Genomic DNA, 243,793 nt, shown 5'->3' with positions numbered 1-243,793 from the left:
AATTTGACAGTGGTTGTTGCCTGTAAGTATATTTTGTGTAATAATTTTGTATACCTATAATCTAGCCTGCATTCTTTAAGCGCCTGTAATATTTTGCTAAGTTCAACTGTGTCAAAGGCTTTATGAAAATCGATAAAAACTAGAACTAGGGGTTTATTGTATTCCACTACTTTCTCTATCAGACCTTTCTCTATCTAGAGAAATGTACCGTATATTTTTGCCTTATTACCCTGGCCTACTAGTAGAACGCTTAGCGGAACTATGGTGGGACGTCGGCCACTCGGAAGACCAAGGAAGATGTGGATAGACGAGGTGAGAACCGATGCTAAAGAGATATTGAGGGTGGGCCACTGGAGAAGAGCAGTCAGGGACAGAAATACTTGGAGGCGGATGCTGGGGATAGTGCCATATGAGAGAGAGAGAGAGATTCTTCAGAAGGTGGGGTCAATTTCTTATTAAAAATCCACGAGGAAAATAAAATTCTTGTAGCTGGCTGTATACCATAAATCACAAAAAATACAAGATCCTTTGTAAAAGGTATATTTAAAAGACCCCAATATGGGTTACATCACAAAACAAAACGTTTTCGGATTAATAGGTAATCCATCATCAGTGTTAAGTCCTAAAATAGTAAGTATAACCTAATTTATAATAGATAATGTTATAAAAGTTGACTAAGGTTAAGAATTGACAGAGGCCATACTTACAATAGCATGCATGCGTGAGCCACCAAAAAGTTATGGGTAAGAACCCTTTAAAAGTTTCAAGATCTTAAATGATACTACATATTTTTAATTTTTTTTTATTATCTCCCTTTATTGACCATCAGATGTAAAACAAACATCTATAAGTTAATTTGTTGGTCTTACATTAAATTAATTATTGTAAATGTGGTGACGTGGAGAGGTAAACATCCAGCGATGTTTCCTCAGTTACCTCTTAGGTTGGATGGCCAGCTTCTTCTGAGTCTTCTATTGTGGGCAGGTTGCAGTAGTGGATGAAGTAATGGATTAGGATGGTCTTCTAGTTTGTTGTGGTGATTTCTGTTGTTTTCTCGGATGACTTCGGTTACATATGGAATTTTTAGATCAGTGTGTAGAGTTTGGTTTGATACATACCATGGTGCATTAACTATTGCTCGAAGTATCTTGAATTGCGCTCTCTGGATACTCACGGGATTTTCTAACACAGCCCCACAGTTCAATGCCATAAGTCCAGATTGGCTTTATAACTGCTTTATATATTAGCAATTTGTTTTCTATTGAAAGGTGGGATTTTCTTCCGATGAGCCAATAAAGTTCTTTAGTTTTTAGGTCAAGTTGGATTCTTTTCTTTGTTATATGGTGTTTCCAGTTGAGTTTACTGTTAAAGTGTAGCCCTAGATATTTGACTTGATTACTTTGTGGTATTTTTATTTGATTGATGGTTAGCGGTGGGCAGGTTCCAGTCCGGAGAGTGAATGTTATATGGGATGATTTTGTTTCGTTTACCTTAAACTTCCACTTTTTCAGCCATATTTCAAGTGAGTTTAGATGCTCTTGGAGATTTTGTGTTACTGCAATAGGATCGTCATGCTTGGCAAAAATAGCAGTGTCGTCTGCAAATGTCCCGATGGTTGTTTTATCATTTGTAGGCAAGTCATATGTATATAGTATGTACAATAATGGCCCTAATATGCTCCCTTGTGGTACGCCAGAGTGAATAGGCTTGTATTCCGAGACTTCTTCATTAAATTTTACTTTAAACTGCCGTTCGTGTAGGTAAGCTTTCAGTAGGTTGTAGTAACTTACTGGGAGAATTCTTTTTATTTTGCATAACAAGCCTGGATGCCAGACTTTGTCAAAAGCCTGACTGATGTCTATAAAGGCTGCTGTGCAGTACTGCTGGTTTTCAAGTGACTGGTTGATGGCGTTGACTATGCGATGGCATTGTTGTATTGTTGAATGGCTTTGTCGAAATCCGAACTGATGATCTGGGATCCAATTTTGTGGATTTATTTCTGCATTTATTCTGTTTAGAATAAGTCTTTCAAGCAACTTGGAGATTGTTGGTAATAAGCTGATAGGCCTATATGATGAGACATCTAGAGGGTTTTTGCCAGGCTTTGGTATCATAATTATTTGTCCAATTTTGAGTGCTTTGGGCCAGTAGTCACATCTGAGTATTGCATTGAATATGTGCAGTAGTTTAACTATGCCCTTTTTGTGTATTTCTTTTAACATTTTTGCGGTTATCAGATCTTCACCTGGTGCCTTTTTTGGGTTTAGGGTGACAATTACGTCTCTAATTTCTTTTGGAGTAAATGATTTTATTCAGTCCTGTATCTGTAGTGGTTCTTCTAATATTTGGTTCGCTTCTGGTACTTGGTCGTCATTTAGTGGAGTAAAAATGACAATCGATAAAAAGCCTTATTGGTTGATAGTGATGTAAGTATCTGATCACGATTCTGTAGGCTCATTCTTCTTTTAGTTGGTACGTGTGATGGTATATATATTTTTTTCCTTAAACTCCTTAACCAATTTTCGGTATATTTCTGGTGTTTCACAATTTATTTTGACAACGTTGTTTATTAAACTTTTTGTCTGGTATTCTTCTTTTTTCGCTATTTCCTCTAATTGCTTTGTCATCTCGTTGAAATCCTGTACCCCGTGTACAAATATTGGTGGAGGTTTTGGTATGTTGTTGGTTTCTGCGTTTCCAGTATTTTCTTCTGTTTCTTTTGACGGCGGTTGGAATCGGTTACCTGTTACCATAATTGTTATGTATTTTCTTCCTTTTATTGCTTCCCATGACTTGCCATGCGTTTTTACTGTTTGTCTGATTTTCTTCTTCATCTTCGCTAGTTGATGTCATATATAGTGAGTTTCTCTGTCTTCGATATTTGCACTATTTTTACTTGATGTCGGTTTGCTGCTGAACTGGTTGAGAGTAATATAGTTTGTATTTACTGTCGGTATAGGAGTTATATGATACTGTTGTTGCATAGTTGGCATATTCATGTTCATTGAATTTTCTGGTTGGTTCATCATTGTTGGCTGCCACTGTAGTTGGTTATTGGTTGCTTGTGTCATTTGTAGATTTATTGGATCACTCTGTATGTTTTGTTGTTGATAAACTGGTTGTCCATTTCTGAACCCAATAAAGATTCCCCGAAGGTAACATATTGTTTTGTTTTTCTCACTTATTGCTAATGGGTTTTTTTATTGTTGTTGATAAGATAATTAGAATTCTTAATCACCGGTTTTTCGGAGTGCTTTAACGATGTTTACACCTCGATAGCCCAGCGACGACTATATATTTTTAATAAAATAGAAGGATGTTGCAAATATTCCTGGATATAACCCAGGGCAACACAGGACTCTAACCCACGTGGATGTGATGTTTTTTTAATTTCTTATTAAGCAATTTATGAAAAAAAAAATGGAAAAATTTAATTTTTTTCTCCCGTTTGCCATTATAATAATTTCAGTACTGATTTCAGTACTAAAAATATTGGTTAGTTGCGCGAGTCGATTTAGTATGAAAAATGTCAGTTTGTGTTTGCAACTATCCGAATTATCAGCATGTAGGCATGCGCTCTACTAATTTTATATTGATAATATTGATGTTGAAGAAGTATTTTAAACCTTTCTAATCCTATTTTTGAGTAAACAAAATAAAGATGAGCTAAAGAGGCAAATAATGAATGCGAACAATAACAGGAAGCGAAAGCTGAAATTATGTGCAGCAGCTGTATATAATTACAATGATGCTAGCAATTAAAAAAAAACGATACACTTCTATTATGTATAAACAAAACAAAAGTAATATACAATATATCCTCACTTTTTAATATTGTGTCAATTTTAGTACAAGAAATTAGAACATGTTTTAATTTTTAGTACTAAATCGGCGCGCGCATCTAATTTGTAGATACAATATTTTTAGTACTAATTTCATTACTAAATTTAGCATAGTGGCAAGCGGACCTTGTTGTTATACAATACAGTGATGAGCGTGCTAATAACCGGGATTGGCAAAAGATGGGAAACACATTAAGTTGTGAGATAAAAAGAAATGAAACTAGTGAAGGTGGAAGATATTTAACTTTAAAAACCTATAAACTTACATTCTACTGACTTATTGTTTCCCGCCTTTAGACGTATCGGACGAGCATAGAAAAAAGTGTTGTGTGATTTGGTAGAATGCGATCTTACTCTTTAAAAAATATGTCACGTATTTCAGCGCCATCTCAGCACCTGGTTAAATGGAAGGGTACTACAAATCTTGCCTCCACATAAGTGGTTTGTAGCTTCGACATGATAGGTGTGAAATTTTAAACGTTCTTGTTGTTGATTGGATAGGAAGAGTGGCGTAATCTAGCCTCCATGCTAGGTACATCATAGCCTCCATACGGTACTTCCAATATTTAATATTTTATTCAAGTGGACAATAAAGGTACAACACAAACAACTTTTGTTTCTTAATTATTTATTTATACAATAATGTGACATTTTACATATAAATATGAGTATTTAATTTGGATTAAATATATGTTTACTCGTTGAATTTTTCCACCGTCTGCACACAACACCTGATGGGAGCCATTAGACCTAACAACAAAACGCGAAATAAAATGTGGATTTTAAAACTGTTGGATAAACAGTACCTACAATCAGAAAATCTCTACCTTACAATCAGAAAAACTTACCTTTAAAGAGGTACTCGATTACAAAATATCAAAAAACACGACTGAATATCAGCTTTTTATGGTGACACAAACACATCACATAACCGACCATATAAAATAACTGAACGACAACGAACGAACGAACACGAACACTGAACACAGATTCACAGATAGCGCAGGATTTGTCAAAAGTCATGTTCCACCAATCACAATGCCGACATCAGCGCCTCTGACAAAATGGAAGGAAAATAAATACGATTACATGTTTTTTATTAGAGTGCGCGGGGCATGCGGACGAGTTTGGCAACTGCCACTGTGACAGTGACAGTTTTAGTTGACAATACTCCTCTGATACGTCTAAAGATGGGAAACAATAGATAGAATGTAAGTTTCTAAGGTTTTTATCGCAAAATCTTCCACCTCCACTAGTTTCATTTCTTTTTATCTCACAACTTAATGTGTTTTCTATCTTTTGCGCTATTTTTCCGGTTATTAGCGCGCTCATCACTGTATCTCGGTAGCTATGCATTTAAAAAAAATGTGAAGGCAAAAATGTTTTGCAATTAAATTTCCTGCCAAGATAGAATTGATTACAAATTGAAAAATAATTACTATTTTGCAAAATTAGCAAAAACCATTAAAAAAGGGCAAAAATTATCTCTCGATACGGGCGTAAAAAGCAAAAAATTTTCGATCTTTTTCAGATTTTGTTAAATAAAAAATTAGCAAAAGTTTTGCGACTCTGCTTTTGAACTTTCTTGCCTGGACTATAATAAAATCATCCACGTCATTCCCACGTCCTTTTTGTTGACAGTTGTTTTGTTGACAGAAGTTCTTTGTTTTGACAGTGACAGTGACACATAGATTCAAATAAAATAACTACAGCAATCAACAACATTTTTTTTGTTTGTTTCCATAGTTACTTTACTCCTTTGTTGATTGTTATGATCGTTTTAAACCCTAGTTGGACTGTTGACAGTGTTTTTAATAAACTACAGATTTTTAAACCTAAATCAAAATTAAGCAACCTAAACCATGACCGAAACAACTACAAATACAGACTCGTTTGTGTCTTGCATCAAAGTAAAAGGAATCGAATTGTTGCCTCCAGTGGTAAGCATTGAATCTAATAATATGATGATTATTATACAATTATACGTTTTACGCTACAGAAATTAGAGAAACCAAGAAACCATTATTTGTATTGTTTCTATTTATTTATAACCTTGAATAGGCTTTCAAGCTTAATTAATAATTGATTTGTACCAAAAATTCTCAAGGATCATTATTTATAGCTTTATGGTGTATTCTTTGGTTTTAGTAAAACAATTTCGCAAAAAATCAATGTTATATTTCACATTTTTTCTATAGATTAATCCAGCACGTCGATTAGAACTGCAGACATATAAACAACAGGCCATAAAACTAGAAAAACGTCTCCGAAATTGTAAGGAATTGAAGAAAAATCTACAGGAGTTAATGTCCACCAAAAACCTCACCAGCTCCCCATATTTTGACGGAAACAGCCATATCGAAGCGTTAGGAATTTCCTCGGCCAGGAGCAGCGTCCAACCAAAGAAGAAACCAAATCTAAGTAGAGATATCATTGATGTTACCGAATATAGCAATGATGGCATTAAGTTAATCAATAGAGAGGAAGATATGGTGTGTGAATCTAGACAAGGCCAGACTGATTTCAATCAAGGACAGCTATTAAGCGTCGGTGATGCATATGAAAGTGATTCATCTTTAAATAAGTCAAGCGAAATACCTGTCTCCTCTGTGATGTCAAGTGCTAGAGAACCGCATTCACAGTGGGCTACTCCTGATTTTATTGGAAGTTGCGACAATCAAGTAAGCAGTGATATTTTTAATAATAGGTTTGTTCTAGCAAACAGTCAAACTAGTCAGAAACCGTCAGCAAACAGTTGGTCAGTGAGAGAACATAATACAGTCACCAGTGCTATCCCCTCTACTCGTGCTGGTCCACTATACGCTGATGGTTTCAAACCGTTTGAAACTGATGCTAGAACAAACCTAATAATAATAATATTTTCTGCAGCCGTTCCGAAAATAAAACTTTCTGTATGATTTATTATATCGAAAGTACCATTTTACAAAACTCGTACCAAAAGTAGTTACTTTCGGGACTAATTTTTTCACTTTCGGGACACTTTTTTTACTTTCGGGACGATTTTGTGTAGCTAGGTAACGGCTTTGACAATAAGGTCAACTTTGTATTTTATTATGACAAATGAAATTAATATCTCAAAAAATAGTGAAGTACTGATACGTCTAACACTAATTTCAATACTGCCACTTCTGTTACTATTCCTAACAATATCAATGTAAATAATTGTTATAATTGTGTTATTAATATTCATAAGTAGATTTTTTTAATGTTGAATTCACGAGAGTAACTTTGTTACTAAGTGTTTAATAAAAGTTCATAAGTAAAGTTTATCCATATATTCTTTTTAACATACAAAACGGCTGCAGAAAAATATTGTATGTAATACGATCCAAAAGTGATTTTATGAGATGTACAGGATTCCAGGACTCCCTACGGCTCACCCTGGAAACTTCCTACTCATCTCGTAAATATCACTTTCAGAACTTGTTACGTAAATTGCTATTAATGATATTAGCATGATATTAGCACTCGATCAAGCATGCTTGGATTGGTTTACTGTCTTCCTCCATCCTGTTTTTTCTTCGCTTTTAGGCCTTCTTTTGCTCTTTTTACCACCTTATCTAGTGCTTAACGAAATTTTTGGCCTTCTAACTTGGCTTATTTTTTGCCTCCTAAGCATCTAAGTCTTTATGCTCTTACTATTGTAATTATTTTAGGCTCCTTATATAATTCTTTGTTTGTTCTTTGTATCCACTGATTGTTTGTCATTTTCCGCCAAATATCATTTGAAGTATTTTCCTTTCCCATACTTGTAACATTAATCACCCAGTTTTTGTCACAGTCCAGGTTTTTGAGGCATACTTAACGATCAGTCTTATATCAGTCTTTTATACGTTCTTAATTTAGGTGCTTTGGATATATTTTTGCTTCTGAGTATTCTATCAAGTGCATACATGCAACGATTTCCTGAGATTAGTCATTTGTGTATTTCTTCCCGGATACTTGGTTTATTCGCAAATAAAGTCCCTGAATATTCAAATCTCTCTACCTGTTCAAATTTATACATTTTTCATTCATCAGTCGTTATCATCAAATATTGTCCTTGTTCAAATAATTGTACCATTGTCCGTTCATTCCATGTACTGTTTTGTTGTTCTGAAGCTATTTCCTTGTGGCATTTTTATAATCAACTATTTTCAATGAGAAATAAGCCACAATTTTACCAAAAAAATGATTTTATTAACGTTTCGACGCCCAAGTCGGATGTCGTTTATTTTGCATTTTGAGGTATTATTTTGTATTTTATATAAATTATATTTTAGGGTCATTTTTCACCGAGAAAATCTTCGAGCCCAAAACCGACAAGATCCACACCACCTAGAAACAAATCGAAAAGTGCTACAGCGAAACCATCCTCTTCCCCTAAACCAAGACTGATTAGAAGCAACTCTTATACTCTCGAATCACCGAGCCCGATACTTTTGGCCCATCTCCAGAAATGCTGCAAGACAAATCTAGAAGTGCCAGAAGCAAGTGGAAACCTTTCACGAGGTTGGACGTCTTTAGAGAATAACTTTTCTCTAAATAGTGAAGATAGTGAATTTAGCAGTTTAAACACTGTATACAATGCTAACTTGAGCAGTCAAACTGTTAGCGATAAAGTGCCTTTAGATGGAGTGGGTGACAAAGAGCTGAGGCTACAAAAGGATACTGGACAGAAGTCTCCTACTATTGAGGTAAGTCATTTTCAACGAAAATTTTGTTTTCGTTTTTAAATTCACACAGTCTGTTCGTGCATTGCTGCCCTTGCAATACTTGGAGCCGATCTACCGAAGGATTAACATGTAGTTTTGTCTCCTGAATCCAAATCTGAAAACTGCATTTCGATATCTCAAACGATCTTCAAGATAACTGACCTCAAAGTCAACTTGCATCTCAGGACAGCAATTTAGGATCTTTCAGCAATTTTAGATAGCGAGATAATTCTACTGGATAGGAGCCTTTTTATACGAAAATCATTCTGATGTATCATAATTATTACGGTTATTATTGCGACCGTAAATTGTTAATTAACAATTTAATTGTTGCTAAACTAATCGTTCAATTTCCACTGGCTTCCGGAAATATCAGAAAAGCTTTTATGTCACCAAGTTATTTAATTATAGATAAATAATTACTGGAATAAAATTTTACTTGAAAATAAAAGATTTTATTGGGAAAACACGGATTTTCTGAGGAAAATTTTCGTCGAAGCAAATCGGGAAAAAAATATCTCTATGTAGAATTTAATTACGGTGAATTTTTAGTTGGGTGTTTTGGTGTTACGTTAAAATTTTTTGAGTTATATAGCGATAATTGAAAAAAACACGATTTCGTAGCGCTGAATTGTTTATAAAAAATAGCACATTATCTACGGACTTTGCATACCTATATATATTATTAATATCTGTATCTCGGAGGTAAACTACGCTATGTCATTTCAAGCAACTGTGTAGTAGAGCACTTTGAATGTCATAAAAACCTGATATATCCTATAAATAAATCTGATATATCCCGAAAGACAATGTGACCATATTTTAATGATAATATATAACCAATTTGTATGATCCAACTAATAAAATAAGTGGATTAAAAAAACTTCACACCAAAACAACACTATGTCGACATAGGGAGTTTACCTCCGAGGTCTAGATATACAGGGTGAGGCAGATAAAAGTCCTATTAGACATATCTCGAGAACTAAAGGAAACAGAATCATGAAAATTGGAATGAAGGGGTTTTGAAGAGCGATCTCTTTATTTTCATTGACTTGCTACTTCCGGTTATACCGGAAGTGGCTTATAACTTCGTTTTTTTAAATGGAACGTCCTGTATATTTTTACATTTTTGGATTCTCCTGGATGTCTTCTTTCTTAAAATATGAGGTTTTGTAATGTTATACAGGGTAGTTTAAAAGATAAATTACGTTTTTTTTTCTTAATTTCCTAGCAATATTCACACCCTGTAGAATTGTAGTAGTTTGACATCAAAAACTCTATTTTTGTTCAAATGATTTTTAATATAGTCTACTATTGTTAAAAATTGTTAGTATTGCTAAATGTTGAATTATACTATACAGGGTTGGTGGAAACCCGGAAAGAGTATTTTCTGAGTTTTATTAAATGGAACACCCTATATTTTATTATTGTAATGAAATGATATTTTATGCTACTTTTTTATTTCTTAAGCATTCCCTATACCTAACTGCTTTAATTTGTGAGTTATTGGTGATTCAAGCCAAACATTAATTTCAACAAAAAATACGTGAAATTTTATTAGGTTGGCCGTGAAAATATTCAATCACAAATAATTTTTCGGAAATAAATACATATTAGTCTAGACTGATCTTTAAAATTGTCAATAATGGTTGAGCTATCAAAATACCAAAATACCAAAAAATGTAGTTAACATTCTTGGCGCGATTAACAATTAAGCACAAATTAAAGCATTTAGGTATAGGGAATGCTTAAGAAATAAAAAAGTAACATAAAATGTCTTTTCATTGCAATACTAAAATACAGGGTGTTTCATTTAAGAAAATTCAGAAAATCCTCATTCCGAGTTTCGAGCAACCCTGTATACTAAAATTTAACATTTAGCTATACTAATAATTTTTAATAATAGTAGACTATATTAAAAATCATTTTAACATAAATAGAGTTTTTGATATCCAACTACTACAATTCTACAGGGTGTGAAAATTACTACAAAATTAATAAAAAAACGTATCTTTTAAACTACCCTGTATAACATTACCAAACCGCATATTTTAAGAAAGAAGACATCGAGTAGAATCTAAAAATGTAAAAATATAGAGGGTGTCCCATTTAAAAAAACGAAGTTTTAAGCAACTTCCGGTATAACCGGAAGTGGCAAATTGATGAAAATATTTTTATTAAATAGATCACCCTTCAAAACCCCTTCATTCCAATTTTCATGATTCTGTTGCCTTTAGTTCTCTAAATATTTCTAATAGGCCAGTTATCTGCCTCACCCTATATACAATCATAAGATTTAATTCCAGCAATAAAATTTTTGGTATACTGAATTCGCTCAGCTGAGATTGACTTTGACACATTCGGAATAGGAAACATACAGCACAAAAATTCCTACCTAACACAATTAACTGCTCAAATCAACTTAATCTTTCACTAAAAAAAGAAGAATTATTGGAAATAGTGTTAGTGTATACTAAACCCATATAATTTTGCGGAATTTATTTCTACAAAATATTTTTATTTTGAACAATAAATAATTTTCTCATTTGTTATCAATACATTATGTTATTTATGTCTGTTTACTATTAATATTATTGGTTATGAGCAAATAAGTTGGGTCGTGTAGTAATTTCCAGTCACGTCTAGCAACCTAACTTCCCAAAAAAGAAATTACGAACGTCACTAGACAGTTGTGTTTCGGCTGAGCGAATTCAGCATAAATAACTTTTTCCTCCTTTTTTTTCTTATTTGCCCAGAGTATGAGTAAGTTAATTATTTTTCTCTTGTAGGTGGTCCAAACTGACATCTCTGTTCAGCATATAACTGTCAACGCCAATAGTGAGAATATAGAACCTGTCAAAGGCACCTTGGACTTAACCAATCCAGATTGTCAATTGATGCAAGTTCTGAAGAAGATACCAGAAGATTATTCAAAGCAGATCATAGAGCTACTGGAAAAACGTAGGCAAGAACATCAAGATAAAGTAGAAAATTTTGGAAAACAATTTAAAGAGGCTTCTTCGAAGGATGAAGATTTAGACGATACCGACTCCATTACTTCGGAGCTGTCAAGTTGGTCGAACTATTGCGCAGTCGCGGACAAACTAACGGAGATCGAGCTCCAAAAAATGTATCCAGCAGAAAATAGGGCCAGTTCAACGATTATCAGTAATAAAAAGTTTTTCGAAAACGAGACCTATTCTGGGGATAGTTCTGATAGCGGGGCTTACCAAGTTATCGAGAGTACCCATATGGAAAAAGAAATTGGAGTCTTGGATAACACCTTTGATGTTGATTCAAAAAGAATCGAACAGAAGAGACCAGAGAGTATGAAGAAAGTTTTTCTTCCTAATAAAAGCATTGAAACAGCTAACAAGGATGCAGCTAAAAGGGTATGTTAATGTCTGATAAGTAGTGACCTAATGTACAAGTAAAAGTTTCTCTTACATAGTAATCATAATACACTCTTAGTCAAAAAAATCCAAACAGTGAGTCGGCATTATTTGACACTAACTAAGATGAAGGCTCAATATTGTGACAGTATACTCGTAGACGCGCTAAATGGAAGTGATATAAAACAATTTTATTATATGTAAATAAATATTTATAAAAATAAACCAAAAGAGGTGAAAATTTTATAAAAAGCGTGTATTTTGGTTTTTTTTATTTAAATTTTAAGTTTAAATTTTAAATTATTGATATTTCTAGAATAAATAATCCTCCTAAAACTGTATATTCTCGCATTAGAATTCGAAATATTTTTACGTAAAATATATCTATCTACAAAACTCACAATTATTAATAATATTTTTCTTTCAAATAGTCCGACAACTTAGTTCTATTACACAGAAATATAATAAATTAATTATAAACAGACACTACTTCCCTATGGATCAACACTAACGAATTCCAATATCTTAGAAAATAATGCACTACTGCACTGAACACATCGATATACAGGGTGTCCCCGAACATAGTGCGTTCCTTAAAGGTATAGGTAGAAGGCACCATGTAGAGCAAAAAAGTCTTATAACATTTTTTTCTAAATAGACCAGGGCGCATCTGTAAAAATATTAGTACATCTGGACGTTGAGAGGTGACTCAAATTTTTTTGCAGAAATTGCTTGAAAATAAATCAAATAATAATATTTGAGTTATCCTCCCTCTCAAAAAGGTCCGGAACATTGTTTAAATAATCAAAATGTCAAAAAGTTAAGGAAAAATTCGATTTTTTTCTTGGTTTTTTGATTATAACTTTAAAAGTATTCATTTCCGAGAAAAGTTGTACTGACATAAAAGTTGCGTAATTAAATTTCCTACAATATAGAATTGGTTGAAAATTTAAAAAATAGTCACCCTTGTTGCAAAATAGCAATAATTGTGAAAAAAACATACAAAAACAAGTATTCGCATTTCACGTTTTTCAACCATTTATGCTACACTTAGGACCTTCATATTTCACCCTGAAAAACTTTATGATACAGTAAAACAATGCTGTAAATTTCATTAAGATCAATTCAATAGATTTTGCAAAATAAATTTTGAAATCCAGCTTTCGTAAAAAAAATTCATTTTTTCAAAATGTTACAGGACTGAAAATAAAGCAGATAGCAAGTTGAAAATTTTTTTGATTATAGAAGTGTTCTGTACCTTTCATTTGCAATTTTGCAAAATTAAAATCAATTAACATCACGGCGTCAGGAATTTTTTTAAATAAACATTAATTATTGGTGCTACGCGCAGGACAGCGGATAGTTTGCTCTGATTGGGCATTCCAATGACCTTTGGTAATGATTGATACATTTTAATTTTTATTACATTTCGATATAAATAAATTAATTTGTTTATTGCAAAATAAAAACACATACTCTATCCTTTGAAATAACACTTTTATTAGCAAAAACTTTCTTTGTTCATATATTTTAACTTAAATAATAAAAGTTTATTATTTTTAAACATATGCAATTGTTTAAACAATATTTCACAAACAATAATAAAATTAGTTTGATTTTTGTGGAATTAATATATTAAAATACAACAAAATATAGAGTAAGAAAATAATATATTAGATAAAGATTAGAAGACATTTTGGTGGAAATCAACTTGTGTGAATCGAACACCGCCGTCCTGCGCGTAGCACCAAAAATTATTGTTTATTTCAAAAATTTTCTGACGCCGTGGTAATTAATCTATTTTAATTTTGAAAATTGCAAATGAAAGGTGCAGTACACTTCTATAAGCAAAAAAAAATTCAATTTGCTATCTGCTTTATTTTAAGTCCTGTAACATTTTGAAAAAATGAATTTTTTTTGCGAAAGCTGGATTGCAAAATTTATTTTGCAAAATCTATTGAACCGATCTTAATCAAATTTACAGTATTGTTTTACTGTATCATATAGTTTTTCTGAGTGAAATATGAAGGTCCTAAGTGTATACTAAATGGTTGAAAAACGTAAAATGCAAATACTTGTTTTTGTATGGTTTTTTCGCAATTATTACTATTTTGCAACTAGGGTGACTATTTTTACTTTATCGTACTATATACGTAGTATAGTATAATAGATAAAGTTATAGGATCGTGCAAAAAATTTTTTTTCAGATTTCACTTTTTTTCGACGTTTTGAGTCCCCCTGAGTCTAAAAAGCAAATAAAAAAACATATCGGAAGTATGTACGTACGTATGTCGCCACCGCCCAGCAAAAACTACCGGACCGATTTTGATGAAATTCGGTATGAGTTAGTTTAAGAGAATTTTGTCGAGAAACTAAGCTTTTAAAAAAACCTCTCAAGGGGGGCCGAAATAGGGGGGTTATTTAGGGCCCATTTTTGCAAATTTTTACCGAAATGGATGAAATTCAACTCAAAGTAAGCTCATCAATAGGTAAATAAAAATACGGAATTTGACATTTACAAATTCAAAATGGCGGCCAACATGGCCGACCGCCCACCCGACACATTTCCCTACCTATCTAAAAAGTTGTTTAAGATAAGTTTAATTTGAAAACGTCGTTATATAGCCTAAAGATGGGACTATAAGAAGGATGTTATCGTTTTTCAGAAAAAGTTAGGGGTTGCCTATATTTAAGGGGTCAAAATTTGACATAAATTTGAACTCGATTTTCTCAAAAATGGCTCCAAGGAATTTTTTTATTTTTTGATATGTTTTTGATATCCTATCGGTAAATTGAATGACATTAGTCAGATTTCTTAACTCCCCATAGGAGGGGAGTTATGAATTTTTTATAAAAAAATATTCGAGTGCCCGTAACTTCCTTCATAATAGAAACTTAAATTTGAAATTTTGCAGACATATATGGTACTTTATTATCTATTATCACAATAAATTTTGTCAAAAATATGGCTTCCGGTTGAACCGGAAATAAATAAAAAATCTTAATTTTTTTAGATATGCTCTGTACATTTTTACATATTTTGAAAGAATGCAAAATTGCCTTTCCAGTGACATAAAATTCATTGCTATAGCTCAAAATCTCGAAAAGTTACGGTAAATAGAAATTTTGCTATAATCTTATGTGTGTCCTCTCTCACGCGATCATAGCAGAGCATTATTGTAGGGCAGTCAATGAGGGTATTTGGCTCCGAATTCCATCCTACTACATTGATGTACTTGATATTTTCACAGTAAGTAGGGAATATCTCAAGAAACAAAATCTACCCTATATACTATGGCGCTTTTACCTTGGGGCGGTTCCCACTTCTTCAAGGGGGTGGAAAATTTGTTGGTAAAAATAAGCACGGAAGTGGCTAAAAAACCTATGTCTAAGCAAAAACTGGTCTATACTTTTTTTTTGAGAACTCAATACTTTTTGAGTTATGCGTAGCTGAAAATTAGCTATTTTCATTGAAAAATGACACCTTTTCGGACGGATTTTTTGTGAATACCTTAAAAACTATGCATCGAACTAAAAACACTATATAAAACATTATTTAAATTATAAATAATAAAGATATTCGTTCCTTCGTAAATGTTCTATTTATAATACAAAAAGAGATATGGTAGGTGAAAATAGTTTGTTTTTTGGTGCATGCTCAAATTGGTGTATTCAACTTAAAATAACAGAGGAACGGTAGGTTTTAGGTGTATAATGCTACCAACACCTTTTGTAGTGTTTGAAAAGGCCTTTAAAACGAGCACCGTTAAATGTCGGTTACATACAAATTAAGCGAGATATGGTGCAAAAAATATATGACTAATGTACTTTAAGGAAAAATTAAAAGTATATACATTTAACTCCCCGTCCACCATAATTTAAATGCGATACCTTTTAATATAGTGTTATTTCTACTTTCAAAAAGTTGAACGGGTTTAAGATGAATGGTTTTTGTAAAAAATGTGATCAAATTCATTCTATAATCGGGAACCGCCCCCATGATAAAAGCGCCATAGTATATAGGATAGACTTTGAATTAGGAGATTGGGCTACTTCCAAAATTTCATTAAAATCCATGCAGTAGGATAGAATTCGGAGATAATATCTTGTTCTTAATCTCGCGCATTGACTGGCGTAATCGAAATAGAATGAAATGCAAATATTGTAAACTATTAATTTCTCAGAAAAATGAACTAATTTGAAATGAAAGTATGACTAATATTCTATTGAATTATGCAATAATTTATACATCTATAGTGTGTCCCCGAAATATGGCATCGAACATTTTCTCAAATTCAGGAATTAATGATGCGTAGAACCGTAAAATACTTTCAAGTACAGAAGGTGTTTCTAAAATATCAAAATAACGAGTAACTTTGTTATTTTTATAGAATGCCAGTATCTAGTACGATAACGATAATAGATCGGTACGATAAAGTTCACGGGCGGCCCTTCCGTCCAGCGTTTTTAAATTTCTAACCAATTCTATATTGTAGGAAATTTAATTACGCAACTTTTATGTCAGTACAACTTTTCTCGGAAATGCATACTTTTAAAGTTATAATCAAAAAACGAAGAAAAAAATCGAATTTTTCCTTCATTTTTTGACATTTTGATTATTTAAACAATGTTCCGGACCTTTTTGAGGGGGAGGATAACTCAAATATTATTTATTTGATTCATTTTCAAGCAATTTCTGCAAAAAAATATGTTGAGTCACCTCTCAACGTCCATCTCAAAACGGATGCGCCCTGGACTAAAACTCAACCGTTTGACCAAAAAACGAAAATACATTTTGGTATGCCAATTGAAATCTGAAAACTATGTATACAAAATCTAAAGATAGACACAGTCACAATTCAAAAATAGTTGCAGCATGACCCTTTAGTATTTACATTAAACCCTGTCTTCCTCCTCAACAAACAAACAAATTCTTGTTTTGTTTGATGTTCACACATAGGGTGGTATAACTATTTTGCAGGTGTCTTCTGTCTGATCTACATTGCTGGTGTCAATAACCTAAGTCACAAATAGTTCTTGTACAGTAATGTCAGATTAGTTAATTTTATGAAAATAAAAGTTCGCTTATATGGAGAACAATGTAATTTTTTTTGGAAACGGTTTTCTTTAGAAAAAAATGTTATAGGACTTTTTTGTTCTACATTGTGTATTATATCCATACCTTAAAGTTAAAGGAACGCACTATTTTCGGGGACACTCTGTATAGGTAACAGAACCGACGGAGATTACACTTAGAGAACCGACGGAGGTTTGTCAAAATTACAGTGACTATTTCTATATGTTGCCTAATCAGTTATCAGTTATAATATTTTCGATTTCTTGTTATAGATAATCAATTTTAGTAGTTCCAATGTGACACAAAATCTAGGCATGGGATAAAAAGGTTTATTTGAAGAAATGATCTAAGACGTTTTCCAGAAAGTATTTTAAGACAGCTGATTCTTTCATATATTGTTCCCTATGCTTCCTCGAACACCGTACCGGCCATCTGGCTGCTGATACAGGCTGTGTTCATTACTGCGCAGTACACCTGTACAGGTATAGTATTTTTACTACAAAAGCGATATTACGTAAGTCAAAATTTTTGACGTAAGAGAACTGTCTAAACATTGGAATGTGACTTTTCATTATTGTCATTTTTATTATAAACGTGGCAATAATGAAAAGTCACATTTCAATGTTTTGACAGTTCTCTTACGTCAAAAATTTTGACATAAAAAAAACAGAATGTGACTTTTCATTATTGTCATGTTTATTATAAACATGGCAATAATGAAAAGTCACATTCTAATGTTTTGACAGTTCTCTTACGTCAAAAATTTTGACATAAAAAAAACAGAATGTGACTTTTCATTATTGTCATGTTTATTATAAACATGGCAATAATGAAAAGTCACATTCTAATGTTTTGACAGTTCTCTTACGTCAAAAATTTTGACCTATGTAATATCGCTTTTGTAGTAAAAATACTATAAATATAAAATCAGGCTGATTGATTAGTGTGATAAAGCTTTGTTTTTTTAAATGGAACACACCATATTTTATTTTATATTCGAAATCTTCTTAACTTTCCCATCACAAAAATATAAATGTTTGTTATGTTATACAGGATATTTACAAAGGTATAACCAATGTTCGATGAAAATCGTAATAAGTTCAGCTCCCTGTATAAATAAAAATAAGCACAACAGCAATGGTTTATTGGTGCCATATTTTTTTGTTGATTGTCAAAATTTATGAAAATGGTGGATATTGCTAATTTTGTTTATATCGAATACAGGGTGAGTCAAACGCAACTATATTATTTTTTCAGTAATTTTAAATAGAACACCCTAATTAATAACTTGCTCTGAAAAATGAAAATATCTCGAAAACTAACAAATTTAGGCATAGGGAATATTATACAAAAATTAAAGTACTGTAATGATACTTTTCGATGGTGATATAAAATACATGGTGTTCCATTTAAAATTTCTGAGAAAAGTATGTACTTGCGTTTTGACTCACCCTGTATTCGATATTCGATATAAGGAAAATTAGCAATATCAACTATTCTTAAAAATTTTCACAATCAACAAAAAAATATGGCACCAATAAATCATTGCTGTTGTGTTTATTTTTATTTATACAGGCAGCTGAACTTGTTACGCTTTTCATAAAAAATTGATTATAACTTTGTAAAAGCCCTATATAACATAACAAACCTTTATATTTTTGCGATGGAGAAGTTAAGAGAATTTCGAATATAAAATAAAATATAGAGTGTTCCATTTAAAAAAACATAAGATTGGTCTGCCACTATGTTATCGAACACCCTGTAACATTCTCAATAATTTTGTAATGTAAAGCTGAAAGTTGACTACAATTTTTGTTATTAACTTTTATTACTATCTATTACTATAGCGGATCTACTGAGTTTTATCACACTCATCAATCACCCTGTAGATTGAATTTAAATTATTTTAGGACGAAAAATTTTTTTTGTCATTACTTTTTAAACCACAGAAATGTCTGGCAATTATAGTTCATATTTCTAATAATGTTTAAAAGTAATGACAAAAAATTTTTTCGTCTTACAGTAATTTTAAATTCGATATATTTACCTGTACAAGTGTGCTGCGCAGTAATGAACGCAACCTGTATCAGTAGCCAGATGGCCGGTACGGTGTTCGAGGGAATAATATACATATTAAAGAACCAGTTGTCTTAAAATACTTTTTTCCGACGTTGCTAGCTCTTGGTCCAAAAGTGTATTTTTTTGTTCTTCTTAATGGCGGTACAGACTCGTTTTTGTAATATTTTATTTAAGTATAGATTAATGTCCACCTCATACTAACATATTTCTCAAATTGGGCTCTGTACCGCCATTCTTGTGTGCCAAATATCTCAACAAAATATTCAAAATTAAAGCTGCAATTTTGGATCGCGTTTTCCGTTTTGGTGACTCGCTGATGTAGCCTCTTAAAACCACTATACACTGACAAAATTAAAAGACGTACAAAATGCAAATGTCCGGATTTTTTTGACCAGGGTACCGTTTTGGAAGAGATTTTAAAGACTATAGAATGTAATTTAATTTTTTATTGAAGAATGCATTATAATACAAGTTTTGTTGTAGCGATGGGCTGCGTGTATAATATGTGCCTACGTCAAGGGGTATTTGACTAGAAGACTACTTCACACCTCTCGGGTACAGTCTAAAATCGACACGATTAGAGACGCTGTCATTTGCGCTCTTCAGCTCCACGAAGTCGAACATTTTGACGAAGCAGACGCCGAATTACATAGACGACTGATTAATCAGGTAATCTCATTTGTCTTTTTGTTAAATCTACCTCGAATTTAACGATTTTTTACTAAAACATTTAAGTAAAATCCTTTATAAAAGGTATATAATTTATTAAAATTCCCTAAAAGGGCTACATCACATATGCAGAACGTTTTCGATCTGATTACAAATCATCATCAGTGCTGAACAGGATGCTCACATGCTAAGCCACCAAAATTGAAAATACAGGGTGTACCCGAAAATAGTGTGTTCCTTAAAGGTGTAGGTAGAAGGCACCATGTAGAACAAACAAGCCTAATAACATTTTTTTCTAAATTCATCCGTTTGACCAAAAAACGAAAATACATTTTGGTATGCAAACTGAAGTCTGACAACAGCGTGTAATTCAAAGACAGTCACAATATATAGTAGGTTTGTAGGTCAGTAGTTGTATCTGGTAGGGGTAAAATAATGTAAATATCAACCAAACCTTCTGCAGAGGTCTAGTGTTTACATTTTTTCACCCTGTCCGTGGTCGTCCCCTCACATCAAACAAACCAAGAATTTGGTAGATTATAACAATAGATTTCAGAAAAACATTAGGTGGGTACAAATAATTTTTCCTAGGTGCATTTACATTTTAGGAATTAAACCATAGTTACTTAAGTAAAAGTTATAATTTAGGTAAAATTTCGAGCCCTAATTATAAAACCTTAATTAATTCAGATAATAGCAAAAATGCCACATTATTAAAGCAAGAAATAATTATTTTGCAGGTAGGTACGTACCGATGTCAACAACCCCAAAAATCACACCTCAAATAGTAAATAAACAAGGGTTTCCATTAGGTTAATTTTCAACAGTCACAAGTTCTTATACGCCACGTTGCCATGTCATTTAAATTCATGAAAATAAAAATTCACTTATATGGAGAACAATGTAATTTTTTTGTTGGAAACGGTTAACTTGAGAACAAAAAAAATGGTATAGGACTTTTCTGTTCTAAATTGTTTATTATATCCATACCTCAAAGGAACGCACTATTTTCGGGGACACCCTGTATCCCTGTAAAGGCCCTTTAAAATTATACAGTCATGGAAACATTGACTAAAATTGTTTTAAATAACATAGATGTTGTAAATATTATATGCTTAGGCCCCGGGCACTATTTGTTCCCCACAACTAGTGGTTCAGCTACCTCATATCTTGGACGGTCGATGGCAACCCATCGACAGTTTAAGATATGAAGAATTTGAATCTGTTCATTAAAAGAATGAGTATGATCTAGAAGGTGAAGTTCGTATGTAGAATTTATTTTTCTATTGTTGAAAGCCCTTTTGTGTGCTGTTATCCCTTTGTCAAAGTTCTGGCAGTTTGACCGATGTAAGTTTTCGGACAGTCACCTTAAGTCAGTTGGTAAACACCACTCTGTAGTTGCATCAGTTATGATGGACTCTAGTCCATCAATTATTTATACATACATTGACCGGCATAAAAAACGGCCAACCCACAATATGGGTCATTTTTGATGTCTCGAATTTCCTAAACCTGTTGTCCGATTTAAGTGATTTTTTAATATGTTATAGCCTTATTCTTTAACAATATCGCTGTAATAATATTGTTGCCAGACAGGTAAATTATCATTGTATACCAGGTGTATCAATCACACTGTTTTTTCTCAAAGTTCACCACATCCTATGGAATATTCTAGCATTTATAAAATACTGAAATTAAAACCCAACTATAGCCTTCTGTTTTCTTAACATTCTTTTTTTGATTCATTCGCTTATGTTGGTTAACAAAAAAGTTAGGTACTTTAACAACTAGCCATGTTTTTCATCAATACAGGGTGTTTCTAAATAAGTGCGACAAACTTTAAGGGGTAATTCTGCATGAAAAATAATGTCCGTTTGCTTTATAAACATATGTCCGCAAATGCTTCGTTTCCGAAATACGGGATGTTGAATTTTTTCTTACAAACTGACGATTTATTTATTGCTCTAAAAACCGTTTGTATGAAAAACTGCAGAAAGTATGAAAACTAAGTTGACAAAAAATTGATTTTAAAATAAAACGGTTCCACAGGCTTTGCGCAAATCGCTTACCTGGAAATTGGCGTTCTTTAGGACTTGGTAAACTTGCAGACCCAAGGGTGACGATTAATGGACTCGTAATTGGACGACGCCGACGGTACCGTCAAAGATCACGAAAAGTTCGGAATTCGGGAGTACTTTCACCGTTGAAGGTTTTAAGCGAAGTCGTAGAGTCGTACCTTCTTGTCCTGAAGGTACTCAGCGGAGCATGTCCATTTGTATACGATACGCAAAGCGAATTTTGCACTTGTGGATTAGTAAAAAATGGATATTGAGCATTTATTTAAATTAAAAGACACACAAGATTATTCTGCATCACTTTTACAAGGGGCAGACAAAAGTAGCTAAATATAATTATTAAATTATCAAAACTTATTCTACCCGAAATTAATAAATATTAGAATGATAGTGAATATAAAATAAAGAAATAACGATTCCCGAACACCGGTTGAGATATGCAAATGAAATTTGGTAGGTTTTAAGAGGTTGTTATTGCGCATTTTTTGACATACAATTAAGAATTTTATATTCACAATTGGCGTGCATGCGGGTAATATTACCCGTCATATTACCCGTATGCGCGCCAATGGAGAATATAAAATTATAAATTGCATGTCAAAAAATGTGCAATAACTGTCTGTTAAAACTTACCAAATTTCATTTGCATATCTCAACCGGTTTTTAGAGCAATAAATAAATCGTCAGCTTGTAAGAAAAAATTCAACATCCCGTATCACGGAAACGAAGCATATGCGGACATATGTTTATAAGTCAACCCGTCATTATTTTTTCATGCAGAATTACCCCTTAACGTTTGTCGCGCTTATTTAGAAACATCCTGTATTGATGAAGAACATGGCTAGTTGTTAAAGTACCTAATTTTTTTATGGTCCAACATAAGCGAATGAATCAAAAAACAGATTATCAAGAAATCCTGAGGCTATAGTTGGGTTTTAATTTCAGTATTTTATAAACGCTAGAAAATTCCATAGGGTGATGCGAACTTTGAGAAAAAACACAGTTTGATTGGTACACCCGGTATACAATGACAATTTACCTGCCTAGCAATAGTATTATTACAGCGATATTTTTAAAGAGTAAGGCTATAGCATATTTAAAAAATCACTTAAATCGGACATCAGGTTTAGGAAATACAAGACATTAAAAATGACCTATTTTTTGGGGTGCCCGTTTTTTGTGCCGGTCAGTGTAGAATAAGTAACGTATAAATTGTTTTAATAGGAACCATGACATCATTTGCCTTTTATAACTTTTTGATTCGCATTTTGACAGAATTATCAAGTCTTTTCTTGATACTTGCTTGTCTTGAAATCATCTGAATTACAGCTCGAATAATTTTTTTAATGTTCAGCCAGTTACAATCAGTTTATAGTGTAATGTGTAGTGTGTGTGTTGAGTAAATGTCTTGTTACTTAGTAAAGTCGATTTCATTATCTTTACAAAGAGACGCTTATTGTATCTGAACGTCTAAGATCCCGCAGGTGAGTATTGATCCTTTATCCTTTCTTTATTTTATTTATTATATCCGTTTCATCTGATCCTATATTTCTAACTTCCGATACCGCTGGTCTAAAAAGATCAACAGAAGTGAAGTTAAACCAAGCTCTCAATTTTTTTTAACCAGTAGATTCGTCTTCTTCCACGACTCCTTCTACCCTGTATTCTTCCTTGCATTATTAATTGCAACAAGTTATATAGTTCGGCCCTCATGGCATGTCCCAGATATTGCAGTTTTCTAACTTTAATTGTATTGAAAACCTCTTTATCTTTTCCCATTCTTCTCAACACCTCGACATTCGTGATTCTATCCACCCTACTTATTCTTAATATCCTTCTGTATGCCCATAACTCGAAGGCTTCTAATATGTCCGAGACATCTTTCTTTAAGGTCCAAGCCTCCAACCCATAAAATAATACGGAGAACACGTAGCATCTCCGAAGTCTTATCTTTAAAGAAATTGTAATCCCAGCTATGGTCTACAGATGTTCAATCGGATTAAGGTCTGGTGAGTTTGATGGCCATTTAAGGCATGATATGTTTTTCAAACTACTTGTGAACTACTAAAAAATATAAAATTGTGATGTGAAACACATCCATGACGTGATCACATTAATTCGCGCAATACTGTATTTGTATGTGCTGTATACAGTGTGTTAGTAAATAAGTATGAAAAACTTTAAGGGGTAATTCTACATGAAAAAATAATGACAGTTTGCTTAATAACAGAAAATATTTCTAAAAAGATTTTAACTATGTGCAAGGCTACAACAAATGTTCAAAATTACCTCCTTTAAAGGTGACAGCGTAATCTTATATTCGCCATTGGCGCGCGTACGGGTAATGGCCCGAATTTTTTAAGGAAAAAAATAGTACACCACTGAGATATGTCAAATTAAAAATCATTTTTGAATTCCTCGTTCAATTTACGACAAAAATTGTTTTTGTCTTTTTTCATATGAGGCGCCGTTTTTATGTAAAAAAATAAAATATCTTAACGTTTACAAAGTATTTGAAATAAGTTTCTATGGATATGAAATCTACTTCGAATAATTTGTAAGCGTTAAGATGTTTTATTTTTTGTATAAAAACGGCGCCGCATATGAAAAAAAGACAAGAATTATTTTTTGTCGTAAATTGAACGAGTAATTCAAAAATGATTTTTAATTTGACATATCTCAGTGGCGTACTATTTTTTTCTTTAAAAAATTCGGGCTCGTACCCGTACGCGCGCCAATGGTGAATATAAGATTACGCTGTCACCTTTAAAGGAGGTAATTTTGAACATTTGTTGTAGCTAGTTAAAATCTTTTTAGTAATATTTTCTGTTATTGTTCTACTTTGGTATTATTATATTGGAGAGTTCTTGATAATGTATTAAGAAATGAAAAATAAAAAAAAAACAAGAAAGTTTCTTTTTCATAAATTAAACGTGGAATACAAAAATAATTTTTAATTTGAAATGTGTCAGTGGCGTACTATTTTTTTCTTTAAAAGAGCAATAAAAAAATTGGCAGTTTGAAATAAAAATTTCAACACCCTGTATCTCGGAAACAAAGCATTTGCGGACATACGTTTATCGAGCAAACTGTCATTATTTTTTCATGTTTTACCCCTTAAAGGTTTTCATACTTATTTATTAACACCCTGTATAGCGCAGTTTGACACTTGTCCTCGAAAAAAGAGGTAAATTAAGAATAGTACAGTTACAGCGTTTGTTATTATTCCACAGGTCTCGGCAGCTTGTTACGAAATCCACGATATATTCTTCAACTTGCCTATGTCCGAAAAGATGGCGATCATAGCAACCGACCGAAAACGATTATTGGAGAAAGCTAGAAGACCGTCTTCCGCACCTGAAATACCTCGATCCTTATCTAACTCCAGCAGGTCTTCGACCAAGAGCTTCCATTCACAGACTTTGATGAAGACTTGACGAACTGAATTAAAAATGTCCTTTGGTGCTGCTACTAGAGTCGGCTGTATCGGCTCGGTAGTTTTTGTTTTACGATGAACTGTTTTGATGCTGACCTTTATCAGAAGGCAAGAGTTTCAAAAACTTAACTGCAAGTCTTTTTTTTTCATTCCACGCCTGCAAATTCTAGAAAAAACGACGAATCAATGTTTTGTTGAGAAAATTACAGTTTTAAATTATTTTTTGGTGTCTTTTGTTCGTTTCTATTGATGCAAAACATATCCATATTTATCAGCCTTCAATAGAAATCAGTTCATAATATTTTATGTTTGTGGGCATAGGGTGGAGTTGTAGCTTTTGCACTTAACTTATACTAAATTTAAATTTTTTGAAGCATTCCTAACGAAGCATTTGACGAAATTGACGAGTATATACCAAATATATCATTTTTTTAGCGTACTGACTAAACGACTTAGCTCTCAAAGACAATCTATTTTGTTACTTCCATCGTTTTTTAGAGTAGACAATAAAAAGTATGTTTTATTATACGTGTTTTATTATAAATCCTTTGTACCTATCAAAAATGTAAGAAGACTATTTTAATGTGTCGAAATATTTGATTTGAGAAAAGAGGATATCAGAAAAATAACAAATACCTACATGAAAAATGATGAATAAATGAACCAGGAGAAATAACGCGACATTGGCAAACTTGCTATACACCAGTGTTCAACAAAAACGAAGAAGAAAGGCAAACAATCCACGAAATTGAAGATGATCGTATATTAGTAGAAATACCTACAAAGAAAGATAGAAAATAGAATAAAAGGACTTGTTAAAATACATATTTTAACCGGCGTCCAAAATAATAATTTCAGACGCTCCCTCGTAAAACTATCCCTAGTAAGCTACAGACCCTACCGGCGTGAATAAGGACTTCTTTTTGTGGGAAGCGTTCCTCCTTCCCGATAAGAGTGGCTTTCTGGACCACTTGCGTCTTAAAACTTCAAGAGGTAACAACTACAATTTCTTCTCAATACCGCATTTACCGCTATCAATATCGAATTTACCGCTAAAATTCTACTGGTTTTACTAAGCCAACTAAGCCTTCGAGTTAAACAGTGCGCGTGTGTGTTTTTAAATAGTTCCCGCACACCGCATATATTTTCCTTCAGGCAGCTTTACAAGCATATCTGGCCAGATAAGAAGACAAAGAACCAGATGAAAACACATACCAGGGTGAGTTTGTTTTTCCATCAGTATCTATCTTTCAACATGTACAAACTTTAATCGGGCTGAAAAAATCGCTTAATGTATAGTGCTCGCGTCTACTAATTTTATATTTTTTTGAACTAGTGTCTAGGAAATACTTTTCCGAGATTAATTTAATTACTCTCTCTAAATATTTGTGCAGTATTTTCTACAGGACTAAAAAACAGAAACCCAGGAATAGCACTACAATGGCATAGTATTGTAGCATGTGTGAAATCCCCCCTTTATAAGTCCCCTCAAAATTTCTCTAGCTACGCCTATGGTGACGAAGCAGCCTTGTTCAGATGCTCCCATTTAGAAATCTCTATCCGCTCTGGTCTCGCCACCTACCTACAGGATTACTAGTATAACTTTTACCGGAAATTTTCTGGAAAGAAAAAAGTGTTGCCTATACTCTGTGAGTTTCGCTGGTATGGCTGCTATCGCCATCTAACGGTTGACTAGTGTTCCTATTTCGGCCGGAATTTTAAAGAGGACAGTAGAAAAGCAAATAATAGTTGTTTCAAACTTATTATTTAATTCTTATCGTGTAATATTTACAACGTAAAGAAGTAATTGGAATATAATCGATAATTAATAGCAGTAAGTACAGAATTTATTATTCATAGATTTTGCTTATCGTTTTGACGTTTATGTTGACAACTAATATTAGAAAAAATTTATTCTACAAAAAGGTATAATAATTTAATATAATTATAGTATAATACTTCTTACATATTAACTTATGAACGACAGTTAACGGCATCCTAGGTTTGCTGTGATTGGTCGTTATCTTCACGCATTCAAATTTTGTTTCAGGATTGGATTGTAAAATTAAAACCGTCAAAATTCGAGAGTGTGCTAACTGATCCTTTAGCTCAAATGTTTCTACCGTTTTAAAATTAAAATTGTGTTTACTTACTTTTTTCTAATTGCATCAATCCATTTTTGTCGTTAAATCACCTTATGCTTAGCGACAGGAAAGTTGTAGAATACACAGTTACTATTGTAACCAGCATTTCGACACTCTTTAATACAACAACTTTCGTGAGACATTTGAAAGCTATAATATGCAACTCTTAATGCAGAACGTCAAAAAGCAAATTTCCAGTAAAGGTTTACAAACTTGTCACTAATGGCGCTCGCGATTTTTTCATTATCCCCTCTACCTACGAGCTCACAGCGTATATGACTTGTTTATTCCATAGAAATACTTCCATAAAATCCGCAGGGTGCAACTTCGTAGCTTTCTATTTGTATAGTCCCATTCTTCTAACAATGAATTTTTTTCCTTTTGTTTTATCAAAACTAAAATTTCTACGAACCCTTTCGTAACCGTTAGCGGATATAAGGATGTTCGCTTAGCGAGAGAAAGTTGTTAGATTCAGAAATGCTCTGTCTTCCAGATGTCATTACGGACCATATTTGCCTAATACCCCTTCTTTCGCGTTACATCCCTAAAACTTGAATCTAGCCCTCAGAGTCACTTACAAATTCATTTTCCTGTGTCCTTGTGTGCTGTTAAGACGTGTGCGAGACGAAAGGCGGAATTCAGCCGGTAAGTACCCATTATAAAACTTCTTGTTTCCTTCCTGATCTTAACTATTAGAGCATACTTAAAAGAGATTCTCTTCTGTCTTTGCAGAGCCTATCAATTTTGTTTGCTGGCTTTCTGTTCACCGATCTCGTTCTTTGACGTTGTTTGCCACTACTCCTATCTTTCGTCGTTTGCTGTTGCCTGCCATCCGGCCACTTACGAAAATTGCCTAGCCATAAACGCTAAAACCTACCTGGTTTGGCACGAGCCGAAAGTGTAAGTACTTATCTTATACAATACGCCAGCAGATTTATGATTTAACGACTATTCGGTCATTGTGGATTTACCTAAGACCCCTATTCAAAGTGGGTTATTAACTCGGAAGTTTAGTGCCTTTTGGTTAATTTATAATTTGTTTATTGTGGTTTTGACCAAACAGACAGAAAAATATCATTTGTACAGGAATAATTATATATATATATATATATATATATATATATATATATATATATATATATATATATATATATATATATATATATATATATATATATATATATATATATATATATATGAAAAAACAAAAGATGTAGATCTTTGAAACACTCAGTGATCAAAAGATCCACAGGTACTGGTTTGGACGACCACTCGTACGAAAACAAACAAATGAAATAGAGAATGCGGAAAAATCCCCTTACGAAGTAGTGGATGTGTGAATTGTTCGTAAGGGGATTTTTCCGCATTCTCTATTTCATTTGTTTATATATATATATATATATATATATATATATATATACGATATAACACCAATCCATTTGTTACAGATAGACTATTTTCTATAGATGTTATATATACATATAGTGATCACTATCAAATTTTTTTTACGTATTCTCAAGACTAAACAATCACCCGTTTCACCTATTTTCATTTGAATTAAACATCTCCATAAACATAACTATATATTTTTTTTGTTTCTCGCCTGTCTTGAGAATATCAATCTGAATATTATTACGTTGTGGAAAATTCCGACAGAACCTTTAATCATTTTTTTTACTTGTTTTATAAATATATAGTACTTTGAACATCACAATATAATTTTTAACTCAAATATTTCCTTATTTTTATTTCCTCATATCTATCTGATTATTTATTTTGTTGCATGTATATTTCTGTTTCTCTTTCAGGTATTATGTTGATTTTTATTTTTTTATATGTACGTGTGTATATGTGTTTTTGATATCTAGTGATTACCGCGCGACATAAATACCCGCTATTCTCTTAAGTCTATTTTGCAACCGCGTATTATTCATATCCTATCTCCTTCGCCTCATATTTGTTATCTTTTCTTGTCGTTTTAGTACCGTTTAACTGTCCCTATTCCTCATAATTCCTATCCAGCGATAGGTGGCGCCCAAAATTGTCTTATCTTACCTTATCTTCTCTTCTCCTCTTCTCTTTCTCTTTCGTACCTCTATCTCTTATATTTGAGCCCTTTAACCCCGACTAAGACACCTCTAACCGACTGAAGCCCGGAGCCTAGTGCCGTTCAATGTGTTCTCCACTCTGTTGTTAAAGAGGGTACAGTATGTGTATAGACCAGGGCCCATCTGTAAAAATATTAGTACATTTGGACGTTGAGAGGTGACTCAAATTTTTTTGCAGAAATTGCTTGAAAATAAATCAAATAATAATATTTGAGTTATCCTCCCTCTCAAAAAGGTCCGGAACATTGTTTAAATAATCAAAATGTCAAAAAATTAAGGAAAAATTCGATTTTTTTCTTGGTTTTTTGATTATAACTTTAAAAGTATTCATTTCCGAGAAAAGTTGTACTAACATAAAAGTTGCGTAATTAAATTATCTATAATATAGAATTGGTTAAAAATTTAAAAAATAGTCACCCTTGTTGCAAAATAGCAATAATTGTGAAAAAAACATACAAAAACAAGTATTCGTATTTTACGTTTTTCAACCATTTATGCTACACTTAGGACCTTCATATTTCATCCTGAAAAACTTTATGATACAGTAAAACAATACTGTAAATTTCATTAAGATCAGTTCAATAGATTTTGCAAAATAAATTTTGCAATCCGGCTTTCGTAAAAAAAATTAATTTTTTCAAAATGTTACAGGACTGAAAATAAAGCAGATAGCAAGTTGAAATTTTTTTTGCATATAGAAGTGTACTGTACCTTTCATTTGCAATTTAAAAAAATTAAAATCGATTAACACCACGGCGTCAGGAATTTTTTTAAATAAACATTAATTATTGGTGCTACGCGCAGGACAGCGGATAGTTTGCTCTGATTGGGCATTCCAATGACCTTTGACAATGATTGATACATTTTAATTTTTATTACATTTCGATATAAATAAATAAATTTGTTTATTGCAAAATAAAAACACCTACTCTATCCTTTGAAATAACACTTTTATTAGCAAAAACTTTCTTTGTTCATATATTTTAACTTAAATAATAAAAGTTTATTATTTTTAAACATATGCAATTGTTTAAACAATATTTCACAAACAATAATAAAATTAGTTTGATTTTTGTGGAATTAAAATATTAAAATACAACAAAATATAGAGTAAGAAAATAATATATTATATAAAGATTGGAAGAAATTTTGGTGGAAATTAACATGTGTGAATCGAACACCGCTGTCCTGCGCGTAGCACCAAAAATTATTTTTTATTTCAAAAATTTTCTGACGCCGTGATAATTAATCGATTTTAATTTTGAAAATTGCAAATGAAAGGTACAGTAAACTTCTATAAGCAAAAAAAAATTCAACTTGCTATCTGCTTTATTTTCAGTCCTGTAACATTTTGAAAAAATGAATTTTTTTTGCGAAAGCTGGATTGCAAAATTTATTTTGCAAAATTTGTTAAACCGATCTTAAAGAAATTTACAGTATTGTTTTACTGTATCATAAAGTTTTTCTGGGTGAAATATGAAGGTCCTAAGTGTAGCATAAATGGTTGAAAAACGTAAAATGCGAATACTTGTTTTTGTATGATTTTTTCGCAAATATTGCTATTTTGCAACTAGGGTGACTATTTTTTAAATTTTTAACCAATTCTATATTGTAGGAAATTTAATTACGCAACTTTTATGTTAGTACAACTTTTCTAGAAAATGAATACTTTTAAAGTTATAATCAAAAAACGAAGAAAAAAATCGAATTTTTCCTTCAATTTTTGACATTTTGATTATTTAAACAATGTTCCGGACCTTTTTGAGACGGAGGATAACTCAAATATTATTATTTGATTTATTTTCAAGCAATTTCTGCAAAAAAATTTGAGTCACCTCTCAACGTCCATCTCAAAACAGATGCGCCCTGGACTAGTATGGCAGTCTCTTCTTGTATTTCACACTTTCTGCACCATGGTGAATTCACCTTATCTAGTTTGTATATGTGGTTTTAAATGCAAATGTCCAGCCACCATTTCAGTGACCGTTTTGTTCCCTTGTTTATTGAGGTTCATGAAATTGTTCGAAAGTTTTTTATCAATATTTTTGATTATCTTTTAGTCTAGATTTGCCCTTGAGTGGCTCCTCTTTCTTTTGATGATTCCTTATTAGCCATATCTGAACCTCGTTTTTCGTAGCATCTTCAGTGATGCCACAGAAAGGTTCTGGGTCTTTAAAAGTTTCTCTCGAGCCTTGTTTTGCTAACATATCTGCTCGTTCATTCCCATGCACCCCTTCATGACCCGGCATCCATATTAAAGACACTTTATTGTCTTCTACCAGGTAGTCTAGTCGCAACATAGGGGGTCCCGTGGGCACTTTTAGGTCGCCGCGATTTGATGGTGGTATTATAGGTTTTTTGGGTCGCTTAATCCAATGGAAGTGGTCTGGATGCCCAAATTATGTGGTGCGTTTAATTGTTATTAACAAATTATGGTAAAATTAGGTGCTCTTCAGGAATTATTAGAAGCCCTGTAAATAAATTGATAGTGTTAAGGTCTTATCTGGTGTATTTTTGGTCGCTGAATCGAATGCGACTAGTCGCGATTACTCAAAATATGTTCTTATTTTGTTAATAACAAAATAATTGTTTATTCGCCGAAAAGCTCGAAATGCGCTATCTACAGCAAGTTTGTAGTCTTTTTCATAGTATTTTTATACGCTAAATTGATTGCCACTAGTCGTGATAGATTAAACCACGTTCCCACTTTGTTATTAATAAATTATTGCAAAAATAACGGTTTACAGTACGTTCACTCACAATTTTTGCTCTAGATTTTAAAAAACCACTTGGATTGACATGCAATTTGGCATACACGTAGCTAACATGTCAAACAAAACAAGTAATATTATGACGATGTCTGCTTTTACCCTGGGGGGTGAGTTTCACCCCTTTTCGGGGGTGAAAAAAGAAACCTTTAAAATAAGTCCGAAAGTGGATAAACTGATTAATTCTAAGCAACTTTTGTTCTGTACAGTTTTTTCACTAAGTCAATACTTTTCGAGTTATTTCTGTTTTTTGTTGTTAAAAAATCAACATATTCACTCGCAAATATCTCGAAAAGTATTGACTTGATGAAAAAACTGTATATATAACAAAAGTTGCTTAGAATTAATCAGTTTATTAAATTCCGGACTTATTTTAAAGGTTTCTTTTTCACCCCCGAAACAGAGTGAAACTCACTCCCAGGGTAAAAGCACACATCGGCACAATATCACTTGTTTTGTTTGACATGTTACCTAGGTGCATGCCAAATTTCATGTCATTCCAGGTGGTTTTTTAAAATTTAGAGCAAAAACCGTGAGTAAACGTACTATAAACCATTATTTTTGCAATAATTTATTAACAACAAAGTCGGAACGTGGTTTAAGCTATCACGAATAGTGACAATCGATTTAGCGTATAAAAATACTATGAAAAAGACTACAATCTTGCTCTAGATAACGCATTTCGAGCTTTTCGGCCAATAAACAATTATTTTGTTATTAACAAAATAACATATTTTGAGTAATCGCGACTAGTCGCATTCGATTCAGCGACCAAAAGTACACCAGAAAAGACCTTAGCACTATCAATTCATTTACAGGGCTTCTAATAATTCCTGAAAAACAAACAATTTTACCATAGTTTGTTAATAACAATTAAACGCACCATATTTGGACTTCCAGACCACTTCCATTGGATTCAGCGACCCAAAAAACCTATAATACCACCATCAAATCGCGGCGACCTAGAAGTGCCCGCGGGCCCCCTATGTTGCGACTAGACTAAGGTTGTTGATGAGATATTTGCAGCTCCTCACCAGTTTTGATTTCGTGAGTGGGTTCTTTACTGCCAGAATAGCCGGTTGGCTATCTGTGTAAATGTTGATTCTTTTAGCTTTAGGATCTCCATCTATGATTTCATCAATGCAGGCCACCAAAGCAAACACTTTAGCCTGGAACACAGTTGTATTTTGACCTAGGCTGTAAGACTCATTATATAGTTGCATGTTTGCCCAAAGACTCCTGATCCAGTACCATGGGTAGTTTTAGATCTATCAGTGAACCATATTAAGTCCACATTAATATTTTGAACTTTTTGTTCTCTAGAGCTAGATGGTATAATCGTGTTAATCTTGTCAGTGAAGATTAGTTCTGATGTCATCATATATCTGAGTCATCATAAAGATGGTTTCCTTAAGTATTGTTTGAAATTCCATAAATTGGTTTGGTCGTTTGAATAGTTCGAAATCATATCCCTTTTACCCATGTCGACACCCGTATTCCTTTCTATGACCGTATCGAAAACACCACATATCGCGGTGACGACGTTCGGGGTATTACCACTTGAAGCCAGAAATTCTTTCCCCCTGCGATAAGGAATGAGATGCATCGAGACCAGAAAAGTCTGTGCACACATCGACATCGCTCGTTCGTTCCCTAATGTTTCGAATGCGACAAGTTATCGGTAAGTGGTTTTAATTACCTATGTAATATCATTAGGACAATCTATATAGAATAATATGTTTTAAGTTAATTTTAAATAACCTTATAAGATATGTATTAGTGAAGTGACATTGAACTCAGGTGAACCCATAAGACGTGTTGTTTTGAGTTAAGAATAAAATATAAAATAGACGACGAAACACGAGAGAAGGAATTATAATATTGTACGTAGAATTGCGAAATGGTTTGGCTGATATAATGTTATTGTTTATAATACACTTCAAAGACTTGTAAATAAAGTATGTTGTAGCAGATGAAGCAGTAATTATTTAAATAAGGACTATAAGGGTTAATTGTATACCAACCCTTTCAACATTCCTTACATGGCGCTCCTGTAAATTAATTGGGAGAATCTTCTGAAAATGGGCGACAAAAATTGGAAACACCGACGGCGGAAAATGGACCAGACCAGGACCCAGGAACCGAACCCAGTGAAACAAAGACAAAAGTGTTAAAATGTAAGTAGTCTATCTTTATTGAAAATGCTTCCCTCGTTTTTTATATATACATATTATTATTGAACATTGAATATTTATCTTTGCTGATTTTTGAATAATTTATGAAGTATCGATTTTTTTTTAAGAATATCTATGAATTTTGAAACATAAGAGATTTTTGAATTGAATATTTTTATCAAAGTTTATTATATGCTATTATTGAATTTTGAATCTTTATTGAATTTATTTGAAAAATTTCTATCCGATTTCTATTTTTAGTACGGTTATTTTTGAATATTTTATGGAATATCGAATTTTTTTTCAAAAATTTCTATCGAATTTTGAGATTTGCACTGATTTTGAATATTTTTATCTAACTTTTGCATAGGCTGTTTTTGAATTGAATTTGTATCGAATATGTATACTATTATTGAATTTTTATTAGCCATTTTGTTTTTATTATTGACATTTATTGATTCTATAGATACATTTTCATCGATTTTGTGTTAAATTTTGTATGAGATGAACCTGAATTAATATTTTTTTGAGTGGTAAATGATATTTTTTTAATGAATAATGATTAGTGATGACATACGTTAATATAAGAGCTTAAGACAAACATTGCTATAAGCAAGAGATTTATTTTTAACGAACCGACCTGATGCGTCGAGATAAGGAATTTGGAGAAGAACTATATAGATAAGAAGAAGAACTAACAATAGTATAAGCTAAATATTATGAGACAACTTGAGACAATAAGAAACCCACTGCTCTTGTCAAATTGGGAAGGTACTAAGTGATTTATAGAAGCTTGAAAGCTTATTAGAGACCCACTCTGTGTTTTGAGAGTACCTATTTTATTCATGATTATTCGTGAATAAACAACGGCCTCAAAGCAAGGGATTGAGGTTGTGATATTTTTAGAAGAATTTGAACCGCATAAAATACCTATTTCGTGTTTTGAGTTAACTATACCACCTAAATGGTGCGTACAGATCAGGGCGAAAATTCGGGTTAATATTGGCGGAGAACTAAGACATCCGAGTGAAACCTCTTTTATTAAGGTAAAACGAAGGTATCGGAGCTAGTATATGAAGTGATGATTATGATGTTATATGAAATGATATATGAGATATATGATATATGATTGTTATATGAAATATGTATATGAAGATGAATTATGTACACTGTAGAAGTGCTATTATATGAAGAAAAATGAATTATATGAGTTGTAGTACCAGACAAGAAGAAGAAGAGGAAAATATGTGGGAAAAATGAAAGTAGAAACATAAAATTTTCAGAAATGTCAAAAGAAACAAGCAGAATTAAGAATAATATCAAATAAGTAGCTAATCATTAAATAATTATGTCTAAGAATTAAAGTTATAAATTTTGTTTTCTCTAAAGTAACGTAAATTATAAATAACTTATTTTTAAATGTAGATAATGAATTCAGGTTAAATTTTCGCGGAAAATGGAAGTGTTTGAATTAAGGATAGACAATATCTTACAATAAGTTTTAGTAGATAGTAAGCAAAGGGACACAGAAAGTGAAATTTTTAGACATTCAGAACCATAGATTAAATATTTATTATAGGTACAAGAGAGATATTGAAAGTTTTATAGAGACATTTTAGAAGTTTTTAGAGAGACTAAATCTTTATTATAGCTACAAAAGAGTTATTAGAAGTTTTTAGAGAAATATTAGAAATTTTTAGAGAGATTACATTTTTATTATAGGTACATTATTCTAAAGTTAGTAAGGTGTATATAAATAAATCAAAATAAGACTGAAATAATAAGATGGAATAGCAAAGTAACGTTAAATTATTTTTTATACCATAATATATATACTATTTAATAGAGTTTTAGGTAATATTAGCTTAGCTTAGGAATATTAGTTAGATACGAGATTTTTATAATTATTTAGGTAGATTAGATTATTCCCCTGCTCATATGAGATGCTTATAGGCACTAAAAGACTATGTTAACAATCCGGATAGGTTTAGTCACTGTTTTTATGTGGACACTGTTTTTTTTGTGAATGGAGAAAAGACTAAAAAGCAAGACGGAACAGAAAGTGAATTAGTGATAATAATAAACAATTTTTTTAGTATTAGGAAAAACCGGTTTAAAATAGGAAAAATAATATACATGTTTAGGGTATTAGGATAGTTAGGAAATTTAATTTTTGAAAATAGGTATTGAATAATAGGGTTGAAGTATTAGGTAACCATACACATTTTGTAAAAGGGAAAGAGGAATATATCTCATTTTAAAACAGGGAGATGTAATATCATTAGGACAATCTATAGAGAATAATATGTTTTAAGTTAATTTTAAATAACCTTATAAGATATGTATTAGTGAAGTGACATTGAACTCAGGTGAACCCATAAGACGTGTTGTTTTGAGTTAAGAATAAAATATAAAATAGACGACAAAACACGAGAGAAGGAATTATAATATTGTACGTAGAATTGCGAAATGGTTTGGCTGATATAATGTTATTGTTTATAATACACTTCAAAGACTTGTAAATAAAGTATGTTGTAGCAGATGAAGCAGTAATTATTTAAATAAGGACTATAAGGGTTAATTGTATACCAACCCTTTCAACATTCCTTACACCTATATTATTTATCCTTTATTTCCATTTTTTCGTTTTTGAATTATTTAGCAACAAACCAATTTGAATTTGTGTATTATTGTATTGCGCTTGTGGAGAAATTCCACTTTCTTTCAATAGAAGCTATCAGAAGGCATTAGCAGGTGTTGTAATTAGTGTTTATTGCTTGTTTTTGATTTTATTACTTGTTTCGTTCAATACCTGCTAGTAAACAAACACCAACAAGTATAATCCCAGCTGTATTTGTGTAGCTATTCAAGAGTCCCAGGATGGTCATAAACGCTATGGCCGAAATATATAATTCCAGCAGAGGGGGACGTAGTAACTGTTGGTCGTATCACTGATGTGTATAACCAAGAGATTACCTTTGATTTCAATCCTCAGGTTTTTCCTACAACTCGTCTGCGGTTCCAGAAGAGTCACTTAGCCCTATTGGCAAATCAGAGAGCTCTAAATAAGAGTAACAAAGGTTCCATCAGGAAGGCCTTGATGATGATGATCATAAATATGTAGTGTAGCGAGTTACAGTTAAATAAGACTCACGGTACGATTTATTTACAACTTTTCAGTTTGCATTTATTTTAGACACCAAATAAAAATATCATCATGCGCTGTTTAAATACATAATTACCTTATTCTGGAAAAGTCTGGACTCGCCATCTCTATTTTACTGCTCGTCCCTTCTAGTAGGTGCATATCGTGTTCCCTCCAGATTCTTCTCGACTATGTACAGATGGAACGGTTACTTGCGGTCGGTCGAAATTAACTCTTTAGTTACAGTAGTAAAACTTCAATATTTTCCTGATTTTTTATTAAAACAAAATACATAGTATTCATGTAAATTTCATTAAGTATAACAGTACAAATTTTAAAAAACTATTTCGAAAATCTCTGAATAATTTACTGGTTCGGAGATCCTAAACGACTCCTTCTAGAGATCAACACCGCAAGGCTTTAGCTTTTGCGGCAAATCTCACTAGATTCGTTACTTCGTCGCCGATTCAGTGTCTTTACGTTTTTCCAGCTGCCAGTGCTTGAACGATTGCGTAGATACAACTGTAACTTCCTACGACTAGACCAATTAAACCTACAACAAATATTTTTGAATTAAGTTACTGTATTAAAATTAACTTAAAGTGTAGCAGCAAAAGAAAGCAAATGTAGCATCAAGACATCAAGACACGAAAGCTACAATACCTGTGGCATGTTATGCGTAATGAGAGATACAACATACTTCAACTAATTATACAAGGGAAAATCCAGGGCAAGGGAAGTATAGGAAGGAGAAGAATCTCATGGTTGCGTAACTTGAGGGAATGGTACGGATGCATATCAACCGAACTATTCAGAGCAGCAGCATCTAAGATCAGAATAGCCGTGATGATTGCCAACCTTCGTCGCGGAGATGGCACGTAAAGAAGAAGCAAAACAAAACTGGGCAAAAGAACACACTAGTGATGTTGATTATAGTTACTTTCGAGTATTCGTTACAAATCGTTACTTTTGTATAAAGTAATCATTTACAGTATTCGTTACTTTGATTACTATGATTACTTTTCTTACTTTTGTCTTTGAGTAGGTACCGGTAATCATATCGAGAATCGTATATCTCAGAAGGTAGGTATTTTGTATAAAGTAATCATTTACAGTATTCGTTACTTTGATTACTATGATTAATTTTGTTATTTTTGTATTTGAGTACCGGTAATCATAATTATCGACAATCATATTTCTCAGTAGGTAGGTTTGTATAGGTATTCCGATATAACAACGACCTTCACCAATCTGTTTAAGGGATAAAAATGATTTGATTACTATGATTACTTTTGTTACTTTTGCATTTGAGTACCGGTAATCATATCGAGAATCGTATTTCTAAGTAGGTAGGTATTTTGTATAGGTATTCCGATATAATAACGACCTTCACGAAGTACGAAGTAATCAGAGTAATCAAAGTAGATACATTAGTCGTTACTCGCTCTGTTACGATTGGTACGAAGTAATCAGAGTAATCAAAGTAATCAAAGCAGATACACTAGTCGTTACTCGCTCTAAAACGATTGGTATGAAGTAACGAAGTAATCAGAGTAATCAAAGTAGATACAATAGTCGTTACTAGCTCTGATACGATTGGTACGAAGTAATGAAGTAATCAGAGTAATCAAAGTAACGATTTGCCTCTCTGTATAGTAATCGTTACTTTCGGTATTCGTAAGTAACGAGTACTTTGTAACGAATAGTTACTTTTTCAACATCTCTAGAACACACACCGTCCCACCAGGATTCCACTACCATGGACGAGTGTTAGGAGATGGAGGCGCCGTAACTGAATAAAATAGCGATCGAGGTGACAGAAAGTTAGTTCCAGCTGTAAAATTGATCTGGTAGGAACTCACTGGCCCGCAGCCGGTGACCAACTGGGCTCCAACGGATTGAGTTGGAGTAAAACCGGAGTTTTGTGGAGTATTGATCCAATAGACTTACTGGTTTAAGCTAGAGTGCTGATCTAAAGGAAACCAACCGGGCCGAGACAAATTGAGTTAAAGCCAGCAATTAAGCAAAAACGTATGACAAATTTCTGCATGAATATCGAACTTACCACAAAGAGCAACACAAACAATCGTTCAATAACACCCGTGGACAAAGATCTATGATAGATTATGTTATAACCAACAAATATAAATATAGGTAGGTACCTACATCGATAAAAAATAATCGACTTATAGATGCCTCAACTCAACAGATGGAGGGAGCGACCATGGCCTAATATTGTGTAAAATAGATAAGAATTATCATGAAATAGTTCACATCCAATAGAACTAAATATGGAATCCACGGAATATAGAAAAACAATATCAGAGAAGATTGCTGAGAAATAAATATTAGAAAACGATAACATCGAGGAAAGCTGGGAACAACTTAAAAGTAATATAATTAAGGCAGCAACAGAAGCATTTGGAGAGAGGAAATAGCTATCACTAATAATTTAAAAAAAGACATCCCCATGGTTTAGAGAAGAAGTGAAGGCGAAAATGTAAAGAAAAGAAGAAAGCCTTTTTACAATACAGAACACAATAAATACAACAGGAATACGACCACTATAAACGAATTAAAAATGAAACGATATAGTCCATTCTTTCACGGTTTTTGCTCTAAATTTTAAAGAACCGCTTGGATTGACATGAAATTTGGCATACGCATAGCTTACATGTCAAAGAAAAAAAGTGATATTGTGCCGACGTGTGCTTTTGTCCTGGGGGTGACTATTAAAAAATATATGTCCAAAACAACTCCGGAAATGAGTAAACTGACTAATTTTAAGTAACTTTTGTTCTATAGAGCTTTTTCGCCAAGTCAACACTTTTCGAGTTATTTGCGAGGGAATATGTTTATTTTTCAACAAAATAACCACATTTTTAGATGGTTTTTCGCAAATAACTCAAAAAGAAAGTATTGTGTCGAAAAAACCGTTCTTAGCAAAAATATAGCCTATAAAAAAGTAAAAAAAATGGTGTACGCGTTAGGTCTCTGGATCTCGTAGAACCAGAGTTATAGCCAATGAAATATAGATTCATATTCACCAAATTTCAAATAGAATATTTCGATGTGATATATCCAAAAAATTAAGCACTTTTTGGGGAAAACCCATTTTAACTTTTTTAAAGTGTTTAAAAAAAGCTTTATTTCTGTTTTTACGAAAAGTTTCTAGCATTAAATTTAAGCAAGTTACGCTCAAAATAAAGTTGGTCCCTTTTGTTTTTGCAAAAAAAAATCGGGAAGACCACCCCCTAATTAGCAACTTAAATGAAATTAATCGTTGCCGCTCCATAAATTATTTTACTTATATTGTGTTTATATGATCTGTAAGTTTCATCGATTCAAAGTGTTTATTTTTGAAAAAATTTGGTTTCAAAGTAAAATTTTTAAAAATTTAAATTTTGAAAAATATGCTTTTTTTCAAAATAACTTAAAAATTGTTAGAGATACCAAAAGTCTCGAAATACAAAAAAAGTCAGATTTGCTTTTCTGAATATCATGTGTTTTTTTGTTTTTCTGTTAGACAAAAATTGATCAAGATTTGGTGTTTCTAAATTTGCATACATTCGTGATCAGTGACTCGTTCAACCCCTTTTAACTACAGCCGTTTCAATAATAAGGACTTTGAACCGATGAAACTTACAGATCATATAAACAATATATACACGAGTCAAGAAACTTGTGAAGTCGTTACGATTAAGTTCATTTAAGATACTAATTAGGGGGTGATTTTCTCGATTTTTACCAAAACCAAAAGGGACTAACTTTATTTTGAGCGTAACTTGTTTAATTTTGATGCTAGAAATTTTTTTTATAAAACAAAAATGAAGCTTTTTTTAAACACTTTAAATAAGTTTAAATGAGTTTTCCCCGAAATGTGCTTCATTTTTGGTTATTTTACGTTAAAGTATTCCACTTGGAATTTGATGAATATGAACCTATATTTCATTAGCTATAACTCTGCTTCTACTAAATAAAAAAACGTGATATATTCACTATTTTTTTAAAATTTTTATAGGCTATATTTTTGCTAAGAATGCTTTTTCGACAAAATACTTACAATTTGAGTTATTTGCGAAAAACCGTTTAAAAGCGTGGTTATTAATAACCACTAATAACACCAATAAATAACACTAATAACCACTTAATAACAAATAACTCGAAAAGTATTGACTTAGTGAAAAAACTCTATAGAACAAAAGTTACTTTAAATTAGCCAGTTTACCCATTTCCTGACTTTGTTTGGACGAATATTTTTTAACCCCCAAGAGGGGGTGAAAACCACCCCCAGGGCAAAAGCACATATCGGCACAATATCACTTTTTTTCTTTGACTTGTTAGCTGTGTGTATGTCAAATTTCATGTCAATCCAAGCGGTTCTTTAAAATTTAAAGGTTTTGCAATATTTTACCGTTAATGAATGGGCTAATAATTTAGTCAGGAAAGTAAACGGGAACACTGGGAGAGCTCCTCAAAACATATGGGCTTTTACGGAACACAGAGAAATAGGGAGAATGATCAGAGGACAAAGAAAAAAGATGAACGAACTAATAAAAACGAAACACACTCAGAAGGAAACATGAATAGACTACTTTCGATCCCTATTTGCTTAAGATGACGATAATGAACCACCAACACCAGAAGAGACCACAAACGAAGAAATAAACATTGAGGAAAGAGTGGCAAAGAAGAATTAAAGAAATTAAAATATAGAACATTACCAGGAGAGGACAAAATATCGAGCGATGCAATATGGACTTGAAAGCTGGACATTGAAGCAAGAACACATAAATAAGCTACAGTCATTTGAAATGTGGTGTTACAGAACGATGCTTAGAATAGTATGGACACAGAAGAAAACGAACACGGAAGTATTGCGAGAAATGGATAAAGAATGCGAAATGATAAACACAATAAAAATAAGAAAGATACAATATCTGGGTCACGTAATGAGGGGACAGCGATATGAAATGCTAAGACTCATAATACAGTGAAAGATGCAAGGAGTGTAGGAAGAAGGAGAATGTCATGGTTGAAGAATTTAAGGGACTGGTTTAAATGCAGTTCTTAAGAACTCTTCAAAGCAGTGGAAGATAGAGTAAAGATAGTGATGATGATATCCAACCTCCGATTAGAAAACGACACTTAAAGAAGAAGATAAAGCATTAAAAACAAGGAAAAAAATATTCATTCTTCTTCTTCTTCTTCTTCTTCTTCTAGTAAAATCAAGTGGTATTGACCAACTACCAATATAACTAAAGATATAAATATCACTATATAAAACTTACCTATAAGAATGAGCACTATATCCTTCCAAAAGATGATGTTACCGCGACCCAGTCTATCTGGCCAATAAGCTGACATCTCTATAATGGCTGGGAAGGCTATTCCTAGAGCAGATAAGCAGAAAGCTCCTACCAACGAGATAAAAAGTCCAAGGAGTGGTACTGAGATTGCTAAAGCAACTGAAAATAAAAAAGTTGATTAATATATTTATATAAAACCTGCTACTTAGTCGTTTTGGCGACAGTTTGGTTTCGTTTCCATTCAGAGGTGTTCATGTAGGAGGTCTGTATATTTTGAGTACACGGTACCAACTTTCGTTAGAATTTTTTCTAGACGAGTACACGGAATGTGACTGCATATTGTAGAGTCCCTTTCATTTTCTTTATTCGTCGTCTCCTTGTTTTATAAATCGTAAGTGACAGAGATTAAGGATGTACCCAGAGGTTGGATCCACGAGATATTTCAGATTTTATTGTTTACATACCCGTGTTGAGCTGCCCCCCCCCCCACTTGCAAAAATCAAAAAACAAATAGCCCTGATTTATGAGCTATTTATGAGCTCTCATATTCCGCAAACTAAAAATTTTGAGCTCGTTCCACTGAGCAGGAATTTGATACTTTAGTGGGGGGGGGGTTGAGTCAGCCCCCCCCACTACTTAAAAATAGGAATATTGAATCGGTTTTTGCGGCAGAATTACGAGCTATTTATGAGCTCTTTAAATTATATAGTTTCGATTTTTGAGCTCCTCCCCTTCACCCCCAAACAACCCTTTAATTGATTTAACTTAAGAGAAAAATGCTGAGAAAACTTAAAATATATCGTATTGAGGATATAATTCCTATAGCGTATATACTCTAAGAATAAACTATTAAATCACGTGCATTTCGATTATTGAGCTACAACCCCTTCGCAAGAAAACCACCCTATCTTCCCGGCTTAAGAGAAAGTTGTACTTGAAATGCATTAAATTAATTATTTGGCTACTACATATCATTTAATAATTTATAGGCTTTCAAATTACGCGCATTTAAATCGGTAAATTGCAATTTATTTTATATAGTGCAGTCACTGAAAGTAAAAATCAACGATTACCTTCAATTTCGGTGAACCTTCATCGATTTTCACGACAATTGGTCAGTGGTTAGAGGATACCTCAAGAAACAAAGGTGACATGATACCACCTTGCGCCTTCACCCTGAGGGTGGATACCGCCCCTTCTCGGGGGTGAAAAATTATTTTATAAAAAATAACTGCACAAATCTATAAAACAACAAATTATAAGCAAAATGTATTATATAAAGTTATTAAAATAAGTCAATACTTTTTAAGTTATTAAAGATCAAAAATTTTAATTATTCGTAAAAAAAATGCATGTTTTGAAGCGGTTTTTCGTAAATCACTGAAAAATTGTAAGTTTTTACAAAAAAGTTAATAGTAGTTTTATTCGTATAGCTTATATTCTAAGAATAAACTCTTAAATCACGCGCCTTTCGATTATTGAGATACAACCCCTTCGCAAGAAAACCATCCCATATTCCCGGCTTAAGAGAGAGAGTTGTACTTAAAATAATTTAAATTAATTATTTGTCGACTAGATATCGTTTAATAATTTATGAGCTCGCAAAATATACGCATCTCAATTATTGAATTGCCATTTTCTTTCTATAGTGCAGTCACTGAAGGTAAAAATCAACTATGACCTTCGATTTCGGTAAATCTGCATTCATTTTCACGAAAATTGGTGAGCGGATTTTGATGCTATCAATTTTTTCTGGAGCTCATTTTGGATAGGTATTTCTAAGTACTTTGATAAGTATTTAGTACCTAAGTGTTATAAAATGCATCTCTTTCCCGTTATTTAAGCTTGAATCCTTAGATTTGAACAGTCGCAGAAAAAAATATACATTTAATTACCAATAACTTACTTTAAATTTAACATTAAAGGGTTTTCAAGTAAGCAATTTATTATATTTTTTATTGGCTTCAATTTTAGTGATAAACACTTTTTTGTAAAAACTTACAGCTTTTGAGTTATTTATGAAAAATCGCTTTAAAACATGCATTTTCTTTCACAAAAATTAAAATATTTGATCTTTAATAACTCAAAAAGTATTAATTTATTTTAATCACATTATATAACAAATTTTGCTTACAATTTGTCCCTCTCTCGATTTGTGGGGTTATTTTTAATAAAGTAATTTTCACCCCCGAGAAGGGGTGACATACACCCCAGGTTAAAACCGCAAGTTGTTATTGTTAATTCGTGAAAATGAATGGAGATTTACCGAAATCGAAGGTCATAGTTGATTTTCACCTTCAGTGACTGCACTATAGAAAGAAAATGGCAATTTAATAATTGAGATGCGTATATTTTTCAAGCTCATAAATTATTAAACGATATGTAGTCGCCAAATAATTAATTTAAATTATTTTAAGTACAACTCTCTTAAGCCGGGAATATGGGATGGTCTTCTTGCGAAGGGGTTGTAACTCTATAATCGAAAGGCGCGTGATTTAAGAGTTTATTATTAGAATATAAGCTTTACGAATTAAACTACTATTAACTTTTTTGTAAAAACTTACAATTTTTCAGTGATTTACGAAAAACCGCTTCAAAACATGCATTTTTTTCACGAATAATTAAAATTTTTGATCTTTAATAACTTAAAAAGTATTGACTTATTTTAATAACTTTATATAATACATTTTGCTTATAATTTGTTCGTTTATAGATTTGTGCAGTTATTTTTTATAAAATAATTTTTCACCCACGAGAAGGGGCGGTATCCACCCTCAGGGTGAAGGCGCAAGGTGGTATCATGTCACCTTTGTTTCTTGAGGTATCCTCTAACCACTGACCCATTGTCGTGAAAATCGATGAAGGTTCACCGAAATTGAAGGTAATCGTTGATTTTTACTTTCAGTGACTGCACTATATAAAATAAATTGCAATTTACTGATTTAAAGGCGCGTAATTTGAAAGCCTATAAATTATTAAATGATATGTAGTAGCCAAATAATTAATTTAATGCATTTCAAGTACAACTTTCTCTTAAGCCGGGAAGATAGGGTGGTTTTCTTGCGAAGGGGTTGTAGCTCAATAATCGAAATGCACGTGATTTAATAGTTTATTCTTAGAGTATATACGCTATAGGAATTATATCCTCAATACGATATATTTTAAGTTTTCTCAGCATTTTTCTCTTAAGTTAAATCAATTAAAGGGTTGTTTGGGGGTGAAGGGGATGAGCTCAAAAATCGAAACTTTATAATTTCAAGAGCTCATAAATAGCTCGTAATTCTGCCGCAAAAACCGATTCAATATTCCTATTTTTAAATAGTGGGGGGGGGGGGCTGACTCAGCCCCCCCCCACTAAAGTATCAAATTCCTGCTCAGTGGAACGAGCTCAAAATTTTTAGTTTGCGGAATATGAGAGCTCATAAATAGCTCATAAATCAGGGCTATTTGTTTTTTGATTTTTGCAAGTGGGGGGGGGGGGGGCAGCTCAACACAGGTGGCTACAACGTCCTATACGCGAATTATTTTTATAATTCAGCTTAAATAGACAGTTTGGTTTCGTTTTGATTCAGAGGTGTTCACTTGTGCAGATCTGTATTATTTTTTGATAACGATCGTTTCTGAGTCTCAGTTTTTGGTCTATGAATAAATGTTAAAAAATACTTACAAGTTAGAAAGACGATAGCAAATCTAAGTATATATTCGTAGATGAGCTTCTTTTTTTCCGAAGGAGCTGGTCCTAAATGAGGTAGAATATAAGTCGTGAATAAGATTTGAGCAGCTGGGAATCCCTGTAGGCCATAGGAAATGTAGATAGCGGTGGAATATAATATTCTTATGACTTGTGCTAAGCTAAAAAATAAAAATTATCGTTAGCGATTAAAATTTTTCAGCAACAAAAACAAAACCCAACAAACATCAAAGCGTCTAATAAAACCATAGACATAATAAGGATAGAAAAGGCATACTAAGCAAAATAGCTTTTACATAAGCTACAGTATCTCGGACATGTGATGCGGGGCGAGAAGTATGGCATCCTACGACTCATAATGCAGGGAAAGATAGATGGCAGAAGAAGCATCGGAAGAAGACGAATTTCATGGTTGAGGAACCTGAGAGAGTGGTTTGGATGCAGCTCAAAACAACTATTTAGAGCTACTGCCTCAAAAATTAAAATAGCTATGATGATTGCCAACCTCCGTAGCGGAGATGGCACCTGAAGAAGAAGAAGAAGCAAAATAGCGTAAAGCGCGGGCAGCCGATCGGTGGCCTATCTATCTCTTTTTACAAAGCGATCCCGCGCATGTGACGGACAAGGATGGCTAGACCACTCAAAGTAAATATTGTCCATTGTTATTAGCGTTACACCCCGATGCACAGAGTGGCCCATACCTTGCCTGGTCTATCCTTTATGATGTCTATGAATAAAAAGCGTCTAGCAACAGTCTGAGTTTTCTTTCGGAATGATCTTTTTTCTCTTCGTCTTAAGGTACCGTGCATTTCTGCGTATGTTAGATAGGAATGATAGATATTAAAAATTATTTATTTAAAGGGCAACAGAAGAATGGTACGATGAAAAATGTCAACTTAACAGAGAAAAAAAGACACAACAAGATAACCGGAAGAAGATATAAGAGAGTGAGAAATGAATAGAATAAAATACTCCGAAGGAAAAAAAGAAAAAACATAGCAAGGGAACATCGTGTATAAATTTCCCATAAATTTCTACAGTGAACAAATATTTTCAATATTTTAACATATTAGAACCTTGTACCTGTCCCTTCAAAACTAGTTTTTTACCCATATACCCGCCAACTATCTTTTCCCGCTAAACAACGAAACTAAAAGTTGTCCAACTACCATCTACACTATGAGTCTGTTTTCAACCATCGTCGAATGCACACCGCATTGAAGAAGCTCCAAATAATGTAGTTTTTGTCTATTTTTACCTCAAGTATAACAATATAGTTAATGTCTGTGGCCTTATCAACTAGGCAGTAAGTGATAGTGCCAAATAGTAAAACAATATCAGCTGTATCAACTGTAAGTACAAAGATAATCCTATGTACATCTTATTCATTTACTTCTCGTCAAGTTCGCGGTGTTGCCATTGAAACGGTTGAACCATGCGGGAAACGGTTTGCTGTTCTATCAAAAACTCTAGGCGAGATAAACTGTTTCACAAACTCATAATTTAAACTTATAATTTCAATCTGCTATCTCTCATTTACTCGTAACTTAAACATATAATATCAATCTGCTATCTATAATTTATTCTTCGATTACTTCAACTCTTTAATATACCCATTTTTTGTTACTTTATAAACATTGTGTTTTAATTACCTATCACCCTCTCCTTATCCCTAGCAAAGATTATTCCTTGCAGGTGCTGGATTTCCAGCTGGTCCTTCGACAAATAAAAAGAAGAAGAAGTTCCCAAAATCTGTGTGCGAGAATCGACCAGAGAACCAGCCGAGTTCGCTACGGCGATCTCCTTAATCGCACACATCGTGAACTAAAATTGAACAAAACGACAGAAACTAGGAAATTCTTTCAAAAATTTATCTCAAAAGTAGAGAGACTTTTGAACCACGTACAGGAATGAGTAGAGATAAAGAGGAAAACATGCTCACAAAACCGAGGGAAGGGATATAATAGAAGCCTACGCTAGATGGATCACGTGGAATGGAGGTAAGAAGATATAGCTTCCAAGAATATCATAAAGCAGGTACCAACGGGAAGAAGACCAAAAAGAAGACTCAGGCTTAGATATATTACGTCCGGTTTCATAATCAGTTAAAGTGGACTTTAAGTTTTAAGTTGGTACCCTTGTCAATGTAATTAATATGGGTAAATGTCAACGTTAAAGTGAACTTTAGTTAATGTTCACTTTAAGTTGATTATGAAACCGGGCGTTAGAGATATAAAGCTTAGATATAGAGAGCTTAGAGATTGAGTATGTTGTTGTCGCAGTCCACTGGATTATTTCATAACGCAGATGCTCACAAGACGCATCAGAGCCTACTTTCTAGATTAGGAAAGGCTGACAAGGATGAATGCCATATTGTGACGTCGGTTCCCCTAAAAAAACACCTTCTTCCTCTTTAGGTGTCGTATCCGTGTTCAGACGTTGGCTATCATGTTTACAAGTTCCTGAAACGTTTCTCTATCGGTTGCTACGCGAAATAATTCTTCTACTGTGGTTTCACACATTGTCTAATATTACACAACCATGAAAGTTTCTTTCGACCAATCCATCTCTTTCCCTCCACTTTTCTTTGTATTATAAGGCGGAGTAGATGCTATTTAGCTCATCTAATTACATGGCTGAAGTATGCTGTTTTTCTGCTCTTTATGCTGTTTATGAGTGGACGTTCTGAATTCATCATTTGAAGAACATCTTCATTGAAAGTGTACAAAACCATATCTTTAGGATTTGACGATAGCACCACAGTTCGAATGCTTCCAATTTGTTTAGCATTGTGGTTTTGAACGTCTATGTCTCACAACAATACATAATAGGATAGACCACACATAAAATTTCAGGATCTTCTTACGAATATTCATCGACAGGTTTCTGTTAGATAAAACTGGTTTCCAAGTCATAAAAACCTTACCTGATATTTGGATCCTGGCTATTATCTATTTGTCAGAGTCACAATTTACATTTAGCCAGCTGCCAAGGTAATTAAAATGAAAATAAAAATGTATACCATTTTTATTTAGTTGCAATGCGAAGGCAAAACAATCTTATTTTTCACTTAGAACAGGGAGCGCAGTCCAGCACTCTGAATCGACGATTTTCGACTCTTATTGGGGTCATCATCGGAGAGGCGTAGGCCTGCTGCTCCATACTCGAAGTGACCAACCATGGAAGCTTATCCCCACATTGCAACTGACGTGTATGGATTAGGTGACTAGCGTCATCTGGCAATTGAAAGGTAAAGTTTTCAATCTTAATAGCAACATTAATAATATTGAAAAATATTGAAAATATTACTAAAAGATTTTTAAATTGAAAACTTATTGGCATTTCCCTGGTAACACCTCCAAGGCTTCTAAAATTTGCAAGCCAGATGGATGCTGCATTGAACACAAAGGAAGGGAAATTTTAAAAAGTTGCAATTCACAACCCCCGTCTGAGCGTGGTAAAGTTCCAACGGAAAATGGACCTAGTTACTCTATAGGAGTAATACTAAAATGTAGTATTTAAAATGGTTTACCCGTTCTATCTCCTCTCCATTAAGAGAAAGCAGACCTTAATCTAAATTAATCTTTCCAACTGCCATTTGTTTGCCAACTTTGTTTTTGAAATATTGATTTTAAGGCATCTCCGATAACTTGCTTTGCTGACTAGATTTAGGGAGCGTTCAAGTATTACGTAACGCAATTTTTGACGATTTTTGATCCCCCCTCCCCCCATGTAACGCACCGCAACGTTTTTCTGTACCCCCCTCCCCCTACCTAAACGTTACGTAACACCCAAGTGGCCATTTGTCCCTAAATGGAAAACGAGGTTGCGAAAAGTACCGGAAACTCGGTAAAAGAACTTTGTTATTATTTTAATGGCATTTGAGGTAATAATAAAAACTTAGAATTATCATTCAGCCTTAAATGTCCACTGCTAAACATAGGCCTCCTCCCCTCGTTTCCAACCACGTCTATCCTGCGCCGCTCTCATCCAGTTTTTATTTAGCTTTCTTAAGTCGTCAGTTCATCTGGTAGGCGGTCGACCGACGTTTCTGTTGTCTTCGCTTGACCTCCATTCCAATAACCTTTTTGTCCATCGCCCATCTGTCATTCTGGCAATGTGTCCTGCCCATCTCCACTTCAACCTGGCTAGCCTTTCGATAACGTCAGTCACCTTTGTTCTTCTCCTGATTTGATTTGATTTTATTCCTAACATTGAGCGCTCCATTCTTCTCTGCGTTACTCTTAGTTTGGTAGCCGAGGCTTTAGTTAAGGTAAGTGTTTCTGATCCGTACGTCAAGACTAGGAGGACGCACTGATCAAATACCTTTCTCTTTAGGCATGTGGGCAACTCACTTTTAAAAGTTTCTCTCAGTTTTCCAAATGCTGCCCACCCAAGAACGATTCTTCTATTCAGTTCATGTGTCTGGTTATCCCTGCCAATCGTAATTTCATGTCCCATGACATGAAATATATTCAAAACTTACAATAATAATCTTTTATTATTAATTTTACATTTACATTTGCATTTTCCCTACTTGGCCCCATCCTTACATACATTTTTGGTTTCATTCTTTATTGTTCTTTTCATGCATTCTTCTATTTTATCTTTTTTAATAAAAGCTTAAAATAAAATAACATATTTATTATTTCAACATTTTATTTTGCTTAGTAACCTGTATCGTGAAAACGCATGCCGTTACAAAAATTATTTAGTAAGCAAACCCCAATTATTTTTTAATTTTCCACCTATCCTAGAGATCGTGTTACCTTTTTCTGAAACACCTTGTATATATATAAGAAGGCACTTATGGAATAAAATTATTTCTGTCCTTGTTTTAAATAATTTTAAAAAACGCTGGGACCCGTAGATTTTCATATATAAAAATGTGTGCTTTTTAAACATAAATTTAAATGTACAGGGTGATTCATGCAAGCCTAGCGTAGTCCATTATCTTTAATTTTAATTAAACACCCTGTATATTTTTGTTTTTAGAAGCTGCTTAACAACCTCATCTCAAAAATGTGTATTATGTAGGGTCTATTATGAATAATGCAAGGTGAAATTTTGAAATTATGTATAATTTTCGTCAAGATGTTAACCACATAATACTTTGAAATTAATAATTCAGGAATCACACTTTAAATAAGGGTATTATTTTTTAAAATATCTACCAATTTTCTAAACTAAGTATCAATATAGTGGATTTTGTATTTAATGCTTTTTATTTAAAGATATTTTTAAATAATTTGAAAATTTGCGTATTTAAAACATTAATGAATAATGAATACCTACCTACTGCTGAAAACGATACTGCATGTTATGGACTTCAGAAAACATACATGATTTATGAGCATGTAGTTCCCTCTGCAACCTCTTAATCCCATAATATGTATCTTTTCATCTTTTAAGAAAAGACAAAAATTACCCATTTCAATTTTACCAAAATATAAAGTACCTACCTATCTATTCATCCGATAAACCCACAAATAACTCCGAGCGAACAGTTCCGGATATTGGAAACATAATATGACACATGGTCTATTTAAAACAAAACAATTCTCAACGAAAGAATCCCTTGTTATCTTAGGTTAGGCACTTGACATCATTTTTACCCTGAAAATCCTATGTCGCTAACTTTACCATCAAAAATATAATTTGGGTGAAGTGAAACGAAAGAAGATTAATGCGCTGTTGGATGTTGGGCTTCGGGTTGTATAATATGAATGAGAAATTTATATTTAAGCAATGAATTTTTTTAGAGTTTTCGGTAGATTTTATACAGTTTTCAGTAGATAAGTAGATTGGAGTTCAAATCAGTAGGTTTTATACAGTTTTCAGTAGATCGGATTTCCAATCGGTAGGTTTTCTGAAAAATCAGTAGGTCTGCTGAAAAATCAGTAGACCTGGTAAATTTGCGTGAGGGTGCAACATAATACAATTCAGAGGTATATGTAAAACATAAAAGAAATTATGTAGTTTTTTTTATTTAAGTTAAAGAAGAATGTTACGTAACGCGCTGTTCGTACCCCCCTCCCCCATGTAACGCGCCGTAACGTTTTACAAAACCCCTCCTCCCCCCAAACTGCGTTACGTAATACTTGAACGCTCCCTTACTAATGTCTGGAGATCTTGTAAATTTTCGGCAAGAAAGGCTGTATCGTCAGCGTATCTGATGATATTATTGATTACTTCTTCGCCTAGTCTTACTCCCTCTTGTCTGTCATTCAAAGCCTCCCCAAAGATTTCTTCAGAGTACAGATTAAAAAGGTTGAGTGACAAAACACAACCTTGTCGTATTCCATGTTTGATGGGTAGTTCTTCAATACGACTATCCTTAATTTGGATAGAGTAATAAGGTATAAAAATCTTAATTTTTGAGAGAGAAAAAAAGGGAGGACAGTGAAAAGATACCTCCTTGCTGGCAGTCTGTAGATAAGTGAAGGGAGTGCTGTGGAAGTGTTCTGCTTTACAGAGGACATTGGACTGGACTGCTGGATGACAGAGAGGAACAAGACCTAAAAAACACCAACTGGAAGCGTAAAGTTCATTATATGTAGGTCCTTTTTTCCCTAAGTTAATGGCACTGGCAAAGCCAAAAGACCAAGACCCACAAAGGATTATCGCGTTACTGATGATAATGATAAACAGTCTGTATTTTTTAATCAAACATAAAGCAATTGTAGAAATAAATACATATAAATATACTTACACATCCTTTGAAGGAAAATTCAATGTAATGCTAGGTTTGATGCCATCTCCGTACCTCCAGTAACCCATCATAGCGAGAAATACGTAGACAAAGATGACCAAAATCATTCCAACGTTTAGAACACCGAAAGGCGTTAAGAAACTCTTAGGTGTTGCCATGTTGTTTTCCAGAGATATAACCTATAAATATCATATTACTTTAAATACAAATTTGCTGGGAAGTTAACAAAATATATAAGTTAGGAGAGAGAGACAGAGAGAGAGAGAGATGAGATAAAAAGAAGTAAAAGACAATCCTCAGTAGCATGTTGCCAAAGCGGTGAAGGAAAATCCAAAATGAAAGGAATGGAGGATCTTAGAGCATCCAACTTCTAGTCTCGATTTATCTCCTTGCGACTTTTACATTCCTTTTTCTTCTTGTAGTTCTCTCTCCTATCGGAGGTTGGCTATCATCACAGCTATCCGTACCTTATTGGCGGCAGCTCTGAACCGATCTACTGACCTGCAACTATACCACTCTCTTGAGTGTCTCAGCCAGGAAATTATTCTTCTACCTATGGATATTTTCCCCTTAATTCTGCCCTGCATTATGAGCCTTAATATCTCATAGTTCGTACCTCTAGTAATGTGGCCCAAATGATCCAGCTTTTTTGTTTTGATGTTCTTGATCACCTCGCAATCCTTTTGTAGCTTTCTTAACGCTTCTGCATTCGTAACTCGTTGGATCCATGGTATTTTTAAAATCCTTCTATAGCACCACATCTTAAATACTTCCAACTTCTTTATGTTCTTAGCACTTCTTAGCACATCTTAAGGCTCTTGTTCTCAGCTCCAGAGGTAGGTTTGGATTAACAACCATTTTTTTCATTTTTATAAATGCTTTTCTGGAAACCAACGAAATGAAGATCTTAAGAAGAATTGCTGGAAAAGGACTATAGGATAGGGTAAGAAGTGAGGAAATCAGACGCATATATGGGGTAGACAATATAAATACCTGGGTAAAGAACAGAAAAAGAGAGTGGAATGAGCACATAAGCAGGATGTCTGAATCAAGAATAGTAAGAATAGCCAGGGACAAGTCACCGTTAGGCAGGAGAAGTATAGGACGCCCAAGGAAAAGATGGTATGACAACTTAGGGGCAGAATGAAAGGCACCGTTGAAGAAAAACAGGCAGTACTTTCCTATATAAAAGAAGAAGAAGAAGATAAATGCTTTTCTTGCAATTTCGATGCGTGTCCTGATTTTTCTACCTTGATCGTTGTTTTCTGTTACTCAGGTTCCCAGATATTTGTAGTTATTCACTCTTTCTACTTGTTTTCCCTCGATATTTAGTCTTCCTAGTGTGTGTTGCTTAGAAATAATCATGAACTTTTATTTGTAGCATTATAAGTATATAAGTTGATTTTACTTACCACTCCGACAGCTTGCAGAGAGAACAAACATGTTCCAAAATACAACGGGTACTTATCCAACGGACCAAAAGCTGGAAGGCTTGAAAACGATGGCAAATTCTGGAAAACGTAGTACCCACAAACGCCAAACGTCAACAGAGTGATAAAATTCGCTAAGTACGAGAATGGAACTAATAGTTTTAAATTTCTGAGCATCATTATGAGCAGAAAAGGGATGAAGAACATCAGTATGTACAAGGTTTGGTTAATCTCAGGCTTGATGTATTCGTCACAGACGGCCTTGATATTGACGCCGACGAAGACCACGTAGACGCAACAGATGCCAATTTGATAGACGATAAGGAAGAAGTTGGTGATCCCCCTGAAAAAATTCAAATACTTATTAATTTAACAGTGTAGCGAACAAATAAAATTATTTAAAAATATTTTTACTCACAATCGGTTAGTAATTTATGGATTTCTAACCTTTGAAGGAATCAGGAAGCGACTTGTTACTTACTTTACTTTCCCAGCTAGCCGGGAAAGTACTTTCCCGGCTAGCATCTGTCACTTTTCTACCTGCAAATGTCAATGTCATTTTTGATTAAAAGATGGTTTAGAAAGAATAGAATCCACTCAACATTTATTTAATTAAGAAACAACAACAACAATAACAAAAAGAAAACTATTTGGAATTATAAATATTAATAGTAGTTACATTGGAATTATGATTACTATTAACGGTTAAAGTAAGACCGTGTTGCTCAAAATTATGAGTTTCAGAAATAGATGATGACGCATTTTTGTAAAATAAACACAATTTGATTATATGTACAATTAATGGCGTCGTGTATCGCCTAAATGTCAGATTCAACAAACTTGTTTTGTTACCTAGCAACGATCTCACAGGTTACTTAAAATAATTCATCTTATCACATAATGAAAATGGATACAGATATTTGAAACGAAATTATTATTGGTAGATTGTGAGTATTAGAAATCCATAAACTGCTAACCGATTGTGAGTAAAATAGTATACAAACCTCGCGGGAACTCATTCTAGCCTCGCGTCTGTAGTTTACAACTACCTTGCCGCTCGGCTGAAATAGAGTACTTTCCCGCTAAGTATGTAATATACTATTAATTTATTAAATGATAATAGTTTGACTCCACTTTTGACAATACCTTTGACCGGTGCCGCCCAAAATCCCGATAGCCAAAATCCCGACAGCCACAATCCCGACGGCCAAAACACCGACACGCCAGAATCCCGACACGCTAGAATCCCGACAGGCCAAAATCCCGACATGCAACAATCCTCGCATAAGTAAAAATTACGACTTTTGTCTAATTCTTTTAATACAAAATACTTTTGTTTAGTAACAAAAAATAAAAAAAAGATGGTCATAAACAAAAAACAAGAAATAAATGTAATTATATGTTAAAAAGAAACTTATCAAACCTGTCGGGATTCTGGCCTGTCGGGATTTTGGCCTGTCGGGATTCTGGCGTGTCGGGATTTTGGCCGTCGGGATTGTGGCTGTCGGGATTTTGGGATAGACCCACTTTTGACTAATACCCCCCACAGAAAAAAAAGCTAATGGTGTGAGGTGCGGTGACTGAGCTGGCCATTCTGTCGAACCTAGTCCGATCTATGTACCACGATATTCCTCGCCTAGCTAACGTCTTACTGCACCATAATAGTCTGCAGGATGACTTCCAATGTCGCGAAAGTATATAAATTATATAAACTATATAAATTACAACAGTTTTATTCTTCCATGTGCATAAAAGACATATTCAGTATCAAAGAGACACCTCGAAAAGCAGATATAACCTCCAGGCGTGTACGAAGCAAAAACTCTGTCTGAAAAATCAATCAAAAATACGTCGAAGCTTTATTCCACATTTATGTATATAGTTCTCTTCGATCTGATCTGTCAAAGTTTTCTCCTACTTGTAAACCAGCAAGTGTGTGTAAGAATTTGTCGCATAGTTTCTTGGTACCCTTGGACACCCCGGATTGCCACATATCCACATCACTACTCCCTATTTTACTTAACTGAACTCACTATCTTAATAGTTTGGACCTGGTCCGTATGAAATGGTTGATACAATGGACCCGCCGTAGGGGGCTAAGTGTCTGAAAGGCTCACAAGTGGGTAAGAGATGTTCAAAATGTCCATTTTCTTCTATTTATTTATAAAGCTCAACAGACTGTGATGACCTAGGGCTGAGAAGTTTATTTTTACATTAGAATTACTATTTCCATTTTGTTTTGATTATATAATTACATTTTTTAATTAAGTTTTATGTAATTAAAACAAGCGATTCCCTTCTATTGATTTCTGTCCAATTATTTTCCTTTCCAATTTCAGCTATAGGACAACTCCATACTCCATCTTCATAGAGATAAAAAAATTGATTTTGAAAACTTCGCTTAGCCATAGCCCCCTTCCGCTTCTATAACCCAAGAATTGTCCAAGAAGCAATAGAGATTAAAAAGCAGCCGAGTTGTCTCAATAAAAGAGATGATGACACCCGGTTGCCTTCGACATGGTGACCTCTCCTAAAGAAAACATCGTCCGCTCCATCTACCAATCCAAATCTCGGTGTTAGGTTTCTTCGCACCAACCCGCACCCAAACGTCACGTCAGTGAACCACGTCATCATCGACGGTATAAATAAACCGTCCGCCATCATCAGCAACAGTAGTGCAGTGAGTAGTGAGCAGTGTTGTGCAAAAATCTGGGGCCTCGGAAGACTGAAACCTTAGAAAGGTATGCAGAAGACATCAGTGAGGGTGTTGAAAGCTCGCTGTAAATAAAATCGATGAGTTTTAACCCGGAACCAAGGTGAGTTTATATTAGTCTTAGCTTTATATGTTTAAAAATGAATAAACATTTTCAATTTCGTTGCAAAACGAAACCGCAGTTGCATTATATTTCTAGTTCAATCAGAGAGTACAGCAAGAATCTCTACCGGTTTCGGGGCTTCTTAGCCCCTCATCAGGAGATCCATATGCTCTTCTCTCTGAATGAAGTAGAATAATACTTCTCATGCCCTCTCTTTATATGTTGGTTTATATAATTTTTAATAGATAGATTTATAGTATACTTACGGCGCATACGGAGCAAACCTTCTTAAAGGTTTCGGACCCACCTCACACGCCACTCTCATAGAATCTGGATAAGTTAAGAGTCCCACTCGTTTCCTTTTACATAATTCATATTGAGCTTGTACCTAAAGAATAAAAACAGATAATAATCTAATATATCTAATAGAAATTATAACAAAAATATGACCTAACACAACAAATGAATATTAAAAAAGGTGTGTGCCAAGGCACATTAAAGATATTGGAAGAACTTGTCACTATCACAGTCATAAAGAAAGAAAGAAATAATGGGTTTTTAGGCCCAATATTTTTTTTACGCCCCTTTACCTAAGCGTGGTTTACCTCCCTTTTTTTACTTGTCTTTTAAAGGTTTTTCTTTTAAATAATTTTTATGTTTATTATATTCGTTTGTTATTTCTCTTCATTTGTTTTTTTTTACAAAAAATTAATTTTTTTTCTACTTTGTTAATAGGGAACTTGCATAAAATTTTAAATTGGAAAAAAATGATATAAATCACAACAGAACATAATTTAAAACATGTATCAAAGATAAAAAAGTTTTGTTTGTTTTTCGTTTGGCCCCTAAAGACGATTAAAAATTCAAATTATTCCAGCCAGCCCAAAACGCATCGTGACGTCATTGGGTTATATGTTTACATTCTGAACCAACAAAGTAAACAAAATTGTATATAATTTTAAATTAGACATTATAGACGTCAGTAGAAAATACAGTTATGTGACGTTACAAGTGTTTTTGATCGTTTGAACTATTCATAGAAAATTTGTACTTTTACAAAAATTTTATTTTCAATAGTAAACCTTCTTAACTTTCCTTCAAAAACTGTATCAAACTCCAATCTCAACAAACTGGTATATATTATTACAACGACATGCGATAAATGCCATTAGAATATAAATATTTTTCCTTTATTCCCCGACGACGAGCTGGCCAAATACCCAAGTAGGTGGAGGTCAATAAACTAAAGAAGAAGAAGAAGAATATACCCATAAGAAATATAACCATAAACGGAACCATATAGTTAAACTATGTGACGTCAAGGGTCGTTTGAACTATTTTAAAATGCAGAACACTTTAAATTTGTACTTCTAAGTTATTATGAGTTTTTGAAGCGTGAAATTTTGGAATTCTCATTTTTATACAAAACTGAACATTATTATGTAATAAAAAAATGTGCAAGTTCCCTATTCCTTGATCAATAGAATATAAGTAGGAACGATAATCCGTACTCTAAAATACAATAATTAATTTGAACAATACTAAGATTTTCTGACTTCGATTATCTGGTAACGCTGCGCTCTTTTTACAGAAACATACCTACGAAATGAACTGAATTGATGGCCCGGCCTTGGTATATAGCTATATCGTTTTATACTCGTATATACACTGCGGTGCAAAAAAATCGATCCACTAAAAATTTGGTCACCTTTGAAGTTTCCAATTTCTTAAACCTGTTGTTGGATTTAACTGATTTTTTTACCACGTTATAGCCTTATTCATTGACAATATCGCTGTAATAATATTGTTGCTAGACAGTCAAACTTTCATTGTATACCGGGTGTACGAATCAAACTTTGCCTTTTTCTCAAAGTTCGCATCACCCTGTGGACTATTCTAGCATTTATAAAATACTGAAATTAAAACTTAGCTATAGCCCCAGGTTTTCTTAACATTTTGTCTTTCGATTCATTCGCTTATATTGGATAATGAAAAAGTTAGGTACTTTAACAACTGGCCATGTTCGTCATCAGTACAGGGTGTTTCTAAATAAATGTGACAAACTTTAGGAGGTAATTTTACATTAGAAAATAATGACAATTTACTTTATAATCATAACGTACGGGTAATATTACGGGTCATAATACCCGTTTGCGCGCCAATGGTGAATATAAAATTCTTAATTGTATGTCAAAAAATGTGCAATAACTACGTCTTAAAACCCACCACATTTGATTTGCATATCTCAACTGGTTTTAAAGCAATAAATAAATCGTCAGTTTGTAAAAAAATATTTAACATCTTTTATCTCGGAAACGAAGCGTTTGCGGACATATGATGCATAAAGCAAATTGTCATTATTTTCTCATGTAAAATTACCCCTTAACGTTTGTCGCACTTATTTAGAAACACCCTGTACTGATGACGAACATGGCCAGTTGTTAAAGTACCTAACTTTTTCATTATCCAATATAAGCGAATGAATCGAAAGACAAAATGTTAAGAAAACCTGAGGCTATAGTTGGGTTTTAATTTCAGTATTTTATGAATGCTAGAATAATCCACAGGGTGATGCGAACTTTGAGAAAAAAACACAGTTTGATTCGTACACTCAGTATACAATGACAGTTTGACTGTCTAGCAACAATATTACTACAGCGATATTGTCAATGAATAAGGCTATAACGTGGTAAAAAAATCACTTAAATCCAACAACAGGTTTAGGAAATTGGAAACTTCAAAGGTGACCAAATTTTTAGTGGATCGATTTTTTTGCATCGCAGTGTATGTTTCTCTCAATTCTTAGTATTTAAAGTGCATAACTACGTTAAACTTTTTCCGATACTGTATATTATATTGTAGATCTTTTTTCTATAATGTTTTATTTCATACAATATTTTCACATTTTTGGATTCTCTTCGATGTCTTCTTTCTTAAAATATGAGATTTTGTAATATTATACAGGGTATTTTAAAAGATAATTAAGTTTTTTTATTAATTTCGTAGCAAAATTAACACCCTGTAGAATTGTAGTAGTTTGACATCTAAAACTCTACTTACGTTCAAATAATTTTTAATATACTCTACTATTGTTAAGAATCATTAGTATAGCTAAATTTTTAATTTTAGTATACAGGGTTGGTCGAAACTCGGAATGAGTATTTTCTGAGTTTTCTTAAATGGAACACCCTATATTTTAGTATTGTAATGAAATGATATTTTATGGTACTTTTTTATTTCTTAAGCATTCCCTATACCTAACTGCTTTAATTTGTGCTTAATTGTTAATCGCACCAACAATCTTAACTACGTAGGTATTTTGATAGCTAAACCATTATTGGTAATTTTAAGGACCAGTCTGGATTAATATGTATTTATTTCTGAAAAATTATTTGGGATTGAGTATTTTCACGGCCAACCTAATAAAATTTTACGTATTTTCTGTTGCAATTAATGTTTATCTTGAATCACCAATAACTCACAAATTAAAGCAGTTAGGTATAGGGAATGCTTAAGAAATAAAAAAGTACCATAAAATATCAATTCATTACAATATAAAAATACAGGGTGTTCTATTTAAGAAAACTCAGAAAATACTCATTCCGAGTTTCGACCAACCCTGTATACTAAAATTAAAAATTTAGCTATACTAATGATTTTTAACAATAGTAGAGTATATTAAAAATCATTTGAACGTAAGTAGAGTTTTAGATGTCAAACTACTACAATTCTAGAGGGTGTGAATGTTGCTATGAAATTAATAAAAAAACGTAATTATCTTTTAAAATACCCTGTATAATATTACAAAACCTCATATTTTAAGAAAGAAGACATCGAAGAGAATCCAAAAATGTAAAAATATACAGGGTATCCCATTTAAAAAAACGAAGTTATAAGCAACTTCCGGTATAACCGGAAGTTGCAAAGAGATGAAAATATTTTCATTTATTAGATCATCCTTCAAACCCCTTCATTCCAATTTTCATGATTTTGTTGCCATTAGTTCTCGAGATATTTCTAATAGGCCAGTTATCTGCCTCACCCTATATATACTTACTAATACTCTCAAACAATATGTGCTGAGAAGTCCTATAACAATTGTAGAAACGATTCCGTTTATCATTCCGGCTAATTTGAACCCTTCTGGCATGGCTAAGATTCCGGTTCCTATGGCACCTTTCAGTAGATGGATAAGAGTTTCCATGTTCCTATAAAACACCAACAGAGAATGGATAAATATAGTGGAAAAATTAACAGAAGAAGTAAAGTTGAAACAAAAGAAATAACGAAGCGACGGCGACGGTTTAGATACCGTTAAAGATAAAGTCAAACAATTATTGTGTGTTGCTACGCTAGTGGTAGCAAAATAATTTCTACCTTTATAAAACCTACTGAGTAACGTACTTAAGAAATCCCGGGTAGAAAGCATTCAAAAGGTGGTTTTACCTAACATAGAAATGTTGAAGTTGTCCCCCTCCAAGCCCTGGTCGACATTGCAATTATAAGTTTAAGCTATTAGTATCGTTTTAAAATTCGTCTAATCAGGACGTCGCTTTTATTAGTTTTAGAGTTACAACCCTCGCGTGTTTGTGCAGTCAGTATCAATTAAGATTCCAGCGAGGTCTGGACGCCGCCTTTATTAGTTTAGAGTTAAAACTCTCGCGTATTTGTTTTAGTTAGTATCAAGTTAGAATTAGTCTAGTCAGGATGTCGCATTTATTAGTTTAGAGTAACTACTCTCGCATATTTGTGTTAAAGTAAGAAGTTAGAATCCAGCCAGTGTGGACAGTGCGTTTATTAGTTTTAGAGTTACAACTCTCGCTTTTTTATATAGTTATTGTGTGTCTCGCTTATAGTTTATAAGCTACACGTGACGCAAATACTCATTATTAATTAGGATGATTAGTACTAAAGAAAACATACTTAGTTCATATCCTAGCTAGTGATCTTTAAAAGGTAAAAGTACTATTGTGTTTGTTTTTCGCGGACTTGTGTGAACTGGATAGTAAATTCGGCGGTTCAAATATAAGAACTTTACGAAAGAACTTTGGCCAGATTTTATTTTCATAATAATAGTAATAATAAAAAGTTAGTCATATCACAAATGCTGTTATAGACCAGGGCGGATCTGTCTTGAGGTGGATGTGTGAGGTGGCATTCGGATTTTTGTAGATAAAGTTAGATGACAACTTCAATAATTATAACTGACTTATGCTCCCTCTAAAATATGCCCGGAACATTAATAAAAAAATTTAAATATTTAAAAATTTCGAAAAATATCGATTTTTTTCTATTTTCATTGCTTATAACTTTAAAACAATTTATTTTGGAACAAAGTCGTAGGGAAAGAAAATAAAGATAATTGAATTTTATATAATATACGACTGGTTTAAAATGGCTTAAATTATTACCCTTTCTCCAAAATAGCAATAAATAGAAAATAGGGGGACAAAAAAGACTGTTTTTATTCAATGTTTTTCAACCACTTTGGTTGCACTTAAGACCTTCATAATTCGCTTAAAAAATTCTTACAACATACTTAAACCGTCCATCAAATTTCATTAAAATCGACGTAATAGATTTTGCATAATAATTTTGCAATCTAAATTTTTTTAAAAATGTTCAAATTTTTTAAAAACTTTCTAAACAAAAAGTAGACCTTTTAGAAGTTTGCTAATTTTTTTACGTATAAAGAGGTTCTCTGCCTATCTAATACACTTTACATGATTAAAATCGGATTATTTAAGCGGCCTCAGCACTGTTTTAAAGTTATAAACAATGTTTTGGCTTATAAACAAATACAGTGAGACGTTTGAGTTGGAATAAATTCATTTTCTTAAGAATGGGCGACTCTGTCGATAAATCCCGAAACAGATCGATTTTTATTTTTAAATTATAATTTTTTGGCATAAATATCATACTAGTGACGTCATCCATCTGGGTGTAATGACGTAATCTAAATATTGGAATTAATTTAATTCAAAATTTTTTTTTTAATTCAAACTCTGTATAATTAATTATGTTAATGTTTATATTAGTGAATACAAAATCGAATAGCCTTTCGATTGAGCTATCACACGGTACCTATTCTCATTAAAAAAAATATCGATTAAGTCATCACGCCCAGATGGATGACGTCACTAGTATGATATATATACCAAAAAATTAGAATTTAAAAATAAAAATCGACCTGTTTCGGGATTTATCTCCAGAGACGCCTATTCTCGAGAAAATGAATTTATGCCAACTCTGCCAACTGTTTATAAGCCAAAAAATTGTTTATAACCTTAAAACAATGCTTAGGCCGCTTAAATAATCCGATTTTATTTCTGTAAAGTGTATTAGATAGGTAGAGAACCTGTTTATATGTAAAAAAATTAGCAAACTTCTAAATAGTATACTTTTGCTTCAGAAAATTTTTAAAAAATTTGAACTTTTTAAAAAAAATTTGATTACAAATTTATTATGCAAAATCTATTAGGTCGATTTTGAAATTTGGTGAACGATTTAAGAATATTGTAAGAATTTTCGAAGCGAATTACGAAAGTTCTAAGTGCAACCAAAGTGATTGAAAAACGTTGAATAAAAACAGGCTTATTTTGCCCCCTTATTTTGTATTTATTACTATTTTACAGAAACGGTAATAATTTAAGACATTTTTAATCAGTCGTTTATCATACAAAATTCAATTATCTTTATTTTCTTTCCCTACGACTAGTCCAAAATGAATCGTTTTAAAGTTATAAGCAAGGAAAATAAAAAAAAATCGATGTTTTTCGAAATGTTTAAATATTTTAATTTTTTTATTAATATTCCGGGCATATTTGAGAAGGAGCATACCTCAATTATTATTATTGAAGTTGTCACCTAACTTTATCTGCAAAAATCCGAATTCGACCTCGCACATCCAAAGATACAGGTTTTTTCACAGATCCGCCCTGGTCTATTAATCTTTTATTCCCACATTAGTAGGTGGTCCTTTGGTTTGGAATTTATTGCTTATTATTACGGTCTAAATGGTAATAAGATCGCCATCTTGATTTATTGTTCATTTTCCTCCAATTTTTCTCGGCTAGTTTCGATCCGGACTTCTTCTACCATATTGAAATACGATAGAAAGAAAAATGGAAAAAGCTCTAGTCTAAATGAGAATGATTCTACATATTATGTTGATGCAGCATACATACTATATGTTGTTAAATAAGAAAGATACTTACGTTGTTGGGTGGTCATTTTGTCTATACATATGAGGATCAAAGTCATCACCTCCATTCTCGGCTGATTGGTTGTTTTGTCGTCCCCTAAAAGAAGAAAACTTCGTAACATTGGTTGATCTCAATAGGAGGACTATACCTTCTAGGAGGATTTAGTCTAGTGCAATTTTTTTTAGTATGTGAGTGTGTGGCTATGTGTAATCTGTCTCAAAATAGTGTATCAAAACGGATGCATGTGCGATCAAACTCTTTCTGCAGAACCGAAGAAGAGCAGCTGAAAAGATGAAGAGAGAGAGAGAGAGAGAGAGAGAGAGAGAGAGAGAGAGAGAGAGAGAGATTTAACATTGTCATAGATTGTATAATAAGCAACTTAACCAGAAGATTTAATGCTGCAATTGAAATTCATTCGCTAATTAACATTTTATGGACATTCTGAGATGAAGATATCAAGAATATAAAGAAAAAAATTGATGTATTGCTCGAGTTTTATAAAGAAGACGATAGAGCGATATACAAGGAGAATATTTGTGAATCTCAACTTTCTCCAATAGATTTACTTAATAACATTGAACATCCCAAATTGGAGTCATTATTTCCTAACGTCGTTATAGCGTCAAGCATATTTTGCACATTACCGGTAGAAGTCGCAAAAAGGGAAAAGATAGTTTAGTTATCTTTCTCGTATAAAAAATGCTATGAGATCTAAAATAACACAGGATCAGTTAACTGACCTAGCAACTTTGTGCACTGAGAATGATTTAGTAAAATCATGCGATTTTTAGAAAATTATAGAAATCTTTGCCAATCAAAAAACTCGAAAAGCACTGTTATTGTAAAAATTGTCACTATTTTTAAAATATGATCAAAATTTAATAAAAGTTATATTTGAAATGTTTCTTATTATTTATTATATTGATAATTTTATTCCATAAAAATTAAACAATTTTTTTCGCTCTTCACTTTTTGCCGGTGGCCCGCTCTTCACTTCTTACCGTGGCCTGCTCATCCCTCTCGCTTCCCTGCTTGTAGATAACGACAAAAATAAGTTAAAATAAAGAAGGAGCTATAGGAAATATACGTGGGAAAGGAAAAGGAAAGGAACACTGACAGATAAAAATTTTCTTTTCTATGATCTCTGCCCTTTATTCATGTAAGAGTTCTTTCCTGAATATTTTTGGATTCAATTTTTTGAAGTTATACTTCTTTACCGGCGATATGAGGGTGAATTTTTATATGTTAAAACCTATGATCCCGGCGCATGCGCATTATAACTTTGTTCTGATTGGATGTTCAAATGACATGTCAAAAATTATTCAATATGGCGGCTGTGGCACAGCTGTAGTTAGATTATTTATGGTTGTTGCGTTTTAAAATTTGTGTGAAAAGAAACAACAAACAAAAGTTAGTTAATAGTTATACTGCCTTTTTAAATAGTTTTCATATACCTATATTTTTGGACTTTTGGACTATTTTGGACAAGGAAAACTCATTCTAATTTGGTAAGTAGTTTTTATTATAATCATATTTTAATTATACATTTGGATTAGGTTGAAATATGTACATTTATTTTCTCAAGAATGGGGATTTTAGAGAGAAATCCCAAATTAGGTCCGATTTTTATTTTTAAATTATGATTTTTTGGCGTAGATTTATTTATCTAGTAGGTATGTAATGCTTTGATTTACATACTTAATTTGATTACCAACAAAAGTTCTACCAATCTTCATCTAATATATTGTTTTCTTACTGTTTTGTTATATTTTAATATTTTCTTCCACAAAATTTAAACTACATAATTTAATTATTCTCAAAACAACTGTCAAACAGTAAAACGTTCAGTTACCCTATTTTTTCACATGAAAAATAATGTGGAATTGGACGAGTGAGTCTAGGCTTCGATTACGAATCAAAGCGCCCCGAAATTCACGGGTTCGATTCCCGATGCAAGTTTTTATTTTTTATTTTTTTATGCATTTTATGATTGTAAGTATATTTGTTTTATAATTTTTTTTTTCAGAAAATGCGTGTTTAAAATTTTTGCCAACAATTATTATCGTTCAGAAATCATTTTTTCTTTGTGCATTTTTCAATGTGTTTGTGTGCGTTTTATTCTTTTATTTTTTTAAATTTTTGGTATTGTCTTAAAAATCACATAATATGTAGTAGAAGTATAACTTCTTACGTGCGTACAAAGTACACACACATTCTTTTTTTTAACATCTGAGGATCTGAGGGAGTTGTTTTTAGAGTCTCATGTTTGATTCCTCAAGTAAAGTTATATTCAAATGCAATATAACAGCTGCAAATTTTTAAAAGCCCTTGTGACTCTTGGGAAAGTTAAATAGCAGCATTATGTGTTTGCGAACAAATAGAGACATGAAAATAAACTGAGTGAATGCATTCTGGAACACCTACTGAACATTGGTGAAATATTGCCAAGTGCCACAGTGAGCACTGACATCGAATCTACAAAATTATTTTTAGGCAGTTGCTAAACTAGACGAACTAATCAATTTAACTGAGTGGAAAGTCCTTTGATTCGTGTTTCATAATTTTTAAAGTTAGCGTGAATGAATTATATATAGGCCAGGGGGCCAATAATTTTTGAGGCCAAAAAAAAAGTAACATTGTAAAAGATAGTAAATATATTAGCGTTGATTGATGTAATATTTCAATCAACGATATTAGGTATAATGGTAGGGGAGCCCAAGCGGGGATTTTTGCAGTTACTCGGGCGCGCCAGAAAATCACCGGAAGAAACCTTGTACCCTGTAAATGTACCCCTGCCATATATTGGATTTTAATACAGGGGAGTTCGTTAAGGGGGGTTCGAAAAAAATCTATCCTTAGAAAAACTCGAAATCGTCAGATAAGGTAAGTTAAGTACATGCAAAATAATGTATATATAAAATCTGACGATTTGAACGGGGCGTAAGGAAATGAGTGAGTCACAGTTTCACAAAAAAAGCGAATATTTCGCGAAATGAACGTCAGATCGAAAAACTAAAAAATACGTGTTGAATATTTTTCAAAAATCTATCGAATGATACCAGACACGACTCTCCAAGGAGGTAGGGTGGGGGTGATTTTTAAATCTTAAATAGTAGCCCTAATTTTTTATTACAGATTTGGATACCTTACGTAAAAATAAGTAACTTTTATTGGAGACATTTTTCGAATTATGGATAGATAGCCCTACAATCTGAAAAAACGATTCTTGGAAATGGAAAATTGAATTAAAAAATGGAAAGTCCCCAGTAAAATAGAAAACTTAACTTAACTTTTTTGGTTTTAGGACCTAATCTTCACAACCTAATAGGTCTTCATAACGCTCTAGTAACTGCAAATTTAGCGTCCTTGCCTCCTAGTCCAGAGAAATAAGATTTTTCTCGTGACACATCCCCTCCAGGCCGAAACCAAATTTTTTAAGTAGTATGGACATCTTTATTAATAACCTTTATGTTTCCTGCAGCCGATTTTGATGATATACATAGTTATAAACAAATGAAGATCAAATATCGGTAAATTTTCGCTTTTTTCGTCTACAACCAAAAAGTTAAGCATTTTAAATAAATTTGAGAGTAAGAAACTCATAAATCGTCTAAAAAATTTCAATATGGCGTTCGCTGAATATGTCTATCCTTATTGGTTGCTTTGAAAATTGCAAAAGAAATCATAAATTTTGAGTTTTTATAAATATTCATAACTTATTTAAAAATGAACTTAGAACCTTCTTATTACACGAATTGCTGAGACTTCTGGTGCTTAAATTATATTTTAAATTTCAAAGCAATTGGTCAAATAGTTTAAAAGTTATTTAAGTTGTTTAAACCAAATTCATTGTTAGAAAATTATGAGGTTACAGTAAGACTTCTGACAGTTTATGGAAGAACATTTATACTATTGACTTAATTAAAGAAAAAAATGACAAAAAGTAATTTTAAACAGTGTAAAATTATTTTGCAAAAACACGTCGATTTTTTGCTTACTTATAAACAATTAGAAAAACTTTTTAACCGTTACCCGTAGAAAAATTATTTTTTCATATTTAGAAAGAAAAACAATTGTCCTAGGACAATTAGGGACGAAGTTAGCCCCCCTTTTTTTAATTCACATGTTTTTGCAAAATAATTTTGCAATATTTAGAATTATTTTTTGTCATTTTTTTTAATTAAATTAATAGTATAAATCTTTTTCTTTCTTAAACTATCCAAAGTATTAGTGTAACTTCATCATTTTCTGAATTATAGCGTTGCAAAAAAAATTAATTTGGGATAAACAAATTAAATACCTTTTAAACTATTTGACCAATTGCTTTGAAATTTAGGGTATGATTTAAGCACCAGAAGTCTCATCATTCCGTGTAATAAGAACGTTCTAAGTTAATTTTTACATAAGTTATGAATATTTATAAAAACTCAAAATTTATGAATTATTTTGCAATTTTCTAAGCAACCAATAAGGATAGACATATTCAGCGAACGTCATATTCAAGTTTTTTATACGATTTATGAGTTTTTCACTCTCAAATTTGTTTAAAATACTTAACTTTTTGGTTATAGACGAAAAAAGCAAAAATTTACCGTTTTTTGATCTTTATTTGTTTATAACTATGTATATCATCAAAACCGGCTGCAGGAAACATAATATAGGTTATTAATATAGATGTCCATATTACTCAAAAAATTTGGTTTTGGCCTGGAGGGGGTTGTGTCACCAACAGGATATTTTTTTCCTTATTTCTCTAAACTATCCCCTATTATTACAGTTATATCATGAGTATAACTAAATTTGTTTGTGCAAAATAAACGAAAGTATTATTTTTTAATAATTTACTAAAATATCACTTGATTTTAGTTTTTGAGGTTATTTTACATTGAACATACTATTTTTTAACGCACTTTGAATAGGGTTGGTTTACAGTGGTCGGGTTTTCGGCATTTAAACACCGTGCTTGCTTTGCATATTGGTGAGTATTCATATTTATTCCCACGGGTAGCTGGGGACCGTTGCTCTATTCCTGTAGAGTCTCGCGTGTAGGAACAAGAAGTATATTTAATGAAATTTCGACCAGTGTCCCAAGAGCATCGTTAGTGGCAGCGTCACTTGCGACCATTCAGTTTTTAGCACGACAGCTTCCACCCTAATTATAACTTACGGTTTTTTGCATCTGGTTTTCTCTATATTGGATGAAACCTGCGCAAGATAGACTGGGTTGGAAACACGAATAACAGCCCTATATTCAGCAGTCGATTTTTGAGGCTGGGTGATGATGAAACATACTATTTATGAAAGAAAAATAACGGCGTCAGATTTAATTTTTGAGAGTGAGTCAACCTTATCTAATATATTGGTAAACTACAGTATTATCCGTATTATTATAATAACCTTAGAAAATTAGTATTGGCTCTACCAAGACACTATAGTTAAGCATTTATATACAACTACGTCCACCACCAAATCAATCCCCAAACTATCTACTTACATTAATAACAAAAATCTACCTTAACCTGAACATATACAAAAAATATATAAAAGTTTACCCTTTATTAAGAAGACCTGAGCTTTCTTCAACATCTCTGGAAAAAAATTTTAAGGTTACGTTAACTGTACAATATTCTGGTAAATGTGAAGATAATATAGGAAAGAATAGCTTTTTGCACCTTTTAACTAAAATAAGATTCTATCATGTATACATGTACATTATTTATACAAAAAGAGGAAGACAAAGTACAAGAGTAAGTAGTAAAACTAGAAGAAATAAGTTGAAATATACAATATCAATAAAAAAAAGTAAACTTAGTTGTGGCTGCCCTGGATAGTTTGATTGATATACATCCGTACCATTCCCTCAAGTTATGCAGCCATTTCTCCTTCCTAGACTTCTCCTGACCTGGATCTTCCCTTGTGTAATCAATTGAAGTACATCATATCTCTCACCACGCATAAAATGCTCCAGGTATTGAAGCTTTCGTGTCTTGATGGTTTCCATTATTTCCATTCTTTTGGAATAAATCAATAAATCTAATGCTTCTAGCTTCTTGATAGTCGTCGCGTTAAGGGTCCACGCTTCCATTCCATGCTTCCACCCAGAGTAAAATTTCGACGTGTATAATCTCCACTCCTTCCTATTCTGCCACAGATCGTCCCTGTGCTTATCGCCTTGTGGATGCAGGACCAGTGGCGTGCTGGAACTTTTCAAGCGGCCCGGTGATTTTATAGAAAAGCGGCCTCCCATCCTCATTTTACCTTCTATTATCAGGATGTTTTATTCATTATTTATAAAATCGAAAAACAAAAATATAAATTATTTTTAAATCAAACATAAAACTTTGAATTCAATGATTTTTTTTTAATTTGGTATATTTTTTATTTAAGAATAAGCAATCTTACAAATTAATAATAAATTACATGTATGACAATAGTTTATGCAGTAAGGCAGAAACCATGATTTGCTGAATAAATAATATAATATGAATTTGATGTAAAATAAGATAAAAGTAAAATAAAATTTTGAGGATTTTTCAAGTATATACAAGTACAATGCAAATACTTTAATTTAACAATATTTAAAATGTTAATACAACGCAATAATCTAAACATTCTTTTGCAATTATTTCATAAAATAATTACTTAACTCTCGATCAATAATTTCCGTGTTAAAACAGATTTTTGAGCAAATTCGTCGATTATTTCATCATTTTTAAGCTCATAAAAAGTTTCTGTATCTATAGCCATTAGCATAAAATGTTTCCAAGTGATCTTGTGTTAAACTACTTCTTAACCGATTTTTTATGTATTTCAACGTTGAAAAGCTTCTTTCGCAAGATACTTGTGTCCGTGAAAGAGTTAGTAAATGCTTATATGCCATTTGAATTTGGATAAGCACACTGATATAAGTTGTACTTATGCAAAACAGCATAACAGTAAGCCATACAATCTTTACACACGGTGGTGAAGTTTTCACGATATCAACAATATTGTCATTTGTTATTTCGTATTCATTATCACTTAAATTAATAATATCATCCTTCATATTTTCTGTAGACTGAAAATATATTCATCATTAACTCGATCTTCTATAATTTCAGTATTTTCCAAAATCCTATTTTTTTTAATACAATCCATTTATCAGCAAAATCGACGAATTCTTCTCTAATTGCAGTCGCAGATATAGTAGGATAAAGATTTCTTAATTTTTCAGTACTTAAATGATTTAAATCCCGTTAAAGCCGCTAGAGGTAGACTGCTTATATCATCATCAAACGATTTGTCTTGATCAAATCGTTTTTCGATAGGTACTTCCAATAATTAGGTAAAACATGTGTAAGACGTTTGTTCATTTTTTATTCTGCAGAGTATATACATCGATATATCAGTATCAGACTGCACCAACTCAAAATTTTTCAATATTGAGATAAGTATGAGGAAATGGTTAAAATATGTTTATTTATCAGTTTTAAATTACACCATCTCAAAATTCCAACACCATCGTAAAAATTTTGACTTGTCAACATGCAGAATCGAATATTTTGTTTAGAACGTCGTAGTTTCATACCGCATCATTTTGAGTTAGTGCATAATGAAACTTTTTCGGTAGAACTATTGTCAGCTACTAACTCAAAATGGTATGTGAAAGCTGCTTGCACTGACCGTTGCTAAATTAAATCTTCGGAAAAGTTTAGTGATACAGAAAGAGAAGAACTGCTAAATAACTACTGGGGTCTTGGTGATGTAAATAGGCAGCAAGATTTTATAGTTAACAATGTAATTCCAGTTAAGCCAAAATATCAATATAGTCGGTTCGCTAAACTCAGACACAACTGGCTAGTGATTTAAGTAGGTATTTTTTTTGTTTTTGGCCAATTTTGCCAAAATTGACAAAATTACTAACTATTTAGTAATTATTATTAACTATTTAGTAATTATTTTTTTGCCAATATTACCAAATTGGCAAAATTACTTAAGAAAGTTACTAGCCAGTTGTGTCTGAGTTTAGCGAACCGACTATATAAGAAAGAAGGGAGTCTTAGAAGCGAAAATAGAGCTTATTACTTTGAGATAAGAAATGAAAAAATTAGAGTATGTAAAGTTTTCTTTATAACACTTTGAACATTTCGAATAGGATAATAATGAAAAAGCATGCACAGCAATTAAAAAAAAAACAGAGCTAGTGTTTGCACAGAATGACAATCGCGGAGAAAAAAAAAATGCTTGGCGACCAATGGTGCTAGATGATGAAAAAGGATTTGTGCGGTCCCACATCAAATCTTTTCCAGTAATTGACTCTCATTATTGCGGAGCAAGAAAAAACAAATCTGTAAACTTAGCCACCATGTACCTACAGACTGTACCAAGAAAAATGTAGAGGAGAATTGAAAATTCCCGTAAAACTCCATTATTACACCAATATTTTCAACAGGGAATTTAATATTGCCTTTTTTTCAGCCAAAAAGACCAGTGTTGTAAAAAGTATTACAACAACTTAAGTATGATGCACATATCAAAGAAAAAAATCGGATTCGGTTGGAAAAGGAGTTGGATATCAGGGATTCAAAGGAAGATGACAGTACTGTAGTTCGTTGCTTTTATCTCCAAGTTGTATTATCACTACCAAATGGAGATTGGTGTGATTTTCTTTTTACATGAGACGCCTATCATATTACAACTTCACTATATTTGATATTTCTCACAAACATGGCTATAATTTTTTGTGGCACGAACGTATCGCAAGCACAGGTTTTAATGAAATAAGTATGTGTTTTTGACAGTATCTAAAGAACCATAGACCTCAATATGAGCACATATTTTACTCCGAAAATTGCCTGGGCGAAAACAAAAACAAGTTCATTGCTTGCTTGTTTTTATATTGCTGTCAAAACTTAGCAATAAAAAGCATAGCCCACAAATGCTTAGTAGTTGGACATACTCAAAATGAGGGTGATGCGATGCACGCCCTCACAGAAAAAGAAAAAAAAAAGATACCTAAAAGGAAACCCGCTCTATATTTTCTCGCAAATGCTACCAATAATAATTAGCCTGGCTAAAAAAACTTCCGATAAAAATATCGGAAAAGAAATGAAAGGCAGAATTTACAAAACAGTCATCAGACCAATAATAATATACGCGGCAGAAACACGACCTGACACAGAGAGGACAAATAGATAGTTCGAAACAGCGGAGATGAAAACCCTTCGAAAAATCGATGGTAAGACTCTATAGGACAGAGCTGGAAGTACAGATATATGATGGAGATGCAAGGTGTATAACATTAATAACTGGGTAAGAAACGGAGGAATAGAATGGAATGACCACATAAGCCAAATGACAACAAATATAGTAGTAAGGACAGCGAGAGACGGTTCTCCAATAGAAAGACGATCAGTGGGAAGACCACGAAAATGATGGAACGACAAATTACTAGAGGCACATTGTAAAAATAGACAGAGTCATGTCTATACAAAAAGAAGAAGAAGAAAAGAAGAAAACTGGACGGCCTGGTACGCTACAGAAGAAATTGCCGAGGTGTATGAAATTTTTAATATAAATGAAGCCGGAGACAAAATAAAATGGAGCGAAATACAAATTCTAAGAATTGAGAAAGACCAGCCACACAAAATAAGATAGTTATAATAATAAGACAATTCAAAATTATTTTGATTTTATTATATTTTTTCATAACAAGGAAACAATAATGATTTTATAAGAAAAAAATATAAATAATTTTAATTGAGTTCCATACAAATACCCTATACAAAATGCACTAACTGTTAAAAAAAATCATGTGTCAACAGTTTCATAGTGCACCAACTCAAAAAAAAGTCTGAATTCTTTAAAAAAAAAATAAACAAAAATTATCATCTAAAAGAACCATAAAATAAACATCTAATTCCAAAATTTTGTTCTATTTGAAAAACAAATGGACCATTTACAACAGATTAAAAATATTTGCTTCCAGAGAAAATAAGTTAAAGTTGATTTGTGAAGAACTATGTTTTTTGAGTTGGTGCACTCTGATACTGTTGTGTCGACATGTTTGATGGAAATTGGAAAATTATAAAAAATATACTTGTATGCTTGTATGTATGAAAATAAATATTATCTGTAGCAAACTATTTATGTAGGTATATAGAGTCTTATTCATTTACTTAAATCCTATTTTACAATTAAAAAAAATTTAAATTTTTTGAAATGTTTTATTAATATTATTAACAAAATTAACATTCGATTAGAAATTAAAAAAATATTTTTTTGTAACATCTAAAATTTTTTGTGAAAAAAACCTATTTGACCGGCCTTAAGAGGCCGCGGCCTCTCGGTGATTGCACCGATTCATTTATATGGCCAGCACGCCACTGTGCAGGACGTCCAACAAGCTCTTGGTCTTCCTCGCTTTCTATGTACAGGAGGTTTTCACTCCAGACATTGTTTTGGGAGCACCCCGTCATTAATTTGATTTATGTGTCTGTATCAGATCAACTGTTTTCTTTCTATATCTTTCATAATTATTGTTCGTTCCATTCCTACGATTTCTAATGTTTTCATGTTTTATTCTATCTCTACTGGATATTCGTAGTAATCTCCTAATTGCATCCGTTTCCAATCTTCGACTTTTTTGTTGTTCTATGTTGGTCTTCAATGCAACATACAATCCACTCCTCTTGAGCCTTATGTCTGATTATTTTATAAAATACCCTAGCTATAGTTATGTGGAAACTATTTTAAGAAACATTTCTAATGTGCCGTCTACGTTAAACACCCTGTATATTATATGAGACCTGTATATACTTACTTGGGACCCATAGGCTCCAATTTCATTTGATCGTTGTCCATTTTGGATATGTTGAAGTTTTCTGAACACCAGTGTCAACAATAGAATAAAAGTGGGGGAACCATTAATTCTACTTTCCTATCGTAGGCTTCTCTGAAAAGGCAATAGACATCTATAAATATTTAAAAAAAACTCAAACAAAGTAACAAACACAACAGAACAACAACAGAAACTAGAAATGTATGGATCGATGTGAAGAAGGCGATAGAAACACAGGTCTGCAATCAAAAAGCTCAAATTTAAAGCTGTAATGTCAAATAATGCTTATGTAATTTAATGTATTCAAAACGCTCTCAATCTCAACACTCAAAATCCTCTCAATCAATCGGTTCTCTTTATCGACTTATCGGAAGACAGCTTAAAAGCTGTTTTACTCCATAATTGAAGACCTTGGGACCAGAAAGGGACATGCCACCAAACAATATTTTGGAGAAAACATAATTTTAAACTTATATTCAAATCCTGAAATCCAATTCTTACATTTCTCTCGGAAGTAAGGCCCATAATCGTTTGGAAATATGTTATTAAATAGACAAGAAAAGTAACACAAAATGTTTATTTAACGGTTTTTGTGTTTTTGAACATTTTTTGAAAAAATATGAGGCTTATCCCCTTTTGCATAAAAAATTATATTCTAACAAATAAACATAAAATACAACAATAAAATTCAGTTGTCAATATTTTCAATATCTGAAAAGTCGTCAAAATGTTCAATGTCTTCCAGTGGTTCAGTATTCTCAGTATCTGGTAGAATCTATTGACAAGCACCATTTTTTGCCTACACTGTTTTGTGCAACCGCAAGGTTCATCTAATTTTTGTGGTTCTATTTTCTTCCTTTTTGTATTTATATATTCGTAACTTAGATTTCTTTTAGTCTTACGCTTAATTTTTTTTATGTCGTTGGGTATCCTTGTTTCTCCATCTAGGGGGCGCCTTCTTTTCTGGAGTTGGCAAAAGATCTCCAGAAGTCTGTGGGGTATAAACCCATTCATTTTCCTACAATAAAGTAGATATTTTACTAAAAAGGGGTTAGACACAAAAAACATTTACAACAATATTAATATTTTTAGGGCCGAAACATATAACATATGGGGACAAACCACACATTTAATAAACTTACTGTTCGTTAGTTTACATTTTCCGAATCCCTGCTACTTCCCGATACTGTATAGTCTTTGTCATCTTGGCTTTCATTTAAAAACGGATCTTGGTCACTGTATTCAGAATCAAACACAGAAAAATCTATTTTTCGTTTACATACACGGGAATGTTCCGCCGCCATGTTGATTACTACTGTGGCTTGTCTCCTTCTGTTGCAATATAAAGTAATGGTGACACAACGGGACTTACTACAGCGGCGCCATCTATTAGAAAACAGCTGAAATTTTCTGTTTGGGACATTAATATGATCTTAAAGTGTGCGATTTCTACTTTCACTCATTTTCGACGAAATTGTGGCTTATCCCCTTTTGGTCCCAAGGTCTTCAATTGTGGTATCTATTAGGGAGAGTTCAAAGGGATCTTTTAAGGGAGGGAGGGTTATACCAATGTATACTTTTAACTTCGTTTGGAAACTAACAACAATATTTAATCTATAGATATTAACAATTTTGGATTCAACTAGATAAAAATGAACACCGTCTACAAATGGTTATAGTGGTTAGAGAATTGGAAAAACGTAAAATGTCATGAAGGGTTTTACCAAACATTAGAAGACTTCAATCAATAAAACCAGAATCAATCAGTTTAGTGTTTACCGCTGTAAACTCAATCAATTCGAGTTTACTGAATTGAAGAAACTATTTCTTTGTTTCTAAAATTTAATTCTTCAAGTTACTATTAAGTAACACAATTAATGAGTTATTTGCATCTATCTGCACTAGGAAGTAGGAAGAGGAAGAGGTGTTTTCTTCTGTAAATTTTCGCAAAAACATTGACTGAATACCATTTAGCAACCACCACTGCCAGTCAATATATTATTTATTCTATGTTTGTTTTTTTGTTAATACAATTTAATTGTTTTTTAATATGAATCATCCCCAATTGGTATTTATGCATATTTTATTATTAGTCCAGGAACCAAAGCTTTTCACCTCGCAATTTTTACAGAACGGATCAATTTGCTTGAAAATTTGAGAATAAGTAGTGGATAGTCCATGGATCAAAATCTATATGATGCCGAAAGGCGCTTTTACCATGGGGGTGGTTGCCATCCCATCTCGGGGGTGGAAATTTTTTATTAAATTTTGACCGCAAAAGTTAATAAAAACATTCATTCTAAGCAAAAAATGTTTTATACATTTTTTTGATAAAATTAATAGTTTTTGATTTATTCGCTATCGAAAGTGTTAGTTTTATATCTAAAAAAATCAATGTTTTTCGATGGTATACTCATTTACGATTCACTCAATTTTTGTCGTAGAACAAATTTTATCGAACCAAGTTCTTGGGAATTAAATTACCTACAATTTCGCATTTAAACATTTTTTCGTATCTCTGATGCTAATCTTTCTATTCTAAAGAAAATGGCATTTTTTACCAAATTGCAAACATTCATTATTCGCTTTAAACTTCATTTTTTTTAAAACTAATCATTCTAAGCCAGTCAAACTTATAGAATCTACTCATAATACATAAATAAAGAAGATTAAATAAGGCCAATGACTAAAAACACCGCTAACTTACATTATTATGCTTAAAATTGGATTTCTCCTTTTTTTTTCAAAAAAATATACTGATTTTTGAACCGTAACTTTTTTATTTTTTATCTTAGAAGGTTCGTTAAAAAATAATTTTATAGGTTTTTACAAGATCTATAAGTCTATTAATATTAAATTCTTTTAATATTCTTAGTCACAAAAAGAGGTGGCATTGAAAGGGTTGGTAAAGGTGATTTTTGCATAATATTACAAGATTTAATTGTCAATAGCTCATTCAATTTTTGCCGTAAAAATTTTTTTGCAAAATAGGTTCTTGGGAATTAAATAAGCTATAATTTCATATTAAAGAGTGTTTCGTATATCTGATGCTAATCTTTCTATTCTTAAGGAAAATTCTTTACCAAACTACAAAAACTCGTTATTCGCTTTTAACTCCATTTTTTTAAAAACTAATCATCCTAAGCCGATAAAACTTCTAGAACCTATTAATAATACATAAGTCAAGAAAACCAAATCAGGTAAATGACAAATTTTAATTAAAGTGGTGATTAGGGAGTTCTTTACAATCACTTTTTTGCTGAAAAAAATAGGTACTGACATTCTTTTCATTATAAGTCACTTAATTTTTTTAGCTAGAGATTTTTTTATTTCTGGAATATATATTTTTAAATACTTTAAATTAGTTTCAACAAGTTATCCTCGAAAAATGCATAGTTTTCCCGTCCTTTGACTTTGAAACTACAATATTTAGCATTTGACGAAGAAGAGCCAACATATAATAAAGTATAGCTCCATTAATATTGGTCTCAAAGAAAATAAAAAAAAACAGTGTTGTTTATTTTTTCAAAAGGTACATTTTTGTTAAGTAAAGTTGTTTTGAGAAAACGAAAACTTTTTGAGTTATTAGCAGAAAACTGAATTAAAACATTTTTTTTTTCGATATAAAACTAACACTTTCGATAGCGAATAAATCGAAAACTATTAATTTTATCAAAAAAATGTATAGAAAGTTTTTTGCTTATAATGAATGTTTTTACCAATTCTTGCGGTCAAAATATAATAAAAATTTCCACCCCCGAGATGGGGTGGTAACCACCCCCATGGTAAAAGCGCCTTTTGTCATGATATAGATTTTGATCCTTGGACTATCCACTACTTATTCTCAAATTTTCAAGCAAATCGATCCATTCTGTAAAAAATGCGAGGTTTTGTCCTATTTTAAGCTTCATTACTTGGACTATATAGTTTGTTTCTCTATTTCTAAAATTTGTACAAATTCAAACTCAAAAAAATGGTTATTTTCCGAAGAGTGCTTCCCAATGTTATAGTGTTTGGAGTTTTGGAGAAATTGGAAAAACAGGACTAAACAATAAGACTAAAATAAATGATTTGACATTGAAATATGACATTGAAAGTAGGGTGACCAAAGTCGACCTTAAGACAGCATTTGACAGGGTCAACTGAAAGGACGTTGTCCATTTGTTATACTCAAGAGAGGTACCTCTAGGAATAATTAAAACGATCGAAAACATCTACCAGAACAACACAATAAAAATAAAAGTAGAAGATGAACTAACTGAACCAATTGAAGCCGGCAGTTGGATAAGACAGGGGGATTCCTTGAATCCTTTATTGTTCAACCTGATCATAAGAACTAAAAAAGGATACCAAATGAGAGAAAAACAACTTAAAATAATCTGCTATGCAGACGATGCAATACAAATTTCTCAAAGTGAAGATGATTTACAACGTATGCTGCACCAATTTAACATAACCGACAGAAAATTTAACATGTTAATTTCCCCAAAAAAGACAAAATGCATGGTTATAACAGCAAAACCAATAAGATGTAAATTGGAGTTAGAGGGTCAGATAATAGAACAAGTGATGGAGTTTAAGTATCTAGGCATCACACTATCTAGCTACGGAACGCTCGAAACAGAAGTGGAAGATCAAGTGAATAGAGCAAATAGATCCGCAGGTTGCCTGAATGACACAATATGGAAAAATAAACATATCGGAAAATAAATGAAAGGCAGAATTTACAAAACAGTCATCAGACCAATAATGACATACGCGGTAGAAACACGACCCGACACAGAGAGGACAAAAGCATGAAAGCACTAAGCACTCCGAAAAATCGATGGTAAGACTCTATGGGACAGAGCTAGAAGTACAGATATACGACGGAGATGCAAGGTGGACAACATTAATAACTGGGTAAGAAACAGAAGAATAGAATGGTTATTTTCCGAAGAGTGCTTCCCAAAGTTATAGTGTTTGGAGTTTTGGTGAACTTGAGAAAACAGAACTGAACAATAAGACTAAAATAAATGCTTTGACATTGAAATATGACATTGAAAGTAGTGTGACCAAACTACACAATAATATTTTAAAATGGATCTCACAAGGCAACAATAAACTAATCGGATATTACCTAAGTTGATATGCTTGACCACGGAAAACATTTCATCTAAAGTAACTGATAAGTAAGTAATTAACGAAAGAGGCATATTTAATGGGTTGTTTGTCAATGAAATGTTCATCTTTCGGGTAAAACTGATATAACGACACTTTTAAGAGAAGACCATACCTACTACTCCAATTGTAAAAACTATCAAGTTCAGCTTGTAAAAACAATTCATCTCTAAAATTATCAAAAACCATCCAGAACTTAAAGTCATCAGCAGACATTAAATACTAACTACTACTTAAAAAAAAACAGCTCACATTAGTAACAATATGTATGTGGAAAAAATAGATGCTGTTTGTTCTCCTTGATGAACAGCTGAGGTGACCATTGTTGACTGAATCGAGTGAATTTTTGATCCATTCAACAAACTGAATATGAAATTCCACAAAAAGCGATTTTACAAGAAGAATTTGATGATTAACACGATCAAATGCTTTACTGAAATCGGTATACAGTGCGTCCATAAAGTAACGCATAAATTCATTATTTCGTAAACCGGTGACTTTAAGGAAAAATTCCAAAACAGGTCGATTTTTATTTTTAAATTGTCATATTTTGGCATATATATCATACTAGGGACGTCATCCATCTGGGCGTGATGACGTAATCAATGATTTTCTTAAATGAGAATAGGGGTCAAGGGGTCATGTAGTAGCTCATTTGAAAGGGTATTCAATTATCTATTTAATAATTTAAACATTAACAAAAATTATTATTCAGGGTATCCAAAAATTTTTTTTAAATTAAATTAATTGAGACAAAAGTAAGAATGTATGTAATTTATTTAATTCAAAATACGTTTTACTGTTATCAGAAAACAGGAAAGAAATGTTTATTTGACAAATAAATATTGTTTTTTGCTTCAACTCAATGTTAAAACAGCCACCCACCTGCTTCGTGGCAATTTGAACATTTCGTTTAAGCAAAAAATCAATGTTTATTTTTCAAATAAAACTGTTCTCTGTTTTCTGACAGCAGTAAAATGCATTTAGAATTAAATAAATGGCATAGATTCATCTTTTTGTGGTAATTAATTTAATTAAAAATGTTTTTTTTTGGACTTCCTGTATAAATAATCATGCTAATGTTTATATTAGTGAATAGAGAATTGAATACCCTTTCAAATAAGCTATCACATGATCCCTATTCTCATTTAAAAAAATCATCGATCACGTCATCACGTCCATAATGATGACGTCACTAGTATGATATATATGCCAAAAAATCGTAATTTAAAAATAAAAATTGACCTGTTTCGAGATTTTTCCTGGAAGTCGCCGGTTTACGAAATAATGAATTTATGCGTTACTTTACGAGGCGCACTGTATATAGCATCCACTTGTTTTCGACCCTCGATTATTCCATAAGCTCAGAATCATGACAAATTAAATTAGTAGCTGCATATTTATTTGCACAAAAACCATGTTGAGACTTCGAGATCAGCCTACTGCACAATCAAGATAACTGTTTAGCTATCAAACAATTTATGCATTGCAGACTGAATGCATATACTTTGATAACTTTCAATGTTTTCTTTATGATTACATTTGAATATCGGCACAGCAAAATGCTCAACTCTCCTTCCAACCATCAGGAAACAGAGGTGTGACCAGGATGATCCTAAGGGGGGTTACATCTACTTAAAGGTCTCTGGGGGGTATGGAATAATAATGGTGTTAAGCGTATAGAGCTCAAATAGGCTTACCATAATTTCTTAAGGCCAAATCCGGACAGGGGTAGTCCAAGGGGTTGTAGAAAATGTAAAATGTGAATTTGACTGTGTTATATAATTATGTGCGAAATGCATATGGCACAATTAAAAGTACAGCTGTTTCGCTACAATATGCAACTAACGTCGAAAATCTCTGTCAGTTTAAAATATATATACATACAGTGTATGTATAGTGTATATTCGTGTATATTCGTATTCGCATACAGTGTACAGTGTATATTCGTATTCGCATTCGCATTCGCGAATATTCGCATGTTTTTGCATATTCGCATTCGCATCCGCATTCGCGAAATTTGTGCGAATGTTTTGCGAATATGAAAACCAGAAAAAAAAATAATTTTAAGATAATATTAGGTTAATAAAATCAAAATTTATTCACTTCTCATCTTTTTTTATTAAGAAAAGGTAACAACCTCAAACATGCAGCTACTCTCAAATGGAAATATGCAGGACACAACAGCAGACAAAGAGGAACAGCAAAGACGGAAGATGGAAGGAAGCGATAACTCACTGGAGACCTTGGGACTACAAAAGAGGAAGGGGCAGACCACAGACGAGATGGTCGAATGACCTAAAGAGATACGCAGCGACCAGATCGACAGCATTAACACTGAACCGAGAAGAGTGGAAAAGTAAGGGGGAGGCCTACGTTCAACTTTGGACAAATGAAGGGCAATATATAGATAGAACTTAACCTTGAATAATCACATTATCAGCCTTCACTTTTTTTTATTATTTGGTATTATGTAATAAAGCTTAAGATTCAGATTGATTTACACTAAATATCAATTAACTTTTCATTAGAAATTTAGGAAACATTACAAAAATAGAAACAAATTAAAAAAAAACTGGACATTCGCATTCGCATCCGCATTCGCGAATGTAAGTAGCAGATATTCGCATTTGCATTCGTATTCGCGAATGTTAAAAAAATGACATTCGTTACATCACTAACATACACCCAGTGCTGTTTTTGTAACAATATAGGTTCCGATACGCAATGTTCCGGGGGGTCTTGAGAGTGTTGTTAAAGGGCCCCCAAAAAATTTTTTAAATTCAGCCTCAATAAGGGCGTTTTGAAGCTATTTGGGAGCAAGAAAAAAACTCAGGAATTTGTCTATAATTTTATTTTTTTTTTGGTTTTTGTCGCAAGACGTACCGGTACGGCGTACCGGCGCGTACCGTCACAAAAACAGCACTGCATACACCTATGTTTTACCATACTTTAGACCTGAAATGAAATTTCCCACCTTTGGACCAAGTGTTTTCCATTTTTTTTAGTAAAAAAAAAATCCGGACATTTCTCATATCCGGACGCTAATCCGGACATGTCTTTCAAATCCAGACTGTCCAGACGAAATCCGGACGTATGGTAACCCTAGCTCAAAGTACATCCAAAAGGGGGGGGGTTATAACCCCCAAAACCACCCCCTGGTTACGCCTATGTCAGGAAATAAAGGTAACTGTAATGAGCTATTAAATAAAGTAGGTATGTAAGTAGGCAAGAATGTAAACACACTTTTTTAAATGAAAATTGAAAATGCTATCTGGTCCAGGTCCAGAGGTAATCTTGAAGAGAACTTATATGCAATCAATAATATCAACGAGAGTGATTTCAGAGACATTATAATTTGTGCCAACATTGTTATTGATGAATATTGATGGATCTTGGGAATCGGAAGGTTCTTAACCCAGGGTTATTGTAGACAGTTTAAAAGAAGTCCTTGAACAAACTAGCAATTTCTTGCAACTTGCAACTATTACTAGAACGCTTATCCGTATCATAACATATTTCCAAAATGATATAGGAGACCAAAATGATGACCAAGAAGACCCTTTAAAATATGGTGTGAGATAGCTGAAATCAACGTCAAAAATTCTACAGTCTTAAGATCGAACACGAAGTGGCTTAAGGCTTAGTATAAGAAGAAAATAGAGGTAGAATTAGATAAAAAAGATCAAGGCAGGTTTTGTTTATATTTGATTCAGAGTTGGACCACCATCTCCATATAGCTATTTCAGCATCCTTATGCCTCATCAGTGAAGCTCAGAAGTCTCAACTCTGAAGGAAATACAAACAAATCTGCCAATTTAAGGCAAACCATCGCATTGCAATGAAACCACCTCTGAGACGCAATTTAGCGACATCTCTCGTATTACGAGGAAAACAACGAAAAGCCCCAGCCCAGATACAAAGTTTACTACCTTTTAAACAATTAGAATAATTGAAATAAAAATATAATAAACAATATTTTAAATCCAAGACTTTTCGTTAATAAACTGCTTTCTGGCTGCATCCCGTATCTCCGAATTTTACAATATATAATCACAAGAGACGACGAAAGTAGGAGAAAGAAAATAGAGGACGCTTAGGCCACGCATTTACCTTCCCTTCGTCAAGGAAAAGGACCGAAAGACAGTTTCTAAATACTCAAACTGAGTAAAAATGAAAAAGATAAAAAAGATCAAGGCAGGTTTTGTTTATATTTGATTCAGAGTTGGACCACCATCTCCATATAGCTATTTCAGCATCCTTATGCCTCATCAGTGAAGCTCAGAAGTCTCAACTGTGAAGGAAATACAAACAAATCTGCCAATTTAAGGCAAACCATCGCATTGCAATGAACCCACCTCTGAGACGCAATTTAGCGACATCTCTTGTATTACGAGGAAAACAACGAAAAGCCCCAGATACAAAGTTTACTACCTTTTAAACAATTAGAATAATTGAAATAAAAATATAATAAACAATATTTTAAATCCAAGACTTTTCGTTAATAAACTACTTTCTGGCTGCATCCCGTATCTCCGGATTTTACAATATATAATCACAAAAGACGACGAAAGTAGGAGAAAGCAAATAGAGGACGCTTAGACCACGCAGAGGTAGAATTGTTTTTACTAAAATAAAATATTTAAGACTTTCAATAAAAACCATTGTATTGTATATATTTAACGTACTTACTGCGATTATCTCTAAAAACCACGCGGTTTCCGCTCGTTACAAAATTTCAGAAACCACTGACTATACTAACACTAACTAAAGCGCGGTAGATACAAGATTGCAAGATCAAAATTCTTTGCGGATACACGTTCGCGACGGGACTCATTGGCTTACTACGACTTGGACGTGGGTCTGGCATTAAATCAGAATAAAAAGAGATTTCCCGCACACTATCATTAGAAAATTCCAAGATAAATCTGCACGAGTGTTCTATAATCTGCGACGTAGGTCATTAATGAGCCTAGAAGGCAACGGGAAAAGAAGTGGGCAACAATCTACATTTCCGATGCCCTATGTTCTGTATTTATAAGATATTTTACATATTTCTTTTTAATTTCTCTAGTTTAATATTTTTTGCCCAACAGTTGCCAAAAAATAGCATTTGAAAGTTACAGAAATATTTATACTTAATTTGGAAATGCACGATAACACCGCTTTGAAGGCAGAAATTTACGGTGGTCTTTATACAGGAGGAAAAAAACACCCAATATGTGATTTTAAATATTTTCATCATTTCGTTAAGACCACCCACTTTTATTTTGACTAACCGTTAGGTTTATCAGTACTTACTGTAATACCCGTAATACCTTTTTACCGCTTACGTGATAATAAATATAATGCATTGGTCGTTCTCAGGGCGGATCCAGAAAATCGATTAGGAGGGGGGCACATAGGGTACAAACTCAAGGAGTCTGGAATATACCCCGATAAAATCTATTATATCTAGTGTATTTTTGATCCGTCTGAGGGGGGGGGGCACGTGCACCCGTGCCCCACCCCTGGATCCGCTACTGGCTGGTTCTATCGAAAAATATGCCGTTAGATAACTAAATACATAACAGTTTCATCACGTCTTGTTTGAAAATATTCCCAATGAAGCTCGGACCACACACCGTATTAATTGTATCTTTCTATTTAAATATTCCCCTATAAAAGGAATATTTTTTGTTTCAATTTCCGCTGGCGAGATGTAAACAAGTTTTTTCGGAGACCCCTGTTAAAGGATAAGATATGTTTGATACCTTTCGTATGTTTTTATATTTTGTTTTCTTCGCATATTTTTATTTTGTTTTTTTTTTCTCATCTAATAAGGGTCTAAGGTAAAATCGGAGTAGATCCCATCTTTTATTAGTAAACATTATCCCTTTCCGTATTTCCTTCTCCTCGTTGCCGTTCTCAGTTATCTGTATGTCCACATAATATGTGAGCTGTTTTGCAACTTCAATATTTGCGTTGTCTATTGTCAAATTTTCTAAGTTACGTTGTTTCCTTGGTTGTATTAGGGCTTTAGTTTTATATACGTTAAAAAACTAGCCCTATTTCTTTCGCATTTCCTTCAAGATCCACATAAAGTTCTCTGAATGTCTCTTACGACGGTTCGATCCATCAAGTTTACGTCGTCTGCGTACATCACAATTTGTTTAGACTTATTAAACAATATATTTTTTGGGTTTACAGATATTGGTACGCTTTAATTACTATTTTTGCTAATTTTATTTTCTTAATTTTTAATAACTTTTCTCAAAACGAAATAATATGGGTCATATAAATTCACACGTAAAATACAAACCAGATGCTAAGAGGGACACGGTTTTACAAAACGGAGAACCATTGTGTTTGCCAGGTGAACTATTGTTTTCGTCGCAAAGAAACACCGACGACAGTGCTCACATATACCTAAAAACGCTTCGAAACCATTTCGAAAACCTCCGTCCTACGTAACCGTCGCATCATGGATCCAAAAGCACCTTCATTTTCAAAGACATGAAAACCACCTCTCACGTTTTCATCCGCCGTGATACAATCAAAAGCAGCTTAGAAAACCCATATCACGGTCCTTTTCCTGTAGTCAAACGAGGTGACAAGACTTTTGTCGTCCGTGTAAATGGAAAAGAAACAACAATTTCCATAGACAGATTGAAGCCAGCGTACGAGCTTCACGAAAGTACCCATCACGAACTAGAAAAAATGGCAGTATTCAGCGAAACAAACAGCAGACCGAAGCGAAAAGCAAGATTTAGCGGAAATTATCAATAAAGTGTCGATTAACAGTGAATTCAGTGATTTTTCTTTCTCCTCGTATAAACATTGCGTGGTTTTATTTCCTGTTATTTTCAATTTTCATCATATGTATATTATGTATTATCTATCGTCTTATACATCTCGAACGGGGGTGTATAGCGGTACGCTTTAATTACTATTTTTGCTAATTTTATTTTCTTAATTTTTAATAACTTTTCTCAAAACGAAATAATATGGGTCATATAAATTCACATGTAAAATACAAACCAGATGCTAAGAGGGACACGGTTTTACGAAACGGAATGTATCCTTAACCATATGATTTTGGTGTGTTCAGTTTAACAAACTGAATTCCCCATAAATTAATTACCTTATTAGACCTTATGTCAATAACTCACAATTGGACATGCATTCGAAAACGTAAACTGCAGAAATGTTTCAACCTTTAAACGCCAGATCTAAATAATTTATTGCCCATCTGGTCAGATGGTAAAACACAAACAGATTAGCGTCTGTGGTTTCTTTTCAGCCACTCAGTCAGTCGGTTACAACACCCCAGAGACATCGGCCGCTCGCTGGGCCGAAACAATAACAAACTCTCTTACGCGATGTATAAGCAAAACACTTTTTGTTACCAAAATAAATAAATATTTTACTGTTCGTCGTTAACTTATTTTTATTATTTTTAATTAATTCCGTCAACACACACACACCTACCGGAATACATATAACAAAAAGATTCGGAGCCCATTTCCTTGTTTTAGCATCTTAGATTGAAACGGTGTCAAAAACCCGTCTGCTTTTCTAGATTATATCGGAATTTCAAAAAGACCGTACCTATTTATTGAACACCCCCGGTATAATCTTTCCAGTGTCCTGGAATGTCTTCTGTGCTCCACTCCACACATCTCTTATTAGTTTATGAAATCTATGTATTAGTGTGTGTCCTCCAATTTTGAGAATTTCAGATCGTACGTTGTTAATTTCGGGCTTTATTATTCTTCACTTATTTAATGTCATCCATTATTTTCTGTTGTCTTGTGGGTGGGTATGTTCATTCATTAATATCTGATCTTCTGATGTCTCAGAGCCTCAGCTAGATGAGCTCCCATAGTGTACTGTAGGACTTTACCTGACTTAGAAACCACTCATCTTTATGCAAAAGGTGAAACTCGTTGGTCAATGACTGAGAACGCTCAATGACAATAAATATTATTAAATTTGGAGAAAGTCTGTAGGAGCCTCCCGCGATGACAAGAATGAGACAATAAATTAAAATGGTCCGAATTTGAAAATGTGTTTATCCTAAACAAATTTATCGAAAAATAAAAGTACCTATTTAACAACACCAATCTTCGGTTCCATGACATCTCGTAACGCGACAGTTCGTAACCGGACAACTGGTAACCGACAATTCGTAACAGCGAAAGTTCGTAACGGCGACACTTCGTAACGGCGACAGTTCGTAACTATACAAATTCGTAACGTCCAAATTGAATTATTCTGTTTATTTTTGTTAACGTGGAAACTAAATGTTATTACAATTATATATGAAAATATGTTTATCAATTTAACGAATCAGTATCAGGATAAACATTTTTAAGGCATTTCATATTTCGTGTTTCAGAATATTATAAAAGTATTTAAACCAAGTATTAAAGTATTAAAAGCCATCCCTCGTATCAACTATAACCGTTGATTGAATACCCCAACGCTATAACCAATCACAAGGTTGTTGGCGGTTGTTGGCTTAAATATTTCACGAATTACTTCATTATTCCTTGGGTAGGTATATGCAAATTTAAGGAACAATAAGAGGGATAAACTTTTAAAAATATTGTTAAAAGTTTGTATGTATTTAAATATTTGTTTGTGTTCAAAGACTTTTAATATATTCTGAAGCACGAAACATAAAATGTGTTAAACACGTTTATCCCGGTACTGATTCGTTAAATTAATAAACATAATTTTAATTGAAGTAAAAGTCAGACTTACTCTCAATCTTTATTATAACTTCCGACGACCGGTTTCGCTCTTTAAAATTTGTAGAGCATCTTCAGGTCAAAGGTAACAAGTTACAAAATGATTCGGATACAAGGTGCTAACAACTCAGTATTCATTATCATGATGTTTCTGTTGAAGTTATGTTAACGGGATATGATGGAATAGACGGAGGATGCAGCAAAGGTAAACAAATTTATGGGATTTAGGAATTCTTGAGGGTGATGAGATAGTTGGTGTAAGTCAACCAACAAATCTGTGCCTGTTATAATGTTTGTGTAGATCAAATTAGTGAATGACATATATACAATTTTAATGTGTGTTGATTTTAAAGATTTTGTTTTAATTTTATTTATGTTTATATATATATATATTAAAGAATTCTATTTATTAGTAGATGTAAGTTGACAACGTTTGGATCAAAAATGTAGCGAGTATTTATTGTGTATGTAAGAACTGGATGTGCAGTTGCAAACTGAATATTTAAGGTCCGTACTTGATCTTTGACGAGTACTGCTCGTGTAGGATTATTGTTCGCCTAAGAGTAGGTAGATCGAAAGCTTCAAATTGTAGTTAAAATGCTATATTAGCCGTCATTTAATAAAAAGCAACAAAAGTAAAAATGTGAATGTGAATTAAAATATGAATTAAAACAACAATGTAGGTACTTAAATAAAACATTATAAATTAAAGGGTGGAGAATTGGAATAGAAAGTAAATAGGAATATAAATGTAGTAAGAAGTAATTGGTTGTGAATGGCAACTATGTTTTAAGTGATATAAGCTATGGATAGATATTAATAATCTATTGAACCAGATAAAGGAAAATAGTAGTAAATTATATTTTCGTGGTAACATTCTGTTATAAAATTTCCGTCAATAAATAAATAAATAGCTAGTTAAGTAAATTCACCTCACAATTGAACAAATAGAAACACACAGGACAAAGGACGATACACCAAACAATGAGGGAATTTGGTAGGTCTGGAGCACTACATTTGATTTAATTTATTTTAACTGCTACTTTGGATGTCAAACAAATGCATAAAATGTTTATCGAAAAATTTCCGGAATCTAAAGTGAAATACAGTTTGTATTTCAAGTATTTTCATGAAAATTTTACATACTCTTTTGGTCGTCCTCAAGTTGATATATGTTCTACTTGTGAAGAACTTGGCCAGAAAGTTAAAAGTACCACTCTCAACGACATTGCAAAACGAGTTGCTGTTGCAGAACTATTAATTCACAAAAATAGGGCTAAGAAATTTTATAAAAAACTAGAGCAGATTAAAAAACTTTCTTCAGAGACGGACGAGATACTAGGAATCTCCATGGATTATATGCAAAATTTGCCGATACCTGACATACCTGTACAGAAAATCTTTTATTATCGTCAGTTATGGGTTTTTAATTCAGTATACACAACTTAAAAACAGGAGAAGCTAAATTTTTTTCCTATCACGAGGGCGAGGCCCACAAAGGACCCAATGAAGTGTGCACCTTCCTGAAAAATTATTTTGAAAATGATGTTTCTGAAAATGTAAAAGAGGTCCATATATTTTCAGATGGCTATGCAGGCCAAAATAAGAACCACACGGTAATAAGATTCCTTCTAGCTCTTGCTTCGTCAGGAAAATTCAATCACATTTTTCATTATTTTCCAATCAGAGGCCACTCATTCCTCCCGTGCGAGAGAGACTTCGGGGTAGCAAAAAGACTCATTCGCAAGCAGGACCGAATTTTTCTTCCTGAAGAATATTACGAATTGATAAAAAAATCGTCAAGAAAATCTCTTTTTTCTATAGAACTGGTAAAAAATGAAACAATTTTGGAATTCAAAAAATGGTGGCCCAGGCATTATAAGAAAACCGTACTCTCCATTGACTCCTATAGGAAAATACCCAAACATGAGACAACAACTTTTCAAATTTCTCAATATAATGAGTTCGAATATGACAACAAAAAACCGGGAATTGTTAAAGTACGTCCATTTATCGATGGGCTTATGTTTCATGAATTTTCCTTGGGAAAACCAGCTGGAGTTTGTCCTAGTTTGCCAACAGAGTCTGCTTACACAGAAAAAATCCCTATTAATTCGAAAAAAATGGACAACATCAAGAAACTTGTACAATATGTGCCAGAAGACAAAATGTTTTTTTATAATGAGCTGATTTTATGGCCTACCACTAATAGTGATGAACCACCAGAGGAAGATTACTAAAAGACTATTTCTTAACCTTCAACATGTTGTTTTGCCACCTAATAAATTTTTTCCTTAATAATATTGGAGTTTTCTATTATTAATCATAAAATCATCAGTGTTTGTTTGGAAAAGACCACAACTCCAAAAACTAAATTATTTTACGTTTTTTTCGTTTCCTGTAAAATTAACATTTCTGGAGTTGTGGCCTTTTCGAAATAACCGATTCAATTGTCCGTTACGAATTTGTATAGTTACGAACTGTCGCCGTTACGAAGTGTCGCCGTTACGAACTGTCGCTGTTACGAATTGTCTGTTACCAGTTGTTGGTTACGAACTGTCGCGTTACGAGATGTCTGGTCACGCCAATCTTCTTACCGTTTTTCATGTTATAAGGACACCCAGTATAAAGTAGCGTGTTATGCATAACAATGACCTAGTGGTCTACGATCGACAAAACTGTTTTTGCTGGTGTCTGCTGAAGCGAATCATTCGTCAAAACGTATCGTATGATGCAATTCCGCATAAATATTGTAGGTATGCCCTCATTGTTCGTCACAACCGAACCGGCGGATATTTTACGCGGGAAAGTTTATGATGCAATGTCAGCAGATAAAAGAAATATCTGAACATTTATACAAAGCTTTAACACACTCAAAGATTCAGTTCAATTTTTAAATTTAACAGAACCCTTTTAATATAGACACCGTTGTATTAATGAATGACAAAGGCTATCATCCACATACAGAGGCAATAAAAGTATCCTATTTTCTTGATGCACGCCTAAAGTAGAGATTGTAGATCTCACAAATCCGAATTATTTGAAAGGTTTTAAAAAACTCTAAACAACGCTCCTGTTCTACAAATCTCAAATTTTGAAAAATCTTTCGCACTGACTACAGGATGATACAGGGCGGGTTTTTAGTGCTGTATTGGTAGATAATTCATTATGGTACAGAATATCCAAAAAGATATTTAGAAAAAATGTACGTATGATATTCTCTAGGCTTGGATAATGATATATACAGTCAAAATCGTTTATAACGACACCGGCTATAACATACAATCGGATATAACAAACAAAATAGTAGGTCCCGTAAAATGACATATAAAAAAAGCATTTATATTGCTTATAACGAACAAATCGGTTAAAGCAAACATAGTTCTTGGAACACTAGCAGTCGAAATATTGGTTACAGCGTACATATCTGTACCTCGGAGAGATACAACATCCATTTTTTCCAATTATGACCTTTTTAAACACTATATAATAAACAGTTACAACAAATCCATGATTCAAATGAAAACAGATACAATACAATGTCCTAATATAATATTGTTTCCACATCTCAATAAATAACTGTAGCAATAACACTTTTTGTTGAAAAAAGTTTAAAATTGCTTTCGTGTAATTACTTTCGATATTACCACGAAATGAAAAGGAAGGTTTTATAATGTTTTATGGTTATGATGGTACATCCGGGCAGGGTCCACTTGTAAGTCCTTTAGACACTAGACTTCCTAGATGGGTCCATTATCACAAGATTGTGTTTACATTATTTGGCCTTTTTAAAAATAAATAGTATATGTATGCCCAGATTTTTATAATAAAACGATTTTGAGAGCCCGTACAAGTACAATAAACACATATGTTAAATGTTATGTGTAACATGTTATAATATAACATATTGTAAGTATAGATAAAGTTACACATTTTTGCATCATAAACTTACAACAAACTGACTGTTGCTACCAGTGTAATATCGTTTATAGCAACCTGTTCATTATAACAGATAGAACCGCTTACAGAGAACACTGGCTACAACGTACAAAAACCACCGGTCCCCTGAAGTTCGTTATAAACGGTTTTGACTGTATCTCTATAGGATGATTAATAACTACTCGGTAAACCAAACATACAATTTTTTAAATAGGACACCCCGTATGTTTTCTCATGGTTATTCCTGTTCCTACAATATAGGATTTGACACCACTATAAAGGGTATTTAATAAGTTATGATCATTTTTGTTTCGAAATTGGTATGAAATAAACACACTGTATTGTTATATAATTTTTATGGGATAAATTTAGAAAATTAATTTATGTCAAAGACCACGAGATCATAGATTTTCATCGCCCTGTATATGGCCAAAAATTGTAAAAAATAGTATAATTTAATCGTTAAGCAGTAGTTCGTGGAAAGAGGAAAAGTTCAGTATTAATGATTCTATGAACGGACTTAAACAATTAATACGGTCGGATTAGAAATTACATGTATTCGCTTTGAAGTGAACAATAGGACGTTTATAAATGCTTCTTAGAAGGAAAGACGGTAAACACAATTGTTGAGTTTTAGAATATCGGGTTTTTTATAGCATGTAGAAACACAAAAGTAATTTTGGTATCTCCTGGAATTTGACAAAACGGAAAAGTTGTATACAAAATTAATTTGTTCTTAAGAAATGAAAGTAGAGATGATGATGAAACGAGGATGTTTTGTGATTGGCGAGAGAGACGAATGGAGGGAGAATAGAGTGTTGGAGTCTGAGTTTGAGGAGGAAAAAGGTTTCACTGTGTAATGAAGATCTGAAGAGAGCAGTCCAGTTTTTGAAAAGTAAGAAGTCTGTGTAAAGTGGTGAAGTTGGTGGCCGTATAAGCAGAATCGTGTTGAAACGAAATCGTTGATCGAGTTGAGAAGTTCAATCTCCTTGTGTCCAAAGAGATTCCTGTTTCTGTCTGGAACGAGTAGCCGGTTGGTATCAATTTCCACAAGATATCGAGCAAAGAGAAAACCGAGGAAAGATTTCGAGCTGCTGTTGTTTTTTTGTGAAGAAGTTTGGACGAGAAGGATCGTGCGCAGCATCCGAGGAGCACGTGTGGGAGAAACGAGGACTATACAATCCAAGAGAAGGAGTAAAGAAGAGAAAAAAAGGTTAGTCAGATTATTTGTGAAAAGGAGATATTTGTTTTATATCACATACCATATTTGTTTATTTTTTATTGAACAATTCTACGGCATCATTTAGTCATTCATAAATTCAAAGAAGAAATAAGTAATCTATTCAAAAGGTGAAAAGTAAATTTTGTTTTTTTTTATATATAATAGTAAGCAGTGGCGTGCTGGAACTTTTCAAGCGGCCCGGTGATTTTATAGAAAAGCGGCCTCCCCTCCTCATTTAACCTTCTATTATCAGGATATTTTATTCGTTCTTCATAAAATCAAAAAAACAAAAATATAAATTATTTTTAAATCAAACATAAAACTTTGAATTCAATGATTTTTTTATTTTGCTATATTTTTTTATTTAAGAATAAGCAATCTTACAAATAGTAAATGACATGTATGACAATATTGTATGTGGTAAGGCAGAAACCATAATTTGATAAAAGTGAAATAAAAGTTTGAGAATTTTTCAGTTATGTATTAAGTTGGATTTTAGTAAATCAATTATACAAGAGAGTACAAATATAAGTACAGTGCAGATACTTTGATTTAATAATATTTAAAATGTTAATACAACACAATAATCTAAACATTAATTTGCAATTATTTTATAAAATATTTACTTAACTCTCTATCAATAATTTTCGCATTAAAGTAAATTTTTGAGCAAATTCCTAGATTATTTCATCATTTTTAAGCTCATTCAAAGCTTCTTTTTCTATAGCTGTTAGCATAAATGTTTCCAAGTGATCTTGTGTTAAATTACTTCTTAACCGACTTTTTATGCACTTCAACGTTGAAAAGCTTCTTTCGCAAGATACTAATGTCACTGAAAGAGTTAATAAATGCTTATATACTATTGAAATTTGGATAAGCACACTGATATAAGTTGTACTTATGTAAAACAGCGTAACAGTAAGCTATACTATAAAATCCTTACACTTTTTAGTACCACACGGAGGTGAAGTTTTCACGATATCAACAACATTGTCATATTTGTCATGTTCATTATCACTTCGATTAATAATATCATCCTTTATATTTTATGTAGACTGAACATATTCATCATTAAATCGATCTTCTATAATTTCAGTATTTTCCAAAATCCTATTTTATCGCATTATCGATTTATCAGCAAAATCCACGAGTTCTTCTCTAAAATTACAATCGCAGATATGGAAGGATAACAATTATTTATGAATTTTTCAGTAAATGATTTAAATGCCGTTAAAGGCATACCATTTTTTATTGTATCAACATTTCTAGGATGTAGAGTGATTATATCATCATAAAACGATTTATATTGATCAAATCGTTTTTTGATACTTATACCGTATTTTTGACCAATAATTCGGTCAAAATATGCAAGAAGTTTTTACATTTTTTATTCTGCAGAGTAGGTACATATATGTTTGAAGAAAATTGAAAAATCATAAATATACTTGTATGATTAAGTATTTTCTATGGGAAATAAGCCACAATTTTACTAAAAAATAAATTTATTAACGTTTCGAAGCCCAAATCGGGTTTCGTTGTCAAAATACAAAATACTAAATAATACTTGTATGCATGAAAATAAATATTATCTATAGCAATCTATTTATGTAGTATATAGTCTTATTTAATTACCTACTTAACTTGTATTTTACAATTAAAAATTTTTTAATTTTTTTGAAATGTTTATTAATAAATATTATTAGCAAAATCAACATTCGACTAGAAATTAAATAAATATTTTTTTTTAGTTACATCTAAAAAATTTTGTGAACCTATTTGACCGGCCTCAAGAGGCCGCGGCCTCTCGGCGATTGCACCGATTCATTTATATGGCCAGCACGCCACTGATAGTAAGAACAGTATAACGAATTATTTAAATGAAAATTTTGTTAAAAAAAAGGAGATAGCAGAATTAAAGATTAATTTATTAGATAAGAAATAGTTGCAACAAAATTGAGTTTTAGCATACATTTAAATCTTATATTTATGGTATATTGGATAAATAAATAATATTTATAGAATTTATATGACATTTAGTACATTTATTTTCCCTGTTTTGTCCTGGATGAAGTAAGCAACTAGAGATACTAGAAGCCACAAACTAAAGGTAATACATTAAAATAAATTAACCCTGAGAATCAATTTTATTGGAAAGTTTTATTTGATTTTGGTTTTGTTTCCATAAGTAATAATTAAAATAATTAATTAATTAATCGAAATAAGAATATGCTTATCAATCTCATAACAGAGAGAAAATACAGAGCATAATAGTATACAGAAAAGGAATTAATAAATAAGTAGTCATTTTAAATAATAAACAATATGTTGTAGTTTTCAAATTCAGTTAATAATACAATATCGTATGGCATTTTTGCCAGGGAGATCTTTTCGGACAGTTCCGGCGCCATTTACATCTTTAACCCTGTTTTAAGTAACTAGTGTCGATGTACACTAGTCCAGGGGGACCGACGGCTTAACGTGCTCTCCGAGGCACGGTGAGACGGCTCGTGTCATTATTGGAAATGAAAATGGTTTGTCTCTGGCAGGGATCGAATCCACGTGCACTGGCGTATGAGGCCACCGCTTATGCCGTTACTCCACGGCCGCTCACTTCAAATTCAGTTTAACAGGAATCATTGACAGATGTTTGTATGTACACAAAATGAACTACAGAAGAAAATTAAGATTTTCTCATATTTTTTTAATATAACCCTAGATTTTATTTTTCAAAAGATCATGTTTACCGTGATCTCTATGTCAACATACTCTGTTATTTCCTATACCAAAACTCATTATTTTCCAAGAGATTTATTATGGTGCCCACCTCGGCACCATAATAAATGAAGAATAAGTCAAGAACCAAGAGATAAGAGCGCGCATCGGAAAAGCTAGATCAATCTTGAACCGTATGGAGGCCTTCTTCAAGAGCCACAACGTTTCTCTTGGTATAAAAGTAAGAATGCTGAGATGTTACGTCTTCTCTGTTCTTTTTTATGGTGTTGAATCGTGGGCTTTGCAAGAAAAAGCTCTTTTGTTTGGCTTTCTCTAAAAGTTCTCCAAACGTTCAGGATATCGCTGTTAATATATTCTGGATGCAAGTAAGCAATTTCTCTAACTATATCCTAATACTCAGATCTGTTAATTGTTTTACAGAAAATTTTTTTTTAAATTAAAGACAAACCACACAGATCAATTAAAAAGGTATATAAAGGTAAATAATATATAGTCCGTCCGCTATAACTTTTCCCATGCGGTACGATTCATTTTCAATCAAATTAAGTCAAAACATAAATTGAAACGAACGTCGATGTGTATATACATTTTGTATACTGTATATACTACACACATCAGCGTACGTTTCAATTTCTGTTTTGACTTAATTTGATTGAAAATGAATCCTACCGCATGGGAAAAGTTATAGCGGACGGACCATATTAAAACTGTCATTTTTCAAAGCCTACTGTTTTACCGTTGTTAACTGACACAAACTTTTATTTATTAATAATAATTACTTGTCACAATCTATTCGCGGTGTGCAAGTACTTGGAACGGAAACGAGAAACGACCGTGCGCGAGTCGCGGAGAAATATTGCAACTATCTTAAATAATTCATATTGTCAATTGAAATTGTCAAATTGACGTATATTATATGACCTTACGTCATTGAAGCAGAAAAATTATATATTGCTCCACAATATTGATATGATATGCAATTATTATATAAAGGTAAATTTAATTAATTGTATTTTGCTTGCAGTACTGCATTTTAATAACTAATTTTATTTATTACATACAATTGCTTACGTTTTCATAACATAACCTGAATCTTATTTTTTCTTCTTATTATTTTTTTGGAGTATGGCCTTGACAATTATCCAGTAACCAGGACTAATATAATTGGCCAATATAATTAAAAGTGCGAATAAAAGTACAGAGCGTAGAAATAGGGGTCGCTTTGCCGAACTTGCACGGTCCCAATAGTTGTTATGAATGTTTTACTAAAATTTTTTTGGCTTAGAATACTGTTGATATACCATTTATCTAAAAACTGTCACATTTATTGCATATTGTTTTGATTTATGTTTAGCAAAATATTTACAAGCATATTTACCAAAGTTGTAAATTTTCCAGACATTTGAAGGAAACTAAAAATATTTCGGAAAGTACGGAGTTTAGGTATAAGTAGGGAATGCTTCATAAAAATGAAAGAGAATTTTATAAGTGAAATATTTTGATAAAATAAAATACAGGGTGTTTGGTAAAAAATGGGCCATAGCTTAACCTTAGTTTTCTGAGGTTAAAATATGTCGATTTAAGCTAACTTACCTTAGTACAAAAGTTGATAATAACCGAAATACAGGGTGTCAAAGTTAAACTTTTATTTTATTAAATTTTTGAATATTTCCTGACAGGCATAGGACAACAACACGAAGTTTGGTAAGTGGTGCTGGTAATGTACACTCTACTAAATTATGTTAAACAAACGTTTTTGGCTACTACCAGAGGCGTATGACGGGGGAACGTGAATGGTTGACCCTTCCCAAATTCTACGCCACTGGCGAAATTTCTATTTTAGTGCAATTTTGTGATTCTTTAATACTTTCTATGTAAAAAACATACTCTTCATTCGTAACGATTAAGCCATTAGTTTTTGAGATATTTGAAGGTAAAAATGAAGGAGCATAATACATTAATCAAAATAAGTGTGCCTTTTCATTTTTAACTTGAAATATCTCGAAAACTAATGACTTTATCGTTACGAATGAAGAGTATATTATTTGCATAGAAAGTATTGTTTCGTCAGTGGCGTAGAATTTGGAAAGGGTGAACCATTCACTTTCCCCTGTCGTACGCCTCTGGTATTAACCACAAACGATTATTTAACATAATTTAGTAGGGTGTACAGTACCTACACTTTCAGCCAAATACCGTAAGGATATGTCCAATAGTTTTATGGTACCGGGCACACATAGTGCTTAAAGTTCTAAATAAAGAATAAATTATTTAAAAAAAAAAAGAATACTTTAAAATAATTTGACATATCCGTGTGATACTTGGCAGAAGGTGTACGTACACCCTACTAAATTATGTTAAATAATCGTTCTTGGCTACTACCAGAGGCGTACGACAGGGGAAAGTGAATGGTTGACCCTTCCCAAATTCTACGCCACTGACGAAACTGCTATTTTAGCATAATTTTTAGATTCTCCAATACTTTATATGCAAATAATATACTCCTCATTCGTAACGATAAAGTCATTAGTGTTCGAGATATTTGTTATAAGTTAAAAATGAAAAGGCACACTTATTTTGATTAATGTATTATGGTCCTTCGTTCTTAGCTTCAAATATCTCGAACACTAATGGCTTAATCGTTACTAATGAAGAGTATGTTTTTTACATAGAAAGTATTGGAGAATAAAAAAATTGCATTAAAATAGCAATTCCGCCAGTGGCGTAGAATTTGGGAAGGGTCAACCATTCACGTTCCCCCGTCGTACGCCTCTGGTAGTAGCCAGAAACGTTTGTTTAACATTATTTAGTAGATTGTACAATACCAACACCACTTACCAAATTTCATGTTGTTGACCCATGCCTGTCAGGAAATATTCAAAAATAAATAAAATAAAAGTTTAACTTTGACACCCTGTATTTCGGTTATTATCAACTTTTCGTACTAAGGTAAGTTAGCTTAAATCGACCTATTTTAACCTCAGGAATCTACAGTTAAGATATGGCCCATTCTTTACCAAACACCCTGTATAAAGTTGTATATATAAAAAATAATGATAAAACCGTATTTTTTTTGTAGTTCGCCCTGTACACGAATATTTGTCAACAATTTCTGTTAAGCGTTAATTATTACGTAAAATGAATACTTACTTATTATTGTTTCTTCATGTAGATATATTGTGTTTATTTCATAGCGAATTCGAGATAAAAATGGTCATAACTCGTTAAATATCTTGCAGAGTAGTGTAAAACCCCTTACTGTAAGAAAAGGGATGATAAAAAGAATCTAAGGATACAGGGTGTCTTATTTAAAAAAAATTGTATGTTTGCTTTACCACGTAGTTATTATTCACACTGTAGAATTCGGCACATTTCAAAGCCTGAAGAATATCATTGCCTACATTTTTTATATACCTAACATTTTTGGATATTCTGTGCCATAATGGAATTATCAACCAACGTCGCACAAAAAACTCACCCTGTATATATATTATTAAACGTTTGAATTAAACATAAAAGATAAATAAACAATATCCTTTATCGGTGAGCCTAGGTCTTTAAGGCCTTGTTTAACTTTGTAGACAAGTACAAAATGTATAATTAGTTTGAACATGTAGGTTTACAGATTGTTTTTAATAAATTAATTGCCATGTGAATAAAAAGAAACGTGTCAAATTGCTGGTACTAGAAGAGTGAAAAACATTTTAACAATGTAGGCCAATAACTGTTCAATATCGGTCAATTCAATAACGAAAAATTAGTGTAAATTGTTTTGTACATACCAACAATGTCACAATCAAATCTGCTATACACACACAAAATTTAACAGTCGCGCTCAACTCGATAAAATAACACTTTCTGAAGACGCAAACCGCTGAATGAGAAGACAATAATCGGACCGAAACTCCACAGAGAGTTCCCCTGCTTGACTGAGGTTTGAATGTTTGAACTTTGAAGTTTGATCTGCGATCCGATGCTCAATATCATCCGTGCTAGAGTACGGGAGCACTAGTGCGGGAGCCAAAACGTATAATTAACTTAAATATCGCTAACACTCTCTTTTGGCTCTTTATAATACATATAACTATGACGTCCCTAACATATGATGCTTTTGTTGATAGCCGCAATCAACAAAAAACAAAATAATTCGATTATAATGATAAATATTTTCATTGGCTCGTGATTAGTTCAATGCATGAATGAACTAGGGAAAGCAAGTATAGAAATAGTATCAGACGTCAATAAACCGATATGATTGTTTTGTTTATGCAAATTTTATTTCTACTGCGTCGGCTATTCATCATCAACAATGGCGTTAAAACTCTTCGTGAGTCTTTGCCGCGTTTACTATTGCCTTCCATGTTTGTTGCTCCTGTACCACTAGTTCCCATTTTCACTCCTATTTTCTCCAGGTTCTCGCTGACTGCATCTTTCCATCTTTTTCTAAGCCTTGGTACATACCTTCTCCCATCTGTTCTCTCCCAGAACACATTGTTGCGGGACATGTGATACTGTGTATCTCATGTCCTGCGAATTTTAGTCTATTGGCCTTTATATATCTCACTACATTTTCCTTTCTGAAGAAAGACTCTAGCTCATTGTTGTAACTGCGCCTCCATTCGTTTGTCACGTCACGCTATCTCTACAAGGTTTTAATAGCCGAAAACGAAGATGACTTACAACGCCTACTACAAAAATTCAAAATAACCGCCGAAAAGTGTAACCTGACACTATCCACAGAGAAAACCCAATCGATGGTAATATCCAAGAACCCAATTAGATGTAAATTAGTAGTGGACGACCATATAATCGAACAGGGTAATGTAATGGATTGTAGATACTTAGGTGTGGAAATATCTAGCGACAGGCATCTGTGGCAAGAAACAAAACAGCAGGCAACGAAAGCAGCGAGCATATCTGGTTTCCTGAGGGATATAATCTGGCGGAATAAATATATGAGCACCGAAAGCAAAGTCCGCATTTATAAGACATGTGTTAGACCCGTACTGACATACGGAGCTGAGACAAGGGCCGAGACAACAAAGACCAAACAAATAATGAGAACAACAGAGATGAAAACCCTAAGATCCATAAGAGGTATCACACTCAGAGGTAGAATACGAAACGAAGACACATTGAGAGAGCTAGGCGTTCAAGACATAGTGAGATGGACAAGATCACGACGACGCATGTGGAGAGACCACGTAGATCTGATGGACCCTCAACGTATGGCGCATTGGGCGAAAACACAGAAGTCACAACACCAAGCGACCTATAGGAAGACCCAAAAACGATGGTACTAGAGCAGGAGCTCCGGATCGCAGCAGAGACTGTAACAGAAGAAACAGGACATAATCCTATTACCAGAAGAAGAAGAAGAAGAGACACCAGCAATTTATTTACTTCTAGATTGGTAGATCCTATACGCGACTGATGGTCGTATTATGGTCTTATATCTGGATCTTTGCACCTCGTGAGAGAAGTTTTGACTTCATTAAATGTTGCATTGAATATAATAAATACAAAGAAATTCAGGAAAACATCGGAATGAAAATTCGAAAGGCAAAAGAGAAGTGGAAGAAAATATAAGATCTGGATAAAAATCTCTCAGGATCTTGCAGAATATGCGGGTTATTCATGCTATCATGCTATCATGTTTTTCTTCTAAAATTTCTAATACCCTGATTTTGAGACTTACTCTGGGCTAATTAGCAAAATACAAGGAAAAGTTATTTACCAGCAATTTTATTGCTGGAATCGAATCTTATGATTGTATATATTAATAATATAGGTATGCAAAGTCCGCAGATAGTGTGCTACTTTTTTTATAAACAAAATGGCGCCCGAATATCGTGTTTTTTCAATTTTTGCTCTATAACTCCAAAGATTTTAACTTTACACCAAAAACACCCAAATAAAAATTCATCGTAATTAAATTCTGCATAGAGACTTGTTTTCCGAATTTACTTCGACGAAAATTTTCCCCGAAAAATGCCGGTTTTTCCAACAAAATCTTTAATTTTCAACTAAAATTTTAGATAAGTAATTGTTTATCAATAATTAAATAACTTGATAGCATAAAAGCTCTTTTCGTATAGATTATAATTACAGAAGCCGATGGAAATTGAATGAACAGTTTAGCAACAATTAAAATGTTAATTAAAAATGTACGGTCGCTATAATAACCACAATAATTAAAATACATTAAGGCGCATTTAAATCAAAGCGAACACGAACGAACGAACGAAGGAACGAATTCGTAGGTGTTCGCTTGGTCATTCGTTCGCTACAAAGTAGGGCCATTTACATTGAAGCGAAGGTTCGCATTCGTTGATGATCGGGAATGCATATTGCCCGCAGATTTTTTAAGATGGGCCAGTGCCAGTCACACATTGTGTTTAAGTTTATTTTCGTGTTTCTTGCTGGGTAAATTTAATACAATAACACCTTACAAAAATAGCAGGTAGCAGGTATTATACGCTGTTTGAGGGAGCTTAGAAAATAACATAATATACCAGCTTTCTTAAAATTCTTCGTCGAAAAAGTTACTTGCTCTTGATATTATGACTACATTGTATATATGTTCAAATAATAAATTGTAAAATTGGTGTATCAAAATAAATTTGCTTTTAATTAATTTTAGCAATTAATTTGATTTGGTTACCTCATTAGTGTTTCTGGGTTGAAATTTATCCAATAAAAACATTAGGCTTTTAAAAGCAAACCACTTCGAACCCTCTTTTTGTCTTTCTCTTCTAAATGATGCCAGAAGCTAATTCATTTTTTTAGTTCAGAGACATCACAACCCATTCCTATAGAAATGTTAAAACAAGCATCAGTTTTTCTGTTTATTATTTTATCTAGCTTTGATTTTGGGTTTCATAGGCATATTCCATATTGCAAAATTATGTTTTCACAACTACACAATAAACAAACCTCTCAAACTAATGTTTGTAAATAAATTAAATCAGTACTTCTAAACGAATTCGTTCGCTACCGTCTATCCACTGTCCACATTGAACAACGATTTCCTTTGATGATTCGCTCGTACCGACATCGGTTGGAACAAGTGCGAATGCGAACGAATTCGTTCGGTCGTGCTCGATTCGCTGTACAAATACAATAAAGTTAACGAACGAATTCGTTCGTTCGTTCGTGTTCGCTTTGATTTAAATGCGCCTTTAGAATAACTATGATTTTTGTATAAAAAGACACTGTACCTATCTGATGTACTTTATAGAATTGAAATTAGACTATTTAAGCTGCCTCAGGAATATTTTAAAATTATAAACAATTTTTTGGCTTATAAACAAATAGAATATCTCGGGAAATATTAAACTAAATTAGATCATGAAAACGGTATTGGAAAAAAACGACAGGACGTTTTTTTTAAAGACAAAACTTTTATTAATTGTGATGAGTGGTTCCTAAGATACAACCGGTCAAAGTTGACCGGCATTTACGGCAAAGATATAAACAATAGAATCATAATTTTTGAACCATCACCTTTTTGTTTTTGTCATCTTTCTCCACACCAATTTTCATATTTTTAAAATACTCATAACATATTTTACTATATAACGGTGCGAAGGTCAACGACCACCCCTTAATTTTTTTTTGTGTTAAGACAATAACTATATTACGACCCCGGTATAAGCGTTTTATCTAATAGATTCGTTAAATTCATATTAGTTTATCGAAGAATCGTAAGTTCTCACAAATCTTTCGTATTACGTGATTTATTCTTGATTCTCACGAATAGTCGAATGTATAATCTGTTTCTACGCAGAATGTGACGTAACTGTTTTTAAGTGTATCAGCGGTGTTTGCCGAGAGGCTCACCGCCAAAGGCATCAAAGTCATAGATCCAGTAAGTTGTTTTTACCGACAGAAAGTCGGGGGTTTTATTTATTTTAGAGTTGGAATATCGATAAGAGCCTTTGAGTGTGTTTATATAATCTAGCAAGTGTTCTTGGAGCTGACTTAAGCATTTTTTTTGGTGAGAAAAATGGGTGGAGTGAAATATTGAGGTCTCTTTGTGTATTCTTTTCATTGCTTGAATGAGGTGTTTTGGTATACGCCAAAGGGATTACCTTGGTGCGTAATTTGCAACTTCTTATTGGTTAGGATTTGATTAATTGAGTGTTTTGGATCTGATGTTGGTAGAATGGGAGGTAACTTCTTTTTTTTTTTTGAAAGAGGGAACAAAAGTTTGAGGAGAGCGGTCAAGTTAGTTCCATTAGGGCAGCCATCAAGTTAAGTTTTGTCTGGCAGAGAGAAAAGTTGCCGGTGCCTCGGGCCGCCAATATGCGGTTACCGGCAAACATAGAGTGAAGTTCCAGCTAAGTTTTGCAAGTGTATTGCAGAAGTTTTTTGTGATTAGTTAGTGTTGGTCCCATCATGGTCTAAGCAAGTCGTGGACCACCGCGTTTTCGCCGTTTTTAAGCGAACGCGATACATTTGTACCACTGTTGGTACCACAGTTCTTTACAAGCAAGTAGAAGTTAAGAAGTTTTCTTTTTGTGTTTTGAACACCCTAGTTAAAGCACGGAGTTGCTTTCATTTTAGTATTTTTGATCCAGTTTAATGAACTAGATAACAAGTTAGTTAGAGACCTGGTAGATGACAAGTTAGTTAGAGACCTGGTAGAACATTTTCCACGCTGCAATCTATTGAGACTTATCCCTCAGCCAGGGGATTTGTCTTGTTAGTTAGACGAGACTTCTGGTATATGCAGTATACCCTATAACAAATTTACAATTTATGATGGCGCAGCCTTATTGTTGAGGAAACAATATTTAGCATCTTATACTGCTCCGAATGGCTTCACTATAGGAAGTTAATGTTTTAGAAAACTATATATTCATATGTATGCACAATATTATTGTTTATTTGTCTGATATAACGAGATCCGCTTATAACGAGGTAATTAGTCCGAAATTTCAGTTCTCGTTATAGAGGGAGCCTACTGTATTAAAAAATAAAGCCGAGTGTAGTCGTTTAATAATTTTCTTTCCGTCTTCAGGGACTTCTTCTTCTCACTTTGTCAAGTGAGTAAATAACTTGTCACTGTTATTTTTAAGAAAATTGTTTCTCGATTTCACTTCCTTTTTTTTGTTATTTTTACTTTCGATTCCTAGCCAAAACTATTTCTAAAATTCTAAGGCACGAAAACAAAATATTTTTCTTGTATGTCTGTGACCTAAAAATTTCGGCTACATTATCGCAGGAACACAAAATAATAAACTTTACTCAGATAATATGAGAGATCACCGATATACACAGTTTTAGGTTTAAAGTTTAATTTTATATTCGAATTACATCACTTTGAATTTGAACTGTAACATTTTGGCCTTGCTCCAAAGTGTTTTTCCTGACTCTTTAACAAGGGCAAAACATATTATGTTATAACTGGCTAAATTTAAATTGTTTAAATGCATTTTAATTATTCTTACATATTTGCAAAATAAACTATTTGTACACGTGATGACTGAATTTTTCTGTAATAAATGCATTCACAGACAAACATAATGTACTAAACAGTTGCAGTAAAGCTATAAAAACTAGTATGGGAGAGAACAAGCTATATCGTTTTTGTCATTAAATATATAGGCCATAAAATTATTTTTCTATAATTTACTGTTAAATTTAAATGATAAATTGAAGAATATGAATGTCATACTGTCCAGATAAAAACAAACAGCAAACATTTTCAGTAAAGACAAATCCTAGCTTAGGATATACATACATATTATAAATAAAGAAAGATACTTAGTAGGTGACATTTACATAGAAGCTACTGGACTTTATGATACCTGGAGCATTCTGTGGATCAGATCATAAGCTGTTAAAAATGAACTGCAGACACAAACTACACACAACAAAAAAAAATACGTCAGACAAAACAGCTAAGGGTAAATAGTCACAGGTAAATCATGGAATGAATCAAAAGCTGTATACATTTAGCCGAAAAAGAGGGCACACCGTATAAAATCCAAAACAACTTATATTGGATGTCAGAGGAATTAGTGAAGAGTGAAAAGAATTAGTGAGAGTGTTAGAATTAGGAAAAAAAAAGAGTAATGCTACAACATACCACAAACGTCGAAACAACATTCAAGAAATATCGGAGCTAAGCAAGTAAATAGAATGTATGTGTATCAGAGATGAAAACAAAAACAACCATATAAATAACGTGTATTAAGAACTGGAGTAACTTTACTGGAGTGTATATTATGTAGTCGCCGACCTCTCGACAATGCTTCCATACAGATGGATAAATAAGAAATTGAGAAAGTTTCTCACCTTAAATATCTTGGATGCTCCATTACAGACCAATTAGACCCAAATAAAGAGATCAAATGTATAATTGAAGCAGCTTCGAATCAGAATTGAAGCAGAAAATTACGCCAAAGGATGATCAAATGCTATATTTGGTCAGTGTCATTAAGGCTAAATGTTAAAATAAGAAATATTTCATACGTAGAACATGTTCCTAAAGGAGTCTGGGACAGAATCCTTCATTTTATTAATGAAAGGCAAAATCGAGGACCACAGAGGAATTAAAAGTAAGCAGATATTATGCCAATTTTCAACGTTAGGGGATCAAATATGGCGCCGAACGAAGTCTCCCAAACACAACTTTAGATAAGTAAAAGTCAGAAACAAAAAACTATTGAATGCAAGAATGCAGTGGGAGAGACCTATTGGAAGCCCTACATAGAAAGCTAAGACGCAATGCTTAGCTCGTCGAGGAGAAAGGCTACAGACCGTAACAAATGGAGAGGTTTGCTGAGAGATGTCAGAACTCGAATTGGGGAGCCAAAGGCTGGATAGAAGGAAACACAAGCATGAAAGCCTTGAGAAGAAAAATCGAAAATGGCCAAAAGAAAATCTTCCAACTTAAACACAAATGGAAATATACTCCCAAATAGACCAGGCATATTACATATATAGACCAGTAAGGATCTGTTTTTAGGTGGATGTGAGAGGTGGCATTCAGATTTTTGCGGATAAAGTTAGGTGATAACTTCGTTAAGAATAATTGATTTATGCTCCTTCTCAAATATGCCCGGAACATTAATAAAAAAAAATAAAATATTTAAAAATTTCAAAAAATTTCGTTTTTTTTCTACTTTTTTTGCTTATAACTTAAAAACTATTCATTTTAGAACAAACTCGTATAGGAATAAAACAAAGATAATTAAATTTTCTATCAGATGCAATTGGTTAAAAATGTCTTAATTTATCACCCTTGCTTCAAAATAGCAATAAATATAAAATAAGGGGGCAAAACAAGCCTGTCCTTATTCAATGATTTTCCATCACTTAGGTTACACTTGGAATCTTCCTAATTCGCTTAGAAAATTTTTGTAATGTGCTAAAACCGTACACCAAATTTCATTAAAATTGACTTACTAGATTTGGCATAATAATTTTGCAATCTATTTTTTTAAAAAATTAAAAATTTTTAAAATCTTGCACAACAAAAACTAGAACATACAAAGATTTGTAAATTTTTTTACATATAAAGAAGTACTCCACCTATCTAATGCACTTTACAGAATTGAAATCGGATTATTTAAGCAGCCTCAGCAATGTTTTAAAGTTATAAACAATTTTTTGGCTTATAAACAAATTAGTGCTGTGGCCAGGAGGGCGTGCCACAGGCTCCTTTATTTAGATGGACTTACCCAAGTTTTTATGTATTTTGACCCGTAGAACACGAATTTTTTGGGTAACAGTTGATCCGGATGTCGATAAGATTGTTATAAACAAAGAACTTGAGGAATTACATAACATCGATTTTTCGCAAAATAAAACATTTTTTTTTGTATTTCTTGGGTAATTCTAAGCAAAAAATGTTCTTACAAGTTTTTTCGTAGGATGCATAGTTTTCGAGATAAACGCGGTGGAACTTTCAAAAAATCGAGAAATTGCAATTTTTGAACGCGAATAACGTTTGATTAAAAAATAAAATAGCAATTCTGTTGACAGCATTTGAAAGTTTAAGTCAAATTATTCAAATTATACCGGTTTTAATTATTTGCATTGCTAAAAATTTATTTTTTTATTATTAAACAAAGCTATTTGTTTATAAGCCAAAAAATTGTTTATAAATTTAAAACATTGCTGAGGTCCCTTAAATAATCCGATTTTAATTCTGTAAAGTGTATTAAATAGGTAGAGCACCTCTTTATATGTAAAAAAATTAGCCAACTTCTAAATGGTCTACTTTTTGTTCAGAAATATTTTAAAAAATTTGAACTTTTTTTTAGAAACATTTAGATTGCAAATTTATTATGCAAAATTTATTAGGTCGATTTTAATGAAATTTGGTACACGATTTAAGTAGGTTACAAAGAATTTCCTAAGCGAATTACTAAGGTTCTAAGTGCCACCAAAGTGGTTAAAAAATATTGAATAGCAACAGACTTATTTTGCCCCCTTATTTTGTATTTATTGCTATATTGCAGAAAAGGTAATACCTTAAGACATTTTTTACCAGTCGTATATCATACAAAATTCAATTATCTTTATTTAATTTTTCTACGACTTTGTTAAAAAACGAATCGTTTTAAAAGTTATAAGCAAAGAAAGCAGAAAAAAATCGATGTTTTTCGAAATTTTTAAATATTTTAATTTTTTATTAATGTTCCGGGCATATTTGAGAAGGAGCATAAGTCAATTATTATTACTGAAGGTGTCACCTAACTTTATCTGCAAAAATCCGAATGCCACCTCTCACATCCAAAAATAGACGTTTTTTCGCAGATCCTTACTGGTCTAATAGTAGAAAGTTTTTATGAAACATTACATCAAAGTCAAGTTACTTCAGAGCTCGTCGAACAGGGGTTATGAGGGTTATATTATTATGAGAACGGGAGGAAATTGAACATGTTCTCATAAAAGTTATGGAAAGATAATATATCTAATATTTGGGTTACGAAAAAAGATTAATAGCCCGATAGGAATAGGTAGTTGAAATTGTCTATTATTATATAAGAAAAAGATTACAATTCTACATCCCCTCCATTAAAAAAAAATGGAGGGGAATACCCCCTCTCGAAGATGAAAAATATACATTCAAAATAAGTCCGGAATTGGATAACATGACTAATTCTAAGCAACTTTTGTTCTATAGAGTTTTTTCCCTGAGTCAATACTTTTCGAGTTATTTTCAAGTGAATATGTTCATTTTTAACAGAAAAAAAAACATGTTTTTGGACGGTTTTTCGGAGATAACTCAAAAAGTAAGTATTTCAGCGAAAAAAATATTCTTAGCAAAAATAAAGCTTATAACAAACTGAAAAAAAAAACGGTGTATGCTTGAGGTCTGTAGACCCAGTAGAAGCAGAGTTGTAGCTAATGAAAAGTAGGTTCTTCTTCATAAAATTCCAAATCGAATATTTCAATGTGAAATAATCCAAAAACGGAGCACTTTTCGGGGAAATTCATTTCAACTTTTTTAAAGTGTTTAAAAAAGGATTATTTTTGTTTTTTAAAAAACTTGTAACATTAAAACTAAGTGAGTTACGCTCAAAATATTGTTGGTCCCTTTTCTTTTTTGGTAAAAAAATCGCGAAAATCACCCCCTAATTAGCATCACAAATAAATTTTATCATTACCACTTCACAAGTTACTTTGATTATGTATTATTTATATAATCTGTAAGTTTAATCGGTTCAAAGTGCTTTTTTTGAAAAAGCTGTAGTTAAAATGGTTTGAACGAGTAACTAATCACGAGTTTAGGCAAATTTTGAACAGCCATAGCATAATCAATTTTAGTATAACAAGAAAACAAAAAGGAAAAATATTCAGAAACGCAAAACGTACATTTTATTACTCTTTAAGATTTTTGGTATTACTAATAATTTTTAAGTTAATTCCATGAACAATTCCATTTTTTTGCAAAATAAAAAAAAATGTTTTATTTTAAACCCAATTTTTTTTTCAAAATTGAGCACTTTGAATCAATGTAAATTATAGATAATATAAACAATACATAAGTAAAGTAACTTAAAGTAAGCGGTTACGATTAATTTTATTTGGTAAGCTAATTAAGGGGTGATTTTCGCGATTATTGTACCAAAAAATAAAAGGGACCAACAATATTTTGAGCGTAACTCACTTATTTTTAATGTTAGAATTTTTTTTAAAAAACAAAAATAAACCTTTTTTTAAACACTTTAAAAAAAGTTGTTATGAATTTTCCCCGAAAAGTGCTCTGTTTTTTATTTATTTCCCATTGAAATATTCGATTTGGAAGTTGACGAAGAAGAACATACTTTTCATTAGCTACAACTCTGCTTCTACTGGGTCTACAGACATCACGCGTACACCATTTTTTTCATTTTTTTTATAAGCTATATTTTATCGTATGTATTTGGTACTTACCACGCAGTATATTTGGTTTAATCGAAAAATATATTTTTCTCGTAAAAGAACTTCAAAACAGTTTTATTATTATTAAACACCCACTGTTTATTATTGATATCACACCAAACTAATCCAAATTACAGAAATACAACATTTAAAATTAATAAACAAACAATTACTGCTGATGCATGTGGCTTATCAGATCAAATTTAATGGGAAGTGCACAACAACGAATGAGACTGCATTCACAAGCTTGCCCACACATTATTTTAACAAACTAATCAACGTATTAATAACGACTGCTTTGATTGTATTATGCAGCTAGTTATATAGAGAATAACAATTACTCTTAATGTCTCGTTGAATAACATCAACCTCATTTAATAGACTGGATATGTATGTATGGAATGACAAATCGTATACATTCCTAGATGACGACAATAAAATGAGTTGGAAAAATAATGCATGAAGAGATAGACCGAGAGATACCGATTATACTACTAAGGATTTCCACAGTTTACACTATATTCCTTCACTCAACCGTTCTCTCCAGCTCTTTCTGTCTTGCCAGTCCCCTTCCTACAGATTTCTTCTTTCCATTGCTTCGTCTACTTCCGCCTCTCTTCCTTCTTTCTATCGGGCTCCACTCTGTTATTTGTTTATCCAACGTTTTTTGTCTGCTCTTCTTTCGTGTCCGAACTAGGTTAATCTCTTCTGTTCTATGTAGTCTATTATATCAAAGTTCAGTTCCAGTCTTTTCTTATTCTCTGTTTTATTTATTCTATCTATTTTTGTTACTCTGCAGCTTCTCCTTCCATCTCTGTTGTATTTTGTCTTTGGTTTTCTTGTTTATTATTAAATTTTCACAGCCATAAGTCAGGATACTTCTTGTCATGGTGCTGTGTATATTCTCCTTTTTGTTTTTATACTGATATTCGTATGCATTCTCTTGTTTGTCCTTGTTTATTTTTTATATCTTCTTCAGTTATTCCTTTGTTTGATGTTATAAAACCTAAATACTTATACTTGTCTGTTAATTTGATTTGTTTACTTTGTTCATTTCCAGCTATTTTATTTCTGTATTGTCCGTTGTCAGTTATACAATAATATCAGAAATAATCCTAAAGATTTTTTTAGGATTATTTCCATCCCATTCTTTATATATTCTTTTTCCGGTTTTCCATCATAAAACTGAGCTCATATTCGTCTTGTGCAATCACAAGAAGAGATATACGATAAACAAAAATCTTAAAAGCCATAAAAGAAGGTTCTTCCCCTTCTTCTTCAAATGCCATTTGCTTCCAGCGTCTTCATCTGTATTTTATTCCTAACTGTCCTTCTCTATGGGGAAATTAGGGAAACAAAAACGTTAGTTTTAAATTATTAAGTGAAAATATAAAATTACGCCAGTCAATGGGAGCAAGAATAGGATATTATAGGTCTGGATCCCACGTATGAAAAAAAAGTTGATTAATAGCAAGCTGAAAATTTGTTAATAGCTTAAGGGTGTCTAGTCGAATAAACTTTGATATATGGGAATACTGAAACAGGGGCAGTTTTAATTGTGGAACAGGTTAAAAATTTGGAACGGTCACAGCACGAAAACGGCACATTTATTTTGTCCGACAGGACAGACTTAAACTCTCCGAACAGAGATTAAACTGTCATGAAAAAATCAGACTGCTATTTATTACCTGTCATAATTCCTGTCATTTGACATATTCTACATGTTCCACTCATTAAAACGCCCATTTGGTGATAAATAGCAGTCTGATTTTTGCATGAGAGTTTAATCTCTGTTTGAAGAGTTTAAGTCTGTTCTGTCGGACAAAATAAATGTGCCGTTTTCGTGCTGTGACCGTTCCAAATTTTTAACCTGTTCCACAATTAAAACTGCCCCTGTTCCAGTGTTCACACATATCAAAGTTTATTTGACTAGACACCCTTAAGCTATTAACAAATTTTCAGCTTGCTATTAATCAACTTTTTTTTCATACGCGGGATCCAGACCTATTAGCTCCGAATTCTATCCTACTGCATAAATTTTAATGAAATTTTGGGCCTAGCCTCTACTTATCTCCTAATTCAAAGTCTACCCTATGCCGATGTGTGTTTTTGTGGGTGTGCGATCTTGGGGGTGGTTCTCATCCCTTCTTAGGGGTGAAATTTTTTTTTTGGTTAAAATTATCACGGTAATCGCTAGAGAACCTAATTCTAAGCAAAAACTGTTCTATATTTTTTTTTTGAATACTCATTACTTTTTGAGATATCCGTGGTTTAAAATTGACCATTTGCATTGAAACACACCTAATACCTTTTCGAACGGTTTTTTGCGGATACCTTAAAAACTATGCATCTAACTAAAAAAACTATATTGAACATTTTTGTAGGTTATAAGGAAACAAAGACACAGTTGCCTTCATAAATCTTCTAGTTATACTACACAACGAGATATGGTAGGTGAAAATAGTTTGTTTTTTGGTACATTTTCAAATTGGTGTATTCAACTTGAAATAACAGAGAAACGGTCAATTTTAGGTGTATAATGCTACTAATACCTTTTGTAGTGCTTGAAAAGACCTTTAAAATGAGCTATATTAAAGGTCCATTACATTAAAACTAAGCGAGATATGCTGCAAACAAAATTGATAACTAATGTATTTTAAGAAAATATGAGAAGTAATTTTAACCCCCATCCACCAAAATGTAAATGCACGGTTTTTCTTCTACAATACCTTTTATTATAGTGTTATTTCTATGTTCAACAAGTTAGACGGGTTTAAAATGAATGGTTTTTGAAAACAAGATCAAATTATAGAGCGCATTTTTAAATTTTCTTAAAAATCTTCCTTTTTCTCCATGTAACTTGAAAATGATAAGAGATACAGTAATGAAAAATAAAAAGGAAATTTTTATCTGAAAAAGCCTTACATTTTTGTGTGGTATCTTTTTTTCGTATCTCTTATCTTTTTCGAGTTACATGGAGGAAAAAGAAGATTTTTAAGAAAATTTTAAAATATGCTCTATAATTTGATCTTATTTTTTCAAAAACCATTCATTTGATCCCGCCTTACTTTTTGAACATAGAAATAACACTGTAATAAAAAAAGAATGTGTGTACTTTGTACGCACGTAAGAAGTTATACTTCTATTATATGATTTCAACGAAATCAATATACTTTAAACAGTTTCTCTACTACTTTCCAAAAAATTTTATTAAAACAATACCAAAAATTAAAAAAATAAAAGAATAAAACACACACAAACACATTGAAAAATGCCACAAATGATTTCTGAACAATAATTGTTGCCAAAAATTTTAATTAAATACGTATTTTCTGAAAAAATTATATAATAATATACTTACAATCATAAAATCTATAAAAAATAAATAAAAAAATGATATAACTTGCATTGGACTTGAACCTACTTCCCGTGTATCCCGCCGTACGAGAGTCGAAGCGATTTCAAACTGCACCACCTTCGCGTATACGTCATGTGGGAATATACACAAATTGAACAACTTTTTGACAGTTTGTCTATATGAATTTTTATTAGTTTGATTTTTGTCGAATTAAAATACAACAATATATAGAGTAAGAAAACGATACATTAGATGAAAATTTGTAGAAAGTTTGTTCGTAATCAGATTATGTAAATTAAAGCATTGCCTAGGGGTATAGCATAGCAAGTACTAGGTAAGTACATTATTTTTTTTTTCACATTTTCCAAATAGGTATGAAGATAATTTTTTATTGGAATACAACTGAAACATTTAGAATTACGTACCTGTGGCTTTTCAAAACTATTTAAAAAGTCACTATAAGTATAAATTTGATTTTATTTCTGTCCTCACAACAATAAAAACTAATATATTATACAACATTTTTGTTTACCGATAACCTCCATATTGAACAATCATTGACAGATCATTTTAACACCCAATCAGAGCCCGTATAAAGACTAATACCAAACTGTCGGTGTGCGCATGCGCGCAGATCAATATAAATTCACCCTCAATCTCAATCGCGCCTAAAGCAGTATAACTTCAAAAGTATTGTAGAAGGAAAACGATGTATTTAAATTCGGATGAGGGGTTAAATATACTTCTCATTTCTTCTTAAAATACATTAGTCATTAACTTTTTTGCAGAATATCTCGTTTAGTTTGCATGTAATCGACAATTAGTATGGCTCATTTTAAAAATCTTTTGAAGTACTACAAAAGTTATTAGTATCATTATACACCTAAAATCGACAGTTTCTCTGTTATTTCAAGTTGAATACAACGATTTGAGCATGCAGCAAAAAAAAAACAAACTCTTCTTACCTACCATATCTCTTTTTGTATTTTAACTAGAAGATTTATGAAGGAACGAACCTCTTTGTTTTTTTATAACCTACAGAAATATTTTATATAGTTTTTTTTTGTTAGATGCATAGTTTTTAAGGTATTCGCAAAAATCCTTCCGAAAAGGTGTCATTTTTCAATGAAAATGGCCAATTTTCAACCACGAGTAACACAAAAAGTATTGAGTTTTCAAAAAATAATAATAGAACAGTTTTTGCTTAAAATTAGGTTCTCTAGCCTTTTCCGTTGCTATTTTAACCAAAACATTTTTCAACCACCCCCAAGATAAAAGCGCACATCGGCATAGGGTAGACTTTGTTTCTTGAGCTATTCCCTACTTGTGAAAATATCAAGTAAATCGATGTAGTAGGATGGAATTTGGAGCCAAATATCCTCATTGACTGCCCTAAATGAGAATCATATGAGAAAAATATATGAGTATGAAATTGATACCAATTGTTTAGCTATTTTAGACGTGCATATGACAGTGTAGGCAGAAACGCACAATACCTACAAAGCCATGGTAGAATTCAATATCTCAATACATTTAGTGAAATTGGTGAAAGCGACCCTCTCAACAGTTGTAGTGTTATAGGTAATCCTCTGCATGAGGATGTATGTCGATTTTCAACGAAACTCTGCATAAAATCTAAAGTTTTATTATAATTTATAACAGTTTGTGGTCTAGCTGTTCGAATGCCATCTTTTACTAGTCCAGTTTCCTTAAAGCGCTTTAAAATTTTTTGTACTGTTGCGTCGCCATATAGAAAGTAGAATGGTTTGGGAATGTATTATTGAACTAGTTGGCTACTTCACTATAAGATCTTTTTCTATCGCCGTAGCCCCTCATCATTAAAATGGTAAGTCACTCTTTTTCAGGGTAATGAAAAATCCAAAATAAACTGATTTTTTTGAGAAGAAAATATTATAATAAATGTGACACTAATGGACCGACTTGTATAGTTTGACTGTAGATTCATGAAATTGTTTAAATAGGGGAGTGCATTTAGATTATCACTTCGGAAAAAATCAAACAAGATAAAACTTTTTGTGATTTCATTAAGAAATGTTTAATAAACAACATATCAAAAAGTTCTACTCGAGAAGTGGGTGCTTTATTTTTTATTAAACAAATGAACAGCGAAATTAGATGTTTTTTTAAATAACTCCGAAAATATAATTTTTAGAAAAAAACTGACTTGACCATTGAAAAATTCAGAAAATTTTACAAAAAAAACCTTATATAAAGATTTTTCTAAAATTAAATCTCTAGCTTCTGTAATTTTTTATTTATAACGCTAAAGTCACCCTTCTCACACACATTGGCGCACTGTAAACTAGCGTTGTAAGAAGTGCACGGTTGAGTTTTTTTAATGTAATTCTTTAACTAATGGATCAAACGAAATTTTACAAATTGGACAAGAAATGAGATGAAATAAGCTATCTTATGGTTGTAATAAAAAGAAATAAAATTTATGGACATAAGTACGGTGTGGGCGGAAAGTGAGCCTTACATGAATTTTGTTTAAAAATGATTTAAACATGTGTAACTAATACAATTTTACTTATAAAACTCTCAAATTTGCACAACTTACCTCTCAAGTATCTTACTAATCGATGTTTTGTTCAAAAATAATCTCAAAAATTTAATATAAATAATAGGATGTCTCAAAAAATGTAATTTTTTAAAACTTCGTAATTTTACAGAATTCCCACCATTTTAAGACGGTATTACTCAAATTTAATAAATCTAATACAATTTGTTTGCTATTTTTTTAAAGCTTGGGATGTAATCTTTAAAAAACACTGAATCATTATAGTTTAAAAATGAAATAAATAATTTCTTTTTGAGAAAACTAAGAAAGATAACAAAAATGTAATACAAAAACCGAAAATTACCAGCTGAAAAAATGTATATACAGAGTGATCAAAACTTTTTTCTGTAAAACTTACCTAAAATACATTTAATAATAAGCTTCAACAATAATAAATGTTCAACAAAAAAATTTTTTTAGCTCTTATACAGTATGTCTGCGTAACTTGGAACCTATTGATAACTTTTTTAATATCAGCTTTACGAAAAAAAGTTATTCTTTATAAAATACTCTACATCGTATATAACATAAGATACAACCATCAAATATCAAATTTTGTTAATTTTGTACGAGGTATGTCAAAAAATATGATGTTCACTCATGAGTAAAGTACCTTTATATTTCACAATATCGAAAATTTTTATAAAGGAAAGTTGTTTGGAATTAAAGACTATGTCCCGATATGTAATTATATCCTTCTAATCGAAAATTTGTTTTTTTTTAATATTCTTTCTAATACATTTTAATTTTTAATATTATTGTGAAAATTATTTGTTTATCTTTTTTTTAAGAATGAAATTCCATATTTGTTTTATTGGATTCTACTTGTCTTTCATTTAAATATCCGCCATTTTGGATCCGCCACTTTGAAATTTAAATTTTTAATCTTTAATTCAGATTCAACAACCTGTTAAAAATAAAGACAATAAATGTTTTAGAAAAATGTTCTTTTTTATGTTCTTTTTAGAAAATCCGCATTTTGGATCCGCCATTTTATAGTTTATAATGTTAACATTTAAGTTAGGTTTATCAAAGCTCTCAAAAATAAATATATGTAGAAATAAATACATTTTGTAAAGAAATTATGATTTTACAACTATTTTTTAAGTTATCCGCCATTTTGGATCTGCCATTTTATAATTTAAATTATCAAAATTTGATTCAGGTTCAGCAATCTCTCAAAAATATCCACATATATGTAAACAAACACGGTTAAAAAAAAAAGTTCGGATTTTACAACTACTTTTTAAGGATTTTTAGGAAAAAATTTTGAATTTTGAATCCGCCATTTTAAATTTTGCAAATTGTAATGTCAAATTCGGGTTCAGCATAATCAAAACTAAAATAAAAACATTTTTTATCAAAATAAAATGTTGAATTCACCCATATTCTTAACAATATTTATACAAAATAATTGTTATTGTTTAAACAATTAATAAACAATTAGCGGCGAAATTTGTGAGTAGAACTTTTTATTTTAACATATTTATAAACTAATAAAAAAAGTTTTAGAAAAATATAACCTTGTTTGATTTTTTCCGAAACATTGTATCTTTTCGTTCTAATTGCACTCCCCTAAAATCCACAGTAGCTAAAGTATAACAACAGGACGAAACCATTAGATGAAGGTTCATAGGACTTCCTTTATAGTTGCTGAATTCTTTAATATTTTAAACCAATTTCACTAAATAATTCACAAGGAAGCAAGTACAATATTAATACAGTTACGTAGCTGCCAATTGTTTTTATTAATATTTAGGTCAAAGTCAAGTTATAATATAGTAAACAAATCATAATAAAAATGGACTATTAAATTATTATTTAATATAAAATAAGATTATAATATATGGATCGAAATACATATCATATGATAGTTGATGGGTGTATGTATTATATCGAGGCCTAAGTTGAAAAGAACGAAAAATAAAAAACAATAAGCAATTAAGTCATTAATTAGGGAGACAATCAAAATCCAACCAGGATTTTCAAAATGATTTGAATTGAACATAGAAGAGAAAAATATATATTAAGTTATATACGGATGTATACACAGAGTGTTACAACGAAAATTTGACCCCACCCCCCCACCCAGAAACTCAGAAACCAAGAGTTTCTTCACAATTTAAAAAAACACGTCAATTTATGTTGTTACCCTGCTGCCCCTCCAGTTTTTTAAAATAGCAAAGTGTAGTCGAGTTGCACATCATTTGAAAGGCATTTTTTTCTTCACACTATACTCTATTTTTTTTTAATTTGCGGAATAACTTTAAAGACAAATTTGGATTCAACTAATTTATAATACATTTGTTAAGTCCAAAATTATCTTCAAACTTATTACGTAAATTTAAAAAAAAAGAGAGTGTCGTGTAGAGAAAAAAATTACCTTTCAAATGATGTGCCACTCGACCAAACTTGCTATTTAAAAAAAAGTGGGGGTTTATGCGGGGCAGTAGGGGTGTTACATTTGAGGGCATGAATTTTGCACGAAAATTCGTCCCCCTTCCATTATAAATTGGCGTGTTTTTTTTTAAATTTTAAAGATGCTCTTGGTTTCTGAGTTTCTGGGGGGGTCCAATTTTTGTTGGAAGAGACTGTATAATATACGAGACAAAAATGCAGGAAAAAAATTATGAGGCATGAGGTAGAAATAAAGAGGCATTTTATGTAGTTTGGGTTTATCTTTTTTATGTCTATTAGTTAGTGTTTCGTTGTAAGTTCAGTGTTCAGTGTTCAGTGCACAAGGCAAGTGTTCCCTTCCAAGGCAAATGTCTAAATTCGCCATTAGGGGAGTGCAATTTAGAACAAAAACATGCATTGTTTCGGAAAAATTCAAACAAGCTTATATTTTTCTAAAACTTTTTTGTCAGTTTATATACATGTTAAAGTAAAAAGTTCTGCTCGCAGATTTGGCCGCTAATTGTTTATTAATTGTTTAAACAATAACAATTGTTTTGTATAAATAATTTTAAAAATATCGATAAATTCATTATTTTACTTTGACCAAATATGTTTCTATTTTGTATTTGATTATGCTGAATCCGAATACGGCATCGCAATTTGAAAATTCTTATACAGAAGCTCTTATACAGTGTGTCTGCGTAGCTAGGAACCACATGGAAAACTTTTTTATTATCAATTTTACGAAAAAAGTTATTCTTAATAAAATGCTCTGGATAGTCAAAAATCTAAAACTCAACCATCAGATATCAAATTTTATCAAAAACATGAATTTCGTTAAAGAGTAAAGTACCTTTATATTCCAGAATATCAAAAAATGCTCAGATGAAAAGCTGTTTGAAATTAGAAACTATGTCTAAATATACAATTACATCATTCTAATCGAAAACAAAATTTAAATTTTTTCTCAAATTACGGATACTCATCATCATTTTATTACAATTATGATAACTATTTTATTATCACTTTTACGAAAAAAAATTATTCTTTATAAAATGCTCTCACTGGTCTAAAATCTAAGATACAATCATCAGATATCAAATTTTTTAAATTTTATACGAGGTATGTAAAAAATATGAATCTTTCTTAAGAGTTAAGTGCCTTTATTATTCACAATATTTTAATAAGAAGGATGTAATTAAACACTAAAACAAATTTTTTAATTCCAAAGAACTTTTCTTAATAACAATTTTCGATATTGTGAAATGTAAAGGTACTTTACTCTTGAGTGAAATTCATATTTTTTGACACACCTCGTATAACATTAATTAAATTTGATATTTAATGATTGCATCTTAGATTATAATATACGATGCAGAGTATTTTATAAAGAATACCTTTTTTTCGTAAAATTGATAATAAAGAAGTTATCAATAGGTTCCAAGTTACGCAGACATACTGTATAAGAGCTAAAAAAAATTTTTTTGCTGAACATTTATTATTGTTGAAGCTTATTATTAAATGTATTTAGGTAAGTCTTACAGAAAATGTTTTGATCACTTTGTAGATACATTTTTTTAGCTGGTAATTTTCGGTTTTTGTATTACATTTTTGTTATTTTTCTTAATTTTCTTAAAAAGAAATAGTTTATTTCATTTTTAAAGTAAAATAATTTAGTGCATTTTAAAGAGTACATCCTAAGCTTTAAAGAAGCATTTATTAAAATGTAATAGATCTGTTCAAAGTTGAGTAATACTATCTTAAAGTGGCAATTCTATAAAACTACGAAGATTTCAAAAATTACAATTTTTGAGACGTCAATATAAATCACGTCAATATCATTTACGTCATTACGTCAGTATCATTACGTCAATATCATTTGAATTAAATTTTTGAGATTTTTTTTTGAATAAAACATCATTTAGTAAGATGCTTGAAAGGTAAGTTGTGCAAAATTGAGAGTTATATAAGAAAAATTGTATTAGTTACACATTTAAATCATTTTTAAACAAAATTCATGTAAGGCTCACTTTCCGCCCACACCGTACTTATGCCCATACATTTTATTTCTTTCTTTTATAACCAAAAAATAGCTTAATTATTCTTCTTTCATGTTCAATTTGTAAAATTTTATTTGATCAATTAGTTAAAGAATTACATTAAAATACCTCAACCGTGCACTTTACGTTAGTTTACAGTGGGCCAATGTTTGTGAGACCGGTGACTTTAGCGTTATAAATAAAAAATTATAGAAGATACAGATTTAATTTTAGAAAATTCTTTATATAAGGTTTTTTTGTAAAATTTTCTGAATTTTTCAATGATCAAGTCAGTTTTTTTCTAAAATTTATATTTTCGGAGTTATTTAAAAAAGCATCTAATTTCGTAGTTCATTTGTTTAATAAAAAATGAAGCACCCACTTCTCGAGTAGAACTTTTTGATATGTTGTTTATTAAACATTTCTTAATGAAATTACAAAAAGTTTTATCTTGTTTGATTTTTTCCGAAGTGAAAATCTTAAAATCTATATGCACTCCCCTGGATATATAAAAACCAATGTACAAGTTCATCATAGGTATTTATAATAAATAATAAATTAAATTTATTAATAATTAAGCTATTTAAGTAATTTCAAGAACGACTAAAATACAGGATATTCCTTTTGATTAAAATTGCCTGTAAGGGCAATTTTCTATGTAAATTTCTTTTTTAAATCTCAGAGTATAAACAAAAACGAAATAATACCTTTACTTAAAATCTATAGACTTTTTAAGAATTCTAAAAACGATTTTGGAGTGCCCTATTTTTATATAGGAGATTTGCAAGGTTTCTTACAACTTCCCACGGTTAAATCGATTTGTGTGCATTCTGAACTTTCTTCCAAATGCACCAATAAAATGTTATTCAACCCTTCGTACATAACCTATGAAATTACTACAAAATAATTGATTTAATATCAGATTCAAACTTAAAAAGTTCACTTGTGTTAACATAATATTAACATGCTGGACTTACCCCGTCAGATATCTCTTACACTGGGAATTACTTTGTCAAAAACTGAGAGAAATACACGCGACAAGAACACCGGCGCCATACTTGACCCGGAATCAGACGTTGTGGCGCTGTTGGGGTGTTGCAGAGGGGTTGAAAGGGGAGGATCAACGTGGTGAGAAGGGTGAATGCTCGACGATGGACATGTGCTTCGTTCGCGGTCAGGAAAAAGGAAATTTAGGGGTCTATGTTTCTATCAGATTCGTAACTACCGCCGTATCAGCCGTATCAATTATACGGGGCCCCCGACATTCAGGGGCCCCAACGCTGCATGTCGAAACAAAATTTCATTTAAAAAATTGAACAAAATATTCTGCAATTATTTCACTATTAAAACGCTTTGAAACAGTGTACATTATATTGTTGGGATATATCGACATTTATTTCGTGTAATGAATTCTTTATTATAAACTATATTTATGTACTGTACAGGTACCTATCTATTTTCTGCCTCTAGCCGTTCTATAACAACAGAGGTTTTTGTTTTTAAGCTACTTCTTATTGTCCATTCTCCGTTGGCTGTGTGAGACATTGTATAATGTATAATGCGAAATTGCAATATTTGTATTTGCTTTACCTTTGATAATTTGAAACATTGAAACACTGTGTATTGTTTGCGTATATTTTCGTGTAATCTGTTCTTTATCTATAAATTGTATTCAGGTATATCTATTTGCCGGTTGCTCGCCGTTGAAAAACAGAGCTTCTTTGTTTACGCTCCTTTTCAATGTCTATTCACCATTGGCTTGAAAAAACTGAATCTGTTTTAAAACAACGAGTATCAATTCAAATCTGTTTTTCGACTTTGGATTATTAGAGTTTATTAGATTTATTATCCAGATTTAGCCATACGGCTCATACTCCCTCTAAGGGGAAAATTGACTCATCCCAGATACCTACGGTATCAAAAGGATTGAGCTCTGGTGGGACTCTTTCCGCGTTATCGAGCCCTAGGTGACTTGGAATGCAGGTGTATCTCCCAAAAATTTTCGTACACTTCTGGCCGTCGCGAGTAGTACAGCTTTCTGCATGGTCTTATAAAGATGTTCATTCAGGCCCAGCTTTTTTATGCTTTCTACGAGGGGCTTCGGAATGACTCCAGTAGTAGACATAATAATCGGTATTGTCTGGGTACTTTGCATTCTCCATTGTCTCCGTATTTGAATTTCCAGATCTCTATATTTGGCGATCTTTTCAGTAAATTTACTACGTAGATTATTGTTGTTAGGTATCGTCACATCAATTAGTGTTGTTTGTCTTGTTAATTTATTAACTAGTACGAGATCTGGTCTATTATGTGCCACTGTTTGGTCTGTGAGCACAGTGCGGTCCCAGTATAGCTTGTAGTTGCCATCCTCAAGCATACTCTCAGGAACGTATTGATAATATGGGAGATGGTCCGTTTGGAGAAGTCCCAGCTTAATAGCTATCTCTTGATGAAGGATTTTTCCCACTGCGTCATGCCGTTTTTTGTATTCAGTTGCAGCAAATGCCTGGCAGCCCCCTGTAATATGTTGGATGGTTTCTTGGGCTTGACATCCATATCGGCATCTGTCGTTTTGAACCTGAGGGTCTTTGACGATATATTTCAGGTAATTTCTGGTTGGTATAACCTGATCCTGAATGGCCAGTAATGAACCCTCCGTTTCAGGGAACATCTTTCCTGATGTCAACCAATAGTTCGACGCTGTATTGTCGACATAGTCTTGGGCCTTGGCTGACCTCATTGGGATGTCGCCCGTGCAGAGGTTTACCCATCCAGGTGCGCAGTTTTTCGCAGGAGTGTTATACGCTGAACTTATTAGTTCCTAAGCTTGTATTATGCAATTTGCAATTTATTTAAATTATCCAATATACAGGGTGTTTAATTAATAATTGGAAATAATTTAACTGTAGATTTCTGGGCTCAAAATATGTATTAAGATTTAACCCAAATCACCTAGTCTTAAAAAAATGTTTCTTACAGAAGCTAGAAAGAGCTCTTTGAAAAAGGCGTCTTGTAATTAGCTTTTTTTAAATGCCTCCAGAACGCTTCTATTGAGAGAAACCAAAACTGGTACGCCTATTTATCTTCCTTTTTTATCTTTAACTTTTAAGCCTGTTTGACCTTGACACTGGATTATTAAAATGTGAGGCATTCTAGTAATAAAAGGTACTCTTGCTTTAAGTAGGATACACCGTTTTCTGGAAATGTCGATTTGAAAATTTTGCGTTTTTTTAACGTGGGAAAAATTTTCAAAAAAAAACTATAAAAACAAAAATCGAAAGTTGGTACGTTTATTCCAGAGATGAATCGGTTTCATCAATTGCGAATTTCTAGTACCAGTCATATGCGTCCGTTTTGTAAGTAGGTCAACTTGTATTTTATCGCATTCTTTTTTGTGTCTTTAATTTTGAAACATTTTTGACACTAGATTATTAAATTATGAGGTACTAAAAGTTATTCTTGCTTTAGGTCGGTAAAATACACCGTTTTTTTGAAATTTCTTTTAAATTTTAATCAAATTCAAAAAACGAAAAAATTTCAAATTTATTTTTCTAGAAAACGGTGTATCCTACCGACTTAAAGTAAGAGTAACTTTTAGTACTAGAATACCACACAATTTAATAATCCAGTATCAAAAATGTTTAACAGTTAAAGACTAAAAGTTATGCGATAAAATAACCGTTGCCCTACCCAAAGAGGACGCATATGACCGGTACTAGAAATTCACAATTTATGAAATAGATTTGTCTCTGGAAGATAAATAGCCGTACCAGTTTTAGTTTTTCTAAATAGATGTGTTCTAGAGGTATTTAAAAAAAAATCTAATATAAAAGGCACCATCTTCAAAGATCTCCAGCTCCCTTAGGAAGCCTTTCCGGAGTAGGTGATTTGGGCTAAACAGTAATATTTTGAGCTCCGCAGGAATCTAGAGTTAAAATATTTCCAATTATTAATGAAACACCCTGTATTGTTTTGTTTTATTTCATTATCTTTTATTTTGTAATAATATTGACGATTTGTGTAATTTCAGTAAACTGTATTTGTTGTTGTTCTTTTCCAACTCTTTTGTACCTACGCTTTGTCAATAAAATTGTAAAATTTTCAGTGACAATTAAGTATATTTCTATTCTATACACCCGTTTTTGCTGCCTTTATTCTTTGTTGAACACTTTTTTAGCACTATCCCATATCAGTCGTGGAAAAGGGCCCCGCGACAAACTTCGCCACTGGTTTCTATAAAATGTTTATACATGAAAATGGGGTACCAGCATTTAAGACACCGCGATAAATGCGAGCAATTTATTGTGACGATAAATTTGCTACGATTTTATCGATTTTTTTAAAGCTGTTTAAACGCTGCGATATATTGTCGCGATTGATTACAAACTGAAACAATTCGATCGTTACAATAAATTGATGCAATCTGATACCAACTCAAATCCAACTAAAATTCCGATAAATCGCTGCGATGTACCGTTTACACACAACGATAAATTGAAACAACTCGATCGATATCGATAAATTGCTCGGATTTATCGCGGTGTCTAACTAAACTGCCTATTATTAGTTCATCAAAAATAAAACCAACGGACATGGTGCTCTCCCTGGCTCTATGTTTCTAGGTGAGGATAGTGAGAATGACAAACAAAAAATAACAGAGTTGTTTGCGAAACATTTTGGTACTGTATACAGCACTTTTAATGGTAAATCTCTGGATAACCTGGAGAGTAATGAAATTTTCTCACAACAGCTGGAGGTGGAAATTAATAACCTCGAAGTCACTTTTGACAATTTACTGAATGTGTTGTTGTCATTAAATGTCAATAAAGGGGCTGGCCCTGATTTGATACCGAATTTGTTCCTAAGAGAAAGTGCAGTGTCCTTGTGTGAACCATTAGTATATGTTCTTAATAAATCTCTCCAGACGGGAATTTTCCCGAACAGATGGAAACATTCCTTTGTGTGTCCTATTTTCAAGGCAGGAGATCATAGTGATATCAAAAATTATCGGCCAGTTTGTATTCAGTCAGCCTTATCTAAAGTATTTGAAAAAATGGTTTTGCCAAGTTTGGATAATTGTTTTAGGAACATTATTACGGACAACCAACATGGATTTGTAGGCGGACGTTCTACTCTCACTAACCTCTTTTTGTATATCGATAGTATAGGTACAGCAATGGATGAGGGTTACGAAATGCACTCTATATACACCGATTTCAGTAAGGCCTTTGACCTACTAGATCATAATGTCTTAATTACAAAGCTGAGAAACTTTGGTATCACTGGTTCTTTATTAGCTTGGTTTACTTCGTATTTGCAAGGAAGAACATTGCAAGTAAGATCAGCAGGACGTGTTTCTAATAATGGATTTGAAGCCGTGTCAGGGGTTCCGCAGGGTTCCCATTTGGGTCCTAAGCTTTTTCTGTTGTTGGTAAATGATATTGGTAGGAACTTTAAATCTGAATATTTGATATTTGCAGACGACTTGAAGATATTTAAATGCATTAGGTCAGAATCTGATTGTGAGGGTTTGCAGAGAGACTTGGATTCTTTAGTACATTGGTGCCAGGAAAATAATCTTAGATTGAATGCTTCGAAATGCTCATATATTATTTTTTCACGTAATAAGACCACCAGTGATTTTAAATACAAGATAGGAGATGTGGATTTATCTAGGGTTCAGGTAATTAAGGATTTAGGTGTGTTACTGGATAGTAAGCTAAGTTTCGTGGACCATTATGATGCCATTATTGCGCGTGCTAATCGGACATTAGGGTTAGTCATCAGAATGTCATATGATTTTAATAATTTGTTTGTAATTGTGAGATTGTTTTTGAGTTATGTTCGTTCATTACTAGAGTATTGTTCAGTGATTTGGAGTCCAAGTTATGAGAATCACAAATATCGAATTGAATCGATTCAAAATAAATTCGTTAGATATCTGCGGTATAGATTAGGTACTAGAGGAATGCAATTGAATTCCAGCCAGGTCATGCAGATGTTTCATTTGCACCGTCTAGAGGATCGCAGGCGATACTTTGACCTTAATTTCGTATTTAAGGTGTTAAATGGTATTATTGTTGCACCTAGCATTCTGGGTCGAATAGATTTTTATGTTCCAGCTAGGAATTTGAGAAGATGTCCCTTGCTATCCGCTAGATCGTGCAATACACGTCATGCAGAAAATATGCCTTTAAATAGAATTGTTTCTAGTGTAAATGAGTTTCCAAATATAGACTTTATGGGAGTCACACTAAATGCTTTTAAAAGGACTATTTCACGTGAATTATTTTAATTTGATTTTAATTTTTTGATGTCGTTAGTTTAATTGTAAGTAATGTAAGTTAAATTGTGTTCGATGTTTAATTTTGACTTTTAATTTTAATTGTAAAATGGAGTTTTCCGTCAATAAATATTAATTTAATTACTAACATCTTTTATGTTTGCATTACAACTTAGTTGGTAATGTCGCACTAAAATCTCAATTTGGGTTTTGCAAAGACCTAAGAGCGTGTGAAGCTCTATTTTCAACTAATATACTAATACAAAGATGTTTGGACGTCAATCAAGATATCGATGCGTGTTTTATGGACTATATTTTCTTTATTCTTTTTTTGTTCCTAAGTAACTCGAGTAGAGCCAACTAACTAACGCTTTATTAAATGTCAAAGTTGCTTTTGTTTTGTTATAATAAATTAATTAATTTATTACAACAAAAATTTTGAATTTGTTTAAATAAAGATTGTTTAAATAAGTATACAGCTTTAAAATGAGAATATTTGTGTTTTTAACGTTAAAAGGTACACCTGTAGTAAGTTTATCTACAAAAAGTCTACAACAGGAAAAATATGTAGTTTTCTTAAAAAAGCAAGTTTGACATTTCATAATGCGTTAGTTAGATGACTCTACTCCAGTTACTTGGGAACAAAAAAAGAATGCAGAAAATTTCTCCATGGGCAGCCGAGAAAATGCATTTTTTTAACGCATACCGATTTTGAACTTTATTTGAGATTACATTTTCTCCAATCTAATTTTTGATTGAAATTTTGCTATTTTTGGTAATTTTCACTCGTAATATCGATTGTTTTTATTATAATAATATATGTATCTAATGAGTATTTTACAGATATGAAAGTTGGTGTGGAGAAAGAGGTCAAAAATAAAAAGGTAATGGTTCGAAAATGATGATCCTATTGTTTATATCTTTGCCATAAATATCGCTCAACTTTGACCGGTTGTATCTCAGGAACCATTTATCACAATTAAACGTTTTTTCTTTTAAAATAAGCGTCCTGCCGCTTTTTTTTTCCAATACCGTTTTCATAATTTAATTTAATTTAATATTCCCCGAGATATTCTATTTGTTTATAAGCCAAAAAATTGTTTATAATTTTAAAATATTCCTGAGTCCGCCTAAATAGTCCAATTTCAATTCTGTAAAGTACATTAGATAGGTACAGTGTCTTTTTATACAAAAATTATAGTTATTCTTATGTATTTTAATTATTGTGGTTATTATAGCGACCGTCAATTTTTAATTAACAATTCAATTGTTGCTAAACTGTTTATTCAATTTCCATCGGCTTCAGAAATTATAATCTATGCGAAAATAGCTTTTATATTACCAAGTTATTTAATTATTGATAAACAATTACTTATCTAAAATTTTAGTTGAAAATTAAAGATTTTGTTGGAAAAACCCGCATTTTCCGGGGAAAATTTTCATCAAAGTAAATCGGGAAAAACAATTCTCTATGCAGAATTTAATTAGGGTGAATTTTTATTTGGGTGTTTTTGGTGAAAAGTTAAAATCTTTGGAGTTATAGAGCAAAAATTGAAAAAGACACGATTTTCGGGCGCCATTTTGTTTATAAAAAAAGTAGCACACTATCTGCGGACTTTGCATACCTATATTATTAATATATACAATCATAACATTCGATTCCGGCAATAAAATTGCTGGTAAATAACTTTTCCTTGTATTTTGCTAATTAGCCCAGAGTACAAATGAACTTTTCAGAACAGCCGTCTCTAAATTTCGAATAGCTATGATATGCTGGTTATAAAACACAGAAAATGTTTCATTTCTAATTTTTTATTTAAATTTATTATGTAGAAAATATATTTATATTATTAATAAATATTAAGGTTGTCCTTTCTCGTATGTACAGTCAATAGTCAACATTATTTACAATTGGAATGCCAAGGAGACAACAAAATAAAAAAAATATTATTATATTCCCCAATATTTACGTACGGTAAATACTCCCAATTGATCTTTTTAACAAGAAGAGTTTACTTCACTTTTTCTGCGTAAATTGTTCATAAAAAATATTTACTGTTTATTGCAAATATTGCACATATTCTCAGAAAATAATTACAACTATATCTACATAAAAAAATATTTACAATCTGTGAGTCTTATTCTACTATCACCCGCACTTTGGTCAACAAAACTAACTTTAGTCTAGGCAGGCTCTGTTGATATTTTCTATGGAAAATAGTCCTATCGGGCTCTATTTTTGCAGGAATCACTTCAGGATGTAGTGAATCCATGGAATCACTGGGATCCTGAAGTGAGTCCAGCAAAAAATAGACTCCTATGGAAATTGTCCACATCAAAACATATCCTGCCTGGACTACTTGCACAAAATTTAGTGACACTTGCGTGAAATTTACGTTCAATCTCACCTATACACCTGTACAATTTGAGGTGTCTTTTCAACGTAAATTTAACGTAAAAATATCACGTTAAAGACCACTGGTTCACAAAGATAATCTCTCTTCGAATAAAATCAGGTGAAGTTCACGTAATACTTTTCGTTCTCTGATAGAACATCTACCAAATTGTTCCTTTTTTACTCATTTGAAAATTTATTGATGATTTCGTTCAAACTCGTGGAGGTGCCGACGATAAGTCCAAAGAATCCCAACAAGATGATAAGGCAGTTCTTGATCATGGTAAATATTCTCGTCTTGCCGGTACGTTGGTGCCAGTAGGTGCCCATGTCCACCATAGCAGGGATGAAGAGTCCTAGTCCGGAGAGAGTCAATGCTCCGAACAGGGAGATGAAGAGATCGATGTAGGGAACTGCTACCGCAAGAACAACTGCAAGGAAAAATTCGTATAATTATAATATAGCCAGTGATACTCAAAACGAAATAATAATTCACACAATGAGAAATCCTAGATTCGAAAACTTAAATACTTCTATCCTTGGAATCAACCTTCTGGTGAAAACTTAAATCCGTGCTTTCTACAATTTACAAATCAAACAGATGATGAATAAAGCAGACAAAAGGAACTCTACAATATGCAGTCACCTCCAGTCAATTTATCACGCCCGCCTGCAGTGCATCCCTTGCAGACCCGTTATCGCCGGCTCTGTATATCCATGATTAAAAATGTTTACACGACTAGTTATGCAACACTTATAGCACTTTCTTTATATTGTTTCGTCGTGGTAGCTACACGACTTCATTTCATAATATACAATATTATGAAGTTTTCAAATCGTCATCCTATATATACAGGGTGTAACAAAAATACAGGTCATAAATTAAACCTTATATTCTGGGACCAAAAATAGTTCGAATGAACCTAACTTACCTTAGTACAAATATGTATTACACAAAAGAAGTTACAGCCCTTTGAAGTTACAAAATGAAAATCGATTTTTTTGAATATATCAAAAACTATTTTTTTGTTGAAAATTTTTTTTTTTGAAAATTGAAAAAAAATTGAAAAAAAAGAGGTTTTTTGTTGAAAATTGACATGTAGCATTCTTATGGTAAGAACATCTTAAAGAAAAATTATAGTGAAATTTGTGCACCCCATAAAAATTTTATGGGGGTTTTGTTCCCTTAAACCCCCCAAACTTTTGTGTCCGTTCCAAATAAATTATTATTGTGGTGCCATTATTTAAATTCAATATTTTTAAAACTTTTTTGCCTCTTAATATTTTTTCGATATGGCAGTTTTTATCGAGTTGCGGCTTCTTTTTTAATATGTTTACATAAAAATTGTATGAGGGTTTTGTTCCTTTAAACCCCCCAAATGTTTTTGTACGTTCCAATTAAACTATTACTGCGGTATCATTAGTTAAACACAGTGTTTTTAAAACTTTTTTGCCTCTTTGTATTTTTTTGATAAAGCATCTTTTATCGAGACTTGGCTTCTTTTTTAATATGGTTTAAAATATACTTAAAATGTAATAGACTAAGAGCCGCTATAGGTGAAAATTCTTAATCATTTTAGGCACGACGGGACCCTGTAACTTAAATAGTAGAATCTAAAAGGAAACGTTTGAGCACTGTGCCGTCACTTTTCAGTGGCACATGCGTCTACAGTGGCGCATCAAACTTTCCACTTATGGACGGGATACATAAATTAAAAAATACCCTCCCTAATTACCAGAATTTAATTTTTTTCATTTTTTTAAGTTTTATGTGATTAAGACATAAGATTGATCGTAATTTTAACCCACCACCCCCTTCTCCCTGTCCCCACCATCAAAAACTTTATTTTTCAATTTTATTTTTTTTTTTTGGTGGGATGAAATCAATTTTACAATTTCAAAAAATTTACACGCATAGTTAAGGCTTTTATAAAACACGTCTATTTTTTATAGACATGTAGGTTGAGTGTACATAACCTCAAAAAAATTTAAATTTTTTTTTTTTGAACAAAAGTATATAACTTTTTTTTGGGGATAGCTGCAGATCTAATTTTTTCTTATTCTTGTGTATTTTATCAAACACTATATTCCTAATTTTTTTCAGATTTTTCTGTAACGTTGGTCACCTTCAAAAATCCAAGAAACTGTTTTTAAGGGGGTTTTGGGGGGTTTGAACGTGTTTTTTTGATTTTTAAATATTCTAAAGAACTCAGTTACTTCAAGTTACATATAACCTATAAAAACAAAATTGATTTGATATATTATGAAGTCTATAAAATAGGGAAAATCCCCCAAAACCCCCCAAAAAACAGTTTTTCGGATTTTTGAAGGTGGGGAGACTTAAGGAAAAATCTGAAAAAAATTAAAAATATAGTGTTTCATAAAACACACAAGATTAAGAAAAAATTAGACCTGCAGCTATTCCTCAAAAAAAGTTATACGCTTTTTTGAAAAAAAAAATTTCTTTTAATTTTTTGAGGTTATGTACACTCTACCTATGGGTCTATAAAAAATAGGGATGTTTTATAAAAGCCTCAACGATGCGTGTGAATTTTTTGAAATTTTAAAATTGATTGCATCCCACCAAAAAAAAATAAAAACGAAAAATGAAGTTTTTGATGGTGGGGCAGGGGGAAGGGGGTGGTGGGTTAAACTCACGATGAATCCTATGTGTTAATCACATAGAACTTAAAAAAATAAAAAAAAATTTAATTCTGTCAGTAAGTTCTGTTAACTTTTAATTTATTTATCCCGTCCATAAGTGGAAAGTTTGATGCGCCACTGTCGACGCATGTGCCACTGAAAAGTGACGGCACAGTGTTCAAACGTTTTCTTTTAGGTTCTACTATTTAAGTTATAGGGTCCCATCGTGCCTAAAATGATTAAGAAATTTCACCTATAGCGGCTCTTAGTCTATAAATCATAAATAAATTTTCATATTATTACCAAGTCGTCATAACCGTACTTTTCCATATACAAATATGTGGTGGATTTGACAAATATTCAAATATCTCGATAAAAACTGATTTTTGAAAAAAGTACTAAGAGACAAAGAAGTTTTTAAAAACTTGTGTTTAACTAATGGCTCTACAATAATATTTAAATTGGAACGTACACAAAAGTTGGGTGGGTTTAAAGGAACCAAACCCCCATAAAATTTTTATGGGGTGTCCAAATTTCATTATAATTTTTTCTTAAAATACTACTGCCATAGGGTAACATAACATGTCCATTTTCAATAAAAAATATCTAATAGTTTTCGATATATTGGAAAAAATCGATTTTCATTTTGTAATTTCAAAGGGCTGTAACTTTTTTTCCGTGCACATTTGTACTAAGGTAAGTTAGGTTCAATCGAACTATTTTTGGTCCCAGAATATGCGATTAAATTTATGACCTGTATTTTTGTTACACCCTGTATATTTATTCAAAGTGTAATATCGTAGTGCAATATTCGGTGCAGAATTATTATAAATAAACAATAAATGATTGGTAAAGTTATACTTACAACAAAAGGTAACCAAGAAGACTCTCGTGACGTATTCCAAAAGTACCAAATGGTTTGATCCAGTGAGTAATGGCAATAAATATATGTCCCATACGGTTTTAATGGCAGGATATAATTGAAGACCATGAGTGACATAGATGGACATAGACAATAGAATTCTGCATATTTGGCCGGGTCTAAAAATAAAAAAAAATATATCAATGATATCACATTACATAGGCGTAACCAGGATGATCCTAAGGGGGGTTACAACTACTGGAAGGTCTCTGAGGGCTATGGTGTTAAGCGTATAGAGCTCAAAGTACATCCCAATGGGGGGGGGTTATATGGTGGCTCCTGGCTTCTGAGCCACCTTAGATAATTAGGGGTTGGTTACCCTCGACCATAAGGGTTGATGTAGTAAATAACTCTCACAGTTAATACATTTATTTATACGTGGAGTATTTAACGGTAAGTAGCTGGTGGTATGTTATTTGCTTAATGTGATGTTACTCGCTGGAATCTCAACTACTAATTGATTTATCTGTTCCCCGTGAAAGTATACCTAATTAAAGGTCGATTGTTTTGTTTTATGTTTTGGTAAGCAAAAGTGAGAGTGATTCAAAACTGCTGACTGCTAACAAACACACATTGATTATTATTGCAACTTGACCTTGTATCAAATACTAGCATGTATCGATGTGGTAATCTAGGTTAACCGTATTTATTAAAAACAAACATATTTGTTTTTACCACGGGCATTTAATTATTAAAGAGTTTGCCTTAAGAAGATGTTTACTGAGATGCTGTGTATCCCAACACACCCAAAACCCCCCCCCCCCCCTGGTTACGCCTATGTCACATTATTTACCATTCCGCATTTGGAAATTATTGGTATGTATCAGAAATTGTAGCATTAATTTATAATTTTAATAATTGTGTATTTTTTATATTTGAAATTCGAAAAGTGCTGCCAAACAAGGAATTTTCATGTCAGAAACATTCCCACTATCAAAAATTCTCAAACAGGGCAGATGTCTGTCTCCAATCTTTTTAAAGTATAATATTCAAGCTGCTTTAGAAGATTGGAGAAGGCAAGTCAGTATCCGGAATGGGGATAGAGATGATTAACAATAATTGTTATTTGACAAAGTTGTTTTTCGCAGACGATCAGGTGATAGTAACTGGTGGTGAAGAGGATATGTACTACATGTTTAGAAAACAGAGTATGAAAAATGGGCAATACGTATATGACTAAAATAGGATACCTAAAAATAAACAATGTGACAGAGGATCTAGAGTTTTAATAGATGGAGAATATAAATACCACGATAGTATATCGTCAGAAAAAGAAAATACTAAAAGGGCCCTAAAAAATAAAGAACTCCTTAATATGGTTGCAAACAAAAATAGCAATCTCCAAAGCACTAGTAGAACTTATTTTAACTAGTAAAATTGTGGGGTCCGGACAAATAATCCCCGGACAAAAAATCCCCACAAAAAATCCCGGGCAAATAATCCCCACAAATTTTTGAAGTTATACTTCTTTACGCTCGATATGAGGGTGAATTTTTATATGGTAAAACCTACGATCCCGGCGCATGCGCATTATAACTTTGTTCTGATTGGATGTTCAAATGACATGTCAAAAATTTTTCAATATATCGGCTGTGGCAAAGCTGTGGTTTGATTATTTATGGTTGTTGCGTTTTGAAATTTGTGTGAAAAGAAACAACAAACAAAAGTTAGTTAATAGTTATACTGCCTTTTTAAATAGTTTTCATATATATATTTTTTTGGACTTTTGGACTATTTTGGACAAGGACTCATTCTAATTTGGTAAGTAGTTTTTATTATAATCATATTGTAATTATACATTTGGATTAGGTTGGAATAAATTTATTTTCTCAAGAATGGGGATTTTAGAGAGAAATCCGAAATTAGGTCCGATTTTTATTTTTAAATTATGATTTTTTGGCGTAGATTTATTTATCTAGTAGGTATGTAATGCTTTGATTTACATGCTTAATTTGATTACCAACAAAAGTTCTACCAATCTTCATCTAATATATTGTTTTCTTACTGTTTTGTTATATTTTAATATTTTCTTCCACAAAAATCAAACTACATAATTTGATTTAAATTCAGAATAACTGTCAAACAGTAAAACGTTCAGTTGACCTATTTTTCCGCATGACAAATAATGAGTAATTGGATGAGTGAGTCTAGGCTTCGATTACGAATCAAAGTGTCCCCAAATTCGCGGGTTCGAATCCCGATGCAAGTTTTCATTTTTTTATTTTTTTATGCATTTTATGATTGTAAGCATATTTATTATATAATTTTTTTTTTCAGAAAATGCGTATTTAAAATTTTTGCCAACAATTATTATCATTCAGAAATCATTTTTTCTTTGTGGCATTTTTCAATGTGTTTGTGTGCGTTTTATTCTTTTATTTTTTAAAATTTTTTGTATTGTCTTAATAAAAATTTTTGGAAAGTAGTAAGTATTAAAATTAGTTTAATATTTAAATAAAATATAAATAAACTGTTTAAGGTACATTATATCAATTTCGTTAAAATCACATAATATGTAATAGAAGTATAACTTCTTACGTGCGTACAAAGTACACACACACATTCTTTTTTTTGAACAAAATATCCCCACAAAAAAATCCCGGACAAAAAATCCCCAAGAAATATTTTCTGGCGAATAGTTCTGTAAAAGTTTTCCCGAAATTTTAACAAATTTCGAATTCCAATTCCATGCTGAAAACTTCAATTTTACTTGACGAGTGTGAGTTTTTTCAAAAATCGTTGAAGATATGGGGAAGAGCTAAGGCCCCGTTTTCATGTCAGGCGCTTAACGCCCGTTTTGATAACAACTACATATATTACAAGACGGTTCACATACTAACGCGCGTTTTAGGTCATTAAGACGCGCGTTGGCATGTAAACGGTCTCAAATAAAATGTATATAGTTGTAATCACGCGTTAAGCGCCTGTCATGAAAACGGGGCCTTAGCTCATTCCCCATATTTTCCACCATTTTTGAGAAACTCACACTTTTTTGTCATGTATAAACAAATAAAGTTAACAAAACAAGCTGAAAATGCGAGCATTATCATAAAGAAAACTTTATTTATTTACGTATTTTAATTCATAATATGGAAAATTGCTATTATGAAAAGTAGTTTAGAATTAATAATTATGTTTTAATGTTCAATTATATCATTCTAATTTAAATGTTATGAACTATAAAGGCAGTTCACTCTTGATCGAAATTCATATTTTTTATATACCTCGTATAAAATTAATAAAATTTTACATATGATGGTTGCATCATAAATCTTAGAACATGAAGAGCTTTTTATGAAGAATAACTTTTCTTCGTCAAATTAAAAATAAAAGAGTTATAAATGAAAATGTTGCTGGTATCCATAATTTGAGAAAAATCTTCAAATATTTTTTTCCATTAGAAAGATGTAATTGCACATATCAGACCATAATTTTGTTTATACCAAACAATATTCTTTCATATACTGTCGGTTTGCTAAACTCAGACACAACTGGTTAGTGATTTTAGTCAATAATTTTGCCAATTTGGCAAAAAAATAATTACTAATTAGTTAATAATAATTACTAAATAATTAGTAATTTTGTCAATTTTGCCAAAATTCGCAAAACAAAAAAATTACCTACTAAAATCACTAGCCAGTTGTGTCGAGTTTAGCGAACGGACTATATTTTAATTTCATAGCAAATGGAACAGTCCATTTATCATAAAGGGAAGGCCGCATACTCGTATAAACCTTTTTGAAGCTGTTAATAAATTATTGCTTTTAAAATATACTCAAATTGTATTTTTGAACATCTTATTTATTTTATATAATAATTAAATTCACTATCAAATGTCATTAATGTTTTATTAATACTTAATATAAAATTTAGTTTGACATTCACGAAGTGTCAAACTCAAATGTAAATAACCTATTATGCTTTGCTTTTCAAATCGAGATTAAAAAACTAGCCTACTTAATAGCAACGATTTCAGCTGGACGTGTAGTGTGTCGGAAGGAAATAACCCGATTGTGACGTCACATTTTACACTTTGGGGTCGATTATCTCGAAGACGGTTAGAAATATCCAAATGCCGTTTTCAGATTTGTATTCAGAAGAAAAAACTACATAAGAATCCATCGATAAATCTGATCTGAGTATTGCAGGAGCGGCAACGCAATAACACACAGCCTTTTGCGAATTTATAAACGAAATGTTTTCGTTGAATATAACACAATTAAAGTTTTCAGCATGGAATTGGAATTCGAAATTTGTTAAAATTTCAGGAAAACTTTTAGAGAGCTATTCGACAGCAAATATTTCTTGGGGATTTTTGTCAGGGATTTTTTGTGGGGATATTTTGTCCAAAAAAATTTGTGGGGATTATTTGTCCGGGATTTTTTGTGGGGATTTTTGTTTGGGAATTATTTGTCCGGGGATTTTTTTGTCCGGGGATTTTTTGTCCAGGAATAATTTGTTGGGATTTCTTGTCCGGGATTATTTGTCCTAGCTTCGACGCGGTATAAGAAGAACGTACTAAGTATCCAGAATTGAGTATATTAGAAATGGGGAAATACGCCGTAAGACAAACACAATAGATAGGTATATTGCAGTGTGGACGGGATAGAAACAAAGCAGCTATATTGTGGTATGGGCACAACACTGGAAAGGTGAAAGAACTCTGACCGAAGAGCCATAAAATATGTACCACAGCATAGAAGGAGACGATGAATACCAGCAGTTTCATGGTAAAATGGTATCCGCATAATGAGAGACAGATCTTTGGCCGAGGAAGACTGAAAAAGATAGAGAACGTAGTTGTTGGTTGTTGTTTGTAGTCAAACAGGATAGCTGTGTGTCTCCAACCTTATTTGCCACTGAATGTTTATACTTGTTTCAACACAAAATAATGAGTTTTTTGTCGATTTGTGACAATGGATGAGAGATACTTCGATGAAGATCATTATGAAGTCATAGAGGCATTCAATTTAGTGGTAAAGTACTAGGGAAAAACCATCCACAGTGGGAAGAATTTGGTTTCCGCACTTCCGCAGTCGTGCAAAAACTGTTCATGACTCTTAACGTATGAATACCCATTTCTGGCTCCAATAAACGTTAATACAAAACATAATCAAAATTATCCACCTATTTTAAAAACTTAAAGATCTGTTCGATTACAATACTTTAATTTTATTGATCAAAGACCAGTATTTAAAATACAAAAGGTGTCGGACCCTTTGTGTAATCTGATACTGTTATTTTATAGATAACAAAAACGGGTTGAAGTGTTTATCTATTAGGTGTTAAGTACCCATAAACGAATTTATTTATTGTTTACACAACAGTGATTGATTTATTGCTTTCGAGGACTTCTGACAGCTCTAATTTTGGTTTTGGTTACATTTTTATATAGGTACCTACTAGTTTTACAACACCTATAATAATACAAGTAATGCATAAAACCAAATTGATAACAAAAACCGGAAACATTCCTTTTTGATTCATCACTTGTAGTTCTTCCTTTAGTCCAGTGAACATATTGAAATAAATTATTATTAATAATTAGCAAAATTAAAAAATATTTTTCCGCAAAGGCGAAGAGAATTTAAAAAAAAAGTTCAGCCATGTCAAAAGAATGGGAGAGCACCGGCCACCAAGAATTGCTCTAGAAGGAAAACCAGCTGGCAAGCTTCCACCGGGAGACCACCAAAAATATGGAGAGATAGCTGGCAGTCTATCTTTCAAGAAATACTTCAACGTCGGAATTAATAGATCGACAGATCTACAGTAAATATAGGAAGAAGAAGAAGAAGAAAAAATATTTTTCCTATAGTAGACCATCACGCGTCGCATTTCATTAGAAGTTCAGCCATGATTTCAACTTTTCTGCCTTTGAGAGTATTGAATGAAGAGCAAGACAGAGACGAATACAGAAGACAGAGAAATATAGTGAAAGAACTAGTAAAAGATGCGAATAAGAAGAGCTGGAAGGAATTCGGTGAAGAATTGAACGAAGGTTTTGGAAATAACAATAAACAGTTTTGAAATAAAATAAGAAGCATGAAAGGAACAAAAAGGAAACAGATAAGAGGAATTAGAAATGAGCGAAATGAATTGAAAACAAACATACAGGGCATACTAACCATATGGAATAAGTACTATAAAGAAAAATTCGAGGCATGCAACCAACAAAATGAGGAGAGAGGACAGCAGGAAAGAGAAGAGGATAGGGACAATCGAGTAGACGAAATTCATATCAAAGATATTGAAGAAGGATTAGCAAGAATAAGGATTGGAAAAGCGGGAGGTGCAGATGACATAGATCCGGAGATGATGAAATACGTGGGAGAACGAGGCAAGTTTTGGCTACTGGAAATAATGCGGGAAGCATGGAGAACAGAAAAGATACCGAAATATTGGGAAAAAAATTATTGATACCAATACACAAGAAAGGAGATGAAGCGGAATGTGATAACTATAGAGCTATATGCTTATCATCAGTGGCATATAAAGTCTACACCGGAATAATAGAAAGGAAGCTCAGCAAAGAACTGGAGGGAAAATTAGAAGAAGAACAAGCTGCTTTTAGGAAGAAAAGAGGAACAACAGATAATATATACTATTGTGTTTTCAATTTACCAATCAAAGGCAAAATGAAAATTAAAGTAAATTTTTTTAAAATAACGCGGGCACATAAATTTGATACACCCTGTATATTGAGCTGTAAATATTTATTAGAATTTAGTTTGGATGTAAGTGGATTTCTCTTTTAATGAGCTTTCCGATGAACCATTAAAGACTTTTGTGAATAATTAAAGTGAAAAGAACGGTGTATTTAGGTTTAAAATGGAAAAAGATTATTTATTACGGGAACTATAGAATCCACAGGTAGAGGTAATTATCATTTTCTAGAAAAATGGTTTAAAAGAAAGTTTGGAATTTTAATATCTTTGTTTCACCCCGAGTAAATGTTGTAGAGTTTCCCCGAAAGTAATTAGGATGGTCGGAATAATTTTGAAAGAATGACTGTTTGTTTATCGAATGGAAAAGAGAAATGTTTCTGATTCTTGGCAATTTGGAAGGGGAAAAGTGGTTGGAATGATTGAGTGAGTTTGAAAAAGAAGTCATTATGTTATTGGCATCGCTGAGGAGCAGTTCGACGTTTTCGTGGATAGATAGTTAGCAAGTACCAGTGGTTGTTTGATAGTGGAGAATAGTGCTGAAAAGTGGAACGAGAGACAGATCAAATTGAGACGAAATACCTCTTTGATTCTGTATTATTGTGAGAAGGAGAGCAGAGAATTTTTGGAGTTTTGTTTGAATCGAGTACGTGTCAAAAGAGGCCCGGCTTGTTGGAGAATTGGTGCTGGTATGCTGATAGTTTTGAAGCTGAAGAACGGAGAGGGCTTTGATGAGTAGCCTTTAACATAGTCAACGAGGGAGAGCTGTTTTGGGTCACGAGAAGACATCAGAGTGAGTGAAGCAAAAGGTCAGTCAACTTATGTGAAAGATATTTTTATGTTCGGAAACTAAAATTTTGAGTAAAAAGCGTAGGAATTAAAATTCCAATATTTCAGAAAGTAAATAGGGAGTATAGCTAATTCTGCGAATACATAATTTGGTTTTGTTTATTTTGTTGTACCAAAGTCATCGGGAACAAACCGATAAAATGTTTTTTTTTTACTAGAATAAATTTAAATGGTAGAAATTTCATTCGGACATCTGTGTCCACAGGTTTTAGATTTGATAGATTTTTAGAGTATCGATTTTGATAAATAAAAGACAATTCTGTATGTTTATTTTATATTTTGCTTTATTTCTTTTCCCTATTTTATCCCGATTAGGATCAACTAAGAGATACTGAAACCACGAGAGAAGATAAGTATAACGTAAGATAATTTAGACATTTTTTAATATTATAAAAAGGCACCCTGACATTTTTTATTCATTTTTTATGTATGATTTGCGACAATTAAATAATTAATCAAATAAATAATAATTAATATAAAATTAATAAGAAGCAGATAATAACAATACATACTGAGAAATATAATTGAAAGGAAAAACGAAATAGGAGAAGACTTATCTATTACGTTTATAGATATTAAAGCTGCTTTTCAGTCTTATTCGTACCTTCGAATCGATCGCAGGCTATCATTTACAGTGAGAACCGGATTTATCAATTTTTGTTGAATTATTAAAAACTCGTTAAAAATTTAATACTTGTTAAAAATAAAATTTTATAGTCCAGTGAATTTTTAAATAAACAAATTAAATTGGTTCCCCCATTATGGGGGAACAAAGTTCATTAGGGACGTCCTCTCAGACGAAAGACATAGATAGTGTAATGGAAAATAATAGTTTTCAACCTAGTGCTACTTTGCCGATAGAAAAACAAAAGGATATCAAATATTTCAACTTGGTTTCAGATAAGTACAATTTAGATAATATTTGGGTTTATATTGAAAAAATTGGGAATGAAAGTGGTCTGTCCAGATTGCATCCTATGTCGATAGGTCACCTACTATTTAAGACCCTGAAACTTACACATATTAAAGAGATAAAAAGCATTGGCCGTAATCGTATAAAAGTTTTGCTGTCATCACGTTTAGAAGCTAATAATCTTGTCAAAAATAAATTATTAGACGCTCAAAATTTAAGAGCTTACATTCCAAATCACTTGTTGGAGGTTAAAGGGCTTGTAAGGGATGTAGACACCCAATTTGACATTAATTATCTTATGGAAAACATTGAATCTACCTCCAAAGTTTTAAATATTTATAGGACAAAGCGTAGAATCCAAAAAGAAGAAAAAATTGAATACGTAGATAAAAAACTATAGTTGTCACCTTTGAGGGTAATATTTTACCCAACTATATAGGTTTTAATAGAGTCTATTTTCCGGTAGAACAATTTATTGGTAGGGTCGTTCAATGCTATCGATGTTTGAAATTTGGTCACGTGTCAAAGCAGTGTAAAAGTTCCCAGGAATGTTGTATTCAATGTGGGCAAACTAAAACTACTAACCATACTTGCGATAAAGCTATGTATTGTATACATTGTAAAAGTAATGAGCATGTTACGATATCAAAAAGGTGTCCCTTTTATGAAAAACAAAAAAAGATTAAAAGTATAATGATCGAACAAAAGACTACTTTTTTAGAGGCAAAACATTTGTGTGAACAATCATTTTCTGGTGTTATGAATCAAAATTATTTTTCTTTGCTTGAAAATAATGAACAAGAATTTCCTTCGCTTCCAAAAATTAATAAAAATTCTGTCTCCACTCAGCTAGGCCCACAAACCAATAAAGCGCGCTCTCTAATATCTCCTCAATTGAACATGAATAATTCACATGCATCTGTAGGAAAGAAAAGGAAACCAAATTCTCCTATCATACAATCTCCTATTCATAAACCTATCTTTCCCTTTACATTTGGACCTGCCCAGCCTTTACCGGCTAATCCACATAAACCCAATTATAACAAAGTTGAAAATAAAAATCAGTTGACAAAAACTATAACAAATTTTATAATGAACCTCTTAGAACATATTCGTTCAATTGAAGATATAAAAACGTTAGACGATAAGACTATAATTAATGAATTAGAACAGGTTTTAAATACTGTAAACAATAATAGCTTCTAATGGCTGTACAAAATATTTTTAAAATTGGTCAATGGAATGCTAGATCTATTATGTCAAACAAAAACAGTTTAATGCAATACGTAAACAATAAAAAAATTGATATTTTGCTAATTAGCGAAACATGGTTTAAAAAAGATTCCCATTACAGTTTTAATGGTTATAACCTAATAAGAAGAGATAGGAAGGAAGACCGGTTTGGTGGCGTTGCGATTCTTATCCGTAACACAGTAACCTTCAGTGAACTAAAACTAAATTATAACTTTAATTCTGATATTGAAGTTTGTGGCATCAAAACAAACTTTAAAAATATTGAACTCAATATATTATCTATATACAAACCTCCTAAATGTAAAAGTACAGTATCTGATTGGGCAAATATATTTTCACAGGTCATTGGTTCAGTAGTTATAGGTGGAGATTTCAATGCACATCATACGATTTGGGGATCTAATTATAATGATGCAACTGGAATACAACTTATTAAAACTGCAGATGACTTAAATTTTACAGTAATTAATAATGGAGAACCTACCATTTTAACTAAATCAGATCAAAATAAATCAGCTATTGATGTTACTTTCGTTACAGCTGATCTAGTCAATAAAATTAATTGGTCTATACATACAGACACCTTGGGATTGAATCATTTTATGATCTATATGGAAATTACCGACATTCATTTACCTGAAGAAATTATTACTAAAAGTAAATGGAATACAAGAAAGGCTAATTGGTCCCTGTACGAAATTTCAGCAGAGCAATTTTTCAATAACTATTACCAAATGGAAAATACGTCGGACAAATATAATTTTTTAATTGATTGTATAAATTATGCAGCTCAACTATCAATTCCACAATATAAAGCTTATAAAAACAAAATCAGAAATTCTCCGCCGTGGTGGAATACAAATTGTGATAACATTATCAAGGAAAGAAAAGAAGCACTTTCAAATTATAAGCAAAACCGTAACTTTGAAAATTACTTAAAATGCCAAGAGAGCATGGCTAAAAGTAAAAAAAAATTAAAGGACATAGCTAAAGAAAGTTGGAAAAACTTTGTCTCAAACTTAAACAAAAACACTCCTTCCTCAACATTATGGAATCAAGCTAGAAAGATCAATAGAAAACCAATTACTAATCCAACATGTCTTAATGATACATTAGTCGATGAAATTTTTGATCAAGTTGCTCCTCCATCAGTCCAATTACTAAAAAGCTACAGCTATGTTTCAAATGAACAAAACCATTTTTTGCTAGAACCGTTCAACATTACAGAATTAAAATATGCTCTCAAAAATCGGAATAACACAAGTCCAGGTTTGGATAATATTAAATATCCCATGATACAACACCTTCCAAAAATAGCTAAACTCTTGCTGCTGGAAATATTCAATGAGATGGTCAAAAATGGGAGTTTAGTTCCTCAATTTCAAGATGTCATTATAATACCAATACTGAAACCAGGTAAAAATCGCAACGTGGCACAATCATATAGACCTATATCTCTTATGTCATGCCTTCTTAAAACAGTCGAACGAATGATAAAACAGAGATTGGAATGGTGGTTAGAAAAAAAGAAATTACTTCCCAACCTTCAATTTGGGTACAGAAGAGGAAGAAGTACTTTAGACGCCCTTTCAACATTAGTGGTAGATATACAAGATACATTTACAGACAACAATTATTTACCTGCAATATGTATGGACATAGAGGGTGCATATGATAGAGTCTGTCTAGATATTTTAGTTGAAAAATTAGTCAAAAATTTCCAAATACCAGCTCAACTAGCAGGAACAATATATAATTTTTACTCATGTAGAAAGATATATCTCAGAACACATAACAGTAGTCTCATAGGTCCACGATACAATAACTTGGGGCTGCCCCAAGGATCAGTATTGAGCCCTTTGTTGTTTAATTTGTACACTGCTGATCTACATAATAGCCAAATTGAAAACTGCACTTTGAAGATTATACAATATGCTGACGATTTCCTTGTATACTCTTTTTCAAAAAAATTTGATAATTGTATACAAACATTAGGTAAAATGCACAACTTGTCAAACAATTGGTTCCAACAAAATGGATTTGAAATTTCTACAAACAAATCTAGTGTTTGCATTTTCACACGACACTACTTACCAAATATTGATAAATTACAATTAAGCAATCATGAGTATAGTTTTCAAACTTCTATCAAATATTTGGGGATGATACTTGACCGAAAACTAACATGGAAATCACATATTGAGTTTATGCTAAACAAATGTAATCAAGGAATAAATTTTTTAAAAGCAATTTCAAAAACGTGGTGGGGAGCAGATGTTGAAACATCATTACTTTTCTACAAAGCTTATATACGATCAATCATAGATTATGGTTGTGTACTCTATGGCTCTGCATCTGATCGGGTCCTAAGCAGAATCGACGTAACACAAAATACAGTTCTGAGGATTTGTTTAGGTGCTATGAAATCAACTCCAATTAATGCGTTACATGTCGAAGCTTTAGAGATGCCACTGAAATATAGAAGAGAATATCTAAGTAAAAAATTTATTATGAAATTACAACATAAAGATCCTTCCCTTCATATAAAAATAAGCAAATTGAATGAAGCTGATTTGACGAATAAATATTGGACACACAAGAATTCACCTCCACTTTGTGAAGCTTTTCGCAGTATGTCAAACTTTGATGTTACTTCTAATCCAGACGAAATCTTAGACTTTGAAGATTTTCCTTCTTTATTACATTTGCTAAAAGTAATTAAGCCAAATTATCATGAAAATGCAGCTATCAGTCATAACATCTTAAGAAGTATCTTGGACGTTTTTTCGGAGTCTATAATTATCTACACAGATGCGTCGAAGTCAACGTTTGGCACTGGATGTGCCTTTTATGTCCCATCAAACAATACAGAAAAAATGTATAAAATAAATAATGCTTTCTCAATATTCAGCGCTGAAGCAATTGCAATTTATCAAGCTTTATTATATTTTATGAATACAGAACATAAGTCTACAGTAATTGTTTCTGACTCACTTTCCGTACTGACAGCTATTCAGACAATAATATTTCCAAGTCATAATTTAAACAACTATATCTTCCAAATTAAAAAAATACTTTATGAAATCTATAAAAAACGAAGAGAAGTGCATTTCCTATGGGTTAAAGCACACATAGGTATCACCTGTAATGAACATGTTGATTTATTAGCAAAAAAAGCCATCACACATGGATCGTTAACCGGACATAAACCTTCTAATCCAGATATATGTGCAATTGTTAAAAATGAAGTTAACGAACAATGGAGACGAACATGGAACGAATCTAGCAAACATAGTTCCTCACAATATGCGATGATTCAACCTAAAGTGCCTACTGAGTACTGGTTTAAAAATTATTCGGTTCCCCGCAGATATATAACTTCCATTATTAGAATAAAATTTGGGCACGCCTGTTATCCTTTTCATTTGGCGAAAATTAACATTTTATCTTCAAATCTATGTCTAGACTGTCAAAAAGAGGGAGACTTAAATCATATATTTTTTGAGTGCTCAAAGTATACTCAACAAACTAATAAACTAATTGAAAATTTATTAAAATATAATATATTTCCACCTCATAATTTATGTTACCTACTTTCTCTAAATAAGAAAAAAATATATGACTGTTTAATGGAATTTATTTGTAAAAGTAAAATCAACCTTTAAGCATTATCCACACATGATTATTTACCTTTGTTTTATCCCATATGTATTTACCTCCTATCCGCGACCTAGTCTAGTTATGTCTAAACGAAATGTCTTGAAGGGTCCCTAGACGAGAAGAAGCAAGTGACCCTGTCTTATTCCTACCTTAACTCCTGAATACAATAATTACAATATTAACAACCACCTTTACGGTAACGTTTCTTTATCTTTCTTATTTTTGTGTTGTTTTATATTTTTGAAATGTTTTTAGTTTTTAAAATATACTTATTGTGACTGGCTGAGTGGCAAAAGCCCATGCCAAAAAAGAAAAAAAAAAAAAAAAAAAAAAAAAAAAGCTGCTTTTGATTCTATAAATAGAGAAGTAATATGGTCAGTAATGGAAGACTTGCAAATCCCGCAAAAGATAGTAAGCGTGATAAAAAGTACATATAGAAACGTACTTGCTAAAGTACAAATAAACGGAAACAGATCACCAATAATAAACCTAAGGAGAGGAATAAAACAAGGGGACAGTCTCAGTCCAGTTTTGTTTATATTAGTAATGGATAGAGTCATGAAGAGCGCTAAAAGAAAGTCAAGGCAATTACAGTCAACAATAAGGTACAGGAATTTGGTACCAGTGAGAATGGAGTAATTACTATATGCAGATGACCTAGTAATAATAGCAGACAATAAAGAGAAAATACAAAAATTAATCGATATCTGGGTGGAAGAAATAGAAAATTTGAAAATGGAGGTAAATGTAAAGAAAACGAAGACCATGATAGTAGCCCAAAAGAAAAGGGAAGAAATAAACCAAACTATATTTAGGTGCAAAAACGAAATAATAGAAACAGTCTCGACGTTTGAATACCTGGGAGTAATAATATCAGAGGATGGAAAGCTAGATCAAGAAATCTCATACAGGGCGAAAAAAGCAAATAAGATCTACTATGCACCAAATAAAACAATATTTGGAAAGGAAGAAATAGATAAAGAAATAAAACTGAAGGTATACAATGCAATATCTGTACCATATTTAATATATGCAAGTGAGACATGGGTAAACAATGCAAAAATAGACAGTACAATAAACGCAGCGGAGATGAAGCAGCTGAGAAAAATAGCAGGAAAAACGAAATTGGACAGAATAAGAAATGAAGATATTAGACAAAGACTGAAACAGGAATCGATAATAACCAACATCCAAAAAAGAAAATTAAAATGGTATGGACACATTAACAGAATGGACCAAGGAAGACTACCAAAGCAGGTGATGGAATCAAAAAGATATGGTAAAAGAAGGAAAGGGATGCCAAGAAAGAGATGGATCGATCAAATTATAGAAATTGGACAGGAAAAAGGAAAAACACTTCAACAAATGAAAGAGTTAGCAAAGGACCGCAAGAAATGGAAGATATGGATAGAGGATGAATAAAACCTTCGACGCCCCTGAGGGGCATAAGGAGTTTCGAGAAAGAAGAAGAAGAAGAAGAAGAAAAAGAAGAAGAGAGCATTGAAAGATTAAATCAAGGAGAGTAAAATATGTAAAAACTGTGGGATCTCCTAAGAAAATCTGTGTGAAATTCTAATTTTATTTTGTAAAGAAAATCGCATATTATGCTGCGATGATTTTCTCCCTTACGCCATTTTACGAATCGTTAGAGGAGTATTGATTCTATTTTTAACAAATTTGACGTAAGGGTTACTAGTGCCTTGGTACTTGGTATTTGATGGTACTTGGTAGATAATAATTTTTACTTACATATCGTCCCCAATCGACAGAGAGATAGAACCTTGCACTGAGCTGCCATAGGCGATATATCCGAAGAATCCCATGGACGTGTACAGTATAGTGATCACTACCATACCTTTGTTTAAAACTCCAAAAGGGCTTCCAAAGTTCTGCGGCGTTTTCATTTCGTTTTCCAGTGGCATTATCTAAAAAGCACACAAATTAGAAACATAAGATATGTACAAAAATATAAAACAAATGAGTAAATGAGGAAATAGCTACTAGAATTGGTTAAGGTAACTCAGAAATACGTCACGTCAACTGAATAGTATATATATGTACTCTGGAATAACCACATTACTCGAAACACAAAAATTAGGATATACAAAAGTATCATAGAAAGTATTGTTACATGGTTCAGAGCTTTGGTTAATAAATAAAAAAGAAGTATCCAAAATAAAAGCAATGGAAATAAATTATTGGCATAGATGTTGCCAAATCACCAGAAGAGATAGAGTAAGAATACTGAAATCAGAGGGAGTGTGTTCATAGACATTGACATTCTGGAAACTGTAAAATTCAGAAGGCTGAAATGGTATGGCCATGTAAGAAGTTAAGCAAGCGGGGTACTGGATCAGTTTGGTAACCTGTCCATAAGGGTCTCCGAAGCTGATGGATAGAAGAGCCTCCTTTGGCTTGGGCTTTACAAGAAGTGATCAGCAATGACCAGAAGGTTCTTACAACTTTCTGGTCATTGCTGATCACTTCTTCGGAAAAGAATAAGAGATCTAGAGATAAGCGATGAGTTCTTACAACCTTCTGGTCATTGTTGATCAGTTCTTGTAATTCTTGTACACCCCCAAGGTCAAAAGAGGCTCTTTTGTCCAGCAGCTTCGGAGACCCTGATGGACAGGTTAGCAAACTGATCCACTACCCCGCTTGCTTAACTACTCATTTAGAAAGGATGAATAATCAAAGATGGCCAGAGATAATGTTACAGTGGATCCACGCCAACTGCAGAGAAAGGGAAGACCAAGAAGATTGTGGAGACGAGAAGTAAATGGTGCAGTGGAAGATAGGGATCTACAAGCAGTTGACTGGGACGATGGCAAGCGTTGGAAGCGTTGGAAACGAGAAACGACAACAGCTATAATAAATTCGTTATATATAAAAGAAAAAACTTACCACACCGATTGCTTCTAACGCAAAAAGAACAGTTCCGAAGAACAAGGGATAATTCTTCACCTCCCCGAACGGCTCTTTACCGTCAAAGGTAAAGTCTCTACTGAACATATAGTAAGCAATGATTCCAAAACTGACCATGGTGATGATATTGGCGAACGTGGATAGCGGTGCTAGATATTTCAAGTTTTTCACGCAGTTGATCAGTATCAGAGGTAGCAGGGCGGCCAACATGACTAGTTTTACGTTTACGGTGATACCGTGTGCGGCGAATACGCCTGAGATGTTGTCTCCGATGAAGATTGTGTAGACAGCACCAGAGCCCAGTTGATAAATTAGGAGGAATATGTTTACCATATGCCTGCAACAAAAAAATATACATGAGAAGAATATACAAACAGAATTAATTGTATCCCGTCTATTTGCCACTGAATTAAATATATTTTGGCCTTTTGGCATGATCAGATATAGCTTGCAAGAAGATGAAACAAGAAATATATCCACTTGTTTCATCATCGTCATAGCCATTATCATCTTAGCAGATGTGGTTCAACATTGAGCTGCTCAGCTCGGATAGTTTGACTAATGATATTTCTCCATTGGTCGCGACCATCTGTTACATCTACTGCCCCAGTATACTGTTTGATGAGAAGCGTTTTCGTAATGTCTGCCTATCGGCGTGGAGATCTGCCATGTTGAAGCGCCTTTAACTTTTCTTATAAACTTTACCTGTATCTTGTTCTTTTGTCGTTTCTTTAATATCCATGATGATTCGCTGCCAAAAGTCAGAACATGCCTGTAAACTTCTTTGAAAACACTCTGTGGACTCTGCTGCTGACTTTAAGTTTGTTCCTTCAAACTCTATTTAAAGTTCTTCTCTTTTCTCTCCTCCATCAGATAACAACGAAACTGAAACTATAGGGTAACATTCCCTGGTGCTTAATGTATCATCATCATCATCATCAGCCCATAGTCGTCCACTGCTGAACATAGGCCTCCTCGAAAAACTTCCATTCAGATCTATCCTGCGCTGCTGCAATCCAGTTGGTACAAATCTTCTTTATGTCGTCAGTCCATCTTGTGGGTGGTCTTCCCGGGTTTCGTCTATCCGCTCTCGGTCTCCATTCCAAGATTTTTTTGGTCCACCTATCATCTCTCATTCTAGCGACGTGTCCTGCCCACTTCCATTTAATTTTGGCTATGTGTTTTAATATGTCTTCTACACCACTTCTTCTACGAATTTCTTCGTTTCTTACCCTAGCTCTTAACCTATTAATGTATGCTAATGATGTAATGTTAGTAGGAAATAGTGAGAGCCAATTAGAACAATAACTGGTACATAATTAGAACAAGCTTTTAAGGAAAAGTTTTTGATCATTTAGATGGAGTTACTACAAATAAAATGATATCTTTGGGTAATGAAATGGTTGTGAAAAATAATAGTTTTAAGTACCTAGGTTTCGTATAGTAATAAGGAAAAGCTAGTAACATAAGTGAAAGATCAAGTGAATAGAGCAAATCGAGCTGCAGGAAGCCTGAATGAAACATAATGAAAAAATCTATGCAATCTATGTATCTATGCAAAATATTATCGTTGTCTGATATAACGAGATCCGCGTATAACGAGGTAATCAGTGCGCCATTTCAGTTCTCGTTATAGAGGGAGCCTAATGTATAATATTTATATTTTTTATACCTATACAACAGAAGCATGCAATCGTTCAAACCAGCCACATACGACATAATTATTGTAAATACAAATTTTCTTGTTAATCGCTCGTGTTTTGCAGCTAAAAGAGTTGTAAAATGTCTCAATGCCGGTGTAAAACCGTAAAAGGAAAGGTCAGAAATACATTCGATTCGACCTTAGTTTAAACCTTGCGTAACAGTTCCATGTAACGATTACTTCCTTGATCTTGTTTACTGGTTGTTGTAGGTATATCCTCTGCCTCTGAATTAGATATATTATGTATTTTTTTACTTTTTTACTAATATTAGTCTAGTCGAGAGCTATTTATGAGTTGGTTCTTGTGAATCGGATATTGAGTTTATGTAAAAATGATTTCAAAAGGTTGTTTATTAGATTTTAGATATTTTTCAGCTGAAAAAGTTGAAACATGTCTCTTTCACCTGTAGAATCAACGGGCGATACTCTCAATATAACTATAAATGATACAGCTATCAAAAATAACAACAACCCCAAATATCTAGGCGTCATACTTGATAGATCACTCACCTTCAAAAGTCATCTTACAAACGCAGCCGGTAAACTGAGAACAAGAAACAATATAATAACAAAACTTGCTGGAACAATTTGGGATGCTTCTGCAGGTACACTTCGGACCTCTGCTCTAGCTTTGATTTTTTCAGTGGCAGAATATTGTGCATCAGTATGGCCAAATATTGCACATACAAACAAAATTGATGTCCAACTTAATCAAACCATGAGAATAATCACTGGAACAATAAAATCAACTCCAGTGAGATGGCTACCTACTTTGAGCAATATTGCTCCACCAGATTTACGCCGTACAGCAGCATTAGTGAGAGAGTACCAGAAACTTGTAGCCAACTTACAATGACCAATCCATCGAGACATACCAGACATCTCAAAAGAACACCAGCGACTGAGATCTAGAAACCCTCCAATCAGATCTGCCCGAAAAATTTTTGATTCCTATGATATACATAGGCAATGGTCAACAAGATAGATGCCAACAACAGAATCAGACTATATTCAGATATCCACTTTTTTATCCATAATATCCATAATTTTGGCTGTCGAAATGAACCGAGGGACTTATTCCAGAAGATCAAACTTCTTACTAGAGAATTTAAACCTCAAACGTGGTCTGTAATAGATAAGGAAGGTAATTTAAAGACCGATACTGATGAAATATTGGAAACATGGCGAAACTACTGTGGCGAGTTATATAAAAATAACGAGGTATCAGCAGAAAATCAGTGGCCTTCTGACTACCCTAGAGAACCTACTGTCTTACTCGCTGAAGTCAAAGATGCAATTAAATCACTAAAGAGAAATAAATCCCCAGGCATTGATTCAATACCATGTGAAATACTACAGTTACTAGGTGACAAAGGATTACATATCATCCATTTTATCTGTGTCGCTGTTTGGAATTCAGGAAAATGGCCATCTGATTGGTATACCTCAATTTATATCCCACTACACAAAAAAAGAACTACCACCAGATGTGAAAACTACCGCACACTGTCACTAATAACACATGCTAGTAAAATCTTGTTGCATATCATCAAAAACAGATTAAAAACCTATCTACATTACCAAATACCTCAGGAACAAGCGGGGTTTGTAAAGGGTAAAGGTACAAGGGAACAAATCCTAAACCTGAGACAACTCATTGAAAAGTCTAGAGAATTTCAAGTACCTATGATTATATGTTTCGTTGACTACCAAAAGGCATTTGATTGTGTGAGCTGGATAAATCTGTGGTCAATTTTAATAGAAAAGGGCGCACCAATGCACCTGGTGACACTTATTAAAAATCTGTACCAGTCTCATATAGCGACAGTACGACTAGATCAGAAGTTCTCAAACCAATTCAAGACCGAGAGAGGTGTTAGACAAGGATGCGTGTTGTCACCTGACTTATTTAACATTTATGGTGAACATGTCATGAGGATGGTTTTAGAAGGATGGGCCGGTGGAGTAACAGTAGCTGGTAGGAAAATCTCCAATTTAAGATTTGCTGATGACACTACACTTATAGCAGCAAATAAGCAAGAAATGTTTGATCTTCTGCGAAGAGTTGAGTACGAAAGCAATAAAGTTGGTCTGAAAATCAATAAAGCTAAGACAAAAATAATGGTGGTCGACAGATTTGACACTATTCAACTGACTAACATATTACAGGAATACCAGATAGTAATCACCTTTGTCTATCTCGGGTCTGGTATAACTAACGATGGTAACTGTGAAGCAGAAGTTCAGAGACGTATTGGTATGGCAAAAAATGCGATGAGTTGCCTAACTAAAGTTTGGAAAGACAGATCTATCTCTCAAAATATCAAGATGAGACTGGTGAATGCCCTTGTATTCTCAATATTTCTATACGGAGCAGAGACTTGGACTCTTCGCGTCAAAAAATTGATGCCTTTGAGATGTGGTGCTGGAGAAGAATGCTGCGCATACCTTGGACAGCTCATAGGACAAACGTTTCCATTCTAAACCAACTCAATATTAAAAAAAGGCTGTCCACAATATGTCTGCAACGAATTCTGCAATTCTTTGGTCACGTGGTTCGTAGAGGTGACGACAGTTTGGAGAAATTAATTGTTTCTAGAAACGTTCCGGGGGAAGATCAAGAGGACGATCACCAACTAGATGGTCTGACCAAATAAAGCATTCAGCTGGAAACTCATTGTGCGAAGCTCTTAGAGCAGCTGAAGATAGAGACCAATGGAGAACATTGTTAGGAATATTGGAAGAAATCACGATCCTCAGTAATGGGGAAACGACAAGAGAGAGAGAGAGATCCATAATTTTACTACGTAATTAGAAATTACTTACGGTGCTATAAAGGCAATCCGTCGTTGAAAGGGAGGTCCTTCTTGAAAGCCAGCCAGAGCAGTTTCAGGGTAGGACATCACAGCCACTTTTCGTCTCTTGCATAACTCATATTCAGCTCTTATTAGAAGGTGAATGCAGTGAGTACATAAAAATCCGATAATTGCCGTCCCTACTGCTCCCAAGAGGTATCCTGAGTGGTAGAAGGCCATGGGCATCGCCAGGATTCCTGTTCCGAGACTCCCTTTGAGAAGATGCAAAAAAGTTTCTGTATCCCTAAAAAATAAATATGTTACATTAATAAATAGACGGTTTTATATACAATGAAAAATGAAAGACAGCTAATATTTCCATTCGTTCAGAGGTGATCACCATCTTCTTACATACGTAAGTTTCACCCTCTTTAGGGATCGTCTCTCAATCAGCATCACAAAATAAGCTGTCTTTTAATGTCGAACTGTATAAATAATTCGCTTACGGACGCTGTAGCGACATCTACTTAAAACACAGATGTCTGTAGCTTACAGACGCTACAACTTACAGACGTTACAACGTCTGTAGTTTACAGACGCTACAACGTCTGTATTCACGTCTGTGAGCTAGATTCTAGTCTAGAGCATCTGTATTAATTCAAATTTCAACTTTAACACCCTGTATCTTTCTTAATATCAACATTTTATTAAACCTACTGCTTTTACAATAGTTGTAGAGTTACTTAAGGGCCATAGTATAGTTTCCGGTATATAGTATAGTTTCTTTGTTCCAAGTATTTTTTGTCTTTCATTTTCTGGTCTTGTTGCTTCTTTAATTTTTATTTCATTGTTATGCCAGTCAACCGCAGTATCCTTCAATGCTATATGTGACGTCAGAACATATAAATTTTAAATAATATTTACTTTTTTTAACGATTTGTTTATAATATTTTTTATTCCTAATTTATTTGAATCTAATTACATTTTTTATTCATTGTGCAAATTTTTACCTACGAACCCAAACATATTTTTGATTGTTTATGCAAACTTCATCAAACTAATAATCTTTTAGGCCTGGATCCTACGTACCAAAAAAAAGTTGATTATTAGCAAGCTGAAAATTTGTTAATATAGGTCTGGATCCCGCGTATGAAAAAAAAGTTGATTAATAGCAAGCTGAAAATTTGTTAATAGCTTAAGGGTGTCTAGTCGGACAAACTTTGATATATGGAAACACTGGAACAGGGGAAGTTTTAATTGTGGAACAGGTTAAAGATTTGGAACGGTTAGACCACGAAAACGGCACATTTATTTTGTCCGACAGAACAGACTTAAACTCTCCGAACAGAGATTAAACTCTCATGCAAAAATCAGACTGCTATTTATCACCAAATGGGCGTTTTAATGAGTGGAACATGTAGAATATGTCAAATGACAGGAATTATGACAGGTGATAAATAGCAGGCTGATTTTTGCATGAGAGTTTAATCTCTGTTCGGAGAGTTTAAGTATGTTCTGTCGGACAAAATAAATGTGCCGTTTTCGTGGTCTGACAGTTCCAAATTTTTATCCTGTTCCACAATTAAAACTGCCCCTATTACAGTGTTCCCATATATCAAAGTTTATCCGACTAGACACCCTTAAGCTATTAACAAATTTTCAGCTTGCTATTAATCAACTTTTTTTTATATGCGGGATCCAGACCTAATAGCTTAACGGTGTCTAGTCAGACAATATGGAAACACTGGAATAGGGGAAGTTTTAATTGTGAAACAGGTTAAAAATTTGGAACGTCAGACTACGAAAACCTCAAATGTATTTTGTCGGAGAGAACTTCCAATTGATTTGTTACCCTTTCATTAAACGCTCGTGTAAAAATCAGACTGCTATTTGTCACCTGTCATAATTCCTGTCATTTGAAATGTTCTACGTGTCGGACTTATTAAAATGCCCAGTTGGTGATAAAATATCAGTCTGATTTTTGCATGAGAGTTTAATAAACGGATAACAAATCAATTGGAAGTTCTGTCCGACACAATACATTTGGCGTTTTCGTAGTCTGAAGTTTCAAATTTTAACCTGTTACACAATTATAACTTCCCCTGTTCCAGTGTTCCCGTACATCAAAGTTCGTCCGACTAGACACCGTTAAACTATAAACAAATTTTCAGCTTGCTATTAATCAACTTTTTTGGTACGCGGGATCCAGGATTATTTATGCAAAACAAAATAGCAAACTTTTACCACAATATTTAAATAACAAGTTATGGTATAAAGTAGTAATATAAAAAATCAGCAATGCATAAACATTTGCCAAAATACTTGTTGGGTTTTTTTGGCATATTACATGTCGCAACTTTGAAGGTTAAAAATTTGTGGTTTTCTATGGTGATTTACCCACGATCCTAATTATGTTAGAAAAGAAATAAATTATGCATTAGTTGACGAAAAACACAAGAAAAATGGGTTAAGACCAGAGCCGGCTTCTTCGTGTACATAACGTATGTCCTAAAAGTTTTGGCACAAAATTCATTGACTTTAATTTTAACAAAAACAAAATACACTGCGCGTCAGAGAAAACGTACACCCCAAAAAATTGGTCATTTTTTAAGTCTGGTGTCTCCTAAACATGTAGTCCGATTTAGCTGGAGATGACATGCTTGAATTAGCAACAGCATTGGATATGGCGATTGTTAACACATTCTTTAAAAAGAGAGAAACTCAACTTATTACCTACAAAAGTGGACAACATCAATCCCAAATAGACTACTTCATGATAAGGAAAGAAGACATACGTGAATGCAAGGACTGCAAGGTAATAGTTAGTGAGACAGTAAGCCAACAACATAAGCTGCTTGTTCTGGACATCGAAGTAAAAAGCGAAACTAAACAAAAATATCGGAGAGGAAAGAAGGTCTATTCAGGAGAAGAATAGTAGAGAAAATATGTTGGAACATGAAAGGAAGTCCTAATACAATTTGGAGAAAAATGGCCAGTAGTATTAGAGAGACTGCTATTGAAATACTTGGGAAAACGTCAGGAAAAAAGTTTGAGGATAAAGAGACTTGGTGGTGGTCAAACGAAGTACAAGGAAAAATATAAGAGAAGAGAAAATTATATAAAAAGTGGCAAGAAACCAGATCCGACACAGATCTTCAAAACTATATGGTGGCGAAAAAGGAAGAGAAAGTAGCAGTAGCAAAAGCCAAAGCAGAAGCGTATTCAAACCAATACGATCAACTTGATACCTGGGAAGGCGAAACGAAGATATATAAAATAGCCAAACAGAGACCAAAGAAAGCAAAAGATTTTAATCAGATTAGATGTATCCGAGATGAAAATAATAAAATACTAGTTCACGAAAGGGATGTCAAAAATAGATGGAGAAAGTACTTTGACAGCTTATTAAATGAAGAATTTGACAGACAGCCTGTAGAGTCAAAGGGGACAGTAGCAGCAATGGTTACCAAAATAACAAACGAGGAAGTGGCTCAAGCGCTTCAAAAAATAAAGAAAGGAAAAGCGGTAGCACTAGATGATATTCCTGGGGAAGTATGGAGAGCATTGGGAGAGATAGGAACAAGGTGGCTAGCAGATCTATTTAATAGAATTATGGAAGTTGGCCAGACGAGTGGAGAAGTAGTATACGGGTACCTGTTTACAAAAACAAGGGAAATATACAACAATGTACAAACTACAGGGCTATAAAACTGCTTAGCCACACCATGAAAATATGGGAAAGAGTAATTGATAGACGGATACGTGAAGAGACCGAAATATCCGAGAATCAATTTGGCTTTATGCAGGGTAGATCAATAACAGATGCAATTTTCATTATAAGGCAGTTGATGGAAATATACAGGAGTAAAGAAACAAACGCTCATATGGTATTCATTGATCTTGAGAAAGCATATGATAGAGTTCCTCGAGAGATTCTGTGATGGGCACTCAATAAGAAAGGAGTCCCTGGTGAATATGTAAAGACTGTGAGGGATATGTATGAGGGAGTAACGACTAGTGTTAGGACGGGTGTGGGAGAGACTGATAAATTTCATGTGAAAGTAGGATTGCACCAAGGTTCTGTGCTTAGTCCGTATTTATTCTCATTAGTTTTGGACCAGATAACAGCGAAACTACAGGGTAACATTCCATGGTACTTAATGTATGCTGATGATGTCGTGTTAGTAGGAAATAGTGAAAGAGGCTTGGAACAAAACTGGAACAGTGGAGACAAGCTCTGGAGGAAAAAGGTTTAAAACTTAGTAGGACAAAAACAGAGTATTTGGAATGTTCATTTAAAGATGGAGTTACTACAAATAAAATGGTATCTTTGGATGGTGAAATGATTGTGAAAAGCAATAGTTTTAAGTACCTAGGATCGGTATTACAGAGTAATGGAGAAATAGATGGAGATGCATGCAGTATAATTAGGGCTGGATGGATGAAGTGGAAAGAAGCGAGTGGTGTGTTGTGTGACAGACAAATTCCAATGAAGCTGAAGGGAAAATTCTATAAAACAGCCATAAGACCGGCTATGATGTACGGAACTGAATGTTGGGCAGTGAAAAAGAAAGAGAAACAACGAATGCATGTGGCGGAAATGAGAATATGCTTAGATGGATGAGTGGAGTGACAAAGAAGGATAAAATTAGAAATGAGTATATTAGGGGAAGTCTAGGTGTGGCACCAATTGATGCCAAAATTAGAGAGCATAGGTTAAGATGGTTTGGTCATGTTCAACGTCGAGACGTTAATCACCCAATACGAAGAATAGCTGAAGTGCAGATTCCTGGAAGGAGTAGGAGAGGAAGACCAAAGAAGACCTGGGGGGAGACGATAAGGCAGGACATGTTGGTAAAGGGGATTAACATTGATATGACCCAAGATAGAATTGTGTGGAGAAATGCAATTAGGAAAGCCGACCCCGCATAGGTATAAGGCAAAGAGAATGATGATGTAGTCCGATGTAAGTAATTTTTTTAATAGAATAGAATAGAATAGAATAGAATAATTTTTATTTGCATAAAATTTTTACATATTTGAGCAAATAACGTCAAGTTAATATGTTATAGCCTTTTTCTTTAACAATATCGCTGTAATAATATTGTTGCTAAACAAGTAAATTTTCATTGTATACCGGGTGTACGAAGCAAACTGTATGTTTTTCTCAAAGTTCGCAACACCCTGTGGAATATTCTAGCTTTTATAAAATACTGAAATTAAAACCCAAATATAGCCTCAGGTTTTCTTAACAAATTCTCTTTTTTGATTCATTCGCTTATGTTGGATAATACAAAAGTTAGGTACTTTAACAAGTAGCCATGTTCTTCATCACTACAGGGTGTTTCTAAATAAGTGCGACACATTTGAATGGCTAATTCTGCATAAAAAATAATGACACATAATGTCCGCAAATGCTTCGTTTCTGAGGTACGGGATGTTGAAGTTTTTCTTACAAACTGACGATTTATTTATTGCCCTAAAACCGTTTATAATAATAGTCTCCCGTTTTACACCGCTGACGCAGCTTTGGCATTATAGCAGGGCAGTCTTCTATGTCTAGGGCCTACGGTATACAAGGAAGGTAACAGGGCCAGTGCTACGCTTCAACCGCCTATTATTACCCCTAGTTTTAACCAAGTTACTCATTTTTTTCGAGTCAGGCTGAGTCGACCTGAAGCCTATAGACATTTTAAAAATGTCTAGTTGTTCTTGCCGGCGCTAGGATTTGAACCCCGGCCTACCAGCACGCGAGCCATGCATACTACCGCCTGAGCTACGCTGGGCCTAAAACCGTTTGAGATATGCAAATGATATTTGGTGGGTTTTAAGACGTACTTTTTCCACATTTTTTGACATGCAATTAAGAATTTTATATTCACCATTGGCGCGCATACGGGTATAATGAGCGATCATAATATGATATTTTATATTCTCATTCTTGTTTTTCTAGTATAGTATTTCTTTTTTGTCGTTTTTATTGTTTTTTTTTTACTGCAAATGATACTACAATACCAAAAATGTACAATATCTAATAAAATAACAATTTTCTGTTTTTCTAAAGATATTAATACTTATTTTATTGTGGTTTGTTTATTTTACTTAGAAAACCTTGATAAATATTTAGATTCGCTAAATGGAACTAAAACTGTGTTATTTTAGATAATTATTTTAACAAGCTTCACACAATTTTAACACTAATTTATTTTTATCTATTATTGTTAATGATAATACAATTTTTCATATTATATTTTTTATTTTAATTTTTAACTGAAATAGTTCCATAAAAATATCTGAGGTAATTTTAATATTAGTTTAGGATAATGAACAATTCATGTGTCATAGAAATAGTATACACGATTAAGAAATAGAAGAAGATTAAGCAAAAGAAAAAGGTCTTCTTTCTAAGCGTCTTTTTGGTATGAAAACTATGGAAAATTGTCTTTGTTTTCAGCTTTCTGAGCTGAATAAAAAAAGTAAAGTTCATGTAACTTTCTGCCTTAAGTCTAATATTAGGTTGCGCAATAGCTTTATGTGCCCTTCGAAACACGGTGGCGATTCAGCTTAATTAAAAATTAAAAAAATTGGGCTTGGTAACCCAGTTGTTGCTATAAATAGTACTAGTACCAAATTGAGTTCAATGAATTAAGTTGGTTTTCTGTTGTAAGAAGATATGAAGAAGAAGAAAATAACTTACGTGGTAGGGTGTTCCACATCTCGCCATCTATACGGATCATATTCGCCTGCTTCTAGTGACTTTTTGCGATCATTTAATTCGACTGTAAAGAAACCGTTGTCTTTGCTATGTCTGGCAAGCTGATTTTTGTTGGTTTCGCTTCCTGGATATCTACAACAAGAAAATAATAAAAAATACTTTTCAAACCATCATATAAGCGAGTAAATACCAAATTAATTAAAGCTTATACCAAACTACCATCTGCTATCTAAAATATAAACTTTTCTATTTTTTTGAGGTCAGTACAGTTTTTCAAACTATTGATGCCAAAATGTTTAATAGTCCAAGTAATGAAGCTTAAAATAGTACAAAACCTCGCAATTTTTACAGAATGGATCGATTTGCTTGAAAATTTGAGAATAAGTAGTGGATCAAAAGTCCAAGGATCAAAATATATATCATGCCAAGAGGCGCTTTTACCATGGGGGTGGTTGCCACCCCATCTCGGGGGTGGCAATTTTTTATTATATTTTGACCACAAAAGATGGTAAAATTCATTCTAAGCAAAAATTGTTCTATACATTTTTTTGATAAAATTAATAGTTTTCGATTTATTCGCCATCGAAAGTGTTATCAACACAATTTTTCTTAACAAATATGTACGTTTTGAAAAAATAAACAAAACAGTTGTTCCTAATTTTCTTTAAGACCAATAGTAATCGAGCTATACTTTATTATATGGTAGCTCTTCTTCGTCAAATGCTAAATATTGTAGTTTCAAAGTCAAAAGACGGGAAAATTTTGCATTTTTCGAGGATAACTTGTCTAAACTAATTTAAAGTATTTAAAAATATATATCTATTAAAGTGACTTATAATGAAAAGAATGTCAGTCCCTATTTTTTTCAGCGAAGAAGTGATCTGACACAACCTCCTAATCACCACCCTAATTTAAATTAGACATTGGCCTTATTTGAATTCTTTATTTCTATTTACCAATAGGTTCTAGAAGTTTGACCGGCTTAAAATGATTAGTTTTTAAAAAAATGGAGTTAAAAGCGAATAAAGATTTTTGTAGTTTGGTAAAAAATACCTTTTTCTTCAGAATAAAAAGATTAGCATCAGAGATACGAAAAAATGTTTAAACACGAAATTGTAGCTTATTTAATTCCCAAGAAGATAGTTTGCAAAAAATGTTTCTACAGCAAAAATTAAGTAAGCTATTGACAATTAAAACTTGTAATAACATGCAAAAACCATCTTTACCAACCCTTTCAAAGTCACCTCTTTTTGCGACTGAGAACTTTAAAAGGATTTAATATTAACAGCCTTATATACCTTGTAAGAACCTACAAAATTATTTTTTACCATACTCGTAAGACGAAAAATGAAAAAGTTACTGTTAAAGAATCAATATATTTTTTTGAAAAAAAAAGGAGAAAGCAAATTGGTAGCATAATAATGTAAGTTAGCTGTGTTTTTAGTCATTAGCCTTATTTATTTTTATTTATTTATGTATTATTAATAGATTCTGGAAGTTTGACTGGCTTAGAATGATTAGTTTTTAAAAAACTGGAGTTAAAATTAAATAACGAATTTTTGTAGTTTGGTAAAAAATGGCATTTTCTTCAGAATACACAGATTAGCATCAGAGATACGAAACAATGTTTAAATATGAAATTGTAGATTATTTAATTTCCAAGAATTTGTTTCGAAAAAATCTTTTCTACGTCAAAAATTGAGTGAATCGTAAATGAGTATAATATCGAAAAACATTGATTTTTTCGATATAAAACTAACACTTTCGACAGCGAATAAATCGAAAACTGTTGATTTTATCAAAAAAATGTATAGAACATTTTTTGCTTAGAATGAATGTTTTTATCAACTTTTGCGGTCAAAATATAATACAAAATTTCCACCCCGAGATGGGGTGGCAACCACCCCAATGGTAAAAGCGCCCTTCGGCAATATATAGATTTTGATACTTAGACTATCCACTACTTATTCTTAAAATTTCAAGTAAATCGATCCATTCTGTAAAAATTGCGAGGTGAAAAGCTTCGGTTCCTGTACTATAACCCTTCTATTTCCTTTGTAGTCCCTTGTAGATATGGTTCTACTACGTACCGCATACCTTTAATCATTAAACAATTTCTGTTCTATAAGAAACTCCATCTGAAGTCAAGATGATGATGCGAGTTCTTGCTGAAAAGCAAATCTTTAGGCAAAATATGTGATAATGATACAATATTTTCTCAAGTTACCTCCAATCATGGTAAAAGTACCTATAAAGTGCAATTAAATTTACACAGCCACTCTCTTGACTCTTGACCAAATCTAACACCTAGTGGCTATATAGCATAGAGTTAAAAAAATGCTACAGGAAACGGATAAGTTTATATTAAATGAATTCAGTGGCATATTTTTAAGGTTAAAGAATTTAAAACACAATGTAAATATACAAAGCTACTTGGAATGCTTCAATACGATAACAGGTAGATATTTTTTGTTAATTTGAGTGCACTTTATTTTCAATGTGCATAATTAAAATTTTCTTATCAATTTCCGTAATTGTTATTTACCTGATTATCTTAATATATTTAAGTGTTTTAACAAGTTAAACTCCTTAAATTGAAAACCATTAGAGGTTTATGTGCGCGACATTTTTGTTCTTAGTTCCTTATTCAATTTGTCAATTCCCTTATATTCTTTAGTCATGAGCATTTCTTTTCCAAATGACTCGTTTTCCTTCAATCTGCCCCTTTATAATCAATTTTAAAAATTGATACTTGGAATTCCTAAATATCTGAACCGCGTATACAGGCCCTGTAGGCATCTGGGTTCCAAAATTTTGAACATATCTTTGCGAAAAAGATCGCAAGAAACCCCCAAAATTAGTAACCCTGTAATTTATAGCTTTTCTTCCATTGTTCCAATGTTTTCTATTAATTCTGCGATACGCTATATCATTACAAACACAGATTTCATTTATTACTTATATCAGCATGAAAAATTTTTAATGGTAAAACATTAAAAATATAATTAAAATTAATCCATCATACGATATTATTTTATTGCTTCTTGTCAAATAAAATATATGCTACCATAACAAGTATTAAAATGTAAAAGCAACTTATTTTATAATCACTTCAAATATAATTTAAAACAATATTGCATCAAAAACAATGCAAAAGTTTTTTTACGACTGTTATAAAATGTCTAGTTTTTTCACTATGTCATCTTTATTTATCTTTCAGTGAATGAATGATTGAACTTTATTATAGACAACACCGAGGCAATTGTACTATAATCTTTTTCCTTTTACGATTCTTAGTTTTCCAATATGGCTTAAAAATATCAGAGATTGCATTGACCTTGATTCAACATCTTTGTTTAGAGCCGCATTGGATAGAGACATATTTGCCAGTGTAGTCGGTAACCTCTACTAATAGAAACAGCACCACAAGAAGAAGAAGTGTTCCAATTCAATTTTGAACATGTTCCTCTTTAAGATTTTTTTTCTCTTCATCTAATAGCCATATCCTTGGTTGATTGTTTCAATTTTATCGCCCATGAATGTCTTTATCTTTGAAACTCTTTTATCACCCATCCTTTCGAAATGTCGAATAATACTTCAGCGAGTGTTTCAGCACAAACAAAAATAATATTTACTTGAGAAACAAGGAAAACATAGATAAGAATTGTACTATGGAAAAGACAGAGAAGATATGAAGAAGACAGAGAGATTAAGTGAAACAAGAATAAGCCTAAGACCTAGAAAAGAAGACGAGGAACGTCTGCGACCATTTTAATAGACTAGAGTCTAAAGGGAATTGGTAAGTCGCAAACATTTTTTGTGGTTGCAATATATAAGATATTGAATAAATTTGGACTCACAACTTTCAATGAAGGTTATACCATCAGAAGAAGAAGACAATAAAAGTACCTGATGTATGAAAGAGTACGCTGATACACAAGGTTTCAATCATGTTGGTGACTACAGCCTCTTATATCTTCATCTTGGGCTGTCAACATTACAGTTTATTTTTACCTCTTCTTCTTCTTCAAGTGCCATCTTCGTTCCGAAGGTTGGCGATCATCAGGGCTATACGTATTTTCGAAACTGCTGACCGAAACAATTCGTTGTTGCTACAGCTATACCATTCCCGTAGATTCTTTAGCCAGGAGTTTCGTCTTCTTCCTATGGACCTTTTTCCTGCTATCTTCCCCTGCATAATTATTCGAAGCAGTTCATATCTTTCGCCTCTTGTAATGTGTCCCAAATATTACAGTTTTCGTTTTTTGATCGTAAATATGACTTCCTTTTCTTTATTCATTCTTCTCAAAACCTCGACGTTTGTGACTCTCTCCGTCCATGATATTCTCCAGATTCTGCGATACATCCACAGTTCAAATGCCTCCAGTTTTTTGACATCAATCTTTTTCAGCGTCCATGACTCCATTCCGTAGAACAGCACAGAAAGTACGTAACATCTCATCAGGCGAAGTTTCATTTCAAGGCTCAAATCTCTTCCACAGAACACTCTCTTCATTTTAGTGAATATGGATCTGGCTTTTTCTATTCTTATTTTGATTTCTGCTGAGCTATCGTTGTCTTCATTTACAAAAGTGCCTAAATATTTGTATTTGCTAACTCCATCGATAATTTCATTGTGTAAATATAGATTTTGGACATTTCGTGTTGATTTCGATATTACCATAAATTTAGTTTTCTTTATGTTCAAAGATAGTCCATATTCTTCGCTGCAGTCTGCTATCTTATTCACCAATGTCTGTAGCTCTTCAAGTGTTTCTGCGATCAGAACGGTGTCGTCGGCAAATCTTAGATTGTTTAATCTAACACCATTTATGTTAATACCTATGGATTGCTCAGAGAACGTTCTATTCATTACGTCTTCGGAATAGAGATTAAAACAGGGTTGGTGACAGTATACACCCTTGTCTCTTACCTCGCTTTATTTCAATTTCAATTGTTACCTCTATTTTTCTCCAATTCTGTATCTTCTTCCTTTGTTGACACTTTTAATGATTTCATCCATGATTAAAATGTAAGAATATAGTGTTCAATGCGAGAATAAAATCCCCAGAAAATTGCTAAATACAAGAATGCAAGAAAAAAGATCTGTTGGAAGACCAAAATAGAGATGGGAAGACGAAGTAGATAAAATGCCAAAAACCTCCTTAAAACGCTGTCATGCAATAGAGCACCTTCTTCTTCTTAACGTGCCCTGTCAAGTCCCCTTGACGTTGGCGATTAACATGGCGAAACTGTCTCTGTCTCAAGCTATTCTAAATAGTTGTTTTGCTTTCTTTATTCCTGTCCACTCCCGGATATTCTTCAACCAAGAGGCCTGCTTTCTATCAATTCCTCTGCGTCCTTTGATTTTACCCATCATAATAAGTTGAAGAATATTATACCGGTCTCGGAATATTATACCGCACGCTGCACGCTGCGGACTGCACGCTGCGGTTTGTTTTGGTTGGATCGGGGAGAGCAGCATATGTGCCTCCTGATGAGAGACTAATAAGTTTCGAAACCGGTAGGGGTGCTTGCAGCACTCTCTGATTGGACTAGAATATGGTTCGGCTGTATTTTCGTTTTGCAACGAAATTGAGCAGATGGGACGTGAATTGTAAATTGTAGAATTCCCTCATCTTCCTTAATCTCAGCATCCGTATGGCTTGCAAATTGTAGAAGCCTCGGAGGTGTGGCCAGAGAAGGTTCCCATTGTTTTCATTCTGGTGGGATGTTCTATATGCCATTAGAGTGAAAACTTAGTCTTTTTAATAATATTATTGTTTATATTACTGAATAGAGAATTGAAAACCCTTTCAAATGAGGTGCCACACAACCCCTATTCCCATTTAAAAAAATCATCGATTACGTCATCACGCTCAGATGGATGACATCACTAGTATGAAATATATGTCAAAAAGTTTTAATTTAAAAACCAAAATCGACCTGTTTCCGGATTTTTCTCTAGAGTCATCCATTTTAGAGAAAATGAACTTATTCCATAATTTAGGACCTCTCTGTATACGGTTTATCGTTATTAAATTATAATATACGACCTATTAACGATTAAAGTTCCCATAGTCAATAAGCTACTAATGACAATATTTTCCCGATTTTATTTCCGCTTAAAACACTTTAAATTATATTAATAAATGACGAAAAAACCACCACCTCTACTTTTCTTATAGATCTTTCCTGTATGTAAAACTTTATCAAATTGCCTTAATTTAGGTTGATTTAGGTAATAGATTAAGCGATTTATGTTGAATGGATACGTAAAAAATTTTAATGATTTATTAATTGATTTATGGTTTATTACTAATCAGTCAATCTTTCCCATACGGATATAAACTGTTTGTTTACCAAATATACCTACTTGATTCACACTAATCCATACTAATTTCAAAATAAACAATCAAACTCTAAACATGTTTATGATTATGTTTGAAGATATTCATATTATACTCAAATAAAAATAAAACAAAACCTTACATTGAAGTAAACAACTTCTAATGTATAATGTCATATATTTATTTTCTTTATAAAATTAAAATTATCCAAACGGATTAAAAATTTCAGAACGTTTTCTGTCTTATCAGACCATCATCAGTGGACACAAAAGCTAGAGGAAGCAATAAGAAAGATAAAGACACTGGGAAAGCTCCCGACAGAGATGAAGTTAGTCCATTCATGTTGAAATAGTAGAAAAAGCAAAGAAAATTTCTTTATATTTATACATGCTAAATATAATATGGAAAACAATATGGCCTAGAGAATAGCCAAATTCAATAATTGTACCAGTGCACAAGAAGAAAAACACAATAGAATTATAGAGGCATATCCCTATTATGTCTAGCAGCAAAACTATATGAAATGATAATAGAAAGAAAAATCAGAATAGAAATAGAACATAAACTAGAGAACGTACAAAAGCGGATTCAGAAAAGGACATAACAAACAAGACCAAAATATATTCAACATGCAACAGCTAATAAAGAAAGCCTTAAAGAAAAATAAAGAAGCATAACAGGAGTTTTATAGACATAAAAAGAGCATACTTTTCAATAGAAAGGAAAACTGTATGGGATAGCCATAAAACTGGCACGGGTTTAATTGCGCAAAATATATAGATTACAACAGAACAATGTTAAGAGTATTGAAGCTCTTGAAATATTTTGCAACAAAAAGTTTATGATAATTACTTGGAATGATAAGATACCAAAACAATGAAAAATACTCTAAAGCATGCATAAAAGACTAGAGCTCGTGAATACTATTAAGATAGTGGATTTGAATATCTGGAACACGTGATGAGAACTGAAATATTGTACCGGGTATCCCAATAAGAATGACTCTAGACCATATCTCAGAAACCGTTTATAATACAGCTTTGAAAAAAATATTTATAACAAAAGTTGCCTCGGGAAAAGCCTGGAAATTATTTTCATAATTGTAGGTCCACCGCTAGAAGGCGTAATTGAATATCAAAAATTAAAAAATCAAAATTTTACAAAATTTACCTAATCAAATGGCACTGGAAATCCAATCATCGTATTCTTCATAAAATTCTGCGCATATTTGATTTTACAAGTTTAAGTCTACCTTTGCAAATAAGAGGTAGGGGTGAGTGGGAACCTTCTTATGAAAAAATAGCTGCAAGTCCGGTTCTGCTAAATCGAATTTTGCGTACTTGGTCTTGTTGAAAACATCTCTTTTTCGTCAATGTAAGAGTCTTATTTTCGAAATAGCCTAATGAGTAATATGCCAACTCGTAGGCGTTATTTAATTATTTTCGGAAATCTAGTTTTCTTTGGAGAATGGTAAATACAAGTGTGCATTTTTAATCCTGTATTACAAAATTATACCAAATTAGCAACATAATACCGAAAACCGCATGTCGATACCTTTTTTTATCTCGAGATATCTTAAGAAACGTGTAAATTTTAAACAACTGTTAATGTCACCCGTAAACGAAGTTAAGGAAAAGTAGTGTGCTATGGAAAAAACAAAGAAACATTTTCCAGATGTAAACGTATATAATTAATTAAAACAAGAATAAGACAAACAACACTATAAAATATAAAAAAGAAATAAAAGCAACTACTTACTTAGTGACGACTTAAATGTTTTTTCGATTTAGCAATTACTCTTTCAAGAGTAGATTGAACAATAGTCTCAATTTCTGCTTTCGCAATGCTTTGAATGGCGTTTCGTATTCTCTAGATTCTAGATCATGTTTTCTCGAGTAGTGGGCCTAGCGGCAAAAACAAGATCTTTAATACGTGCCCATAAATAAAAGTCTAAAACAGTTAAATCTGTTACTATTCAATCTACTCTTGAAAGAGTAAATGCTTGCATCGAAAATGATGGGCAACAATTTGAAGATTTAGGTAGTCACTAAGACTACGTAAGTAGTTGCTTTTATTTCTTTGTTATATTTTATAGTGTTGTTTGTCTTATTGTTGTTTTAATTAATTATATACGTTTACATCAGGAAAATGTTTATTTGTTTTTTCCATAGCACACTATTTTTCCTTAACCTCGTTTATCGGTGACAGTAACAGTATGTTTAAAATTTACATATTTCTTTAGATATCTCGAGATAGAAAAAGGGTATCGACATGCGGTTTTAAATGTATAATAATAAAAATGCATACTTGTATTTAATATTTTCCAAAGAAAACTAGATTTCTGAAAATAATTAAATAACGCCTCCTAGCTTGCATATTACTTATTAGGCTATTTCGAAAAAGAGACACTTACATTGACCAAAAAGAGCTGTTTTCAACCAGACCAAGTATGCAAAATTCGATTTAGCAGAACCGGACTTACAGCCATTTTTTCGTAAGAAGGTTCCCACTCACCCCCATATCTTATTTGCAAAGGTAGACTTAAACTTGTGAAATCAAATATGCACAGAATTTTACGAAGAATACGATTATTGGATTTCTAGTGCCCTTTAATTAGGTACATTTTGTAAAATTTTGATTTTTATTAATTTTTTATTTCAATTACGCCCTCTAGAGGTGGACCTACAATTATGAAAATAATTTCCAGGCTTTTACCGAGGCAACTTTTGTTATAAATATTTTTTTCTCAAAGCTGTACCAACGGTTTCTGAGATATGGCCGAGAGCCATTCTTATTGGGACACCCGGTACATGTACAAAAGAGGAAATTTAGTATAGTACCTACAACATATAGGAATAGGAAGAGGATATAAGAAAAAACTGGCTGAGTCTCGGTAGTTAAGTGGACCTACGCACAATTTTCGTCGAAATATTATGTATCCAGGTATAAGAAAGACGGACATGATATATCCATCATTGGTAACATATATTGGAACCATACAGGTAGAAAACAAAAAACAGTAACACCACTACCTTTAATATAAAGCGGGGAGTTCTCCAGGGTTGTATTTTGTCTTCCTTGTTATTCAACATTTAGGCTAAACACATCATCAGGTTATCCCTCCATAAGCATTCAAGAGGTATTGGAATAAATGGAATCATCATTAATAATATAAGACACTGTGATATTAGCTGAATCAGAGAAAAATTGACAGCACTAACGAAAATACTGTCAAAAGAAAGCCAAAGTAAGGGCTTGGAACTCAATGCTTCCAAAACTAAAACTATAGCATTAAATAGAACTCCCCAAGAGTAAAGTACAACCGATAACTTCAGAAATGTTAGAGCTATATACTGTAAAAATTTCAGAAAAAAATATTAAAATGGAACACAGTTGTAGCGAGGTAAACGCAAAAAACGTGATTTAATTTTTTTTTATTTTTAGGTTAAAATTGCGGTTTTGACAATGTTCCCCCACATAAAATTCAAAATAAACCTCATTTTCGTTTTCAGCACCCTCGAAAATATAAAGTATGAATAAAATTAGCCATTCACCCCTCCGTGGTCAGTATCTCGAAAACTAAGCGCTTTTTTGAGGGTGTCCCGCTCGTGTATAATATGTATCACAAAAAATTGTAACGTGATAGTATGAAAAAATAGAGGATATGGCAACGGTGTTACAAGTGATGGTCGGATCCAATGCCAAAATCTACACAGACATATTAGGGTGCACTAATACCCAAGATGTCCGAAGTTTTAAACCCTATTAGAAGAGTACCATCAGCGATAGTACGAATACAATATTGTTTGAGAGGGGATACATTATATAAATAAACTCTTTGTTGCTAAATTTAACTACATGTCTGTTTTATGTAAAGTAAATATTTATTAAATATAAAAATATATAAGTTGTTTTTCAGGCATAGGTAAGTAATTTATTTTTAACTGCAGTGTAATAAACGAGCAGTCCAAAATAATTAATAATAATGAATTTTTCAAGATTGATTATTATTACTTATTTTTTATTTAATTTTATTTAATTAAATTTTTTAAAATAACATCTGGCAGGATAGACCACTAAGTACACGATATATAAAACAATTACATATTAAACAAGTATTATGACAAGGGGAAAGTAGTAAGTAGTTATATAGTGGAGTCACTGAAGGTTTTCAGCTCCGATTTCGTTGAACCTCCATCGATTTTCATGAAAATTAGTGAGTAATTAGAGGATACCTTTAAGGTGATATGATGCTAACTTGCGCTTTTACCCTGGGGGTGGATGCCACCCCTTCTCGGGGGTAAAAATTATTTTATTAAAAATATTACCATAAATCGATAGAGGGACAAATTATAAGCAAAATTTGTTATATCAAGTTATTAATATAAATCAACAGTTTTTGAGTTATTAAAGACCAAAGATTTAATTTTTTCGTAAAAAGATGCATGTCTGTAATCGGTTTTTCACGTATAACTCAAAAACTATAAGCTTTTACAAAATAGTTATTCTTACTGAAATTGATGATAATAGAAAACTGAATACATTCCTTACTTAAAGAACTAAACTAATGTTAGTTCAAAGTGAGTTATTGAAAATTGAATGTGTATTTTTTTCGACGAGTACTCAAATCTAAGTATTCAAGCTTAAATAGCGGGAAAACGATGCAATGTATAAAATATACCTTCTAATCATTTGTCAACGTATTTCGGAATACCTATTAAATGAGCTTCAGAACAAGTTAATGACGTCAAAATTAAGCAAGTTATGATGAAAATAAAAGAAACCTTTCGAATTTTTTAGGAAAAAGTGAAAAATAAAACATACGCCATTTCCACAAAATTTAAAATTTATAGTAATTCTTACAAGAACTTCCTTATATTAGCATAAGTAATGATTTCAATAATTTTGACCGGTTTAAAATGTATTTTTTTAAAAAAGATAATTTAAAAAAATCACAACTTTTAAAATTATTGTAATTTTCATATTCTTTTGATAATAACTCCAAAAATACTCAATATTCGTAAAAAATGATATATACCCAAATTTTAGTTTTTTTTTTGTATCAAATATTTTACCAGTTTTACTATTTCCATAGGGTAAAAAATAAAAAAATAACCGAGATAGAAACGTTTAAATCTTAAATTTTGCCTTGAAAACCATGCAACCAGGGCCATTTAACCTTTTATTTTTAAGAAAGTAAGGGGTTTAAAAGATTAAATTCAACGTGTTTAAATAGCCCTTGGAATTAACTTTCAAACGGTTTTTGGATAAACCTGGTAACTTAAAAATAAACGGAGTTATTAAAAAAAACAATAACATTTTTTGGAAAAATTTTGAAATATTTTTTTAAAATTTGGTTCATAAATTTTAATTCTATCAACATGTTAGCGGGCTCATTTGATAGATATTTTTAAGTACTTTGACAAATGTTTAATAAGTTTCTATTATAAAATGCATAATTTTCCCGTTATTTCAGCTTGAATACTTAGATTTTTTTTACTTGCCGAAAAAAATATATATTCAATTACCTATAACTAACTTTTAGTTAACATTAAAAGGTTTTTCTTGTCAAGAGTTTAATTCGTTTTTTATTATCTTCAATTTTGGTAATAATAACTTTTTTGTAAAAACTTATAGTTTTTGAGTTATTGATGAAAAATCGGATAAAAACATGCATTTTTCTCAAGAAAAATTAAAATCTTTGATCTTTAATAACTCAAAAAGTTTTGATTTATTTTAATAACTTTATATAACAAATTTTGCTTAGAATTTGTCCCTCTATCGAATTATGGGGTTATATTCAATAAAATAATTTTCACCCCCGAGAAGGGATGGCATCCACCCCCAGGGTAAAAGCGCAAGTTGACACCATGTCACCTTTGTTCCTTGAGATATTCTCTAACCAGTCACCAATTTTCATGCAAATCTATGGAGGTTCAACGAAATCGGAGGTAATAGCTCATATCCACCTTCAGTGACTGCACTAATATAATGAATAAGAGAAACATCAGTAACAAGAGAGAAACAACATTGTTGAGTAACAAGAATGGAGATAAAAGGAATGAAACAATAAGAAGAATATATAGCTAGAAAAAACGAATTTTAACATATATAAGAAGAAGTACAGACATGTAAGATGACCCAGGACCCAGCTGTAATAGATTGATAAAAAATAACAGAATGGAACTGGAAGAAAGGAATGAATAAAAATAAACCAAGGGTTCGAAGCCAAAGAGCATCAATAATGGACATTAAACTTGAATAATAAAGAAGATAAACACCAGCATGGTAGAAACAATTTCAACATTTCAACAGAGATAGAATGATTTGGAAACGCTCGGGAGTAACAAGAACAGACAGAAAAGGGAATGAGAAAATAAGAAGGAGAATATGGCTGGAAAGAACATTTTCAGCATATAGAAGAGGTACCAGCTTCTTACTTATATATGTAAGAGGAACCAGTGATGACATATTGATAAAAAAATAACAATTTGAAGATCCAAAAGTTGTAGGAAGAAAGGTAGAAGGTCCTAAAGAAACCATTGATTCGGAGCCATATTAAAACAAGGTAAGAAAAGGTAACGAGAGTTTTTAACATATGCATATAGGGGAGTGCAATTAGAATGAAAACATGCATTGTTTCGGAAAAATTCAAACAAGCTTATATTTTTCTAAAACTTTTTTTGTTAGTTTATATACATGTTAAAGTAAAAAGTTCTACTCGCGGATTTGGCCGCTAATGGTTTATTAATTGTTTAAACAATAACAATTGTTTTGTATTAATAATTTTAAAAATATCGTTAAATTCATCATTTTACTTTGATCAAATATGTTTCTATTTTGTTTTTGATTATACTGAATCCGAATATGGCATTGCAATTTGAAAATTCTTATGCAGAAGCTCTTATACAAAATGTCTGCGTAGCTAGGAACCACATGGAAAACTTTTTTATTATCAATTTTACGAAAAAAAGTTATTTTTCATAAAAAACATTTTTCGATATTGTGGAATTTACCGATACTTTACTCTTGGGTGAAATTCATATTTTTTGACATACCTCGTATAAAATTCATTAAATTTGATATTTGATGATTGCATCTTAGATTATAAACGATGCAGAGTATTTTATAAAGAATAACTTTTTTCGTAAAACTGATAATAAAAAAGTTATCAATAGGTTCCAAGTTACGCAGACATACTGTATAACAGCTAAAAAAATTTTTTTTGCTGAACATTTATTATTGTTGAAGTTTACTATTAAATGTATTTTAGATAAGATTTACAGAAAAACGTTCTGATCACTTTATATAAACATTTTTTTAGCTGGTAATTTTCGGTTTTTGTATTACATTTTTGTTATCTTTCTTAATTTTCTCAAAAAGAAATAGTCTATTTCATTTCTAAAGTAAAATAATTTAGTGCATTTTAAAGATTACGTAACGTCTTAAACTGGTGGTAATTCTATAAAACTACGAAGATTTCAAAAATTACATTTTTTAAGACGTCATATCATTTGAATTAAATTTTTGAACTTTTTTTTGAATGAAACATCATTTAGTACGATGTTTGAAAGGTAAGTTGTGCAAAATTGAGGATTTTATACGAAAAATTGTATTAGTTACACATTTTTAAATCATTTTTAAACAAAATTCATGTAAGGCTCACTTTCTGCCTTCACCGTACTTATGCCCATACATTTTATTTCTTTTTATTATAACCATAAGATAGCTTAATTATTCTTCTTTTAGGTTCATTTTGTAAAATTTCATTTGATGCATTAGTTAAAGAATTACATTAAAATAACTCAACCGTGCACTTCACCGTACTCTAGTTTACAGTGCACCAATGTTTGTGAGAAAGGTGACTTTAGCGTTATAAATAAAAAATTATTGAAGATACAGATTTAATTTTAGAAAATTCTTTATAAAAGTTTTTTTTGTAAAATTTTCTGAATTTTTCAATGGTCAAGTCAGTTTTGTTCTAAAATTTATATTTTCGGAGTTATTTAAAAAAAAAACATCAAACTTCGTAGTTCATTTGTTTAATAAAAAATGAAGCACCCACTTCTCGAGTAGAACTTTTTGATATGTTGTTTATTAAACATTTCTTAATGAAATTACAAAAAGTTCTATTTTGTTTGATTTTTTTCCGAAGTGAAAATCTATATGCACTCCCCTAATAGAAGTAGAAGAGGTACAGATATGTAAGAAGAGCCAGCGATACAGATTGATAAATAAATAATAGAATGGAGCTCCACAAGAAAAACAGGAAGAAAGGTAGAAAGTCCTGAAACAAAAACAATGATGCGGAGCCATACCAAAATAAAGTAAGAGAAGTAACAAACAGTTTTAACAGCTGTATAAATATGTAAAAGGAGCCAGCGATGGCCGATAGATAAAAAATAACAGAATTTCGTTCCAAAAGTAGAGGGAATAAAGGGAGAAGGTCCTAAAGGAACCAAAGGCTCGAAGCTATGGTAAAACAAGGTATGAGAGACGCGAAATGCAATAAAAATATTCGTGATCAGTAATTAAAAAATATGAAACTTACTCATTATGATTTCCATATGTACCATCTCCAGCAAATCCTTGATTGTCATACCCGGACATCTTTCGTCACTTACAGATGCACCACTTATCCTGTCAAAACAAAGTCACCACTAATTAATAATTCGAATTTCTTGAACCCGAATATCATTCACCAATCGCACCGGCTTTTAGTATATAAAAAATTCAACGCAACCAAAAATTCGAATAGTTTTAGTCCTGGCCTGGTAGGTGGCGAGCCTCGGTAGATGTTGCAAATCGTATCACCTTTTCCATTGTGTTATATAGACAGGGTCGACGTATCCCCACCTGTTTTTCGTCAATTACTTGAGATAGCTATTCAAATTTGTCATTTTGTTTCATATAATTATGTAAAACGATTTTTTAAACTTATATACTGATTTATAGGGGGAAAGACTAAACACGATTGAAGTGTGTGTTTGAAACTATTTTCTTGTGACATTTTAATGTTATTTACTATTTTTAATGGGAAATAACCATAATTTTAATTGAAAATTCATTTATTTTTGACGTTTCAAATTTTCGAAGTGAAAATCGAAACTTCAAAATAAAAGCTCAAAGAGCTCCCTTACATATTTCGCAGCTATTCTAATCTTCATAGTAGTTTTCTCTACAAAAAGGCTACAAGTTTCTTTGCCAGTGTCATATTTGTACTTTATCTTATGTCTAAATGTTCCTGCTATTTTTCTTCGTTTTGTCATTTCTCTTTTTCTCTTTGATTTTCTTGTTGCTGTTCTCCTTTGTTGTACCAATTTTCATTTATGTGTCTTTGATTTTGGAGTTTGTTTAATTTGTAACTGTTCTTTATAGGGTGTTAGTGTTAGAACTACACACAAAATGTGGATTATTTCTACCGGAATATAATACTGATTGTGGACAGATTGTTTGTTTTCTAATTGTATATCAAGGGACTAATTCTGATATGGATTGGTTATGTATAGGATTTTTTAAAGGCCTAATTAAGGAAGCATATTCGACAATCGGTTCATTCTCAGCAGTTCACCATCTTTAACCAGCCCATTACTAGTTGCAACATGTAAAATAACGAAGCGTGAATCAGTATTTTCGCGGTCTTTTCTGATACTCTTTATATTACCATCTTGCCATGTACGTTTATATGCCCCTTTCAGTACATTCTTGGACCGTGTAATACATTATTATGGTCACGTAAATATATTTGTCTGTTCACATACAAATTTAATATATTTACAGATAATCTTTTATCGATACCACATGCCACCATTTTTGAATATAATATATCCAAATCAACCACGTCATACGCACCCTTTAAATCTATAAACAAACAGCATAAATTCGTTTTTTGAGAAGCAGAGTTGAATATCCGAAACTAAATGTATGAGAGCATCAGTTGTGCCTCGACCTCTACGAAATCCATACTGAGTAGAGGTCGAGGCATAACTGATGCTCTCATACATTTAGTTTCGGATATTCAACTCTGCTTCTCAAAAACGAATTTATGCTATGTTTGTTTATAGATTTAAAGGGTGCGTATGACGTGGTTGATTTGGATATATTATATTCAAAAATGGTGGCATGTGGTATCGATAAAAGATTATCTGTAAATATATTAAATTTGTATGTGAACAGAAAAATATATTTACGTGACCATAATAATGTATTACACGGTCCAAGAATATTATATAACGGTCTTCCACAAGGCTCAATTCTAAGCCCTTTAATATTTAATGTTTACACTACAGATATGCATGGCCTGATAGATGACAAATGTAAAATAATACAGTATGCGGATGATATAGGTTTATATACCAGCCATAAATCCTACGATGATTGTATGTTTAATCTAAAACGTAACTTTAAGAATATAGATAGGTGGGTTAAAAACATGGGATTTAGCATATTACAAGAGAAGTCTTCGATTGTATGTTTTACAAGACGTAGACAAAAAATCAAAGGAAAATGCCATATAGGTGATTATGCTTTTCCCTTAGCAGAAGAGTATAAGTATCTGGGCATGATCCTAGATAAAACACTCTTGTGGTCTAGCCATATAAAATATGTGAAACAAAAGTCAGAGAGTGGAATTAACCTTCTGCGTTTCGTTTCCAAAAAAAGTTGGGGTGCAGACCAATATATTTCCTTAATGTTTTATAAATCCTACATACGATCCATTCTAGATTATGGCTGTATTCTTTATGGTTCTACTTACAAACAAATCTTTTAACACTAGACAGAATACAATATAAATCTATAAAAATCGGTCTAGGAGCTATGATGTCCTCACCAAGCCATGCAGCTCTAGCAGAGGCCCAAGAACCACCTTTATACATACGTAGGCAAATATTAGAAAACAAATGTCTAATAAAATACAGAACGTTTAATACAACTATGGTTCACAAAATACTTTTGACAGAAAATTTAACAAATTCTTACTGGACGATAAAAAATTCGCCTCCTCTTACAGAAGCTTTTATCGATGCGAATCTTTACCAACCTTATATTTTACAGCTACCAAAATTTCCTTTTTTCGAACATGACTTTGAAGTTCTGATAGACAAACCAGCCATTATAATGCCATCTTATTCAGACTTGCCAACTTTAACAAAACTTACATTTAAATCCATACTAAGCAAATTAGGGAAAAATTTAACAATAATTTATACAGATCGATCAAAAACAGATGAAAGTACTGGTTTCGCATTTTTTGTTTCAAACAACAATTATGCAGAAAAATACCGAATTCCTGATTGTTGTTCTATTCTTACAGCCGAGGCTGCTGACAAACAGAAAGCACTAACTTGGTGTGTTTATAATTATTGCGAGAACGTTGTAATAGTCTCAGACTCTCAGGCAGTACTACAAGCTATTTGTAGCCATCCATTAGATAATTTCCAAAACTCCATTATTCTTGATATCAAAAAAATATTATATAATCTAAAATCCACGAAAAAAACAGTGACTTTACTGTGGGTTAAAGGACATAGTGGAGTAGTTGGAAACGAAATAGTGGATGAAATGGCAAAAAATATATCTGAGATACCAGCAATCACAAACGTTTTCAACTTCAAAGACCTATTTTCTATTATCAGAAGTGTTGGCAGGGAAAGATCGAGGTCCAAATACGAAGATGTTCAGCAGACACCAGGAAATCATTACTTTTCTATTCGCCCATTGTTACCAAAAAGTATACCTCATTTTAACTACAATTATAACAAAGTACATTCCTCATTAATAACCCGGCTAAAACTTAACCATGGCCTTTTTCCAGAGCATCTACATAGGATTGGAATCTATGAAACTCCCTTCTGTTCGTGTAACAATCAGTCCATCGGGGATCTGAACCATGTATTCTTTGATTATCAGACTAGAAACTTATATTTGGGTTTAATTGACCTTAACATTAGCCTTCCAGTTAATATCAGCAATCTTTTGTCTTATTCTGACAAATCTATATATAATATCTTAATCAAGTTTATAAATGATACTAAGAAAAAAATTTAAAAATCTTTATAACAAAATTCTGTGGCAAAAAGACTCTTTGTCTAATGCCATCTCTTTCTCTCCACACACACACATGCCCCTTTCAAAAATATCAAGATTCGTCCAAAAAAAAGACGAACTCAAGTCAGCTTGGACTTATAGTGCCTCAAAAAGTAGAGGTAGGCCGTGTTTTTTGAACCACTACACAGTGGCAGATCTACGGGGAGAGAAAATGGGAAAATCCCCCCCCCCCAACAAGGTCCAAAATTAAAAAAAATTGTTGAAACATAAAAATATAAATTAGCTGACATGAAACTTAAACTACAGACAGACAAATTACACGCTAGTTAGGAAAATTAAGGGAACTTAATGGTTTTCAATTTATCTTTTTTATTTAAGTTTCGATTTACTTATCTTTTTTATGTCTCACTGAGAGATAATAAGCACAATAGTAAAGAAAAAGATGACAGGGCTAAATTTTAACATCAAAATCAGTCTTGCAAGACAAGGAGTCCTTAGAAACAAAAGTGTATATTAAAGCTAGAATGCAATCTGTTTTCAAATATGCTTCCTTAATTATGTTTTTGCCTGGCTCATCCTCATCATATTTCCTCAGAAAAAATAATTCTTAAAAAATCCTATAGATACATCATCCATATTACAACCTTTTTTCTAAACTATCCCCTTTAAAAACACAAACTAAAATTATTAGCAACAACGAAGAATAGCAACAAGAAAATCAACGAGAAAAAGGGAAACGAAAAAAGAAAAATATCAGCAGAGAAAAATTTAAACAAAAGGTAAACTACAAATGTGACACTGACAAAAAAATTTTCGCCTTTTTTATGGAGAGAACTGAGAAGAAAATTGAATTGCGTAGGTGCGATATACCTACACACATTTCAGGATGTGTACATGAAGTTTATGCCAATATAACTTATGTTAACTATTATTACTGCCATAGCTGTCAAAACTAAACGTTTTTAATGTAAATCATGAATAATTATTAAAATTTTAGTTTATACCTATGTCTAGCGTTTTTTCCCACATTGATAAAATTTTATAGTAAAAACCAGTAAAACCAAATAACACGCCCAGCAGAACCAATTTATACGTCCAAAGTCCAAACTACATACAGGGTGAGTCATGAGGAACTGTACATACTCCTACCTCGTATAGAGGCTCCTATGGGGAATAACAAATGACCATTAAAAAGTGTCTGCTCCCATTGTTTAATAATATACAGGGCGAGTTTCGCATTTTGACAGAAATTTGTATTCGTCATAATTTTTGAACGGTCAGATCGATGTGTCTCTTATTTTGGTCAATCGTTACACTATTACCACCCAATCAACTGATTTAGTCAAACTAGAAAAAAATCAGGTCCGGCTTTAAAAAAAATAGTTCGTTTGGGTCTTAGAAAAAATTTCACCCTGTATACACTTTTTGAAAACTCTAATATTAATTTTACAAATTAGAAAAGTAGGCAATTAAAATGGCATATTTATTTTTTTCCCCACACGATTACTTAATTTTTTATAAAAAAATCAAATTTGACTATGAATTAAAAGTTTGGTAAAGTGAACCATAGATTTAAAAAAATTAACTTTTATTACAAAAATTTATTTTTTTTAAACAAATATTTGATTTATGTTACCACCCAATCAACTGATTTATTTAAACTAGAAAAAAATCAGGTCCGGCTTTAAAAAATTAGTTCGTTTGGGTCTTAGAAAAAATTTCACCCAGTATACGCTTTTTGAAAACTCTAATATGAATTTTACAAATAAGACAAATAGCCAAATAAAATGGCATATTTATTTTCTTCCCCACACGATTACTTAATTTTTTATTAAAAAATCAAATTTGTCAAAATGGGAATTTTAACCTAAAAATGAAAAAAAAAATGAAATCACGGTAACTCGCTACAACTCTGTTCCATTTTAATATTTTTTTTCTGAAATTTTTACAGCACATATCTCTTACCATTGTGAAGACTATAAAAATTGTTGTAGACTTTCAGTCTTCTTCTCGTAAAAGTTATGAATTTAAAAAAAATAAAAGGTGCAGATTCGTGAATTGCAAAGTTAAATCGCAAAAATTAAGTGAAAAAATTTAAAATTTGTCTATTTGATCACGTCTAGGCTAAACTATAGAGTCTAAAGAGAAGTGTATGGGGAGTTCTAGATCTAGACGTACTATAGAAAAAAAATGGTAAAACTTTTAATTTTAAGAAAAACGTTGTTTAATTTTTTTTATTTTTATGGTAAAATTGCGATTTTGACAAATTTGATTTTTTAATAAAAAATTAAGTAATCGTGTGGGGAAAAAAATAAATATGCCATTTTAATTGCCTATTTGTCTAATTTGTAAAATTCATATTAGAGTTTTCAAAAAGCGTATACAGGGTGAAATTTTTTCTAAGACCCAAACGAACTAATTTTTTAAAGCCGGACCTGATTTTTTCTCGTTTGAATAAAGCAGTTGATTGGGTGGTAATATAAATTAAATATTTGTTAAAAAAAATTAATTTTTGTAATAAAAGTTAATTTTATTAAATCTATGGTTCACTTTACCAAACTTTTAATTCGTAGTCAAATTTGATTTTTTTATAAAAAATTAAGTAATCGTGTGGGGAAAAAATAAATACGCTATTTTAATGGCCTATTTGTCTAATTTGTAAAATTTATATTAGAGTTTTCAAAAAGCATATACAGTGTGAAATTTTTTCTAAGGCCAAAACAAACTCATTTTTTAAAGCCGGGCCTGATTTTTTCTAGTTTGACTAATTCAGTTGATTAGGTGGTAATAGTGTAACGATTGACCAAAATAAGAGACACATCGATCTGACCGTTCAAAAATTATGACGAATACAAATTTCTGTCAAAATACGAAACTCGCCCTGTATATTATTAAACAATGGGAGCAGACACTTTTTAATGGTCATTTGTTATTCCCCATAGGGGCCTCTATACGAGGTAGGAGTATGTACAGTTCCTCATGACTCACCCTGTATAAAAATTTTATATAAATTTATTTTTTATGTAATTATAACTATTTTCTTCATTCTGAGATGGGTGTTGGGTGTAATATTAATTAGAACAGAGAAGGAGAAGCCGCAAAGAAAAATAATTAGCTTGTTATGGAAAACGTCTAATATATCATTTGTTCTTTTTCTTCTTCCTCTTTTTGTGTAAACATGACTCTGCATATTTTTTCAATCTGGCTCCAGTAAGTTGTCGTTCTATTGTTTTTTTGCTCTTCCCACTGATCGTCTTCCTATTGGAAAACCGTGTCTCGCCGGCTATACTACTCTATTTATTGTCATTTGGCCTATTTTGTAGATCGTCCTATGGTGTCTTACCATCGATTTTTCGAAGGGTTTTCATCTCTGATTTCGAATGTTTCTAGCATTATATTTGTCCTCTCTGTATCAGGTCGTGTTTCTGCCGCTTATGTCATTATTCGTCTGATGACTGTTTTGTAAATTCTGCCCTTCATTTCTTTCCCGATACCGATATTTTTATTACACTATATTGTTTCATTCAGGCAACCTGTGGTTCTGTTTGCTCTATTCACTTGATCTTCCACTCATCATTCTCTCTTTGCCTTATCCCTATGCGAGGTCAGCTTCCCTAATTGAATTTCTTCACACAATTCTATCTTGGGTCATATCAATGTCAATCCCCTTTACCAACATGTCCTGCCTTATCGTCTCCCCCAGGTCTTCTTTGGTCTTTCTCTCCTACTCCTTCCAGGAATCTGCACTTCAGCTATTCTTCGTATTGGGTGATTAACGTCTCGACGTTGAACATGACCAAACCATCTTAACCTACACTCTCTCGTTTTGGCATCAATTGGTGCCACACCTAGACTTCCCCTAATATACTCATTTCTAATTTTATCCTTCTTTGTCACTCCACTCATCCATCTAAGCATTCTCATTTCCGCCACATGCATTCGTTGTTCCTCTTTCTTCTTTATTGCCCAACATTCAGTTCCGTGCATCATAGCCGGTCTTATGGCTGTTTTATAGAATGTTCCCTTCAGCTTCATTGGAATTTTTCTGTCACACAACACACCACTCGCTTCCTTCCACTTCATCCATCCAGCCCTAATTCTACTGCATGCATCTCCATCTATTTCTCTATTACTCTGTAATACCGATCCCAGGTACTTAAAACTATTGCTTTTTACAATCAGTTCACCATCCAAAGATACCATTTTATTTGTAGTAACTCCATCTTTAAATGAACATTCCAAATACTCTGTTTTTATCCTCTAAGTTTTAAACATTTTTCCTCCAGAGCTTGTCTCCACTGTTCCAGTTTTTGTTCTAAGTCTCTTGCACTATTTCCTACTAACACTACATCATCAGCATACATTAAGCACCATGGAATATTACCCTGTAGTTTCGCTGTTATCTGGTCCAAAACTAATGAGAATAAATACGGACTAAGCGCAGAGCCTTGGTGCAATCCTACTTTCACATGAAATTTATCAGTCTCGCCCACACCTGTCCCTAAACACCTAACACTAGTCGTTACTCCCTCATACATATCCCTCACAATCTTTACATATTCACCAGGGAGTGGTGAATCTCCTTTCTTATTGAGTGCCCACCACAGAATTTCTCGAGGAACTCTATCATATGCTTTCTCAAGATCAATGAATACAATATGAGGTATTCTTCACTTGATCTTCCACTGCTGGTACTTAAAAGTAAAAAAAAAAATAAGAAGCTGCTTCTTCCATCTTCTTATTTTTCTTCTTAAGGGGTCCAAATTACAAGGCCTTTTCCTACCCAAGGTAGTAAATTTTTTAATGGAGGCAGTTCGATACTTAAAAAAATGATGTAAGTATCGCAGGTAGTACCTACTACACAAAGTATTATGGATATTTCGTAGGTACTTATCGCATCTTTTGTTGTGAGTAAATTTAAATATTTTATCACAGTATACTCGATTGCTAAATGTATTAAAGTTCACCCATATATCAGTACATTATGACTCTTCAAATTTGTTTTTATATTCCCAGTATTGTAGAAACACTAGACAATTATTGAATGATGAAATATTTTGCTCAGTAACGTACCACGTCTGTATGTACTAGTATTCATAGATTTAGATAATTGTTAGACACTTAAAGTTTGAGTGGCTGCAAGTCATGCATCAATTGCCCAAAATTACATTTTACTTAAAAAATTTTATTGTTCAAATTATCATAATAAAAATATAATTATCTAACGCAGTTCTTATCATACATGCAACTTTTTCATAAAAAAGTAAGATTAGAGCTTTTTTATGCATTTGTAAGAGGATTTTAGACATTATAATGTCATTTTTAAGAGCACACAGTAGCGATCAACAGGTAGCAACAAACGCGTTCCAAGATTGCGGCTATAATTTTGAATATTCTGTCGAGATATTTGGCACACATATTCGTAATATAATAAAGAATGGCGGTACAGAGCCCAATTTCAGAAATATGTGAGTATGTGGAAATTACTCTATAACTAAATAAAATATTGCAAAAAGGAGCCTGTACCGCCTGTGCCTAAATTTTGTGTCACATTGGAACTACTAAAAATCGATTTTTTTATAACAAGAAATCGAACGTCACTGACTTGGCAACAATTCACGCCTTTGTGTATAAAAATTATTGTTTTTGATAGTATAAACGCCACTGTCAGTGTCGAATTACCGACGCACTGTTGCCTCACTTTTGAAATCTCGCAGAGCTCTCGCAATCTTGGACCGCGTTTGTTGCTACCTGTTGATCGCACGGTTTTCTTTACTTCAATAGTTTGCATCAAATCTTTAGACCATAATTTGACTGATTTTTCTTCAATGCAAATAAATAAAAATTTGCAAACATATGCATTCGCGGGAACAATACACGAATAGTCAATAAAACATTTTTTTTATGTTTATTAACTGTTTAAATAAAAAAAAACGATTTTAATGGAAAATGCTTAAATTATCTTGTTTTTTAAAATGTAGAAACTTGAAACTTTTACGGATTGTAGCTAATGATATGAACTATACATAATTTCACTTTTTACGTTAATTGTTTACGTCATACTTCATAAATAAACATTCATGAATAAGTTTCAAATTTTGAACGCTCATATATTTGTTTATATATTATAAATCGGCGTTTATTCGTGTCAAATTTCAATACGATACGAAACAAAACTTCAACCAAAATTCGAATTCAAAAAATTCGTGTTTTTATCGTAGTCTTAGAAAAACCACCCGTAGAGACGTTTTGTGCTACTATTAACATTAGAATTTGTTTTGTCGTATTAACTAATTAAACGCTTTTCTTTAGTTCAATCGTTTGTGTCAAATCTTTGGACGTTAATTTGACTGATTTTTCTTCAATGCAAATGACTAAAAATTTGCAGACATACGCATTCGCGGGAACAATACACGAATACTCAATAAAAAAAGTTTGTTTATTAATTGTTTAAATAAAAAAAAAACGATTTTAACGGAAAATGCTTAAATTCTCTTGTTTTTTACAATGAAGAAACCTGAAACTTTTACAGATTGTAAATTAATTATATGAACTATACATAATTTCACTTTTTACGTTAATAGACTAAGAGCCGCTATAGGTTAAAATTCTTAATCATTTTAGGCACGACGGGACCCTATAACTTAAATAGTAGAACCTAAAAGAAAACGTTTGAACACTGTGCCGTCACTTTTCAGTGGCACATGCGTCTACAGTGGCGCATCAAACTTTCCACTTATGGACGGGATACATAAATTAAAAAATACTCTCCCTAATTACCAGAATTTAATTTTTTTCATTTTTTTTAAGTTTTTTGTGATTAAGACATAATATTCATCGTAATTTTATCCCACCACCCCCTTCTCCCTGCCCCCACCATCAAAAACTTTATTTTTCGATTTTATTTTTTTTTGGTGGGATGCAATCAATTTTAAAATTTTAAAAAAGTTACACGCATAGTTAAGGGTTTCATAAAACACGTCTATTTTTTATAGACCTGTAGGTTGAGTGTACATAACCTCAAAAAAAATTTAAAATTTTTTTTTTGAAAAAAAGTATATAACTTTTTTTTGGGGATAGCTGCAGATCTAATTTTTTCTTAGTCTTGTGTATTTTATCAAACACTATATTTCTAATTTTTTTCAGATTTTTCTGTAACGTTGGTCACCTTCAAAAATCCAAAAACCTGTTTTTTAAGGGGGTTTTGGGGGGTTTGAACGTGTTTTTCTGATTTTTAAATATTCTAAAGAACTCAGTTACTTCAAGTTACATATAACCTATAAAAACAAAATTGATTTGATATATTATGAAGTCTATAAAATAGGGAAAATCCCCCAAAACCCCCCAAAAAACAGTTTTTCGGATTTTTGAAAATGGGGAGACTTACGGAAAAATCTGAAAAAAATTTAAAATATAGTGTTTGATAAAACACACAAGATTAAGAAAAAATTAGACCTGCAGCTATTCCTCAAAAAAAGTTATACGCTTTTTTGAAAAAAAAAATTTCTTTTAATTTTTTGAGGTTATGTACACTCTACCTATGGGTCTATAAAAAATAGGCATGTTTTATAAAAGCCTCAACTATGCGTGTGAATTTTTTGAAATTTTAAAATTGATTGCATCCCACCAAAAAAAAAATAAAAACGAAAAATGAAGTTTTTGATGGTGGGGGCAGGGGTAAGGGGGTGGTGGGTTAAAATCACGATGAATCCTATGTGTTAATCACATAGAACTTAAAAAAATAAAAAAAATTTTATTCTGTTAGTAAGTTCTGTTAACTTTTAATTTATTTATCCCGTCCATAAGTGGAAAGTTTGATGCGCCACTGTCGACGCATGTGCCACTGAAAAGTGACGGCACAGTGTTCAAACGTTTTCTTTTAGGTTCTACTATTTAAGTTATTATCGTGCCTAAAATGATTAAGAAATTTCACCTATAGCGGCTCTTAGTCTATAATTGTTTACGTTATGCTTCACAAATAATCATATTAAAACGCTTTGAAACAGTGTATGTTGATTGGATATCAACATTTTGGTGTGTGTAGTGGATTCTTTATATACCTATATAAATCATATTTACCTATTATCTACTCTCTGTCCCATAAGAACAGAGCTTTATTGTTTTCAAGGTATCCCTCATTGTCAATTCCGTTGGCTCTGTGTGAGTTATTGTAATATAATGTATATTGAAGAATGCCGAATTGCAATTTTTGTAATCGCTTTATCTTTGAATATTTGAAACAGTATGTATTGTTCGGGTATGTTACGTATGTTCGTATAATCTGTTCTTTATCTATACTTAATTGTATTTATGTATATCTACATTTCTCCAAGAAATTACCGTACTACCTTAAAAATTGGTCATTTTTTATGTCTCATTAGTGATGTAACGAATGTCATTTTTTGAACATTCGCGAATACGAATACGAATGCGAATATCTGCTACCGACATTCGCGAATGCGGATGCGAATGCGAATATTCAGTTTTTTTAAAATTTGTTTCTCTTTTTGTAATGTTTACTAAATTTATAATGAAAAGTTAATTGATATTTAGTGTAAATCAATCTGAATCTTAAGCTCTATTACATAATACCAAATAATAAAAAAAGTGAAGGCTGATAATGTGATTATACAAGGTTAAGTTCTATCTATCTATTGCCATTCATTTGTCCAAAGTTGAACGTAGGCTCCCCATTATTTTTCCACTCTTCTGGGTTCAGTGCTAATGCTGTCGATCTGGTTATTCGATGGCCTGATCTTTTTAGGTTATTCGACCATCTCGGCTGTGGTCTGCCCCTTCCTCTTTTGTAGTCCCAAGGTCGCCAGTGAGTTATCGCTTTGTTCCATCTTCCGTATCTTTGTCTGCTGTTGTGTCCTGCATATTTCCATTTGAGAGTAGCTGCATGTTTGAGGTTAAGTTACCTTTTCTTTATAAAAAAAGATGAGAAGTGAATAGATTTTGATTTTATTAACCTAATATTATCTTAAAATTATTTTTTTTCTGGTTTTCATATTCGCAAAACATTCGCACAAATTTCGCGAATGCGGATGCGAATGCGAATATGCAAAAACATGCGAATATTCGCGAATGCGAATGCGAATACGAATATTCGTTACATCACTATGTCTCATATTTCCTAAACCTGTTTTCCGATTTAAGTGATTTTTTTAAATGTTATAGTCGTATTCTTGAACAATATCGTTGTAATAATATTGTTGCTAGACAAGTAAATTGTTATTGTATACCGGGTGTACCAATCAAACAGTAATTTTTTCTCAAAGTCACCACGCCCTGTGGAATATTCTTGCATTTATAAAATACTGAAATTAAAACCCAACTATAACCTCATGTGTTCTTAACATTCTGTTTTTCGGTTCATTCGCTTATGTTGGATAGTAAAAAAGTTAGCTAATACTTTAACAACTAGAATTATTTTTCATCGATACAGGGTGTTTTTAAGTAAAAAGTATGGCAAACTTTAAGGGCTAATTCTGCATGAAAAAATAATGACAGTTTGCTTTATAAACGTATGTCCGAGATAGAGGGTGTTGACATTTTTCTTACAAACTGACGATTTATTTATTACTCTAAAACCGGTTTATATATGCAAATGAAATTTGTTGGGTTTTAATAGAATTTCATGTTTACCATTGGCGCACACATGGGTTATATTAACCGTATGTGCGCCAATGATAAATATTAAATTCCTAATTGTATATCAAAAACGCACAATAACTACCTCTTAAAACACACCAAATTTTACTTGCATATTTTAACCGGTTTTAGAACAATAAATAAATCGTCAGATTGTAAGAAAAATTTTAATAACCCTATCTCGAAGACGAAGCATTTGCACACTTAACTAGCAGGTTTATAAAGCAAACGCAAACTGTCATTATTTTGTCATGCAGAATTACCCCTTAGAGTTTGCCATACTTGTTTTTCGTCAATACAGAGTGTTTTTAAATAAGGCTAGTTTTTAAAGTACCTAACCTTTTTATTATCCAACATAACAATGAATGAACCAAAAGCGAAGGAATAAAACAACAGAATGTTGGCTATAACAGCCTAATAAAATAAACAAACATCAAAATGTAATTCCGTACTAAATACAGGTTGGAACTAAATTTTTATCAAAGTTTCTCTCTCTCTATCTTATCGTTTCCCCATTACTGAGGGATCGTGATTTCCCCGCTTCGCAGAATGCGTTTCCAGCTGAATTCTTTATTTGATCGGGGTCGGACCATCTTGTTGGTGATCGTCCTCTTGATCTTTTCCCGGAACGTTTCCAGAAACAATTAATCTCTCCAAACTGTCGTCACCTCTGCGAACCACGTGACCAAAGAATTGCAGAATTCGTTGCAAACATATTGTGGACAGCCTTTTATCAAAGTTTAGGTGAATACAAAAGATATTTTCAAGAAAGTATCTTTTGTATTCTTCAAGAGGATCACTGTTTAAATAATTAAAAAGGGGTCATTTTTGCACAATATTTACTTTTTTCACTTCTCTGCAGTAATTCACGCTTTTATGAAGGTCTATACGATTTTTTTTTCTACAAAGTTGAAGAATAAAGCTTTCACTTAAGATTTACTAAATTAAATTTGACCCCTATTTATTTAAATAACTATATTCAAAACTTAACACAAATAAAATATGCACCATAAAATATTTTGATATTTTGTTTTATACGAGAAGTTCATGTTACCAGTATAAAGCAGAAAAAAATTGGTCGAAAAATATTTAACAATTTATGAGATATTGAATTTTTTATCCTCAGCGACGTTATTTAAAAAAGAAGTAATAAACAAATTAGAACAATTTTTAAATGCCATTTTGGAGGGGTTTAATTAAAATTTGAATTTATCAATACATTTATTGAAAATATACATAAAAATAATGAGATCATTTGTAGGTTTAAAATCTTTTGGCAACAACCGCGTTTTTGCAATTGAAAATATAGTGACATTTAATAAACAAATTCAATATTTCATAAATTATTAAATATTTTTCGACCTATTTTTTTTTGCTCAATACTGGAAAATAGCGCAACTTCTCCTATAAAACAAAATATTTTATAGTGCTTATTTAAATAGCAAATACTATTTTTTTGCAAATTTGTTTTTAAAGTTTAATATACAATTGTTTAAATAAATAGGGAGTCAAATTGAATTTAATAAGTCTTAGGTGAAAGACTTACCCTTCAGCTTTGCAGAAAAATATTCTAAACACCTTCATTAAAACGTGAATTACCTCAGCAGTTAAAAAAGTAAATATGGTGCAAAAATGACCCCTTTTTAATTATTTAAATAATGATCCCCTCATATGATTTGGATACTTTCTTGAAAATATCTTTTGTACTCACCTAAACTTTGATATAAAATTTGTTCCAACCTGTACGAATTTACATTTTGATTTACATGTAGTGTAATTTTATTTTACCACTAGACTATAATTCTGTAGTCGGGTTTTAATTCAGGGTAACGCGAACTTTGAGAGAAAAAATCACAGTTTGATTAGCACACCCGGTATATAATGACAATTTATATGTCTAGCAACAATATTATTACAATGACATTGTTAAAGAATAAGGCTATAACACATTAAAACTCACTTAAATCATACAACAGGTTCAGGAAATTCGAGACATCAAAAATGACCAATTTTTAGATGGTACATACGTTAATTTCTAGGAGAAGAGTATTTGCCTGTTGCTCGCCGGTATACCATAACAACAGAGCTTCTTTGTTTAAGCTCGTTTGCAATGCCTATTCATCCTTGGATTGAAAAAGCTGAATCAGTTTTCAAACAATGAGTCTCGACAATTCAAATTTATTTTTCGACTTTGGTTAATTAAAATTTATTAGGTTTATTATTATTATCTATATTTGGGTGTTTTGTGTGTTTTGTTTTATTTTATTATCTTTTATTTTGTACTAATATTGACGATTTATGTAATTTCTGTAACATGTATTTGTTTTTGTCTTTTTTCCGACTTTTTGTAAGCTTTGTCCATAAAATTGTAAAATTTTCAGTGACAATAAAGCATATTTATATTCGATTCTATACAAGCGTTTTTGCTTCTTTTGTCGCGGAGAAAAGGGCCCCGCGACAAACTTTGATATGGGGCCCCCGTGGGGCTAGCTACGCCACTGACATCATATGTTTTATACATATTTTGATAAACATGACGATATATTTTAATGTTTGAAAAGTGTAAGACTAAAAAGTACAATAAAATATAAAAAAAATATTTTTAAGAAACGCTTTTCTTTAATTACGAGTGTCTAAAATTAAACATATAAAAAAATCAACTAAAAAGCAAAAAATAACAAAAATTAAAAAAATCTAAACGTTCGTTAAAGAAAAGCGTGGTGCGAAAACCGTTTATTCGATGAAGACGCGCCACGTTTTTCTTTGACGAATGTGTTAGATTTTTTCAATTTTTTTTTCTTTTTTGCTTTTTGGTTGATTTTTTTATATATATTTAATTTTAGTCACTTAAGAAAAGCGTTTCTTAAAAATAATTTTTTCATATTTTTTTATTCTATATTGTTATCTTCTTGTCTTAATTTTGCACAATTTTCAAAAAAAATTTACTCCCGGCAAACTTATAATACAAGAAGAAATGCAAATGAGTGAGCTTTAAGGGTTAATTTATTTATTTAACGTACAGTACTATGTCACAGTTTTTGTATATAAATAAAGATAACAATACATTATACATAATAATTAATTTTTATAAGCAAAAATTTAGTTGGTAAATAAATATATTCAATCGACTCACTGGTCGCCACTAAAAAATCGGACCCGGACCCATTGCCACTGTACGATCTGATGAGGCATTCCTCCACCAAATGCTTAACCGTTTGTCTTTCAGCACCGCAATCGCAATTTGGAGAAGGTATTTTTCCCCATCTAAAAAGTGAGTCAGAGCACCTACCACAGTTGGTTCTAATTCTGTTAAGTGTCACCCAGATTCGTCTTGGTTGATTGAAACCCTCTGGCTATACTCCGGATGTCAGGCGGAGCATTCGTCTCCCAATCTTCTTGCCAACGGTCGGTTATTTCGAAATTCCTTTCAATTAGTATCCTTGCAGAATCCAGAGGGTTCTTTCTTGAACGAAGCCTACTCATGTCTCTGTCGTTAATACCAACGTGAGAGCGGAGCACAGGATCGGCGTTAATTTTTCTATACTCCCTAACAAGGGATGTTCTCGACGGATGTGTGAGGGGGCTATGTGGGCATGTGGCTTAGTGCTGGTAGCCAATACGTTGGCATAGCCTTGATTGTACCTGATATAATAAGCAAAGTCTGGTTTAGTTGGGCATCAACACGTTTGGTGTGTGGGCTGTTGAGGCATATCGGTGCACAGTACTCTGCAATGGCGGATAATATCGTCATATTATGTTTCTAGTGTTTTTCTTCCTCTGCTATGACATGTCTTATAGCTTTTTGCCGACTGGTTTCTTTATAAACACATTATTTGAGCTATTAAAACTGTATCCATAATTTTTAACCGGAGTACTAAGCTACATTGACGAAAAATGGTTAATTTGGCATAGAACGTCATAATAGGAAATCGTACAAGGTCGATATCAAAGATTTCGGATTTAAGCCCAATAGGAAAGAAAAAACGAGTCAGAGGAAGATCATGGAAGGATGAAGTGGACGAGGCCATGGAAGGACGAGACCTTAAATATGGATAATGGCTGTATTATTGTTAGTGCTAAGTGTCTGTATTATTACAATACAATTCTGAAAACTAATTACAGGAGGAGGCAGATATTAATTGGTCCGATATTAATTGGTCTATATCTTAGTTATTAATATTTGATAAGTAGATGATATATCAGTTCTACTTCTTTGACTATACCAAGAAGTAAGAAGTATACAATTTTAGCAGTTTACTTTTATATAATTTTCGAACATCTTTATTTTTAACAACCATAACATCACTGTCAGTTTATAACAAATGAAGTAAGTGAGCTTAGTAAATAATAAAGTACAACAACAATTTTTAATGTACATAGTTGGTTATTGTTTGGCCCCAAGAAAATTGCGTAATTGCAGACGCATATTAGCAGACGCGTTTAAGAAAATTTTTCGTAATTGAAGAACCAGACAAATATTCAAGGAATGGTAAGGAAAGGAATGCATTTTATAATTTGTTTATGTCATTTTAAAGCACATTTTGTTTCCGTAGATGCGTTAAGAGAGACCTTGACTCCAATGTGGTCGTTGCCCACAGCCACAACAAAACAATAAAGTTTTCGTTTTAAAGAAGAAATTTTTTAGTTCTAGGTAGTAGCTTAATAGATATTCAATAAAATAGGAAATGGTTGAATGCTCAAATATATGAATTTTAATAAATAAAAGGCAGATATCGAGCACTGAGTTTTATTTAATCTTGCTCAAGTATATTTTTGCTCCTAGAGCATCTTCAGGGGCATTTCGTCAAAAAAAGGAAGGTATCCTCTAATGATATTAATTGTCTGATTGGTGGCAACTTAAATTAACATATAGGTATCTAACAAATACTTAACGTACACTACACGAAGGACAAACAAATAAATTTGAGTGCCAGTAATTTTGGTACTTCTACATTTTGAAGAAGTACCTCCATATTCAAAATGTAGAAGTACTAAATAAAATTAATGGCACTTAAATGTATCTGTTTGTTTTATCAACTGAAAGGAATCAGTTGGTGAATATTGGTGAAAATGTCGATGAGGGCTTAAATAAAATCGTAACAACAGTAAAAGAAATCTGTGTGAGAAATTTACAAGGCAGGTCAAAGCTAAAAAAGCAGGCTTGGATGACAGATGACATATTGGATTTGATGGAACAACGGCGACTGGCGAAAAACATCGAAACACTTTATAACAGCATACAAAAAGAAATTCGACATAAAATACGAGAAGCAAAGAGTCACTAGTTACCGCAGATAACAATGTCAGCGAAGAAGTTAAGAGAAGAATACGTATTGCTAATAAAACATATAATGGACTCATTAAACATCTAAGATCTAACAACATCACGAGAAAAACCAAATGCAAAATATACAAAACCCTGATAAAACCGGTCCTTATATATGGATCAGAGACATGGACACTGACGAAAAGCGATGAGAACTTATTAGGTACGTTTGAACGAAAAATCCTTAGACACATATATAAGGGGGTGAAAGAAAATGACGTATGGCGCAGAAGATATAATTTTGAACTATACGCAGCATACAACGAACCCGACGTCATAACATCCATAAAGATCGGACGTCTGCGATGGATGGGCCATGTTGAACGGATGTTGGAGACCGAAACACCAAAACATATAATGAAGCAAACACCAGTAGGGAGAAGGTCAAAGGAAAGACCCAAACTTAGATACATGGAACAAGTAGAACAAGATCTGAAAACACTTGAGATTACCCACTGGAAGAACAAAGCAAGGAACAGAACAGAATGGCGGAAAATCCTAGAACAAGCCAGGATCCAAAAAGGGTTGTCGAGCTACTGATGATGATGAAAGAGTCAGTGAAGAACTTGAAAACAGATACGACACGTTTAACATGTATAAAAAAGTGAAAGTAGCGGCTGGTATCTTCAATAAGAAACAAACTGCATTGCTACAGGATGAACATGGTAAAGTAATATTTGAAGTAGAGGACAAACTTAAAGAATGGGAAAATTACGTCACGAAGCTATTCGAAGACGATATGAGTAGTTCACCTCCCGATATTACTAACTGCGACGGACCCCTAATAACAAGCTCTGAGGTTATAAAAGCCATACAATCATCAAAAGATGGCAGAGCGACTGGTCCTGATGAAATTCCAACTGAAATATACAAGCTTATAAATGATAGCAATGTTTTAGAGGCTATAACTTCGTTTTTCAATACCATTTATACCAGCGGACAACTACCTAATGGTTGGTCTAATTCACTGTTTAGTGCTGTACCTAAGAAGACAACAGCAAAAACCTGTGCTGATTATAGAACCATCAGTTTGTTAAACCACTTATTGAAAATTTTTCTGAAGGTAATACAGGTAATACATGGTCGTATCTACAATCAATGTGAGGAATACCTGGATGACACACAGTTTGGTTTCCGTAACGGGTTTGGAATGAGAGAAGCACTGTTTGGAATGAACGTACTTGCTCAAATATGTTGAGATATATCTGTAGACATATACTGTTGTTTTATTGACTTCCAAAAGGCATTTGATCGTGTTAAGCACTCTATATTGAACGAAGCTCTAAAAGACATTGGCTTGGACGGCAGAGATGTGCGAATAATTGCAAATTTATATTGGAATCAAACAACATCAGTTTTAGTAGATGGTGTGGAATCACAGGCTCTTAATATTAAAAGAGGAGTACGGAACGGATGCCTCTTGTCACCTCTGCTTTTCATCGTTTACTCCGAAAGAATGTTCAGAAAAGCACTTTCTGAAAAACAAGAAGGAATACTTGTGAACGGTGAAGTCATCAATAATTTGCGATATGTAGACGATACAGTACACCTAGCTTCTAGTCAAGAAGATCTGCAAACACTACTTGATAGTGTCGTTGATAGTTGTAGGGAGGCACGTCAGGATCTGAACATACGGAAAACCAAAATACTCGTAACAAGTAAACAACAGCATATAAAACCGTCTATATATGTAAAATAATACCAAACTTGAGCAAGTTGATAAAATCGTTTACCTTGGACAGCAATTAAATTGTAACGCAGAAAGTCACGGCGATATTAGATCTAGGATAGAGCAGGCTAGAGCCGCTTTTAGAAGGATGTCCAAGGTGTTATGTAACATATACCTAAAATTGGCATTGAGAATCCGCCTACTTCGCTGCTACGTGTTCTCGGTCTTACTTTATGGTGTCGAGTCCTGGACTGTGAATAAAATCGATCTAAATCGCCTTAAGGCTTTCGAAATGTGGTGATATAGAAGAATTTTAAAAGTTTCCTGGGTGGAGAAGATTCGAAACTCCACAATACTAGAACGACTCAGCAATAATAACCTCATGGTTGAAGAACTTGCGAGATTGGTATGGTGTTGATACAAGCATGTTATTTAGGGTGGCAGTGAATAAAATTAAGATAACTATGATGGTAACCAACGTTCTGAAAGGGCATGGTACATGAAGAAGAAGAAGAGGAGATGGATTTTTCGAGAAAAGTAGCAGAAAGATTTAGAAGAGATAGGACTACCAACAAACGCATTAGAGAAATAATGGGAATAAAAAAAAAACAAACACAGATGACTTATCAACAAAACAACTTATCTGGCTTGGATATATACAAAGAATGGATGAACAACGTATACCAAAGGAAATACTAAAATGGCACTCAGAAGGAAAGAGAAAACGATAGACCAAGAAAAAATTGGAGTGAAGGAAGACAAGAGAGCTGAGAGAAAGAAACCTAGAAGAAGACTTATCGAACAACTGGACGAACTGGCGATTGGAAGTCGTAAAACAGCGGAGGAATGTTGCGTACTAAAATGTAGTAGTATAAAAACAAGTCCTCATGTGGTTGACAAAATTTTGCAACGATGTCACTACTATCGGACAAATCTAGGTAGTCGCCCGACAGAAAACGAAGACCTCAGAGGTGTAAATTGATGATTTATGTTTTGATTTAGCTTCCACGATCATACATGTTCATCCTCTCCTCGGTACTTGGTTGGTGAGTCTAGGAATAAGTATGCCCGATCTCACATACCCTACCAAAGAATTTAAGTAACTTTCAGGAATCACGATCCTACCCTGTTACTCGAAGGAAAAAGTTCTGAATAATAAATTATAATATATGAATAATATAATATATAGATATATAAATATATATAAAAATGAAACCGATATCGTATGTATATAATAATATGTACAAAAAATCATAAATCAAAATCAGTTCCGTTACACTGACGTGCAAGGCAGGTTTTAGACCTCCCAACCAAAACCTAGTAGTAGCGAGAATACGAACATCTATGATCGATTGGGTCCAATGACTAATGGACGAAGGTACCACTGCTTGCGGTACTATTTAAAGGCCTCAGGTACTACTAGAAATAGGTTTATATCAAGCGACATCTCTGAGCATTATTGATAAGTTGTTTGTTGATATCTAGATATGAAAATATTGCCAGTTTTTGCTATGTTTAATACATACACACACCCAAACTCATATGGAATCATCTGATATTTCTTATTATTTCGTACGAATTTAAAAAAACAAACACACGAAGTCAAACAATATTTATTTTAAAGCAATTTAATAACAAATACATAACAATTAAATAAAACAATAAAGTATTTAACAAACAAATGGAAAGTAGTTGTTTTAAAGTCAATAGCATACAAAATTTCAATGTATTACGAATTATGTATGTTTAAATTGTTTTTATTTTTTTTGTATTTTGTGGTAGTTAGTGTTATCACCTCTAGTCCTTATGCAAGCTTTAGTTTGCGTGGGCACGCTCCTAATCAAATTATCAACATTTTGTTGGGGTAGGTTTCTCCATTCTTCAAGAGCAGCTTGTACTAGCTGTGCGGTGTTTTGTGGATTATCCCGGCGAGCTCTAATTTTTCTTTTAAGCATATCCCACAAATACTCTATATGATTGAGCTCGGGTGAGCAAGCGGGCCACTCAAAACAAGGGATACCTTCTGCTTCAGTGATGTCTGTAGTCACTCTAATGGTATGTGGAGGTCCACTATCATGCAATAAAATTAAATTTTCTCCTGTTGCATCTCTTTAGAGCCTGACTACAGGTTATCAACATACCTGTGAGCAGTTAAAGTTGATTGGATAAAAATTAAAGGAGTTTTTTTACGGATCATAATTCCTCTCCAGAACATTACACTTCACCTTGTATATTTGTGAACAGATCTGACAGTTTTCGTTCCCGTTTGTCTTCCTCGACCTCTAAGTACACTATTTCATGGGTCATTTGATTCTACACAAATCCTGACTTTTTTTGAAAATAGCATATTTTGTCAATTCCCAATGTTCCAGTTTTGGTGGTGAAGACACCAATCTAGGCGATCAATCTTGTGCTGCCTGGATAACTCGGGAACCCATAACTGTCTTCTGCTGTATACTTCTTGGTACGAACTCTTCTTCTTATCGTTTCTACTGAAACAGTTCCAAAAGCTGCCTTTGGAGCTCCATGTGAGAAATGGTTGGGTGTCTTCCAAGTGATTGGACAATTAAACGATCTTGGAGAGCCGTTATTACTTTTGGCGACTTTTTCTTGCTTTATTTTTGAGCTTTCCTAGTTCCTGTTACCTAGCATAGGTTTTAGACAGAACGCCATGTATTACGCCTAGCTCTACAGCTATGTCCCTCTGAGAACATTACTTTCTCCACAAGACCAATAATCTTTCCTTGTTGTAAGTTCTATAACCCCACATGAGGCATATTTTCGTTTTTGGACGCCAAAGTTAGTTTATTTATTTTCGTTCAATTTGCAACTCAAGCAAATAACCAACAATACCGTACCGAGCTGTATTATCCGATTGTCTTATAAATTTGTTTATTTTCAATAAAAACCTTTATTCTTCGCAACAGTAACAATTTTTTTCAAAATAAATAAATATTACTTTGAAATACATGGTGATTCCATATAAGTTTGGGTGTGTGTATTTGATATGGTGCTTTTATTTTTGTTAGAGAAAGCTATTAGAATTGTTTCAATGGATATTCAGCAGGTATATAGAGATAGATAAATAGGTAGATAAAATGTAGATTAATTTATAGTAATAAAAATTTTAATAAAAATGGTTCAGGAAATTACACCGTTTCGTGAGCAAAAATAGTTAATAAATGGTCAAGTTTAATAATAATAAAGTCAATCATTACTAGATACAAAAGATTTAAAATCTTTTTAGAATTCAGTTTATCTCCTTTTTGATGTAGCGGACATATTCGGGCCTATATCAATCAGATGGCATTATTTAATTTTTCCATACTTGAATTATTAGTTGATATTCGCCGGTCCAGAATAAGAATGACGTAACTGCAAAAAGCCAAATTTCTCAGGAGAGCAAAAAAACGATTTTTTAATATTTAAAATAGGGACTAAATGAGGAATAATCGTCCATGAGGATCGGTATGGCGTTTATTCTTACAATGATGGCTTTTATTTTCATCCCTAATGGTTCGAATTTCATTATCTTAATTTAATTCCTCCATTTCAACCCTTTTTACAGTTGCGCCATTCTTCATCTAAAAATTTTTAAATATTTAAAATAGTGATTAAATAAAGAGTAACCGTCCGGATCATCGGTATGACGTTTATTCTTACAATTAAAGCTTTTAGTTTCAGTCCCATTGGTTCGAATTTCATTATCTCAATTTAATCCCCCCATTTTCATCCCTATCTACAGTTGCATCATTCTTGATCTGAAAATTTTTTTGCACAAAAATTTTTTTTTTAAATATTTATTATGCGGTTTATTCTTACAGCGATGGCTCTTATCTTCATCCCTATTGGTCCGAATTTCATTATCTTAATTTAGTCCCCCCATTTTCAACCCTATTTACAGTTGCGTCATTATTCATCTGAAGCAAAGTCTAAAATGGTGCATATTTCAATAACGACGCAACTACCCTGTAGTGGCTCAGCACATAGTTACAGTTGTGTCGCTTTTGTATGATCTGTATACAGTATTTTAGAAGTTAATTAGGCAATAAACAGGAATTGACAACATTTGCAGTTACGACATTCTTATTTCGTACCGGCGATATATCCTTCTTTGCACGACTAACCAAGGCGAAGGACAGGAAGGAATGGAAGCTTATTCTGGAACAGGCTAAGACCTACCATGGGTTGTAGAGCCAATGATGATGATAACATCCTTCTCTTTAGTTGATCTTCACCAAACTTGATCATTTCTATGTATATGTCATTTTTCTCGGGTCTTCTGTTATTTTTAATTTCTTATATTGCTATAACGATATCCTCCTCTAAAGGCTGTCTTTCAACTATCTTATCTTCTCCAACTACCCAGTTGACTACTGCTTCGCTCTCCACCACACCATTCAGTAGCTCTTCGACGTGTTTTTTCCACTACGTCATTATTTCTACCGGATAACTAACTAAATTTCCGTTTTGCTTTTCATATAACTACAGTGACTTCGGTAACCTTTTCCCATCTTCTTAATTTCTTGATAGAAAGACCTCACCTCTTTGTTTTTGAAATTTTCTTCTCATCATCATTCTCTTTGCCTTATCCCTATGCGGGGTCGGCTTCCCTAATTGCATTTCTCCACACAATTCTATCTTGGCTCATATCAATATAATCCCCCTTACCAACATGTCCTTCCTAATCGTCTCCCCCACGTCTTCTTTGGTCTTCCTCTTCTACTCCTTCCAGGAATCTGCACTTCAGCAATTCTTCGTATTGGGTGATTAACGTCTCGACGGTGAACATGACCAAACCATCTCAATCTATGCTCTATCATTTTGGCATCAATTGGTGCCACATCTAGACTTCCCCTAATATACTAATTTTTAATTTTATCCTTTTTTGTCACTCCACTCATCGATCTAAGCATTCTCATTTCCGCCACATGCATTCGTTGTTCCTCTTTCTTTGTCACTGCCCAACATTCAGTTCCGTACATCATAGCCGGCCTTATGGCTGTTTAATAGAATTTTCCCTTCAACTTCATTGGAATTTTCCTGTCACACACCACACCACTCGCTTCCTTCCACTTCATCCATCCAGCCCTAATTCTACTGCATGCATCTCCATCTATTTCTTCATTACTCTGTAATACCGATCCCAGGTACTTAAAACTATTGCTTTTTACAATCAGTTCATCATCCAAAGATACCATTTTATTTGTAGTAACTCCATCTTTAAATGAGCATTCCAAATACTCTGCCTTTGTCCTACTAAGTTTTAAACCTTTTTCCTCGAGAGCTTGTCTCCATTGTTCCAGTTTTTGTTCTAAGTCTCTTTCACTATTTCCTACTAACACGACATTATCAGCATACATTAAGCACCAGGGAATATTACGCTGTAGTTTCGCTGGTATCTGGTCCAAAACTAATGAGAATAAATACGGACTAAGCACCGAGCCTTGGTGCAATCCTACTTTCACATGAAATTTATCAGTCTCCCCTCTCCCACACCTGTCCTAACACTAGTCGTTACTCCCTCATACATATCCCTCACAATCTTTACAAACATATTCACCAGGGACTCCTTTCTTATTGAGTGCCCAGCACAGAATCTCTAGAGGAACTCTATCATATGCTTTCTCAAGATCAATGAATACCATATGAGCGTTTGTTTCTTTACTCCTGTATTTTTCCATCAACTGCCTTATAATGAAAATTGCATCTGTTGTTGATGTGCCCTGCATAAAGTCAAATTGATTCTCGGATATTTCGGTCTCTTCACGTATCCGTCCATCAATTACTCTTTCCCATATTTTCATCGTGTGGCTAAGCACTACTAAGCAGTTTTATAGCCCTGTAGTTTGTACATTGTTTTAAATCTCCCTTGTTTTTGTAGACAGGTAGTAGTATACTGCTTCTCCATTCGTCTGGCATTTGTCCAACTTCCATAATTCTATTAAATAAACCTGCTAGCCACATTGTTCCTGTCTCTCCCAATGCTCTCCATACTTCCCCAGGAATATCATCTGGTCCTACCGCTTTTTCTTTCTATATTTTTTGAAGCGCTTGAGCCACTTCCTCGTTTGTTATTTTGGTGACCATTGCTGCTACTTTCTCCGTTGACTCCACAGGCTGTCTGTCAAATTCTTCATTTAATAAGCTGTCAAAGTACTTTCTCCATCTCTTTTTGACATCCTTTTCGTGAACTAGTATTTTATTATTTTCATCTCGGATTTTGAAATTTTCTTCTATCTCTTTTAATTTCAACTTACCATGCTATCTCTTTTTCTTTCTGTACACATTTTTTAATTTCCTCCGAATTATTGTAAATTTTTGTTTTTCACAATCTCTATTATCTTTTAATAATTGTTGTCTGATCTTCTTCTTTTCCTTTGCTATCTCCTGACATTCTTCGTCAAACCAATCTTGGTTTATACTTTACTAGAAGTCGCCTTTAACTATTTTCTCGCTAGCTTCTCCTACGGTAGATTCAATTTGTCCCCAATCTGGCTCTGTTTGTAAAGTTTGGTCACAGTGTTGGAGAATTTTTTTTTCTATAGAATTATTAGACTTAACCTGTAAATATTTTTAAAAAGAGTTTTCATTTGAACTTTGTTTCATAAACATAAATTATCTAGGATGAGTTCATATTATTTCTTATAATGTTCATTTTACTTCTCTAGAACAACGTGATGTCAATTGTATTATTCCAACACACACATGCCATGAAATTGTAATAAAAAGTTCAATAACAATTGTAAAACAAACATCTTAATGGCTAAATCATTACAGAGAATGTCAATAAATAATATTGTCTCATAATATACGGTGCGTCAAGCTGTATGACAGAAAGTCTACTAGAAAAATCTAATCATAAAAATTACTTCGATACAAATAGGTAATTCACTTGTGGGTATACATCTTTTTTTCTTTCATTCCTTCTTTTGCGAAGCGAGACATAGACGCTAACAAAAAGAGAAGTAAATATAGCGATACGCTTTAATTACTATTTTTGCTAATTTTAATTTTAATTTTTCTCAAAACGAAATAATATGGGCCATATAAAAGTCACAGTTAATAGACAAACCAGATGCTAAGAAAGACATGGTTTTACAAACGAAATGCATCCCTAACCATATGTTTTTGATGTGTTTAGTGTAACAAACTGAATTTCCCATAAATTAATTATCATATCAGACCATTATGTCAACAACTCACTTTGGACATGCAATCGTTTTAAAACTGCAGAAGTGTTTCTGTTTTTATACGCCAGATCTAAATAATTTATTGCCCATCTGCTCAGAGGGTAGAAACACAAACAGATTAGCGTCTGTAGTTTTATTCCAGTCTCTTCACAGCATGCGAACAAGCCGCACTCTCGCTAACAATCGACCCACTCCGAGACCTAAGCAAAACACCTTTTTGTTACCAAAATAAATAAATATTTTACTGTTCGTCGTTAACTTATTTTTATTATTTTTTAATTAATTCCGTCAACTCACACCTACCGGAATATAAATAAATTGCTAGTGTAGGAACGTAAAATCTTTCGAGTGATAAGTATATCTATGGCCGTTGCAGAGATTCCTAATGGAGGCGCAGACACAATAACGAGTTTTATTATAATCTTCGGAATATATAATTAATAAAGGCCAATAGACTAAGATGGACAGGACATGACAATTTCCTTATTCACAATGTGTTTTGGGAAAGACTAAATGGGAGAAGGTCAATATGAGGGCCTAGAAAAAGGTGGAAAGATGAAGTGACAGAAGATCAGGAGAAAATGGGAGTGAGACACTGAGAAATAGTGGCACAGGACCAACAAACATGGAAGGCAATGGTAAACGCGGCAAAGACTCGCGAAGAGTTGTAACGCTATTGATGAGGATGATTCCTGTTTTTGGTGTCTCCTTTATCCATTTCTTATTATTTATTAAAATTCAGGTGAGATACTTATAAATCAATATAGATAGAGAAAGATTTAATTATCTGAGGTTTGCTGATGATGTTGTATTAATCGCCGATAACTTACAGGATACAGTTTGTATGATACATTCGCTTAAAACTCTCTCTGAGAGCAGAATTGAAAATAAACTTTCAGACAACTAAACTTGCCAAATCTCGTAATAGTTCAGATTAATAAGGAAAAAAATCACACTTCCCCCTCCAGGCCGAAACCAAATTTTTTGAGTAGTATGGACATCTATAATAATAACCTATATTATGTTTCCTGCGGCCGATTTTGATGATATACATAGTTATAAACAAATGAAGATAAAAAACGGTAAATTTTCGCTTTTTTCGTCTATAACCAAAAAGATAAGTATTTTAAACAAATTTGAGAGTAAGAAACTTAGTCCATTCTTTCACGGTTTTTGCTCTAAATTTGAAAGAACCCCTTGGATTGATATGAAATTTGGAATACGCATAGCTTACATGTCAAAGAAAAAAAGTGATATTGTGCCGATGTGTGCTTTTGCCCTGGGGGTGACTTTCACCCCCTCTTGGGGGGTGAAAAAATATAAGTCTAAAATAAGTCCTGAAATGTATAAACTTACTAATTTTAAGTAACTTTTGTTCTATAGAGCTTTTTCGCCAAGTCAACACTTTTCGAGTTATTTGCGAGTGAATATGTTCATTTTTCAACAAAATAACTACATTTTTAGACGGTTTTAAGCAAATAACTCAAAAAGTAAGTATTTTATCGAAAAAAATGTTCTTAGCAAAAATATAGCCTGTAAAAAATTTAAAAAATGGTTTACGCGTTAGGTATCTGGACCTCGTAAAACCAGAGTTATAGCCAATGAAAAATAGATTCATATTCACCAAATTCCAAATAGTGAAACCTTCGAAGTGAAATATCCAAAAAATTAAGCACTTTTTGGGAAAAACCCATTATAACTTTTTTAAAGTGTTTAAAAAAAGATTTATTTTAGTTTTTATAAAAAGTTTCTAGCATTAAATTTAAGCAAGTTACGCTCAAAATAAAGTTGGTCGCTTTTGTTTTGGCAAAAAAAATCGGGAAGACCACCCCCTAATTAGCAACTTAAATGAAATTAATCGTTACCCCTCCACAAGTTATTTTACTTATGTTGTATTTATATGATCTCTAAGTTTCATCGATTCAAAGTGCTTATTTTTGAAAAAATTTGGTTTTAAAGTAAAATTTTTAAAAAATTTAATTTTGAAAAATATGCTTTTTTTTCAAAATAACTTAAAAATTGTTAGAGATACCAAAAATCTCGAAAAACAAAAAAAGTCAGCATTGCTTTTCTGAATATCATGTATTTTTTTTGTTTTTCTGTTAGACAAAAATTGATTGAGATTTGGTGTTTCTAAATTTGCATACATTCGTGACGAGTGATTCGTTCAACCCCTTTTAACTACAACCCTTTCAAAAATAAGGACTTTGAACCGATGAAACTTACAGATCATATAAACAATACATACACGGGTCAAGAAACTTGTGAAGTCGTAACGATTAAGTTCATTTGAGATACTAATTAGGAGGTGATTTTCCCGATTTTTTTACCAAAAATAAGGGACTAACTTTATTTTGAGCGTAACTTGTTTACTTTTGATGCTAGAAATTTTTTTTATAAAACAAAAATGAAGCTTTTTTTAAACACTTTAAATAAGTTTTAATGAGTTTTCCCCGAAATGTGCTTCACTTTTGGTTATTTCACGTTAAAGTATTCCATTTGGAATTTGACGAATATGAACCTATTTTTAATTAGCTATAACTCTGCTTCTACTAGGTATAGAAACGTGATATATACACCATTTTTTAAAAATTTTGACAGGCTATATTTTTGCTATGAATGTTTTTTCGACAAAATACGTACTATTTGAGTTATTTGCAAAAAACCGTCTAAAAGTGTGGTTATTTTGTTGAAAAAATGAACATATTTACTGGCAAATAACTCGAAAAGTATTGACTTAGTGAAAAAACTCTATACAACAAAAGTTACTTAAAATTAGTCAGTTTATCAATTTCCGGACTTACTTTGGACGAATACTTTTTCACCCTCAAGAGGGGGTGAAAAGCACCCCCGGGGCAAAAGCACATATCGGCACAATATCACTTTTTTTCTTTGACTTGTTAGCTATGTGTATGCCAAATTTCATGTCAATCCAAGCGGTTGTTTAAAATTGAGGTTTTGCAATATTTTACCGTTATAGAACGGACTAACTCATAAATCGTCTAAAAAATTTCAATATGACGTTCGCTGAATATGTCTATCCTTATTGGTTGCTTAGAAAATTGCAAAATAAAACATAAATTTTGAGTTTTTATAAATATTCATAACTTATGTAAAAATTAACTTAGAACCTTCTTATTACACGAATTGCTGAGACTTCTGGTGCTTAAATTATATTTTAAATTTCAAAGCACTTGGTCAAATATTTTAAAAGTTATTTAATTTTTTTATCCCAAATTAATTTTTTTTTAAACACTATAAGTCAGAATATGATAAAGTTACAGTAACATTTTGGATAGTTTATGAAACAAGAAGATTTACACTAATATTGAATTTAAAAAAAAATGAAAAAATAATTCTAAATATTGCAAAATTATTTTGCAAGAACATGTGAATTAAAAAAAGGGGGGCTAACTTCATCCCTAATTGTCCTAGCACAATTGTTTTTCTTTCTAAGTGTATAAAAATTCAGTCTTTCTAAATATGAAAACATATTTTTTTTACGGGTAACGGTTAAAAAGTTATTTTAATTGTTTATAAGTAAGCAAAAAATCGACATGTTTTTGCAAAATAATTTTATACCGTTTAAAATTACTTTTTGTCATTTTCTTTTAATTAAGTTAATAGTATAAATGTTCTTCTTTAATAAACTATCCGAAGTGTTACTGTAACCTCATGATTTTCTGACTTACAGTGTTGCAAAAAAATAATAATTCGGGATAAACAAATTAAATAACTTTTAAACTATTTGACCAATTGCTTTGAAATTTAAAATATAATTTAAGCACAATAAGTCTCAGCATTTCCTGTAATAAGAAGGTTCTAGCTTAATTTTTACATAAGTTATGAACATTTATAAAATCTCAATGTTTGTGACTTATTTTGCAATTTTCGCAACAAATAAGGATAGACATATTCAGCGAACGCCATATTGAAGATTTTTATATGATTTATGAGTTTCTTATTCTCAAATTTGTTTAGAATGCTTTATTTTTTAGTAATAGGCGAAAACAGCAAGAATTTACCGTTTGTTGATCTTCATTTGTTTATAACTATGTATAGGCATCAAAATCGGCTGCAGGAAACATATAGGTTATTATGTTATTAATATAGATGTCCATACTACTTACTCAAAAAATTTGGTTTCGGCCTGGAGGGAGATGTGTCACGAAAAAAATCTAATTTCTCTGGACTATAATGAGTGGAAATATAACTGTTGACAATAATACCATACAACAAACAGACACTTGCAAATATCTTGAACACGAGATCAAAATAAGCAGAGACAACCAAGCACGTGAAACACAGAGGCGAATAGGTCTGATATGGGCAGCATTTGGTAAAATAAGCCATATTCTAAAAAGTTCAATTCCCATGTGTCTCAAGCGAAAGGTTTATAAAAATGTGCCATCTCCAGGTGTTCTTCAGGTGCCATATCTCCGCTACGAAGGTTGGCAATCATCATAGCCATTTTAATTTTTGAGGCGGTAGCTCAATATATATAATAGTTGTTTTCAGCTGCATCCAAACCATTCTCTCAGGTTCTTCAGCCATGAAATTCAACTTCTTCCGATGCTTTTTCTGTCATCAATATTTCTTTGCATTATCAGTCGCAGGATGCCATACTTCTCACCCCGCATCACATGTCCGAGATACTGTAGTTTTCTTTCTTTAATTGTAAGTTCAACTTCCTTCTCTTTACCTATTCTTCTTAGTACTTCCTTGTTCGTAACTCTATCTACCCAGGAAACCTTCAAAATTCTTCTATAGGTCCACATTTCAAAGGCGTTAAGTCGTCTCATTTTCTCTACATTTAACGTCCATGATTCCACTCCATAGTATAGTAGACTGTATACGTAACATTTTGTTAGGCGTACTTTAAGAGCTAATGTTAAATCTTTGCTACATATGACCTTTTACATTTTCATAAAATTAGAACGTGCTTTTTCGATTCTGACTTTGATTTCTGCAGTGTAGTCATTATTTTCTGTTATAAGTGTTCCTAGGTAAGTGGACTTTTTTACTCTTTCGATCTGCTGGCCCTCTACTATCAAGATTTCGTTAGTATTATCATTGTTTATTTACACAATAATGGTCTAGTTATACAATGGTATTATGGTTGTTTTTACTAATTTTCATAAACTTCGTCTTTTTGCTATTGAGAGAGAGTCCATACTCCCTACTACACCTTATTATTTTACTCATAAGTCTTTGCAGGTCTTGTAAACTATCGGCTATTATTACTGTATCATCTGCATATCTGATGAATGAATGAATGAATGAATTTATTTAACTACATTACACAATTACAAGGTTTGTAGCAAGTCAAACTTCTAAGAATTAAAATAAACAAATAAAACCTATCTATACATAAAATTAGAATATACATACCTAAAATACACAAAAAATATCTAAAATATACAAATAATAATTTCACACACAAGTATATCACAAAAATTTCAACTTTAAATAGTATAAAATTATGTAAGTACCGTATCACAGATCAGTAATAAAAGATATTAGATAGATGAGTACTTTCCATGAACTTCAATGAAACTTGAAATATTCAAGGTATTCCTCCACTGAATAAAAACAGTTCTTATTCAGTATCCTTTTCACGGTTTTTTTTAAAAGCATTTAGACTTAAATTTTTTATATAACCTGGCCACACGTTGTAAAGTTTGTAATCTAATGAATTTCTTTTGGACTTAGTTGACGGTAACGATTAATTCTGATATTATCTGCCTGTCTGGTGTTGTAATTATGAATATCATGTTGTTTCACAAGAGATACAGATCTCCTGTGTATTTCAACAACACTAAAAATATATAGACACGGTAAAGGTAATATACTAAGTTTAAAAAACAAGGGGCGACAATGCTCCAAATAGCTTACGCCAGATATAATTCGTATTGCTCTCTTTTGCAGACGGAAAATCACCAAGGAGTCAGATGAATCACCCCAAAGAATAGTTGCATAGCTAATATGTGAATGAAATAATGCATAATAAGTTGTTTTTAATGTATTTATAGTAGTAACTTTCCGTTATTGTCTTAAGAGAAACAAAGTAGAACTTAATTTATTTCTATTTAGTTAATTATATGAAGCCTCCAAGTCAAGTTACTATCCACTGTTATCCCAAGCAACTTTACGTTATCCAAGTTTGAGGTATCTGTCATACCTTTAAAACATAAATGTTGGGATTTGCCCTTATTAAGCTGAAGTTTATTCGCTAAAAACCAATTTTTTGCCTTATTTTCGACAAAATTTGAACTGTATGATCCTGTCCCACTTCCCTTGGCTGGTTAAATAAAAGTAGTATCATCTGCGAAGGAAACTGTTTCCACAGGATGCATATAGTTACTTAGATCGTTAGTATATATTATAAATAATAGTGGTCCCAAGACAGAGCCTTGGGGAACGCCATAATTAATAGGTTTGAAATTAGAAATAGAATTATGCTTCAGAACGGTTTGACAAATACGATGTTATAAGCTTCAGGGCGATTCCCCTGACCCCATAGTAATGTGATATTGTTAACTAAGACTCCATTTACTCTTATGCCGACTGTTTCATCTTCCAGTGTTTCTCGTATTACCTCTTCAGAATAAGCGTTCAATAATAGAGGTAACCTGACTCCTCTCCTAGATAGTAGGCAGCCTTACCTGACTCCTCTCTTTATTTCAATTTCTTCAGATGTTTCTTTTTCAATTCTTACTATTACTCGCTGATTGTAATAGAGGTGTGTTATTAGTCTTAAATCTCTTTCATCTAGGTTTTTAGTTTTCAGAATTTCCATGAGTCGATCATGTTTTACTTTATCAAACGCCTTATTGTAGTCTATAAAACAGACGTAAAGAGGACGGTTAACATCCAAACATCTCTGTGTCAGCACGTCATGTGACTTTATATTATATATTTAAGAACAATGCTGTATGATAAATATCACAATATGTTGTTATCTATAAACAATTTCCCTAAACAAACATAAAATATTAATGACGACAAACAACAACCTCTCGAGAATTAAAACATTTTTTTAAGATAATTATCAGATAAGTGATAACAATGATTACATCTTACATCAAACAATATTAGGTACATTTACTATGATTGTACAATCTGTAATATTCCATATTATATTATCATATAAAAATAAAAAAGGAACTAATCCACAGATTTTACTAGTGAGAGAAGCGATAAAAAATGCACTTATTAAGCAAATCGAGTCAATCAACCTTTACCTTCATTGTGCCAGTATTTCTCAACAATTGAATGATTGCTAATTTTTAGTTTACTGGCTAATAAAGAAAATAAAATCAAAAAATTCATTATCAAATTTATGAATTATTAATCTATGCACTGCACATGAAAATTTTACGGAGTGGAAAGAACACTTTAAGAGCTATTGAATACTGAGGTGGAACACGAAGCAGTAGACAACTAAGCAGTTGGAGAAGATGAGATAGTTGAAAGGCAGCCTTCATATCAGAGGAGGAGATCATTATAGCAATATAAGAAATTAAAAATAACAGACGTCCTGGAAAAAAAATGAAATATGCATAGAAATGATCAAGTTTGGTGATCAACTAGAAAAGAATATATCAACTAATAGTGCAAGTATGGGAAAATTAAAAAAGAATGTGTGTGTACTTTGTACGCACGTAAGAAGTTATACTTCTACTACATATTATGTGATTTTTAAGACAATACCAAAAATTTAAAAAATAAAAGAATAAAACGCACACAAACACATTGAAAAATGCCACAAAGAAAAAATAATTGCTGAACGATAATAATTGTTGGCAAAAATTTTAAATACGCATTTTCTGAAAAAAAATTATATAACAAATATACTTACAATCATAAAATGCATAAAAAAATAAAAAAATAAAAACTTGCATCGGGAATCGAACCCGTGAATTTCGGGGCGATTTGATTCGTAATCGAAGCCTAGACTCACTCGTCCAATTCCACATTATTTTTCATGTGGAAAAATATCGTAACTGAACGTTTTACTGTTTGACAGTTGTTTTGAATATAATTAAATTATGTAGTTTAAATTTTGTGGAAGAAAATATTAAAATATAACAAAACAGTAAGAAAACAATATTTTAGATGAAGATTGGTAGAACTTTTGTTGGTAATCAAATTAAGTATGTAAATCAAAGCATTACATACCTACTAGATAAATAAATCTACGCCAAAAAATCACAATTTAAAAATAAAAATCGGACCTAATTTGGGATTTCTCTCTAAAATCCCCATTCTTGAGAAAATAAATGTACAGTAGAGCGTCGATTATCCGAACGTCGATCAACCGAACGACCGCTTATTCGAACTATCGACTCCCGCGTCCCGCACTCGAATACCGAGCAAGCGTTAGTAATTGACGCTTAAAATATCTTCAATTTTCTTCAATATTGTATCCAAAAATAATTATGTTGTTGCAAAGACTGCACTTTTTTGTTTAGTTGCTAGTTGTCATTATCAAGATATAAATAAATATGTAGGTATATAAATATGGCTTTTATTCACTTGTGGATAAATATGTATGACTATAAATACGTATCAATATATTGTAGTTCGATTATCCGAACAAATCGGTTTTCCGAACACCTATGTCCCCCAATTAGTTCGGATAATCGACGCTCTACTGTATTTTAACCTAATCCAAATGTATAATTACAATATTATTATAATAAAAACTGCTTACCAAATTAGAATGAGTTTTCCTTGTCCAAAATAGTCCAAAAGTCCAAAAATATAGGTATATGAAAACTACTTAAAAAGGCAGTATAACTATTAACTAACTTTTGTGTGTTGTTTCTTTTCACACAAATTTTAAAACGCAACAACCATAAATAATCTAACTACAGCTGTGCCACAGCCGCCATATTGAATAATTTTTGACATGTCATTTGAACATCCAATCAGAACAAAGTTATAATGCGCATGCGCCGGGAACATAGGTTTTAACATATAAAAATTCACCCTCATATCGCCGTAAAGAAGTATAACTTCAATAATGCTAACTGATCGGTATGAGGCCCGCATATGTCCGCTACATAAAAAAGGAGAAAAACTGAAGTGTGACAAATATGGATTATAGTCTTTGTACGATAACATGTACATAATATGTGAGATTGTGAATACAATCTTAGTGTTGGACTGTATGAGGATTGCTAGGTTCAAGTGGGAATATAAAATATAAGGTTTTATACAGACAATATTCATATGTATAATAAAGTCTTACCAAACTGTGAAACGTTGTAGATCACTAAAGCCGTGGTCACACACGAATTGAATTTTGACTGCCGCGCTTATGTATGCCGTCACTCCCGAATTAACCGTTCGTGCACGTATTGCTATTGTTCGTATCGATTAACGGTTATGACTAGCTTGGGTGGCCGCTAGGCAAAGAGATTGATGAGATGTACCGTCAAGGGATGAGCGGTACCGACTTCATCCGTCGAAAGATCGTAAAGAAGAGAAAGAGGTTGCACCCTCGTGGCGAGTGGTACGTGTTGACCGTTCGACCGGCTGATGAGAAGGAGAAACATTTCTTCTGTCGCGATTCCAAGCAAGTGTCCAAGTATTATTGTCTGTCTGTAAGGGTGAGGAGAGAGGGTAAGAAATAGGAGGGATGAAATGGTACTACTGAACAGGGCTGGCTTGAGATTTATTTAATGTTAAGGGTTTTAATAAGAGATTAAACACAGTAAAAAATATAATATTTTGACATGTGAAAATTGAACAGTCTTACTAGATTCCGTATACAAATTCTTGACAATAATATTGAGAAATAGACTAACTTGCTATACGGAAAGAATCTCATAAGAGTACCAGGCCGGTTTTAGATAGTACAGATTTACTATATAGACAAAATCTTTTCTTTAAAGAAGCTTCAGACAACTTTTTATGAAGGTAAAGTTCGTCTGCGTGTTTTTTATGTATTTTAGACAACTGCATGATAAAGTCGAAAGAGTCAAAATTTATCGAGCAAGGGAACATTTAGGTATACAAATAAAATTAAAACTTTAATTGATGCAATGAACCGGTATGACATAAAGTTTTGTATGCACCACGTGCATTATTAGATGTTTATACCTTATACCTTCGGGCGACATATAAACTCTCGGGCCAGAGGCCATCGAGTTTATAAGCTTGTTGCCCTTATATTAGGGTATAAACATCTATTTAATGCCCTTGATACATAAATAACTATTTGAAAACGATTTCCTGATTTGAAATCGAAACGTCAAATACAAATAAATGTAATTATTATTACAATAAATTATTATTTAATCCCATATACATAAATACCTACACTAATTTTTAGCTTTTATAAACCAAAAATATTATTGTTGTGAATTAACATACCCTGTATAAAAACAAACAATTTCAACATATTTCTACCAATGTACAGAAACACTAAAAATCCTTACCTTTAAAATTCAAAGTACCTACCACCACTCACTTGATACTATTAGACTAAATTTGCATCTGCATCGGTACTGTATTGTTTTGGTCTTGAATCGACATTCAAACCGAACCAAATCAAAGAATGGTACTTGAGTACTTTCTATATTGAAGGTTGATTATCTGATCTACACCTCAAGTTTACGATGTTACAGCACAAATTGCATCAGTTTTTTAAAAATCCAAATATAAAAATAATATTTTTTTCTCTCAGCTTATTCGTGTGCCATATAAAGGGCCTTAATAATTATAACTACTTTTTTATCCATTTATCCATTTTTTATCCAACAGAGAAAAGAAACAAAAATATTTTAATCAAATTAGATGTATCCAGGATGAGAATAATGTCAATAAGAGATGCAAAAGGTTTTTTCCATCGAGTGAAAAAGAGAAGTGGTTCAAGCAGTTCAAAAAATAAAGAAAGGAAAAGCAGAGAGAAAGAGAGAGAGAGAGAGAGAGAGAGAGAGAAATTGATAGACGGATACATGAAGAAACCGAAATATCCGAATCATCAATTTGGCTTTTTGCAGGGCAGATCAACCACAAGTGAAATTTTCATTATAAGACAGTTGATGACAAAATTCAGGAATAAATAAACAAATGCTTATATTGTATTCATTTATCTTGAGAAAGCATACGATAGAGTTACTCGAGAGATTTTGTAGTGGGCACTCAATAAGAAAGAAGAGATCTTCTGTGATCTTTTTCCTATTTTAGCATTCTAGTCGTCTCGTATTATGAGTGGTTCTTTTTTGAGTAAATTAGCGGTGTTGCTGTTTATAAACTGGTACATCTCTTCTACTTCATACATCTCATGTTGGCATATACCTGTAGCATATAGATCTTGGTTGGCTGTGCATCGAAAATAATTTTAATTACTCTCTATCTGATAATCTCTTCTAATATAGTCTATTAGTTGTATTGTCTTAGTCTTTTTGAACTCTACAAAATTTGTTACTATAAAAAAACTACTGAAGATTTAGGTGAATATATTTACTATTATGTATAATACAAATATTGATTCTTAATAAAGTCTGATGCCATTTCTCCCACCAAAGCAATGGCTGCCATAGGATGCCCTGCTAAAGGAAAAGGAAAGACGCTTCCATCTACAACTCTCAACCCCTGAACACCATGAACTCTGCATTCGGAGTCTACCACGTCTCCTCGATGAGGATTTGGACCCATGGGCGTTGTACCTACAGGATGGTAAAGATTCATGGTCATCTGTCGTATGGCGCAGAACCAGTAGTCCCTGGTTTGGTATTCATGGTGGATACAAGCTCGTAGAGGTCCTCCCTGTGTGGTATTATTATATTAGTATTATTACAGCAAAGTAAATTATAACTTAGAGATGTTATTTTCAATATAATTCTTGGTAAAATAATTATTAAAGGTATTGGATTTGCTATTTATAAATATTAAAACAATGTGGTACCTTGCAACCAATATGGTCCTTCTCCTTCATTAAAGGAGAAAAAGTAGAACATATACAGAAGTTTTGCTATCTGGGAAGGGAAGCATAATTGACGCTAGCGGTGGAATAGAAGAAGAAATTGTTGGAAGGACAACTAAAGCCCAGAATGGGATATCTAATACAAATGTAAAGAGCATTTTGCTATATTGCAGCATAAACTCGGAAATTAGAGAAAAAGATTATACAAAAGGTTCAAACAGTTATAAATAGATGCCTTAGACGAATATTGCAAATATATTGGCCAAATCGGATAAGTAACAAGGAACTTTGGAGAAAAACTAATCAAGAGCCGATAGCCAAAACGATAAATAGACGCAAATGGAAGTTTATTGGACACACATTAAGGAAAAATGAAGATGATATAACCAAATAAGCCCTGGATTACCAACTAACTGGAAAAAGAAAACAAGACAGACCAATGACATCCTGGAAAAGAAATATTACCAAAGAGCTAGAAGACAATGGGTTAACATGGAAAGAGGTGAAAGCCCTGGCCAGAAACAGAGATGAATGGGGACTGTAGAGGCCCTATGTTCCAAATGGAATCAAGAGGAGTATAGTAAGTAAGTAAGATACCTTGCAACTATGGTAACCTTGTACATTCAGCAAATTATGCAAAGTGTCACGATCTGACATTGAATTAACAATATTTAAGCTGACGAGCAGAAAACTGGCAATTCTGCCAATGTGAAGTATATGGTCATATTAAGTTATATAAGTTATATGATACCTGTAACTTTGTATCAATACTGCGCATGGCTTTGGTTCTGGCTAAGCGCATCATGATGAGGATACCTTCGTAGATTCGTCGCAAATCTCTGTTCCCTGGATCTGATAAGAACCTGTTGTCTATTAGTGGATAGTCGAAGGGATCCTTGCTTCTTAGTCGGACCGTACCTATAGAATTTGAATGGAGAGAGACTATGTACAGTACGAAGGATTTGGTTCGGTCGATGTACTTCCAAACATCTTCGTATGTCTGGTTGGTCAACCTGAAGGCTCTTTGGGATAGGTCATTTGTAGCGTTTGATGGAATGAACATTATTTCTATGTCTGGATAGCCAGTACCTACAAATATTAAGTGTATAACTCACATAATCTCCATATAAGCAATACATATTTTATTATTTGCCTAATCTAAAAGATCCTGGACCTACAGGACAGGTCTATAACAGTTTATAATAGCTTAGAATGGGTTTAAAAAAGTTCAGAACAGCCTAGAACCGGTCTAAAACAGTTTATATTGGATCACAAAAAGCTTAGAATATATTATACACAATACACATAAACTTAAAAGAGGTTTATAATAGCTCTAAAATAGCTTATAACTTGGAAAACAGGTTAGAAATTATGTAGAATAGTTTAGAATAGGTATAAAACAACTTAACATGTCTAATAGATTATAACGTCTTAGAAAATACCAAAACAGATTATAATCGAACTAAAAGTGGTTGGAACAAATATAAAACAGCTTAGAATATATCTATGGTAGTTTAGAAGAGGTTTAAAATAGCTTTAAAACAGCATATAACTCGGAAAATAGCTTAAAAATAATATAGATTGGCTTAAAATAGGTAAAAAACAGATTATCATAGGTCTGTTAGATCAGAACCTATTTACAACAACTTAGAAAGATTAAAACAGCCTATTGACCTAAAATAGCTTGTAATATACAAAGAACAGGTATAAGGACTATAAGGTGGCTTAAAATGAATCTATAATAGCTTAGAACGTATTTAGAATAGATCAGGATAGCATATAACAGACTATAATAGGTTTTATTTAGCTCAAAACAGTATTGAATAGCTTACAACAGGTCTAAAATAGGCTATAACTGGGCTAGATAAGTACCTAAGTACCAAAGCCATCACATTAGTATTACTAATAAAATTATAAAAACATTTACCTTTGGTATATTGTGATTCATAAAAAGCAACTCCTTGATTATTCCCTGGTGCAGCTAACGCGCCTACCCCTTTCAAAAACTGTCCAACATACTTCTCCAGCGGCAAAACAGGTTCAGTGTAATTGGTACTAAAAGTCAAGCCATAAAAACAAGCATGATCTCGAAGAGTACTCCCCACAGCTAAGTCTTGAATCACTGGTATCTTCAAAGCATTTAAATGGTTTTTAGGACCAATCCCTGACAACATAAGGAGCTGTGGAGTTTGGAATGTCCCAGCACTAATTATGACTTCTTTGGATGCTTTGGCAATGAAATGTTTGCCTTTGTGAGTAAAAGTAACACCTCTAGCTACTTTGTATTCATCTATAAGAATTCTCGTGGCATAACTGTAAGTTAAAACATGCAAGTTCTTTCTTTTAAGAGCAGGTAGTACAAAAGCAGTGCCAGCGTCTTCAGTTCGTCCATTTCGAGTATTAATTTGAGCAGGTGAAGCTCCCAGTCCTGTACCAGCATTGTAATCGCTTATTGGTAAACCTAGTTCTTTGTGGGCTTCTAACCAAGCATCTAATTGTGGACTCCTGGGCAAATGGTATTCTACATTGAGCAATCCTTGATACCCGTGGATTGGTTTGTTCACTGGTGCTCGTTTGTCTCTGTGGTTAAACTTCTCTGTTCTTTTAAACACCGGTAAAACGTTTTGGTATGACCACCTAGGATCACCTACTTCATGGGCCCACCTATCGAAGTCTAGACTTGATCCTCTGGAGTAGACCAAGCCGTTCACTAATGTAGTACCTCCTATTCCACGACCTCGTGCCATTGCACATGTTTGATTAACCATGCCTGTAGAACAAGAGAAGTTTAGGTTAAACAGTTATTTGGATAAAATAATCATTTCTAGTACACTACTATGTAACACTGTAGTTCATTTAAAATAAACTACGAGCTGAATGAACTAATGCAAAGCGCAGATACTGTTAGATAAATCTAATAATATCTATCTATAAAAAATCGGGAAGACCACCCCTAATTAGCAACTTAAATGAAATTAATCGTTACCGCTCCACAAATTATTTTACTTATGTTGTGTTTATATGATTTGTAAGTTTCATCGATTCAAAGTGCTTATATTGGAAAAGGTTTTAAAGTAAATTTTTAAAAAATTTTAATTTTGAAAAATATGCTTTTTTTCAAAATAACTTAAAAATTGTTAGAGATACCAAAAATCTTGAAAAATAAAAAAAGTCAGCGTTGCTTTTCTGAATATCATGTATTTTGTTGTTTTTCTGTTAGACAAAAATTGATTAAGATTTGGTGTTTCTAAATTTGCATACATTTGTGATCAGTGACTCGTTCAACCCCTTTTAACTACAGCCCTTTCAATAATAAGCACTTTGAACCGATGAAACTTACAGATCATATAAACAATACATGCACGAGTCAAGAAACTTGTGAAGTCGTAACGATTAAGTTCATTTAAGATAATAATTAGGGGATGCTTTTCTCGATTTTTTTACCAAAACAAAAGGGGACTAACTTTATTTTGAGCGTAACTTGTTTACTTTTGATGCTAGAATTTTTTTTTATAAACAAAAATGAAGCTTTTTTAAACACTTTAAATAAACTGTAATGAGTTTTCCCCGAAAAGTGCTTCATTTTTTTGTTATTTCACGTTAAAATATTGCATTTGGAATTTGACGAATATGAACCTATTTTTCATTACCTATAACTCTGCTCCTACTAGGTATAGAGACGTGATATATACACCATTTCTTTTAGTTTGTTACAGGCTATATTTTTGCTTAGAATATTTTTTTTTACAAAATACTTACTATTTGAGTTATTTGCGAAAAACCGTCTAAAAGCGTGGTTATTTTGTTGAAAAAATGAACATATTCACTGTAAATTAACTCGAAAAGTATTGACTTAGTGAAAAAACTCTATAGAACAAAAGTTACTTAAAATTATCCAGTTTATCCATTTCCTGACTTACTTTGGCCGAATATTTTTTCACCCCCAAGAGGGGGTGAAAACCACCCCCGGGGCAAAAGCACATATCGGCACAATATCACTTTTTTTCTTTGACTTGATAGCTATGTGTATGCCAAATTTTATGTCAATCCAAGCGGTTCTTTAAAATTTAGAGGTTTTGCAATATTTTACCGTTAAAGAACGGACTATAATAAAAAAAATTCATTTTATAGTTTGCATGACATTAAATCAAACACAAAACAATCTGATACGTCTTCCGGTTTTATATAATGTAAGGCCAAAAGTATGTTTGAGCCTACTTCAGAATCATTTGTATATTCTGATGTTAAATCAAGAGACTGAATTTTCTATACCAAGTTTGGTGTACTTAGGTGAAATCATTAATCATGTATTTCAGTGTTTGGACACATTTGAATGCTTGCATTATGTATAAATATAGCCTTTTCAAAATCTACAAAAACTTTACTAGGATTAAACTCAATTTAGAGAGCTTTAAAAATTTCTGATTTTAACAAATAGAAAAGATTGTTTTAAGTTTCTGTTTTTTTTTGTTTGACAGTAAACAGTATAATAAAGAAATATAATGCCCATTAATTGGCCCATGAATAGTGAATAATTGCAAATAATATGTTTGTGCCATACATATAATATACGAGAGGGGCAAAATTATGGAATAAATTAATTTTCTCTAAAACGGACGATTTTGGAGAAAAACCCCGAAATAGGTCGATTTTTATTTTTAAATTACAATTTTTTGGCCTATATTTTCATAGTAGTAACGTCATCTAACTGTGTGAGATCACGTAATCAATGATTTTTTTAAATGGGAATAGGAGTCGTGTGGTAGCTTATTTGAAATGGTGTTATATTCTCTATTTAGTAATATAAACATTAATGTAATTATTGATTGATTGATTGATTGATGACGTCACTAATATGAAATATAGATATGCCAAAAAATTGTGATTTAAAAATAAAAATTGACGTGGTTCGGGGTTTTTCTCCAAAATCGTCCATTTTAGAGAAAATTAATATATTCCATAATTTTGCCCCTCTCTGTATAAAATTCAATGTTGCTAAAAATCTTATATTTGTTTCACATTCACAACTAAATACAGTTATCTTACTTTTGACACAGTTTATAAAGAGAAAATTTTACTCCTTGGTTGTTTTTTGAGCACAGCTCTTCACAAATTCTTGAACCTCATAAATATTGGAAGAAATTCGACCAGACATCATTTTCGTCGATAATTATATATATTTTTTCTTATGTAACAGACATCAATCGTAGTAATTGTTTCAGGCAAATTAGCTGCAAGCTCTTGGCGAATGATTTTTGGCGGTTTTTCAGTATATTCTCTTCGGCTTTACGTTTACAAAAGTTAGAAACAATTTTTCGATCTATCTTCTGCAGATCTGGTTCATGATTATGTTGTAGGCTACTTCTAGTTATTGTAAAATTTGCCCCAATAGTATTCAATTTCGCACTAAAAGTTATTTTATTGCCTCCAGAACACTTCTTCACTTTCTAAAACTTTCACCTTATAAAAAATAAAATTTTCAAATACCGTGATTACTTTCTATTAAACATGCCATTTTTGTCAAAATTCCAATTATGACTAAAAATAAAATATTATAAAACTAATTAATTAATTATTATAGGTATCTACTGTAATTTTAAAGTAGATAAATAATTTCCTTGAATGCCTTTTAGTAAAATCTACCTGAAACAACCATTTCAGTTTTGGTGAGGAAAATACCTGTCGGATTATGACATACCCTTCCAAACTCAGGTATAAGATTATTTTGGTGAGGAAATTACACCCGCCGAATGACACATAACTAAGCTGTAAAAGTAATCCAGATATGGATGCGCCAAGGAAATAGAACAAGAGGAAGGCAGTGGCGAAGGAAAGTATCCGACAGGGCAAAATGCAAGAACATTGTTAAGCAGGCCAAGACTCACAAAGGGTTGTGCCGCCATTAGAAGAAGAATAATTACTACGAAGATAGGATATAGAGAGATGGAGATAAATGAAAAAGGGTAAAAATAGGATTACAATAATAACAAAAATGGTCCAAAGAGGAATAAACCCAGGAAAAAAACTAAAAGGAAATAAAGGAAAGGAACCAAATACAATAATTGTAGATAATAATGTTATGTATTTAGAGTTAGAAATACAGAAAAAATTCCTCTGATTCAAAAATCAAATTTGTTTGTTTTTAAAATAACAAAATGTCTGGCTAATTGGCTCGGCCAAGGCCATCAAATTCACTCAAAAAAAAAAACCAAATACAATGACGAACAAAGCGATGAATAGAGACAAAAATTTGGAATGACAAAAACAAAAGCAAATTAGAAACATAGAACGTGAGGAGTAGTGGGGAAAAGAAGGCAGAAGGAACGGTTGAGAAATTAATAAGCCAAAAAATAGAAATACTGGGAATTACTAAAACCATAGTAAAAGGAAAAGGCTTAAAGAAAATACATAAAGGATACTGGCAACTTTAGTCTGGAGTAGACACAAAAGGGAGGGCAAAAGAAGGAGTGGGACTAATAATCGTACCAAATAGGCTTAAAGATATTGTATTATTGTATTACGAAAACGGAAACGCAATAAAATAAGAGAAAGACATTTTTTTGAAGAGCTACAAATAGAGATTGTTAATGCGGAAAATAATAGTAAGTAAATTATAATGGGCGACAGATGGGAGAGTTGGAAATAACAACAAAGTACCAGAGGAATGCATGGGAAAGGAAGGCGAAGAGATAGTTAAAAATGGGGAAAAGACTTAAAGAAATATGTAGAGAGAACAAACTGCTCATAAAAAACACGCTACATACACAAATATAGTAGCAGAAAACATAACGAAAAATCAACAATTAATTATTTTCTGGTGAGCGCGAATAAATGGAGTAGAGTACAAGACACAAAAGTAAAAAGAAAAGCAGAGATTGGAACCGGCCACTACTTGATAATCATGAGATTAAAAACAAAAGAAAAGAAGGAAAAAACAGAAAAACAAAAGAGGAAAGATGCAGAAAATATATACCAGGAGAAAATAGATAGCATGTTAGAAGCCATAGAAAGAAACAAAAATATAGAGGAAAATTGGGAAAATCTGAAAAAAAGCATAATAATAGCAGAGGAAGAAACATGCTGCATACGTACCAAATACCGAAATAGAGAAGATAATATGGAGAACCGAATATTGTAGGAATAATAAAATCACAAAAACTGGGATGGAAGGATCTAGTGAATACCGAAAGTAACGATTACTATACAGAGAGGCAAATCGTTACTTTGATTACTCTGATTACTTCGTTACTTCGTACCAATCGTATCAGAGCGAGTAACGACTATTGTATCTACTTTGATTACTTTGATTACTCTGATTACTTCGTTACTTCACACCAATCGTATTAGAGTGAGTAACGACTATTGTATCTACTTTTATTACTTTGATTACTTGGTACTTCGTGAAGGTCGTTATTATATCGGAATACTTATAAAAAATACCTACCTACTGAGAAATACGATTCTCAATATGATTATCGGTACTCAAATACAAAAGTAATCATAGTAATTAAATCATTTTATCCCTTAAACAGATCGGTCAAGGTCGTTGTTATATCGGAATACCTATACAAAATACCTACCTACTGAGAAATAAGATTCTCGATATGATTACCGGTACTCAAATAAAAAAGTAACAAAAGTAATCATAGTAATTATATCATTTTTATCCCTTAAACAGATCGGTGAAGGTCGTTATTATATCGGAATACCTATAGAAAATACCTACCTACTGAGAAATACGATTCTCGATATGATTACCGGTACTCAAATACAAAAGTAATCATAGTAATCAAAGTAACGAATACTGTAACTGTAAATTACTTTATACAAAATACCTAACTACTGAGAAATACGATTTTCGGTATGATTACCGATACTCAAATACAAAAATAACAAAAGTAATCATAGTAATCAAAGTAACGAATACTGTAAATGTGTAAATGATTACTTTATACAAAAGTAACGATTTGTAACGAATACTCGAAAGCAACTATAAGGTTTGTTCTAACATCAGTTTCAAACGGTTTGAAACCATCAGCGAATAGTGGACCAGCGCAAGTAGAGGGGATAGCACTGGTGACTGTATTATGTTTTCTCACTGACCAGCTGTTTGCTGACGGTTTCTGACTAGTTTGACTGTTTGTTAGAACAAACAATATCAACATCACTAGAAGGATGCCAAAGCCGAGATTACCCAAAAGAATAGGAGGAATGAAGAAGAAAGGTAGGCCAAAAACCAGGAGGAAGCATGTTGAAAAATATATAGAAGGACTCCAATTGGAAAAATAAAGCAGGAAAAATAAATACATTATGTACATAGTTTAACAAAATAAAAATCGATTTAACAAAGAAAATTCTAGTAAACTTTTTAACGTTATGAGTAAATATACAAAATCTTATAAAAATTTCTTTTATAGTTGTCAAATAAAGCATAGTACAAATACAAGGTCAAACAAATATCAAATTAATATAGGTAAATATTAATTATTTTGTCGTTAAAATCTATAAGTGTATTATGAATTATTAAATATGTGCATACGTAGGTAACACTTAACATCGCATAAATATAAACTTTTGAATTAATATTCAAAGAAATTGGTAAATTTTAACTGCTAGAAAAACCCATCACATAAAAAAGTAAATAAAGATTGATTAGAAAGTTTTCTACGATTAAAAAGGCATACATAATTTTTCTCATCTAACAAGCGGTTTTTTGTGAAAACCCCAAAATTTTAATTGATGTCACTATCACTATGGTATCCGGTCTACCTACGCGTTTCTCATATAGCTTGCGATCTACCGAGGGATACAAACGAAAAATGAAAGGCAACAAACCGTTTATAGGCAAAATGTTTGTTGCTAAGAAGACCTGCCATATTCTTCTTTGACTATGCAGGGAAGAGGACCTGTTTCTCAGACATTTAATGGAAGTCAGACAGTAGGGCTGTTTCATATTATAAGAATTTTGAACGTGCGAGGGTTTTCTCGTGCGATAATTTTGACGTATTTGTCCTATTCACGCAATAAGAATTGAGTCGCACGAAGATATTTTGCTGTGTTGGTTGGTATATTATTTTTATTTATACTTTGTGGCTGAGCTAGGTACATGATACGATGTCTGATACGTATCATGACGATATATCATTACAAATGGGTATTTTTTGTCCATACTTTTGTCCTAATTCCTAATGTACTGTAATGCGTATTTAATTAATTTGAAATTTCTATTTTGTCAGTTATTATTTCTTATGTTTTTAATTAAAAGTCTTTTTTTATAACCTTAAATTATAATATAATTTGTTTTTATAATCGTTGTTCTCCTAAGTTATTTGTGGGATCTTGGATTAGCTCATCTAAGTAGCTCATACAATATATGTAATAAACTATTCTAAATGGGAAATAAGCCACAATTTAACTAAAACATGATTTTATTAACGTTTCGACATCCGATTTGGGCGTCGAAATGTTAATAAAATCATTTTTTTAGTTAAATTGTGGCTTATTTCCCATTTAGAATAGTTTATTACAAAAATGTTCAAAACAACATTACAATCTATGTTTTTCATGTACAGAATTTAAAAGACCCACCGTCATCCACTCGTTTTTAAATGTTTTCCCCTCATAATGTTGTCTTTAGATAATTTCACACAAGACGTGACGGCCGCTCTACTCCAGTCTTCACCGAGTCGTTTACCCTATAAAACTGAATATAATTTCGTAGAATAAAAGGTATAGTTATATTAAATGGGGCGAAATCAAATTATAGCGTTTTGGTTACTTTATTTTCGAAGAGAAAGAGAAATAAGAGGAACCGAATTCATTGGGTCCATCCTATGAACGCAAAAAGATACGATTTATATATTTTTATATTCACTCATATATTGATGGAACACCCTCTATACTCAACGTTAATTGCAACTATGTAAAATAAAGTTTATTATTATAGCAGTTTTAGTTACTGTTGTTATCAGTAACATATAATTAATTTTGCTGTACTTACTACTTACCAAATGTGTTTTTTTCTTTATCACCTATTGCGTCCAATTCACTGTTAAGTGCACGGCATACACCATTCCAAGCATTTCTCGTCAAGTTTTTATCTTTATATATTTCTATTGTTTTGTCCCAAAGAACAGGTCTCGCTTCAATTAATGTTATTAATATTTCACTATCAATCTGAGACATTATAATATAAAATATATGCACCTACTTCAAACAGCCACAAAGTGTAAATGAAAATAATATACCAAACAACCTAAGAAACTACCTTCGTGCGACCGAACGACAGTACCATATGAAAGGATGCATTAAGTCTCCTATGCTACTGGATGCGTAAAGGCTGTCGTCTGTTGTAGTAGCAAGGGACGACATAAACACGGCGACTTCACCGAACGTTCCAACCACTGTCTAGTGAGAAAGGCTCATATGATTACATGAGCTACCATTGGAATGTCGTCATGCGTCAATTCTTATAATGTGAAACAGCGCTCATTTTTGTAATAAATTATTCTAAATTGTGGCTTCTTTCCTATTTAGAATAGTTTATTACATATATTGTATGAGCTAATCCAATATCCCACAAATAACTTAATAGAACAACGATTATAAAAACAAATTAAGACGTTTAATTAAAAACATAAGAAATAATAACTGACAAAATAGAAATTGCAAATTAATTAAATACGCATTACAGTACATTAGGACAAAAGTATGGACAAAAAATACCCATTTGTAATGATACATCGTCATTCATGATACATATCAGACATCGTATCATGTACCTACCTCAGCCACAAAGTTTAAATAAAAATAATATACCAAAGAACACAGCAAAATATCAAAATATCTTCGTGCGACTCAATTCTTATTGTGTAAAAAGGACAAGCGCGTCAAAACTACCGCACGAGAAAACCCTCGCACGTTCAAAATTCTTATAATGGGGAACAGCCCGTGTTAGGGTATTTTTTTAATTCTTGGTTAGGGAGCCTGCATGACATTTTCGGCTAGAATCATTGACTGCTTTTTCATCTAAATTAAGATGCATGATTTTTTTCTTTAATATTATGCTATATCATTTTACAGATAATACGGATACACATGTATATTTTTTTTTGGGGTGCATTTATTTTGTTAATTATTAGAGTCCTCTTTCATTTTACATTTATTTTGTTCCAAATGTTTATTGCTTGCGAATAAATATTTTTCTTGCATTTCATTATTTTCCCCAAATCCTTTAGAAATTTTCAGATAGCGACCGGTAGACACACTATAATAAAGCTATATGCAGAGGTAGACCGCACCCTCAGGGTAGACCGCATACTATGATAGTACCTTGTAATTTGTGCATTCTACTTCGAAGTACGTATTAGGAATGTCTGTGACGTAGTTTCCATATCCTTCTTCTTTAAGTGCTGTCTCTCAATCGGAGATTGAATATCATCATCAGTATCTTTACTCTATCTACTGTTGACGCTGTTCTAAAGAGTTCTATGTAACTGTATTTAAACCAGTCTCTTAATTTTTTTAACCATTACACTCTCCTTCTTCCTATACTCTTTCCTTCTCCACGAGGAAAATAAACTTCCTGTAGCTGGCTGTATACCATAAATCACAATAAAATACAGGATCCTTTGCAAAAGGTATATTTTAAAAAACCCTAAATAAGGGTCACATTAAAATAAAACGTTTTCGGATTAAGAAATCCATCATCAATGTTTCTAAAAGCCAAAAAATAGCACGCCTGAGCCACCAAAATGTTTGGATAAAAACCGTTTAAATGTGAACAATTATGTTGTGTTACATGTTAATATAATAGTTTAAGGATGTTGCAGATATGCCTAGATATTACCCAGGGCAACACTTTACCCGTGGGAAGAGTCCTGTGTTGCCCTGGGTAATATCCAGGCATATCTGCAACATCCTTAAACTATTATATTAACATGCTATTTTTTGGCTTTTAGAAACACTGATGATGGATTCCTTAATCTGAAAACGTTTTTTTAATGTGACCCTTATTCAGGGTATTTTAAAATATACCTTTTACAACAAATCTAATATTTTTTCTTTCCTTCTTCTCTTATCTTTCCCTTCGTTATCTTTCCCATATTGCTGCCCCCTCATTACGTGTCCAAGATATTGTAACTTTCTTATTTTTATTGAGATTATTATTTCTTATTCTTTGCCATTTCCCGCAATACGTGCGTGTTCGTTTTCTTCTGTGTCCATACTATTCTAAGCATCCTTCTGTAACACCACATTTCAAATGACTGTAGCTTATTTATGTGATCTTGCTTTAATGTCCAGCTTTCAATTCCACATTTCAGTATGGAAAGCACGTGGTATCTCAGAGCTCTTACTTTTAAGTGTACTCTAAGGTCCTAATTGCAGATAATTATTTTAAAAGTTCAGATACTTGAATTTCTGGGTACTCTACGCAAAATTCCGCATACAGGTGTTGTCTATAGCCCAGCATATGTTGATCGAGGTTGATCACCTTGTAATAGAAGCGCAAAATGTTTTCGCTCATGGACACAGTCCATTTCATGAGCTGCCTCGGTCGTCATACTTAAGTGAGCGCCGGCTGATGTTCCAGCGTAGCACCTTCAGTGAGTGCAGCTCTTGGTGCTGTTGCTGTTGTTGGGCTGTAGCTGATTGTATGACAGAGGCCAGCCTCCTCAACACTTTGTCATCAGCATGCTGTCACATCCAGCGCTAGCTCCAGACGAGCCCTGGCGATCCCCAGGCAGCGACCCTAAACATAAACTACTAAACTCCATTCTCATGGGTGTGCATTTCATACCTACTAGCAGGTATTAATTTTTGCTCCACGGCAGGTAACCCTGCTCCCCTTTGTTCGGCGCAGGGGGCCGCGCCTTATAGAAGAACTGACAAAAAACTCCCACAGATAATTATTTACATTATTATTATTTAAATTGTTATTATTTAGTAAGTTTTCTACGATTAAAAAGCCATAAAACAGTTTTCTCACCTAAGCAAGCGGTTTTTTGTGGAACGCTAACAAATCCCCAATTGTAATCTGTATATTCTACTTCGAAGTACATGTTAGGAATGTCTGTGATGTTGTTTCCGTATCCACCGGCTTCTATAAGCAGTATTTTCCAGTCTTCAACTTCAGACAATCTGTTGGCTACCAGGCTGCCAGCTGCCCCTGCTCCAATTATGATGAAGTCGAAATAGCCGATATCTAAAAAGACAAAAACATTGATAAATAAATTAACATCAAAATTTACATCGTCAGAATTAAAGCCTTTTAATATTTGTGGATTATGACTAATACCAGCAGGTTTTAAAAATTTTATTCTGAGGTAAGGTAGATTATTCCTATTTATCAATTATAATTCTTATGACGGTTTGTTTTTCAAACCCTTAGAGTTACGGGTAGCCTGCGGGGTCCTTGGGAATTAGTCGCCTAAGTCTGAGCTTGTTTTATATATCCCCCTAGATTATTAGACATTTTTACACTTCTGTCACCCATACTGTGATCTTTTCTTGAACATACACAAACTCCAACAACTACCAACTATTCAAATAAAATCGATAACTTGAAATCAACATAAAATTGCTTTTCTAAACCCCAGGCGTAATTACAAGAGGGTTCAATATCGATTTCAGTTTCGATTTTAAGTGTAATGTGGTTTGTATACCACCCTCATTGAAAACATTCTAACTATAACATCAAGTTTATTTTCATTTTAATTGATTATTTATCGCAGTGGGGTGATTGCAGTTACTGTTCTCTATTTAACAAGCCTTACAATATATTCTACATAATTAACACAGAAATTTTTAACTTCCTGTGGAACTGTCATTTCTGTCATGTCATTGTTCAGAATTTCCGCTGTCACTGCCACTTGCTAGCATATAGTCATCATGTGAACAAGTCAATCTCGAGCTCAATGGTACCTAGAGCATAATACATTGGATATTTTAGACATCCATGTTTAAGTTCACACTATTCATCTATGTTTCCATGACGGATCAATTGTAAAGGGTTTTAACCCAGATATTTTTGTATTTTGGTAGTTAGCATGTTAGATTCACGTGAGTATAACGTATAACTTTTTAAAACCGTAGTCAAAATTTTAAAAACTTTGCATTAGGTATCTTATCAGGCTATACACATTTTAGGTAAGCACTGATGATGATCTGTCATCCGATCGAAAACTAGTTCTTTGATGTAGCCCTTTTTAGGGATTTTAACAAATATACCTTTTATAAAGGATTTTATCATTTTTGTAATATATGGTATACAGCCAACTACAGGAAAACTTTTTCCTCGTGGATTTTTAACTTATAATTCATTGTGCGTTTTTTCTACTGTCGTGACCCTTCTCTGTAAAGTATAATTATAGAATGTCATTCTCGCATTGCTCTTATATCTCTTATATCTTCTTCTATGTGATCCAGCCATCTTATAAACCTTCCTCTATACCTTGGTCATAGTCGTATCCAGTAGGTTATTCTTCTCGGCATATCTGTACGTTTTTGTCTCAGTACCTGTTTCTATTCATTCCATATATTTACTTTCTTGCCTTTCGGAATTTTTCGTCTGCTCTCTCCTTTTCGGATTTTCCTGTTTTTGTTCCCGTTTTCTTCTACGTGATCCAGCGATCTTCTTCTAGGTTTCCTCTACACCTTAGCCATAGTGGTGTCTGAATTTGGTCGTTTCAGTAAGTGTTCCTGTTAATTTCATATTCCCTCTTCTGGTTTTTCCCATTATGATCCCTAGATAGTTGATGGTGAATATTGCTCCAAATTTATAGTTCTGTGTAATTAGGTATTTCTGTATTGCTATGTGGTCTTTTCCTACCGTATCCCCTATCCTATTCCACCCTATCGAATAATCAAAGGAAAAAGGAGAAGAAATGATGCACAGTATTGATTGAAAATCAGAGACTACGCAAGTATAGATAATAGTGAAATAAATATGATATGAAAAGTATGATAGGGCTCAAAAAGTATTGTATGTATTAATTACCTTTGAAAAAATTATCGTACGACCTATATTCTTCTGCACTTGTAGGTAACTGATAAGTCTGTCCTTGATTTCGAACATCCGTTATTAAATTTGCCAAAAAATCTATATCTTCATCATTCTTACTTGGAAACCTAAAATTAAATTTAAATACAAAATGTTACATATTACAAGGGCATTTTTCAAATGTGATTGGTATCAAAAGTACTATTTAGATCTGGAGCATGTGCTGGACGAAAAATGCAGATCCCAGTAAAAACATGTGAAAACGTTCCAGAATTTTTTTACAAAATTTTATAATTCTAAATATATCTTACGAAGATGCAAGGTGGAAAACATCAAGGACTAAGAAATGGAAGAGTAGAATAGAACTATGTTAAGAGTAGAATAATGGCGTGCATAAATATATAGGATGAACAATAAGTATTTATAAGTGGAAGATCATGTAACAATGTAGTTTTTGTGATAAGGCAAATAGCGGAGAAATCATTAGAATATAACAAACCAGCCTTTTTCTGTTTCATAGACCTAGAGAAAGCGTTTGATAGAATCCAATTAAAGGATGTGATACACCTACTATGTGACAAAAATTTAACACTGGATATCATAAAACTGATAGAAAACATATATGTAAGAAATAAAATAGAAATGAAAGTCAATGGAATAATAACAGAACCCATAGAAACAAACACATGAATCAGGCAAGGAGATTCACTAAGCCCTCTACTGTTTAACATAATGTTGGATGCAATAATAAAACAAGTGAAGAAAAAAGGAGGGTACAAAATGGGCAATAGAGAGATAAAAATACTCAGTTCCGCTGATGACACCGTGTTAGTAGCAGAGTGCGAAGACGACCTACAAAGATTATTGCACGAGTTCAAAATTAACGCAAAAGAAATGAATATGAAAATATCAGCCCAAAAAACAAAAAGCTTAGTAATTGCCAAAGAACCAATAAGATGCAAATTGGAGTTAGACAATCAAATTATACAACAAGTAATGACTTTCAAATATCTGGGAATTAATCTATCAGCCGACAACAATATCGAAGAAGAGGTAAAAGACCAAATAATTAAAGCCAGTAGAACGGCCGGATACCTAAACGACACAATTTGGAAAAACAAACACCTAAGATTGGAAACAAAGGCCCGAATATATAAGTCAGTTATTAGGCCAGTTATGACTTACACGGCAGAAACAAGACCAGATACAAGCAAAACACGAAGACATCTGGAAACCAACGAAATGAAGATCTTAAGAAGGATTGCTGGAAAAGGACTACAGGATAGGGTAAGAAGTGAGGAAATCAGACGCATATGTGGGGTAGACAATATAAATACCTGGGTAAAGAACAGAAAAGAAGAGTGGATTGAGCACATAAGCAGAATGTCTGAATCAAGGATAGTAATAATAGCCAGGAACAAGTCACCGTTAAGCAGAAGAAGTATAGGACGCCCAAGGAAAAGATGGAATGACAACTTAGGGGCAGAATGAAAGGCACCGTTGAAGAAAAACAGGCAGTACTGCCTATATAAAAGAAGAAGAAGAAAAATAGAACTATCATACAAGCCAAATGTCAATAAATAGAGGAGTAAAAAAGGTGAGAGAGGGTTGCCCAATAGGAAAATTATCAGTGGGAAGGCCACGAAAACGATGGAACGATAACTTACAAGAGGCATATTGAGAAACAGGCATGCTCAAATTAGATAGACTCAAAGAGTCCAAGAGGCCAAAATAGGACCCCTTAGTAAATTTTCCACTGCGCACAGTAGTATGCAGTAGTAATAGCAGTAAAAAGGCCGTTCTGTTGTTGCCTAATTACTTGCAGTTAACAGTGAACACTGTACAAGTGAAGTAATCTGTGGAGACTTAGACTGTGGGAACCCTGATGAAGACTTTGGAGAGGAAATCGAAAGCTCGGTGTAATCAAATTCGGTGCGGTTCAACCTGGAAGCCAGGTGAGTTTGATATTAATTTTTCTAATAATATTCTTCTTCTTCTTTTACTTCTTGGAGATCTTTCGATCTGTTTAATTCTGAAGTTGCTTTTGGTTAATTTCCTGGGAGGTAGATTGCCAACTATCCCTCCATCTTTTAGGTGGTCTTCCGGGGGTGAAACGGGCGGGTTGTTTTCTAGGGCAATTTTTGGGAGTCTGTTCTCATCCATTCGTCTTACATGGTTCCCCATCTTAAATTTTGCTTACTCTCTAATGTCTGTATTTCTTACTTTGTCTCTTCTTGTTTTCCCCACTATTGTTTTTTCTAACTCTCTGAAACTTTCTGAACTCCACCTGGGTCGTCTGATGGGTGGATCGAGTAGCTCATGACACTGCCCGTCCCAAGCCCGGATAATGGAGGAGGGTTCCTATGGTGAGGTTAGCCACCTATCTGGGAGAAAAACCCATAATAGCTCACAGAACTGAAGATACAGCCTCTAATAATATTAATCTTAACTATAGGTTTTTAGATTTAATATATATACATACGTACTATGTATTATCTCTATAATGTAACTTACTTTTTTATGTCAAGATCTTGGAACTTCAGAAAATCATTTGAGTTGTCTGAAAAAAAAGGGATTTATATTACAGATTCGATATGATTTTATTTATTATTTTAGCAGGATTTATATTAATACAATGAACAAGATAAGAGCAACAAAAAATAATAAACTTACGTGCATAGAAATCGGCCCACTTAAAAATTTGGTCACTTTTGATGCCTCATATTTCCTAAACCTGTTGGCCGATTTAAGTGATTTTTTTAGTATGTTATAGCCTGATTCTTTAGCAATATCGCTGTAATAATATTGTTGCTAAACAGGTAAATTTTTATTGTATACCGGGAGTACGAATCAAACTGTGTTTTTTTCTCAAAGTTCGCATCACGCTGTGGAATATTCTAGGATTTATAAAATACTGAAATTAAAACCCAACTATAGCCACAGGTTTTCGTAACATTCTGTTTTTTGATTCATCCCCTTATGTTGGATAATAAAAAAGTTAGGTACTTTAACAACTAGCCTTATTTTTCGGCAATACAGGGTGTTTTTAAATAAACATGGCAAACTTTAAGGGATAATTCTGCATGGAAAATAATGACCTTTGTCATTAAATGATTTTGTTTTATAAACATATGTCAGCGAATGCTTCGTTTTCGAGATACGGTGTGTTGAATTTTTTCTTACAAACCGACGATTTATTTATTGCTTTAAAACCCGTTGAGATATGCAAATGAAATTTGGTCCGTTTTAAGACGTAGTTAGTGAACATTTTTTGACATACAATTAAGATTTTTATATTGACCATTAGCGTACATACGGGTAATATGATCGGTCATATTACCCGTAGGCGCACCAATGGTGAATATTAAATTCTTAATTTTATGTCAAAAAATCGGCAATAACTATCTCTTAAAGCTTACCAAATTTCATTGACATATTTTAAGTGGTTTTAGAGCAATAAATAAATCGTCAGTTTGTAAGAAAAAATTTAACATCCCGTATCTCGTAAACGAAACATTTGCAAACATAAGTTTATAAAGCAAACTGTCATTATTTTTCCATGCAGAATTATCCCTTAAAGTTTGTCCCACTTTTTAGAAACACCGTGTATTGATGAAGAACATGTCTAGTTGTTAAAGTGCCTAACTTTTTTATTATTCAACATAAACGAAAGAATCAAAAAACAGAATTTTAAGAAATCCTGAGGCTATAGTTGGGTTTTAATTTCAGTATTTTATAAATCCTAGAATATTCCACAGCGTGATGCGAACTTTGAGAAAAAACACAGTTTGATTCGTACAATAATCCCGTCCCGGGATACAATAAAAATTTACCTGTTTAGCAACAATATTATTACAGCGATATTGTTAAAGAATCAGTCTATAACATACTAAAAAAATCACTTAAATCGACCAACAAGTTTAGGAAATAGAGATATCAAAAATAACCAAATTTTTAAGTGGGCCGATTTCTATGCACGTAAGTTTAGTTCAAATAGAGAAAAAATTATTCAACGTGTTAATAATCTAAGAAGAATTGAGTACCATAAGAAGTACCTTGAACGTATTTGTAGAGGATATGTTGACAGAAACATAAAATAAATTTGTTTTAGAATAAAAATGGATGAAAAGCGATTGAACAAATACAAAATTACAAAACGAAAGAAGAAAAAATAAAAGACGCTGCATGAAAAAACATAAATATAAATTCTGGAATGAAGGAAAAGAAGAAATTCTGTCGATTTCCTAAACCATAATCAGTATAGAACAAAATAAGACGAAAAAACAAAAACAAATAGGAAAACTTTACCAAAAAAATTATTCCAAATAATTATCGAAAATAACAATCTTGGCAAAAATAAAAAATTAGAAATTATGAAAAAATAAAAAATGTAGAAAAACATTACCGAAAAAACTATCCCAATCATGGAAGTCGTCAAATTCCTGAAATTCGCTACCCCAATGTGTAAAATCGTTAAAATCACCAAACCAATCTGCGGTCACTTCAATCAATAAAACTTTTAAAACGACCAAAACAAAAACGGCTGCAATTGTCTTGCACATTATAACGAATATGCAAGTTTTGCTCTTATCGTAGTTCTTTAATGCAGTTACTTGCAATTCATTTTAGATGCGGTTTGGCGGATTTATCACAAGAAAGACCATGGATTGTTATAGGTAGAAGAGACAGTGGCGAAGATAAAGAGTGGAAAAAGGATTTGATTTCTTATATCTTTAGGTCCAACACAAGCAAAACTGAAACCTGTCTCTTTCAACTGTCGAATCAACGTGCAGGCTATACTAACTTTCAAATACTAACTTTCAAAAGTCATCATATTTATAACTGGTAAACTGAGAACAAGAAACAATATACTGTTATGATCTGCTTTCTCTTACTTTTATATTAATTAGTATTTATTTAATTAATAATTCAATTGTCGCAAATCATACATAAAAAATTAAGAAAACTCTCAGGGTGCCTTTTTGTCATAAAAAAAATAACTAAATTATCTTAGGTTATACTTATCCTTTCTCGTGGCTTCAGTATCTCTTAGTTGATCCTTATCGGGATAAAAGAGGAAAGGGAAATAAATAGAAATACCATAAATAAGCACATACAGATATCTTTTATTATCAAAATGTAATACTCTGAAAATTTATCAATAAAATCCTGTGGGCATAACTGTCCCAATGAAACTTTTACCACATAAATTAATTTTAATTCAACAAATATTTATCGGTTTGTTCTTGATACCATTAATAAAACAAGCTAAACAAACAAATTTAGGTATTCGCAAAACTACTTATACTTCCTATTAAATTTTTGAAATGTTGGAATCTTAATTCATATGCTTTTACGCAAAAAAAATTAACTTCTGATTATAAAGAAAATCTATCACATAAGTTATTGACTGACCTTTTTGATTCACACACAATGATGTCTTCTCTTGACCCAAACAGCTCTTCCTTGTTGATTATGTTAGGCTACCAATCAAAGCCCTCTCCGTTCTCATCATCAATCCTGCAGCTGCAGCATACCAGAAACTATTTCTCCAAAACACGAGCCAGGCCTCTTTTGACCAGTACTCGTTCAATAAACTCCAAAACTCTCTCCTCTCTTTCTCACAATAATAATCTCCTGAGACCCAAGTATCTTTTTTACTTGGTGTCACAAATAATTTTAATAACTATAGTTCTTGTAACTTACTCTCTTGGACTTTACAGAATCAAAGAGGTATTTCTTCTCAATTTGATTTGTCTCTCGTTCCACTTTTCAGCTACTCTCCACTATCAAACAATAGTGAAGAATCAAACAACCACTAGTACTTGCTTCTGAACTACTCACGAAAACTTTTGACTGCTCTTATCGGATGCCGGTCACATAATAATCTCCTTTTCCAAACTGTCTGAACATTCAAACTTCTCTCTCCCCATTCCAAATTGCCAAGCCAATCAGAAACATTTCTCTTTTTTCATTCGAAAAAACCCATGCATTCTTTAAACAAATACTCCTACTCATCATAATTACTTTTCGGGAATTCTACAAATATTCTTGGGCTTAAACAAAAGGACTTAAAATTCCAAATTTCTCTACCTTATTTTTCTAAAAACGAATAATTACAATTACCTGTGGATTTTGCCTTTCCCGTAACAAAACAATCTTTTTAAAATTATAATCCGAAATAAATTGTCTTTTCACTTCACTGTATTTACAAATGTCTTTAATTCTTCAGGGAAAAACTCATTAAGGATAAACCCACTGCGTAAAAGCTAACTTCTAATAAATAGTTACAAATCAATATACAGGGTGTATCAAATTTATGTGCCCGCGTTATATTAAAAAAATTAAATTTTTATTCTATCTTTGATTGACAAAATGATACACAATAATACATAATAACAAAATTTGCTGGAACAACTTGGGGTGCTTTTGCAGATACACTCCAGACCTCTGCTTTAGCTTTGGTTTTTTCAGTGGCAGAATATTGTGCACTAGTATGGATAAATAGTGCACATACAAAAAAAATCGATGTCCAACTTAATCAAACCATGAGAATAATCTCAAGTCAACCCCAGTGAGATAGCTCCCCATTTTGAGCAATATTTATCTACCAGATCTACGCCGTACAGCAGCATTAATGAGAGGGTACCAGAAAATTATAGCCAACGTACAATTACCAATCCATCTAGATATACCACACATCACAAAAGAACACCAGAGACTGAGATCTAGAAATCCTCCAATCAGAACTGCCCGAAAAATTGGCGATACTTATGATATACATTGGCAATGTTAAACAAGATAAATGCCAACAATAGAAGCAGACTATATTCAGATATCCACCCCAGCTCAACGTTTTATCGGATCAAATCTGCCCCAGTCCACCTGGGCGAGGCTTAATCGCATACGTACCAGACATGGTAAATGTGCTGATTCTCTGTTCAAATGGGGTCGCGCGGAAAATCCACAGTGCGATTGCGGATCACCTAGACCAGCGATACTCAACCTTTTTTTCCCTGGGCCACATAGTAGCTATTGCCACAGTTTGCGGGCCGCAATCTAGGTGAAGTAATATACAGTATGATACAAATGAAAGGAATAAATTCGTTATTTCGTAAATTGGCGACTATAAGGAAAAATCCTGAAACAAGTCGATTTTTTATTTTTAAATTATGATTTTTTGACATATATGTTATACTAGTGACGTCATCCATCTGAGTGTGATGACGTAATCGATTATTTTTGAAGATATTCTTCTTTAGCGGCGAATCGATTGAGGGTAAAATTGTACATGATCCGCGCGCCTGCGCACACTGACAGTATGTAGTTCTGACAGTATATAGTTCATTGCTAATCTTTCAAGATACGTATGTATGTATCTGTAACCGTGCAAATAAGTGATTAAAAGAATATATTATAGTCCAGAAAGCCACTGCGCATCCACTAGGAAAAATATTCTAATTCGGATTTTTTGCACAATCTTACTCAAAAAGGACCCCTTTTAACAAATTTGCATGTTGCCAGGACCAAAAGTTGGTCAAAAATTTTTTAAACGTTTTTTTTTTGTTTTTTTCCTAAAATTATTTTTTTTTTGCATGGAACAAATTTTTTTTAGGTTTTTCGGATCATTCTAAACAGAAAAGGTCTTTAGTGACTTTTCTCTAAAGTTAATAGTTTTTGACATATAAGCGATTAAAAATTGAAAAATTGCGAAATCGGCCATTTTTAACCCTCAAAAACTATGTGAAAAACTGAAAATTTGAATGTTGCCAAGGTAGGTAGATATTCTTTAAACATCGATTGATGAAATCCCGAAGAGTTTTTTGCAATACAATATCAAAAACCCCTTTGTTTTTTAATTGCCAATCAAGCGTGCGCGACACTATGTTCCACCGTTGCATGTGTATACAGTATGGTGCAAATGAAAGGAATAAATTCGTTATTTCGTAAACCGGTGACTTTAAGGAAAAATCCCAAAACAGGTCGGTTTTTATTTTTAAGTTATGATATTGTGGCATATATAGTATACTAGTGACGTCATCCATCTCGGCGTGATGACGTAATCGATGATTTTTTTAAATGAGAATATGGGTCGTGTGCTGGCTTATTTGAAAGGTTCTTCAATTCTCTATTGAGTAATATAAACCTGTCCATAATTATTTATACAGGGTGTCCAAAAATTTTTTATTAAATTAAATCATTTGGCAAATTTATTGGACACCCTGTATAAATAATTATGTAAATGTTTATATTACTGAATAGAGAATTGAAGAACCTTTCAAATGAGCTAGCACACGACCCCTATTCTCATTTAAAAAAATCATCGATTACGTCATCACGCTCAGATGGATGACGTCACTAGTATACCATATATGTCACAATATCGTAACTTAAAAATAAAAATCGACCTGTTTCGGGATTTTCCCTTAAAGTCGCCGGTTTACGAAATAACGAATTTATTCCTTTCATTTGCACCATACTGCATACACATGCAACGGTAGAAAATAGTGTCGCGCACGCTTGATTAACAATTAAAAACAAAGGAGTTTTGAATATTGTATTGCAAAAAACTCTTCGGGATTTCATCAATCGATGTTTAAAGAATATCTACCTACCTCGGCAACATTCAAATTTTCAGTTTTTCACATTGATTTTGAGGGTTAAAAATAGCCGATTTCGTAATTTTTCAATTTTTAATCGCTTATATGTCAAAAACTATCAACTTTAGAGAAAAGTCACTAAAGACCTTTTCTGTTTGGAATGATCCAAAAAACCTAAAAAAATTTTGTTCCATGCAAAAAAAAAATTTTAGGAAAAAACAAAAAAAACGTTTACAAAATTTTTGACCAACTTTTGGTCCTGGCAACGTGCAAATTTGTTAAAAGGGGTCCTTTTTGAGTAAGATTGTGCAAAAAATCCGAACTAGAATATTTTTCCTAGCGGATGCGCAGTGGCTTTCTGGACTAAAGTCGGTCATTACTAATATTTATCTCCAGCTTAGCGTGTATTCTATTATGGATGATTTTTAGCTGAGTTTCTTCCTTTTCCCTATTAAAGTTAAAATAATCCTTTTCGACAACATAAAAGTACACGCTACTGAATTGTGTTCTAGTATTTCTTTGATTTTTTTAACTGAGCATTATTATCGTAGCTATTCGACTTTAAAAGTGACAATCAGGTCTGAAATTCTCATGTCATGGTAAAAAAATTAGTGGTTATCTTGACATGATTATTTAATACCCTCTATAACTAATTGCTTCATATTAATCAGTTATTGTTATTGAGAAACTATTTAAATAAGATTATGTGGTTGTCTTCTTTACGTTCTATATTCTTCTTCTTCAGGTGTCACCTCCGCTACGAAGGTTGGCAATCATAATAGCTATTTTAATTTTTGAGGCAGTAGCTCTAAGTTTTGAGCTGCATCCAAACCATTTTAGGAGGTTCTTCAGCCTTGAAATGCGCCTTATTTCGATGTTTCTTCTGTCATCTATCTTTCCTTGCATTATGAGTCGCAGGAGCCATACTTCGCGCCCCATATCACATATCCGAGATACTGTAGTTTTCTTTCTTTAATTGTAAGTTCAACTTTCTTCTCTTTACCTATTCTTCTTAGTACTCCGTTGTTCGTAATTCTATCTACCCAGGAAACCCTCATAATTCTTCTATAGGTCCACATTTCAAAGGAGTTAAGTCGTCTCATCGTCTCTACATTTAACGTCCATGATTCCACTCCATAGTATAGTACACCTGGAACATACGACCTTTTTCATTTTCATAAAATTAGAACGTGCCTTTTCGATTCTGACTTTGATTTCTGCAGTGTAGTCATTATTTTCCGTTAAAAGTGTTCCTAGGTAAGTGTACTTTTTTACTCTTTCGATCTGCTGGCCCTCTACTATCAAGATTTCGTTAGTATTATGGTTGTTTTTGCTAATTTTCATAAACTTCGTCTTTTTCATATTGAGAGAGAGTCCGTACTCCCTACTACACCTTACTATTTTACTCATGAGTCTTTGCAGGTTGTAAACTATCGGCTATTATTACTGTATCATCTGCATATCTGATGTTGTTAACTAAGACCCCATTTACTCTTATGCCGACTGTTTCATCTTCCAGAGTTTCTCATTACCTTTTCAGAATGAGCGTTAAATAATAGAGGTGATAGTATGCAGCCTTGCCGGACTCCTATCTATATTTCCATTTCTTCAGATGTTTCTTTTTCAATTCTTACTATTGCTCGCTGATTGTAATAGTGGTGTGTTATTAGTCTTAAATCTCTTTCATCTAGGTTTTTAGTTTTCAGAATTTCCATGAGTCGATCATATTTTACTTTATCAAACGCTTTACTGTAGTCTATAAAACAGACGTAAAGAGGACGTTTAACATCCAAACATCTCTGTGTCAGCACGTTGAAGGAGAATAATGCCTCTCTGGTACCCATAACCATTGCGGAACCCATATTGAGTGTCACTAATATCCAGCTCTAGTTTAGAGTGCATTCTGGCGTGGATAATTTTCAGCAGAATTTTCAAGGTATGTGCCATTAAGCTTATGGTTCGGTAGTCACTGCATTCTTTGGCATTCACTTTCTTTGGCAAACACACAAATGCTGATGTCAACATTTCTCTATGGGATGATTCCCGTAGTATAGATAGCGTTGAACAGTTCTACTATTATGTCCAGGTTTTTCTCGTTGACCAACTTTCTCAGATCGCTAGGTAATTCATCTGGACCAGTGTTCTATATTAGAATGTTTCAATTTTGTCTATGAATTTGATTATTGTGTTTCCTTTTAATTGTTTTGTTCTACTTTGATTGCTATTTTGCTGCCATTTTTCGCACCTACATAGATATTCTATGTTTTAAAACATCTCCTATTAATACATCCATCATAATTTTTGCCTTTTGTCCCTTTTTAACCTTCCCCATGTTAGATAATTGCATTTCAGTTAGATTCAAGCCTCACCGGTGCCCCGAAAAGTTTCGACTCATATCAAGTCGTCATCAGGAGACACTAGGTGAGTAGCAAGCAAGCAATTTGATTCAACCCGACATGTAGGAGATGTCCACCCTATCGAAAAAGTACATTCGGGTATAACAATTCATTGGGGCGAGGCGTTTTGACCCGAGTGGAAAACAGGGATCACCCCACCTCGCTCCAATGCCCCAGGCCATCCCTTTCCCCCCATAGCACGCTGATGCGCGATGGGGGCACAACTATCAGCCAAATGCTCTTCACAATGGAATCCTGGGTAATAAGATTCCAGTGTGGTGCCCTAATCGAATTCAAAACTAGGCCAGCATGAAGCGCTCTATGCCTTTATCTTCTAATTACTTATCCGCGGTACTAAAATTGCTTGCTTGGGCCCCAAGTCATTGTACCAAGCCCCACTGAGCTCGGTCCAATGGCTTGGTGCTCAAGAATTTAATGTTTTTTGTGTTTTTCATGTTTTTTTGCTCGCTTACGCCTTTTTTGTTTTTTTGTATTTTTTTGTTGGCTTGCGCCTTTTCCTCTATTTTCTTACTGGCTGCCTTTACCTGGTCGTGATGTTGGACCTATGCGTGTTTATTCGGCACTTGGTATTTCGAGCTACGAACTATCTACTACTTTTACTTTTTCCTTTACTTTGTCTCTCATTGTTTGCTATATTCGTTCACTTTAGTCCACTATTTGTTATTTAGGCCGTTTGTGCTTCCATCGGTGGAACACTAGGTGAGTGTTCGAAGCAATTTCTTCTTGGTGGATTTGTAAACTAAACCGACCGGAGTATGCTTAGCACGACCTCTATATGTGAAGCCAGAAAGATTTTATATTTGTATCAAAACTAGTTTAACCTTAAAACCACTCTCATTCAGATATTCTTCAGGAGTCTACATAAAGCTGATTGTATTGCTCCAATTCAAACGACCACGCCGAATATTATCTATACCTTCAAAAATTTCCAACAACAGATTTGTATTTTCCCGTCTTATAAAGTCAGTAAAGGGATTATATTGCTATTTTCATATTGTGAAATACGAAGAAGATTTAACAACGCCATTTTTTTTTCCATTCAAACTGTTAAGAGGGGTATTTTCCCTGTCATTAAGGGATCTATTGCAAAATGCCAGAACATTTAAATTAATTTATCCAAATTCCGGCATTTGTTTAGTGTTTGTGTTTTTATTTCGATTTATAAAAATATGCAAAAAGTTTACTGTTGCATAAAATATGCAAAATATTAAATGTTGTTTTGTAACGAAAAAAAAAATAGGGCAAGCTATTTATTATTGTCAGACTCAGACTGCATAAATACATTTAAACATGCGTAAGAAATGTAGGTATTGTTTAATATTTTTCTATATAAATCAGAACGAGATACCTAAACAATAACATATTTTGAGATGTATCTATGTTAAACAAATGATGCAAAGTTAACAAATTTTGGTTTTATTTATTTAAGTAGGTATGTGTGTTGGTACAGTTTGTAAAATTCATTAATTTAACCAATTACTTAATGGCTTAATTAGTTTTTTGCTCATCGAGCTCTTCTAGTAGGGGCGATACGGGTGACATGTTATTTCAAATTCGTTTAGTGTTATACATTCATTATAAATACAAACCTTGGATTTGTTTATAAATTTGTCCAAAAGGTGTTTGCTTCCGCGAATGATACTTTGAAGATAAATTGAGAGTAGATATTAAAAATTAGAGGCGATAAAGTACACCCTTGCCTCACTCCACGTCGTATCTGC

The 243,793-nt window shown here is 32.7% G+C and overlaps 4 protein-coding genes and 1 long non-coding RNA gene across 13 annotated transcripts; 1 reads left to right on the top strand and 4 right to left on the bottom strand.

Annotated features, from left to right (window-relative positions):
• Positions 1-4,453: 4,453 nt before the first annotated feature.
• On the bottom strand, positions 4,454-4,910 carry LOC126892955 (uncharacterized). The gene is made up of 2 exons (XR_007701062.1): positions 4,691-4,910; positions 4,454-4,592 (listed from the first exon to the last, which is right to left on the bottom strand). It is a non-coding gene; the product is annotated as an uncharacterized LOC126892955 (long non-coding RNA).
• A 1-nt stretch (position 4,911) lies between these two features.
• Positions 4,912-25,812, top strand: LOC114326906 (uncharacterized). Of its 2 annotated transcripts, none has more exons than XM_050662897.1 (6): positions 4,912-5,053; positions 6,041-6,523; positions 8,126-8,539; positions 11,350-11,952; positions 19,592-19,777; positions 25,086-25,812. In XM_050662897.1, the coding sequence occupies exons 2-6, from the start codon at positions 6,149-6,151 to the stop codon at positions 25,287-25,289; spliced, it is 1,782 nt and encodes a 593-aa protein (XP_050518854.1). In that variant the 5' UTR covers positions 4,912-5,053; positions 6,041-6,148; the 3' UTR covers positions 25,290-25,812. The 2 variants fall into 2 exon arrangements, with proteins under 2 accessions (XP_050518854.1, XP_028131168.1); XM_028275367.2 differs by lacking the exon at positions 4,912-5,053 and adding an exon at positions 5,514-5,782.
• Positions 25,813-37,889: 12,077 nt separating this feature from the next.
• On the bottom strand, positions 37,890-123,154 carry LOC114326915 (proton-coupled amino acid transporter-like protein CG1139). Of its 8 annotated transcripts, none has more exons than XM_028275401.2 (11): positions 123,136-123,152; positions 75,592-75,723; positions 70,343-70,378; positions 64,803-64,886; positions 61,643-61,793; positions 57,852-57,973; positions 54,752-55,112; positions 53,340-53,518; positions 46,604-46,788; positions 42,919-43,095; positions 37,890-38,180 (listed from the first exon to the last, which is right to left on the bottom strand). In XM_028275401.2, exons 2-11 carry the CDS (start codon positions 75,630-75,632, stop codon positions 38,104-38,106), a joined length of 1,413 nt encoding a protein of 470 aa, XP_028131202.1. In that variant the 5' UTR covers positions 75,633-75,723; positions 123,136-123,152; the 3' UTR covers positions 37,890-38,103. The 8 variants fall into 8 exon arrangements, with proteins under 8 accessions (XP_028131202.1, XP_028131194.1, XP_028131180.1 ...); XM_028275393.2 differs by lacking the exon at positions 123,136-123,152 and adding an exon at positions 111,796-112,063; XM_028275379.2 differs by lacking the exon at positions 123,136-123,152 and adding an exon at positions 101,181-101,476.
• A 7,083-nt stretch (positions 123,155-130,237) lies between these two features.
• Positions 130,238-177,050, bottom strand: LOC114326975 (proton-coupled amino acid transporter-like protein CG1139). Its single transcript, XM_028275469.2, has 7 exons — positions 176,778-177,050; positions 161,859-162,008; positions 155,193-155,465; positions 150,644-151,001; positions 149,489-149,664; positions 134,345-134,520; positions 130,238-131,267 (listed from the first exon to the last, which is right to left on the bottom strand). Exons 1-7 carry the CDS (start codon positions 176,834-176,836, stop codon positions 131,017-131,019), a joined length of 1,443 nt encoding a protein of 480 aa, XP_028131270.2. The 5' UTR covers positions 176,837-177,050; the 3' UTR covers positions 130,238-131,016.
• Positions 177,051-215,570: 38,520 nt separating this feature from the next.
• LOC114326581 (glucose dehydrogenase [FAD, quinone]-like) lies at positions 215,571-241,987 on the bottom strand. Its single transcript, XM_050662356.1, has 6 exons — positions 241,905-241,987; positions 231,053-231,183; positions 229,043-229,258; positions 217,982-218,824; positions 216,806-217,143; positions 215,571-215,897 (listed from the first exon to the last, which is right to left on the bottom strand). Exons 1-6 carry the CDS (start codon positions 241,985-241,987, stop codon positions 215,598-215,600), a joined length of 1,911 nt encoding a protein of 636 aa, XP_050518313.1. The 3' UTR covers positions 215,571-215,597.
• Positions 241,988-243,793: the final 1,806 nt, after the last annotated feature.

This window comes from Diabrotica virgifera, chromosome 9 (assembly GCF_917563875.1).
Source record: "Diabrotica virgifera virgifera chromosome 9, PGI_DIABVI_V3a".
In the NCBI taxonomy this organism is placed as follows: domain Eukaryota; kingdom Metazoa; phylum Arthropoda; class Insecta; order Coleoptera; family Chrysomelidae; genus Diabrotica; species Diabrotica virgifera.
Note: the sequence above shows the minus strand (reverse complement) of the source record. Positions and strands in the feature narration are given on the sequence as shown.

Excerpts from the sequence above, each read along its gene's own strand:
- LOC114326906 (XM_028275367.2), top strand. The coding sequence starts at position 5,705 with ATGACCGAAACAACTACAAATACAGACTCGTTTGTGTCTTGCATCAAA. Across the intron at positions 5,783-6,040 it reads TCGAATTGTTGCCTCCAGTG|ATTAATCCAGCACGTCGATT; the intron begins GTAAGCATTGAA and ends TTTTTTCTATAG. Across the intron at positions 8,540-11,349 it reads AGAAGTCTCCTACTATTGAG|GTGGTCCAAACTGACATCTC; the intron begins GTAAGTCATTTT and ends TTTCTCTTGTAG.
- LOC114326915 (XM_028275401.2), bottom strand. The coding sequence starts at position 75,632 with ATGGACAACGATCAAATGAAATTGGAGCCTATGGGTCCCAA. Across the intron at positions 57,974-61,642 it reads CATATTGTTTGAGAGTATTA|GTACAAGCTCAATATGAATT; the intron begins GTAAGTATATAT and ends TTTATTCTTTAG. Across the intron at positions 53,519-54,751 it reads CTCTGCAAGCTGTCGGAGTG|GTTATATCTCTGGAAAACAA; the intron begins GTAAGTAAAATC and ends TGATATTTATAG.
- LOC114326975 (XM_028275469.2), bottom strand. The coding sequence starts at position 176,836 with ATGTCCGGGTATGACAATCAAGGATTTGCTGGAGATGGTACATATGGA. Across the intron at positions 155,466-161,858 it reads GATGTGGAACACCCTACCAC|GGATACAGAAACTTTTTTGC; the intron begins GTAAGTTATTTT and ends TTTATTTTTTAG. Across the intron at positions 134,521-149,488 it reads CTGTCGATTGGGGACGATAT|ACCCGGCCAAATATGCAGAA; the intron begins GTAAGTAAAAAT and ends TTTTATTTTTAG.
- LOC114326581 (XM_050662356.1), bottom strand. The coding sequence starts at position 241,987 with ATGGGGAAGGTTAAAAAGGGACAAAAGGCAAAAATTATGATGGATGTA. Across the intron at positions 218,825-229,042 it reads ACAAAAAACCGCTTGCTTAG|GCATGGTTAATCAAACATGT; the intron begins GTGAGAAAACTG and ends CTTGTTCTACAG. Across the intron at positions 215,898-216,805 it reads GTATTGATACAAAGTTACAG|GGAGGACCTCTACGAGCTTG; the intron begins GTATCATATAAC and ends AATACCACACAG.